The sequence below is a fragment of the Staurois parvus genome, unplaced genomic scaffold, assembly GCF_062004578.1.
Source record: "Staurois parvus isolate SC_StPar_1 unplaced genomic scaffold, SC_StPar_1.0 ptg000147l, whole genome shotgun sequence".
Lineage (NCBI taxonomy): Eukaryota > Metazoa > Chordata > Amphibia > Anura > Ranidae > Staurois > Staurois parvus.
The window spans coordinates 25,479,867-25,768,224 of NW_028317943.1; the positions used below are offsets into that span (position 1 = coordinate 25,479,867).

The window sequence follows — 288,358 nt, forward strand, 5'->3', positions numbered from 1 at the left end:
AAAGAAGAAAAAAAAGAATTCCAGTCTGCTATTATATTTGACATGAAAAAGTATTGCGGTTGCAACAATGTATCTATTTGTATCCGAATAAAACCATCTGTATCCGAAATGGATACATTGTTGCAAATACTTTTTCATGTCAAATATAATAGCAGAGCTCTCTGCAAGGGACAGAAGTAGACGGGACGAAAATCGGCCAATGTTTTTTACCATTGGTGGTAACGTCGGCCTATTGAACGACCGATTTTTCTTTTTTTAAAATGGACGGTTTTCAACCCGTCTATGGCCTGCATTAGTCTGGCTGAAAAAAGACAAAAGTCCATCCAGTTCAACCATAGAAAATAAAAAGTTATAATCCTACACCCACAGTTGATCCAGAGGAAGGCAAAAAAACCCCACAAAATAAAAATGATATTATTAATGAATAATAATATTTAGTGCTGCACTCCCGTGCTAAATTAATTATATAAAAAAAACTTGCAACAGTGATTATCAGTTCATAATCAAACTATATACTCAAAAACATATTAAAATAACAAAAACAATATAATATAATATAATAGCCTTGATACAAACAATTTCTGTGTTAAATGAACAGTCCTCTTGATAAATCCAAAAACTCGTGTCACCAAATGGGGAAAAACACAGATGAATATTAATATATATTGCGCTCACCTCCAATTTTTGCCTAATATATAAATAGGCAAAAAACACTTTTTGTCCTGACAGGACAGATGAAAACTACTCCTGCTCCAGATCTCTCACTCAGCTGGTTGCACGTTGGTGTATGCTAATGATCCACTAAATATTATTATTCATTAATAATATAATTTTTATTTTGTATGTTGTGGCACTATTTATGAGTTGGTGTAAGGAGCTAGCGAACCACATGTGCATGTATTAGTAAATTATTTGATTAATTGATCACTTTTATTTCACCATATTAGCTCACAAGTATTAGTACTTATAAAAAAACCCACACCTTTCCAGTATGATAAAAGCACATGAAAAGTATTCCCCTTTAAATTTTTGTAACTGTTGACATTGCTGCACTGCATTTTAAAATGTCGTGCATGCTGCATCTTTGGTGAACTTGTCAAAAGTGCTCTAAAATGTACTTCCCATTGATTTCTATAGGAAGTGCACTAAAATGCACCAACAGTGCATTTTTTGTGTCACGTGCCTAAAGAATTAGAAACTTCTTGTTAGGTCTCTTTGATAGTTCCTTCCTGCTAGGACCTCTCCATTTTATCTTTTTTTTAAACCTCTTCCTATGTTTTCCTCTCTCACTTAGCTGCATTCCTCTGTATCAATTAATCTATTAGACAGGTGTGATTCATTTCATTACAGACCGAACTTCGGACATTTGCATGATTTGGATTCAGATGTAGCCAAATCTCTGAATCACAATAGTAACAAATTTCAACTGATCCAAAAAACTATAACAAAAACTTCAAATTTATTCATATTCATTTGGATGATATGATGCGATAGTTTGAGCTTTTTGTTAACCACTTGCCCTCCAGATGATTTACTTCCCTTCCTGACCAGGCCATTTTTTGCAATACGGTGCTGCGTTACTTTAACTGCAACGCTGCACCCAAATGAAATTTATGTCCTTTTTTTCCCCACAAATAGAGCTTTCTTTAAGTGGTATTTGATCACCTGTGCATTTTTTATTTTTTGCGCTATAAACAAAAAAACTACCGACAATTTTGAAAAAATAACTATATTTTTGACTTTTTGCTATTAAACATGTCCAGTAAAAAAAATGTAAAAATCAAATATCGTCATAAATTTAGGCCAAAATGTATTCTGCTACATGTGTTTGATAAAAAAATCCCAATACGTGTAAATTAATTGGTTTACGTGAAAGTTATAGTGTTTACAAATGGCAGTATATATACTGGAATTTTTTAAAAAAATTTTTTACTAGTAATGACGGCAATCAGCGACTTATAGCGGGATTCTGACACTGGAGGGAACTGACTTGGTGTCATAGACATCCTCAGTGACACCAGTACAGTGATCAGTGCTATTGAAAAGCACTGACACTGTACTAATGGCACTGGGCAGGAAGGGGTTAACATGTGGGGCGATCAAAGTGTGCTGTGTGTGTGCTGTACAGTATAAGCACACTGCTTTGTATGGTTCTGCTATGCAGAGCCATACAAAGCAGCGTGCAGGAGCTGACAGGGGAAAGACCTGTATTGTTTACATACAGGTCTCTCCCCCCATTGGTAATACTCAGATATCGCCAATTGCTGGCGGGGAATCAATGCCCCGGACCCGGTGATTGATAGCCGAGGCTACGAATGGCGGTGCGAGTAAAGCGCGTGCGCGACCCCTACCCGGAGCTGAAAAATCACGTATATATACGTGATTTTGCGCATCCATGCCACCCTATAGCAGTGTTTCTGCTATAGGGCAGCATGGAAGTGATTAATGTTTGAAGCAGGCGAAATAACATAACGACATAACAAATTATCTAAATTTATTCGGATCCATTCATTTTTTATTCTAGTGAGCGTAGTGTGAATATTCTAATAAGATTCTTTTTTTTTATAGGGTTTGAACTTGAGAGGCCATTCGTAAAAATTTGTATATGCACGGCCCAACAAAGTTAGTTGGGAATGGGGAAATGAATTCAATTTAATATAACAAATTAATACGTATGAATTAATCACATTAACACGAATGTGCTGTTCTCCTCATATTTGTTATTTAACTGTGCATTGTATCACCAATTCTTATTTCACCAAGTTTGTTTCTATGTATTGATCTGTTGCTGCCATCTGCTGGCCAGAATTTGCATGCTGCATGCCTCTGTTTTTGCTAGTAAAGTTTTTCCTCTGCTGGGTGTGGTTTTAGGCAAGCCTTGGTTCTGGTCACTTCCTGCAGCCATTTTTATGTGCTTTATAGCTGTGTGACAGGACATTCAATACCCTGGGCTTGTGAAGGCATCAGTTTTTGACCAGCAGTTAGCCTCAGGAAAGATATCACAGGACAGCATCAATACCTCTACTACATTACAGTATTATATCACTGTCGCTGTATTTGGAGCAAATAAACCCACGCTGATTTAATTCCCGTGTATACGTTTGGATCTGTCTAACCTAAGCATCTGCCGGTCCGGTCTGCTCCACTGCTTGGATACGAAGGTAGGAAGTTACACAGCTATTGTCAGTTATACCTTTGTTCGCCTTCATGTGGGGACAGAACAGTCAAAAACTGCCTTAAAGTCCATACCCCGCTACAGATTCCCTCAGAGTCCAGTACCACACTCAGGAATCTCCCTAGCAACAGGCCCACTTGCAGCAAATCTGCCCGGCTACAGTGCACGTTCCACAAGCCTATACGGAAGCACTGCGCATACGCAGTATCTATACTCTTGCCTGGAAGTCCTCCACAACTCGCCAAGCCATTCCTAACGTCCTATATTAACTTTTGCTCGCATAACAGAAGTACTGTTTATGCACGCTCCTTACATTGCTGTGGCTGCGCCAAAACCCCGCAATTCACTCTAAACATCTTAGAAATTTTATCAAAGTGCCCTATCGGAGCCGTGCTGCGATTTTCAGCTCCCAATTCAAAAGTTCATTTTCTTAAAGAGACAGCGCACCTTAAGTCAAAATGGCCGAAAAGGAATTTGCACAGTTCCCCAGTGATGAAATAAAGCAAATACAAGCTGATACTGATCATTATGAAGGGCAGGGAACAGAATCCACACTTCCAGCAGAACAAGTCGTGCGACCAAGACGCTCTCTCAAACCGACGGTAAAGGTCATCGAAAACTATCACACCACAAAGGATGAGCTATGTGATAACCTGGAGGAGCAATGGGAACGAGTTTCCTCCCTCATGTCCGGACTTAAATCCTCCTCAGGTGATGCCACAAGCTTACAAGTTGCCGTTGGGCGGCTGGACACAGCTCAAGAAAGATACAAGAGACTGCCTACAAAGTATATAACCTTTCTAAAAGACTCTAATATCGATGAAGCCCTATCAGAACTAAGCAAGTCAGAATCAATAGACAGACAAAGAGACATCATGGTGCTGGATGTTAAAGGTAAAGCGGAACTCCGTATCTCGCATTTGCAAGAAACTAGATCACATAAATCAAATTCATCTAAACATTCCTCTTGGTCATACAGATCATCATGCTCAAGAAGCTCAGCCTTGAGCGACAGATTACTAGAGGCCCGCATAAACGCAGAGCAATCCAAAGCGAGACGCTCCTTCACAGAAAAGGAAGCTCTTGCAAGGGCAGAGGCAGAGGCCAAGAAGGCAGAGGCAGAGGCCAAGAGGGCAGAGGCTCGAATAAAGATTTTTGAATCAGAAATGCAGGAGGAAATTGCATTAGCTAAAGTAAGACTACTTGAGCAAGCATTGAGCCAAGGTTTTGATCCAGTCTGCTCGCTACCACCGGAGATAGATGATCCAGTTGATCGCACCAGTGACTATGTACTGAATCAGGTATCTGCGCCACCCCCAGTTTGCAGTAACGTCCAAGCCGACAACACTGAAACCTCCAAGTCAGCTCTACCTGCGGTACCAGTGCTACCCACAGCACCCGAGCAACCTAATAACCGTTACCCGGATGTGCCCTCTCAAGGACGGTTGTTACAGCAAGATCGCTATCAGGCGTTTTCTGGCCTACCTCCACAGCTCAAGCAGCAGTCATCACAATCCACAGAGGCTAAACGAAAGCTTAACCCTGCAGCTACATCATTCTACCCGGAAGCATCTCACCCCTTCACGCCAGGCAGCCCATACGCCCCAGGGGCATCACAAGTCGTCATGGCAACAAGCAGTGAGAAATCAGATATGTCTGAGTTTGCCAGGTTTATGGTTAGCAGAGAGCTAATCAACACCAGTCTCTCAAAATTTGATGACCGTGCAGAGAGCTACAGAGCTTGGAAGGCAACCTTCAAGGCCGCCATCGCTAACCTCAACCTAACCGCAGAGCAGGAGTTTGACCTCTTGATCAAATGGCTGGGCCCAGGCTCCACAAATCGTGTCAAGAGCCTCAGAACTGTCTACGTGGGACAAGCAGAAGCAGGTCTCGCTGCCGCCTTGCAGAGACTCGAACGTACCTTCGGCAGTGCAGAAGCAATAGAGAAGGCCCTATTCAAGAAACTGCAGAACGTTCCAAGGATCAATCTCAAGGATGTCCAGAAGCTTCAGGATTTAAGTGATCTGCTCGTGGAACTGGAGCTTGCCAAGGGTGACCCTCGTCTGTCCGGGCTGTGCTACCTGGATACAGCTCATGGCGTGAACCCAATTGTCGTGAGGCTACCATACAGTCTGCAAGAAAAGTGGGCGGCATCAGTCTTAAGGTACAAAAGAGAGCATGACATCACCTTTCCCCCATTTATTCACTTCTGTAGGTTCATCGATGAACAGTCCCAGATGAGGAATGACCCCAGCCTCGACTTCCTGGAGTTCAACACTACAGGTTCAGCAACATCATCGTCAAGGTATGAAAGCATCATGCATAAACACAGAGACTTCAAGAGCAGCGTGAGTGTTAGAAAGACTAACCTACCATCTCCTGCAGTACCCATGGGTAAACAGTACTCTACCTCATCAGGAGATAAGACCTTCAATCGTGAATGTCCCATTCATAAAAAACCACACTCTCTGAACAAATGTAGAGGGTTTAGATCCAAAACCATACAGGAGCGCAAGAAAATCCTCACCGAGCTTGGGGTATGTTTCAGATGCTGCGCTTCATTGGAGCACATGGCTAAAGACTAAATCTGTCATCAAGTGTGAGGAGTGTCATAGTGAAAGACATGCCTCAGCTATGCACCCAATCCCACTCTCCAGAGATTCACCCACTGCCGTCACCACCAGTCTTGCTCCAAGTCATGGCGGGGAGCCCCAAAATTACGCTAATGCAGCGACTGCTGTTTCCTGCTCATGCTTGGATGTATGTGGGGAGGGCCAGTGCGAGAAATGTTGTGCCCGAATATGCCTAATCAAGGTCTACCCAGAGGGACTACCAGAAAAGGCAGTAAAAATGTATGCCATCATCGACGACCAAAGCAACCGGTCCCTAGCAGGTCCTAAATTCTTTGAAGCCTTTGGAATAAAGGGACCATCCGAACCCTATACCTTAAACACCTGCTCGGGCCGCATAGAGACTAGCGGCAGAAGGGCACAAGGATTCATCGCTTCTCCTGTCAGTGGGGATACGGAAATACCCTTACCGACACTGATCGAATGTGATCAAATACCCAACCATAGGGATGAGATTCCTACCCCAGAAGCTGCATTTCACCAACCTCACCTAAGGCACGTAGCCAACGCTATCCCACCTATGGACATCAACACCGAGATTCTACTCCTGCTCGGCAGAGACAATCTAAGGGTACACAAGGTGCGTCAACAGTGTAATGGTCCTGACTATGCGCCATATGCCCAGAGACTGGACTTGGGATGGGTAATCATAGGAAATGTATGCTTAGATCAACCAAAAATCGACTCCTTCAAAACGTACGTGCGTGCAGATGGACGCACAACTTGCATTAAGCCGTGTCCTCATCACTATGAGGTGAAAGAGAAGTCTCCAGGCCTCGTACAACTACCTGACGTCATTACTCCCCTCTTTGCCGACAACTTGGGGAGATCAGTCTTTCATACAACCAAGGACGACGATAAAGTAGCCTTGTCAGTAGAGGACAGAGAATTTGTCAAGATAATGGACAATGAGTTCTTTAAAGATGAAACCAATCACTGGGTTTCTCCATTACCCTTCCAAGCTACCAGCGTAAGACTACCGAACAACCGGGAACAAGCTCTGTCTAGATTTACCTCTCTTCAGCGTACCAAGAACAGCAAGCCTGAAATGAGAGAACACATCGTTGCCTTTATGGATAAAATATTCCGTAACAACCATGCAGAACCAGCTCCATCCTTAAGGAAGAACGACGAGTGCTGGTACTTGCCTTCATTCGGAGTAGATCATGCCACCAGACCTATGTCTGTAGGTTCCTTTACTAACTCTACTTGGCTTACAGGTCCAGAGTTTCGGCTAGGACAGGCAGACGAATGTGTACAGGAAGTTTTCAGCATCCAGGATGTGGATAACGATCCGGAAATCCGCGCTGAAGTTAGTGCATTGGTCACTGGAACAAAGCAAACCTCCAGCCTCGGTTGCCAGCGCTTTGAATGTTTCTCCAGTTGGATGAGACTCGTCAGAACTATCGCAAGGTTAGTGCACATTGCGAAATGTTATCACAATACTCACGAAGATAAGGATTGTCACGGTTGGCACGTCTGCCATAAACCCTTCTCTGCGGAGAACATCTCTCATAGTGAGTCCCTCATAATACGTCACGTCCAACAAGGGGAATTCAATGTAGAATGGATGTGCTTGTACAACAAACAGCAGATTCCAATAAAAAGCCCTCTTGCCAACTTAAATCCAGTTATTGACAGTTTTGGCTTGCTCAGAGTTGGTGGTCGTTTGAATCAAGCCCACCTAAGAGTTGCAGAACAAAATCCTCTCATCATTTCCAGCAAACACCATATCACCGTCTTGCTGATCCGACACTACCACAAAAAGACTGAACACCAGGGCAGGCAAATCACTGAGGGCAAGTTACGGTCTGCTGGCCTTTGGATTATAGGTATGAAAAGACGTGTGGCCCAAGTATTGCATGTCTGTGTTCACTGTCGCAAAGCTAGAAGAAAACAACTACACCAACAAATGGCTGATTTGCCCGCGGACAGACTATGTACAGAGCCTATCAAATTCCTTTTGTGATACACATCTAAATCACCCAAAATATCTCCAAATATAACATGTTTAAATAAAACCACACAAAATTCCAAATAAGTAAAATAGATATATACATCTAATAAACCCCAAAAATGTCCAAAGTCCCAAAAATAATTTCCAAAAATATTTTCTTATAAGTCCAGTGAAGCCAAAACGATTCAAAATACTCCTTGATAACCTCAAAGAAAAGAAAAGAAAAAAATTCGTAGTGTGTTATCCTTAAAATATAAATTTATATACTTCACTCTGTGCGCAACTCAAAACACATCAAAATTGTGCAAATCAAAATAATTAAATATCAGTCCAAATAAATAATAAATAAAATTTAAACGAATACAATAAAACCAAAAAACGTGAAAAATCGTGATCACTCCAACCACAAGTGAATGGTGATACTAGGTACTAGTACCCTTTATACTCCAGCCAAAAGTGATACCAAGTACTATTACCCTCTTCCAATAGTTTCAGGCATAAGCTGACATAAAGAAAAGGTATCTCTCCATCCTTCTTTTTCAGGGGTATTCCTCATACAAGTAAAGAAAGGCTCTTTTAGGCAGGATCCATAAAAAGGAACAGATTTTAATCAACACTTACATATAAAACAGGGATATCCAGCTTCCAGCACTAATCATTCAAATCCTGGGTTGAAAACCATATGTTTCCAACCAACAAAATGGCCGCGGCGACACTTCCGGTTAGCGTGTGTGCGTGATGACGTCACTCCCTAACGCGTTTCGTCACTTCCGGACTTCATCTGAAGGGATGTCTTCGGGCCATGGATGGTGTCCGCACGCAGGACCCGTGGTGGTCACGCAAACAGTAAGCATTGGGCTGTACTATTTACTTGCATGAGTGTGCGAGCCGTTCACTTAGAGGTCATAGAATCCATGGACACATCCAGCCTTATTAATGCCTTAAGACGGTTCTTCGCAATCAGAGGACCAGTGAAACAGTTGAGGTCTGACCGTGGAAGCAACTTCATTGGAGCCTGTAGAGAACTGAACATAGACACCAAATCCATTCAAGATCACTTGGCGGAAAAGGGTTGCACCTGGATTTTTAATCCTCCTCATAGTTCCCACATGGGGTGCTCTTGGGAGAGAATGATCGGGATCTCACGCAACATCTTGAATTCTATGTTGATGGATGTAAACTCTTCAAGACTCACACATGAGACTCTAGTCACCCTTCTCGCTGAAGTTTCAGCCATCATCAATTCTAGACCCCTCGTGCCAGTATCTATGGATCCTGAAACACCAGCCGTACTGACTCCAGCTATCCTACTTACCCAAAAAACTGAGATTACACTAATGCCTAGTGGAGAATTTACTCATGCGAATATCTACCAAAAACACTGGAAACGTGTACAATACCTAGCTGATAACTTCTGGAACAGGTGGCGAAAGGAGTATCTCAATATTCTTCAAGGAAGAAGAAAGTGGCAACACCACAAACCAAACCTAAAAGAAGGTGACCTTGTGTTGATGAAGGAGCAACATACCGTACGGATTGACTGGCCTATAGGACTAATTACAAAGGTTCTTCCTAGCAAGGATGGCAAGGTCCGTAAAGTGGAGTTGAAGATCTTCAGAAAGGGTGAGCTTAAAATGTTCGCAAGGCCAATTAACGAACTCATTTTGATACTACCCATCGAGAACATTCCTGCTGGGTGAACTCTACTGAACTTTGTGGATCTTCTCTATTCCAACTCGGAATCTACTATATTGTTATGTTTATTGCATTCTAACATGTTCTTTGTTACAGGTTGTTCTATATTTTATGGACATTCGTCATAGTGAAATCCCTTATGGAATTTCAGACGGGGAGTGTGCTGTTCTCCTCATATTTGTTATTTAACTGTGCATTGTATCACCAATTCTTATTTCACCAAGTTTGTTTCTATGTATTGATCTGTTGCTGCCATCTGCTGGCCAGAATTTGCATGCTGCATGCCTCTATTTTTGCTAGTAAAGTTTTTCCTCTGCTGGGTGTGGTTTTAGGCAAGCCTTGGTTCTGGTCACTTCCTGCAGCCATTTTTATGTGCTTTATAGCTGTGTGACAGGACATTCAATACCCTGGGCTTGTGAAGGCATCAGTTTTTGACCAGCAGTTAGCCTCAGGAAAGATATCACAGGACAGCATTAATACCTCTACTACAGTACAGTATTGTATCACTGTTTGTCGCTGTATTTGGAGCAAATAAACCCACGCTGATTTCATTCCCGTGTATACGTTTGGATCCGTCTAACCTAAGCATCTGCCGGTCCGGTCTGCTCCACTGCTTGGATACGAAGGTAGGAAGTTACACAGCTATTGTCAGTTATACCTTCATTCGCCTTCATGTGGGGACAGAACAACGAATATAGCCAATCTTCCGAAATAACAAAAAATAACTGAACTGGGAAAATTAATTCAACTTAATATAACAAATGAATACATATGAATTAATCAAATTAAAACGAATATAGCCAATCTTCCGAAATAACAAAAAAATAATTGAACTTTCGAAAATACAAATGAATTCACAAAAAAAAATATACACTCTCCCAAATTAACAAATCATTCCGAACAGGAGTTATTCTAACATAGCAAATATCCACTTGTTGACTGCCCCATAGCAGTTTTTTTGTGCAAAATCACACACACACACATATATATATGTGCGATTTTGCACTTCCACATTGCGGGCGCGCGCTGTGACGGTGAGTCGCTTTTGCTGTGATTTGTCACAGCAGGTGCCGGCCAACTTATGTCTGCCGGCACCCACTGGTCATCAAGGAAACAGACAGGACAGAGCTCTGCAGGGAATAAAATCCATCACATGCCTTACTAAAAGCACTTCACACAGTAAACATAAAAACTGGCTAGGCACACATTTAACCCTTTGATTGCGCTAGATATTTAACCCCTTCCCAGCCAGTGTCATACGTATAGTGACAGTGTATATTTTTATCAATTATCACTGTACTAGTGTCACTGGTTCCCACAAAATATGTCAGTTAGTGTCAGATCGCAGTCCCGCTATAAGTCGCTGATCACCACCATTACCAGTATAAAATAAATAAATAGAAATTCCAGTATATAGCCCATAGTTTGTAGATGATATAACGTTTGCACAAATCAATCAATATACACTTATTGGGATTTTTTATCAAAAATATGTAGCAGAATACATATTGGCCTAAATTTATGAAGAAACTTGATTTTTAAAAAATGTTTTATTGGATAAATTTTATAACAAAAAGTAAAAAATATTTTTTTTTCAAAATTGTCAGTCTTTTTTGTTATTAGCGCAAAAAATAAAAGCGCAGTGGTGATCAAATACCACCAAAAGAAAGCTCAATTTGTGAGAAAAAAATTACATAAATTTTATTTGGGAAGTTGCACGATCGTGCAATTGTCTGTTAAAGTAATGCAATGCCATTTGGCTAAAAAAGGCCTGGTTAGGAAGGGGGTAAATCTTCCTGAGGTCAAGTGGTTATAATGAAAGAAAATTATTTACTTAATGAACTAAACCAAAACGAAACTAAATACATTTTTCCATCATGTACGTCTCTAGAATCCCTTCCCTCTGTACTACCAGCTTCTCTCTTCTGTCTTTCCGCTTTGGCCAACACAATAGTCACCTCCTGTGTGGCCTGGGAACATACCCATGCATCAACCATGTAGATTTACCACTTGAATACCGCACTGTATCACCCCCTTCCAGTCCAGGCCAGTTTTCAGCACTGTCAAAACAAAAAACAAATTAATGTATTTTATTTGGTCTGTATGAAAGACCACAAACTTTTTTTATATAGTACATATTTGAAAATTGATCAGTCCTGATATACTGACTGCATCTCATCTATTGTGGCCCTAAATGCCAGTACAATCCCAAGGTACCTTTTAAAAACAAGGTGAGTCTTTTGAATATTATTTTTTCCACAAGTTTTTGGAAAACACAGAATGAAAATGAACAACTATTTTTTTACACAAAGTTGTCAATTATTGAGATGTTTCTAACACACAGCATGGGCATATTTAAAATTACACCCCAAAACACATTCTGCTACTGCTCTTGAGTATGGTGATACCACATGTGTGAGACTTTTTCACAGCCTAACCACATACAGACACCCAAAATCTAAGGAGCACCTTCAGGCTTTCTAGGGGCATAAATTACGCATCTAGTTTCCTGAAAACCTACCACATTTTTGGACACTGTGAATGGTGTGTTGTTATTCTGAGGCACTGTGACTGGCTACACTATTAGGGATTATTCACACATGAGGTTGGGGTGTGTTAAAACCTTGCAGTTGAACTGCAATTTTACTGTCCACCAACCACTACCCCTTTAGCTGCAGAGACAGCAGTTGGGGGAGGGGGGGGGGTACAGTGTCACCATAGTGACACTATACTGCTTTGTGGGCTGTGATCTTTTTTTCTGCATTTTCAGTACTCACTACAGTCCCAATGACTGTAGTAAGTACTCAGTTTCCTCTCACAGCCATGGGATTAAATGGCTGCATAATGCAGGCTTTGTTTACAAGTGTGATTGGTCTCCTATTTGGAAGTCATCCTGGAACAGTTACACACCTTTGCTGAAGGCACTGTCCTTATCTGTGGAGATTTCAATTTAGTATTGGACCCAGTGCTAGACTCCTCCAAATAATCTTACCGCTTGTCATATGTGACCCTTAGAAGAATTAAAGCGATACTGAAATTTCTTTTCTTTTCTTTTTTTGTAAAATAACACAACATATTATACTTACCTGCTCTGTACAGTGGTTTTGCACAGAGCAGCCTGGATTCTCCTCTTCTGGGGTCCCCTGCCGGTGCTCCTGGCTCCTCCTTTCTGTCGGGTTCCCCATAGCAAGCAGCTTGTTATGGGGGGCACCCGAGCTGGCATGTTCCCGAGCTGCTGCTCTGTGTGTCCATTCACAAATGGAGCTGTGGCTTGGCCCAACACCCTCTCTCTCCTCATTGGCTGACTGGTTGTGATTGACAGCAGCAGGATCTTATGGCTCCTGCTTGCTGTGTCAGTCAGTGAGGAGGCAGAGACCCAGGACAGCCAAGGCTGATGTGCACATTGCTGGATCACAATGGGGCTCAGGTAAGTATTGGGGGGGCTGGGGGCACTGCTGCATAGAATGCATGAAAGTAAAAAAACCTTGTGAAAAACCTTGAGCTTTTAAGAAATGTTTATGCCAGTTACAACTGGTGGATATTTGGCAGCTATTTTACCCTAAGACCAAAAATTACACCCTTTACCCTCACCCAAATCAATTCTATACCTATATTGACCTCTTTTTTGCTAAACATCATGATCTAACTTGTGTACAAGAAGCTTCAGTAGAAGTTATCTCTATATCAAACCACGCTCAGAATTCCCTCAACATATTTTGAGAACTACGTTTGACAGACCGTGGACTTGGTATCTTAATGAAATCTTATTGCAAAACCCTCTTGTGTTGGCATATATTAAGAGGGAACTGCCAGAGTATTTCTTGCTTAATGTGATCTCATGTGATCTTATGTTAGCGTTGGAGGCTCACAAAACCTATATCCAATAAGTGTTTATTAAACACAGAACCAGGCTGAAGAAAGCTTGGATGGAGCAATTCAAATCTCTCTGGTGAGATACTGTATACAGTGGTTGGAAGCTGCCCATGAGGAGAACCTAGTGATTCACGTGTTGAACAAACTTACCACCCTCAGGGAGCACCTTAAGTCTTTGTAGCACAGTCTGAAGCACTGACAGAAAAAGCATTCTGCATCTGGCAGCAGAGGAAACTTTTACACAAGCACAGCTAGAGGAGGGGACTCTTATTGTAGAGCTGTAAGGAAGGCACGCAGGATGGGGACTGCAAGGATTGTGGGAGATGTAGTTCTGACAGACTGAGCTGGCTTGGTGAGCTGGAAGGAGTAAAGTGCAAATCCCACAGGGAACTGGGGCAAAGAGTCTCCTGTATCCCGCCTGCAGACTCCTGTATCCCATCCTCAGTCTCCTGTATCCCGCCCAAAGACTCCTGTATCCTGCCCGCAGATTCCTGTATCCCGCCCGAAGTCTCCTGTATCCCGTCCGCAGTCTACTGTATCCCGTCCTCCTGTATCCCGTCCGCAGTCTACTGTATCCTGTCCGCAGACTCCTGTATCCCGTCCACAGTCTCCTGTATCCTGTCTGCAGACTCCTGTATCCCGTCCGCAGTGTCCTGTATCCCGTCCGCAGTCTCCTGTATCCCGTCTGCAGTCTCCTGTATCCCGCCTGCAGACTCCTGTATCCCGCCCGAAGTCTCCTGTATCCCGTCCTCCTGTATCTTGTCCGCAGTCTACTGTATCCTGTCCGCAGACTCCTGTATCCCGTCCGCAGTCTCCTGTATCCTGTCTGCAGACTCCTGTATCCCGCCGGCAGTCTCCTGTATCCCGTCCGCAGTCTTCTGTATCCCGTCCGCAGACTACTGTATCCCGTCCTCCTGTAACCCATCCACAGTCTACTGTATCCCGTCCGCAGACTCCTGTATCCCGTCCGCAGACTCCTGTATCCCGTCCGCAGTCTCCTGTATCCCGCCTGCAGACTCCTGTATCCCGCCGGCAGTCTCCTGTATCCCGCCTGCAGTCTTCTGTATCCCGTCCGCAGACTACTGTATCCCGTCCTCCTGTAACCCATCCACAGTCTACTGTATCCCGTCCGCAGACTCCTGTATCCTGTCCGCAGACTCCTGTATCCCGTCCACAGTCTCCTGTATCCTGTCTGCAGACTCCTGTATCCCGTCCGCAGTGTCCTGTATCCCGTCCGCAGTCTCCTGTATCCCGTCTGCAGTCTCCTGTATCCCGCCTGCAGACTCCTGTATCCCGCCCGAAGTCTCCTGTATCCCGTCCTCCTGTATCTTGTCCGCAGTCTACTGTATCCTGTCCGCAGACTCCTGTATCCTGTCCGCAGACTCCTGTATCCCGTCCGCAGTCTCCTGTATCCTGTCTGCAGACTCCTGTATCCCGTCCGCAGTCTCCTGTATCCCGTCCGCAGTCTCCTGTATCCCGCCTGCAGACTCCTGTATCCCGCCGGCAGTCTCCTGTATCCCGTCCGCAGTCTTCTGTATCCCGTCCGCAGACTACTGTATCCCGTCCTCCTGTAACCCATCCACAGTCTACTGTATCCCGTCCGCAGACTCCTGTATCCCGTCCGCAGACTCCTGTATCCCGTCCGCAGTCTCCTGTATCCCGTCCGCAGCCTCCTGTATCCCATCCGCAGTCTCCTGTATCCCGTCCGCAATCTCTTGTATCCCGTCCGCAGTCTACTGTACCCCGTCCACAGTCTCCTGTACCCAGTCTCCTGTACCCCGTCCGCAGACTCCTGTATCCCGTCCGCAGACTCCTGTACCCCGTCCGCAGACTCCTGTACCCCGTCCGCAGACTCCTGTATCCCGCCCGCAGATTCCTGTATCCCGCCCGAAGTCTCTTGTATCCCGTCCGCAGTCTACTGTATCCCGTCCTCCTGTATCCTGTCCGCAGTCTACTGTATCCTGTCCGCAGACTCCTGTATCCCGTACGCAGTCTCCTGTATCCTGTCTGCAGACTCCTGTATCCCGTCCGCAGTGTCCTATATCCCGTCCGCAGTCTCCTGTATCCCGTCTGCAGTCTCCTGTATCCCGCCTGCAGACTCCTGTATCCTGTCTGCAGACTCCTGTATCCCGTCCGCAGTCTCCTGTATCCCGTCCGCAGTCTCCTGTATCCCGCCTGCAGACTCCTGTATCCCGCCGGCAGTCTCCTGTATCCCGCCCGCAGTCTTCTGTATCCCGTCCGCAGACTACTGTATCCCGTCCTCCTGTAACCCATCCACAGTCTACTGTATCCTGTCCGCAGACTCCTGTATCCCGTCCACAGACTCCTGTATCCCGTCCGCAGTCTCCTGTATCCCGTCCGCAGTCTCCTGTATCCCGTCCGCAGTCTCCTGTATCTCGTCCGCAATCTCTTGTATCCCGTCAGCAGTCTACTGTACCCCGTCCACAGTCTCCTGTACCCAGTCTCCTGTACCCCGTCCGCAGACTCCTGTATCCCGTCCGCAGACTCCTGTACCCCGTCCGTAGACTCCTGTACCCCGTCCGCAGACTCCTGTACCCCGCCTGCAGACTCCTGTATCCCGTCAGCAGCCTCCTGTAACCCGCCCGAAGTCTCCTGTACCCCGTCCGCAGACTCCTGTATCCCGTCCGCAGTCTCCTGTATCCCGTCCGCAGTCTCCTGTATCCCATCCTTCTGTATCCTGTCCACAGTCTACTGTATCCCATCTGCAGACTCCTGTATCCCATCCTCTTGTATCCCGTCCGCAGTCTACTGTATCCTGTCCGCAGACTCCTGTATCCCGTCTGCAGTCTCCTGTGTCCTGTCTGCAGACTCCTGTATCCCGTCCGCAGTCTACTGTATCCTGTCCGCAGACTCCTGTATTCCGTCCGCAGTCTCCTGTATCCTGTCCGTAGACTCCTGTATCCCATCCGCAGTCTCCTGTATCCCGTCCGCAGTCTCCTGTACCCCATCTGCAGTCTCCTGTACCCCATCCGCAGTCTCCTGTATCCCGCCTGCAGACTCCTGTATCCCAACCTCAGTCTCCTGTATCCCGCCCGCAGACTCCTTTGTCCCACCCGCAGTCTACTGTATCCCGTCCTCCTGTAACCCATCCACAGTCTACTGTATCCTGTCTGCAGTCTCCTGTATCCCGTCCGCAGTCTCTTGTATCCCGCCTGCAGACTCCTGTATCCCGTCCTCAGTCTCCTGTATCCCGCCCGCAGACTCCTGTATCCCGCCCGCAGTCTACTGTATCCCGTTCTCCTGTAACACATCCACAGTCTACTGTATCCTGTCTGCAGTCTCCTGTATCCCGTCTGCAGTCTCTTGTATCCCGCCTGCAGACTCCTGTATCCCGTCCTCAGTCTCCTGTATCCCGCCCGCAGACTCCTGTATCCCGTCCTCAGTCTCCTGTATCCCGCCCGCAGACTCCTGTATCCCGCCCGCAGTCTACTGTATCCCGTCCTCCTGTAACACATCCACAGTCTACTGTATCCTGTCTGCAGTCTCCTGTATCCTGTCCGCAGTCTCTTGTATCCCGCCTGCAGACTCCTGTATCCCGTCCTCAGTCTCCTGTATCCCGCCCGCAGACTACTGTATCCCGCCCGCAGTCTACTGTATCCCGTCCTCCTGTAACACATCCACAGTCTACTGTATCCTGTCTGCAGTCTCCTGTATCCCGTCCGCAGTCTCTTGTATCCCGCCTGCAGACTCCTGTATCCCGTCCTCAGTCTCCTGTATCCCGCCCGCAGACTCCTGTATCCCGCCCGCAGTCTACTGTATCCCGTTCTCCTGTAACCCATCCACAGTCTACTGTATCCTGTCCGCAGACTTCTGTATCCCATCCGCAGTCTCCTGTATCCTGTCTGCAGACTCCTGTATCCCGTCCGCAGTCTCCTGTATCCTGTCCTGTACCCCGTCCACAGTCTCCTGTACCCCGTCCGCAGTCTCCTGTACACAGTCTCCTGTACCCCGTCCGCAGACTCCTGTATCCCGCCCGCAGACTCCTGTATCCCGTCCGCAGACTCCTGTATCCCGTCCTCAGTCTCCTGTACCCCGCCCGCAGACTCCTGTATCCCGTCTGCAGCCTCCTGTATCCCGCCCGCAGACTCCTGTATCCCGTCCGCAGACTCCTGTATCCCGCCCGAAGTCTCCTGTATCCCACCTGAAGTCTCCTGTACCCCGTCCTCAGACTCCTGTATCCCGTCCGCAGTCTCCTGTATCCCGTCCGCAGTCTCCTGTATCCCATCCGCAGTCTCTGACCATCTGCTGCACTAGGTCTGCAGTCTCTGACCAACTCCTGAGGCAAAGCCTAAGGCTGGCCATACATTATACAATTTTCTTGAGAATTTTACTTTAGATTTACTAAAAACCATATAATATGAGGTCAAACCTATACCACATTTTTAGTTGTATCCAAATAGGCAGGCCCTTGCACTACATAGTTGAAGGTAAATCTAAAGGAAATTGGGCAGAAATTGAACAGAAAATTGTATAGTGTATGGCCAGCCTAAAGAGGAAGGGATGGAATTTACAGATTAGGGGTGGATCTTAAGCACTTCAAGTCCAGACACTTTTCACCCCCTTCCTGTCCAGGCCAATTTTCAGCTTTCAGTGCTATCACACTTTGAATGACAATTGCGTGGTCATGCAACACTGTATCCATATGAATTTTTTAACATTTTTTTGTTTTTATTCACCACTGGGATTTTTATTTTTTTTGCTATGTAAATGAAAAAGTCCAAAGAGTTTGAAAAAAAGTGTTTTTCTTATAAAATTTTGCAAATAAATAATATTTCATCATAAATCTTGCCCAAAATTTATTCAGTTATCTTTTTAGTAAAAAAAAATAACCCAAATTAGTTTATAACCAAAAATTAATTAATTTAATTTAAATAAATATAATTTTTAAACATTGTTTTTTACATTTTTATATTTTTTTTATATTATTATTTATGGGTTTTTTTTACGTACTGTCACCACGGTGACACTGTACTACTTGTGGGGGCTGATGAGGATTTTTTTGTTTTTTACACTGATTGCTTTTACACCTATAAAGGCGAAAAAGCAATCATTTCTCCTTTCTGGCTGCATTCTTGCAGCCATTGAGAACTACTGTGTGAGCTGTGATTGGTCACAGCTTGTCACATGGTACAAGGCTGTTGTGAAAACCTTGTACCATGTGACCTCTGTGATCATTCACAGGTTTCACACGTAGTAAGCAATGATGTCAGAAGTGATATCTTGCTTACTACTCTGCATGTGATCACTGATTGGCTAATCAGTGATCACATGATCGGGACCTCGCACAGAGGTCCCATATGACGATCGGTGTTCCACTGTATCCGGAGGACACAGCAGGCACCGGATTCTGGTGCTGCACATTCCCAGGGAGCGCGCACAAGCAGGTGGCGGGGAGGCCGTTTATAAACAGTCACCCGACCCTGCACTGCCACCGTCTGGCCGTTTATATACAACGGCCGGACGGGAGGTGGTTAAAAAGGAAGCTGTGGGAAAAATTTAGATAGGGGGGCGCCCGATTTTAGTCTTGTCTAGGGCAACACAAAACCAGAATACACAACTGCATGGAGCAATGACAATGGCCGCAACTAATATGCACTGCTTCCAAGCAAATGTAAGTAAGAAGGAAAAGGAAAGGTTCGAGAGTTCAGGGAGGACATTACAAGAAGGCAGAAAAATGCAGTAAGAGACGATTTCATAGAAGAAAAATATCGTTTAGTGTCACTTTAACAAACACCAACTTACATGGATGGTAACCTCTGCACTGGAAGCTCCCATTACTTCTGGTGAGTTTCTAATGGCCATGAGCCCAACCCAGACAGGAAAGACACAGGATCTGACAGATTCACACTCTCCTACTATAATTATCTTGCCAAGCCTGCTTACCTCACACTGTGTGAAGGCTTTCAAGGCAGTAGAAAAAGGATCTGCATTCTCTAGGGACTCATTAAAGGCTCATTTTGTCCTTATTCTAAAAAAGGAAAAGGTTCAGTAACACTGCAATAATTATCAACAAATCTTCCTATTAAATATTGAGTTGTTCACTAAGATACATCAAACTTTTAATGCTTGTCCAGAATGCTATCCACCAAAACATCTTTGTACCACCAGGGAAGCCCGGGAAAATGTTATCAGATTTCTGGATTTTATCCATGCTACCCAGTAAAGAATATTCCAACATTATTACTGTCCATAAACACTGAAAGGCATTTGACCAGGTAGACGGGACATCCATGGAACTGATTCTTAAAGTAGAACTAGAGGCAAAACTTTTTTTTTTTTCATTTTAGGTTAGAATATAGAAGATTAGAAGATTTCTTTTTTGCCACCTGTGTCCCATTGGGGAGATTCCCCTTTACTTCCTGTCCTATTTCCAAAACAGGAAGTGAGAGTAAATACCTCCAACATGAGGGAATCTCTTGTTGTCACCAGGGCCACCAGAACTAGTGTCCCCATTTTAAGATTCCCCCTCCATTACTGTTCTAGAAACAACCCAAAATTTGGAATTTTCTTTACATTCTATTTCAATGATAATGGTAAAAATAACAGAAGCATAGACAGGTATAAAAACTTCACAGGAGTTCTAATTCCTCTCATTCTATCAATCACTAAAACATTTTTGCCTTTAGTTATACTTTAAAAATCAACAATTTAGTGACATAACATCTGCCCTGGTCAGAGTCACAGACCGCAAACTCATGAGGCCCCTGGGCAATAGGGGATCATGGGGTCCCTGTGTCCTTGCCCAAACTCAAAAAAGCCTATGAAAAAGGTACCAGGGGCATCTCATGGGCCCCCTACTGACCCTGGGCCCTCGGGCAGTGCCCGAGTTTCCAAATGGTCAGTCCACCCCTGGTGCAATCTTTAAGTTTATCTCATAGTGATGATTTATGACAAACGTAAATGCATATCCACATGTATACATACAATTCTTCAACCAGTGCTGTTATCCCAAAAAACAGTGAAGCTCAAGGTCGTCCCAAAATTGTGATTCCTCTCATGTCACCACAGGAATTACCTTTTTTGGGCACCACCTTGAGCTTCACTGTTTTTGGGATAACATCACTGGAAGATTCAGGAATTGTTTGCATGCACTTGGATATGCATTTATGTTTTTCCTAAATCGTCACTATGTGATAAATTTGTAGATTGCACACACGATTGATTGAGAACTTTATTTCAGCACGCATTTGCTATATTGTGGCATTTTGTCTATTATTTAATTTATTAAACTTTTTTTGCAATTTTCAGTATATTAGTATTTGTGGTATACCTTGTTTATTCACAATACTGTTGGTATATGTGCATATGTGCAGCATGAAGTGCAGTTTTTATTTCAGTCATGGGGGTAGCGCAGCACCATTTATTGTTGGCAGTTTTAGTAGTCATTCTGGGAACACAAAAGGTATTAGCAGCTGCCACGTTATTTATAATTTTGGTTGTTTTTTGGTAGTGCAGGAGTTATTTTTACAAAGTCAGAGACACCCTTTATGCTTGCAAACAAGAAAGTAGCATTTAACAAAAGTGCCCCTTGTCCCCCTTATCTTTGTCACTACCCTAGAGCCTTTTCCTTGCTATATAAGGCTGGTCATAGATGGAGCAAATTTCTTTCCTGCAAGCACGGGTAGCAGAAAAGAAATTCGCTTGATTCTCCCATGAACACAGACAGTGTTGACAGGGGAATCCCTCCCGCAGAGCCACTGTGTTCTGGCGCGAGGGGAGCTATTCCCGCCGGGAGAACACAGTGATTAATTGCATGTAAAAACCGGCAGGATGGTTGCACCCAAGTTGATTGATCGATCAACTTAGGTAAATTCAGTCTGCCCATACATGGTTTCTGCTGATCCGGCCAAGATTCAAACCGTCTATGGCTGGCTTAAGATCACACCCAGATATTATTGGCTCAGTCATTGTTACATCCACACCACAAAAATTGCTGGTTCATTCTGATGATTTACTATTTTTTATCAATAATCTGACCATCTCCTTTCCAAACCTCTTAGTAGAATTCATTTTCGAATTTCCAAATTAACTACTGTCACGATATGGGTCTCTGCCAGTCCCAGTTATTAATTCCTTTATTAATCCCTCCTGGCCATAGGAAGAGCATCCTTCAATTAGTATTCTACTCCTGTGTACCAAAGGCCCCTAGCTGTAATTAACAGGCCCCTCCACAAAAGGTCCCAAATTCAATTAGTGTATTCTCCCCATTGTTACCCTGTTTCCAGCTGCAAATACAATTATTGTGTTGTGCCCAGACATCCTACGTCCCTAATTAGTGCCTTACTTTTGTATTAATGTATTCTCCTCACTGTTACCCTGTTTACAGCTACAAATTGAATGATTGTGTTCATCCTGTCCAGCCAGTCTTTCCATTGTCATCCAAAATGCCCCTAAACTCAATTAAACCAGTCCCTCCATTGCCTTCCTGCTAATGACCCCCCTCCACCTCTCATCCTGCTCAGGTTGTTTAAGAGGTCAGTGCTGGTCTCTCCTGAAGAGCCATTCTACTGGGCAGCCACTGAGAGATCCAGCTGGACTCTAGTGGCCCAGGCTCTGCCTGGGGCCACCTCAAGCCTGGGGGGAAAATCGTCTGTCCCTACCTGAGACCCCCAAGCTAAGGGGAGACCGCCTGGCCCTACCTGAGACCCTCCAGCCGAGGGGAAACTGCCTGGTCCTACCTGAGATCCTCCACCCGAGGGGAAACCGCCTAGCCCTACCTGAGACCCTCCAGCCGAGGGGAAACTACCTGCCAGCTAACCGAGACCCCAGTCGAGGGGTAGATTGCCGCCTGTTGCCCGAGACCCCTGCCCAGGGGTAAGTTTCCCGCCTGTTGCCCGAGACCCCAGTGCAGGGGTAGATTGCTGCCTGTTGCCCGAGACCCCTGTCCAGGGGTAGGTTGCCGACTGTTGCCCGAGACCCCTGTCCAGGGGTAGGTTGCTGCCTGTTGCTCGAGACCCCTGCCAGGGGTAGGTTGCCGCCTGTTGCCCGAGACCCCAGTCCGCTGTGCGGTCATGGAGGGAGCCCAGCTGAGGCAGGACCCTCGTGACCAGACTCTACCTGGGACCCCCCAAGTCTAGGGGGGAGATCGCCTGCCTGTTGCCTGAGACCCCCAGACCAGGGGTAGATTGCCGCCTGTTGCCCGAGACCCCTGCCCAGGGGTAGGTTGTCCGCCTGTTGCCCGAGACCCCTGCCCAGGAGTAGGTTGCCGCCTGTTACCCGAGACCCCAGTCCAGGGGTATATTTCCGCCTGTTGCCCGAGACCCCTGCCCAGGGGTAGGTTGCCTGCCTGTTGCCCGAGACCCCAGTCCAGGGGTAGATTGCCGCCTGTTGCCCGAGACCCCTGTCCAGGGGTAGGTTGCTGCCTGTTGCCCGAGACCCCTGCCAGGGGTAGGTTGCCGCCTGTTGCCCGAGACCCCAGTCCGCTGTGCGGTCATGGAGGGAGCCCAGCTGAGGCAGGACCCTCGTGACCAGACTCTACCTGGGACCCCCCAAGTCTAGGGGGGAGATCGCCTGCCTGTTGCCTGAGACCCCCAGACCAGGGGAAGATTGCCGCCTGTTGCCCGAGACCCCTGCCCAGGGGTAGGTTGTCCGCCTGTTGCCCGAGACCCCTGCCCAGGAGTAGGTTGCCGCCTGTTACCCGAGACCCCAGTCCAGGGGTATATTTCCGCCTGTTGCCCGAGACCCCTGCCCAGGGGTAGGTTGCCTGCCTGTTGCCCGAGACCCCAGTCCAGGGGTAGATTGCCGCCTGTTGCCCGAGACCCCTGTCCAGGGGTAGGTTGCTGCCTGTTGCCCGAGACCCCTGCCAGGGGTAGGTTGCCGCCTGTTGCCCGAGACCCCAGTCCGCTGTGCGGTCATGGAGGGAGCCCAGCTGAGGCAGGACCCTCGTGACCAGACTCTACCTGGGACCCCCCCAAGTCTAGGGGGGAGATCGCCTGCCTGTTGCCTGAGACCCCCAGACCAGGGGTAGATTGCCGCCTGTTGCCCAAGACCCCTGCCCAGGGGTAGGTTGTCTGCCTGTTGCCTGAGACCCCTGCCCAGGGGTAGGTTGCACCTGTTACCTGAGACCCCAGTCCAGGGGTAGATTGCCACCTGTTGCCCGAGACCCCTGCCAGGGGTAGGTTGCCGCCTGTTGCCTGAGACCCCAGTCTGCTGTGCAGTCACGGAGGGAGCCCAGCTGAGGTGGGACCCTCGTGACCAGGCCCTGCCTGGGACCCCCCAAGCCTAGGGCGGAGATCGCCTGCCTGCTGCCCGAGACCCCAGTCCAGAGGTGGATTGCCTGCCTGCTGCCCAAGACCTTAGTCCAGGGGTGGATTGCCTGCCTGTCCCCGGAGACCTCAGCCTGGGGGGGAGATTGTTCGCCTGTTGCCCGAAGACCCCAGTCCAAAAAGAGGGGAAGACCGCACAAAGCCAGCCTGCCTGAGAACCCTCACCTATCCCGGACCTCCAACAGGTATCTGTGTCTTACTTTCTTATTCCTGGGGGACCAGACACCCTGTCGGATCCGTGGGTCCCCTGTTTTACCTGAACTGCTTCTGGGACGATCCCGTTTTACCCAAACTGTTCCTGTGATGACCCTTGACCCTTGTGGGATTACCATCCGCAACAGAGACTCTTCCTTTGCCCTTGGTGCTTACCAGTATCTTAGCCGCTCCTCGCTGTCACCCCCCCTATTGGCCAGACCACCCGTGCCGGGACTCGTCTCTAGTCTGCGCACAGATCACCCTTCCTGCCATTTCCCCATTGAGTGACTGTCATTTTGTTGTCTTAATAAAGCTTGGTGTGTTCCCCATCCTCTTTGTGTGTTCTGTCCTGCCTGCGTTTCCGTCACAACTACAAAAAATTGGCCACCAATATCCAGAGGGACCTCCCCCAAACCAACTTGGTCAACTCCCCCCTTTTTTCAGCTTTAGATTAAAAAAGACCTGACTAAGTGGCACACAGGCCACTTTTCATGGTACAGATTGTGTAGTGTTTTGCCATCTACCGGTAACTATAGTGATACACTGATGCCTGCAGGATATCCCTGCTTCTGTCAAGTCCCACCCTACCATAAGCACTTTATGGGCTATTTGTTGGAAACTTTTTTCAAGGGAGGACATTTCTCAACTACCTTCCATCCTCTTTAAAATTATTGGGAACCCTGGATCCCCATTTTCAGTTGTTAGTTCAAGACGGAGTCTATAGAGCTCATCCCTTTTTTCACAATCCAACAATGGCACACATTAATATGGTTAGCGATGGATTCCCTGATTTCCTACTACCAAATGACCTTGCCTTCATTTTATTATACCATAACATTATCACTGTGGAAACAACCTCATTACCCCTACCCCTGTTTGCCAATATAGGTACTTATAACAGATTTTGTAAAGCTTGGTTCTGTTGGATAGAGTTCTTTACTACACCACATTATGAAGCCTTTATGTGGATTGACTCTCAGCCATGACATTTAACTTTTTCTCTTCTACGAGAAGCATTTCATACAGTGCTAAACACAATTTTTCAGATCAGATCTGTGAAAACGCCCTGGAGGAGGGGCGAAACACGTTGGCGCATTTCCGGCTTTGCCACCCAACGTACCACCATAGTGTTCCCCTGGGCCATCTTGCTTGTGGGTGATTCTTGAGCTGTCATCTGTTGCTGAATGTGAGATCTCAGAAATACCTTGGTGATGTGGCGTTTTGGCTCCATCTGAAATATAATAAATGCTGATTTCATTTTTTAGGAATGTGAGTGGTTTGGTACTTGGAAATTGATTCTGCCAGAGTATTGCAGTATTACACTATATATTTGTTTTTTCTCTGCATTATTCATAACTTTTCTTGGCGAGTGGTGTCTGTTGATCCTGGAGGTTGGAGACTGGTTATATTCCTGTCTGGAGTAGGGGAAATCCAAAATATCCGGTGATTGGAGGCTTATTGACTGGATCTATGATCCCAAAAAAACCCTAAAAAGGAATTTTTTCACCAATATCTGGTGAGTGCGGTGTGTTATTTGAGCACTATTACTGTGTCAGCACGGGTCAAAGGCTCTTTGGAAAAGGACTTTTATGAATTTATTTTTATTTTTCACTTTATTGAATTGGACTGGGACTTATTATTTTTTTATTTTATTTTTTATATATATGTTTTATTATTTTATTTAATTTTTCACTGGAGTGTATATTCATCATATATTTTTAATTTATTAATGTATTTGTGCTGTTTAGATGTTTTATATAATTTTTTGATGTTTACACTAATGAGCAACAGCATTTATTTAACAATTAACTCATGGTCTTGGAGCTGGTGATTTTTTTGCATATAAAAAAGTAAACAGTGCCTTGTGTTGTAAAAATTAAATGCACTGCCCCCACTGCCCGTACAGAATGAATACACTTTTTTCCTGCATTTGAAAAATACAGGTCTCTGAATAGACACGCATAAAAAAATTGTCTTCTATGTGGAGTGGAGAAGTGCAGAAAAAGACCACATGTCTGCATTTTTTTCCACACTGCATCAGAGCTTTCCTGACATTTGTTCATGTGTTTTTACGTACAGCAACTGAGCTGCGGTGCATAGCAATTACTTAAATGTTACTTTGTGATGTTTTAATAAAGTAATAAAAAAGAAATAAACCGTGCCTTGTGTTGTAAAAATGTAATGCACCACTCCCCACTGCCTGTAAAGAATGGACATTAGACAGCACATGAAAATGGCTTGTTTTCCTATGTGGGCTAGTGTGAACATGCCTGCAAGTGCTGCTAATGCACCTTGTTCCTCCTGTTCCTCTTTTGCTAACTCCACCATAGCCCTGCAAACTGTCTGTAGCTCTACCCTCGCAGAAGCTGCGCTTTTTTTAGGTTTTCTGTTCTGAGCCTCGACTCCAAGAACAATCTCGGACCCCCCCCCCCCCCAGGAGGCAGGAGACAAAAAGAAGGGTTAGTTGTGGGTGTTCCCCAACTTGCAAAATATAGCATCAAACAAAATCACAAAGATATACAGCAGAAATGACCGTGGCACTAGGCTTAAATGTAGGAGCAACAAATTCTATAAACCTATAATTCCAGGCGCAAGAGGGGGAAGAGGAGACCCTTAGTCAGTCAGCTCCAGGGGCAGACGAACAACTCATGGGGCCCCCGGGCAATAGGGGATCATGGGGCCCCTGTGTCCTTTCCCAAACTCAAAAAAGCCTATGAAAAAGGTACCAGGGGCATCTCATGGCCGAGTTTCCAAATGGTCAGTCCGACACTGGTCAGCTCCCTCTACTTCCTGCTGCCACAGGCAATAAAGCACAATTTATTAAACCTTGGTGTCAGGGAAGATGAGGAATGCCCAGGTGCACCTTAATGCTCCAATGCCGAATGCCCAACAGGCGTGCCCGTTTTTGTGCACCTGCACGTGTGCCCGCGCGTGTGCGCAGACGTGCGCCCGGCGGGGCGCACGCCCGCCACAGACTGGCACCAGGCAGGCTATATAAACCACACTGCACCATGAGTCTTTGCCTTTTGCTCTACTACGTCCTGTTATCTGCTGAATCCTGAACCTGTTGCTGATTTGACTTGTCTTGACCTCACACGAACTCCGCCTGAACTGACTTTGGCTTGCCTTTGGATTTCGTCTTTGCCTGCTCCCTTGATTATCTGACCATTGCTGACTCTTGGCCTGAAACTCAATTATCCGCCTGCCTGCTGTCTGTTTCCTGATTCACCCGCTAGTTCCTGACCCGGCTTGCCTGACCCTGCTATCTGTCCAGTCTGTGGCCGTCATATGCTTCTGCTTCCCTGCATCCTGGTTATACAGACTACTCACCTGCAAGCTGACATCACAGACCTGCAAGGCACTTGTGCCACTCCTGACTGTCGTGCCTCCTGTCTGCTTTACCAGGAGTACAGAGTGGGAGGTGTAACAGAACGCCTTTATCTCCACGGCACTGGCACTGGGTAGGAGTTCCCCCTTAACCTCTTAAGGACCACCCTATAGCATAAATACTGCTACAGAGCTGTACGGGTGCACAAAATCACGTGTATATATATACGTAATTTTGCATTTCTGGATAGGGGCGCGTGCACACTACCCTCGCAGCCATTCGCGGCTGCCGATGTCAATCAGAATTTACCCGCCGGTGCCCGGTGATTACCGACAATCACCAACAGGGAGTGTCAGGAATGGACTTGCCAATAGTGGTGGGACTCACCTGCCTTGTGGACCAGGGCTGCCCAGCGGGTGCTCTCAACAACCAGAGGTTCACTTTGGCAATTAGCCATCACCTGGGGTTGATTGCAGGTGGTGTATTTAAGGGATGGCCAGACCTGCAGTCTGTGCCTTGGTGTGTGTTTTTCCATAGGCCCCTGTACCTTGTAAACCTGCATTCCTGTTCCTGCCTGACTTGTTGCCGACCCTGCCTGATCCTGACCTCTGCTGACTTCTCCTGTTTGATCCCTGGCTTGTGACCCTGACCATTCTCTCCGCCTGCTCCTCCTGTACCTACCTGCCCAATAGTTATCGACCCGGCCTGCCTGACTACGTTGTGCTCTATATGTGTATGTACCTGTGTATCTTTATCAGTTTAGGTTTGGGTTTGTTTTACCTTGTTGTATGTATTTGTGTTAGCTTGGGGTTTGGTGCACTGCGTTTATATTTGTATTGTTAGTCTTAATAAATTGTTTTATTTATACCATATCTGAAGCCTGCGTTTCCCTGTGTCAGTACGCACATCTCTGGTCACACCCGCATCCCTGACAGGGAGGAAGACTGTAAAAAAAACAGTCTTCCTCCCTGTAAGTTCAGACACATTGCTCGGGATGGCTGCGCACAGTTCAGCCATTCCGATTAGTGTGCTTACAGTACAGCACACACCCCCTGCCCCCTAGTAAAACACTCCCTGCACTTAGTTAACCCATTAATCGCCCCTCATATTAACCCCTTCCTGTCCAGTGCCATTAGTACAGTGTCAGTGCTTTTTTTATTAGCACTGATCACTGTATTGGTGTCACTGGGGATGTCAGTGACACCAAGTTAGATCGCCACTATTACTAGTAGAAAAAAAAATCCCAGTATCTATACCACCATTTGTAAACGCTATAACTTTCACGTAAACCAATTAATTTACACGTACTGGGATTTTCTTTAGTAAAGACATGTCACAGAATACATTTTGGCCTAAATTTATGCCGAAATTAGATTTTTAAATTTTTTTTACTGCAAATGTTTAATAGCAAAAAGTCCAAAATATTGTTTTTTTCCCAAAATTGGCTGTCTTTTTTTGCTTATAGCGCAAAAAATAAAAAATACACAGGTGATCAAATACCAATGAAAGAAAGCTCAATTCGTGGGAAAAAAAGAACATTAATTTTATTTGGATGCAGCGTTGCATGACCGTGCAATTGTCAGTTAAAGTAACGCAGCACCGTAACGCAAACAATGGCCTGGTTAGGAAGGGGGGTAAATCCTCAGAAGGGCAAATGGTTAAAGTAACAAGTGCTACATCAGCAATAGTAAGAAAAAAAAATCATCGACAATCTCTATAAATTAAATCCTCTGAATGGAGAAATCCTGGAAGTAAACATGTCCTTGGTCTTCAGCTAGCTTATGATGGGCCCAAAGGTATCACTTTGCAATGACAATGAGCAAAGTGAATGAAATAGCAAAAGGGATTTTCCAACAAAGCCTTCAAGTTGGTAAAGGTGGGTGTGACGATCGCAGTGCCCAACCCCTGCCCTTCTCACCAACTCATGACAAAGGACCAGCCAATGTCACACTGTGCTGTCACTTGCATAATAATGCCACTCTCAGGTGCACCCTGCACAAAGAATTTCCAGCTCAGGGGACCACAATCTATGTGCCAGCAGCCTGAGAGCGATTGCCGCTGGGTTAGGTTAATCATGCAATTAACCCTTCAAACTCCAAACTGCCACCGGATAGCTTTGGGCCTATCAACCCTTCACAATGTTAGCAAGAACAGATGTGAACAATAAACGTTTGTAAAACACACTGTCACCACAGACAAGTATATTCAGAGGATTATTATATACAGTTAGTAGTACTCTTCAATTCTCTAGTTTGCATTAAAAGCTTTAGAGACATAGTTACATAGTTAGTTCGGCTGAAAAAAGACAAAAGTCTATCCAGTTCAACCATCAAAAAAAAAAAGTTATACTCCTATACCCACATTTGATCCAGAGGAAGGCAAAAAAAACCCAGCAAAGCATGATGTAATTTGCTCCTGCAGTGGAAAAAAATCCTTCCTGATCCCCCGAGAGGCAATCGGATATTCCCTGGATCAACTTTACCTATAAATGTTAGTAACCAGTTATATTCTGTGTATCTAAGAAAGAATCCAGGCCTTTTTTGAAGCAATCCACTGAGCTGGCCAGAACCAACTCTTGAGGGAGTCTATTCCACATTTTCACAGCTCTCACTGTGAAGAAACCTTTCCGTGTTTGGAGATTAAATTTCTTTTCCTCCAGACTTAAAGAGTGCCCCCTTGTCCTCTGTGATGACCTCAGGGTGACTAACTCTACACCAAGTTCACAATATGAACCACTGATGTATTTATACTTGTTGATCATATCCCCCTTTAATCTCCTCTTCTCAAGAGAGAATAAATTCAGTTCCTCTAATCTTTCCTCATAGCTGAGCTCCTCCATACCTCGCATCAGTTTGGTTGCCCTTCTCTGTACTTTCTCCAGTTCCTCAATGTTCTTTTTTGTAATTTGATGCCCAAAACTGAACTGCATATTCCAGATGAGGTCTTACTAATGATTTGTACAGGGGTAAAATGATCTCTCTCTCTGGAGTCTATACCTCTTTTAATACAAGAGAGGATTTTGCTCACTTTAGAAACCGCAGCTTGGCATTGCATGCCATTATTAAGCTTGTGATCTACCAGAACTCCCAGATCCTTCTCCACCATTGATTCCCCCAGTTGTACCCCCCTAGTATGTATGATGCATATTCTTAGCCCCCAAGTGCATAACCTTACATTTATCAACATTAAACCTCATTTGCGACATAGTTGCCCAATTAAACAGTGCATTGAGGTCGGCTTGTAAATTGAAGACATCCTGTAAGGACGTTATTCCACTGCACAGCGTGGTGTCATCTGCAAAGACTGAAATGGGATTTTTAATCCCAGACCCTGTATCATTTATGAATATATTAAAAAGTAAGGGTCCCAACACTGAATCTTGAGGTACACCACTGATGACCCTAGATCATTCAGAGTATGAATCATTAACCACTACTCTCTGAATACGATCTTTTAGCCAGTTTTCTATGATTTACATATGGATTTTTCCAAGTCTGTAGACTTTACCTTACACATTAGCCGTTTGCGGGGAACTGTGTCAAACGCTTTTGCAAATTCCAAGTATACCACGTCCACCGCCACCCCTCTGTCCAAGGTTTTGCTCACCTCCTCTAAAAAGAAATCAGATTTGTTTGACAACTTTTTTCATGAATCCATGCTGTCTGTTGCTTAAAATATTTTTTTCCAGCAAGAACTCATCTATGTGGTCTTTTATTAAGCTCTCCAGTATCTTTCCAACTATAGAAATTAAACTAACAGGTCTATAATTATTTGGTAAAGATTTTAACTGCTTTTTAAATGTTGGCACCACATTATGGACAAGAGCTCCCCCATGCTCCTTTGTATACACAGAGCTGAAAAAGGTATTTAATAAATTTGCCTTCTCTTTGTCCCCAGTCACCCACTCTAGATTATTTTGCAAAGGGCCTATATGCTCGGACCGGACCTTTTTACTATTAATATATTTGAAAAATTTTTGGGCCTTGTCCTGCTATCTTTTGCAATTTGTTGTTCGTTTTCAATTTTTGCGGCCTTTATTTTTGCATATTCTGTTATCTTCTTTATAATGTTTAAACGATGATAGCTTTCCTTCATTTTTATATTTAATAAAAGCTCTTTTCAACACTTTTCAAAATAGGGTTTATTACTAAAATGGTCAAAATGGTGCAATTACAATATTTACAGAAAGGGATGTTAGAAAGACATAAAGAGAACAATAAAGCAACAGAGAAATAAAAGAAAGGAGTTAAGAAGGCAGAATACTTGCAAAGTCCTGGTTTTAGCAGAGTCCAATTGTCCAAGCAAAAACATTGCCTTGGCTCTCAAGTCCGTTAAGATCTTCCTTGGTTGATGTTAAATGAGAGCTTGTTTACTAGTTCCGGTCAGTCCCTTTTCTTGATTTGTTCGGTATGATATTCCCTATTCAAATATATACCTAATATTAATGTGCCCTTTTCATCTGGAATAGATGTTTTATGGCACGCTCTGCACTCCTAGAGCTCTAATAGCCTTACAGGTCATGTGTGACTGCTTGACTGAGTTATTATTGTTTTACGATAGGGCAGAGGAAAGTGTTTTCCATGGTTCGTGGAAACTGACATCCTGCCAAGACTAATTAGCTGTTTACAGCCCTAGACAGGTCTGCACAGCTGGGTCTATTTGCGTTTTAATTACGATAAGAGGTTTTTTTTAAGTTTGTTAAAAGTTACAGCTGCAAATTCCAGTTTTTAGGAACGAGGAGGAGGAGAGGAAGATTATTGCTCATGAAAAACAAAAATGGCTGTCGTGTACAGGTTCCATGTCCCTATTGTGCACACTCATTACAGGGGGGAATAAAGGTGTCTGCATGCAGTATCTATACCTTGTTAGGGATAATGCTGGACTTGCACCTGCTCAGCAGACCCCTAGGAGATAACACAACCAAAATCTGCTGTGGAGGGTTAGGCTCCTGGCAGAGTAGCATGGCTCCGGACTGCCTCCTGACAACTGATCAAGACAGTAAGCAGTGATGCCTGCAAAGTGCTCCGCAGCGGCCAACCCAATTCCTGGAGATCACTGCAGTCCCTGGAATGTTGAATGTCACCCTGTAATGCTGAGTGATGCTGGATTGCTGAGCAGATTTACTGTGCTGGACAGCAGAGTCACAACTTGGTCTTGAAAGGGCAAAAGACACGCTCTCATCTGTCAGCCCCCAAGACCCCTGCCAAGAGAGTAAGCATGACTGCTGCTGGAGGAATTTATCTGCCTCCCCAGGATGTCCTTCAGTTTTCCTCTCTTCTGGTAAACATAGTCCTGACAAAAGCTGAAAAATACAGTGTATTTAGTCAATGAGACTACAGGTCCCAAGATCCTCTGCTTCTCTGACACACTTCCCACTCTGGCAGCAAGAAATTATATGTTTACTCTGCACTGAACACTAGAGGGGAAAAAAGGGAATCTCAGTCTGTGCAGCAGATGACTCTGAATTGCAGAATGAACCTGGCTACATGTCTACGAGGAGTCAGCAGAATTACAGGCCACTGCTATCCCCTGGAATAGCGTTGGGCCCAAGGTGTAAGAGACTTGAATTGGAAAGCATTTCCTCCCAAGCTGGCCCAAGTTCTGCCCTGCACTTTCAACACTTTACTGAAAAAAGAATTGTACTGAGTACTTTAGTGCCATAAACGCAAACCCTTAGAGTCCACCCATCTTCCCAAACCCTCTTTCATGAGTCTGCAGTATTGCGTCCTGACATGGAGTATTGTCCCAGGTATAGACCCAGAAGGCCTATCACTCTTCAGGATACAGTCCTACATGCTGTAAGTCGAGGTAGACAATTCCCATCCACCTTCTGCTTAGGGCCCCACCCACATCTGTATATAATAGGGCACAGTACTGCATCTACCAACATCACCAGGGGAGTGGTATTTCTCGAAGGCCACAGCCACCTGCTTTTACCTTTCCCCTGGTAAACACTGTCACATTCCTGTTCCTGTGGGTACCAAACAATTTGAAAAGAATGGCTGGATTACACAATCAACATAACAATGCATGGCAATAATAGATGCAATAAAACAAAAATATATAAACAGTATGTCTGGAAGACACTTGAACTGGTTGTAAATAGAGGAACAGTATACAAAAATCAACAGTCAACTGTCACGACGGAGCAATAAATAACAGTTACGTGTAACAGTAATCTTAGCCTGTACACTCCTTGAGAGCAGGGACAGATGTGAATGTGCAATAAATATGTAAAGCGTGTAAATTGATGGTGCTATATAAGTACCTGTAATGAAAAAATGCATAAACAGTTAGGATCTGGGTAATTCTGCCACTCCCCGTCTAAGGAAGCTGTCTATGTACATAATGTTGGATGTCCTGGCCAAGACAATATTACCTTCTCCATATGGACATGATGTCCATAATTCCACTCTAAATAGCAACAGAGGAAATCCTTGGTGATCAGTGAATTTTCCTCAAGTGACTGTTGTGACTTAGGTACTTGTAAATCTTCTGGCACTCAGATTCCAGAAGATTACACAAAGCCTCGGGGACATAAGGATATTCTAGGTCACATAGTTCTCAGACATACTGCACCAAATACCATTGGAGTCAGGATAGCCAGTTCAATCGTCACCCGCGACAAGAAGGAAAATAGGGAGCCGGCCACTGCACCAAGGTCTCTACATCACCCAGCTCCTCTCCTTCTTCCATGTCCTTTACAGTTGTGAAAGAACACCATTCCACCCAAGGATTTGGAACTTCCTGGAACCAGGGGTTCTTCTTAGTACCTGCACACACTGGGGCACCCCATAACACAGCAGACCAATCCCCCACAGCTACCACAACCGTTGGCAACTCTTCCAGCTCCGGAAGCAGAGGGTCCATAAGTTATTGAAGGACTGCCACAGGCTGTTGCCTGATTGCCTTAACCTCCATCTATATCAGTACCCAACTCACTGGTGATCTCAATAGTGGACAGCTGCTCCATAGTTGGCATCACTGCTGCTGTCTCCCAGCTGTCGCCTTCGGGCTCTCGATGGATAGGCTTAACTCCACTGACCTTGGGAAAACCTGGTGCCATCTCCCCTCCACATAAGGCACCAAGTCAGGAGAGCCCAGGTGTACCAACTTTTTTTTTTTTTAAGTCCGCAAACGTGCAACTATAACGAAAAAACCCGTAAGTGTTCACAAAAAAAGTGCAAGTGCAAAACACCATACGAAAAAGTGCACTTAGGGGTGTGCTGTGTCCTACCCCTAAAGGGGCTTGGACCGCTTACCCTGATCCCCCGGGGCACGAAGCTCCTGACGGGGACAAGGTTCCCAATTGGTCCTCCTGGCCAAAAGGCCTGGTGGACCACCGTTCCCTATGCCCAGCCGAAGCCGGACATCCAGTACTAGGCCAGGGGACTCTCCCGAAGAAGAGTCCCCTAGGGATCAGGGGAGGAAGGAACCGTATGGCCACACATCCTCCCCCTAGACTTCAGGGTAGGCCCGAGGACCCACACCCTCCATCCGTGAAAAACACACACATAAGAGCAAAAAAGTGACAAACGTGGGAAGTGCATAATAAATAAAGAGAAAGAAAAAATAAAAAAGTGGTACCGTGCCGAATTGTGCACAGACCAGGCCCTGAGGCCCGTAGCAAAAATTGCCCTGGACTTAGCCAAAAGTTTACATAGACTTTAAGGGTACAGCTAGCACCTTCATGCCCTACACTAATCTCCTGCTATGCACTTTAGCAGCAGCACTCCAATGCTCTAATTCATAAAGTGTTTACAATGGTACTTGAATATGACACACATATAGTGTATGTAATATATATGTGAGTACTGTTACAATTAGAAGACACCTATGTGAAGCCAAGCTATCTGCAAGAAGTCCCCGCAAAGTCCCACTGCTGAAAAAAAGACATGTGCTGAAGAGGTTACAATTTGCCAAAGAGCAAATTCACTTCACTGTCTTCACATTGTACTGTGGCTTGAATTCAGTGTTTGGGGGTTGTCTGACAAACTGTCTCCAGTCTCTAGACCCAAAAAAAACAATCTTACTTTCATCAGTTCACAAAATGTTGCGCCATTTCTCTTTAGGCCAGTCAATGTGCTCTTTGGCAAATTGTAACCTCTTCAGCACATGTCTTTTTTTCAGCAGTGGGACTTTGCGGGGGCTTCTTGCAGATAGCTTGGCTTCACATAGGCGTCTTCTAATTGTAACAGTACTCACAGGTAACTTTAGACCTTCTTTGATCTTCCAGGAGCTGATTGTTGGCTGAGTCCTTGCCATTTTGGCTATTCTTCTATCCATTTGAATGGTAGTTTTTCGCTTTCTTCCACGTCTTTCAGGGTTTGGTTGCCATTTTAAAGCATTTGCGATCATTTTAGCTGAGCATCCTATCATTTTCTGCACTTCTTTACATGTTTTCCCCTCTTCTATCAACTTTTTAATCAAGGTACGCTGTTCTTCTGAACAATGTCTGGAACGACCCATTTTCCTCAGATAGAAATGCACTGTAACCAGCATGTACAATATTTGCTGCCTTCCTTCCTTAAATAAGGGCAATAATTGCCACCTGTTTTTCAAAGAATGAATGACCTCACTAATAGAACTCCACACTGCTATTATTTTGAACATGCCCCTTTCAATTAGTGATTCAATTACACAGAATCAGCAGCATGCATGTCATGACTGTTGGGTCTGTTGGATTTCTATTACTCTACTACACCTGCTAGTAATTTATTTGCCATGTAGAAATATAATTTCTACCAAAAACAGTGATTGATAAAGTTAGTGATGTCTGACTGCTATTATTTTGAACACAACTGTATATACTCACAAATACAAACACATTCACAAATTGTCATCAGAACTACATAATCAATACCATCCAATCCTGGGTGAAAATTCCCCTCTCAGTACCAGCAACACAACAAAAGTCTCCCCAGATCTAAAATCCATATCTAGTAAGGAGCAGGGGCAGACTGGCAACTCATGGGGCCCCCGGGCAATAGGGGATCATGGGGTCCGTGTCCTCGCTCACACTCAAACCACACCCAAAAAAGCCTATAAAAGGTACCAGGGGCATTTCATGGGGCCCCCTACTGACCCCAGGCCCTCGGGCAGTGTTCGAGTGCTGGAATGGTCAGTCCGCCCCTGGTAAGGAGATTAAGCCCTGGTTCACACCAGTTTGTCTTGTTGTGCGACTTGAGTGTTCAAAGTCCATTACACCCCATTAACGGCAATGGAACCATTCATATTGGTGCGACTTCAGTTGCAGCAACTTTGAAAAAGATTCCTGCACTATTTTTGTATGATTTCATTGCAATTTGCATTGTCATCTGTTAATTGAAGTTGCACAGAGTGTCAACAAGCCACAATGCAGTCACAGTAAATAGTCAGCTTTGAAGTTGCACGAAGTAGCACAAACTGAAAGCTGCACTGGTGTGAACCATGGCAAACGGTCAATTAAGATAGAGTGGTATAGCTGGAGAATGCAGCAGACCCTGAATCTGCTACAGAAATAAAAATATCAGTGTTTTATGAATGAGTTTTTTTTTTTAAAAAACAGTAAAGCGTGAGATGAACTAATTACGAGAAACTATAAAATTTAGTGATATACAGGTACAGCAAATCTAACTACAGCCAATAAAGTTGCACAGTTGACTTTCTTGGCAGTTTACATTTCTATCCTGCAGAGGGCCACATTGTACTACAAACTGTTTTACTACATGAAAAAGGACCAGTGTGGATGGATTGCCATCTGGAGCATTATACTGAATACCATTTCTTTTTCTGAAATTACTTTTTTTGTAACCATTCCCATGGTAATTTTTGCAAAACAGGCTAAACTCAACCTTGTTATTTTATATCAAAAACATCAGATGTATTTATATGCGGTATATGCTGACCAAATTTTATGTATACCGATTTCTTTACTTTTAACTTGATTTATGTGAAATCTTAGATATAACTATAATAAAAAAGAATAACGGCTATATTCTTGTAAACAGTTTTATTTAACAATCCTTATTTCAGTTATTTGAGTATACATGTTCTGTTTTGATGTTCTCTATTTATTAACAACCCCTGTAATTAAGACTATTACTACAGTATATGTAAACTGTTGGACTTGTTAAGCCTTATGAAAATAATGTATATAGGAATTAAGGTATATATGAAATAGGTGTGCTTTCTCTTTAAATTAATTACAAATGATTACAATGATTAAAATCAGTGTAATAAACAAAACGCTTCACAACTTGATTTCAGTGCAACTACAATAATAAAAAGTGCATATCCCTTTAAATTTAAGTTAAATACTTAGTATCCGCAATCATATAAAGTGCCTAAACTCCTTACCAAATGGTCAGGATAGATAGGATCTCCAATTTATAACAGATCTACAGCAAATAAAAGTCGATCAACTTCACAAGCCACAAACAGCAGAGATTGTCCGCAATCATCAAGGGTAACTACCAGAGCTCACAAATATGGAGAGAGCATAAGGACAATCCATATGATATTTTTTTTTTTTTTTTAATTTAAATATTTATTAGTTTTTCATATTATTACAAAAATTCCATAAGAAGAGACACAAAACATATAAATGATCAATACACTTCTACTTTGCCCCCTTCTAATTACCTCTTTTCTTTCCCTCCCCTCCCAACCCACCTCTACCCCCCCACCCCCTCCCTCCCCTCTGCAAGATCTCCAATCTCTCAAGACCCAATAACTTTAAATAATTTCCTAGTTTAAAATTTTCTATATTTCTCTTTCATTCCTGATTTTTCCCATTTTTCCCATCGCGAATAGTATATTTCCAACCTGTCTTCCTGCATATAGTATGATTTTTCCATTCTGCTAATCTGGTTTACCCTATTAATCCAATCCTCCTCCATCGGCACCTCTGTCTTCCGCCGAAACTTAGGTATCAACCCTTTTGCAGCACTTAAGTAGTACCATACGCCTGATTCTTTATATTTATTTACTGTTGTCTCAACATTATGTAGGAGACACATGGTTGGGTCTGACCCTATGTCATTTCCAGTTATTATTTCTATTAATTTAACTACTGTCTTCCAGAAAACCTGAATTTTTGGACATTGCCACCATATGTGGAACACCGTGCCCTCCTCCCCACATCCTCTCCAACACGTTTTTGAATTCTCCCCACTCATCTTGTGCTCAGTGCTCGGTGTAATATGCCATCGTGTCAGACATTTATAGTTAATCTCAACGTCTCTCATACTAACACTCTCGTGTACCAATCTAAATATCTTATTCTGTTGATCCTCATCTATCACCACCTCCATATCTCTTTCCCAATTTGTTATAAAAATTAACTTTGTGTCCGTGTCTAATTCTGTGAGGATCCTATAAATTTTTGTAACACCGTGTTTCCCATCCCTACGTGTTTCTAATAGCCTTTCAAACAAATTCCACTCCTTTTTTAATCTCAAGGGTTTTGGGAGATTTCCAATGAAACATTTTAATTGGTGATATTTCCACTCATCTATTCTATTAAACATATCCCCCCCCCTCTCTTTTAATTCTTTAAATGTTCTCAATTCCCCCTCTACCAATACATCTCTCAATTGGATATCTTCTTTTTTAAACCATCTCCCTGATATCTCATCCTTTCCTGGAGGAAAAAACTCCATGTTTGCAAGTGGCATTAATATAGAGTTGAATTCCCATTTCATGTGTTTATGTAAATTATCCCATGTCCTTAAAACATTTAAAGTGAAAGTGCTTGTGTTTTCTTTAATTCTTCTATATTGTGCTGGGACCCATATCATCTTACTCAAACTAATTCCACTCAGTTCGTTTTATATTTTTACCCAACTTTTTCCCTTATGGTTAAATGTTCAGTCATATATTCTCGCTAAAATTACTGCTTTATAATATCTCTTGACATCAGGTAGTCCCATTCCCCCTTTCTCTTTAGTCCTACTTAATGTTTCGTATGATATTCTTGGTTTTTTATTCCTCCATATATATCTTGTTAACATTCTTCTCATTATCTTAAAAAACGCCTCTGGGAGTTTAATTGGGACCATTTGAAATCTATAGAGTATTTTAGGTATAATTACCATTTTAACTAGGTTTATACGTCCTAACCATGATGGATTTCCTCCTTCTAATCTTTTTAATTCATCCTTAGTCTCGTTTATCAAAGAAATATAGTTTAATCTATACAGTTGTTTATATGAAGTAGCCAGTTTTATTCCTAGGTATTTTATATCTTTTTCTCTCCATATAAAGGGGAATTCTTTTTGTAACTTTTCTTTTTCGCTCTTTGGTATATTGATGTTCAGAATCTCTGTTTTTGTTGGGTTAATTTTTAGATTTGATAGTTCACCATACTCCTTCAGGGTCTTCATTATACTTGGTAATGTTATTCGGGGGTTGCCTACATAAAACAATAGGTCGTCCGCAAAGGCCGCTACCTTATGTTCTATATTTTCTATCTGGATTCCCTTTACCGCTCCACTATTCCTTATTATTGACAACAAGGGTTCCAGTGTCAAAACGTACAACAGGGGGGACAATGGGCAGCCCTGTCTTGTTCCATTGGACATCCCAATGGATTCCGACCTCTCCCCATTTACCGTAATGATTGCGGTGGGCTCCCTATATAATTTACCTATCCACTCCCGCATTCTCTCTCCGATCCCCAGCACTTCCAAGTTGTCCATCATAAAGCCCCAGTCCACTCTATCAAACGCCTTTTCGGCATCAATTGACAAGAGCACCACCGGGGCTTTTCCTTTTCTACTTTTCTGAATAAGCATTAAAGTTCTCAACCCGTTGTCTCTACCCTCTCTCCCTGGGACAAAGCCCACCTGATCTCCATGGATCCATTCAGGCATTAGTTCTTTCAGCCTGTTTGCTAGAACCTTTGCGTACAACTTGGTATCAGTGTTCAATAATGAAATTGGTCTATAGCTAGAGCACTGAGAAGGATCTTTTCCCTCCTTATGAATGAGAACTACATGGGCCTGAAGGGATTCCCTCCTCCCCTCCATCCCACCTCCCAAGTCATTCATATACTTCTTCAGCTTCGGTAACAGTAATTCACTAAATTTTTTATAGTACTTAACTGTATAACCATCCGGGCCAGGGCTTTTCCCACCCCCTGTACTTCTTAATGCTGCTTCTATTTCTTCCTGGGAAATTTCCGCGTCCAAGGAATTCAATTGTGTTTCACTGAGCTTAGGTAATCCCGCATTTTTTAAATATATCATCCTTTTTTCGTTAATACCTTCTCTAATTTCTTTTGGTGCACCTTGATGACTAATGTTATATAACTTTCTATAATACTCCGTGAATACTTTAATAATTTCTTTAGTTGAGTGGACCAACTCCCCCTTAGGACTTTTTATCTTTTCTATATAATTCCTGTTTTTCTTTTTATTCACGGCTCTCATTAAGTATTTTCCTGGTCTATCTCCCCATCTATATCTTTCACTTAATACTTTGTTATATACTCTTCTCCTCTCCTCTTCCATCAGTCTCTCTAGCTCGTCTTTTTTATCCTTTAACTTCTGTCTTGTTTCTATTGTTATTTTCTTCTTATGTATCTGCTCCAAGTCCAGGATTTCCTTTAGGAGTCCACTAACCCTCTCTCTTCTTTCTTTTTTCTTCCTTGCTCCCATCGCAATCAAGATTCCTCTTATATATACCTTATGGCTTTCCCATACTGTAGCTGTCGATACTTCCTCTGTCTCATTCTCCTTGAAATATACTTTAATCTCTTCCCTGATCTTCTGCGCAATAACCTCATCCAAGAGAAGAGCCTCATTTAACCTCCATCCTAAGCCTCCCGTCCACCTTCTTCCCCATCCTATTTTCATTATGACAGGGGCATGATCCGAGAAAGTTCTTGTCTCTATTTCTATTTTAACCAACAGTTCAATGAGTCGATGATCTATCAAAAAGTAATCCAGTCTCGAGTATATCTCATGTGCATTAGAGAAGAAGGTATAGTCTATGTCTTTCATATGCATTATTCTCCAGGAGTCCACCAGTTGGTACTCGTGGATCACCTTCTTCAAAGCTCTCAGAGACCTACCCCCCTCTCTCTGCACAAGGGAGGTTGCATCCTTTTGTGGGTCCATACAAAGATTTAAATCTCCTGCTATAATTAAACGCCCTTTTTTAAAATCAATCAATTTTTTCAGCAGACCCTTCAAAAAGATCTCCGGTTTTTTGTTGGGGCAATATATATTGGCTAGTGTACACTCAATTCCCTGTAGTTTACCTTTCAAAAATAGGAATCTCCCCTCCGGATCAGTCTTTCTCTCTTCCAGCTCAAATCTCATATTCTTTGCCAAGCCTATTGCCACCCCCTTTGCTCTTTTAATTGGAGAGTCAGCGTAATACCATGTTGGGTAATATTTAGATTTTAGTTTCACGTTTGACTCTATCTCAAAGTGTGTCTCCTGTAAAAATACCACTGACGTTGCCCTGTGATGTAACTCTTTAAACAACTTAAATCTTTTCCCAGGACAATTCAACCCATTCACATTATATGTTATAAACTGTATTTCTTCCATCCTTCATAAGTCTGTCTATCTTTCTTCTAAATCATCTCTTCCTATTAGGCCCAGCTGTCTTGCAGAGTATTAGCCCCGTAACCCCTCCCCCCCCTCCCTCCCACCCAACCCCTATCCCCCACCCCCTCCCCCACCCCCCCTCTCTTATTTTCCCCCTACCCATTTTTAGGCTTATAAACTGCCTACAAATCATTTGTGGAACTGTTTCCACGGTTGATTTAAAATATTGGGCGTAAGCTCCGCCCATGGACGACTCACCTCTCCTCCGACCTCCCCAGCTCCCCTTTCTCTATCAACTGGGCTCTGCAATACCTTTACTTCCCCCCCTTAACCGGAGCTTCCAGAGGGACCTCCGCTTCTACAGGGGGCCAGTCCACAATCCATATGATATTATACCATTTAAGCCATCAATGATTTATAAAAATAATAAAACTAACTAGAACAGCTACAATTTCTGGGGAAATTGTGCGAAGTGTTCTTGCCTCCAACAGTAGTCTACAACTGGAGTGGGCGGAGTAACTGGGTGGAGTGGCTTGTCACTCTGCTGCCTGCTCACACACCTGGGTTCCTATGGCAACTCACTCTACAGCAAGGGCAGAGAAGAGTGGTTAAAAACAAACTGCTCCAACTTGCTCACTTCACTGGCGGTTACCATCTTCAAACGGTTGTAATTTAAAAATTATAAATCCTACACTGAAGAGCTTTATATTGTGAGAATCACAAGACCCAGACCTACATTTTGATGCACAGTACGTCTCTGAAATATTAAAAATGAAGGCACAGTCGCAGTTTAGAAATTGCCCTTCAAATATGAGGTGGCTAGAGTGGAGTTTCAAAGAATGTCAATGGGCGGTGTGAATTGCAAACAAATGGTCATATTGTGTAAACTATCAGGACTATGGCTTAGCCGTGGACATTTTTAGTGGCAGCAGGGATAGCTGAACATTTTGATATAAGATTTGTGTAGGTGGGCTTGAAAATGAGGGAGTGATGGCAGTTTAGAAATCATGTCCTGATTTTTCAGCTCACACTCTAGCTTTTGTCAGCTCCCACTCTAGTTTTGAACATTCCACCATTCATTCCTATGAGACCAATTTCACCACAAAAACGCCGATATTTCGGCGAAACGTTCCACAAGGTAATAGCACACCAATCGGGAACAATCCGCCCGTTTCGGTATATTACTGTCTATGTAGTGTAAAAACTGTGGGAGGAGTTAGGGTGGTAAATTTGGCTATAATAATAAGAATATATATGTGAGATAACAATAAGTGGTCTTGCCATGCAAGAACACTTAACAAGCATATGAAAAACCAAACTCATATACTGCCGTTATACATCAGGAATGATGGAATCGCTGGCCGGGGTCTACCCAACACATTTCATCACAGGAAGGACATCATCAGGAAAGAGAGCTATATTTTTATTTAATTACACTGATTTTGATAGTTGTAATAATTTGCAACCCATCTAAAGGGACAGTGCACCTCTTTCATATATTTTTTTATCCTGTATCTGGATGACTAGAGTGTTGGTTTTGTAAAAAAAAACACACACTCAGTGCAGGGATTTTAGTTTTTTAGTTAAGTAAATAATGTGCAATCAAGGTGCACCAGAAGACATCCAATAGTATGTGCAGGCACTGCTAAAAGTGTAGTTCAGAAGTCTGTTACTGTTACATACCTGGTTATTGAGCCTGACATGAAGAGGGAGGCCTCTCATACAGCTCCGGCTCAGGAACCACTGGGAGTGAGACAGTGGCTGTGAGAGGATGGTAGGGTATGAGTGCCTGTAATAAGTTCAGTAGTCTGTGCAGGTAAGTAGCAGATGCTTCACGGGGAAGAAGCCAGGAGACAGAGGCAGCTGACAGCAGACAGATGCAGTAGACACAGAGTTGTCTGGCAACAGACTGGCAGGTGCTTGGCTGGCTGGCAAAAGGCTGAAAGGGGGAACTCTGATGTAAGGGGGATGCTAACGTAAGGGGGAACGATGTGAACTTTCATGTAAGAGTAACTTTGCAGGCTCTGATGTAAAGGGGAACCTTGCAGACTGTGATGTAAGGGGAAACTTTGCAGACTCTGATGTAAAGAGGAACCCTGCCAACTCTGATATAAGGGGGGGGGGGCCTGCTGATGAATGGGAAGAGAAGGGTTGGAACTCCACAGTGATTAGCAGCCACCAGCCAGCTTGCAGTAAGTGACTGAGTCTGAGAGGAACACTGAAAGCTTCGGCACTAAGCTGCTACATGGCCCCAGACACCCAGCATCATCCTCTGTCCTTTCTTCCTCCCCTCTGCTTCCCTTTCCCTCAGCTGAAAGATCATTCATGACATGGCAGCATCCTGCACAGAGAGAATGCTGCTCTGTGCTGCGTCCAGTTGCCCCTAGGCGGCAGTGCACCCTAGGCAGCTGCCTTGTTTGCCTAGCAAAAGCACTGTCCCTGCTCACCAGAGGTTAAAGAAAACCTAACCTCCCAGCTTAAACAAAGTATTGAGCAAGTTCTTCTGCTGGGGGAAATTTCTGTTATTTGTTGGTCTCTTTTACTCATCTATTCCCTATTTAAATAGATGTTTTTGTTTACTTACATTAGAATAAATTTGGTGTTGTTTGCATTATGTTGATTTACAGACATATTGGCTTTAGATAACATGACTAAAGTTGTGTTTATAACTTTATATGTGTAGCATGCATTGATTGCTTTTCCCCTTTGTTTTTTCCTCAGTTTATTAACCACCTAGGGGTTAATGAAGGTAATTATTCTCTCAGTTCTTCTGTCATTATCTGCACTTACCATTTCCCAGCGGGGTAGAGTTTTTAGCTTTTCATCCTTCATTAGTGTGGGTGGAAGTTACATCTGGCCTACCTAGACGTATGTGTTGAAGTGATGCGCATGCTATTGCAGTGCATGGTCAGTAAAGTTGTATAATATCAGTGGCAATTTAGCTTATGCAGAGTGCAGAATAGATCTACAGTATATAAAGAACATATATTTAAATTTTAGATCTATTAGACCCTGTTCACACTTGAGCATTTTTCTGTTCGAAGCTCGATGTCCAGAAACATTCAACAAGTAAAATTCCATTATTTCCAAAGGCCCCTATTCACACTTGAGCATTCTGTCACCTGTAGCAAAATGCCTGTTGCTCAAAAAATACTTGCATTACTTTTCAGGCAGACCTGAGCATTTTGTCCCCATAGACTTGAATGGAAAATGCCTGAACAGTGGGAATGAGCTTTTTTTCAAATGTTTTTTCAAGTGTTTTTTCAGGCATTTTCAGTTCAAACAGCAGCTGTTTCTATTTCTATTGGCCACAGCAAAAACGCCTAAATTAAAAATGCCTGAAAAAATACCTATAACATTTGCAAATCTGCTCAAAAAACAATCAAAGACGCCTTAAACAACGTTTGAAAAAGTGCCTGAAAAACTCTCAGCTTGTCTCCTTAACTTAGTAGATCACTCCTGCTATGACCCAAATTGAGAGGGGGCATGGGCCTCCCGGATCCAGCCTTTAACTACACAGCAGTCCACATGAATCAAGTAATTGACTGGTGCAGACACAGCCTTGGTAAACTCTGGGTATCCCTGGAACAAGATTTTGCTGGAGTGCCCATTGGGGGGATACCTTGGGCAGGCATTCCATTTACCACACACTTACCGCCCACCCTTTTATTCAAGCCACGACAACGGAACTGGAATGAGTGTACAAACTTTCTTCTTTGGACAGCTTCCCATCTCCAATGACACCAATCATCGGCCACCCGTCCTTTGCTCCAGGTCTGACGAACGTAGCATTCTTTCCTCATGCCCACCATAAACTTTTATGTGCAGCTTTATTCCTTCACTCTACGGGATGTGCTCTGGCTAGCTCTCTCTTTGCATGATCAGGCCCCAAAATCCTAAATAGCTGGCGAGCTTTTCGGTTGACGCATTTCTTAACCACTCTCCCCAAACCGCAAAAATTTCAGAGGCCTCTTATTTCGTTTGAAGGACTTTGGGTAAAGAGCTGATCCGAAAACCATTGTCGCACTCTTATAGATATCTTTTATCCTTACATGCTCGTTCAGACCCACAGTTTCTAGCATAATGGGAATCAGAATTGCAGATCACTTTCACTGACCAGCAAAAGGACCGGATACACTTCGTCTCACATAAGTCTTCATTATGTAGCAAGTATCAGGAAACCACATATAAAATAGTCACTAGATGGTACAGGACTCCCTCGATTCTAACCAGAATATTTCCTCAGGAAACTGATAAATGCTGGAGATGCATTGCTCAATTGGGCACTCTTCTTCACATCTTCTGGGAATGTCTGGTATTAAGTCCATACTGGCAGCAAGTTCTGCATTTTGTACGCAGGTTCACTGATGTTTCCTTACCTGATGACCCGGCAGCTATTCTCTTAAAGTTGACTCCCTTCTCTGAGAAAAAATATCACAGATCCTTACTCAAACATCTCTTGAATGGTGCTAGAGCCTGTATTCCAGCTATGTTGAAGCAACAGACTCCCCCTACTATTTCTCAATGGTTCTCAATGGTGCCCTACACTTCCCCATTCTCCCTCTGCCCTCCCCCCCTTTTTTTTCTATTGTCTCTCTTTCCTTCCTGCCCTACCTTTCATTCACTATCTCCCTAATTGCTTCTTGTTCCCAATCTTAACAAAAAAATAAAAAACAAAACCCCTCAATGCACAACCCTCTGGCTAGTCAACATCAAACGGTTTGATTTTTTTTTTTTTCTGGAATCCTGGAGACTCAATCTCTGAGTTCTGTATCCATATTATGCCTGTTAATGAGTCATTTTCAAAACTTTTTTACAGTCATGCTTTTTATATTCTGTACTCTTCTGAGTTTAATAAAATGTACATGACAATGATCAATCTAATGCATCTCTTCTCTATGTTTTATTTGAGAAGTGCCTTGCCAAGATTTGCAAACTGTTTGAAGTTGTTATACGTTTGTATTTACCTGTGCATTTATAAATAACAAATTAAAAAAAAATCTCTCAGCTCTGTGAATGGAGCCTTAAGGCTGGATGTAAGGGGAATCCTTCTCTCTTATTTTCCCCTGCAATCTCCCTTGTGAAACTAATTAAGACTCTGACATAGCACATGGCTGTCCTTATATGGAACTAATGTATTTAAATGTTTTTAATGGAGAAGTGTTGGATAGGAACAAAGTAAACGCCCATACTCACCGTCTTGGCTGCAGCATTGGTGTGATGCTGCAGCTTTCCTCTGTTGACCCTAAGCCCGAAAACTGAGCATTTACATGACTGCTGATTGCTCAGTTCTCAGTTTTCACTGAGCAGAATGTGGTGACTGTCAGTCTGCGGCTCTCTGCTCTGCCCCTCCAGTGCTCAATAAAGTGCAGGGTTGTGGAGGGGGCAGAAGTGACTGGCTCAGGCTCTAAGCAACGTGCTGAGAGGCTGAACTAGCTGCCGGTCAGGCATTTAGGTGGATCCTGACATTATTGTTGGGATTCCTGCAAATCCTTGACCGACTCTGTGATGTCAGCAGACATCAGGCTTTAGCTCACTGTCAACTGGATCTGGGTCACAGGAGTGCGGAAATTAATGTACTCCTGTGACCCAGAAGAGATGTGTGCCCAAAAAGCTTCTGTTTTAAGATCTTTTGATGCTGTGTTATATGTAATTACTAATATCATTTTTTGTTATTGCATACACTGCTCCAAAAAATTAAAGGAACGCTTTGAAAACACATCAGATCTCAATGGGGAAAAATATCACGCTGTATATCTATACTGATATGGAGTAATGTGTTAGGAACGTAAGAATGCCCCATTGTTTGATGGAAATGAAAATGATCAACCTATAGAGGACTGAATTCAAGGACACCCCAAAAATCAAAGTGAAAAAAATGATGCAGCAGGCTAGTCCATTTTGCTGAAATTTCATTGCAGCAACTCAAAATGGTACTCAGTAGTCTGTACGGCCCCCACGTGCTTGTATACATGCCTGACAACATTGGGGCATGCTCCTGATGAGACGATGGATGTCCTGGGGTATTTCCTCCCTGATCTGAACCAGAGCATCACTGAGCTCCTGGACAGTCTGAGGTGCAACCTGGCGTTGTCGGATGGACCGAAACATGATATACCAGAGGTGTTCAATGGTATCAACTCCTTCATCCTCTAGGAACTGCCTGCATACTCTCACCACATGAGGCCGGGCATTATCATGCACCAGGAGGAACCCAGGATCCACTGCAGCAGCGTAGGGTCTAACAATGGGTCCAATAATTTCATCCCAATACTTAATGGCAATCAGAGTGCCATTGTGTAACCTGTAGAGGCCTGTGTGTCCTTCCATGGATATGACTCCCCAGACCATCACTGACCCACCACCAAAACGGTCATGTTGAATGATGTTACAAGCAGCATAATATTCTGCACGGCTTCTCCAGACCCATTCACGTCTGTCACGTGCTCAGGGGGAACCTGCTCTCATCTGTGAAAAGCACGAGGCACCAGTGGCAGACCTGAAAATTCTGGTGTTCAATGGCAAATGCCAATCGAGCTCTATGATATCGGGCAGTGAGCACAGGGCCCACTAGAGGAAGCCTGACCCTCAGGCCACCCTCATAAAGTCTGTTTCTGATTGTTTGGTCAGAGACATTCACACCAGTGGCCTACTGGAGGTCATTTTGTAGGGCTCTGGTAGTGCTCATCTTGTTCCTTCTTGCACAAAGGAGCAGATACCGGTCCTGCTGATGGGTTGAGGACCTTCTACGGCCCTGTCCAGCTCTCCTAGAGTAACTGCTCATCTTCTGGATTCTCGTCCATGCTCTTGAGACTGTGCTGGGAGACACCTCAAACCTTCTGGCAATGGTACATATTGATGTGCCATCCTGGAGGAGTTGGGCTGCCTGTGCAACCTCTGTAGGGTCCAGGTATCGCCTCATGCTACCAATAGTGACACTGCTCCTAGCCAAATGCAAAACTAGTGAAAACCAGACAGAAAAGATGATCAGGGAAAGAAATGTCAGTGGCCTCCACCTCTATAACCATTCCTGTTTTGGGGATCATCTCATTGTTGCCCATCTAGTGCACCTGTTGTTAATTTCATTAACACCAAAGCAGCTGAAACTGATTAACAACCCCCTCTGCTACTTAACTGACCAGATCAATATCCCAGGAGTTTAGTTGACTTGATGCTATATTCTGATTAAAAAGCGTAAAAATTTTTTTAGCAGTGTATATATCCCATAGATCCTGAAGAAGCACATTTACAGTCAGGGAAATGTGTTGATTACTACCCCATCCCAAAATGGAAATCAACTGTTAAATGAACAAATATGCTGAATCCCTTTAGGAATGTATAAAGATGTAATAAGTTTGCTGATCAGGAGGTAGCTGAGGGGAGAATTTGTAGAAATTTTAAACAGTACTGCTGAGGAAGAGTGAAAGATTTCTACTATTTTAATTTATATTAATAAGATACCTTTTTAATGATTTTTAAGTCTGCTCTTAAACTGTGTTTGACACATGAAAAGTCCATTCCATACATATTGGTTGTGGATTTTTACACTTGAGCAATACTGCTTTCCTTAGGAACCACACCAGCCTTTGTTTGGACAACAAAGGAGAAGCAAAAAAACTTCATCACTTTATTCTCTCCTGTTTTTCAGAAACTCTCAACTTTAGGTGGACAGGACTGTGCAATACAGTAGTGCCCTCATTGGCTGGAAATGTTGCCTTTCCGCTCCCATTCTGAGTATGAAATAAACATGGATTCAGGTACTCATAATAGCTGCATGTACAAAAGTATATGATTTTTAATGAATGCAGAAAATGCTTAAGTAGTTCCTTTTATATGCCTGGGGTTTATCTTTAAGGAATAGGTACACATTTGAAATTCTAAGTAGTCCTATCAACTGAAAAGTTTGCAGGTTCATCGCACAATAACAAAAATGGCTGTGACCTAATTCAATTTCTTTGGTGCGCTAAACAATGGAGAGTAGCAGCTCTTTACAGCCAACAGCTAATTAGCTTTTAACAGCATAACTACATTGAACTATTGAAAATATACATCCTTATTTATTAGAATGGTAAGTTTGGTTAAATGAGGAGAGCACCAGACATATGGTTAACAAAACATGTTTATTAGTAATGACAGTAAAAAATTTGAGCAAATGCATTTCAGGGTTTTTATCAATCCCCCTTTAGCACAGCTATAAATGACATATAAAACTGGCACCAGGACCACATGGGACTATAGGACCCACAATATCCTTTGTCCCCAATAAACTGCCGGCTCCTCCTGCAGCTCCCTTTAGTTCGCCTGCACCCACTGGCTTAAAAATTGGTCTCTCTCACTATAGGGTGACTTGACAAAGGGGTTGGGGCTTATGAAACACATAGTGCCTGCCCACGCTCTGATCCTGGTGCCTGCCGTGAACGTGGAGGTTGGCCATAGATGTTGCCGTTTGCTGTCTCTGGTGGGTCCAGCTCCATTGCGTTTGGCTACTAGTCCTTTATACCAGCAGCTGCCTGTGTGTCATTTATTTCTGCAAAACATCCCCCTCTGCACTCAAGCTACAGATTTTCTTCTTGAAAGTGGTAGTAAACCGCAGACAAAAAAAAAAAAAAAGAAGTCCCCTTCAAGATAATGTCACAATGTTCTAGTATGCATCACATACTAGCACATTATGTAAAACTCACCTTAAAATGAAGACCTCAGGCAGCGTGCTGTCACCACTGTAGAGGCTTCCATTTTCACCCTCGAGCTCCGGCATTCTGACAGGCCGGGCTGAGATGACGTTACTCCCACACATGTGCGCTGGAGTCCCAGGCCACGGCACACAGCTCTGAAGGAACGGCACGTGTATCAGTTTAAAACCACTTTAATGTAAGTGTGAATCTTGTTTACCAATAAATGTTACAATGTTTTATTAATCCTGCGCTCTGGCAATTCTCTTTCTTCTTACATGCCTTAACATTCTTGCTAACCCATTACATCCCTTCATGGAAACAGTATTCCCTGATGGCAGTGGTATCTTTCAGCAGGATATTGTGCCCTGGCACACTGCAAAAATGGTTCAAGAGTGGTTTGAAGAACACAACAATGAGTTTGAAGTGTTGACTTTGTCTCCAAATTCTTCAGATCTCAATCCAATCAAGCATCTGTGAGATGAAGTCTGATCCATGGAGGTCTGGTTGCATACATGGCTCGATGCGTCAGGGCTGTTTTGGCAGCAAAAGGCGGACCTACTCAATATTAGGTGAGTGGTCATAACGTTATGGCTTATCATGATAAAAAAGATATTGGAAATATATATATATATATATATATATATATATATATATATATATAGTACTGTGCAAAGGTTTTATGCAGGTGTGAAGAAATACTGTAAAGTAAGAATGCTTTAAAAAATATATGATTTAATTGTTTATTTTTATCAACTTACACAATGTAAAGGGAGCGAACAGATAAAAAATCTAAATTAAATCATTATGTGGTGTGTCTACCCTTTGGGTTCAATCTAGCATCAGTTCTTACACTTGCACACTTTTTTACACTTGCTTAAAGTCAGGGATTTTGAAGGATTAGATTCAGAGATTCAGGTATGATTAATCAATTATACCAAGCAGGTGCTAATATAGATTAATTTCATATGTAGATTGAAACACAGTCATTACTTGGCGCCCATTCTCTATGACAGGCTGGCCTATTTCGAAAAAAACTGGGATCCCTGGATAAAATATCTTTCTGGACCCTTCTGATTGGGACAGTGGGACACTTGCAAAGTAGATAGTGGGTATACGACTTGTATCTTGCATCCCCCTTTTCCCCTTTATTGTTTCCTCTTTCTCCCTCATTCTTTCTTCTTTCCTTTTCTCTCCACATGTTGGTTTAGCTTTTAAGCCATTGTTGATCCTGTGTGACTTCTCTTTTCTATAAACAGCAGAAGACCCAGTAGAAGTCTAGTGAATAACATAGGTTGTAGTAGTACTGCAAGATACAACTTGAATCGACATAGTACATATTGTTTCCTGGATGAATTTGCAATTGCAGTTTCCAGTGTATTTAGGACTCATATCAGTAACAGCCCTGTTACCCGACTGAATAATAGATGGTTACTTATAGCTGTTTGTTGTTTCCTGAAACTTATCTGCAACCATTACTATATGACATGGTTGAACAAGAAAATGATGTTGAATTTATTGTACCTTAATGATATTTTTTTTATAATACTCATAAAAAGAGCTGTGTAGAAGCCTTAAAACTGGGCGATGAACAGCCAAACTCTGCTATTAAAGTGAGGCTGTAGAAGACAGTTTCATGTCACATGTCGTAAACCATGGCAAGACTCAGCACAGCAACAAGACACAAGGCAGTTATACTGCATTAGCAAGGTCTCTCCCAGGCAAAAATGTCAGAGCAGACTGAGGTTTCAAGGTGTGCTGTTCAAACTCTTTTGTAGAAGCACAAAGAAATGGCTAATATTGAGAACTGTATACTCAATGGTCAGCCAAGGAAATGTAACACAGCAGATGAGAGACACATTCCATCTGTTCTGATAGAATTGTCCAGCAATTACATCAGAACAGAACTGGCGGAAACCAGTGGTACACCCGTCTACTCTCTGGAGAAGTCTGGCCAGAAGTGGTCTTCATGAAAGAATTGCAACCAAAAAGCCATTCCTCTGATGTGGAAACAAGGCTATGCAACTCAACTATACACAAAAACATAGGAACTGGGGTGTAGAAAAGAGTCATCAGGCGTTCTGGACTGATGAGTCAAAATTTGAAATATTTGGCTGTTTGTTCAACGAAGGGGTGCAGAGTGGTGCACTAATGAGTGCCTTCAAGCAATAGTGAAGCATGGTGGAGGTTCCTTGCAAGTTTAGGGCTGCATTTCTGCAAATGGAGTTGGAGATTTGGTCAGGATCAATGTGTAAAGAACATGGAGTCCTGAAGTGATGGATTGTCTCCCAAAGAGCCCTGATCATAACATCATTGAATCTGTCTAGGATTACATGAAGATACAGAAGGATTTGATGCAGCCCACATCCACAGAAAATCTGTGGTTAGTTCTGCAAGATGTTTTGAACAACCTGCCTGCCTAGTCCCTTCAGAAACTGTGTGCAAGCATAGAATTAATGCTGTTTTGAAGGCAAAGGGTAGTCACACCAAATATTGATTTGATTTGGATTTTTCTTATGTTCATTTACTTTCCATATTGTTAATTGATAAAAATAATCTATGAACACTACTATTTCTGAAAGCATTCTTAATGCAGAATTTTTTCACACCTGCGTGAAATGTTTGCACAGTAGTGTTTATATATACTGTATATAAAAACATAGATAGATAAATACTATAAAAAATCAAAATGTAGAGGTAATATTTTACATCCACATGTAAATCTTGAAAAAATATCACACCATACTTTACATTTTATTTCATAGAGAGATGTAGAGTTATAAATCAGAAATGTGATTAGGATGTGTAGCAAAAATAAGCTAAAGGAAAAACTTGCTGTTTGTAATTTTATTTAAAAAGAGCTACCGGTATACTGAGAAAAAATATAGATATACACAAGATAATGAATTTCACTTTTAAAGTAGAGATCCACCTTAAATATATTTTTAAATTTTAAGTGTCATTGGGCACAATTTGATTCACCGCAGTCTCTCTAAAGCTTTCCAGGACCCAGACTGGAAGTTTTGCTTTTGACCCTGGAACAGCCGAAATATTTTACTAGCACTTTTATGTTTTGTGTCACGACCCTAGATAAATATTCTCAAAATAATCCTAATGCAAATCCACAAGGATATAGGCTATCATTTGTCTCTTTGGCCAAAGACAATAGAAGCTAGATCTGCAATCCAAAAGTGAACTGTCATTGTTATATCATTGGTAGTACCATTGAGAAATTTATAGACCCAGTAATGAATCAAATCTAGCTCCACTCTGCCAAAACAGGCACTATTTTCCTTTACATTTCTGATATGCATTCCTGGAACATGCCATTACTACCAAAAGGAGGGGTGTTATTTTACTAGTAAATAAGACTTGAAGTCATGTATTTTCTTTCTCTGGTTCCACATATCTTTTTTAAAGCTTTTATTGGTCTCATAACATCTTTGAACTCACATGGATTACTATATTGATTGCTTCGGCTTTTACAAGTTGTCTTAACATGGTCAAACTGGCATCCACAATTTATAGCCATTCTGGAAAGAAAAGCATTTTTATTTGAAAAATAAATACTCAAAATGACAAAATAATATTTAATAAAGCGATTTAAACGGTCTTATTATTATTTTTTGAGGTTTTAGCACAGTATATTTGTACTGAAAAGGGTATGAAAACAAAATCACACTCACTATGGGTCACTAATTGAACATGATTTGTGGTTGTAAAATTGCTGTACTTCAAACATGTGTTTAACTGCCTGCTGTCTGCTCACACTTGGAATGTGTCCCTGTCTTTCTGGACCTAATTACTTGCTTTGGTTTTTCACAAATGCACATACAATACAATGTGTGACTGCCAGAACTATATGATGTGCTTTATGCCAAAGTTACAGATCCAAACTCTTGTGTTCAATATACTGTGCGGCGGGCACAACTGTTGAGGTGAGAGCTGCATAAATGTCAGCCTATATGATCAGTACTGAACAGAACAGCTACAGTTAGGTCCATAAATATTGGGACATCGACACAATTCTAACATTTTTGGCTCTAAACACCACCACAATGGATTTGAAATGAAACGAACAAGATGTGCTTTAACTGCAGACTGTCGGCTTTAATTTGAGGGTATTTACATCCAAATCAGGTGAACGGTGTAGGAATTACAACAGTTTGCATATGTGCCTCCCACTTGTCAGGGGGCCAAAAGTAATGGGACAATTGGCTTCTCAGCTGTTCCATGGCCAGGTGTGTGTTATTCCCTCATTATCCCAATTACAATGAGCAGATAAAAGGTCCAGAGTTCATTTCAAGTGTGCTATTTGCATTTGCAATCTGTTGCTGTCAACTCTCAAGATGAGATCCAAAGAGCTGCCACTATCAGTGAAGCAAGCCATCATTAGGCTGAAAAAACAAAACAAACCCATCAGAGAGATAGCAAAAACATTAGGCGTGGCCAAAACAACTGTTTGGAACATTCTTAAAAAGAAGGAACGCACCGGTGAGCTCAGCAACACCAAAAGACCTGGAAGACCACAGAAAACAACTGTGGTGGATGACCGAAAAATTCTTTCCCTGGTGAAGAAAACACCCTTCACAACAGTTGGCCAGATCAAGAACACTCTCCAGGAGGTAGGTGTATGTGTGCCAAAGTCAACAATCAAGAGAAGACTTCACCAGAGTGAATACAGAGGGTTCACCACAAGATATAAACCATTGGTGAGCCTCAAAAACAGGAAGGCCAGATTAGAGTTTGCCAAACGACATCTAAAAATCCTTCACAGTTCTGGAACAACATCCTATGGACAGATGAGACCAAGATCAACTTGTACCAGAGTGATGGGAAGAGAAGAGTATGGAGAAGGAAAGGAACTGCTCATGATCCTAAGCATACCACCTCATCAGTGAAGCATGGTGGTGGTAATGTCATGGCGTGGGTATGTATGGCTGCCAATGGAGCTGGTTCTCTTGTATTTATTGATGATGTGACTGCTGACAAAAGCAGCAGGATGAATTCTGATGTGTTTCGGGCAATATTATCTGCTCATATTCAGCCAAATGCTTCGGAACTCATTGGACGCCGCTTCACAGTGCAGATGGACAATGACCCAAAACATACTGCAGAAGCAACCAAAGAGTTTTTTAAGGGAAAGAAGTGGAATGTTATGCAATGGCCAAGTCAATCACCTGACCTGAATCCGATTGAGAAAGCATTTCACTTGCTGAAGACAAAACTGAAGGGAAAATGCCCCAAGAACAAGCAGGAACTGAAGACAGTTGCAGTAGAGGCCTGGCAGAGCATCACCAGGGATGAAACCCAGCGTCTGGTGATGTCTATGCGTTCCAGACTTCAGGCTGTAATTGACTGCAATGGATTTGCAACCAAGTATTAAAAAGTGAAAGTTTGATTTATGATTATTATTAGAGATGAGCGAATCGAAGTATCCGAAGTGGAATTCGAGTCGAATATCGGAAAAATTTCGATTCGTGCCGAATCCGAAAAACAGCCTAATTCGGACGCGCGAATCGAAATTTTTCCGAAAATGGCGGCTGACATGTGCGGCGACGGAGCGGGGATGTCGGGGAAGGCGCGCAGACAAGGCGCGCTGCCCCATAATGCATTCCTCAACGACATGTGATCGCATCAGCCAATCAGCAGCCAGCCAGCCAGCACTGTGTAATGGTCGAGGTATATATAGCGGCCATTTTGGAAATCTTCATTTGCCTGCAGTCATTGAACAGAGGCAGACCGCTCTGTACTAGGGACAGGGACAGAGTTAGGGCCACAGAAACGAGAATTGGGGACAGAGAGAAGTTACTTAGGGACAGAGAACCATTACTCAGGGACACAGACTTGTTAATGAGGGCCACAGAATCGTTATTTAGGGACAAAGAAACGCTAGTTAGGGCCACAGAATTCATACTCAGGGACAGACAGAATTTTCACTCAGTGCCAGAGAATTGTTACTTAGGGCCACAGAAACGTTATTAGGGCCACAGAATTTTTACTCAGGGACAGACAGAATTGTTACTGAGTGCCAGAGAATTGTTACTCAGGGACAGACAGAATTGTTACTGAGTGCCAGAGAATTCTTACTCAGGGCCACAGAATTCATTCTCAGGGACAGACAGAATTGTTACTCAGGGACAGACAGAATTGTTACTGAGTGCCAGAGAATTGTTACTCAGGGACAGACAGAATTGTTACTGAGTGCCAGAGAATTGTTACTCAGGGACAGACAGAATTGTTACTGAGTGCCAGAGAATTGTTACTCGCACAGACACAAAATTGTTACTTGCACAGACACAGAATTGTTACTCGCACAGACACAGAATTGTTACTGAGTGCCAGAGAATTGTTACTCAGGGACAGACAGAATTGTTACTGAGTGCCAGAGAATTGTTACTCAGGGACAGACAGAATTGTTACTGAGTGCCAGAGAATTGTTACTCAGGGACAGACAGAATTGTTACTGAGTGCCAGAGAATTGTTACTCAGGGACAGACAGAATTGTTACTGAGTGCCAGAGAATTGTTACTCGCACAGACACAAAATTGTTACTTGCACAGACACAGAATTGTTACTCGCACAGACACAGAATTGTTACTCAGGGCCACAGAATTCATACTCAGGGACAGACAGAATTGTTACTGAGTGCCAGAGAATTGTTACTCAGGGACAGACAGAATTGTTACTGAGTGCCAGAGAATTGTTACTCAGGGACAGACAGAATTGTTACTGAGTGCCAGAGAATTGTTACTCGCACAGACACAAAATTGTTACTTGCACAGACACAGAATTGTTACTCGCACAGACACAGAATTGTTACTCAGGGCCACAGAATTCATACTCAGGGACAGACAGAATTGTTACTGAGTGCCAGAGAATTGTTACTCAGGGACAGACAGAATTGTTACTGAGTGCCAGAGAATTGTTACTCAGGGACAGACAGAATTGTTACTGAGTGCCAGAGAATTGTTACTCGCACAGACACAAAATTGTTACTTGCACAGACACAGAATTGTTACTCGCACAGACACAGAATTGTTACTCAGGGCCACAGAATTCATACTCAGGGACAGACAGAATTGTTACTGAGTGCCAGAGAATTGTTACTCGCACAGACACAAAATTGTTACTTGCACAGACACAGAATTGTTACTCGCACAGACACAGAATTGTTACTGAGTGCCAGAGAATTGTTACTCAGGGACAGACAGAATTGTTATTGAGTGCCAGAGAATTGTTACTCAGGGACAGACAGAATTGTTACTGAGTGCCAGAGAATTGTTACTCAGGGACAGACAGAATTGTTACTGAGTGCCAGAGAATTGTTACTCAGGGACAGACAGAATTGTTACTGAGTGCCAGAGAATTGTTACTCGCACAGACACAAAATTGTTACTTGCACAGACACAGAATTGTTACTCGCACAGACACAGAATTGTTACTCAGGGCCACAGAATTCATACTCAGGGACAGACAGAATTGTTACTGAGTGCCAGAGAATTGTTACTCAGGGACAGACAGAATTGTTACTGAGTGCCAGAGAATTGTTACTCAGGGACAGACAGAATTGTTACTGAGTGCCAGAGAATTGTTACTCGCACAGACACAAAATTGTTACTTGCACAGACACAGAATTGTTACTCGCACAGACACAGAATTGTTACTGAGTGCCAGAGAATTGTTACTCAGGGACAGACAGAATTGTTACTGAGTGCCAGAGAATTGTTACTCAGGGACAGACAGAATTGTTACTGAGTGCCAGAGAATTGTTACTCAGGGACAGACAGAATTGTTACTGAGTGCCAGAGAATTGTTACTCGCACAGACACAAAATTGTTACTTGCACAGACACAGAATTGTTACTCGCACAGACACAGAATTGTTACTCAGGGCCACAGAATTCATACTCAGGGACAGACAGAATTGTTACTGAGTGCCAGAGAATTGTTACTCAGGGACAGACAGAATTGTTACTGAGTGCCAGAGAATTGTTACTCAGGGACAGACAGAATTGTTACTGAGTGCCAGAGAATTGTTACTCGCACAGACACAAAATTGTTACTTGCACAGACACAGAATTGTTACTCGCACAGACACAGAATTGTTACTCGCACAGACACAGAATTGTTACTCAGGGCCACAGAATTCATACTCAGGGACAGACAGAATTGTTACTGAGTGCCAGAGAATTGTTACTCAGGGACACCTAATCGTTGAATTAAATAGTATGTCAGACAACATGCAGAGGAGTGGCAGAGGAGGCAATGTTTTAGGAGCGAGCAGACGTGGCAGCAGAGGAAGGGGTCGAGGCAGCAGTATTCGCAGCCAGAGGCCAGTGCTCCCGGTGTCATCCAGCGGTCGTGTCTCCACCGACAACCCTGCCGTCATTGATTGGTTGGCTCGGTCGTCTTCCTCTTCCCAGGTCACCTCTGACACCTACAGCCAACGGTCGGTGGGTACGTCAGACACAACCGTTAGTTGGCATGGCCCGGGAGCAAGCCCACTGAAATCACGTGTCCTCTACCTGCCCCTGTCCTTTGCTGTTCCCTCACCAAGTGAAGTATCGCATGCTGTGGGCTCAGCCCCACTGTACAGTGAGGAAGAGCTAACAGAGGGCGGTCAGGAACGGGGGGAGACATCGGCCTTTTCAGCAGCCAAGCGAACAAGTACTGGCGAGGAGAGTGGCTCGGTAGCCGGTCTAGAGACAGGTCTGTCTCCTGACCCAGACGCAGCCGAGGGGGCTAGTAGTGAGGCGGAGACCCTACTTGATGATGAGGAGGTTGATCGCACTTGGCAGCCTCGTCGTCATCAGGCAATTTCTTCCGCATCATCAGGAGAAGAGGGTGGCAGCTTGGCAGCGAGCAAAACAGTCGGTGGGTTGCCCAGGAGACAGCAGCAGGGTCGCATCAGTGTCAGTGGAGCCAAACGTCCACGGAGTAGAGCACCAGCTCCACTGCAGCCTACCACCACGGCCAGTAGTGGTGCCGGTGCGCACGGAGGAAGTAGCAGTCAGCCAGTGAAGAGTAGCGGGGGCAAAGTTTCCTACTCGGTGGTGTGGCAATTTTTCCTCAAGCCGCCCGAGGAAGTAAACGTAGCCGTATGTCGACTATGTGGCCAGAAATGCAAGCGTGGCCAGGGGGCCCATGTTGGGACTACAGCGTTGCGTCAGCATATGCAGCGTCACCATTCGGTGGCCTGGGAAAACCGTGATAAACATACGGCGGTTCTGCCTGCCCCAGCCCCCGCTCCATCACCCGCTCCGTTACTTGCTCCGTCACCCGACGTCGTCAATCGCCCTCTATCAGCCAGTCAAGGCTCCAACACCTCTGCTGAGGGGAGTTGTCGCTCGTTGGCATCTTCCGCTCGTTCAGATGCTCCTTCTCCTGCTACTCCTCTTCTCGGATTCCGTCAACAGTCTTTCTTGGAATCCGTATCCAAGAGACAACAGTTTGCGAGCACGCACCCGACGGTGCAAAAGCTGAACGTCCTCCTGTCCAAGTTGCTGGTGCTGCAGTCCCTCCCTTTCCAACTGGTGGACTCAGCACCTTTCCGAGAAATGATGGCTTGTGCCGCGCCGCGGTGGAGAGTGCCAAGCCGTCATTTCTTTGCCCAAAAGGCAGTGCCAGCCCTGCATTCACATGTAGAAGAGATGGTGGGCCAGTCTTTGAGCATGTCGGTCTCTGCCAAAGTGCACGGCAGCGCCGACGTGTGGAGCTGTAACTACGGTCAGGGACAGTACATGTCATTTACAGCCCACTGGGTGAACGTGGTGCCGGCACAGCCGCACCAGCAACTTGGACAGGTCACGACGCTTTTGCCTCCACGTTTGCACGTCCTTGGTCCAGCAAGCATGTCCGCCTCTACCACCTCTTTTTCCGCCGTGTCCTCAGCCGCCACCCCCGTGCCAAGTCCCATTACCCGACCGGCATATCACATGTGCAGGGCGCAACGGTGTCACGCTGTGCTGCACCTGGTATGCCTTGGCGAACGTAGTCACACAGGGGAGGAACTGCTGAGTGTAATGAACAGAGAAATCGACAGATGGCTGTCTCCGCGCAAACTAAAAATCGGAACCATGTTGACTGACAACGGAAAGAACATGGTGTCTGCTCTGCGTCAAGGAAGGTTGTGCCATGCGCCATGCATGGCTCACGTGTTCAATCTGGTTGTCAAGCGGTTCCTAAAATCCACCATCCCACTGCAAGACATCCTTAAAATGTCACATAAACTGTGCATGCATTTCAGCCATTCCTACACCGCAAAGAACACCCTCATTGAGCTGCAGCGGCAGAACGGAATTCCACAGCATCGCCTGATCTGCGACGTTGCAACAAGGTGGAATTCAACCCTACACATGTTAGACCGCCTTTACGAGCAGCGAAAGGCCATCACCGATTTCCTGATGTTACAAGCGGATAAAGGTACTCCCCTGTGTAACTTAGATGTCAGCCATTGGCAGCTCATGCGTGACACCTGCCGCTTGCTCAGGCCCTTTGAGGAGGCCACGCTATTCGTGAGTCGGCAGGACTATGGGATGAACGACGTCATTCCTCTGTTGCACGTCCTGGAACAAATGCTGTTAACAATGGCTGGTCAGGGTGCGGTAGACGTGGCGCACAGATCTCAACGCCACATGACCCCTGTGGGGGCAGGACAGGAAGAAGAGGAGGAGGTAGAGGAGGACATTTGTGCTCAGGAATTATTGAGTGAAATGGGTGGTTTTTCCACTCAGCGGACAGGAGTGGAGGAGCAGGAGCATCTGGTAGAGGAGGAGGAGGAGGAGACAGAGGACCCAGACGCACCGTGGCAGTATGCTGTGGAGATGGAGGCAGGGAGTCCCTCGCATTCCTTGGCACAAATGGCCCATAGCATGCTCGGTTGCTTGCGTAGCGACAGCCGAATAATAACCATCAGACAGAGGGATGACTTTTGGCTGTCCACCTTGTTGGACCCTCGCTACCGGTCCAAAATGGTGGCCTTTTTCACACCTGCTGAGAGGGAGGCCAAAATTACGTACTATAAAAACCACCTATGTAGTCAGTTGGTCTCTGCCTTTGTGCGCCAACGTCCATCCTCAGACACTGTGGGCCCTGTGCGCTCGCGTTCCGCTGGCATGGCAGCAGGGGAGGGGTGGGGTGGTAGGAGCAGTGGCAGCTCCACCAGCAGTGGCTGCCTCAGTCTGCAGTCGATGATGAGTAGCTTTCTTCACCAGCGCAGTGAGGAAACTACTAACCAGCCGCAGCAGCAGCAGCAGCATCAGGTGGACCTGGAGCAGGAGCTCAAACAACAGGCTTGGGCCTACTTGGACAGCACCCTGCCAACCGAGGTAGACAATCCCCTTGACTACTGGGCAACGAAACTTGACCTTTGGCCCCAACTAGCTGAATTTGCCCTTGAAAGGCTGTCATGCCCGGCCAGTAGCGTGGCATCGGAGCGCGTGTTTAGTGCGGCAGGAGGTATTGTAACTCCGCGGAGGACACGACTGTCCACCCAAAGTGTGGAGAGACTCACGTTTGTGAAAATGAATCAGGCGTGGATTAGTCTGGATTTCAAACCACCAGTTCCTGACACAACTGACTAAATCCACCATGAATCATGCCTCAAACATGTGCCACTTTCAGGTCTCCTCACACTGCTGGTGTGTTTAATTTTTTGACATAGGGTGCTGGCAGATTACGGGCCTCCTATAGCTGCTGCCAGGCCCCTAATCTGCCATAGGCCCCTATATACCGCCTCCTCATGCTGCTGCTAGGTCCAGAGTCTCTCATGGGTCCCTGTACGGCCTCCCATTGCTGCTGTCTCCATCGCCACACTCTGCTGCCATGTGCCACTTTCAGGTCTCTTCACACTGCTGGTGTGCTAAATTTTTTGACATAGGGTGCAGGCAGATTACGGGCCTCACATAGCTGCTGCCAGGCCCCTAATCTGCCATGGGCCCCTATAAACCGCCTCCTCATGCTGCTGCCAAGTCTAGAGTCTCTCATGGGTCCCTGTACGGCCTCCCATTGCTGCTGTCTCCATCGCCACACTCTGCTGCCATGTGCCACTTTCAGGTCTCTTCACACTGCTGGTGTGTTAAATTTTTTGACATAGGGTGCAGGCAGATTACGGGCCTCACATAGCTGCTGCCAGGCCCCTAATCTGCCATGGGCCCCTATATACCGCCTCCTCATGCTGCTGCCAAGTCCAGAGTCTCTCATGGGTCCCTGTACGGCCTCCCATTGCTGCTGTCTCCATCGCCACACTCTGCTGCCATGTGCCACTTTCAGGTCTCTTCACACTGCTGGTGTGTTAAATTTTTTGACATAGGGTGCAGGCAGATTACGGGCCTCACATAGCTGCTGCCAGGCCCCTAATCTGCCATGGGCCCCTATATACCGCCTCCTCATGCTGCTGCCAAGTCTAGAGTCTCTCATGGGTCCCTGTACGGCCTCCCATTGCTGCTGTCTCCATCGCCACACTCTGCTGCCATGTGCCACTTTCAGGTCTCTTCACACTGCTGGTGTGTTAAATTTTTTGACATAGGGTGCAGGCAGATTACGGGCCTCACATAGCTGCTGCCAGGTCCCTAATCTGCCATGGGCCCCTATATACCGCCTCCTCATGCTGCTGCCAAGTCCAGAGTCTCTCATGGGTCCCTGTACGGCCTCCCATTGCTGCTGTCTCCATCGCCACACTCTGCTGCCATGTGCCACTTTCAGGTCTCTTCACACTGCTGGTGTGTTAAATTTTTTGACATAGGGTGCAGGCAGATTACGGGCCTCACATAGCTGCTGCCAGGCCCCTAATCTGCCATGGGCCCCTATATACCGCCTCCTCATGCTGCTGCCAAGTCTAGAGTCTCTCATGGGTCCCTGTACGGCCTCCCATTGCTGCTGTCTCCATCGCCACACTCTGCTGCCATGTGCCACTTTCAGGTCTCTTCACACTGCTGGTGTGTTAAATTTTTTGACATAGGGTGCAGGCAGATTACGGGCCTCACATAGCTGCTGCCAGGCCCCTAATCTGCCATGGGCCCCTATATACCGCCTCCTCATGCTGCTGCCAAGTCCAGAGTCTCTCATGGGTCCCTGTACGGCCTCCCATTGCTGCTGTCTCCATCGCCACACTCTGCTGCCATGTGCCACTTTCAGGTCTCTTCACACTGCTGGTGTGTTAAATTTTTTGACATAGGGTGCAGGCAGATTACGGGCCTCACATAGCTGCTGCCAGGCCCCTAATCTGCCATGGGCCCCTATAAACCGCCTCCTCATGCTGCTGCCAAGTCTAGAGTCTCTCATGGGTCCCTGTACGGCCTCCCATTGCTGCTGTCTCCATCGCCACACTCTGCTGCCATGTGCCACTTTCAGGTCTCTTCACACTGCTGGTGTGTTTAATTTTTTGACATAGGGTGCTGCAAGATAACGGGCCTCACATAGCTGCTGCCAGGCCCCTAATCTGCCATGGGCCCCTATATACCGCCTCCTCATGCTGCTGCCAAGTCCAGAGTCTCTCATGGGTCCCTGTACGGCCTCCCATTGCTGCTGTCTCCATCGCCACACTCTGCTGCCATGTGCCACTTTCAGGTCTCTTCACACTGCTGGTGTGTTTAATTTTTTGACATAGGGTGCTGCAAGATAACGGGCCTCACATAGCTGCTGCCAGGCCCCTAATCTGCCATGGGCCCCTATATACCGCCTCCTCATGCTGCTGCCAAGTCCAGAGTCTCTCATGGGTCCCTGTACGGCCTCCCATTGCTGCTGTCTCCATCGCCACACTCTGCTGCCATGTGCCACTTTCAGGTCTCTTCACACTGCTGGTGTGTTAAATTTTTTGACATAGGGTGCAGGCAGATTACGGGCCTCACATAGCTGCTGCCAGGCCCCTAATCTGCCATGGGCCCCTATAAACCGCCTCCTCATGCTGCTGCCAAGTCTAGAGTCTCTCATGGGTCCCTGTACGGCCTCCCATTGCTGCTGTCTCCATCGCCACACTCTGCTGCCATGTGCCACTTTCAGGTCTCTTCACACTGCTGGTGTGTTTAATTTTTTGACATAGGGTGCTGCAAGATAACGGGCCTCACATAGCTGCTGCCAGGCCCCTAATCTGCCATGGGCCCCTATATACCGCCTCCTCATGCTGCTGCCAAGTCCAGAGTCTCTCATGGGTCCCTGTACGGCCTCCCATTGCTGCTGTCTCCATCGCCACACTCTGCTGCCATGTGCCACTTTCAGGTCTCTTCACACTGCTGGTGTGTTAAATTTTTTGACATAGGGTGCAGGCAGATTACGGGCCTCACATAGCTGCTGCCAGGCCCCTAATCTGCCATGGGCCCCTATATACCGCCTCCTCATGCTGCTGCCAAGTCTAGAGTCTCTCATGGGTCCCTGTACGGCCTCCCATTGCTGCTGTCTCCATCGCCACACTCTGCTGCCATGTGCCACTTTCAGGTCTCTTCACACTGCTGGTGTGTTAAATTTTTTGACATAGGGTGCAGGCAGATTACGGGCCTCACATAGCTGCTGCCAGGCCCCTAATCTGCCATGGGCCCCTATATACCGCCTCCTCATGCTGCTGCCAAGTCTAGAGTCTCTCATGGGTCCCTGTACGGCCTCCCATTGCTGCTGTCTCCATCGCCACACTCTGCTGCCATGTGCCACTTTCAGGTCTCTTCACACTGCTGGTGTGTTAAATTTTTTGACATAGGGTGCAGGCAGATTACGGGCCTCACATAGCTGCTGCCAGGCCCCTAATCTGCCATGGGCCCCTATAAACCGCCTCCTCATGCTGCTGCCAAGTCTAGAGTCTCTCATGGGTCCCTGTACGGCCTCCCATTGCTGCTGTCTCCATCGCCACACTCTGCTGCCATGTGCCACTTTCAGGTCTCTTCACACTGCTGGTGTGTTTAATTTTTTGACATAGGGTGCTGCAAGATAACGGGCCTCACATAGCTGCTGCCAGGCCCCTAATCTGCCATGGGCCCCTATATACCGCCTCCTCATGCTGCTGCCAAGTCCAGAGTCTCTCATGGGTCCCTGTACGGCCTCCCATTGCTGCTGTCTCCATCGCCACACTCTGCTGCCATGTGCCACTTTCAGGTCTCCTTCACACTGCTGGTGTGTTAAATTTTTTGACATAGGGTGCAGGCAGATTACGGGCCTCACATAGCTGCTGCCAGGCCCCTAATCTGCCATGGGCCCCTATATACCGCCTCCTCATGCTGCTGCCAAGTCTAGAGTCTCTCATGGGTCCCTGTACGGCCTCCCATTGCTGCTGTCTCCATCGCCACACTCTGCTGCCATGTGCCACTTTCAGGTCTCTTCACACTGCTGGTGTGTTAAATTTTTTGACATAGGGTGCAGGCAGATTACGGGCCTCACATAGCTGCTGCCAGGCCCCTAATCTGCCATGGGCCCCTATAAACCGCCTCCTCATGCTGCTGCCAAGTCTAGAGTCTCTCATGGGTCCCTGTACGGCCTCCCATTGCTGCTGTCTCCATCGCCACACTCTGCTGCCATGTGCCACTTTCAGGTCTCTTCACACTGCTGGTGTGTTTAATTTTTTGACATAGGGTGCTGCAAGATAACGGGCCTCACATAGCTGCTGCCAGGCCCCTAATCTGCCATGGGCCCCTATATACCACCTCCTCATGCTGCTGCCAAGTCCAGAGTCTCTCATGGGTCCCTGTACGGCCTCCCATTGCTGCTGTCTCCATCGCCACACTCTGCTGCCATGTGCCACTTTCAGGTCTCTTCACACTGCTGGTGTGTTAAATTTTTTGACATAGGGTGCAGGCAGATTACGGGCCTCACATAGCTGCTGCCAGGCCCCTAATCTGCCATGGGCCCCTATATACCGCCTCCTCATGCTGCTGCCAAGTCTAGAGTCTGTCATGGGTCCCTGTACGGCCTCCCATTGCTGCTGTCTCCATCGCCACACTCTGCCATGTGCCACTTTCAGGTCTCTTCACACTGCTGGTGTGTTTAATTTTTTGACATAGGGTGCAGGCAGATTACGGGCCTCACATAGCTGCTGCCAGGCCCCTAATCTGCCATGGGCCCCTATATACCGCCTCCTCATGCTGCTGCCAAGTCCAGAGTCTCTCATGGGTCCCTGTACGGCCTCCCATTGCTGCTGTCTCCATCGCCACACTCTGCTGCCATGTGCCACTTTCAGGTCTCTTCACACTGCTGGTGTGTTAAATTTTTTGACATAGGGTGCAGGCAGATTACGGGCCTCACATAGCTGCTGCCAGGCCCCTAATCTGCCATGGGCCCCTATATACCGCCTCCTCATGCTGCTGCCAAGTCCAGAGTCTCTCATGGGTCCCTGTACGGCCTCCCATTGCTGCTGTCTCCATCGCCACACTCTGCTGCCATGTGCCACTTTCAGGTCTCCTTCACACTGCTGGTGTGTTAAATTTTTTGACATAGGGTGCAGGCAGATTACGGGCCTCACATAGCTGCTGCCAGGCCCCTAATCTGCCATGGGCCCCTATAAACCGCCTCCTCATGCTGCTGCCAAGTCTAGAGTCTCTCATGGGTCCCTGTACGGCCTCCCATTGCTGCTGTCTCCATCGCCACACTCTGCTGCCATGTGCCACTTTCAGGTCTCTTCACACTGCTGGTGTGTTAAATTTTTTGACATAGGGTGCAGGCAGATTACGGGCCTCACATAGCTGCTGCCAGGCCCCTAATCTGCCATGGGCCCCTATATACCGCCTCCTCATGCTGCTGCCAAGTCTAGAGTCTCTCATGGGTCCCTGTACGGCCTCCCATTGCTGCTGTCTCCATCGCCACACTCTGCTGCCATGTGCCACTTTCAGGTCTCTTCACACTGCTGGTGTGTTAAATTTTTTGACATAGGGTGCTGGCAGATTACGGGCCTCCCATTGCTGCTGCCAGACATGTAATCTGCCATGGGCCCCCGTACCGACTCCTCATGCTGTGACGTTGCAACAAGGTGTAATTCAACCCTACATATGTTAGACCGCCTTTACGAACAGCTAAAGGCCATCACAGATTTCCTGATGTTAAAAGCGGATAAAGGTACTCCCTGTGTAACTTAGATGTCAGCCATTGTCAGCTCATGTGTGACACCTGCGCTTGCTCAGGCCCTTTGAGGAGGCCACGCTATTCGTGAGTCGGCAGGACTATGGGATGAATGAGGTCAAATCGGCCATGGGCCCCCGTACCGCCTGTTCACGCTGATGCTGGTCCCACAGTGTGACCTGGGTCCCTGTACGGCCTCCCATTGCTTCCACTCTGCCATGTACCTCTTTGAAATCTCCTCACACTCCTGCGGTTGTCCATTTTGTCATAGGTTGCTGGCAGATTAGCGGCCTTCCATAGGTGCCGCCAGGCCCCATATCGACCATGGGCCCCCGTACCTCCTGGTCACGCTGCTGCTGAGCCCACAGTGTGACCTGGGTCCCTGTACGGCCTCCCATTGCTTCCACTCTGCCATGTGCCACTTTGAAATCTCCTCACACTCCTGCGGTTGTCCATTTTGTCATAGGTTGCTGGCAGATTACAGGCCTTCCATAGGTGCCACCAAGCCCCATATCGGCCATGGGCCCCCGTACCGCCTGGTCACGCTGCTGCTGGGCCCACAGTGTGACCTGGGTCCCTGTACCGCCTCCCATTGCTCCCACTCTGCCATGTGCCACTTTCAGGTCTCCTCACGCTCCTGCTGGTTTCCATTTTGTCATAGGTTGCTGTATGGCCTCCCATTGCTGCTGCCTCCACCGCCACACTGTGGCTCCAAACACTGGTTTTGGCCCCGTGACTGGCCAAAGGAGTGAAGTGTGCAGTGATTCTAAGATCGACGGCACTCATCTGCATGTCATACTGACAGACAGTATTATTTCTCTTCCCCAGCAGACTCCAAGGGCATTTAAATTAAAGGTACAGTGTTCTGCACTAATATTAAGTCTCTCTGAAGCCTAGAAACACCCTTTTTTAAGTTAAATTCACAGCGAATTTATTCGACTCGAATCGAATATTGTCCACGAATTCGCCGAATCAGTCGAATCGAATTTTTCATTTCTTCGCTCATCTCTAATTATTATTCTGTTCCATTACTTTTGGTCCCTTAAGAAGTGGGAGGCACATATGCAAACTGTTGTAATTCCTACACTGTTCACCTGATTTGGAGGTAAATACCCTGAAATTAAAGCTGACAGTCTGCAGTTAAAGCACATCTTGTTCGTTTTATTTCAAATCCGTTGTGGTGGTGTATAGAGCCAAAAATGTTAGAATTGTGTCGATGTCCCAATATTTATGGACCTGACTGTACATACTTTCCTCTTATACCTATAGTCATAAAATTCTAGAAAAATATTTCTCCAAATTTGAAATTGCTGCTTGTGGAGCAATAAAACCTGCTTTCTTTCTACATGTTACAAAAATCTCTTTTTACTTTGATAATTAGTACACTCCTTTTTTCATTGCTGGTCAAGAAGTTGCATTTGTTTTCTCCTAAGCTTCAACTAAACTAATATAGTTTAACTCTATTTTAAAGACTAATGGTGGTAAGAGGGATTACATGTTCTGCTTTTTAATAAGACTCCATGAAAAAAAAATCTGTAGGTCTGCTACTCTTGCCATAATGTGCAAGTATGCACAACAGATTAGAACACAGCTGCAGACACCTTTGGTCTATGCTGCTGCTTCTTTTTCTTTCCACTAGTGCTGCCTTCTAGTGGACACCATTACATCATGTGACTGTGGCCCTATCAGATTTCTGTGGGATGCTGAATGTGTTCCTATAGAGCTTCTTGCCAGTTCAGCCATGCTACCTGCAGTTGTGCCACCAGCCAGGGACATGTGGTGTCCACCTACACCCCTCCTGCAGTGCCACGGCAAACTTTCAACCCCTTCACCTACACACACACACCAGTGGAAAATATATATTTTATAGGGTTCAGATGCCTATCATTACAGTTATATCCTTGCGAGAGCACCATATTCTATTTAACATGATGCCCTTGCAACCATTTGGCTATAATGATGGGTGTCTGGGACCTATAGAAAAGTAAATTTGCCACTACTGGAATTGGGGAAATAAATAATGAACTGCTTCCAAAGGAGCCATAACAGAAACCAGGACTCCATTGGATGTACCAATATGGCCCTGATGAAGTCACGTGACAGTGATGTAATGCGTAGGTCGGAGAGCGGAATGTGGTGACTTCATTTCTGACACGAACGGCCGCAGCCATATTGGTACACCCAGTACACCCATATCAACACATGTATTTGATGCCTTGTTTGATCTGTTCCCATGTAAGTGCACTTTTGTCTTTACAATAAATTTGATTCATTTACAATATTACACTATGGAAGCACTTTTCCTTGTCTCCCTGGGAGTGCTGTGAGCTGGCTGTTTTTTCTGGTCCAACAAACCCCTCGCAGTTCTGTGTGCTGGCGGATTTCCGTGTCCAAAGGTGAAAGATATATTACCACCGCTGAACAGTATGGTCCACCAGTGAGGGGGATATCATCTCTACATCACCGTTTGGGATTCCACTTAAAGGGCCCCTGCATGCTGTGAGCTGGGTGTTTTTTCTGGTCCAACGAACCCCTGGCAGGAGTTCTGTGCGCTGGCGGATTTCCGTGTCCAAAGGTGAAATATATATTACCACCGCTGAACAGTATGGTCCACCAGTGAGGGAGATATCATCCCTACATCACCGTTTGGGATTCCACTTAAAGGGCCTCTGCAGTGAGTGTCCTGAAAGCCTTTTGGCCCCTTGGGGTCTGGGTGAGGAGGCAATTTAGCCAGTGTGGGATTCAACAATCATTTACCTATCCATATAGTGTTTTTTTTTTATTTTATGCGTTTTTGTTGGACGTTTTTGCACATGGACTTTATGTCATATTTATGATTTTTTTAGTTACATGTTATTTATTTCTTCATTGTGTTATTGTATTTTACGGTGCACAGTAATACATTCATTTGGTTTCATTGTGCGTTTATATCACCATTTTCTGTTTTATACTAGTTACACTCTATATATGTTTGCCACATTTATTTATGGTATTTATATGGTCACTTATTAGTCGTTTTATGTCACATGGCCTTTTGATGCACATTGTGGTATGACTCTTTAGTTGCATGGTCACAATTTTTGGCCTCACTGTGCGTTGTTATTGTCATTCTTCTGTGATAAGTGGTTTGTCCACTTTTAATATTAGGCACTTCATTTTATATTTTTCACATTTTGCTCCACTTTTCTCATCAGTTGTATTCATGTTATTTCATTTATGATGGACTCATATGTGCCACTATTACTGTTTAGTTAATATTTTATTTCTCCCTGATCATTTCCGTGCGTTTTGCCCACGGTCACGATTTATTGTCTGTTACACTTTTTGGTCCTCATTTTGAGCCTTTAATATTTCACCTTTCCGTTCACTCCCATATTCCTTCCATTTACTGATTATGTTATGGTGTATTATCTATTGTCTTCTCATCTCATTATTTGTTTTGGTATGTCTGTGGCATTATTGTGATTAGCGCAACATCAATTTTCTGTTTGTTGTTTTTTGCTAGTGGTATAGCCAGGTGTGTGCTGCTGTCCCAAGAGTCCCATCTTTTCTAGTAGCAGCGCAAAACATTTTTTACATACTTGACTTAGATATCCCAATACCACACAATGACTAGGATCTTACAGAACAGACAGTACTCACAAGGCCAGGGAGCAGCTGTGCCCATTCAACCTCATCCAGATGCAGTCTAGTGAGGCTTTGCAGACTGGACCTATCTGGTGAAGTCTCAGGGTGTTTAGGTGCAGGATCCCAGCTCTTCCACAGCTGAGACCTTGAAAAGCAGCAACTTGATTCAGTAGAACCTTCTACAGGGGAGGGGTACCCACCAACCCCCTTACCCCAAGACTAGTGGAACCCCTTCAACAGGAATATTATCCTACTGCTATGGAATTCACACTATTTATCATCCCCTCCATTCCAGGGATTGACTAGCAATCAAATAACTATTAAGCTACCTATTTGACTCTCCTCTCCATATGTTCCAGAAACCTCTAAAAAACATGAAACCTGTGAGATCAGAACAGTCCAAGGAAATCAATAGCCGCTCCAATGATTATAGAGGCCAAAAAAGAACTAAATTTGCCTCCTGTCCTAACAGCCTATCTAGAAGGGTGCTGCACAACATATTTTTATTTTTAAGCAGCCTCTCACTACAGTATCATTTACCCTAGTGAAACATACCAAAAAATTATAACATATGGAAATCACCCTAGCCCTTTAACTTCTTCCGGGTTCCCTTCCCTGTGATCGCCGCAACGCAGGGGGGCCGAACCAGTGGGAGATTAAAAAAAGTAAAAACATGACATACACATAATACATTGTAATCTGTTAGGATTACATTACTGTATCAAACCATTTCACCTCAGTTTTGTCCCCAGTGCCCTGCCTGCACTCTTACCATTCTTTCTGCCTGGAAACTTGAGAACGTCCATGGCATCCAAAAAGCGTCCCTTTAGGTCAAAAGTGGTTTTAGACCAGCTAGAGAACAGCGATAGTGAATTAAAATCACTTGCAGAATTGAGTGATAGTGATTCGTGGGGATTTTCTTCATCAGACACTGAAATTTCTATGCAAAACAATGTTCCGCTTTGACATTCAAAAATATTGACCTAATCAGACTGCCAGGGAGGTTAACATGGAGTTATGTGAAAGGGCTAGTACACCAAAACATGCTGGAAGTGTGCAGTAGTATTTAACTTAATTGCTGGGTCCAGTGTCCATGCGGCCTTCCACTTATCGTATTTCTAGAATGAGAACAACTGCAATTGATTTTTGGTCATATCCAAGCCTTTTAAAAGCATTCTAATAAACCAGGCGCTGTTGGCATCTTGTGGCATGTTAGTAATTTTCTCTGTCAATGTTTTGGCTTGTGGCATATAGTTTACTGTTAGCAATGAGCAAATTATTCATGTCCATTGTTGTTTAGATGGCCTAGGAAGGTACAGGTGGAAGCAGATCCCATAAAATACTAAGAAGCAGCACACAATAATTTCAGTTTATTTAAAACCATTGTTTTTTCTGTTTTGAAGGAAACTGGAGGAAAAATCTATCCATTAAGACAAAAAAAATTGACGGGTTTAACCTTCATCCACTTTATGCAACACCAAAAATAAGTTTACTGTAAATACATTTTAAGTTATCACAGATCAAGTTACCAAATAAAGAGATGTATCGCTTGGATACCGCAGTATGTTCCTCCGGTTCAATTACTGCTGCGAGATACTAGGTTAGCTGGTAAAACTTGACAAGCTTGGTAGTAAGCCCACAACAAAATAGCGCATCCCTGCACTCTGTTGATGTGTGTCACAGTTACAAGTATATCAAATGGCTCCAGCCTGGTCTGCACTCATGGTAGGACATCCCTCTGACGTGTTTCACCCTGTTGAGGGCTTAATCATAGAGGCCCCTAGAATATAGTTGATAACAATCTTTTACTAAATGCCACAATCTGAAATTATATTTGCTTAATGTACTGCCATATAATCTGACACAGTGGGGTTGATTTACTAAAACTGGAGCAATCTGGTGCAGCTGTGCATAGAAAACAATCCGTTTCTAGGTGCTATTGTCAAAGCTTAATTGAAAAAGTTGAACTTAGAAGCTGATTGGTTACTATGCAGAGATGCACAGGATTCTGTGTGCTCCAATTTTAGCAAATCAACCCCAGTGTGCCCAGTAATACAGCCTGATGTCTCCAAGCAATATAAATGCGGAGATGATCTGAACCTTTGCTCATCAGTATTTAACACTGAATAAACAGAAGTTGGAAGTGTATTTCAAATTTTCTTCCTGGCAGTTTTGAGCAGAAAAAAAGGTCTTTTATCAGCATTTGTCTCCCTGGCTGCTCAAACGTACTTGAAATGATATAATAACCTTTTACCAGGTAGGTTTATTTTGTCCAAAACGATCTATATTGACATAATTATGTTGCTATGCAAAAGGAGTTGAAAGTGGAAAGGATTAGAAAGGAGCATGTTCTTTTTGTGAAGTGATTTTTTTTTTTTTTGCAAAGTAGATTTGCACATGATTAGATAATTGCAGTCAGGGGGCAAGTAAAAAAATCACTTTCCAAAATTAAAACTCACTTAGCTTAGTGCATGAGGTGAAGCCGTGCTGACTTCAATCATCCAATCACGCGCAAGCAAAAATCAATGAAAAAAAAATTGCTTGCATATGATTGGATATTCTTTGTATTGTGAATTACAAATCAGTTACTTACTATTTAGTTAATTACTAATCCACTAAGCTAAGTGAAAATTCACTTTGCAAAGTGCACATTTTCTACTCCTTTAGGGCCAGTTCACACTACATGTGTTTCAGTGTGCTTTTTTTTCCTGCATCCATACCTGGAACGCACAGGAACATACCCTATTTAGGGACCGGTTCACACCATAGAAACACAGTCCCGATTCGTTTTCGCATGCACGTTTTTGACACATTCCGGTGCATTTTTCATGCGTTCCAGTTAATTTTTTCCCCTCTCTCTTTCTTCAATTTAAATAGGGGCATGTGCATTCCAGTGTTTTCCAGTGCATTTTTTATGTGTTTTACTGCAATCCAGTACAGTTCTTTGTAGCAAAAAAGCAGCCTGTTCTACTTTTTTTTCTGCAGCTGGAACGCACTGGAACTGCAAGCACTGATGTGAACTATGACATTGACAACCATATAATGTTCTTTCTGTGTGTTTTGAATGCAGAAAAAAAGCAACTGAAACGCATGTAGTGTGAACTGGCCCCTAGTAATTCAACTCCAATGTATTTATACATTGGCTGTGCATGTCTATCTGCATAAACAGTCATTCTTTTACCTTGGCACACAGCAATTCTTAATATTCATTTCTCTGTATTTGCAAAACAAGTGAAATCTTTCTATGCTTTGCAATATATCTTTACAAATTAAATGCTTTTTTTGAGGTGTGGATTATTTATATCATGTTGGAATTACAGCTGTATGCACTATATACAGTAGTTACTAAATAACATTCTTTTATGGACCTATTTTTAAAGCATCAAAACAGTACTATGTTTCCAAAAAATAAGCTGTAAATCCCTCAAAAAACTGTGCTACAAAATCATGTAATTAACAATGTGCTATAAAATCCTCAATTTATGTGAAATGTGCTAATAACTCATATGTTAATAACCTGCTGCCACATTGAATTAGTTAAACAAAATTAAATAATATTTAAAAAAATAAATAAATATTAATGCAGCGCATGCATCAAAAAATAAACATAAAAATTCAAAATTAATAAACACATATAAAAGTCCAAATGATTCAGTCCATTCTTGTGATCACCACGTGAAACTAATTCATTGACATAAATTACTTCGATCCTCCAACAATCAACACGTGAATAAGTGTGCACTCAGGTGTGCACTCACCAAACTTAATTGCCTCCCATTCTTATGGTTGGCATGCTGAGCTTTTAGGAATATAATTCTCCAAGAATCAGATCGCCGTTCAAACCATAGAATGGATTTCTCCAGTGATGATTCTCAATCTCCAAGATGTAAAGTAATACTTCTTTCCAATACTCCAAACAAATAAGAAGTTTCAAAAGAATCAAGCACAAAGATGTGTATATCTTTACTGATCAGAGAGGAAAGACCGAACAATGCTCTCACCACTGCCGGTCCTTGCTCTCAGACGCTCCTGCGTCACTTCCAGTTCCGGGTTGTGTCACTTCCCGTCGCCGCACAGCCTATCCCTGATGTGTTTTGTCACTTCCTGACTTATTCATAGGTTATTTATTTATTTTTTAAGTACTATAATGTTGTTTGCACAATTTTACTGCTGAATATATGTCTGCACTTTTCACTATATTTATAAAGCTTTCAGCAAGATTTTATTAAACATTTTGCAGAAGATTTTACCATAGCATACATTCAACATCCTGTAATAAGAACAATGTTTATAAAACTGCAAAGTCATTCATTTTACTTTTTTTTTTCATTTTTAGACTTGGAAAAAGGCATAATAAATTATTTTCAAAGAGGAAACTGATTATCCATTAAACTATTATAAATTTTGACTACTTTGGGTACCATGGCATAAATTTACACTGTGAGGTTCCATTTCTCTATTTAAAATGCAACTGTGTAGGTATAGAGCTGTCACAGGAATTCCCCAAGATTAGGGGCCACTTTTATATCTTTTGTTGCTTTAATCATGATTTGTAAAGAAGTGGGAACTGGCTCAATGGCTGCTATTGTGCCTTTTTGTAGTTTACATGTATGTGTTTACTAGTGAGGACAGAAGTGTAATAAACTCATCATACACCCTTGCAATGTTATTGTACAGTCTTTTAGATCTATCAATACCTATATATTGCAAAGGCCTGCATGACTGGACACAGATTGTTCATGTAGTTAAGATAGGGCCTCATATCAGATAGTTGGCAAGTTGCCTATTTCAGGCTAGTTAGGTGCTGCCCCAGCCAGGAGGTATGGAGTTAACATGTTTCCCGGGTTTTCCTTGGCAGGCTTCTTGGGCCCGACCCACTGCTCCTGTGTGAATATAAAAGGGACAGGGGTCCGAGGTGTCTCTGGTCTATCTTGTTCTCACTGATAATGCCGTTGTTAGAGTGCATCCTGTCAGCCTGCTGTATCATGCTGAGTCCTGAGAGCCTACTAATGTATGTCTGGTCATAGAAGCCTCTAGCAATGTAGGGGAAGTAATGGGACATGCAGTCCACCCTGAAGATGCCAGGCATGGACTCTGTCAAAGGATGGACTTTTGCCTGTGCAGGTATGCTAGGGCAGCCACAAGTCTTAGTTATGAATTAGTCTAAAGAAAGACTGTGCTTTTATTCATGTTTAATTTATTTCAAGTGAAGTTTTTGAAACTTTGTCCTTGTCTGATCTGAAATTACTAGATTAGTGTATGTAAGTAACTGGCATACTTAAAGTGGAGTTCCATTTGAATAAAAAAAATAAAAGTCAGCAGCTACAAAAACTATAGCTGCTGACTTTAAAATACAGACACTTACCTGTCCCTCAGACCAGCAGTGTCCTCATCATGGCTGGTTTCACTGGCCATCTTCTCTCCTTGGCGCCGGCATCTTCAGTGTGGGCACCAGGCTGTGACAGCCAGGTGCCCACTGCGCATGCGTGAGTAGCTTTGCGCTTTGTGAATGGTCCCTTTAGTCTTCTGGGATCTGTCCCATGTCCCAGAAGACTATGGGGAGGGAGGGGGGAGGCCAACTTCCACTTCCGATCACTTTAGGCAATTGCAACAGAAGCAGAAGCGGGTACCTGTCAAATTCTGGTACCTGCTCCCCAAAGGTGCCAATCCTTAACGGGGAGCGGGGGACAAAGGCTTAAGGCGGAACTGTGTAATGCAGTGACCCTGTCCAAAGTGCCTATCATAGCCCAGAAGGGCTCCCATGTGACCCATACTTGGTGCCCAACAAGGAGGGGAACATGGAGGAAGCGTCACCCGCCTACTACCCCACACAGTATAAAAACACACATGAGAAAAAAAGAAGTAAAATAAATTTGATGCAAAGCAGTTAGAGAGGCTGCTTTTTTTTACAATGTTTATAAACAGGTTTATTAAGGATTAACAAATCAGGTGAATCAGCACTTTTTATTTATTTGATTCCTCTCAATATCTGTGCGAAAATATGTATTTTTGGTATGGAATCGTATTAAGGATTAATCCAGACAAATGCAATCAGTAACTTGCACAATTGCCCACAGATTGGACTTATCTATATGCACATATCCCGACAAGGGAAAACATCTGCAATTTCCAGATTGTCAACTAATATGTCAACTTTTTTATTTTTTTTTTTCAAGTCCGTGAACGTGCGAAAAACGAAAAAACCCGTAAGTGTTCACAAAAAATGTGCAAGTGCAAAACACCACACAAAAAAGTGCACTTAGGGGTGTTCTTTGCCCTTCCCCCGAAGGGGATGGACCTCTACCCTGATCCCCCAGGGCACGAAGCTCCTGACAGGAACAAGGTTCCCATTTGGTCCACCTAGCGAAAAGGCCTGGCGGACCACCGTTCCTTGTGGCCAGCCGAAGCCAGCCACTCAGTACTTGGCCAGGGGGTTCTCCCAAAGAGAAAACCCCCTAGGGACAGGGGAGGAAGAAACCAAAAGGCCACACATCCTCCCCCTAGACTTCAGGATAGGCCCGAGAACCCACACCCTCAATCCTGTGAGGAAATAAAACACACACATAAGAGTGAAAGTGACAAACAGTGGGAGAAATAATAAATTAAATAAATAAAAAGTGGTCGTGCCAAATGTGCACAGACCAGGCCCTGCGGTCTGTAGCAAAAATTGCCCCGAACTTAGCCAGAAGGCCTGGTACCGAGGGCGCTGTGCAGAAAAAGTGTTTGAACACAGTGACCATGTGCCTTTTCACACACTGGGGTCCCACACCCAAGTGTTACTAAGAGCACCCCTGAGGCGACCACTCAGGGGGCACTGGTTCGTGGGCTTTCTGCCCTCCCGGCCCCTGGCCAGACCGAGGTAGATCTGCTCAGATCAGGAGGAATTACTCTCGGGCCCCAACAGCCTGTGGGCGCCTCGATTTCTGTTCCAGCCGGTACTAGCCGTCAGGACTAGAGATGAGCGAATTATTCAAAAATTCGATTCGGCTGATTCGCCGAATTAGAGGAAGAAATTCGATTCGATGCGAATTTATTCGCTGCGAATTTAACTTATAAAAAGGGTTTCTAGGCTTCAGAGAGCCTTTATATTAGTGCAGAACACTGTACCTTTAATTTAAATGCCCTTGAAGATGAGGAAGGAGAAGGAGAAGGATGAGAAGAAGGAAAAGGATGAGAAGAAGGAGAAGGATGAGAAGAAGGAGAAGGAGAAGGAGAAGGATGAGAAGAAGGAGAAGGATGAGAAGAAGGAGAAGGATGAGAAAAAGGAGGAGAAGGATGAGAAGAAGGAGAAGGAGAAGGATGAGAAGAAGGAGAAGGATGAGAAGAAGGAGAAGGAGAAGGATGAGAAGAAGGAGAAGGATGAGAAGAAGGAGAAGGATGAGAAGAAGGATGAGAAGAAGGAGAAGGATGAGAAGAAGGATGAGAAGAAGGAGAAGGATGAGAAGAAGAAGGATGAGAAGAAGGAGAAGGATGAGAAGAAGAAGAAGGATGAGAAGAAGAAGAAGGATGAGAAGAAGAAGAAGGATGAGAAGAAGAAGAAGGATGAGAAGAAGGAGAAGGATGAGAAGAAGAAGAAGGATGAGAAGAAGAAGAAGGATGAGAAGAAGGAGAAGGATGAGAAGAAGAAGAAGGATGAGAAGAAGAAGAAGGATGAGAAGAAGGAGAATTCCAAGCCGGCAAAAAGTGTATCTGCAGAGCTCCGCTATTTCTTAGCGGAGCTCTGCAGATACACTTAGAGGAGCTCTGCAGATACACTTTTTGCCGGCTTGGAATTCTTCTTATTTTCATCCTACTTCTTCTTCTTCTTCTTCTTCTTCATCCTCATCCTCAGAAGAAGAAGAAGAGGATGAGGATGAAGAAGAAGAAGAAGTAGGATGAAAATAAGAAGAATTCCAAGCCGGCAAAATGTGTATCTGCAGAGCTCCTCTATTTCTGACAGATACACTTTTTCCTCTTCTTCTTCTTCTGAGGATGAGGATGAAGAAGAAGAAGAAGAGGTAGGATGAAAATAAGAAGAATTCCAAGCCGGCAAAAAGTGTATTTGCAGAGCTCCGCTAAGTGTATCTGCAGAGCTCCGCTATTTCTGACAGTTCTCTGACATTCACATTTGCAGCGGTTGAAACATTGTATCTATTTGTTTCCATAAATCCATGGATACCAGGTTTCTCATTCTCATTCTTCTTCTCATTCTTCTTTTCATTCTTCTTCTCATTCTTCTTTTCATTCTTCTTCTTCTTTTCATTCTTCTGTTCATTCTTCTCATTCTTCTTTTCATTCTTCTTTTCATTCTTCTTCTCATTCTTCTTTTCATTCTTCTTCTTTTCATTCTTCTTTTCATTCTTCTCATTCTTCTTTTCATTCTTCTTCTTCTTCTTTTCATTCTTCTCATTCTTCTTCTCATTCTTCTTTTCATTCTTCTTCTCATTCTTCTTTTCATTCTTCTTCTTCTTTTCATTCTTCTTTTCATTCTTCTCATTCTTCTTTTCATTCTTCTTTTCATTCTTCTTCTCATTCTTCTTTTCATGAAGAAGAAAAGAAGAATGAGAAGAATGAAAAGAAGAATGAAAAGAAGAAGAAGAAGAATGAAAAGAAGAATGAGAAGAAGAATGAAAAGAAGAATGAGAAGAATGAAAAGAAGAAGGAAAAGAAGAATGAAAAGAAGAAGAATGAAAAGAAGAAGAAGAATGAAAAGAAGAAGAATGAAAAGAAAAGAAGAAGAATGAAAAGAAGAATGAAAAGAAGAAGAAGAATGAAAAGAAGAAGAAGAAGAATGAAAAGAAGAAGAAGAAGAATGAAAAGAAGAATGAGAAGAATGAAAAGAAGAAGAAGAAGAATGAAAAGAAGAATGAAAAGAAGAAGAAGAATGAAAAGAAGAAGAAGAAGAATGAAAAGAAGAATGAAAAGAAGAAGAAGAATGAAAAGTAGAAGAAGAAGAAGAATGAAAAGAAGAATGAAAAGAAGAATGAGAAGAATGAAAAGATTCTTCTTCTTCTTCTTCTTTTCATTCTTCTTTTCATTCTTCTTCTTCTTTTCATTCTTCTTCTTCTTCTTTTCATTCTTCTTTTCATTCTTCTCATTCTTCTTTTCATTCTTCTCATTCTTCTTCTCATTCTTCTTTTCATTCTTCTTCTCATTCTTCTTTTCATTCTTCTTCTTCTTTTCATTCTTCTTTTCATTCTTCTCATTCTTCTTTTCATTCTTCTTTTCATTCTTCTTCTCATTCTTCTTTTCATTCTTCTTCTTCTTTTCATTCTTCTTTTCATTCTTCTTCTCATTCTTCTTTTCATGAAGAAGAAAAGAAGAATGAGAAGAATGAAAAGAAGAATGAAAAGAAGAAGAAGAAGAAGAATGAAAAGAAGAATGAGAAGAAGAATGAAAAGAAGAATGAAAAGAAGAATGAGAAGAATGAAAAGAAGAATGAAAAGAAGAAGAAGAATGAAAAGAAGAATGAAAAGAAGAAGAAGAAGAATGAAAAGAAGAAGAAGAATGAAAAGAAGAATGAAAAGAGGAAGAAGAATGAAAAGAAGAAGAAGAAGAATGAAAAGAAGAATGAAAAGAAGAAGAAGAATGAAAAGAAGAAGAAGAAGAATGAAAAGAAGAATGAAAAGAAGAATGAGAAGAATGAAAAGATTCTTCTTCTTCTTTTCATTCTTCTTTTCATTCTTCTTCTTCTTTTCATTCTTCTTCTTCTTCTTTTCATTCTTCTTTTCATTCTTCTCATTCTTCTTTTCATTCTTCTCATTCTTCTTCTCATTCTTCTTTTGATTCTTCTTCTCATTCTTCTTTTCATTCTTCTTCTTCTTTTCATTCTTCTTTTCATTCTTCTCATTCTTCTTTTCATTCTTCTTTTCATTCTTCTTCTCATTCTTCTTTTCATTCTTCTTCTTCTTTTCATTCCTCTTTTCATTCTTCTTTTCATGAAGAAGAAAAGAAGAATGAGAAGAATGAAAAGAAGAATGAAAAGAAGAAGAATGAAAAGAAGAATGAGAAGAAGAATGAAAAGAAGAATGAAAAGAAGAATGAGAAGAATGAAAAGAAGAATGAGAAGAATGAAAAGAAGAATGAAAAGAAGAAGAATGAAAAGAAGAAGAAGAATGAAAAGAAGAATGAAAAGAAGAAGAAGAAGAATGAAAAGAAGAAGAAGAAGAATGAAAAGAAGAATGAAAAGAAGAAGAAGAATGAAAAGAAGAAGAAGAAGAATGAAAAGAAGAAGAAGAATGAAAAGAAGAATGAAAAGAATGAAACGAAGTAGAAGAAGAATGAAAAGAAGAATGAAAAGAAGAAGAAGAAGAATGAAAAGAAGAACGAAAAGAAGAAGAAGAATGAAAAGAAGAATGAAAAGAAGAATGAGAAGAATGAAAAGATTCTTCTTCTTTTCATTCTTCTTCTTTTCATTCTTCTTCTTCTTCTTTTCATTCTTCTTTTCATTCTTCTCATTCTTCTTTTCATTCTTCTCATTCTTCTTCTCATTCTTCTTTTCATTCTTCTTCTCATTCTTCTTTTCATTCTTCTTTTCATTCTTCTCATTCTTCTTTTCATTCTTCTTTTCATTCTTCTTCTCATTCTTCTTTTCATTCTTCTTCTTCTTTTCATTCTTCTTTTCATTCTTCTTCTTCTTCTTCTTTTCATTCTTCTTCTTCTTCTTTTCATTCTTCTTTTCATTCTTCTCATTCTTCTTTTCATTCTTCTCATTCTTCTTCTCATTCTTCTTTTCATTCTTCTTCTCATTCTTCTTTTCATTCTTCTTCTTCTTTTCATTCTTCTCATTCTTCTTTTCATTATTCTTTTCATTCTTCTTCTCATCCTTCTTTTCATGAAGAAGAAAAGAAGAATGAAAAGAAGAATAAAAAGAAGAAGAAGAATGAAAAGAAGAATAAGAAGAAGAATGAAAAGAAGAATAAAAAGAAGAATGAGAAGAATGAAAAGAAGAATGAAAAGAAGAAGTATTCCAGTACAGCAAAAAGTGTATCTGCAGAGAGCTCCGCTATTTCTGACAGTTCTCTGACAGTTCCTTCACATTTACAGCGGTTGAAACATTGTATCTGTTTCCGAATAAAAACATCTGTATCCTAAATGGAAACAAATAGATACAATGTTTCAACCGCTGTACATGTGAAGGAACTGTCAGAGAACTGTCAGAAATAGCGGAGCTCTCTGCAGGGACACTTTTGCCGGCTGATCGGGAAAAATCCGATTCGCGCACCCGAAGTATGCTAATATTCGGATTCGCCGAATCGAATTTTTCCTGAAATTCAAAACGAATTCCACTTCGCCTGGTTCGATTCGCTCATCTCTAGTCAGGACCCCCATCATTCCAGCAGGGGTACTATACAAACAGCCATCCACGCAAAGCTAGAATGACCGTGGAGCACCCCTGCTGGACACTGATACTACACTTGAACAGATACTACACTTGATCTTAGCCAAAAGGCCGAGAATATGTCAACTGGTTAACTCAAAAATACATATTGTATATTAATAAGTGAGAATTCCACCAACATTTCCCAGAAAGATATTCTGTAAATTGGTAAATGACACATTATAGAGAATATATACAGTACATGGTTCCAAGAAGACATGGGTAAAATTAGGAGTTTTCATTTCCTCAAACCAGAAGATTTAGCACAGTTTTGACATTTTGGCCAAATGTATTATAATCAACAGCAAATGCAAAATTAGGTATGTGTAATAGGTGTGTATAGGGATAAAGGTGATCCTTACTATATCCTACATCATAATTAGATATTATAATTAAAGAACAATAATTAGTTGAATTAATAAATATATATTTAGTGTTTTAAAATAAGGTATATTATAAGGAGACATAGCTATTATTGCTAGCATATTTTAATAAGTTTATATATATATATATATATATATATATATATATATATATATATATATATATAAAATCATATTCCATTAGCAGCTAAAATGGCTTCTGCTGCTAAAAAGGCTTATTAAATGATGTTTTTGCAAGTTGTTAAAAACTGATGAGTAATGATGAATGTTTGATAAAGTGTCCCGATAAGTTGTTAGATATTCTGAAGTGTAGTAGACAGATATTCTGGAGTGTAACTGATAAGCATAAAGGTGGGCAGCCAGCCATAAAAAACCCTATAAAAATGTGGACCGCAATGAATCTAATCAGAGCATCTGATGGGCAGGGCATGAGTGCTCTCAAACAATTGTCTTATCACTAATAAATATATGATCCAGAACTCTCGTGCTGCAAGGTTATTTATTTCAGGTGTAAAGCCGTGAAATCCCTAAACAGGTGTAATAGGCTTCAAATGGTCCTCAGGGCTGAGGAAGCTCATTTTACCTGTTATTTGAAAAGAAACCCTTCTTTAGCCTCAATATGTTAATTTCTTCACAAAAATTTAAAAAATAGTGAAATATAGTAAATACAAATTTTACCACAACAGTACACAAAAGGATAAACCCAAAGAACACTAAATGACATAAAGTGCCTTGAAAAAGTATTCATACCCTTTGAAAATTTCCACATTTTGTCATGTTACAACCAAAAATGTAAATGTATTTTATTGGGATTTTATGTATTAGACCAACACAAAGTGGCACATAATTGTAAAATGGAAGGAAAATGATGAATGGTTTTCAAAATTGTTTACAAATAAATATGTGAAAAGTGTGGTGAGTATTTGTATTCAGCCCCCTTTACTCTGATACCCCTAAACTAAAATCTAGTGGAACCAAGTGCCTTCAGAAGTCAACTAATTAGTAAATAGAGTCCACCTGTGTGTTTAATATCAGTATAAATACAGCTGTTCTGTGAAGCCCTCAGAGGTTTATTAGAGAATAGTATTGAACAAACAGCATCACGATAGCCAAGGAACACACCAGACAGGTCAGGGATAAAGTTGTGGAGAAGTTTAAAGCATGGTTAGGTTATAAAAAAATCCCAAGCTTTGAACATCTCAAAGAGCACTGTCCAATCCATCAACCGAAAATGGAAAGAGTATGTCACAACTGCAAATCTACCAAGACATGGCTGTCCACCTAAACTGACAGGCCAGGCAAGGAGAGCATTAATCAGAGAAGCAGCCAAGAGGCCCATGGTAACTCTGGAGGAGTTGCAGAGATCCACAGCTCAGATGTAAGAATCTGTCCACAGGACAACTATCAGTCGTGCACTCAACAAATCTGGCCTTTATGGAAGGGTGGCAATCAGAAAGCCATTGTTGAAAGAAATCCATCAGAAGTCCCCTTCACAGTTTGCAAGAAGCCATGTGGGGTACACAGCAAACATGTGGAAAAAGGTGCTCTGGTCAGATGAGACCAAAATTTAACTTTTTGTCCTAAAAGCAAATCGCTATGTGAGGCAGAAAACTAACTCTGCACATCACCCTGAACACATCATCCCCACCATGAAACATGATGGTGTTAGAATCCTGTTGTAGGGATGCTTTTCTTCAGCAGGGACAAGAAAGCTGGTCAGAGTTGATGGGAAAGATGGATGGAGCCAAATACAGGGAAATCGTAAAAGAAAACCTGTTAAGAGTCTGCAAAAGACTTGAGACTGGAGTGGAGGTTCACCTTCCAGCGGGACAACGACCCTAAACATACAGCCAGAGCTACAATGGAATGGTTTAGATCGAAGCATAGTCATGTTAGAATGGCCCAGTCAAAGTCCAGACCTAAATCCAATTGAGAATCTGTGACAAGACTTGAAAATTGCTGTTCACAGATGCTCTCCATCCAATCTGACAGAGCTTGAGCTATTTTGCAAAGAAAAATGGGCAACAATTTCACTCTCTAGATGAAGCTGGTAGAGACATCCCAAAAAAGACTTGCAGCTGTAATTGCAGTGAAAGGTGGTTCTACAAAGTATTGACTCGGGGGACTGAATACAAATGCATGCCACACTTTTCACATATTTATTTGTAAACATTTTTGAAAACCATTTATCATTTTCCTTCCACTTCACAATTATGTGCCACTTTGTGTTGGTCTAGCACAGCAATGGGCAAACTACGGCCCGCGGGCCGTATACGGCCCAGCGGACCTTTTAATCCGGCCCGCGAAGCATGATACATTGGCTGTCAGGATGTGTGTAGGCGGGGCAGCGTGACGAACGTGAGGGGAGCTAGGCTCCTCTCACAGTCCGCCCTGAAGACCGGAACAGCGCGGGAACACGGCGAGAGGAACGCGCGGAGCAAAAGTAAGTGAATTGACACAGGGGGGACTTGGCTTACTACTTGGGGGGAATAGTATTGTGGGGGATGAAATACTATATGAGGGATGAATTAATATGGGGAATGAATTACTATAGGGGGGATGAATTACTATAGGGGGGATGAATTACTATATGGGGGATGAATTACTATATGGGGGATGAATTACTATATGGGGGATGAATTACTATGGGGGATGAATTACTATATGGGGGATGAATTACTATGAGGGATGAATTACTATATGGGGGATGAATTACTATATGGGGGATGAATTACTATATGGGGGATGAATTACTATGGGGGATGAATTACTATATGGGGGATGAATTACTATGGGGGATGAATTACTATGGGGGATGAATTACTATATGGGGGATGAATTACTATATGGGGGATGAATTACTATGGGGGATGAGTTACTATATGGGGGATTAATTACTATGCTTACTATGGGGGAATATTACTATACTTACTATGGATGACACATACACATCATTCATCTACTCTTGGTCCGGCCCCCGGGTCCAATATACGAACCCATTGCGGCCCTCAAGTCAAAAAGTTTGCCCACCCCTGGTCTAGCACATAAAATACCAATATCAAAACAATATAAGTGCAGCGCTACAAACAATGTCCAAGTGACAATTAAAATATAAAATATAAACGATCGTCAAATATAAGATTGTTGAAGATGATAAACAGTTCAGTAAAAATACTCATAGTGATGCCATCACCCCTACAGTAGACGTGTATTGACACGAAACGCATCTAGGAGGAGCCTTTGCACGCCTTGACGTTACGCCGCCGGGTCAGGAGGTCCAGCGGCCCACCCATGGTTTTCACTGGTCAGTGTATAGAATCTTTTTTTTTTTCAAGCTGCTTATACTGGCTACAGGCTGCAGGCATGCGTTTTGTAACTTCTATGGCTTTACGTATTGGATTTAATAAACAATTTTAAAACATACTACACTATGAGTATTTTTACTCTTTACACCTGGCACTGAGTTCCCATACCTCAGCCCCAGCATTTTTAGGCTCTCTGTGTGGATCCAAGGAGCAGTGTGATCCGACCAGGCAAGCATCGTCTTACTACTGACGGACCATCTGGGTACTATAAAGCAGCGCCTACATGGGACCCCGGCTACATGAAATCTGTACATGCGCATTGTAATTGCGCTTCTGGTAAGCAGGCAATTTATCTATTCCTGGGATTGGATTACACTTATACTCTCTGCGAGTCCCCCATCACTGAACTGTTTATCATCTTCAACAATCTTATATTTGACGATCGTTTATATTTTATATTTTAATTGTCACTTGGACATTGTTTGTAGCGCTGCACTTATATTGTTTTGATTTTGGTTGGAAGGGCTTGTAGTTCCTTTTTGTGCATTTGCCGCTCACTGGAGTGCGCTCACTTTTCTTTATTTTACACAATAAAATCCCAATAAAATACATTTACGTTTTTGGTTGTAACATGACATAATGTGGAAAATTTCAAGGGGTATGAATACTGTTTCAAGGCATTGTAAACTAAGCTACACACCTTCTAACTAAAAGAATTCATTTTTTTAAAACTAAATGTTACTTGTAGCTCAAAAAATAAAAATGAGAGGCTGCAATTCGGCAAATGTGAGTCAAACCTGGCAATTTTGTGATGAAATTATTTAGCCTAAATCACTACACTAATTTCTGTTCCCTACAACTGACTTCCATTAACACCTTGCACAATTCCGTTTTTCAAGTATTGTATTCTAGTACATGTAGTGCCCCAAGTATTTTCTTTTTATGTATTTTCTTCTTTTCTAGTTTTGCATAGATTAGAGAAGGAATAAAGGTTTACTCTTGCCAAGTTATCTTTTTGCAGTCTGTGTTTTACAGCACCCATACTGCCCTTCATGTATTACACAACACCTACATAGCCCTTCATATATCATATAGAATCCATACTGTCTGATCACACAGCATGCATATTGCCCTTCATATATCATACAGAACCCACACTGCCTTTCATGTATCATGGAGAATCCACACTGTCTTTCATGTATCATGCTGCACCCATACTGCCCTTCATGTATCACACAGCACCCATACTGATCTTCCTGTACCATACAATAATTCCTGTATTTTACAACACCCATACAGTCTTTCATATATCATAGAACACCCATACTGCCCTTCATAAATCATACAACACCTATACTGTCCTGAATGTTTCATAAAACACCAAAACTGCCCTTCGTATATCATACAGCACCCATACTGCCTCTTATATATCAAACAGTACATACTTCCCTTCATATATCATATGATGCCTATACTTCCCTTCATGTATCATACAACACCCGTATTGCACTTCATGTATTATGCAACAGCTGTACTCTATAAATATATCATACAACACCCATACTGCCCTGCAGGTATCAAACAGCACCCATACTACCCTTCATGTAACTTACAACATCTGTACTACCCTTCATGTATCATACAACACCTATACTGGCCCTCATGTATCACACAACACCCAAACTACACCTCATGTATCATAAAGCACACATACTACCCTTCATATGTCATACAGCACCCATACTATCCTTCATGTATCATACAACACCTATACGGTCCTGCATGTATCATACAACACCCGTACTGTCCTGCTTGTATCATACGACACTCGTACTGTTCTGCATGTATCATACGACACCCATCCTACCCTGCATGTATCATGCAACACCCATACTGTCCTGCATGTATCATACAACACTGGTACTGTTCTGCATGTATCATACAACATCCATACTACCCTTCATATGTCATATAGAACCCATACAGCCCTTCATGTATCATGCAGAACCCATAATATCCTTCACATACCATACAGCACCCAGACTATCCTTCATGTATTACACAACATCCATACTGCTCTTCATATGTCATACAGCACCCATACTATCCTTCATGTACCATACAACACCTATACTGCCCTTCAGATATCATTCAACTACACTGCCCTTCATACTGTATATAATACAGCACCCATACTACCCTGCATGTATCATACAACACCCATACTGTCCTGCATGTATCATTCAACACCTATACTATCCTGCATGTATCATACAACACCCATACTACCCTGCATGTATCAAACACCTATACTGTCCTTCATGTATCATACAACACCCACACTGTCCTGCATGTATCATACAACACCTATACTGTCCTGCATGTATCATACAACACCCGTAATGTCCTGCATGTATCATACGACTCCCATTCTGCCCTGCATGTATCATACAACACCTATACTATCCTTCATGTATCATACAACACTTATACTGTCCTGCATGTTTCATACAACACCTATCCTGCCCTGCATGTATCATACAACACCCATCCTGTCCTGTATGAATCATACAACACCCATACTGTCCTGCATGTATCAAACAACACCCATACTGTCCTGCATGTATCATACAACACCCATCCTGCCCTTCCTGTATCATACAACCCCCATACTGTCCTGCATCTATCATACAACCCCCATCCTGCCCTGCATGTATCATACAACACCCATACTGTCCTGCATGTATCATGCAACACCTATACTATCCTGCATGTATCATACAACACCCATACTACCCTGCATGTATCATACACCTATACTGTCCTTCATGTATCATACAACACCCACACTGTCCTGCATGTATCATACAACACCCATACTGTCCTGCATGTATCATATGACACTCGTGCTGTCCTGCATGTATCATACGACTCCCATCCTGCCCTGCATGTATCATACAACACCCATGCTGTCCTGCATGTATCATACAACACTTATACTGTCCTGCATGTATCATACGACTCCCATCCTGCCCTGCATGTATCATACAACATTCATGCTGTCCTGCATGTATCATACAACACTTATACTGTCCTGCATGTATCATACAACACTGGTACTGTTCTGCATGTATCATAAAACACCTGTACTGTCCTGCATGTATCATACAACATGCTTACTGTCCTGTATGTATCATACAACACCCATCTTGCCCTGCATGTATCATTCAACATCCATACTGTCCTGCATGTTTCATACAACACTCATACTGTCCTGCTAGTATCATACAATACCTATACTGTCCTGCATGTATCATACAACACCTGTAATGTCCTGCATGTATCATACAACACCCATCCTGCCCTGCATGTATCATACAACACCTATACTATCCTTCATGTATCATACAACACTTATACTTCCCTGCATGTTTCATACAACACCCATCCTGCCCTGCATGTATCATACAACCCCCATCCTGCCCTGCATGTTTCGTACAACACCCATCCTGCCCTGCATGCATCATACAACACCCATCCTGCCCTGCATGCATCATACAACACCCATCCTGCCCTGCATGTATCATACAACCCCCATACTGCCCTGCATGTATCATACAACCCCCATACTGTCTTGCATGTATCATACAACACCCATCCTGCCCTGCATGTATCATACAACCCCCATACTGTCTTGCATGCATCTTACGACCCCCATCCTGCCCTGCATGCATCATACGACCCCCATCCTGCCCTGCATGCATCATACGACCCCCATGGTGCCCTGCATGCATCATACAACACCCATACTGCCCTGCATGTATTATACAACCCCCATACTGCCCTGCATGCATCATACGACCCCCATACTGCCTTGCATGCATCATACGACACCCATCCTGCCCTGCATGCATCATACGACCCCATACTGTCTTGCATGCATCATACGACCCCCATCCTGCCCTGCATGCACCATACGACCCCCATCCTGCCCTGCATGCATCATACGACCCCCATCCTGCCCTGCATGCATCATACGACCCCCATCCTGCCCTGCATGTACCATACGACACCCATACTGTCCTGCATGTATCATACGACCCCCATCCTGCCCTGCATGCATCATACGACCCCCATCCTGCCCTGCATGCATCATACGACTCCCATCCTGCCCTGCATGCATCATACAACCCCCATCCTGCCCTGCATGCATCATACGACTCCCATCCTGCCCTGCATGCATCATACAACCCCCATCCTTCCCTTCCTGCACCATTGAGGTCCTCATGAGCTGTGAAGATGTTGTGTTATTGTATATTTTCCATGTGTTTTCAGCACCTCGGACAGAGCCCAGGCAGGCCAGGCAGGTCACAGAGGTAGATCCAGGTGGGTGAGGAGAGATCGGTCACTTTGTTACTAGTGAGCATCCTATTGATTGTGAGGCCAGCTGATGGAATGCCCTGTGCTGTACACGTCCTGTATAATGCAGGCACTATAGCCGGCTCTGCATGGATCTGGGTGCCATGTCACTGTGATGATGATGATCAGGACAGCACCTTCCAGGTCTGCGCGGAGCCCCTGATGTAGATGAGCTCTGGATGGGAGGCAGTCGGTTGTAATCAGGCCCCTCCCCCATGTCACCCTCCCGGCTCCCTCCTTTACTACTTCATTGACTCCACAAGTGCTGAGAGCCAGCCCCTCAGTGAGATCAGAGCAGGCAACAGCAGCACACGGGGCAAGTCAACAGCATCAGTGGAAGATCCATCCCAGAGGAAGAGCAGATCCCAGTGTCCCGGCAGCATGGCCCTGACAGCCTTGTGTTGCTTTGCTCTCCAGCTCTCCGCTCTCATTTGCTGTGTCCTGGTAAAGGCAGAGGCTGCACAGAGGCAGGACGACAGTCTGTACATGTGGATCGATGCCCACCAAGCAAGAGTCCTCATAGGTACCCTCCTTCTTTACTCGCAGGGATCCAGAGGTGTGCTCACACATCAGGCATGACCACAGTCCTGGGACCTCTACAATACTGCTGGCTGGAACATGTCATTCATTGATCTGCTAGCATCAGTACACTGCTTGTCTTCTCATCACTTATTGCATTTGTTGCAGGCTTTGAAGAAGATATCTTGATTGTTTCTGAAGGGAAAATGGCACCTTTCACCCATGATTTTAGAAAAGCACAGCAAAGGATGCCTGCTATTCCTGTCAATATCCAGGCGTTGAATTTTACTTGGCAAGCAACGGGACAGGTACGTCTACCATCAATATCATATAACAGGAGTCTCCAAACAGTCCAAATAAAGGGCCAGTTTACCGTCCTTCAGACTTTAGGGGGGCCGGACTGTGGCCAGGGGGGTAGAAAATGTCCCGGCATCAATGGGAGTAAGCCATGCTTCAGGCTTGGTGGTTAGTGGGAGGGAAAACATTACAGAATGCCTGTAGTAAGTAGGATGAGGAATAGTGCCCCAATATTGTTATCGGTCGGAGGAATAGAGCCCCATCACCGATATCATTGGAGAATTAGTGCCTTATCACCGATATCATTGGAGAAAAAGTGCCCCATCACCGATATCATTAGAGAAATAGTGCCCCATCACCGATATCATTAGAGAAATAGTGCCCCATCACCGATATCATTGGAGAAATAGTGCCCCATCACCGATATCATTGCAGAAATAGTGCCCCATCACCGATATCATTGGAGAAATAGTGCCCCATCACCGATATCATTAGAGAAATAGTGCCCCATCACCGATATCATTGGAGAAATAGTGCCCCATCACCAATATCATTGCAGAAATAGTGCCCCATCACGATATCATTAGAGAAATAGTGCCCCATCACCGATATCATTGGAGCAAAAGTGCCCCATCACCGATATCATTGGAGCAAAAGTGCCCCATCACCGATATCATTGGAAAAATAGTGCCCCATCACCGATATCATTGGAAAAATAGTGCCCCATCACCGATATCATTGGAGAAATAGTGCCCCATCACCGATATCATTAGAGAAATAGTGCCCCATCACCGATATCATTGGAGAAATAGTGCCCCATCACCAATATCATTGGAGAAATAGTGCCCCATCACCGTTATCATTGGAGAAATAGTGCCCCATCACCGATATCAGAGAAATAGTGCCCCATCACCGATATCATTGGAGAAATAGTGCACCATCACCGATATCATTGCAGAAATAGCACCCCATCGCCGATATCATTGCAGAAATAGCGCCCCATCACCGATATCATTAGAGAAATAGTGCCCCATCACCGATATCATTGCAGAAATAGCGCCCCATCACCGATATCATTGCAGAAATAGCACCCCATCACCGATATCATTGCAGAAATAGCGCCCCATCACCGATATCATTGCAGAAATAGCGCCCCATCACCGATATCATTGCAGAAATAGCGCCCCATCAACGATATCATTGCAGAAATAGTGCCCCATCACCGTTATCATTGGAGAAATAGTGCCCCATCACTGATATCATTGGAGAAATAGTGCCCCATCACCGATATCATTAGAGAAATAGTGCCCCATCACTGATATCATTGGAGAAATAGTGCCCCATCACCGATATCATTGGAGAAATAGTGCCCCATCACTGATATCATTGGAGAAATAGTGCCCCATCACCGTTATCATTGGAGAAATAGTGTCACATCGTTGATGCCATTGAGAGGAATTGTGCCCCATCATTGGTGTCATTGAGAGGAATTGTGCCCATCATTGGTGTCAATAGGAGGAATAATGACCCACTGTTAGTGTCAGTGAAAGGAAATGTGGTTCATTGTTGATGTCAATGGGATGAATAGAGCCCCAAGGGCCAGATCAAGTCAAGCAAGGAGCTGCATCTTACCCACATGCTGTGGTTTGGAGACCACTGGTATATAACATAAAAAAATATCTATCTATCTATCTATCTATCTATCTATCTATCTATCTATCTATCTATCTATATATATTTATTTATTTATAAATATTAACACACATACTACATATATATTTATTTATTTAATATTGTTATATTTATATATACATATTTTTCATATTAAATATGTTCCAAATAAATATTAACATATATATATGTTTTTCAAATATATGTATAATTTATAAAATATATATATATATGTGTGTGTGTATGTATATATATATATATATATATATATATATATATATATATAGTTTTTCATTTCGTTTTGTTTTGTTCCGTTTAACTTAATCTTCAAACCTTCAGCACAAATAATATATATGATTCTGTTAAAATAATTCAATATGTCATCTGAAAAAAATCAAAAGGTGCCTAGGGCTAAATAAATATACGAGGAACTTTTTTAACTAGATTGCTGTTCTTCTGTTAAGTCATATACTATAGATACACAAATGGCTGTATTGGCATAATTTAGAGTACAGAACTAGTCCTTTTTAATGATAGTCATCCTTAAGAAATTAGGTATTAGTATGCCATGTCATAAGTAGTCAATATAATTATATAATCATAATTGCATGTTTTAATTGTGATTTTATAAATATTTAGCAATATCACTGTTGTTATAATTTATATTTATAATTATGATATAGCTTTTAAGTATTCAATATAAATAATTCTAATTGCAAGTATTATTTGTGATTTTAATGATTGCTTTGCAATATCACTGCTACTCTCGGTAAAGTTTGTATTTATAGTCATGATATAAGTAGTCAATATAAATAGTTATAATTGCAAGTTTTTATTACGATCTTTTAAAAATTATTTATCGATATCACTGCTGGTAAAATTAATTTTTATAGTCATGATATACATAGTCAATATAAATCAATATAATTTCAAGTTTTATTTGTGATTTCTTAAAAATTATTTTGCAATATCGCTGCTACTGTTCAGTATCATTTATATTTATAGTCATGATAAAAGTAGTCAGTATAACTAATTATAATTGCAAGTGTTATTTTATGACTTTCTTAAAAAAATGCTGTTGCGTCATCGCTGCTACTCTCTGGATCACTTATAGTTAGCATCCTTTGGCATCGGCGTCTCTTTATAGACATTCAGATATGATCTCTTTTAATTTTTCTTTTAAAATACTATCATATGTACAAATACCATTGTTTTTGGTTTGCATTGATAAAAAATATCTGGTGACAAAAAGACTAGACGAGGTTTTTATGAACCTGTCGTAGTAGGTCATAGTGCTGGCAGAGGTCCGACAAGATTCTTCTCATGTTGTAATGCCAAGCAGAGCTTTTGAATATTTAGGGAAACTATATTCGTCCCAAGCAGCTGCCCTTCCCTGGATTACCAGCTGCTCAAACACAAAACTGACAGTAAATATGTCACACATACTAACTTGAATGAGAAACAAAAATGTGTGTTTAACCTTTCTTTCAAGTTCATCCAAAACAAGGTCTTCATCAAAGGCAACACAGCAGGTAAGCTGTGCGTTGGGCTCTGTGTAGTAAGATCAGCCACATGACACTGTGATGCGTGAAGAAATACAGGCATAGATTTTCACACAGCTGCCTTTCTGCTGCTTCAATAAAGCAGAGCAAAAGAGGCCACTATAGGAAGTGCAATTAACCTGTAGCCATTAGATTTTAGATATTCAGTGATTATTATTATTATTATACAGGATTTATATAGCACCAACAGTTTGCTCAGCGCTTTACAATATAACGGGAGACAAAACAGCAACAATACAGTTCAATACAGGAGGGTCAGGAGGGCCTGATCCTCGGAGCTTACAATCTAAAAATGATTGAAAGAAGATTTCTTTACTGTTTTTTTTTATTGCTTTTTTGCTTTACTTAATAAGCCCTATGTTATTTATTCAGCAATTAGCCCATCGTGAGCCATTGGCTGTCATTGCATGCTGAAACCAAATATGATTCATGTTGGTAAGGAACTCTTCTGCTTCTTAGCAGCTCTGTGAGTATAGATAAATGGCTTATTCATAGGACCTAACTGCCGAAGTCCATGTTATCGTAATGCCTAATAGGAGCGTAGCAAACTCTTTCCTAATAAGTATTGTAGTGTTTATGAGCCAAGGAAACAGCTTCCACTGAATTGGACTTACAGTTATACCTTTGCTGTGCAGCATGTCACATAGTAGAGGAAATACCTTGTTTCCTGACCTCTGCATCAGAATTTCCACTGTGGAATTTTAGTATGTTTACATTCTGTGTGCTTTACTTTTTTTTTGTACTTAAAGGGGTTCACATATCAAAAGTGTGCAGCTTCCAGCCTTTAATATTGAGATTCTGTTCTTCTGTGGTATTTTGCATCTTGGTGTTGTAGACATGCCACCGGGGATCAAAGCATAATGCTGCTGAGATCCCACTTCATTTAGTAGAGCAAGCATGTGCATGCCATCTGTTCTATCTGATAGAAAACAGCGGTAAACGGCTCAAACTGTGGCCAAAAAAGGCTTTAGTGCTCAGAGATGAGATGCGAGGCACCTTGTAAGCTACATCTGGTTTCCATAGTAGTTTACATTGTATAAATGTTCAATATACAACCTCTGTACTTCACATCAGTGCATAAGACATCATTCATTTCATAGGTGAAAACTTGCACAAGATGCAGAGAAGGAGAAGAGAAGTGAAGTGACACTACATGTTTTGTTGATCATAATTAACCTGACGCCGGTTCTCATTTTCCGACAGCTGAAATCTGATTGGTGGGTGTGGGCTACACCTCATTGTTTCCATTTCTGCAGCTTTTAGGAATCAGCTTCCTATTTTGATTTACAGAGATGGCAAGTTAAGATTCTCCTAAAGGTGAACTCTGAAAACAAAAAAAAAAATATTTTAACATATTCCTTAATAGCCAAGAGGATATAATTGAACTTTGTGTGTACCAAATGCCTTTTTAGAGTGTTACTAAACCCACAACAGTAAAATAAGTCTGTATATGCAGTAAAGCATGCTTGTTATACTCATTGTGCAACCTAAGGGGTTAATCCTCTGCATTGTGTAAAAAGGCTGTTTGATCCTTTCTTCTCCGCCCCTCCTCCTGTTGAAATGACCACCTGATACAGACTGAGCCCGTGGTCACATGCACATGCTCAGTTTGGTGTGTATTGCTAGATAGTTTTTTTTTTTCCTTGGGAGGGTGCATGTGATCAGCACAGGGCCAATCAGCACTGTCCAGACAGAGGGTCAGAGGTTTCACATCCTCCTAAAGCAGAAAGAAAACTCCTCCTACAAGCTTTAACCAGTGCTCTGCTGAAATCACAAGACTGCCCTAACTGCTGATGAGAATAGGTATTTAGCAGTTTATATTTACTAAAATAATTACATTTCCATGTTGTGTGGGAGACCAGATATAGTGAATGCAGGGTCTTGGGTTTAGTATCACTTTAAACACAGCTATTATCTTGTAAAAGTAGCAATAACATCATCACTGTGCTGTACATAGTGGGGTTTATTTACTGGAGAGTGCAAAATCATGCTCACTTCTGCATAGAAACCATTCAGCTTCTAACCTCAGCTTGTTCAATCAAGCTTTGGAATAAAACCTGGAAGCTGATTGGTTTCTATGCAGACGTGAGTCTGATTTAGTATCCTCCAGCTTTAGTAAATAAACCCCAGTCTGTGCAGACAGCAGAGCTGTGGGAGGGGCCCAGCAGCTCCACCCACTGCAGGCTGCCTGCAGAAACTACAGGAGGGGGCGGATACAAGACCAGTCACCCTGCACCTGAAGAGAGAGCAGCAGTGACTGAAGATGTGCTGAAGGGCTCCGCCTGGTTTTCAGAACCATGTGACACATCTCCACATGCAATGATTTTTTGAGCACATGTGCAGAGGAAACAGGTTCCAGATCTCCTTACGTTTGCCATTGTCGTGTGCACAGATGTGCCAAAGGTTGCTGCCAGGTCCCTTCAGCACACCTGCTCAGTTATTTGAGAGGGAAGACCCAAGTGCACACATATTGTTTTTTGGGGTGAAAGACTCCTCTCAATTTTTCTTTTTTTTGCTGTTTGTGTCTCGATCACAGGAGATTTCACTTCCTGTTCCAGAAACACAGCAGAAAGTAAAAGGGAAATCCTTTCTTGGACAGTTGTGACCAGAACGAGGGGGCTCATTGCAAGATTCAAGTAGTAACTCCAAATTGTGGGTTTCCCGTCACTTTCAGTTTTAGTGATAATGTTCACCAGGATGATGATTAGAGAGGGTGAATCTCCCCACTGGAAACAAAGACAGTGATAAGAACCTGAGAGAGCTTTTTCCCCTAACCTCTCAATCCAAATCTTAAAAAAAAAAAGATTTGGGGTTTAAAGACACTTTAGTGGAACTTCACTCTCTCAATCAACATTGACTATTTTTAATCCTTATGTTGCCAGCATTAATAAATAGATAGGAAGGTATACTATATTTACTCATTTAATTTTTTTTTTACATTTCTTCAGTTACTTTCAGATCTCCAGGTCTAGACAAATAATGTCAAACATCCTAGGAGTCTTCAGTAGATTAGGAGGGGTTTTCTTATCTAAGCACACCTTCCTGTCTGCATACCTGAGTTAAGGGCAGATAGACTCCAGGAAGTAAATGCTTCATGAGCCCTTATTAAACCACTTAACATCTGCCCTATAGCAGTTTTACTGCTACAGAGTGGCATTCCTGTGCAAATTCATTTATATATATATGTGATTTTGCACTTCTGCCACACGGGGGCGCATACTTGCTGCCAGGGGATCGCTTCTGCTGTCAAATGTCACAGCACAAACTGATCTACAAGTCCTGGTGCCTGCAGATTGTTGTTCATGGAGGAAGAACAGAGCTGTAGACAGTGGTGTATTTAGGTTTTGTGCTGCCCTAGGCAACACAAAAACCGTATGCCTACATGGACACCGACCAACACAACCCCCCTTCCCCTCCCACGGAGAGAGAATAACATTGACTAACAACACTCCTGCACCCCACCTGAGAGAGCCTTCCACTACCCCCCCCCCCCCGGCGATAGAGAGACACTCATCTTCACAGCTCTGGACATCCCAGGAAGCAAGAACCAGACTCCACATACACCATTAAACAGGCTGCAGCCTCTCTTGGATCCCATGGTGCACATGTCCCTTCTTTCATCCCTTTCTGTAGGGGGAGGTGCTGCCCCCTTGAAAAATGCCACCCTAGGCAAGTGCCTTGTTTGCCTTGTGTAAATACACCCCTGGCTGTAGTACAGTCCTGTTATGACAGAGGGGAGTCCTAATTCATGTGTCTCTGCAGAGCTGAGAACACGATCCATCACTTCCCATAGTAAAAGCACCACCTAGTGTACACCAAGCACATGGCTAGGCACACACTTAGCCCTTTGATCACCCTAGATGTTAACCCCTTCCCAATCACTGTCATTAGTACAGTGATTAGTGTATATTTTTAGCACTGATCACTGTATTAGTGTCACTGGTTCCCACAAAGTGTCAGTTAGTGTAAAAATGTCTGACGCAATATCGCAGTCCCGCTATAAGTTGCAGATCGCCGCCAATACTAGTATAAAAATAAACAAATAAATAAAATTGCAGTATATGTTTGTAGACACTAAAACTTTTGCACAAACTAAACAATATACAATAATTGGGATTTCTTTTACCAAAAATATGTAGCGGAATACATTTTGGCCTAAATTTATAAAGAAATTAGATTTTTTAAAATGTCATTATCGGATATCTTTTATAGCAGAAAATGTAAAATATTAGTATTTTTCAATTGCTAATTGTTAGTGTTTTTTATTTTATAGTGCAAAAAGTAAAAACCACAGAGGTGATCAAATATCACCAAAAGAAAGCTCTATATGTGGGTCCGTGCAATTGTAACAAAAGTAACACAGTGCCGTATCGCATAAAATGGCCCAGTCAGGAAGGGGGGTATTTCTGGATGGCCAGAAATGCTAGGGGGAGTTTTTCAAAGTGATTTCTCAGCAAAATAAAAAATAGCCATTGATGGATGACAGAGATTGCTTTGGATATTAAAAATGAATTAAAGTGTTACTAAACCCACAACAGTAATCAGTCTGTATATGCAGTAAAGCATGCTTGTTATCAGGTGCGGACTGACAACTCATGGGGCCCCCGGGCAATAGGGGATCATGGGGCCACTGTGTCCTTGCCCAAACTCAAAAAGCCTATGAAAAAGGTACCAGGGGCATCTCATGGGGCCCCCTATTGACCCCGGGCCCTCGGGCAGTGCCCGAGTTTACAAATGGTCAGTCCGTCCCTGCTTGTTATACTCACTGAGGAACCTAAGGGGTTAATCCTCCACATTGTGAAATAAGGATGTTTGATCCAGTCTTTTCTGATCCTCCTCTTCCTCCATGTGCCCCATTTCATCTCATGATAGAACACAACCTCAGGGACACTCTGAACATGCTCAGTTTGGTGTGTACTGCTAGAGAATTTTTTCTTTTTCTTGAGAGGGTGCATGTGATCAGCACAGGACCAATCAGCCGTTTCCAGACAGAGGGTCAGGGGTTATGCAATCTTATAGGGCAGTCAAAGTAGAATGAAAACTCCTCCTACAAGCTTCAACCAGTGCTCTGTTGGACACTGATAGAAGTCATATGACTCCTCTAACTGCTGATGAGAAAAGGTATTTAGCAGGTTATATTTACTAAAATAATTGCATTTCTATGTTCTGTGTACTGTGGGAGACCAGATATAGTGAATGCAGGGTCCTTTAAATAGTGTTTTTGGTTTGTGGTGCTCAGATGCAGTGTAGTTCTGCTTTAAGCTCACTGCCATTTTTTTTTCATTCAAACTCTTCCACCTCAAAAAGAATTATTACTGTGGCCTCAAGTGGCATGAATACTTCACTGTGCCTCTTTAAGTACAAATATGCTGCAAGTGTGGATGGGATCTGTCTTGTTTCTGAAACAGGGTCAATAGCTAGAGATTATCAGTATTATTATTATTATTCAGGATTTATTTAGCATCAACAGTTTACATAGTGCTTTACAATATGAGGGCAGACAGGACATTTACAATGCAATTCAATAAAGGAGGAATCCGATTATTTTGTTAAAGCAGTTCTTCAGCATGGAATCAATAAAGTAAGACTCAGTAGCTACAAACACTATAACTGCTGACTTTTAATAATAGGACACTTACCTGTCCAGGGATTCAGTGCCATCCTCACCCGAGCTTTTTCTTTTTTCTGGTCTTCGGGTCCCCGGTGCCGGCAAGTTTACTTTGAGAACCCGGCTGTGCCTGCTTGTGGCTTCACAGCTGACTTCCCACTGTGAATGCATGAGCCTTGCTACGCTTTGTGAATGTTGTGACGTGTCCCAGAAGGCTGCAGGCCAAAGGGGGGGGGCTCAACTTTCTCTTGGACCACGTAGGCGATCCTGGCAGAGGAGGGAACGGGTACCTATCAAAACTAGATACCTGCTTCTCTTGCCCCCCCCCCAAAAAAAGCGCCAAAAGGTAAAGAGGAGGGGGAATGAGGCAGAAGAGCGGAACTTCCCATTTTGGGCGAAGTTCCACTTAACCACTTCCCTTCCCATGTATACAAATGGCAGGACGGGAGCATTGCAGGAGTGGGTGGCCATTTATAAACGTCCTCCCCGCTTCCTGGCCTGTGCACTCACTAGGAGCACGCGGCACCACAATCCAGTGCGCGCTGTTTCCGGAGGTCCATTGTGTGAGGTCCCGATCATGTGATCACTGATTGGCCAATCAGTGATCACATGAATAGTAGTAAGCAATATGTCACTTCTGACATCATTGCTTACTACTAGTGAAATCTGTGAATGATTACAGAGGTCACATGGTACAAGGTTATTCACAACAGTGTGACCAATCACAGCTCACACAGTATTTCTCAATGGCTGCAAGAATGCAGCCAGAGAGAAGTAGAGATGGTTGTTTTTACAGCCTTTATGGGTGTAAAAGCAATTGGTGTAAAAAAACTGTACACACTGTACTGCTAGGGTGACAGTATGTTAAAAAAAAACATAAACAATAATAAAAAAAAAAAATGGCAAAACATTTTTTGAAAAATTATAATTTTTGGTTAGAAACTAATTTGGGTTATTTTTTTTTATTAAAAAGATAGATGAATACATTTTGGCCAAGAATTATGAAAAAAGATTATTTATTTGCAAAGTTTTACAAGAAAAACACTTTTTTTTCAAATTGTTTGGACTTTTTCATTTATATAGCAAAAAAATAAAAATACCAGTGGTGAATAATTACCACCAAAATAAAGTTTTATCTGTCTCAAAAAATGCTAAAAAATTCATATGGGTACAGTGTTGCATGACCGCACAATTGTCATTCAAAGTGTGATAGCACTGAAAGCTGAAAATTGGCCTGGACAGGAAGGGGGTGAAAGTGTCCGGACTTGAAGTGGTTAAAGGAAGTATAGGGGATAGTGTTGATGCTTCATATTTGTGTTCTTAATTCTCCTAAGTATGTTCAAAAATGTAGTTTTATCTGAAACACAATAAAAGATATTTTTTGAATTACATTCCGACATACAGTTGTGTTCAAAATAATAGCAGTCAGACATCACTAACCTGATCAATGACTGTTTTTGGTACAATAATAATGACAAATAATTTACTAGCAGGTATAGTAGAGTAATAGAAATCCAACAGACCCAACAGTCATGACATGTATGCTGCTGATTCTGTGTAATTGAATCACTAATTGAAAGGGGCATGTTCAAAATAATAGCAGTGTGGAGTTCTATTAGTGAGGTCATTCATTCTTTGAAAAACAGGTGGCAATTATTGCCCTTATTTAAGGAAGGAAAGCAGCAAATGTTGTACATGCTGGTTACAGTGCATTTCTCTCTGAAATTCTGAGGAAAATGGGTTGTTCCAGACATTGTTCGGAAGAACAGCGTACCTTGATTAAAAAGTTGATTGGAGAGGGGAAAACATATAAAGAAGTGCAGAAAATGATAGGCTGCTCAGCTAATATAATCGCAAATGCTTTAAAATGGCAACCAAAACCTGAAAGACGTGGAAGAAAGCAAAAAACTACCATTCGAATGGATAGAAGAATAGCCAAAATGGCAAGGACTCAGCCAACAATCAGCTCCAGGAAGATCAAAGAAGGTCTAAAGTTACCTGTGAGTACTGTTACAATTAGAAGACGTCTATGTGAAGCCAAGCTATCTGCAAGAAGCCCCCGCAAAGTCCCACTGTTGAAAAAAAGATATGTGCTGAAGAGGTTACAATTTGCCAAAGAGCACATTGACTGGCCTAAAGAGAAATGGTGCAACATTTTGTGGACTGATGAAAGTAAGATTGTTCTTTTTGGGTCTAGTGGCCAGAGACAGTTTGTCAGACGACCCCCAAACACTGAATTCAAGCCACAGTACACTGTGAAGACAGTGAAGCATGGTTGCGCAAGCATCATGATATGGGGATGTTTCTCATACTACGGTGTTGGGCCTATTTATCGCATACCAGGAATCATGGATCAGTTTGAAAACATCAGAATACTTGAAGAGGTGATGCTGCCTTATGCTGAAGAGGAAATGCCCTTGAAATGGGTGTTCCAACAAGACAACAACCCCAAACACACAAGTAAACGTGCAACATCTTGGTTCCAGACCAACAAGGTTGACGTTATGAAGTGGCCAGCCCAATCCCCGGATCTTAATCCAATAGAAAACTTGTGGGGTGACATCAAAAATGCAGTTTCTGAGGCAAAACCAAGAAATAGAGAAGAACCGTGGAATGTAGTCCAATCATCCTGGGCTGGAATACCTGTCCACAGGTGCCAGAAGTTGGTTGACTCCATGCAACACAGATGTACAGCAGTTCTCAGAAACAGTGCTTATACAACTAAATATTATTTAAGTGATTGAAAGGAAAGCAAAATCTTCAAATATTTTTCAGTTTATATAGTGAATGTTTGAGTTTGTAAAGAAGAATACAAACACTGCTATTTTTTTGAACAGTCTAATATTCACTTTTCTTCAATTTTTTAGAGGAACAACACAAATTTGATATATTTTTTCTTCATGTTTTGATTTGGAGTAGAATGTGTAGTGTTCCCAATGCATTTGTGTGTATGGAAATAAAAGCTATTACAAGGATTTTGAGCTTTATTCACTTTTTTCAACACACTGCTATTATTTTGAACACAACTGTAGTTATTGAATAATAAACAGCAAATATCTTACACAATTATTTGTTTAGCATAAGGCTTCCATTCCATTTTCCAGCTTTAATTTAGCTTTGCAGGGTAAAAATAAAACTTATCTTGCTTCTATTTTTTGTAGAATGGTATCTTTCATTTTCAACACCTAAAATAGCAAGGCTTTATTTGTTTCAAAGAAAAATATATAGGCCTGGATTCTTTCTTGGATACACAGAATATAACTGGATACTAACATTTATAGGTAAAGTGGATCCAGGGAATATTCAATTGCCTCTCGGGGGATCAGGGAGCAGGAGCAAATTGGATCATGCTTTGCTGGGTTTTTTGCCTTCCTCTGGATCAACTGTGGGTATAGAATTATAACTTTTTTTTTATGGTTGAACTGGATGGACTTTTGTCTTTTTTCAGCCAGACTAACTATGTAACTATGAAACATTCACTTTTGAGACATATTCTCCCACTTCCTGTTTTGTCTCCAGGATCAGGGGTACACAATGACAGAAAAAAGACTCGCAAGGTTTTTATCATTTTATTTTAATATTTGTATTTTTTGTGCTCTTCTGTTGATGGTGATCAAAGGTAAACTAAGGTGCATTCTCAGTGATTTATCATTGTAACCTTTACGCAAATAGTTATATTGTTTATTTTATTTTCTGCCGGCACTGTTTAGATGTTCATACTCATAATTCACAGCTGAGGCACTGTAGTCATTCAAGTCCCTTTCCCAGTGGCTCAACCAACCAGCTAATCATACTCCCACTCCCAGCAGTGGATTGGCAGCCTTCCAGCTTTCTAATTTTCCAATATGAACACAGACCAGGTACTCTGGAAGAGAGAAGCAGCAGAGTTAAATTGCTAAGCGAATGACTTAGTAGTTTTAGCTCTGCTGTGAAATTTGAGGAGCAATGGATGCACAGTGCCTATAGCTACAGAGGTCATTGAGGGGTTGTTTTAAAGCTCATTTACTGTTTGTTAAACATATGTAAGAAGAGGGCTCTTGTGGAATGTGCCAGAACGGCATTCCAGCACCTTCTCCACCACCTCTTCCTGCAGACTGGAAGCTTGTTTTGGCACCAGTTAAGTCGCTGTGTATCAGAGGTGGGGAGCAGATCGATTGTGCGGGCAGCTAGCACGCATGTTCTCTTTCTAACTGCTCTGCTGACTGCTCTTGCTGCAGTGCTAGTGTTCACTGTGGTCGGACTCTGGAGACAGGTTTTTAGACATTTTTGGTAAATAATTGACAATACTGCTGATTGGGACTGTGCTGTGCCTGTAACTGTCTCTTTGCTGGATATGGGGCTGTCTCTTTGCTGAATATGGGGATGTCTCGTTGCTGGATATGGGGGATATCTCTTTGCTGGATATGAGGAATATCCCTTTGCTGGATTAGGATGTCTCTCTGCCGGATTGGGCTGTTTGCTGGATGGAGCTGTCTCTTTGCTGGACTAAGCTGCCTCTTGCTGCAGTGCTAGTGTTCACTGTGGTCAGACTCTGAAGACAGGTTTTTAGACATTTATGGTAAATTAATTGACAATGTTGCTGATTGGGACTGTACTGTGCCTGTAACTGTCTCTTTGCTGGACTGGGCTGTCTCTTTGCTGGATATGGGGGATATCTCTTTGTCTCTTTGCTGGATTAGGATGTCTCTTTGCTGGATTGGTCTTTTTGCTGGATGGAGCTGTCTCTTTGCTGGACTGAGCAGCCTCTTTGCTGGATGGGGATGTCTCTTTGCTGCATATGTGGGGTCTTTTTGCTGCATTGTGCTGTCTCAATTCTGAATATGGGGGAATGCCTCTTGCTGGAAATGGTGGTTGCTTTGCTGGATTGGGCTGTCTCTTTGCTGGATGTGGGGGATGTCTCTTTGCTGGATATGGGGGATGTCTCTTTGCTGGATTGTGATGTATCTTTGCTGGACTGGGCTGTCTCTTTGCTGGTCTGGGCCATCTGTTTGATGGATGGGGCTGTCTCTTTGCTTAACTGAACTGTCTCTTTGCTGGATGGGGATGTCTCTTTGCTGGATATTGGGGTGTCTCTGTGCTGGATGGGGCTGTCTCTTTGCTGGACATGGGGATGTCTCTTTGCTGGATTAGGATGTCTCTTTGCTGGATATGGGGAATGTCTCTTGTGGATATGAGGGATGTCCCTCTACTGGATATGGGGCTGCCTCTTTGCTGAAATGGGTTGTCTCTTTACTGAACTGGTCTGCCTCTTTGCTGGATTGGGCTGTCTCTGTGCTGAATATGGTGGAATTCCTCTTGCTGGATATGAGGATGTCACTTTGCTGGATTGGGCTGTCTATTTGCTGGATGTGGAGGATGTCTCTTTGCTGGATGTGGGGGATGTCTCTTTGCTGCATTGTGATGTATCTTTGCTGGAGTGGGCTGTCTGTTTGCTGGATGGGACTGTCTCTTTGCTTGACTGAGCTGTCTCTTTGCTGGATGTGGATGTCTCTTTGTTGGATGGGACTGTCCCTGCTGGATTGGCCTGTCTCTTTGCTGGATATGGGGTATGTCTCTTTGTTTGATTGGGATGTCTCTTTGCTGGATATGGGGGATGTCTCTTGTAGATATGAGGAATATCCCTCTACTGGATATTGGGAGGCCTCTTTGCTGGACTGGGTTGTCTATTTGCTGAAATGAGCTGTCTCTGCTGGATATGGGGGCTATCTCTTTGCTGGATATGGGGCTGTCTTTTTGCTGAATTTGGGGGATGTCTCTTTGCTGGATTTGTGAGGATGTCTCTTTGCTTGTTATGGGGATGTCTCTTTGCTGAATATGGGGATGTCTCTTCGCTGGATATAAGGGATATCTCTTTGCTGGATATGGGGAATGTCTATTTGCTGGATTAGGATGTCTCTTTGCTGGATTAGGCTGTTTGCTGAATGGAGCTTTCTCTTTGCTGGACTGAGCTGGCTCTTTGCTCGATGGGGATGTTGCTTTGCTGCATATGGGGGAGGCCTCTTTGCTGGGTTTGGCTGTCTATTTGCTGGATGTGGGGGATGTATCTTTGCTGGATATGGGGGATGTCTCTTTGCTGGATTGTGATGTCTCCTTGCTGGACTGGGCTGTCTCTTTGCTGGTCTGGGCTGTCTGTTTGCTGGATGGGGATGTCTCTTTGCTTGACTGAGCTGTCTCTTTTCTGGATATGGGATGTCTCTGAGCTGGATGGGGCTCTTTGCTGGATATGGGGAGGATGTCTTTGCTGGATATGGGGGTATGTCTCTTTGCTGGATATGGGGTATGTCTTTTTGTTGGACTGGGATGTCTCTTTGCTGGATATGGGGGATGTCTCTTGAGGATATGAGAGATGTCCCTCTACTGGATATGGGGCTGCCTCCTTTGCTGTACTGCGTTGTCTTTCAGATGAACTGGGCTGTCTCTTTGCTGGATATGGGGCTATCTCTGCTCTGGATATGGTTGTGTTTCCTTGCTGTATGAGGATGTCTCATTGTTGGATATGGGGATTTTTTCTGTGCTGGATCAGGATGTCTCTTTGCTGAATATGGGGGATTTCTCTTTGCCAAATATGGGTATTTCACTTTGTTGGATATGGGAGTGTCGCTTTGCTGGCTATTAGGATGTCGCTGTGCTGGATATGGGGGATGTCTCTTTACTGGATAAGGGGGGTGTCTCTTTCCTGGATATGGGGGCTGTCTCTTTGCTGGATATGGGGATTCTGGATTGGGCTTTCTTTTTGCTGGATATGGGGCTGTCTCTACATTTGATTGGGCTGTCTCTTTGCTGAATATGAGCGATGTCTCTTTGCTGGATATGGGGGCTGTCACTTGCTGGATATGAGGGGTGTCTCTTTGCTGAATATGGGGATATCTCATGCTGGATATGGGGGATGTACCTTCCTAGATATGGGGGATGTCTCTTTGCTGGGTATGGAGGATGTCTCTTGCTAGATATGGGTGATGTCTCTTGCTGCACATGGGTGATGTCTCTTTGTTGGATATGGGGTTGTCTTTTTTCTGGATATGGGGAATGTCTCTTTGCTGAATATCTCTTTACTGGATATGGGGGATATCTCTTGCTGGATATGGGGATGTCTCTTGCTGGATAGGGAGGATGTCTTTTTGTTGGTTATGAGGGATGTGTCTTTGCTAGATATGGGAGATGTCTCTGATGTGAGAAGCAAGGAGAGAAGCAGAGAAGACACATATGATAAGAATGTTGAAATAATCTGGAAGTGCCTCTGAGCTTACTTTGGTAACTGCTGGATATCTCTAATGTTTTGTACATCTTACTGCATTGATTTTTGATGAAATTCCATACAAATTACTTGTATAGTCCCCCCCCCCCAATTTTACTTGGTTCCCTGTTCTGAAGGTGCGGTGCTAGGGGGTGTGTAGGGGTGGAGACAAGGGGTAGTTCGTGGGAGGAGACAAAGTTCGTGGGTGGAGACAAGAGTGACCTAAAGGAGGGGGGTGAGTTCCTGTACCTTTTCTCTGAAAAAAAAGCCCTATGTAAAAATATTAACATCTTTTGCTTGAGCACAGTTTTACTTTACAATGGATTTACTGTACTAGATTTAGACCAAGTGTGTGAAACTTGATTTCATCATGGGCCACATCAGCATTATGATTTCCCTCAAAGGGCCAGTTCTATCTGTGAGACAAGATGTCCAAAAGCACCCACCATCAGAAGTCAAGATTCCTCCGCATCATAGTGCACCCCCTTACCTTGTGCTGCTGCCAGGAAGAATTTGGGAACAGAGCTGGTAAGCAGAAACTGCAGAATCTAGAAGGGAACCAGAGGAGGGCTGGAGTCTGCTGAATGATGAGACCAGAAGTGGTGGAGACAAGGGGGTGCTGAGTTCTGTCCTCTTTTCTGCTGCTGACTGTTGAGACAGGGTGGGGGTGGAGACGAGCCTCTCTGTGGCTGCACAGAGAAGCACAGGATCTGGGGGAAGAGTTCTGTCCTCCTCTTTGCTACCAACTGCTGAGACAAGGTGGGGGTGGAGACAAAGTGGGTACTGCAGCTGCAGGAGAGGTGCGAGGGCCAAATGAAATGGCCTGGCAGGCAGCATTCATCCCACAGACTTTGTGTTTGACACGTGATTTAGACAAGTATATACTTCAGACAGTGTGAGTTAAGTCAGTTGAGAAATATATAGCACTTGTAGTCTGCAACAGCCTACTGGTTGAGGCCCAATGTTTGTTCATTGCATAGTGCTGCATAGCACTGTAAGGAAGTGGACATATTTTTGGAGGCACAAGCATTCACTAGTCATCTCTTACTGTTCCTAGACCCAGCCCACCAATGATACCATCATTGTAATCCAGAAATAAGAAGCAGGATTGGGTGGGATGTGCCTTTGATCATGTTCCTACAAGACTAGAGAAACCAAGGTTGCCACGGTCTTGACCCCATAACCCTGGACCATGCCCTGTCATATTAGTACTGCTTAATCATCCACCAAAAGAGTATGTTAAATCATACCTTCTCTTGGGAGAGAGACCTCGAGATGTCCCTTATGACTGCTCAAAGGGACAATATGCAATCCATGTTTCACTCACAAAGCATTCATTGCTAAGATCCAAGAATCTGGATTTTAAGTTTTCTCATGGTAGTACAGGGTTCCCATGATCCTTTGCAGGTTCTTTACCCAAGTCTCTTCCAGCTGTTAGCACTGTGGGATGGAGGAGGGTACATTTTTCTATATCATTTGGGATTGTTCGTCTCTTAGAAGCTGCTTGGACGTAGTGAAGGTTCCTGTTAAAAAACTCACAGATGCTGACCTTGTGAATTATCCTGCAGCATTTCTTCTACATCTGAATCATCTAAGTAGGTAGCAATACAAACACTCCTTCCTGGTTCATGTGATCCCACTTAAATGGAAGCAGGCCTCACCTCCCTCTATAGACATGTGGTTTTTGAAAATCCAGGTGCTATACACCATGGAAAACTTTATAGCCACTCACAATCACAAAACCGATTTAGAAAAACACGGTTCTATCTGTTGGAATATGGAGATGCCCTGGCTGTAGGTTGAGCTACTTGCTCTGTCTTTGGACTGTTATGCTCCTGACATTTGGAAGTAGTTCCATCTGGGTTTGTGGATACCCCCTCTGGACCCTATCACCCCACAAACACACACCTCTTGTCTCTCATTTTGTTTTTTCCTAAGTTTGGGGAAGGTTCCATTTTCTACTTTCTACTTTTATTGTATTTTTCCCCCAGCCCTGATTTAGAAGACTTCTGTTTTTCTCTCCTGATTTGCTAGAGGTGTTTTGGAGCTGCAGTCTCTGAGTGTTGTATGATCCAAGACTTGTTCATCATCTAATATGCATCTGTGTTGATGTGTCCTTCGATGTGTTCCATTGTGTCACAATCTGTTTTTCTTTGCCTTGTATTATACTATCTTCTTCTTGAATAAAAATTAAGAAATAAAAGAAATTTTAAAGTAAGTGCACAACATTTTTTATTGTTTATTGTTATGAGACTATCATGAAGAATGTTTTGCCTAAATTTGGAAGGTGGTTTCAGTCCATTTCGTAGTTGACTTTCATAAATATTTAATAAAACTTGCCAAAAGAACTGGCATAGTTCTACAAGTTGATGTTTTTCACATCACATCAGTTCAGCCACTGCCGCTTCAGGTAATCCTCTGTTCCTCACATGCTGTATTTTATTTGAATTAGAAAAGTATCTTAATGCATTCATGCCAAGACATGTATTCCAATCAGTTTAAAAGCAAGCAGCTGCTTTTGTTGATTAGTTGGTTGCCTTGCCAATGAGAGAACGTATTGTTTTCATCAGGACACTTGAAATGGCATATACTTATGTAATGTGTGCAAGAAAACACAAACTAATCCACATAACAAACAATTCCTGCATATTACCTCAATATTTAGAAACTTCATAAACAGGCTGACCCTGAGATATTTCACAATGTGGAACATTAAATAGTATATGACATACTGGACTCCAATTCTTAGCATGATTATGAGTAGGTGTTAGCCCAAGTCGGAGGTAGAGATTGGTGAATCATTCCAGATTATGGCATGAATAAACAACCAACACCGGCAAAAACACTGTTAATGAACACAAATTTGCTAAGGTCATGAAATAACTGGTGTCTGTCAGGTCAGAGGGTCAGGGGGTTATGCAGCCTCATAGGACAGAGAGAGAGGAGAATGAAAACTCCTCCTACAAGCTTTAACCAGTGCTCAGCTGGACACGTACAAGTTTGCCATATACTGTTGAAGAGAAAAGGTATTTAGCAGTTTATATTTACTAAAATAATTGCATTTCCATGTTCTGTGTTGTGTGGGAGACCAGATATAGACCAGATATAGTAAATGCAGGGTCCTGGGTTTAGTAACACATTCATTACTCATATAAACCCTGGGACAAAGGATTTGTGTTTTTTACAAAAAGTTAAAAACTCTTTTATTACATGTTTTTCTGTACACAGAATATAGACATAGAATAACCACTTTGAGGTTACCATAGAAATTATTCCCTACAATGCTCATATCCTCAAATAAGCATTAAACATGATTCAATGAAGTGTTCATTGTACTTCAATAAAGTCTCTCTGTGCACATAAAGTGTCCAAGTGCTTTCAGTCATTCACAGTATAATGCACAATGCGTTCAAACTTATTAAAGTGCCCGTGCTCAAAAAACTGATCTATTTCCAAAAATCAATATCCTCAGTGTTCCCAAAACCCTCCAACATAAACACAGAACACACACCAGATTTATATGACTACCTATCACAGGTGAGTCATACAGCGCTTATTATCATGGATAACCACCATCAGCCTTCTCCTTCTTGGGCCAATGTCCACTCACATTGTTAAGTGCATACCCTTGCACCAGGATAAAAACGCATGTTACATCATAAGCATAGGAATTACATGGATCTGGCTCTAGGCTCTCTCACCGCCACCTTCTCCTGTATTAACCACTTCCGGTGTCGCTGTGTGGGATTACGTCATCCTGCTACGCCCTTACGTGGAGATTCGTCTTCTTGGCCTTCTCAAGAGGCACAGCAGGAAGTCCTTATCCCCCATTCGTTTAGTCCTTGATCTGTTCATCTGATCTCTGCATGTATGGGACTTCCCTACATGTCTAATAAGTGGCTCAATTACCAATAAACCTCTCTAGGCAACTCTTCCACATCCGCTCATACATATTATAACACCCATATATTACACATATCGATCGTGATGTCATACCAGAGACCATGTTATACATTCATACATTTCAATAATTTGTGATAAAGCAATTAAGATCAATATCTATATTCAGTCCTGCTGGTGTTAAGGCGGCTAATAAATGGATCCATTTTGTTTCATTTTGCGATATCTGTTTCTTCTTATCTTGCCCTCTGCACTTTTCTTGGACCTTATCAATACCATAAAATACCAATTGACTGACATCTTTATTATGATATTTTTAAAAATGTTTTGGCACACTGTGTTTTCCGTATCCCTTTTTTATGTTGTTTATGTGTCCACTTATTCTGATCCTTAATTGTCTGGTTGTACACCCTACGTTCTGGAGTCCACAACTGCACTCCAGTAGATAGGTGACATGCGTGCGTTTGCATGTAATCAAATGTTTAATATCATACACATTCTCAGTTCTATTTGACTTGAAATGTGTTCTTTTCCTTTCCTTATCACCACTTGTTCTACAAGAAATGCATCTTTTACACCTATAAAATCCTTTAAAAATCTAGGAAAGTTACTTTTTTACTTTGGAGGGGGTCTAGTACATTTCTCACTATCCTGTTTCTTAAGCATTTGGCCCTCCTATAAATGAAATTAGGTTTTATAGGTGGTTCTTTTCCCAATATCTTATCCTTCAAAAGGATTGGCCAATATTTACTTATTGCTTTCTAAAATTTTCTATAATCCCTATTAAAATCTGTTACAAATGCAAATTCCATGTTATTTTTCCATGTCCGCTGTTTTTGTTTAGTAGTTCCTCTGTATTCATCCCTGCTACTTATCTTTGAATTTGAATTGTTGCTCCTGTATCCTTTTTTTCTTAAACCGATCCAGTAAGATTCCATCACATTCTAATAATTTGTCCCGTAGGGACGTTGCTAACCCATTTCGGGTGATGACAACTATGGGTAGGTAGGAAACTGTTCCAATCTGTCTCTTTAACTGCTTCCCAACCGCCCTATAGCAGAACTGCTACACAGCGGCATGGGTGTGCAAAATCACGTATATATACGCATGTGCGCCATACCTGCCATTTTGTCAATCACCAGGTCTGGGCTAGTGATTACCTACCAGCGCCCGGTGATTACCGAGCATCTCCGATGGAGAGGAGGATTGTTTTGTTTACTAACAATTGTCCTCCCTGTCAGCTCGGGCACACTGCTTTGGATGACTGTGCACAGCACAGCTATCCAAAGCAGTGTGCTTACAGTCAAGCACACTGACACGCCCCCTAGTAAAACACTCCCTGCACACAGTTAACCCTTTGATTGCCCCTCATGTTAACCCCTTCTTGCCCAGTGCCATTAGTACAGTGTCAGTGTTTTTTTTTAGCACTGATCACTGTATTGGTGTCACTGGGGATGTCAGTGACACCAAGTCAGTTCCCCCAGTGTCAGAATGTCTGCCTCAGTTTCGCTAAAAGTCGCTGATTGCCGACCATTACTAGTAAAAAATCCCAGTATATATACCGCCATTTGTAAACACTATAACTTTCACGGAAACCAATTAATTTACATGTATTGGGATTTTTTTTTTAGCAAAGACATGTAGCAGAATACATTTTGGCCTAAATTTATGACAAAATTAGATTTTTTAAATTTTTTTACTGGACATGTTTAATAGCAATAGTTTTTCTCAAAATTTTCGGTCTTTTTTGCTTATAGCGCAAAAAATAAAAAACGCACAGGCAATCAAATACCACCAAAAGAAAGCTCAATTTGTGAGGAAAAAAGGATGTAAATTTATTTTGGGTGCAGTGTTGCATGACCACACAATTGTCAGTTAAAATAATGCAGAGCAAAAAATGGCCTGGTCAGGAAGGGAGGTAAATCCTCAGGAGAGCAAATGGTAAAAAAAATATTTTTGTATAAAATCTGTTATTAAGTGTATATATAGTCAGGTCTAGAAGTTTATTTCATTTTAACTCCAAACAACCGAAAATGTGATACCATATGCATTACTATTGATTTCATTCATAAATTGCCTTAATGTATTTTCACTCCCTTTCCAAACTACAAGAATATCATCTATAAAGCGCCTATAAAAGATTAGTTCTTCCCTGTTCTTCTCATATATTTCTTCTGCTTCCCATTTCGACATGAACAGATTCCCAACACTGGGGGGCATATTTAGCCCCCATAGCCACACCCCTTGTTTGTAAATAGTGTCTATCCTTGTACCAGAAGAAATCTTTCTTCATTGCCAAGGCCAGACATTCCAAAACATGCTTTTTATGCTCCTCTTTGAGTTCCCTATCTTCATTTAATCCCCACTTTAGCGCTTCTTTTGCATTTTTTTTGCCTTATACTTGTGTATAATGCATTGACGTCTTATGTTTCCATTATACATTCATCAATCCAAGGTATATCTTTTAGCAGCTATTATACTAATAATTGGTCTCCCTGGTGGTTTTGTTTTATTCCTATGTATTTTTGGGTGTGTAATAAATAACTGGCATATTAGGAGCATTAGGTACTAAATAACAGGCCACTTTTTTATTTAATTTTTTTAGCTTTTTCCCTTTTTTTCACTAATGGCTTTAATTTACTCATTACTTCCCTTGTGGATTTTTTGGTAAAATTTTATATGTTCTTTCTACTGTCAATAGTTTCTGCATTTCGTCCTCATAATCTTCTTTTTTTTAGGATTAATATCTCCCCCCCCAGATCTAACAATTTAATTATTTCTGCTTTTAAATTGTTTTATCCCCCTTTCAATGTTTCTTAGTTTTCTCCGATATGAGGTTTTTATGTTTTTAATCTCATCTTCAACCATAATTTTAAAAGTTTGCAGTTGATGATTATTGGACATTTTAGGATTAAAAGTGCATGCATTTCTTAGGCTGCTATGTATGAATTGGTCTTTCTCTCCATCTTTTACTGAGTTGGTTTCATTGCTTAGAAAGTGCTTTTTATATTTAATTTTCTAACAAAAATGTCTACATCAATATATGATTTAAACTTATCTAACCTGGTATCCGGTGCAAATTTTAAACTCAAATCTAAAACCTGGAGTTCCTCGTTAGTTAACTCTACTCCACTAAGGTTAAAAATAGTTCAGTGGCTGTGTGACATAGATTCTGTTCCCTTTCCCCACCTATATCATGGCGCCTGCCTGGGACACACTCTGTACAATAAACCACTAGGAGGATAAGTGCATGTCCTATAACGATCTACGGCAAAATGGCGCCGACTAACTGCGCATGCGCGAGACGCCGGCAAAATGGCCGCCGCGACTAGCGCGATTGCCATTCCTCTGTATAAATAGATGAATAAGGATGTCCTGCTGTAAGCCCTGACCCTCTGAGGACGTGCATCGCACGAAACGCGTCAGGGGGGGCTACAGCTTATGGACATCTAGCCACTACATGTGGCCAACTACCAATGGTCAGTCATTTTGTTTTGTTCACCCCTTTGACTATTAAACTTGGAGTCAAACAGTATTACACTATGTGGCGTCCTTCATTGGGCTCTCTTTGAGAGTACCATTTCCCACAGTGTCTCTTTGGACCAAGGAGTTCCCTGACGCTCACACGTTTGGATGCAACTTGGCTACTGCTCTTCGCGGTGAGACAGAGGATAGGACGCAGTGCGATCTGACCAGAGCCCTGATGCTGGAGAGATCTTGCAGCAGTTTTTTCCTTACATGCGTTAATTTAACGCACCTCTGGTGAGTGCGCACTCTATTTGTTTTCCAGGACTTTCTTCACCTTTTTATTACCATCACTTTGGGATGAGGACTTCATGTGTGCTTTCAGCACTTTTCATTGACTAAACGCAATATTCACCATTGTGGCATATCTGTTTAACCACCGATATTTATACATTTATCCTATAGAGAATTATTTGTATCTTTTGATTTTAGCGCTGCACCTACTTTTCTTTTACTAAGGTTAAAAATACCCTCCCCTAAAATTGTCTTTTCCTTTTTGGTCTTCCTCCCTTCTCTATTTCCTCTCTTCCTCCATTTCTTTCCCTGTATTCTTGGCCCTGGTTCCTAATCATAAAAGTAGCAGGGATGAATAGAGAGGAATTACTAAACAAAAAACAGAGGACATGGAAAAATAACATGGAATAACATGTAATTTTAAGGTAATTGCAAAAGAAGTTGGATGTTCCCAAAGTGCTGTATCAAAGCACATTAATAGAAAGTTATGTGGAAGGGAAAAGTGTGGAAGAAAAAGGTGCACAAGGAGCAGGGATGACCGCAGCCTGGAGAGGATTGTCAGGAAAAGGCCATTCAAAAGTGTTGGGGACTTTCACAAGGAGTGGACTGAGGCTGGAGTCAGTGCATCAAGAGCCACCACACACAGATGGATCCTGGATATGGGCTTCAAATGTCGTATTCCTCTTGTCAAGCCGCTCCTGAACAACAATCAACATCAGAAGCGTCTTACCTGGGCTAAAGAAAAACAGATCTGGTCTGTTGCTCAGTGGTCCAAAGTCCTCTTTTCTGATGAGAGCAACTTTTGCATCTCATTTGGAAACCAAGGACCCAGAGTATGGAGAAATCATGGAGAGGCACACACTGCAAGATGTTTGAAGTCCAGTGTGAAGTTTCCACAGTCTGTGTTGATTTGGGGAGCCATGTCATCTGCCGGTGTCGGTCCACTGTGCTTCATTAAGTCCACGGTCAATGCAGCCGTTTACCAGGAGATTTTGGAGCAATTCATGCTTCCTTCCGCAGACGAGCTTTATGGGGATGCTGACTTCATTTTCCAGCAGGACTTGGCACCTGCCCACACTGCCAAAAGCACCAAAACCTGGTTCAATGACCGTGGGATTACTGTGCTTGATTGGCCAGCAAACTCGCCTGACCTGAACCCCATAGAGAATTTATGGGGCATTGCCAAGAGAAAGATGAGAGACATGAGACCGAACAATGCAGAAGAGCTAAAGGCCGCTATTGAAGCATCCTGGTCTTCCATAACACCTCAGCAGTGCCACAGGCTGATAGCTTCCATGCCACACCACATTGAGGCAGTAATTGCTGCAAAAGGGGCCCAAACCAAGCAATGAGTACATATGCATGCTTATACTTTTTAGAGGTCCGATATTGTTCTATGTACAATCCTTGTTTTATTGATTGCATGTAATATTCTAATTTTCTGAGATTGTGGATTTGGGGTTTTCATGAGCTGTAAGCCATAATCATCACAATTATGACAAATTACGGATTGAACTATCTTGCTTTGCATGTAATGAGTCTATCTCATATATTAGTTTCACCTTTTAAGTTGTATTACTGAAATAAATGAACTTTTGCATGATATTCTAATTTTTCGAGTTTCACCTGTATATAAGAGCTGATACGATTAGTATAGCACTTGGTACAGCAGCTGTGGTGAATTAAGGGATCACATCCAAAGCGCTGGTTCACATTATTTAAAATACCTTAGAGAAGAACTTCATTAAAATAGTTTGGGACTACTCAGTAACCAGCGCAAGAGAAAATAAACAATTTACTTAGGATTATATAACGTACAGGGCTTAAAATTTCAAGTCCTGAGCTACTAGCCAGGCCTTAAGAGTTACTCGCCACCAACAAACACACACAGAGACACCTGTACACACACACAGACATGTACATACACACATACACACACAGAGACACATGTACACACACGCACATACAGACACATGTATACACACACAGGCACATACAGACAGCCAAAAACACACAGATACATGTACATACACAGAAATAAACATGCACAGACACATGTACACACAGACACATGTTCATACATACACAGACACATGTACATCATTGGTGTCAGTGTGGGGGGGGGGGAATAGTACCCCATCATTGGTGTCAGTGGGGGAGGGGGGAATAGTGACCCATTATTGGTGTCAGTGGGGGGGGGGGGAATAGTGACCCGTCAGTGGGAGGGGGAATAGTGCCCCATCATTGGTGTCAGTGGGGGGGGGGATAGTGCCCCATCATTGGTGTCAGTGGGGGGGGAATAGTGTCCCATCATTGGTGTCAGTGGGGGGAGGAATACTGCCCCATCATTGATGTCAGTGGGGGGAGGAATCACGCCCCATCGTTGGTGTCAGTGGGGGGAGGAATAGTGCCCCATCGTTGGTGTCAGTGGGGGGGAAATAGTGCCCCATAATTGGTGTTAGTGGGAGGAATAGTCCCCCATCATTGGTATCAGTAACACCAATGATGGGGCACTATTCCTCCCACTGACACCAATGAAACTTTCCTTGCTGACCCCTGCTCCAGCCTGGGCTCGCTCCCTCCCTCTCCTCTCCACAGCCAGCATATCTGGCTGCAGCAGCAGCACAATCTGCACAGCACAGACACTTACTGGTCAACAGTCTTCCTTCTCCGGCCGCTCTCCTCTTCACTTGCGCCAGCTGCTCCCTCACTTCTTTGATCTTCACGCTGCTGCTTGGCTCCTCCTCTCCAAGCTCTGCCTCCTCGCTGGTGATTGGCTGCGTGTGTGCCTTTCCTGAGCTACAGTTCCGGCGGCCAATCATCGGCGAGAAGGCGGAGCTTGCAGAGGGAAGGACAAGCTGCCATAGGCTATTGAGTGATCCCAGGGGGTGTGGCGAGATGACAGAAGCAGCATGCCATCCCACCCACACATCGTGATCCAGGGAAATGAAGACACCGGACCCACTGACAACCTCCTTACCCCTCCTCCAGCAGAGCCTCGTGGACCGGATCGACCTGGGACTGGGACACGGAGTCGCGGACCCAGGTAAGACACAGCAGCCTGCCCCTGTACTAAGTGTCCCTTCCGTGGGAAAGAGGGGGGGCGGAAAGAGGTTATTCTTCCACATTGAGAAGCCTTTGTTGATTTATGCGTGTTTTGCTGATCTTTCTATGCAACTAAAAAGCTGATGAGTGTGTAGAGGTGGTGGTATATACAGTTGTGTTCAAAATAATAGCAGTGTGTTGAAAAAAAGTGAATAAAGCTCAAAATCCTTCTAATAGCTTTTATTTCCATACACACAAATGCATTAGGAACACTACACATTCTATTCCAAATCAAAACATGAAGAAAAATATATCAAATTTGTGTTCTTCCTCTAAAAAAATTGAAGAAAAGTGAATATTAGACTGTTCAAAAAAATAGCAGTGTTTGTATTCTTTACACACTCAAACATTCACTATATAAACTGACATATGTTTGAAGATTTTGCTTTCCTTTGAATGACTTAATTAATATTTAGTTGTATAAGCACTGTTTCTGAGAACTGCTGTACATCTGTGTTGCATGGAGTCAACCAACTTCTGGCACCTGTGAACAGGTATTCCAGCCCAGGATGATTGGACTACATTCCACGGTTCTTCTCTATTTCTTGGTTTTGCCTCAGAAACTGCATTTTTGATGTCACCCCACAAGTTTTCTATGGGATTAAGATCCGGGGATTGGGCTCACTCCATAATGTCAATCTTGTTGGTCTGGAACCAAGATGTTGCACATTTACTGGTGTGTTTGGGGTTGTTGTCTTGTTGGAACACCCATTTCAAGGGCATTTCCTCTTCAGCATAAGGCAGCATGACCTCTTCAAGTATTCTGATGTATTCAAACTGATCCATGATCCCTGATATGCGATAAATAGGCCCAACACCGTAGTATGAGAAACATCCCCATATCATGATGCTTGCACAACCATGCTTCGCTGTCTTCACAGTGTACTGTGGCTTGAATTCAGTGTTTGGGGGTCGTCTGACAAACTGTCTCCCACCACTAGACCCAAAAAGAACAATCTTACTTTCATCAGTCCACAAAATGTTGCACCATTTCTCTTTAGGCCAGTCAATGTGCTCTTTGGCAAATTGTAACCTCTTCAGCACATGTCTTTTTTTCAACAGTGGGACTTTGTGGGTGCTTCTTGCAGATAGCTTGGCTTCACATAGGAGTCTTCTAATTGTAACAGTACTCACAGATAACTTTAGACGTTCTTTGATCTTCCTGGAGCTGATTGTTGGCTGAGTCCTTGCCATTTTGGCTATTCTTCTATCCATTCGAATGGTAGTTTTTCGCTTTCTTCCATATCTTTCAGGTTTTGGTTGCCATTTTAAAGCATTTGCGATCATTTTAGCTGAGCAGCCTATCATTTTCTGCACTTCTTTATATGTTTTCCCCATTCCAATCAACTTTTTAATCAAGGTATGCTGTTCTTCTGAACAATGTCTGGAACGACCCATTTTCCTCAGAATTTCAGAGAGAAATTCATTGTAACCAGCATGTACAACATTTACTGCCTTCCTTCCTTAAATAAGGGCAATAATTGCCACCTGTTTTTCAAAGAATGAATGACCTCACTAATAGAACTCCACACTGCTATTATTTTGAACACGCCCCTTTCAATTAGTGATTCAATTACACAGAATCAGCAGCATGCATGTCATGACTGTTGGGTCTGTTGGATTTCTATTACTCTACTACACCTGCTAGTAAATTATTTGCCATGTAGAAATATCATTTCAACCAAACACAGTGATTGATCAGGTTAGTGATGTCTGACTGCTATTATTTTGAACACAACTGTATCTGCACTTGGCAATGCACTTTTCTGGCGGAAGATTGATATACGCTGGCTTTTGATATAAGCACCTTTTCAATGGACTGCTGGTGGATGCACCATTTTCTCTTAAAGGCACATTAACACCTTTTTGTGGACTTTTTTAATTCATAACTGATGCACTTCGATTTTTACACTTTGTATATATGAATTATCTGTTTATTTATTGCTTTTGTTATTTTTGCGCTGCATTTTTTCTGTGTTTGCAATTTTTGTGGGTTTTGCAAACTGGCCTATTTTTGCAAGCTGCTTAGATAGATAGTTTTTTTTCCTAGTGCTGACTATTTGTGCTTACTGAGCTCCAACTGCCACAGTCTCTGTTGTTTATTTATACTCACTGGCCACTTTAATAGGTATGCTTGTTCAATTGTTTGGTAACATAAATTGCTAATCAGCCAATCACATGGCAGCAACTCAATGCATGTAGATGTGGTGAAGACGATTTGCTGAAGTTCAAAACGAGCATCAGAATGGTGAAGAAAGGGGATTTAAGTGACTTTCAACGTGGCCTGACTGGCTGGTCTGAGTATTTAAAAAACTGCTAATCTACTGGGATTTCCACACACAACCATCTCTAAGGTTTACAAAAAACAGAAAATATCCAGTGAGCGGCAGTGGTGTGGATGAAAATGCCTTGTTGATATCAGAGGAGAATGGGCAGATTGGTTCAGCCGCGACTTTCAGATGGTAGGGTCAAAATTTGGCATAAACAACATGAAAGCATGGATCCATCCTGTCTTGTATCAAAGGTTCAGGCTGATGGTGGTGTAATGGTGTGGGGGATATTTTCTTGGCACTAAAGTGGCCAGGGAGTATATATCCAGTTCTGTAAGTCATCTGTCTTCTGCACATTATAGCCCCAAAAACTTCCATTGACTTCTCTGATTTTGTTACCGGGCTGGGAGATGATCCCAGAAGTCCTCTGTGTGTTCATATTTTCAACCTAATAAAAATTCCAACAGATCAACTTTAAAATAGGACAGACTGGATGCCTTGGCTGTGCGAAGTATAGAAGCAAATTTGTTATGCCAGATTCATTTTGAGGACTTGGTCAAAGACTTTTCAAATAAAAAATCTTGAATAAAACATTTTAAAATTTAAATAAATATTAGTCCAACTCTGGGAAAAGGTAAAATTATAATTTGCAGTGGGGCTGCGCCCACACTATAAGGGTTATTTGCTTTTTTTGACTAAGGGAGAGGAAAAACAGTTTTACTTACCTGATTCTCTGCTCCCCTGGCAGATTGCGCTCCTTAACACACCGGGGGTGGCTTGTCCCTCGGTGTCAACATTTCCAATGCAGGGTTATAATCCTTTTCTTTATTGGTCTTCATGACGTCAGGACCCTAGACTGCTGGAGCGAGGGGTAGAAGATGCTGCAGGGACCTGTCTAGCAGCAAAGAAGAGCAGAGGATTAGGTAAGTAAATCTTTTATTTTTCCCTTTACTTTTTTCATTGCAAAGGATAATTTTTTAGTTGCCTGGAGTTGGACTTTCAAGGATAGCTCACCTTTTTCTAAAAAAATAAAAAAATGCACATTTTTTTGCAGGTAAAAAAATGTGCATTTATAATTTTTTTGCTGCAGGAGCCTGTAAGGCATTTCACCAGCCATCAGCAGATCGCTGATGCTATGCAGGTCTCCTACAGATCTGTCCGTATATTTAGCCCATGTGCTGGCTATGCATGCGGGAGTATTTTTACCGCTTTCTGTTAAATATTTTTAGGATATGCATTCTCCCCTCATATTTCTTGCTGTTTACAATTATGGCTCCTTTAAAATGGCCGCCCCGATATGTACCGGGCATGCACGGGAACCAGTATGGTGTAATGCCGTGTTTTATGCATCTACAATGTAAGGCTCCTTGAAAATGAGCGCCTCGATACATACCGCGCATGCGCGGGAACCAATATGGCGTCATGCCGCAGTTCTGTGCATACGCGGATATATATAAATACCCTGGCTTAGGCATGGTCCCTTTGAAAACGTGCAAGTGCACGAAATTCATTAGGGAGGAGCCAAGCCAGTGAAGTGACACCGCATGAGCTACGAGGGAAGCCGGCGGCCATCTTTGTTACTGTTTCTACATCCCTATACACCTATACAGCATTCCTGTATAGCAGATGTGAGTGCTTTCTGTCAGAATACTTGTTTACCATTTAATTAATAAACTTACTGCACTATATTAGCACTTCTCTTTCTGGCTCATTTATTTTGAGCTATTAAGGTGGATTTCTTAAGTGCTTTTATTGGGTACATACACACTTAGAGCAGAGTTTTCCTGGAATCCGGAGAGTAGCAGTGGATGATCAGCTGTTGTGCAGACGTATGCCAGATGATCCCCGTGGTTACCCTAGGATTATGATGACCAGGAGTGGTCTAAGTTACTCAAAGGCACTTTTTATTGCGCTATCTGGTTAGTGCAATATATTCTCTTTACCACATTCACTTGAAGCACGGATTTTCACCCACCTGTATATTGGACATTTGCTGTCACCTATGCACCATTTGATTCATACTCAGACATAAACAACACATTCACTGTGGCGCCCCACAGCTCATTTATTTATTTATATTGATTTTGGTGGGACTGTGCAGTTTTGGCTGCTTAATACGCTAGCATTTGTTATTTGCTTATGCACGTGTATGTACGTTTACGCAGACGTATTTATATTTGAGTTCGTATTCATATTTTATAATTCTTTACCGTTTTATTCGTTTAGAGCGCTGCATTTTTTACATTTATGTTTATGAGGGTTGGAGGCAGGGGTGGACTGACCATTTGGAAACTCGGGCACTGCCCGAGGGCCCGGGGTCAGTAGGGGGCCCCATGAGATGCCCCTGGTACCTTTTTCATAGGCTTTTTTGAGTTTGGGCAAGGACACAGGGGCCCCATGATCCCCTATTGCCCGGGGGCCCCATAAGTTGTCAGTCCGCCCCTGGTTGGAGGTTACACCTTTTATGCCAGCTGCTTTTTACTATTGGTTTTTCCAGCGCTCGTTTACCCACGTTTACCTATTAGATCTGTCAGTATATCTGCTTGACCATACGGGATGTATGGACAAGCAGATATACTGATAGGAAGACTCAATGAACTCTCAGGTCCGTGGTAGTTCACTGAGAACTACAAGCCCACAGCCATTAAGTTTCTTATTCACAGAACGCAGTGAATGAGTGACGCAGCCAGGCAGGCAAAGCCCCGCATGGCTGTTTTTTTTAAAAATTTGACAGCTAGAGAGGGGAGAGAAGATCCCCCGTCAGCTGTCAAAGCGGGGGCCGGTGCATTCATAACATGTTACATGTTACACCCTGAATATGGGTGTAACATGTAACATGTTATGACAGGTGAACTTATCCTTTAAAGGGAAGAAGATACTGCTGTTACTGCTACTACTTGTTGCTACTGCCTTAAGCTGAATTCCACTGTTTGATTCAAGCAAGGACTCTAATATAGCTTGCCCTGAAGATTAGACAAAGTCCTAAATGTACATAGTTCCTAATTTGGAGTACCCCACTCATTGCCCTCATCCCTATCCCAATTCTTCAAAAAGGAAAACAACAAAAACAACACCCCTAGACTGATTTGAGAAACAAGTGAATGAGCCTATGTGCCTGACTACGGGATAAAGTAACTGGGGAGGACCTGGACAGTATTCCTGTGGCTCCTACAGGAGCGGCGCTACACAACACTTTTGTGAGTGTTGAATGCTGAAGAACCCGATGAAGACTACCCTCTTGCCACCTGTCTAACTGGGAAAATACGTCATTACTTTGAAGTTTAATACTGGGGTTATGGCTGCAGCTAGATTTAAAAAATTTGACAGCTAGCAAGGGGTGGGGGAGAAGATCCCCCGCTAGCTGTCAAAGTGGGGAATCGGCGGGGGGCGGTGTTTTCATAACATGCTACACCCTGAATATGGGTGTAACATGTAACATGTTATGAAAGATTAACTTTCCTTGTACTTTAAGTTATAAGTAAATCATTTGCTTACAGGGAGTTAAGTTCAAAGTACACTTTTTTTATTAACATCCAAAGTTTAATTTTAAAGATCAAGAGGAGAATTGTTATCACAGAGCGAAAACAAATATACAGTAATTTTATTTTAAATCTTTTTTACCGTTTTGGATAGAGTGCAGAGGGATTAGAACAATTGTCAGTTTTTATTGCTCTCTGTGCCCCGTTAAGCAGATTCAACCTCTCTATTTGCCCTGTTTACCATTATCACTGAAATTGCAAGTAAAGGAAAATCACAAATTTGGGGTTATCCCCAGAAAAGTAATAGAGGAGAAATATTTCAATGGAGACACTAGTTCTGGAGACCTGGGTTTCCCCAAGGAATTTCCTTACTTTGCAGGGATTTCTTCTCACTTCCTGTTTTGGCTATGTTTGACAGCAGTTATAACTCTCCCTTGCTCTATCCCAAATGATAAAAAAAGGTTTTGCCTATAGTTCTACTGTAGTTATCATTTATCAAAGATGTGATTTCCCTTCTCTTTTCTCTTTCTAAATAAAAAGCCTTAAGCAGGAACCGACCAAATTTCAATCCATGTATAGGCTAGCTGGTTGTATACAAGTCAATCTATCGATTGACTTGTGTACAACCAGCCTGTTGGGTTTTTCCTGAATGATCAGTGCCGCTGGCTACAGCTGGCAACACTGATCATTGTATTCTGCCGTTGGGGAAGGCTTCCTTCTAGCAGAATGCAATAGCTCAGTGGGAGTGATTTCCCCATCCACATAAATGACTAAATGAAAAAAAAGATATTCACGTATGGCCTGTCTTAGTCAGTTGCTTGGTTTTAATTTATGCCCAATCTGTTAACTAAATAAATAATTTTTTTTTTCATATAATTGAGGGGTTTGGCCTGGGGATAGAAAATTAAATAAATATTCAAACTTTTATTTTAACCGTTTCCATACAGGGCACTTTTACCCCCTTCCTGCCCAGGCCAATTTTCAGGTTTCAGCGCTCTCACACTTTGAATGACAATTGCGCGGTCATACAACATTGTACCCAAACTAAAATTTTATCATTTTCTTCACACAACTAGAGCTTTCTTTTGGTGGTATTTAATCACCACTGGGGTTTTTATTTTTTGCTAAATTAATAAAAAAAGACTGAAAATTTTGAAAAAAAGACACGTTTTTCTTTGTTTCTGTTATAAAGGTTTGCAAATAAATAATTGTTCTTCATAAATTTAGGCCAAGATGTATTCTGCTACATGTCTTTGGTGAAAATAACCCAAATCAGTATTTATTTTTTAGTTTGTAGTAAAGTTATAGAGTTCACAAACTATGGTATAGATCTGAATATTGATCAATCCTGAAGTACTGACAGCCAATCTAATTTCTTAAGGTCCAAGAATGTCAGAATAGTACTGATATCCCAAAATGACCCCTTTTTGCAGAGTAGACTGTCTGACGTACTTCATAACAGGCATGGCGAGTTTTTTTAAGTTGTAGTTTTTTTGTCATAATTTTTTGGAAAATGAAAACATTTAAAAAATTATTTTCACTATATTTTTTTACATACTGTCACTAGTGCAGTACAGCGTCATCATATAACTGGCATGGCGGTGATCAGGGACACTGGTGACAGTATGAAAAAAATATATATAATTTTTTTTTTAAATATGTTAAATTTTTTTTATTTTTTATTACATTTTTTTTCTTTTTTTTTTAAGATTTTTTTTCATATTTCACTATGACCAAAGTAGTACAATGTTACCATAGTAACATTGTACTACTTTGGGGAAGTGATCGGTATTTTTTTTTTTTTTTTACACAATTTGCTTATAGCAAGTAATTACTTGAATGACATCGATTCATTCAGGGTTTTTTTTTTTTTTTGTGCTTAGCTGTGATTTGGCCACTGCTAATCACATGACACAGCTGGGCTGTGATTGGCCCAGCTTGTGCATGTGATCGCTGTGACCATTCACAGCTAGACACACTAATATACAATGGATGGCATGAATGAAGCCATCCATTGTATACAACTGTCATGTGACCTGCTGTGATTGGTCACAGAAGGTTACATGGTACCGGCAACGGGGCCGGTACTCAGATCTGTCATCGGATCGGATCTGTCTGAGGTACACGGCCGGTGACAGATCACGTCGCTGCACGGCTCTGCAGGCGCGCAAACTGTGCATGCCTGAAAGGACGCCACATGGTGACCACCCAGAACGTTGAGGGATTTTGCCGGCTGCCAATCAACCATTGGCTGGGGGGCAAGGGGTTAAAGACAAGACACAGTCTTTGACAAGTCTTTTATTAAAAGAAGAAAACTAAAAGAATGTCCCCTGCAGTAGATCCAACGTCAGTCACGATATCCACCGCCGCCGCCGACCCAAAAGAAGAATACAAAAAAAAGGCTCCGCTTCCAACGATGGCTCCTGCTGTCTGCCTGTTCCGGTGGTTTGACAGTTCTTAAACATGTAAGGGGCAGGGCCACCCGGGGACATCACACATGTGACATCAATGATGTCACATGGGGCGGGGGTCACTCGGGTGATGTCCCCTTACATATTTAAGAACTATCAAACCACCAGAGCAGGCAGACGGTGGGAGCCATCGCCGGAAGCGGAGCCTTTTTTTAAAATTCTTTTCCGGGTCAGCGGCGGACATCGTGAATGATGTTGGATCTACTGCGGGGGACATTCTTTTCATTTTTTCTTTTAATAAAGGACTTGTCAAAGACTGTGTTCTGTCTTTTTTCACACTACACTTTTTGTGAATCAGTAGTGGGACCATGTACCCCATACTCATTCACATAGTGGGTGGGCCGGGATCTGGTAGCCCCCTTGTTAAAGGGGGCTTCCAGATTCTAAAAAGCCCACTGCCCACAGACCCCCACAACTACCGGCCAGGGTTGTGGGGAAGAGGCCCTTGTCCCCATCAACATGGGGACAAGGTGCTTTGGGGGGGAGCCCCCCTGCCCCAAAGCACCCCCCCATGTTGAGGGCATGTGGCATGCTATGGTTCGGGGGGGGGCACGATCGCTCATCCCCCCTTTTCCTGACCTGCCGGGCAGCATGCCTGGATAAGGGTCTGGTATGGATTTTGGGGGGGACCCCCACACCATTTTAATAAAAATTTTGGCGCGGGAGTTCCCCTCAAAATCCATACCAGACCCGAAGGGCTTGGTATGGATGGGAGGGGGAACCCCACGCCATTTTTAAAATAATTTATATTTTGAATTGCCGACAATTATTTTACATTCAACTGTGAATGGGGAACCCCGCTGACAGCTGAAACATTAACACATTTTTGTCACTACTAAAATACCGCATGACTTGATAAAATAACTCATGCAGTATTTTAGTAGCGTTTACTTTTGTCTGACCTCCAGAACGGATTAATTGGTTTTCAATACATTCCTATGGGAAACGGCGTTTCTGTTTACAAATGTATTGCTATGCGAAAAGTCCCACAGAATGAATTCAATTCGTAAACTGAGGTATGCCTGTAAATTTTCACCACATCAAGATGATAATTTCCTATAAATGTAAAATCCATTTATAGCCAGTTTCATTTTACAGAGAAATGATCTGCAGTAACACTTGAAAACTAATGTGCTTTTTGTTTATATAACATGTACTGTATATTGAAAGCAAGGCAATATAATATAGTTACCCTTTTGTTGCTCACTGTTCCTGCATTTTCAATAATAAATGAAGGCCAGTGTCTCTCCATGCTTCTTTATTCCTGCACATTCTTCTGTGCCATTCTTTTGCTTTCAGGTTATCCTAGTCAGAAGTGTTACACTCCTAATTCAGATCACAGGGTTTTTCTATACAAACAAAATTGTGGAATGGGTTAAATGAGGCATAAACAGTCAATAAAGTTTTAATTACAAAAGCATTTTAATTCTTCTCCCTTTTAACTTGCATGCACTATTGATTATACATTCGTTAGAACATAATCGGGCATTTGGACTTTAGTGTGCCCGGGGTGTTTTATCCAAGACATCAAAGCCCTTCTGTAAGTCCTAAGAACAAAGGCTTAATAGTTTGAAGCCTGTCCAACATCAGTCTGTACCAGCTAGCCATGTGTCTTACCTTTCAAGGCATGGATTAACCTTTCTGCAAGCTGAGAACTCTTTCTAGTCAAATAAGCTCAATAACTATCACTGCAAAATGACATAAGAAGATGTTGAGTTTATGTCATGTTCTTATGAAAGTTAAAGGTTAAATGTGTGGGTGCATAAAATACAATTTAGATTTATTAATTTATTATGCAGAATATAAGATTCTTTTAGTTTTCTTTGTTAACAGTAGACATGTGCATGCTGGAAACTTTTGTTACATTTTCGTTTCAAATGCATTCAGTAGGTGGAAATTATTATTATTTATTATTATACGGGACTTATATAGAGCCAACAGTTTGCTCAGCGCTTTACATTTTGGAGGGAGACAGTACAGTAACAATACATTTCAATACAAGAGGGATTAGAGGGCCCTGCTCCTTGGAGCTTACAATCTAGGAGGGAGGGGATAGTGGTACAAGAGGTAATTAGCTGTGGGGGATGGAGTGGTTGGAGGAGTAGGGGATTCCAGTAGTTAGCCGGAGTCAGGGTAGGCTTCCCTGAAGAGATGGGTTTTCAGAGTGCGCCTGAAGGTGAGCAGGGTAGGCGATAGCCTGATAGCTTGAGGTAGGGAGTTCCAGAGGATGGGTGAAGTCCGTGAGAAATCCTGGAGACGAGCATAGGAGGAGGAGACAAGGGAGCTAGAGAGTAGGAGGTCTTGCGAGGAGTGCAGAGTACGGTTTGGGTGGTATTTAGAGATAAGGTCGGTGATGTAGGTAGTAGCAGTGTTATGAACGGCTTTGTACGTCAGTGTTAGTGTTTTGAATTTTATCCGCTGGGCAATTGGAAGCCAGTGGAGGGATTGGCAGAGAGGGGTGGCAGATACAGAGCGGTTAGTAAGGTGAATGAGTCTGGCAGCAGCATTCATGATGGACTGGAGTGGGGATAGCCTGCAATGAGGTAGGCCAGTGAGGAGGGAGTTACAGTAGTCAAGGCGAGATATAACAAGGGAGTGAATAAGTCTTAGTGGTTTCCGAGGTTAGGAACGGTCGTATCTTGGAGATGTTGCGGAGGTGAAGTCTACATGAGTTTGTCAGTGATTGGACCTGGGGCTGAAAGGACAGATGGGAGTCTAGGATTACACCTAGTACTGAGGGGAGGGACTGATGGTAGCGTTGTTGAACTTGATGGAGAAGTCAGGGGAGGGGGCACGGGCTGGGGGGAATACTAAGAGCTCAGTATTGGAAAGGTTGAGTTTGAGGAAGTGGAATGACATCCAGTCCGATATGTCACTTAGTAGGCTGGTGATCTGATCGGAGACTGAGGGGGTGAGGTGAGGGGTAGAGAGATAGATTTGTGTGTCGTCAGCATAGAGATGGTAGTTGAAGCCGTGTGAGTTTATCAATTGGTCAAGGGAGGAGGAAATTTTGTTTGTTTGGTTTCGTTGTGTTGGTCAGTTTTGTTTTCGGGATTCGTTTTGTTTCTTCAGGATTCATTTTGTTTATTTCTTAAATCGGGTGGATTAGAAAAGTTTTCAAAATCACCCCGCAGATGAGTCATGGTTGTTAAGGATGCGGTGGCCACCGCTCCTTAACAATCACAGCTGTTCACAATAAATTCAGATCTTCGAACAAAATAGAAAATGAACGATTGCATTCGTTATTTTTTTTTGCTATAACTTTTTTTTTAGATTCCTTGCCATTCATTTCTGTATCCATTCAGAAAATCTGATGTATCATAATCTCCGAAAAGGAAATTGCATATGAAAAACAAATGCAAATGAACTGATTCGCACTTGTCTAGTTGCCTAATTATAAAGTGATCTAAAGGGCAATACAATAACACATGATTTTCCCCAAAAAGTACCTCTGAATTAGATCTAAACCCTAACAGGATGCCATTTAGTTTGCTAAAACACTGTGTTATAAACAATTTCCAGTTCTTTCTTTTGCTTGTAAAATACAGTTTTCACCTCTTTTCCATACATTTTACACCCTAGTGCTTCTGGCCTTCTTTTGCCTTTTTCAGCCTTTTCCTGTCTATATGCACTTGCTCCATCATCTGGTGCACATCATTGACCGGCTTACCTGATAGTGACAGTAGTGGTTTATGCCTGTATAATGATTTTCGCCTGGCCACTTGCAGTCTCCATTAGAATCATATGTGACAGGGTAACAATGCAGGAGCACAATTGGGAGACAATTGTCACCCCAAAACAGGAATTCCCTGCACAATGACCTTTAGGGCAGGATCACTGGGCATTGTTTTCTTTGCAATAAGTTTTATTGGTTTTGTAAAAAGTAGGAAATAAGACAGTGGTTGGCAACTTATGAGCTAAAGGGGGCTTCAGATGTGGCCCCTGACATCACCAAAGGGTCATACATAATGTTCAATATAAGTAATGTTTGAGAGGACTGTCAAAAACTGCAGACTTAATAGAGGAAAAGGTCAGAGAGTGTGGACATGATACATTGTTGGTTGAGGATATGCTGCAGAAGACGACATGAAGCTGGGAACATGTTACACGAGGCTAATAGAAATCAATGCTATCACCGTAATCAATGTTCCCACTACACAGTGCTGAGGTTCCAAGGGCCACACATAATTTACAAAATGCTGCATGCAGCCCCCGTGCTGCAGGTTGGGCACCAGGGAAATAATATATTCAATTCACTATACAGTAGATGATTTATCATAGGGTTCTCACAGTACAGAAGGAGATATCAGAGCTGCAGCTTTTTTGAACAAAGGCTGCAGATTTAAAATGATTGAAACCAATTTTTGAATTTTTAATATGCAGGCCACCCATCTCAGAGTTTGTCAATGGGCGATTCTCCTCTTTTTGGGTGAATGTATTGGTGTATTGGTTGCTACCTCACAGACTGTAACATATTTGCAACTGTAGCACTACCCCCTTAGGGGTCACTGAGTTTTGGGTCCCCCTATAGTTCTGCACAGCCAGGCAACTCACATTTTGTTCCTCCACACTGGTGACATTAACCAGTCCTTAGGCTTGTTTTTGTAGTTTTATTAAGGGGTATTTAACTTAGATGGGTTCAGGGATGCATGGGATGCCAAGGAACTGTGAACTGCGAGGACTGTCTCCTTAACAACTATGTACCAGTCTATGGACAAGAAAGAAAAAAATCTGTTTCTTCTTTGAGAGCATTCCAGCTCTTTGGTGTACCTCCTTTTCTCCCAGCTGCACTGACGGTATACCCTTGGCAAGGGGATCCAGAAGCTGCCAAAGTCAAACAGTCATGGCTGAGGAGCTAGTTGGGTTCTCCACCTGATTGCCCTCTCCCCTTATCTGGCCCAGGGGGTGTAAGGTTACTCACACTGTCCTTCCTGATAGCTTTATGGGTTGGTGGCTGCCTTCAGGCCTTCTGCTGGGCTGGCTCTTTTCCTCCTGCTCAGGCTGTCCCTCTTGGTAGAGGGAGGTCCCCTTTTTCAAGCACCTGCCTGTAGGTAGACCCTTTCCCTGGGTTCCCTCCCAGGCTCCACACTCCAGCCTCTCATTCCATCTTCCACCCGACACTGACTATCTCCTGCTGACCAGGCTCAATCATATGTGAGGGCTGTCCTGACCCCATGTCAAGCCTTTTGCTTGAGCATTGGTCAAGATCACTCACACATGCAAATCATCCCCTCCTTACCCCCACCCACTGCCTTCTAGAAACCTCTCAAGCTTCTAGAGCGGGGGTGTATCAGGGAACTGAACTGCAGAGACCTCTGCCCTGACCTAAAGTTAGCTGGCCCACTCATCCCAGGCTGCTATCCAACCTCTAACTAAAGAGAGAGGTGCTACACAACTGTTATGGTGTCTCTGATATGGTGAAATTCTGTGCATATTGTGGATGTTTTCACCTTCCATAAATAATGAATTAAAGAAAAAAAAAAGAAATCAATTTTTAAAACTAAAGTAACATGTTAAACTTGATAGATTGGTTATAATTATCTAGATCTACCTTGATATCCACTGTGACGGATTGCCTGGCACCCCGCCTGGGTGCTTCCATCAGAGAACCTCACCGCTGGGACACATGAACAAAGTATTATAGCTGGGAATTGCACCTAAAAACTAGATGACACTAGCTTAACTGCAAGCTGGAACTCTCTTTATTGAAAGTTCACACAGAATTTATACTACACAAAATCAGATAAGAGCTTGATCACATGATCCTAAACAATGCAAACGTTAAACAGTAATATCATCAGTACATCTAACAGTACATCTAATAAACAGCTAACATCTAACAGTGATTTAATTAAACAGTACTCTAATTAACAGCTAGCAAAAAACAGTAATCTAATTAATAGTAAGCTAATCAACAGTCAGGCACCCAGGCCAGCCAGGAGCCCACCCCAGACAGCCCGGCAACAAGCCCACACCCCTGAATATACAGAGTACATTACACATGCTGTCTTTCAGTTGTTTGCTTTTCATTTGTATAATCTGTCCACTAGAAAAGTCATCATAAGAGAAAGCTCAGACAATGTGCCAGCAGTCTCGAAAAGTGGAAATAATTTATCTTCATAGATTTCTTGAGGGAGATTGTTGATAAATATCTCTGACCCAAGTGGAGGAGCTTCTCCAACCCAGTCTGCAGGAGGGCTACCATATTTCCTCTGACCATTATTATTATTTAAGGTACTTATATAGCGCTGTAAATTTTATGCAGCACTTTACATATACAGTCAGGTCCATAAATATTGGGACATTGACACAATTCTAACATTTTTGGCTCTATACACCACTACAATGGATTTGAAATGAAACAAACAAGATGTGCTTTAACTGCAGACTGTCAGCTTTAATTTGAGGGTATTTACATCCAAATCAGGTGAACGGTGTAGGAATTACAACAGTTTGCATATGTGCCTCCCACTTGTTAAGGGACCAAAAGTAATGGGACAGTTGGCTTCTCAGCTGTTTCATGGCCAGGTGTGTGTTATTCCATCATTATCCCAATTACAATGAGCATATAAAAGGTCCAGAGTTTATTTCAAGTGTGCTATTTGCATTTGGAATCTGTTGCTGTCAACTCTCAAGATGAGATCCAAAGAGCTGTCACTATCAGTGAAGCAAGCCATCATTAGGCTGAAAAAACAAAACAAACCCATCAGAGAGATAGCAAAAACATTACGTGTGGCCAAAACAACTGTTTGGAACATTCTTAAAAAGAAGGAACGCACCGGTGAGCTCAGCAACACCAAAAGACCTGGAAGACCACAGAAAACAACTGTGGTGGATGACTGAAGAATTCTTTCCCTGGTGAAGAAAACACCCTTCACAACAGTTGGCCAGATCAAGAACACTCTCCAGGAGGTAGGTGTATGTGTGTCAAAGTCAACAATCAAGAGAAGACTTCACCAGAGTGAATACAGAGGGTTCACCACAAGATGTAAACCATTGGTGAGCCTCAAAAACAGGAAGGCCAGATTAGAGTTTGCCATACAACATCTAAAAAAGCCTTCACAGTTCTGGAACAACATCCTATGGACAGATGAGACCGAGATCAACTTGTACCAGAGTGATGGGAAGAGAAGAGTATGGAGAAGGAGAAGAACTGCTCATTATCCTAAGCATACCACCTCATCAGTGAAGCATGGTGGTGGTAGTGTCATGGCGTGGGCATGTATGGCTGCCAATAGAACTGGTTCTCTTGTATTTATTGATGATGTGACTGCTGACAAAAGCAGCAGGATGAATTCTGAAGTGTTTCGGGCAATATTATCTGCTCATATTCAGCCAAATGCTTCAGAACTCATTGGATGCCGCTTCACAGTGCAGATGGACAATGACCCAAAGCATACTGCAAAAGCAACCAAAGAGTTTTTTAAGGGAAAGAAGTGGAATGTTATGCAATGGCCAAGTCAATCACCTGACCTGAATCCGATTGAGCATGCATTTCACTTGCTGAAGACAAAACTGAAGGGAAAATGCCCCAAGAACAAGCAGGAACTGAAGACAGTTGCAGTAGAGGCCTGGCAGAGCATCCCCAGGGATGAAACCAGCATCTGGTGATGTCTATGCGTTCCAGACTTCAGGCTGTAATTGACTGCAAAGGATTTGCAACCAAGTATTAAAAAGTGAAAGTTTGATTTAGGATTATTATTCTGTCCCATTACTTTTGGTCTCTTAACAAGTGGGAGGCACATATGCAAACTGTTGTAATTCCTACACCGTTCACCTGATTTGGATGTAAATACCCTCAAATTAAAGCTGACAGTCTGCAGTTAAAGCACATCTTGTTCGTTTCATTTGAAATCCATTGTGGTGGTGTATAGAGCCAAAAATGTTAGAATTGTGTCGATGTCCCAATATTTATGGACCTGACTGTATATTGTACATTCACATCAGTCCCTAACCCTCAAGGAGTGTACAGTCTAAGGTCCCTAACTCACATTCATACATACATATACTGGGGCCAATTTAGATAGGATCCAATTAGAGTTGTTGGTTAGATAGGATCCAATTAACCTACCAGCATGTCTATGGAGTGTGGAAGGAAACCAGTGTACCCAGAGGAAACCCACATGGCACAGGGAGAACATGCAAACTCCAGGCAGGTGGTGCTGTGGCTGGGAATTGAACCAACAACTCTAGTACTGCCAGACAGAAGGGCTAACCATTCCATCCACTCCAGAAGGGAATCTTTATTGTCTTTATCCTGAGAATTAATCCAAGCCTTGATATCAGTGTTCATCATGTTATTATCCATCATCAGAGATTAATTCGCTCTCTCCCTGTGATCAGAGGCTGAACTGAGCTCTTTTCCATGATCTGACCGGGAGAAGCAGACAAAATCCCTGGTATCCTCCACGGGCCATAATCAGTGGGTAGAGGGTTAGCCCCTAGTCCCCTCCAAAAACCCATGCCCTGGTTGGGTCTGTCACATCCACATAAAGAAAACAAATTAGTATCTGTGAGTTAGTAGGAACTGAAAGATAAATTTAAAATGTTTGAATGCATGCATCTTCTATGGAAGAACCAGCCACTGCAGGGGGCACTGCTCCAATTGTTTGCAGGAGTAATACAATTCAACTAGAGTGACCCTGCACCTCCAGCCAATCACCTGTGGTGCCAGCCCAGAGATCCTTAAAGTTGATCACCTGTGTACCCAGACCTACTCTGGACTTCACTGTTTCAGAGGCCAAGTGCAAATAGCTAGTAATGTCTAATACCGTTTAAAGCATAACTAAAGGCAAAACTTTTTGGGGAGAGGGATTAGAACACTTGTCAGGTACCTATTACTGTGCTCGCCCTCATTAGAGAGATTCACCCTCTCTGTTCTGTTTACCGTTTTCATTGAAAGTGAAAATAAAGAAAAATCCAAAGTTTGGAGTTGACACTGGAACAGGAATAGAAGGGAAATCTTCCAATGGACGCACTAGTTCTGGTGACACCCTAGGATTCCCTCATTTTGGAGGATTAGCTTTCACTTCCTGTTTTGGCAGGAAGTGAAGGGAAATCTCCCCGATGGGATACAGATGGCAAATTAAAAAAAATGACAGGGGTTGTAACCCTCCCTTACTTTATCCAAAATGAGAAAAAAGGTTTTGCCTATAGTTCTCTAGTACTTTGATGAAATAGTGGTTGTTCTCTAGTATTTGTTGCTGCAGAGACTGATAGAGACTGTGCTGTACTGCCATCTAATGTCCTTTATGAGTTGTAGCAGCACTGCCCTTATGAGCTCCTATTTGTACAGCTTCACAATCGATTTAACATTGTTGTGTACTGTATGCATACTTTTTTACCATTTGACCCTGTTTGCATTGTTAATTCTACTTTGCACATATTTAATAAAGTTCAAGTTAAAGCTACCCTCTGCTTGATCATTCAGCCAGTCCCCTTACCTGTTACATGGTCCCCCAGCTGTCAGTAGGCAGAAGCAAAAGTGATTCATAAAAAGGAGACACATCTACTTGTATGCATTTGGTTGGGAATCAGACAGTGGTTCTGGTAGCAACATTGGAGCGTATTATTTGCAATTGACTAATAGGTGGCACATACACTCACTGGCCACTTTATTAGGTACACCTGTTCAATTGCTTGGTAACAAAAATGGCTAATCAGTCAATCACATGGCAGCAACTCAATGCATTTAGGCATGTAGACGCGGTGAAGACGACTTGCTGAAGTTCAAATTGAGCATCAGAATGGGGAAAAAAGGGGATTTAGGTGACTTTGAACGTGGCATGGTTGTTGGTGCCAGACGGGCTGGCCTGAGCATTTTAAAAACTGCTGATCTGCTGGGATTTGCGCACACAATCATCTCTAGGGTTTACAGAGATGGTCTGAAAAAGAGAAAATATCCAGTGAGCAGCAGTTGGGTGGACCAAAATGCCTTGTTGTTGATGTCAGAAGAGAATGGGCAGACTGGTTGCTGCAACATCAAGATGGTAGGGTCAGAATTTGGCGCAAACAACATGAAAATATGGATCCATCCTGCCTTGTTGTGTCAACAGTTCAGGGTAGTTGTGTAATGGTGTGGGGGATATTTTCTTGGCACTAGAAAGATGTACCTAATAAAGTGGCCGGTGAGGGTATATTTTCTGATCCTTGTAATGGCATGTAGACCTTAGTGAATATGCTGTATAATGATAATTTGTTTTTAACTGAATTTAGTAATGCAAAACTGGCAAAAAAAAAAATCTGATTAGCAGATAACATCAGTTGTTTAAAGTGAACGTAAACCTATTTTTTTTTAAATGTCAAACATGTTATACTTACCTGCTCTGTGCAATGGTTTTGCTCAGAGCAACCTTGATCCTCCTATTTTGAGGCGCCCTGCTGAAGGTCCTAGCTCCTCTTCCCTTCTGAGCTGATTGCTAAGGAGGGTACTCAAGCAGGCTCAAACTCGAGCAGAGCTATGTGCATCTATTGACACACGCAGCATGGTTCGGCCCCTCCTCCCACTCTCTCGCCACAGGCTGTAATTGACAACAATGACAGCTGAATTATGAAAGATGTATTTTAATACAAAATAATATTACGAGTCAGACCATACCAAACACTAGATTAAAGGTGTATAACACATCTAGTACAAAAAAAAAACCCTTCTTAGATTTTTATTTATTAGCCATTTTTTTATTTGAGATGTAAGCCAGGACAATACTCGTTATACGTATCCAAGTATGCCCATCACTGGTATTGTTTTCGTTTTCCCTCAGCTGAAATAAGCCATCTTTGTGGTCTAAGAATGCATCTTATAGCAAAGCTTTTTTTTTAGAGGTGATCCAAGGTAGGTGGGAGGCTGTCCTTGACCCCAAAATTGGGCTTCAGGTATGATAAAGGTTATAATAACTCTGTACAAGGTGTCCTAAAAGTCTGCATCTATAGGCACCCAATTATTAAAAATGATAACTATCCCTACAGCTGGCACTCCTCTGCTCTGCTCTACAGGGCACTATCTCACTCTCTCTCCCTGGGATGTTATAAGTGATCCTATTGTCATAATCCACTTTTGGTTGATTTTTGTAAATTATGTAATGAAGGCATTATGTGCTACAAAATGTAGTTCTGTTAAGTTGTAACAATAGAATTGGTTTAAACTGATTGTAAAGGCTGTTTTTCTATTAAAATAAAAAAAAAGATGTTATAATTACTTGCTCTTGCAATGGTATTGCACAATGTGATCCCTTACCTCTTCTTTGCTGGTCCCCCCGCCAGCACTGTCCACTCCTCTTCTCCTTCAGGTACCCCCTCAGCAAGCTGTGTGCTGTAGGGGCACCCGTGCAGGCACGCTCCTCAACTGGCCTACGTGCATCCATAGAAATACACAGCGCAGCTCAGCCATGCCCCAACTCCTTCCTTATGGACAGCAGCAACAGCCAGTTGATCCTGTGAGAGCAGGAAGCAGGGAGAGAAGAGCTGCAGCCAGGGACAGAACTGCTTTGATAGAGGTCTCGAATAAGTGTTTAGGGGCAGTGGGCTAGGACAGGTAGGGGTGAGTTTTTTACATTACTGCAGGAAATTCATTGAGAAAAAAAAACAGTTTGGGTTTAGAATCACTTTGAGAGGACACTGCTGTGTATATTACAAATTGCAAAGCCTGATTAGGTGACTGGCAGAAGGTATGCCAATAAAGGGAACAATGAGACAAGGTGTGACAAGTAATATTAAGGAGCCTGGCAGCAGAGTCTTGTATTTATTGGACAAGGGACAGTTGAGTCTATGGAAGGCAAAGCATAAGGAAATTGAAAATGTTACATTTTCATCTGATAAAAGGCACGAATTCTGGTCTTTCCTGCAAATTCTTTACACTGCATATTACCATATAAATCCTGATTTATAAAGCAAGTCCTTTTGATTTTTGTAAACGAACAAGTCTTTTCTAGTTCTTTTTAAAGTTACATAAGTTTATAAAGTTGAAAAAAAAACACAGTTCCATCCAGTTCAATCTATGTGTGTGTGTATTTTTATTCTCTAACAATTCCTATAGTTCTGTATATTCTGTTTCCAGAAAAAAACAAAACATTTTTTTAAGTTATCAACATTTTCAGATAGTACCACTTCCTGATGGAGAGAGTTACACATTTTACTGCCCTAACAGTAAAGAACCCTTTCTATAATCTAAGGTTAAACCTCCTTTCTTCTTACCTGAAATTGTAGCGACATGTCCCCTTCAGGGACTTTCGAGCAACCAGTTTATTACAGTTACTAAAGTCACCTTTGATATAAGTGTACATCGTAATTATATCCATTCTTAAGTGCCTCTTCTCCAGAGTGAATAACTGTAATCTATGTAACTAATCCTCATAGCTGAAGTCCTCCATCCCCCTTATTAATTTGAATGTTTCGCCAATTTTTTTTTTCAGTTTTGGATATAGAAGGTAAGGGTTAAAACCCGTGATAATTGTTTTTTTGCACTGTGTCCTGTTTGTGAGTTTTCTCTTCACTTCCTGTCCTGAAAACGCAACAGGAAATGAGAGGATAGGGGAATTTCTTCCTTGGACATTTGTCACTGGTGTCCCCAGTGGAACATTTCCCCTCACCTCTTGTTCTGGTGACAGTGCGAGGGCAGAACAGTGGCTAAGTGGTTAGCACTTCCGCCTGGCCACACTAGGGTCGCTGGTTCAAATCCCAACCTCAGCACAACCTGCCTGGATTTTGCATGTTCTCCCTGTGTCTGTGTGGGTTTCCTCCTACACTCCAACACATGCTGGTAGGTAAATTGGCTATAGTATGTGTATGTATGAATGGCAGTTAGGGACCTTAGATTTTACGCTCCTTGTGGGTTAGGGACCGGTGCGAATGTTCAATATATATGTAAAGCACTGCGGAAATTGACAGCGCTATATAAGTGCCTGTAGTAGTAGTAAATCTCCAAAATGTTAGATTTTCCAGTTTATGTGTTGGTGAGAAAGGTGACTAGGACAAACAGAGAGGGTAAATCATTCCAGTGCGGAAACAGACAGCAATAAAAATGTACAGGGGTTCTTACCATCTTAAATCTAAAATAAAGAAGGTTTTGGTTTTAAATGCATTTTAAAAAGTTGTAGGTGTAAGGATTGTGTTACCTGACCTGTTTTGTCTATGAAACAGGAGCATTGGTTGGATTATGGATAGCAAAAGACTCGGGCAACTCAGAGGAGAAAAATGAGGCGGTACACATAGTGCACGCCGCCAAAATAGTTTTGTGAAAGTGAGAGGGGCTTAAAATGGGTATGCTCAAATAAAACCTGAGCCTACTCACTGCATGCAGGACACACACATACAGTATTTCACATATCCTAAACCTAGAAAATGTGCTTTTTTACTGTGTCAGTGAGAGTCTACTAACCTCAGACCAATTATAAAAAAATAACCTCCTCTATTAAATAGGCTTTTTTGCACACATCTTACCTTTAAAAAACTTTAAAAATTAAAATAATCAGTGACAATTTATCAACCAGTAAATCCTGAGACATTTACCACTTTGGTCAATGTACTTGTATAATACACTGTAGCATAAAGTTTACTCAGGAGTATAAAATATCTTTACACTGAAGTGTTCAGGACTATGTCGTATACAGTGCAGAGTGTATATAATGCAGGGCTCAGGAACGTGTAAACCACAGAGCACAGGAGTGTGTGGTTCAGGAATGTGTAATTCACAGAGCACAGGGTTCAAGAGAATGTAATGCACAGAGCTCAGGAGTGCATAAAGCACAGAGTGCAGGGCTCAGGAGTTCATAAAGCACAGAGTGCAGGGATCAGGAGTGCATAAAGCACAGAGTGCAGGGCTCAGGAGTTCATAAAGCACAGAGTGCAGGGATCAGAAGTGCATAAAGCACAGAGTGCAGGGCTCAGGAGTTCATAAAGCACAGAGTGCAGGGATCAGGAGTGCATAAAGCACAGAGTGCAGGGCTCAGGAGTTCATAAAGCACAGAGTGCAGGGATCAGGAGTGCATAAAGCACAGAGTGCAGGGCTCAGGAGTTCATAAAGCACAGAGTGCAGGGATCAGGAGTGCATAAAGCACAGAGTGCAGGACTCAGGAGTTCATAAAGCACAGAGTGCAGGGCTCAGGAGTTCATAAAGCACAGAGTGCAGGGATCAGAAGTGCATAAAGCACAGAGTGCAGGGATCAGGAGTACATAAAGCACAGAGTGCATGGATCAGGAGTGCATAAAGCACAGAGTGTAGGGATCAGGAGTGCATAAAGCACAGAGTGCAGGGATCAGGAGTACATAAAGCACAGAGTGCAGGGATCAGGAGTCCATAAAGCACAGAGTGCAGGGATCAGGAGTGCATAAAGTACAGAGTGCAGGGATCAGGAGTGCATAAAGTACAGAGTACAGGGATCAGGAGTGCATAAAGCACAGAGTGCAGGGATCAGGAGTGCATAAAGCACAGAGTGCAGGGCTCAGGAGTTCATAAAGCACAGAGTGCAGGGCTCAGGAGTTCATAAAGCACAGAGTGCAGGGATCAGAAGTGCATAAAGCACAGAGTGCAGTGATCAGGAGTACATAAAGCACAGAGTGCAGGGCTCAGGAGTTCATAAAGCACAGAGTGCAGGGCTCAGGAGTTCATAAAGCACAGAGTGCAGGGATCAGAAGTGCATAAAGCACAGAGTGCAGGGATCAGGAGTACATAAAGTACAGAGTACAGGGATCAGGAGTGCATAAAGCACAGAGTGCAGGGATCAGGAGTGCATAAAGCACAGAGTGCAGGGATCAGGAGTGCATAAAGTACAGAGTACAGGGATCAGGAGTGCATAAAGCACAGAGTGCAGGGATCAGGAGTGCATAAAGTACAGAGTACAGGGATCAGGAGTGCATAAAGCACAGAGTACAGGGATCAGAAGTGCATAAAGCACAGAGCTCAGGACTGCATAACACACAGAGTGCAGGGCTACAGAGTGTGTAATGCCCAGAGAACAGGACTCAGAAGTGCATAATGCACAAAGCGCAGGACTGAGGAGTGCGCAACATACAGAGTGCAAGCTTAGTAATCATTAAGGCTCAGAAAAGCGTAATGTACAAGGCACATTGCTCAGGTGTGCGCAGCACACAAAGCACAGGAATCAGAAGTGCCTAACGCACAGAGCCCACGAGTCCGTAACGCACAAAACGCAGGGGTTAGGAGTGCATGATGTACAGAGTACAAAGGACCAAGAGTTCCTAATACGCAGAATGCAAGTGTCAGAAGTATATATCGCAGAGTGCAGGGTTTAGGAATAGGTAACGCACAGGAAATGTACACAACAGAACCAAATATTGTCTCCTCTTCCCAGTAAGAAATTTCCCCCAGCAGAGATTTCTCTGTCCCCAAGTACAGATAGCCCAACCTAAATCACCCTCACTACAGATATTCCCTCCCCCCCCCCCCCAACCTTTCCCAAATTACCCTGTACAGGGCTCTCTTCCCCAAATCCCCCTCAATACAGACTTCCCTCCCCAGTGCAGATTTCCCCCTATGCCCACATATCCCCCTCCACTACAGATCTCCCACCTATCCTCCCCTCAGCTGTGTCATGTAACACTGCATATTAGAGCTGAGTAGGCACTTAGGGGATTCTTACTCATCTCTGAACTGCTTTGGCACATGCCTCTGGTGCCCAGTGCTACCCATGCTATGAAAGGACAAAGAATATTAAATAATCACTCTCTGTGTAGCCTATTACCACCAATCTGTTCTTTCATTTTGACAGCTGGAATCTGATTGGAGGCTGTAGAAAGTACAGGTACATATGGATGATTCACACATATTATACCTTTATACTTTTGCACTATGATTTGCTTCTTTGTTTTACAGGCTGAATATTATTATGAATTTTTGTCTCTTCGCTCCCTGGATAAAGGAATCATGGCTGATCCAACTGTAAATATGCCATTACTGGGTACTGTTCCACACAAGGCTTCAGGTTTGTCACCTTTAGCACATTTTGCAAATTGTCTATTTTATCTATTCTTTTTGTGTTTGTACCACTTTGTGCTCCACAAACAGCTGCTCAGACTTTCAGTTTTTGCCATGTCATCATTGTCTTCTGTCATGGATTTACTAAATGCCAGAAATAACACAGATGCACAGAAAGCATTACTAACCTTTGCCATGACATATGCACTTTTACAAACATTTAGTGGTAAATATTGAATACTATACGTTTAGCACTTACCTTAATTAGGCATTCATTTAGGCCTTCATGGTGATGTTGTGTACATGGAGTAACCTTTAGAGAAGCCTGTTTCAACCAGGGTTCCTACAGAGATTGCTTGGAGTTCCTCAAGCAATAAGCAATTTCTGCCTCTCAGATAAGGAATTTATGACACTAGTGATCTTTTTAGCTATCTGTTAAGCAGGTATTCTTTTCACTGATCATCAATGTAAGTAGCATTCTTCCCACTGACTCAGTGTAATGGCTCTTCTTTTCATCAACTCTTAGCATAAGGGGGCCTTTCCTTCCAGTGACCAATCTGGATTGTGCATGGTAGCCAACAATTAAAGCGGTAGTAAAATATTTCTTATTATTTTAAAAAATGGGTCCCCAAGTGCCTTCTCACTCGCTGCCCCTGTGCGAAAGCAATACAAGGAGGACCAGTCTCTTGGAGGACCCTCTCCTGCATCTGCTCTTCCCTCTGTATAACATCCATTCTATGTTTATCAACTATCCTGTTTCTGCCTGTCTCAATCTCAACATTCTTCCAGATCTCCAGCATGTAATAAAGAAATCATGCCATCAGTTAGAGCGATGCCAATATACTGCTGCCCCTCAGATACTGTGGCCAGTTATAATATATTACAAAGTAGTTTTTTCTGGTTTTGTACTGAGTTTTAAATGCCAAAATAAAGATAAACATTGTGTTACAAAAATAGCTTTAGACATGAGCAATACTTGTAAACTGTATATAAAGTGTTAGTAAGTGCTGCATTGCTTTATCAATACAGACTTTTCTATTAATAAATAAATAAAAATGGGTCCCCCAGCAGCTTTAAGCCATAATGTACTAGTCTGTACTGCATACTAGCACATTATGACAGACTTGCCTACAGATGGAGCCGTTAAGCACTGTCACGGCTCTCCCTTGTCCATAGCAGCCTCCATGTTCCATTGCCAGTGGTGGAACTATCAGGGTCGCAAAGGTCACACGTGCGACCATGCCCTGGCTTTCCACCACCCTGGGGGCCTCAAGACCCAGCATCTCCCATGGCTAGCAATTATGTTTTCAGTGGAGGGGGAAGGAGGGGGCGATTGGCAGCTCCATGGTGCCCATGGCATCTCCCTCTGCTCTCTGGCCAGCAGTTCATTATGCAGTGCATGGGGGGAGCAGCCTCTGACCTGGACAGGTACCTGCTTTAGTGCATAAGTTAGTTGCTCTGCTTGTTCACTGAAGCCAGTACCTGTCCAGGTCAGAGGCTTCTTCCCTCTCCACTGTATAGCTAAACCGCTGGCCGGAGGGGCAAAGGTAGATGCCGTGGGCACCATGAAGCTGCCAAATGCCCCTCCTTTCCTCCACTGCATAATGAACTGCTGCCCAAAGAGCAGAGGGAGATGCTGGGCACTACAGAGCTGCTGGTCAATAATGTGCAGTATGAGGTGAGTGGCCATGGTGTGACCAGGGTACTGAAAGCACATTGTTGTGTGTGTTGGGAAGGAAGAAGAGGGGGGGTACAGGGATGTGCTATGAGTTGAAGGTGTGCTGGGGGGGTAAAGACACATGCTGGTGCTGAGGTGTACAAAGGTGTGCCGGAGGGATACAAAGGATGCTGGGAGGTACAGAGGTGTGTGTAGGGGGTACGGAGGGATGGGGGGTGCAGAGATGTGCGGCAGAGTACATAATTATGCTGGGGGGTGTTGAGGTGTTTTGCAGAGGCATGCTGGGGGTTATGAAGACACGTTGGGGGATATAGAGATATGCTGGGGAACACAGATGATGCTGTGAGGTGCACAAAGGTGTGCCGGAGGGATACAAAGGATGCTGGGAGGTACAGAGGTGTGTGTAGGGGGTACGGAGGGATATGGGGTGCAGAGATGTGCGGCAGAGTACATAATTATCCTGGGGGGTGTTGAGGTGTTTTGCAGGCTGCAGAGGCATGCTGGGGGTTATGAAGACACGTTGGGGGATAGATATGTGCTGGGGAACACAGAGGATGCTGTGAGGTGCAGAGGTGTGTGTGTGTGTGTGTGCATGTATGTGTGTGTGGGGGGGGGGCGATGGGTGAGGAGGTGTGCTGGGGTTTACTGAGACTTGCTGGGTGTATGAAGGCGCAATGGGGAATAAAGAGAATTCTAGGAGGTACAGATGTATGTGGGGGATGCAGTGGTGTGCTGGGGGGGGGGGTGCGGAGGATGCTGGGAGATGCACAGGTGTGTGTGTAGGTGGTGCAGTGAATTGCAAGGGTGTATAGAAGTGTGCTGGGGGTTATGGAGGTGTGCTAAGGGTACAGGGGTTATTTAGGAGGTACAGAGATGTGTGGGGGTATGGAAGCGGCATGCTGAGGACAACGGAGGCATTCCACCGGAGGTGTAGAGATATGCAAAGGGATATGGCATTAGGTGGCTCTTGAAAAAACACGCCCATTTTAAATGCCGAACCCCTAATTAAGAAACATTCTTTGCCTACAATGACTAACAGAACACAGCAAAAAAAGGTGTCCCTGAATATTTTTTGGAAAGGTTGGCAGCTATGCAACTGCAGCACATGTGAAAGGATCCCGCTATGAGATCGTAAGAAAGGGCCCTTACAAGGGAGTAAAGGGCTCTGAAATCAATGAGAAGGGCCCGGGACCGATGGAAAGGGCCCAGGGATGGGGTCAGGGGGGCTCTTCATGGTTTCTTGCACCAGGGCCCTGAAGGTTCTAGTTACGCCTCTGCTGTCTGCATTTCTTTCCTGCACATTATTACTTTTTGTTCAATTTTATTCTATTTAAAGGGTTCTCCAGTATTTCAAAGGTTTAGAAAGGCTGCTTGTAGATGTGAATTAACAGATAAAAGTTGAAGCAGAGGAAGATTGACAATAGGGAGTGTAGGATGAGGTTGTTGTAAGTTTATTTTAGGTGCAGATGTAGTTTGCGTTATTGTAATGTTTAACGTTATAGGATTAAAAATCCCATTTCAGTCTTTGCAGATGACACCAAGCTGGGCAGTGGAATAACGTCCTTACAGGATGTCTTCAACTTACAAGCCGACCTCAATGCATTGTTTAATTGGGCAAATATGTGGCAAATGATGTTTAATGTTGATAAATGTAAGGTTATGCACTTGGGGGCTAAGAATACGCATCATACATACTAGGGGGGTACAACTGGGGGAATCAATGGTGGAGAAGGATCTGGGAGTTCTGGTAGATCACAAGCTTAATAATGGCATGCAATGCCAAGCTGCGGTTTCTAAAGCGAGCAAAATCCTCTCTTGTAAGAGGTATAGACTCCAGAGAGAGAGATATCATATTACCCCGGTGCAAATCATTAGTAAGATCTCATCTGGAATATGCAGTTCAGCTTTGGGCACCAATTCACAAAAAAGAACATTGGGGAACTGAAAAAAGTATAGAGAAGGGCAACCAAACTGATAAGAGGCATGGAGGAGCTCAGCTATGAGGAAAATTAGAGGAACTAAATGTATTCTCTCTTGAGAAAAGGAGATTAAGGGGATATGATCCACATGTATGAATACATCAGTGGTTCATATAGTGAACTTGGTGTAGAGTTATTCACCTTGAGGTCATCACAGAGGACAAGGGGAGCTTTTTCTGTCTGAGGAAAAGAAATTTAATCAAATACGGAAAGGTTTCTTCACAGTAAGAGCTGTGAAAATGTGATCTAGACTTCCTTTAAGAGTTGGTTCTGGCCAGATCAGTGGATTGCTTTAAAAAAGGCCTGGATTCTTTCTTGGATACACAGAATGTAACTGGTTACTAACATTTATAAGTAAAGTTGATCCAAGGAATATCCGATTGCCTCTTGGGGGATTAAAAAGGAATTTTTTCCCCTGCAGGAGCAAATTGGTTCATGTTTTGCTGGGTTTTTTGCCTTCCTCTGGATCAATTGTGGGTGTAGGATTATAACTTTTTTTTTGGTTGAACTGGATGGACTTTTGTCTTTTTTCAGCCAGACTAACTATGTACAGTAACTACCTTTAAATTTTTTTGTAATATGACTTTTGCATTTTTTAAAATGCATCAATGAGGGAAATCTTTATTTCACTACTGAGATAAGTTATCAGTCACAGTGGACACGCATTGTTCTCAGTGTGTCAGCTGCCTCATAATCTTGCATTGTGAGGGGGAGCAGTTAGGCACAACCATAGTGTAGAACTGAAAAACAGGAATCAGGGCTTGTGTATGTAATTAGCAAAAATTGTTGCCTCACGTACCTACTGTACATACATAATGACAAACTATACATAGAAACAAAGTTTATAAATCTGACACACAATAGGTATATTATATGCTGATCTTTCTTAAATGTATATCTAATAGTCCATGAAAAGACTACCGTATCTATTCCCTTTAACTGCATCCCATTCAGCATCTTAACTATGAGTACAAATGCAAGTATTATAATAAAAAATGCTTAAATTATTAGGTACTAACAAAAATATGTAAATACATTTGGGTCTTAAGATGGCATCAAAATGTGCTTACAATTGCTTCAAGCTTGGTGCTGTCTGTTGAGCGATCACTCTCAAGTATATCATGTATTTAGAGTGATGTGTGGGCCCAATACGCTGTAATCGGAACATGAATGATGTACTATTTACGGCTGAACAAACAGGATGAGGTTTTAGCCAATGTGTATTTTAATGGAAATGAAGGAAAGCTATTGGAAACTCATTTTATGCCAACAAAAAGCCTATGGGAATTTGCTTCCATAATATGAATCTGTAGTCGCTAGGCACCCAAAATGTTATATACCAAAAAAAAAACCAAAAACTTGTATCCACTTATATAACTACTTCAGAAAAATAGGAAAATACAATATACAGTATGATCCAAATTAAACAGATATACATATCCTCCAAAGGGACAGTTGCAATACCACAATAGAAATAACTTATTTGTAGACACATACACTATATTGCCAAAAATATCGGGATGTCTGTCTTTACACACACATGAACTTTAAAGGCATCCTAGTCTTAGTCCATAGGGTTCAGTATTGAGTTTGCCCACCCTTTGCAGCTATAACAGCTTCAGTTCTTCTGTGAAGGCTGTCCACAAGGTTTAGGAGTGTGTCTCTAGGAATGTTTGACCATTCTTCCAGAAACGTATTTGTGAGGTCAGTCACTGATGTCAGATGAGAAGGCCTGGCTTGCAGTCTCTGCTCTAATTCGCCTCAAAGGTTGTCTGTTGGGTTGAGGTCAGGACTTTGTGCAGGCCAGTCAAGTTCTTCCTATGTGCACTGGCGTGCAGTCATGTTGGAACAGGAAGGAGCCATCCCCAAACTGTTCCCACAAAGTTGGAGCTAAGGGGCCAAGCGCAACCCCTAAAACCAACCCCACACCATAATCCCTACCAAACTTTACACTTGGCACAATGCAGTTAGGCAAGTACCATTCTTCTGGCAACCACTAAACCCAGACACATCCATCAGATTCCCAGACAGAGAAGCATGATTCATCACTCTAGAGAACATGTCTCCACTGCTCTAGAGTCCAGTGGCGTCATGCTTTACACCACTGCATCTGACGCTTTGCATTGCACTTGGTGAGGTAAGGCTTGGATGCAGCTGCTCAGCCATGGAAACCCATTCCATGAAGCTCTCTATGCACTGTTGTTGTGATAATCTGAAGGCCACATGAAGTTTGGAGGTCTTTAGCTATTGACTCTGCAGACAGTTGGTGGCTTCTGCGCACTGTGCGCTTCAGCATGCGCTGACCCTGCTCTGTTATTTTATGTGGCCTACCACCATGTGGCTGAGTTGCTTTTATTCCCAGTTGCTTCCACTTTGTTATAATATCACTATCAGTTAACCGTGGAATATTTAGTAGCTAGGAAATTTCATGGATGGACTTATTGCACAGGTGGCAACCTATCACAGTACCACACTTGAATTCACTGAGCTCCTGAGAGTGAAAGTTTTCTTTCACAAATGTTTGTAGGAGCAGTCTACATGCCTACTTGATTTTATACACCTGTGGCCATGGAAGTGATTGGAACACCTGAATCCAGTGATTTGGAGGGGAGTCCCAATACTTTTGGCAATATAGTGTATAAAAACATCTAAAAGAAGTTGAAGTGGAACATTAGGAATAAAAGATTTTAGAAGTTAGATTGGGCTAGTTTAGTTACCTTTGATATTATTCTCTGGTATAACCAAAGCTTGTTTGGCTCTACTTGTCCTGTGGATCAAAGGAGTCAGGTTTGTTCTACACTCCTTTAACCCAATTAAATTCAGGCCCAGGAAAGACCCCGACTTTAAAGTCAGGGTCCACCCAGCGATCTGCTGAAAACCTGAGCCAGCCACTTCCACTCCCTCCACAGCCTGGCACTCCAGTAAGAGCTGTAGTGGCATAGATGAGCTCAATGCTCAACAGGCTTACAACTAAGCGAGCAGCAGTCTTTGATCTCTCAGTTCTCAGTCTTAGAAGCAGCGGGGTACAGATGCAACATCCACCGATGTGAGTATGATTTTTCTTTTTTTTTAAACCTTTACTTCTCTTTTAATCTTCTGAGAGCTTCTGTGGCTTCCTATCTTGCTCACTGTTGATAGGGGGTTGCTCACTCTGTAACTTGTCCATTTAGAAAACATCTTGTACTCTTTTAATGGAAGAGTTGTACCCTTCCCTTACTGGGATACACTGTATGTATACATGTAAATTCAGTATTATTCCCTTTAATACCAATGCTACACTGTAATCAAAAAATTGTATGGGCTATTCTTGTAATCCACTGATTTCTATATTTTACTGCAAGACATCTGTATACATTTTAACTATTCCAAGTCATATGGCTGAAATACAATCTGTAATTTTTGTGACTATGTACATATCCACTGGATTATCTAATTGCAAAATAGAGTATAAATAGTGCTCATATAGTTACTGCACCTTTATAATCCAACAAGAAAGAGTTGGTAATATTACCTTCAATGCCCTTGTAATCTCAAAAATTGCATGGGACTATATTTGTAATCCACTGGCTACAATTGGTACAACAAGACTTCTACATGAATTCTACCTATTCACAGGGATTATAATGAAATGAAAATGTTTGGAGGCGGTTTAACATTTTATGGAGGAAAGAATGGTGAGTAATAAACCACATAATATGCTTGTGTTAGATCTCCTGGAATTTTTTTGACTCACAATGAGTTCATGTTTGATTGTTCCCATTTCCTTCAGATACAGGGCCCTGCCTAAGGGCATTAAGTGTGCTCCTGCATATGCTAACTCGATTCTGGGGGAGGCTGAGAAGAATCTTATTTATTCAGATTATAAATTTGCAAATAACTTTGCAAGTATTGACCTGGCATAGGTATATCGACGACCTGATACTGAAAAGGAATTGAGAGAATTTGTTTAGATTCTAAATGGAAATACTCAAAACTTTAGGGTCACAAATGCAGTAGACCATAAAAGGGTAGTCTTTCTGTATTCCACAACTCAGATCATTGAGGTGGGCAAACACAATCTAGTAGCAGCAGCGTTTTTGCCAAAAAAATGCTGACAGCTCCTAAACTCTACTAAACTCTCCTAAACCCTGCTAAACGCCAGTGCCCAGCCTTTAGCAGGGTTTTTTTTCACTGGTTGTTAAGGAGAGGGTTGGGAAGTCAGCCCATTTCCGGCAATAAAAAAATTTGAAATAAACAGCGTAGGGGTCTCCCCCCTATCCATACTAGGCCCCTTGGGTCTGGTATGGATTTTAAGGGGAACAACATGCTAAAATAAAAAAAAATTGCCATGGAACCCCCCCAAAATCCATACCAGACTCTTATCCAAGCATGCAGCCTTGCAGGTCAGGAAAGGGGGGGAGAAAGCTCCCCCCCGAACCATACTTGGCCACATACCTTCCTGCCCCAAAGCACCTTGTCCCTAAGTTGATGAGGACAAGGGCCTCTTCCCCACAACCCTGGCTGGTGGTTGTGGGGGTCTGCGGACGGGGGGCTTATCAGAATCTGGAAGCCCCCTTTAACATGTGAATGAGTATGGGGTACATAGTGGCCCTACTCATTCACCAAAAAAGGGTAAAAATTAAATAAAAACACAAGTTCTTGACAAGTCCTTTATTAAAAAATAAAAAAAAATATTCCCTGGTGTAAATCCATCATCAATCACAACTCCCAGAGACCCAAAAAAGAAAAAATCTCTGGTCCCGACGAAGGCTCCCGCCGTCTGGTAGCTCCACCGTCTGACAGTTCTTAAATAACCAAGGGGTGGGTCCATCCGGTGACATCACTGGAGACCCCGTCCCCTTGTAACATCAGTGACACAGGGCATGCTGGGTTGGTGATGTCATGGGGGTGGGGTCTCCGGGGACTGGGTATGGGTTGGGGGGGAACCCCACACTGTTTTTTTTCACATTTTCTTTTATTGCCGGAAAATGTTTTTTTTTTTACATTCAGCTGTCAGCGGGGTGACCCACTGACTAGTTCTTTTAATAAGGCTTAAATGGCAACAGTGAAAATACACAATTGCTTTAAATAACATGCTTGGGGATACCTTAAACCTGTACATATAGTGGTGCACTTGTTTGATGTAATAAAGTAAAAGTAAAGTGAATTTTACAAAGAGAAACTACAGTTTCAGTTGCCACTAATTGACAATTTCCAGCTGTTTTATTCTATTTGTAAACAAAGTGTTTGCGATTCCCTTCAACATTCATGCCAGAACCTTATTCTAGGTAGGTTCTAGTATGAAGTGAAAACAAAAAACCAATGTGGGGTTCCCCCTTAAAATCCATACCAGACCCCTATCTTTAATGAAGGTCTGGTATGCATTTTAAGGGGTACCCCATGTAAAAAAAAAAAAATGGAACAAAACATAGAAATTGTGTGGGCTCTCCACCAAAATCCATACTTATCTGAGCATTCAACCTGGCTAGCCAAGAAAGGAGGGGCAGCGAGCTTGCCACTGCAATACCAGGCCACATACCTCCAACATGGGGGTATACCCTGCCAGGGACGCAGTATGGCAAAGCCCCATGTTAATGGAGACAAGAACTTCTTCCCCACATCCTTGGCCCAGTGAAGGGGGGTCTGTGAATGATGGGGTGAATTTATTGGAATCTATAGGTCCCCTTTAAAATAAGGAGGCCCCCTGATATACAGTACCCCCTTACATGAACCCCTGGTTACTCATTCATAAAAAAAGATACAAAGTAAATAAACACTCAACACATTTGCGATGCACAATGATACTCTCTCCATGGATCTCTTTGTCTGAGGTATATGTTAAGGTGACAGCATACATTACTTGGAATTTTTCTGGATTGGCAGAATGGCGGATTTTGGCTTAGCATAAAGCGCATATATGACCTACTTAATTTTAAATAGTCAACTGCAGTTGGTGAGTGAGCATTTTTTGTGGAGCACTCAGGATCGCAGCATATGTATGAAGGGTGAATTGAAGCAGTACATTATTTATTGTGGGGCATGGACACAAGTCAAGTGAAGCACCTATCATTGACTGAATTTATAGCATGTGTTGCTTAGGGAAACTCACATGCTTGGATTCACTTAAATAGTGGATTATGGACTGTATAGTTTAGATTCAGTGCCTTGAAAAAGTATTCATACCCTTTGAAATTTTCCACATTTTGTCATGTTACAACCAAAAACATAAATGTATTTTATTGGGATTTTATGTGATAGACCAACACAAAGTGGAACATAATTGTGAAGTGGAAGGAAAATGATAAATGACATGAAAAAAATTTGTGTTGCCAAACCCCCGCTGCTGTGACTGACTAATTAGGAGTCAGCTCCAGCCTGAGGAGACTGAGAAAACAGGTATCCCCATAAACACTGGGCAGCATTTGAGGCACCAGAGACTGCAGACTTTCATAGACTGGAAGGAGCTGAGCAACTGTCAGGAATTACTCAGTGGGACCCTGCCAACACAATGTGCTTATCTCTACTAAGGGAGGAGGGGGGATACATGCTTTCACAGGTCATCATTGTCAACTAACCGGAGCCAAACAACCTAACACAGATTTAACTCTACAGCTCCTGGTGAGGAAGCCGAGCAGAAGGATCACAATTAACCCCTCAATGGCTGGGCACTTTTAAGTAATGCCCGATAGTTACAAAGTAGGTGTGGCCAGTCATTGAGGGGTTAATTGTGAGCCTCCTGCTTGACTTTCTCCCTGGCAGCTGTGGAGTTAAATTTGTGTGAGGCTCTTTGCCCCCCCTCCATTAGTTGATAATGATGACCTATAAAAGCATGTGGCCCCCCCTCCTCCTCTGTTAGTAGAGTAAAGGACATAGTGTCGGCATCGTCCGCTGAGTAATTCCAGAGCTAGGCTATTTTGGGAGTGATCTGTGTGGATGGCACATGCCCCTTCTCTCATGCTCATGCATGAGACTTCTAATTAGTCTGTCAGTCACAGGAGAGGAGGTGTGGCGACACATTTTTTTTTCATGTGTCAGGTTTTTTTACCGTAGAAAAGCAGAGAAAATTTCAGATGACTGGCTGCACCTTTTTTGGCCAGACTACGAACAAATGACTTCTGCTGTTATGCTGTGTGAGGTAGATTGGTCATTTCAATTTCGATTTTTTTGGGTTTCAACCACTTTAAGCTCTGTCAGATTGAATGGAGAGCATCTGTGAACAGCAATGTTCAAGTCTTGCCACAGATTCTCAATTGAATTTAGGTCTGGACTTTGACTGGGCCATTCTAGCACATGAATATGCTTTGATCTAAACCATTCCATTGTAGCTCTGGCTGTATGTTTAGGGTCGTTGTCCTGCTGGAAGGTGAACCTCCGCCCCAGTCTCAAGTCTTTTGCAGACTCTAACAGGTTTTCTTCTAAGATTGCCCTGTATTTGGCTCCATCCATGTTCCCATCAACTCTGACCAGCTTCTTTGTCCCTGCTGAAGAAAAGCATTCCTACAACATAATGCTGCCACCACCATGTTTCGCGGTGGGGATAATGTGTTCAGGGTGACGTGCAGTGTTATATTTCCGCCACACATAGCATTTTGCTTTTAGGCCAAAAAAGTTCAATTTTGGTCTCATCCAACCAGAGCACCTTCTTCCACGTTTGCTGTGCCCCCCAACATGGCTTCTTGCAAACTGTAAACAGGACTTCTTATGGCTTTCTTTCAACAATGGCTTTCTTCTTGCCACTCTTCCATAAATGCCAGGATTGTGAAGTGCATGACTAATAGTTGTCCTGTAGACAGATTCTCCCACCTGAGCTTTGCATCTCTGCAGCTCCCCCAGAGTTACCATGGGCCTTTTGGCTGCTTCTCTGATTAATGCTCTCCTTGCCCGGTCTGTCAGTTTAGGTGGATGGCCATGTCTTGGTAGGTTTGAGGTTGTGCCATACTCTCCATTTTCAGATGATGGATTGAACAGTGCTCCATGAGATGTTCAAAGCTTTGGATATTTTTTTATAACCTAACCCTGCTTTAAACCTCTTCACAACTTTATCCCTGATCTGTCTGGTGTGTTCCTTGGCTATCATGATGCTGTTTGTTCAATAACACAGGTCTGCAAAAAATTTTTTTTCGAGAGCTGTTTTGGTTATTCCACATAATCTTTATGTTTTTTGGTGCGCTGAATCCAAAAATGACCTCCATTTTGTCATAGGACATCACATTTCCTGACAATTTAAGTAACTATGGTAAATAAGGCAATACCTCAAAATAAATGGAAATAGACTTATAAAATTAAAGTTTTATTTCAATTTTTTTGAACTGAAATGAGCTCACCTACCCACACTAAACTCGATTCTTCTTCCCTGTGAGGCTCCTCTTGGTGCAATTACGCTTGTGAAAAGCATCTGGAATGTCTCTCTGAAGCATCCAACAGTAGTCTGCCATCATTGTAATGCTGCATTTTCCCTGGAATCTCCTTTCCATCTCTTTAATGTCTTGGTGGAATCGTTCACCTTGTTCCTCACTCACAGCTCCCAAATTTTCAGGAAAGTAGTCAAGGTGGGACTGGAGGAAATGCACTTTCAAACTCATCAGGCAACCTAAAGCTTGAAATGCTTTCAGCATTCGTCTGACGATCTTTTTGTAGTGAGGATCTTTGTTATTGCCTAAAAATTTCTGTACGACTTCTTTAAATGCATTCCACCCTTCTTTTTGAGGATCCGTCATGGTATTGACAAACTCTTGATCAACTATAAGCCTTCTAATGTCTGGTCCGACGAACACACCTTCCTTCAATTTTGCCTCCGACAGGCCTAGAAACTTGGTGACCAAGTATTTGAAGCATTCCCCATCTCTTGGAAGTGATTTTACGAATTGCTTCATCAATCCCAATTTTATGTGGAGAGCTGGTAGAAGAACTTTATGGGAAGGTACCAAAGTTTCTTGGAGGACATTTTTTTCACCGACTGTTAGCACCCTCAGCTGCCAACTCTTCTTGGTCCAGTGATTTTGTCGGTCTCGACTGTCCCATAGACATTGAAAACAAAGGTATTTGGTATCCCACCCACTGGATTCTTCAGGAAAGATTAACCCCTTCTACCATTAGAAGCACAGACTCAGGGCTGAGGCTTACACATACAGCATGCTGCTGAGTATCCCAGTAGTCAGACATGTCACTCAGAGCAGCACTTGTATTCACCCCCTTTGCAGGGGGGGAGGGGCAGAGATTGTTTACCTGCAAATAACAACAAAGGGCCAGAAGAGAACTAGGAAAATGAGGAAATAGATTTTTTTCCCTAAAACTTGCTTAACTTATGTATATATTGCTGACCATCAGATTTATAGTGCTATATTTTTTTTTACATAACTCAGACAACCCCTTTAAGGTTTTTTTGGCATTTTATATCTTAAATGCACTTATGTGAATTAATTAATAGTAATTTGGACTTTAAATTTGGTTAAAAATACATAATATAAAATAAATACCAAAAATTAAAAACATTTGATAAATTTGAAGACAGTTTAGCATTTTGTGGCAAGTCATGACGTCTAGGAGTTTTTTCAATATTCTATTTGTTTTCAGCACACCAAAATACATGGAAATTAGATGAAAATAATCAAACAGCTTTTTAGTCGCAGACCTGTGTAATATTCTCTAACAACTTTGAGGGCTTCACAGAACAGCTGTATGTATACTGAGATTAAATTATACACAGGTAGACTCTATTTACTAATTAGGTGACTTCTGAAGGCAATTGGTTCCACTAGATTTTAGTTAACGATATCAGAGTAAAGGGGGCTGAATACAAAATGCACGGCACACTTTTCATATATTTATTTGGAAAATATTTTCCTTCCACTTCACAATTTGTGCTACTTTGTGTTGGTCTATCACAGTGGTCTCCAAACTGTGGCCCGAGGGCCAGATGTGGCCCTTTGATTGGACTTATTCCTCCATCAACAATGGGGCATAATTCCTGCCACCGACACGAATGATGGGGCACTATTTCTCCCACTAATATTTATGATGAGGCACTATTCCTCCCACTGATATTAATAATGCAACAGTTTGCCGCCCACTGAAACCAACAATGGGGCAGTATTCCTCCCACTGCCCCCAACAATGAGGCACTAGGTCTTCAACTGATACCAATGATGGGGCATTACTCCTCCTCCTACAGACCACCAACCCTAAGGTAATGTTTATTCTCATTGATGCTGGGTCAGGGACATTTTCTACCCCCGCTGGCCACAATCCAGGCCCCTGAAAGTCTGAAGGACAGTAAACTGGCCCTTTGTTTGAAAAGTTTGGAGACCTCTGGTCTTTCAGATAAAATCTCAATAAAATAACATTTAAGTTTTTTGTTGTAACATTACAAAATGTGGAAAATTTTAACAGGGTTATGAATACTTTTTCAAGGCACTGTATATTATATTGGATCAAAGCATATGCACTTTAGGAAATATATAATTTGTATGTGTATATAATATAATTTCCTCATAAAGTAGTAGCATAGTTTTTTTCAAAAGTTTGTTGTTGCTTTTTTTACTTTTCTTTAAACATTTAGTTCACCCATTTGGTAGACCGCAGTCCAGTAAAATTCAGTGCTTTTAGATATTTTTTGTGTGTTAAAAACAATAACGTGATTTGTATTGTGGTATTGCAGATTTCTCTTTGGAGGATATACAGTACATAGTTGTTCAATGGGAATGTACGTATATTAAATTTTCAGATTTTTCTGTAATAGCAGCATAAAGTAGATACAAGGTTTTTCATATCAAACAAATTTGATAGCTGTAGTTTCCAAAAGTGACTCTATAATATCTGAATTTCTCTGTGTAGTTTTATCTCGAATAATGTTGTTTGATGTGTCTGAACAAATTTAAAATAATTTACATACCAAAGTAATTATTAATCTGACATTGCCAAATGAAGACCACAGGGCTAATTCAAAGGCAGTAGTACAAAGCAAAGAATCAATTTTCAGGTTACGGTACAAACAAAAACAATGTTGTTGCCGCTAGAAAGACTGCTCCATCTAGGTTCTGGTGTATGCTTCATTCTCCGAAACATAATAATCCAAAAATACCAGTAGCACAAGGAATATCCAGGTTTAAAGATTCTTTACTAAAGGAAATCTACGATTACAGCATACACTTTCATTTTATAACATCAGCATTGTAATAACAATACCAATTTGGAAAAAATCTCCTTTCATGTTGTGAGTGCTGCCTGTCTGCTGCCCATCTTTTCCCACAACTTCTTGGATTCCCTGCATATATTGCAGCTTCTCCTCTGCTGTTTACTTTCAATTTGTAAGGACTACATGTCCCATGGTACCTTACAACGTCTCAGTTTACGAACGCCTCAGTTAACGTAATTTTTGGTTTACGAATGAAAATCGATTGAAAATAATACCTCGGTTTAAAAATATTTTTCGCAATACAAACGGATTAATTGGTTTTCGATGCATTTACAATTTTTTTTTATCATTTCCCTGTACAGTACTATGCCTTTAAAGTGCACTTTATAAAGAATTTTGAACAGATAAGACTTTTTTTTACTTTTTTCTGACCTCCGGAACGGATGAATTAGTTTTCAATGCATTTACAAATTTTTTTTGCAATACGAACGGATTAATTGGTTTTCAATGCATTTACGAATTCATTTTTAATCATGTCCCTGTACAGTATTTATGCCTTTAAAGTGCATTTTATAAAGAGTTTTGAACAGATAAATTAAGTTTTTTTTACTTTTTTCTGACCTCCGGAACGGATTAATTGGTTTTCAATGCATTCCTTTGGGAAACGAATTTTTCACAATACGAAAAGTCCCGCAGAATGCATTAAATTCGTAAACCGAGTTATGCCTGTATGTGACACAGGAGTGCCTACTCACAGAGCATAGTGAATATGTGTCACAGAATTCAAGGAAGTACATGTGTGGGGATCTTCTCCAAGTAAGTTGACAAGCTTCAAGATCAATCATGTTAAAAGAAATAGGCTAGAAATAATAAATATAATAGAGATGCAATTTGGAAATTAATACCTGTATATGATTTTACATTTTGACCATAAGTATGATTTGAGACAAAATCATGGACAGAATGTACAGTGTAGAATGCTGCTGCTTTACAAGTTTTGTTAAATACAGCTTAGAGCCCAATTTTCATTAAAAAATATATAAATATAAATGATAATATTATACAAATTCAGGGTGGATCAAAACTGTAAGTGTCATATGTCTCTCTATTGCCTTTTTCTAAACCTTTCCTGGCAAGAGGCAGCAGATAAAGACCATTTCACTCTGCATGAGAGGAGTAGTCTTTCTAAAGCAGTCTCATGTGCCGCCTGCTTTGTCATAGCTACAGCTCTGCGACAACGCTCACTCCCTCTGCTGATTGCTTGAACTGATTGTATGACTTTATTTGTATAAATTTTTTTTTTAAACTACAATTGGGCTTTAATTCTAAAGCTACAGTTTACAGTAATTAGATCAGATAATAAATATTATCTGGTTGCTACTACAGTTTGGACATGCCTTTTTGTAGTAAACAAAGCTAAATAAGGATAAAAAAAAAGAAATATACCGACTTAAAAATGTAATTTTTGTATTTTTTTTTTCATTTAAAAAAATAGCAAAAATGACAAGCTAACTCCAGACTTTTTTCTAGATGTGGATAGAGTGGGGAAATGTTCACATTTATGTTTGTCACCAGCATTGGGGAGATTTTCCCTTTACTTCCTGTCCCTGTGACACTTGGGAGAGGACTTGAGTAGGTACACTTTTCACTTTAAAAGGCAATAAGACAGCAACCATGTGAGTCCTTTTGGAACTTGTGCTGAACTGACTGGGTCAGGGGCCTAAGGGCTCGTTCACACTTGACTTGTTTCTAACTCTTGCCAAACGCCTCTATAATGTTTGACAGGCATTAGACAGGTGCTTCGGAAGCGTTTTTAACTCTCCTCAAATGCCCTATGTGCGTTTTTGAGGTGTTTGATAGGAGTTTGCCAAGCGTTAAAACCGCATCACAAACACCTATAATGAAGTTTAATGGTATTAACGCTCAGCGAACGCCTTGCAACCGCCTCGCAAATGCCCCGCAAACGCCTGCCAGGCGTTTGAGGAGCGTCATCATAGACTTGAATGGGAGGCTTCAACTCCTCCTGACTCAACATGAGGCGTTAGTTTTGCCGTGACGCTAACACTTCAGTGTGAACAGCACTGTGTGCTGCTGATTTAGATGAGGACTAAAATGTCCGGTAATTATCTGCTCCTGTCCTCATTTATGACCCTGGCTAGTTTTGGAATGTGCGCACATAAAGAAACTCACACTGACACGTTTGGTCTGTGAAAACTTCTTCTCTAATTTATTAAAATGAAAAAGTGAGTTTATATATGAAAAATTATGCGAACATCACGTGAGAACAGAATAAGCATTATATTAGTCTTTGATTGGTCACTCTACACGAAAACAACCTTCTTCAGAATTAAGGCGTGATCTTCTTCTAAGTCTTATCTATAGAAAGAAGAACATTCCTTTGTCTCGAATCCACACGATGGGAGGGGGTTGGTGAACAGACATTTCTTGAGCAAGAATTTCTTAAAGTACCACAAAGCCCAGCAGGCAGAAAATAGACACACAACATATATATATATATATATATATATATATATATATATATTCATACAAAACATTTAGAAATATAAAAAAAGTATTAAAGTATAAAAGTAGATATGTATAGAAAAACGTATATATTCAATAGGAAACCAAATAGACATTTTACCATATCTATCACAGTCCCCCCTTAAAATGACTATTTTATTCTGTCCCAATAAAACCTAGCTCATCTGTCCTTATGTACCTTGGAACTCTTTTATGATGTACATTAGACAGGTGATGACTATTTCATCACCCCCCTTGCCACAGACTTTGTACATAAGGAAGTCAGATGCTATCCCTACAAAATTGTGAGATTACTGTTGGCAGGGAGGGACCATAATGGGGTATAAGGTTTTTCTTCATCTATCATATGGAGATCCTCTTGCTCCTGGTTCAGGAAGGTAGGTGTACTGTTGTTTACAGCTTTGCTCATCAATTTCTTCACACATGGTATAACACAGCATACAACCAGGGCCAGGAGAATCAGAATTATTAGTACAGTTATCCCTATTTGGGCAAGTATCTTTTGCCATCCGCTCATCCAACTGAAGTATTGATCCCACGGGTCTGTGATCCCTGAATTCTTTTTCAACTCAACTGACAGGTCTTCTAATTTCTTTATAGCCAGAGTAACCTTACCATTTGGGCCAGTATTGTCAGGAATATATGTACAACATGTTCCGGTCCCTTCTATCATTTTACAGACACCTCCTTTTTCTGCTAAAATCATGTCCAGAGCCATCCTATTCTGGAATGTCATATAGGATGTAGGGGCTAACTGGTCAACAATTCCTTGGATGGTATCCCTTGTGTAATTCACAAACCTCTGTTGGTTGTAGTATATGTAATTTATCCTATCTACATTTTTATTAACGGTTATCATGGGAATCAGGGATTCGAAGCCTGTTTTTACTTGGTCTCTGGCTTTGAATTCATTAGGCACCCCCCTTGGGACTCCAATGGCATCTATATACACATGTGGATCAAAACTACCAGAAGGAGCTTTTCGCTTCCTCCTACGGCCAGGTATTGGGTCATGGGTATTTTCTACTAGGATGTGGAGAGGTATAATGGCCTTTGCAAGAGCATACTCACCAGTCCAAATCCCTTCCAATCTGGTTCTAATCTTTTGGTCCCCAGTAATCATCCGTGACACATATATATATATATCTGGTCACTACCTATGTCACATACCCGCTGTGCCCAGTTAGGATCTGAATGGCCACCAAATGGGAACTAAACTACAAAAAATCAAAGGTGAAGGTGGCTACCTGAGTGTTGGATGTGTTGTACCAAAATATAGTGGTGTCGCCTATTTCAGTGATAGCCACCTGTTGAGCCTCTGTCAAACTCATTAGAAAAAGGATATACAACACAATCATCATGGTGTAGATGACGCCTTTTCCTCAGGGGTTGGGACTTTCTTGCAGTGGGAGGCGTGTATCAAAGTGTTCTTCCCGGCCACCTTGACAGAAATGGCTGTGGTCAGCAGAACTTGGAATGGACCATCATATCTTGGCTCAAAGGAATATTTCCTCACAAATTTCTTTACTAATACCCAATCTCTGGGTAATAGGCTGTGAGTTCCTGTATCTGACTCAGGATCTGGAATGGAAGAAAACACTTGGACATAGATACGGGTTAATTCACGTGATAATGCAGTCGCATAATCAGTTAACACATCAGATTGTAATTGCAACTGTTGTGGAAAATAACAACCAAGTCTGGGGGCTGAGCCAAACAAAATTTCATAAGGGGATAGGGAGTGTTCTACCCTTGGTGTGTATCTGACACTGAATAGGGCAATAGGCAGACTGTCTGGCCAACTCATGCCAGTCTCTTGGGCCATTTTTAACATTCTGGCTTTCAGAGTGCCATTCATTCTTTCTACTTTTTCACTACTTTGGGGGTGATAGGGGGTATGGAACGCCAGAGTGACTCCTAATGCAGCCCATATTTCTTTGGTTACTGAAGCTGTGGAGGCGGGGCTCTGGTCACTATCACCTCTGGAAGCCCATATCTGCATACAACCTCAGTGAGGAATTTCTTCACAGTTGTTTTAGCAGTCATGTTAGTTACAGCGAAGGCCCCTGGCCAACTGGAAAACATGTCCACCACCACTAGGGCGTACTTGAACCATCGTGTTAGTTACAGCGAACCACCGTTGGCATCTGGATATGGTCAATTTGTATCCTTCGAAAGGGGTATAGGGGTTTAGCCAAATGTTTCTGTGGTGTCTTCTCTGTGCGTCCCAAATTACATTTTGCACAGATGGCACATGTTCTGCAAAAATTGTTCGTCAATGTGGTGATTCCAGGCGCTATATAGTACTTGTTGATGAGAGAGTTCATGAGGTTCTTTGACAGATAGGCTGCTCCGTGTGCCCACTGGACTACAGCTGGAAACATATTTCTGGGTAAACAAAACCTCTTGTTGCACTCAAATAGACTGTGTTTGAGAACAGCTCCTCTCCGTCTCCAGCTTGCTTTTTCTTCTGGACTTGCTGCTTCTTGGAGTTCCTCGAGGTAGCTTCTATCCACAGGTAAGGTCTATAGGGTGAATATTAGTTCCCACTCTCCGGTCACCTCTCCTTCCATTTTTAGTTCTATGGCCGCTCTTTTTGCCGCCGAATCTGCCAGATTATTGCCTTTGGCTTCTGCGGAGTTTAGTTTCCTGTGAGCTTTTACCTTCAGAAAAGCCACTTGAGTGGGTAGAAGGAGTGCTTCCATCAATCGTCCAATTGCTGCTCCATGTCTTATGGATGTACCTGCTGCAGTCATAAATCCGCTTGCCTTCCATATGGGTCCGAAATCATGGGCCACCCTAAAGGCGTATCTGGAGTCTGTGTAGATATTGGCCCTTTTTCCTTCCACCATCTGGCAAGCTGTTGTGAGTGCTTGAAGTTCTGCTCCTTGTGCAGATATTGCTGGCGATAGGGCTCTTGCCTGTAGGACTGTATCTGCGTACAAGTAAGCGTTTTAGAGCCAAAAAGTTGGAGGCGGCCTCTTCAGACAGATGGAAGGGCTCAGACTTTAGAGCATCATAGAGTGATTGCATAAACCAAGAAGCATCAGGAGTCCATGACCTGCAGTAGGATATGAGGCCAAGAAAGGCATGGAGTGGCTTGATCGGCCAGTCTTTCTTTGGCCAAGTCATGCAGTTGGGTACAAAATTCCACTCCAGAGGAGAAGGCTTTGTCATCAACAATCCAGGTGTTGTTAAGGCTTCGTGCCATTATTGGCCCATATGAGTCTCCTTCCTTTATCTCACACAGGCTGACTAGGTCTCTCCAGGCTGCCGAGTATGTGTTTTGGATCTGAGCCATCCTGCGATAAAAGGGCATGGACTGCTTTTCGTGGTCTGGCAATGTGGTCACCAGGGAAGAGGCCTGGGATGGAATAAAGATGACATACAGCACCGGTGCATCTGCTGGGGTGTGGGGTCTTACTGCCTGAGGAGTCTTTCCTGTCGCCTGTGGCCTAAGAGGGGCATCTGGAGAAGCGTATGCAGATAGCGTAGGAAGTTCCAGACCTGCGGCCTCCTTGTCCAAAGAAGATATGTCTGACCAGGTTGACCCTAAATACAAATGTTTGCTTCCTTTTGCTCTATTGGGGACAAAATTGTCTCTCGTGGGTCCAGCGGTCGTGTCAGGTTCAAGGACTGGCATGATGGTGTAAGCACCTGTGGTGGTGAGCTCTTAATCCACAGCTTGGGGTTCCCCAGGGCGCGGAGTCTAAGCCCCAGCCTGCTTGTTCACCAGAGCCCCTGATAGTGGGGATGGACTTGGAGCAGGCTGGAACCAGGTCACAGCCCCCAGGTACACCCACCTGTGGTAGAAGAGACCGCTAGCAGGAGCAGGGTGCAATGGGAGTAGACTAGGAGATCCAGAAAACAAGCCAAAGTCAGGACAGGCGGAAGACAAGCAAGGTCAGGAACAAAGCCGGGGTTGGTACACAGGTGGACGATGTAGGCGAGAAGTCAGGGACAAAGCCGTGGTCGGTACACAGAAACACTAGACCAGATACTTGGAAGGACACTGGCTAGGACAGACAACAAACGTTACTCAGGCAATGTGGGACAGACTGAGCATGTCTTAAATAGACAAGCAGACAAGGAGGCGGGCCAGGAAGTGATGAAAGGGAAGAACATAAAACCCAGAGAATAGCAGACGACGCCCATAGGTGAGCAGAGAGAGACACACATGTGAAGGAAACACAAACAGCAAGGAGGTAAGACAAAGCAACAGGAGGCTGCAGGCTAACTTGTGACAGTTGGGGACACGCGGCACACCCGGCGGTACGTAGAATGGACCATCGGCTTGTAAGACCGGACACACTGGGTGGAGGCGGCTCACTCGAGGCATAGGCCCTCCGGAAGTCTGATTTGGTGTACCAAAATGGCCACCTCCAGGAAGTGTGCTGGGCTGGGCAGGAAGTGACAATGCAGGTGCAGCAAGATGGCTGCCGTCAGGAAGTGCACTGGGCTGGGCAGGAACTGGAAGAGCAGGGAAAAGGGCAGAGGGTGTTCCTTTTCAATATTAACACATTGATGGTATACATAAACAGGTTTTTTTCCTGTTACAATACCTGTTCTGTCCACTGCTCTTTGTGGATAACCTTGGCTACATTATACCAAGCTTCTGCTGTCCTCAATAAATTATTATCAACTAAGACACCTTTCTTTTCTTTTATTAATTTTCGCCATTCCTCTGACTGTAGCCTAACCTCTTTATCTTTAATTCCACATACTTTTGCTAACTTAACTAATCCCTTCACATACTATTTCCTCTTCTCTCTGTTCAACCAGGTCACATGCTAACATTCCTTTCTATGGGTCTTATCAGTGTCTGACCCATCTCTTCCCCCCTTCTCTGTTCTTCCTAACAGAAATCCAAGACTCTTCACACGCTGCTGTATTGACTTTCCTTAACCCTTAACAAACCCCAACATTCTGTTATGAATGGCAAACATTAACTCACAGACACACATTTAGGACATGACATAGCAGTCTATCTCTGTAGGCTATGAGTTCAGATCACTGAGTAACCCTTCGTAACCCCACACATCGCTACGGCACCCCGCTGTCACACTACCTTGACGCGTACACGACACCTCCTCTTGTTTGGCAACACACAATATTACCACAACCAAGAAAAATTATGTGTCAAACCCTCAGTAGGTCCACTCCTCGTCCACCTCAGACTGACACATAAAAACAAACACAAAAAAACATAAAACCAGGCAGCAGATAAGCACATGCAGGTTGGTTCAAATAAACTCCGGGCAAGCAATGGTACCTGCCTTTAGTGACCGTTTAGCAGCCACACCAGGCACAGGAATGAATCAACAACAAAGACAGGATAAGCACTGGTAAGATAGCAAAATATATCTTACCGTGCTCTGAGAGTTGATCAGGCTCTTTCCCGTCTGCTTTGATTGACACCTCACGCCCTTTCGGGTCGGCTGTCAGCGGGTTCACGACCCAGAGTTCCCGGGTTTCTTGGCACCAGCTGATTTAGATGAGGACTAAAATGTTCAGTGATTATCTGCTCCTGTCCTAATTTATGACGCTGGCTAGCTCTGGAATGTGCGCACATAAAGAAACTCACACTGACACGTTTGGTCTGTGAAAACTGCTTCTCTAATTTATTGAATTGAAAAAGTGATTTTATATGTGAAAAATGATGCTAACATCACGTGAGAACAGCATAAGCATTATATTAGTCTTTGATTGGTCACTCTACACGAAAACAACCTTCTTCAGAATTAAGGCGTGATCTTCTTCTAAGTCTTTTCTATAGAAAGAAAAACATTCCTTTGTCTCGAATCCACATGATGGGAAGGAGTTGGTGAACAGACATTTCTTGAGCAAGGATTTCTTGAAGTACCACAAAGCCCAGCAGGCAGAAAATATACACACAACATATATATATATATATATATATATATATATATATATATATATATATTCATACAAAACATTTAGAAATATAAAAAATGTATTAAAGTATAAAAGTAGATATGTATAGAAAAATGTATATATTCAGTAGGAAACCAAATAGACATTTTACCTTATCCATCACACTGCCATGTGCAGAATTTTCATAGGCGTTTGAGAAGCGTTAAAAATGATTCCCAAATGCCTGTCTGAAGCCTGCTGAAAAAGCTAGTGTGAACGTAGCCTAAAAGTACAGAGTTTTCCCCAGTATGGAGTAAATTTCTGAAGAGAAAGATTATGTGAGCACTAGTTTTCTCCATGAAAGCATAGTTTATTTTTTCTGCGGCACTGCTTCCTGTTTAAAGTGATATTAAAGGCGTTAGAAAAAAACAAACATGTCATACTTACCTCCTCTGTGCAGTGGTTTTGCATAGAGCAGCCCCGATCCTCCTCTTCTCGGGTCCCCCACTGGTGCTCCTGGCTCCTCCCTCTTGTTCAGTGGGCCCAGAGCACACCCTTTTACAAACAGACCCGAGGCTCGGCCCCCAGCCCCTCCCTGTCCTCATTGGCTCACTGACTGTGGTTGATAGCAATGGGAGCCAGTGGCTTCCACTGCTGTTTCAGCCAATGAGAAGGGAGAGTCCCTAGAGAGCTGAAGCTCTCGTACACATCGCTGGACCGTGATGGGGCTCAGGTAAGTATTGGGGGACTGCTGCACACAGAATATTTTTTACCTTTATGCAAATAATGCATGAAGGTAAAAAACCTACAGCCTTTGCAGCCACTTTAAGGATGTACATTGCTGTTTACTTTGAAGATGTATTCCTCAGTAGAGATTTGATTTTTCTGCAACTGCATTCCAGTTGGGACATTCCTTCTTGGGAATAGAGACTTATCTTGAAAGATATTGCATGAAAAGAAGTACTGTAGTGTTGGCACCTGCGTGATAGAGAACATTGTAACGGTATAGACTAATTTGACTCTGTCATGCTGAAAACTTGTACCTTTAGAGCAGTCACTAGTGAATGATGGACTGTAGTCTGGACCCGATCCAAGTGACAGTCCTCTCCAGACCACAACTGCACCACATCGCAGCCTGGGTATCCTTTCCTGGGTTTCCCTGCCTCCCCAATGCCATTTCCATTCACAGCATGGTAGAGAGCGGGAGACAGAGCAGGTGTGGACAGACAGCAGGAGCTGCACAAATCTTTTTAACTTGACAAGTGGGTGATTTTTTGCTAGGATTTGAGGCAGTCCTGAAAACCAATCACCCCCTTGTTAACATGACATTTAGACCTCTGCCAGAAGAAACTTTTACTAACTGGATCCCTGTCAATTTAATTTCAATACCTCTGCCTTACAGGAAGGGCATGGATCACTATGTTAATATCCACTGGGACAACCCTGGCTCCTCCCCTCTGCTAAGTGTTCCCATAGTAAGCTATGCTATGCTACTCATGCAGGCTTGATCCTGAGCCGCCCTTTGTGTGTCCATTGACACAAACAGCTCAGCCCTGCTCATTGCTCTCCTCACAGGCTGTGATTGACAGCAGCAGGAGCAATAGCTCCCTCTGCTGCCTCCATGTCCAGTGAGGAGGGAGAGAGTGGAGAGAGTCACTGCTCTCTGGCACAGCGCTGAATTGAGATCAGGCACAGGTAAGTAAGAGGGGACTGTGCGAGATCCTGTGCACAGGTTTTTTTTTACCTTAAATCAGGACTAAACTGTATCTGAGCACTAAAAACTAACATTGAAATTTAATTATTTTTTAATTTTCAAAGAACACTCACACATCCACCCATGTATCCATGCCTTATTTTGCTGCGAAATTGCTAAAAAAAACACCCCCTAGCATTTCTTGCTGCACCTATCTTGCATAAGGACAGATGTAGCATTTACTTCCTGGAATTGATCTACCCTTAGCTCAGGCATGCAGTTAGAAGGGTGTGCTTAGCTGAGAAAACCCCTCCTCCCCTCCTGAAGACTCCTGGGATATATGACATCATTTGCATAGGCATGGAAACTAGGAAGTAACTAAAGAAATGTAAAAAATTGTTTAAAACAAGTAAATATAATATACACTATATTGCCAAAAGTATTGGGACACCTGCCTTTACATGCACATGAACTTTAATGGCATCCCAGTCTTAGTCCGTAAGATACAATATTGAGTTGGCCAACCCTTTGCAACTATAACAGCTTCAACTCTTCTGGGAAGGCTGTCCACTAGGTTCAGGAGTGTATTTATCGGGATGTTTGACCATTCTTTCAGAAATGCATATGTGAGGTCAGGCACTAATGATGGACAAGTCTGGCTCGCAGTCTCCACTCTAATTCATCCCAAAGGTGTGCTATTGGGTTGAGGTCAGGACTCTGTGCAGGCCAGCCAAGTTCCTCCACCCCAAGCTCGCTCATCCATGTCTTTATAGACCTTGCTTTATGTATTGGTGCGCAGTCATGTTGGAACAGACAGGAGCCATCCCCAAACTCTTCCCATAAATTTGGGAGCATGAAATTGTACAAAATGTCTTGGTATGTTGATGCCTTAAGAGTTCCCTTCACTGGAACTAAGGGGCCAAGCCCAACGCCTGAAAAACAACCCCACACCATAAACCCCCTTCCACCAAACTTTACACTTGGCACAATGCAGTCAGGTAAGTACCGTTCTCCTGGCAACCGCCAAACTCAGACACATCCATCAAATTCCCAGACAGAGAAGAGGGATTTGTTACTCCAGAGAAATGTCTCCACTGCTCTAGAGTCCAGTGGCAGCGTGCTTTACACCACTGTATCTGACACTTTGCATTGCACTTGGTGTGGTAAAGCTTGGATGCAGCTGCTCGGCCATGGAAACCCATTCCATGAAGCTCTCTACACACTGTTGTTGTGATAATCTGAAGACCACATGAAGTTTGGAAGTCTTTAGCTATTGATTCTGCAGACAGTTTGTGACTTCTGCGCATTGTGCACTTCAGCATGCGCTGTCCCCACTCTGTCATTTTACATGGCCTACCACTTCATGGGTGAGTTGCTGTTGTTCTCAATTGCTTCCACTTTGTTATAACACCACTAACAATTGACCGTGGAATATTGAGTAGCAAGGAAATTGCACGGATATGTGGCAACCTATCACGTTACCACACTTGAATTCACTGAGCTCCTGTGAACGACCCATTCTTTCACAAATGTTTGCAGAAGCAGTCTGCATGCCTAGGTACTTGATTTTATACACCTGCGGCCATGTAGGTGATTGGAACCCCTGAATACAATATTTTGGAGGTGTGTCCCAATACTTTAGGCAACATAGCGTACTTCACTATCTATTTACTAATGCTAGCAGCATAAGGATTCAAAACAGTCAATGTTAATAGAGAGAGTGAAGCTCCAGGCAGATAATGCATTAAATATACGGCAGGTACGGGCATAATCACGTACATGTATGTGATTGGCCTTCTTCCAGGTTTGGGGAGCGCATACATGTGCCCCTTGCTCATTCATGCTGTGATTGGACACAGCATGAGTTTGGCAGCTGATTTCAGTCAATGATTTCAGCTGAAATAAGATGATTGCCACTGTCCAGTCACACACAGAGTTCTGTGTATACAAAACACAGAACTCTGCATACACAGAACAGGGATCTGGCTGTTTCATCTCCCTGAAAAGCAGGGAGAAAAAGCAGCAAGATAGTAATGTAAAAGCAGCACACATGACACCTTGCTAGGCACACAGATAAACCTTTGATTGATTTTAAATGTTAACCCCATCCCAGCCAGTGTCATTAGTACAGTGACAGTGTACAGTATCAGCACTGATCACTGTGTTAGTGTCAGTATTGATGTCAGTTTCAACTAGTCCTATAAATGTGTATATAGACCGTGCTGCCAAAAATGTGAATCAAGATTACTAAACAGTTTGCCACATGTAAAAGTGCAAAAAATAGATAAAAAAATTAAACAACACCAGAAAATCCAACTAATGTCCAATGTATCAGTAAGTTCCATTCAAATAATAGTTGCTTACAAACCAAAAGATATCTGAACAGGTGCTGGTGCTATTAGTAACATAAACAAGTGACCACTTCCCATGCACATGGTAACCCCACATGGATTTACACTCACTGCAATGGATGGACCTTCTATTACTAGACAGGTCTCACTGCGCTTTTATGGTTGGACCCACTTTGTCTTGTCACTAACTTGACTATTTATATGTACCAGGATGTGATTCCTTCCAATTCAATAAACCCCCACTCAAAAAACAGTGCATGAGTCAAAAATTCCATACCAGACCCTTATCTGAGCGTTCACCTCCCCACCCTATACAGTACCAAGCCACATGTCCTCAACAGGCCAAAACCCATGTTGATGAGGACAAGAGCCTCTTCCTCACAACCCTATCAGAATCTGGAAGCCCCTTTTAACAATAAGGGGGCTCCCAGATATTGCTACCCCTATATATTCACAAAACAAATGTAAACAGTAAAAATTTTGACAAAGCCTTTTTTTAAAAACATGTTTAAGTCAGAAAAATACTTAAAACACCCAAAACATTATATATTTTCTGAAACCAGAGACCCTGGAGAATAAAATGGTGGTAGTGACATATTTGTATGGCACGTGATATTATCCCAATGGTTTATCAAGTGCAAAATATCAGTAAAAAATGCACTAAAGGTAATTTTAGAGCAGACAAATGCAATGCATTACCTGATTTTTTGGTAAAATATAAACAATGAAATTGCAAGAGTAAATAGATACCCAACATGTTAGGCCTTAAAATTGCACATGCCCGTGAAACAGTGACACACTCCAGTACACTAAATTTGCCACAGGCAATGCTTTAAAAGCCCATGCAGAGTATCAGTTTTAGGGTTATGCATGAATAATTGCCTTAGAATTATTGCTTACAATCTGCCGTGCATGGCGCAAACTTTATTTTTTATCACAAAGGGGACAAAAAGTCCCCTGATACTTTTGTGACCGGTTTTCTTTAATGGGACATCAGGGGTCAATAAAAGTGAGGCAGATCCTGGTGCTCGGCCCAAACAGCCTTTTCACTAATTGTGCCTTCAGAGACAGGGCGAGAGTAGATGCAATGGCAGCAGATAAGGACTCCACAGCTAGATTAACTAGAACTTGGTTCAGAACATGACCCACATGGAACCCAACACAAGTTATTTCTAAGCTAGCCCACACAACATCCAGTCCAATAGGGACTAGATGTACTATGGTCCAAAAGCCAGGATGGGGATGACCACAACTGATAGCTGCAGCTTAGAAGGGAGCCTCCAGCAGAATTAAAAAGTAACTAGTAAAAGACTGAGGCTGATTGTATTAGAGGTTATACACTGGGCTGATCTATAGTTTTTATTTTTGCCAGTTCCCAATTCTCTGGTAGTTGACAGCATAAGGTTTGAAACTTTCTGTTCTCCTAAACCTAAAATGTTACTAAACCCAGGATCCTGTATTCACTATATCTGGTCTTCCACAGTGCACACAACATGGAAGTGCAATTATTTTAGTAAATATAAACTGCTAAATATCTTTTCACATCAGCAGTTAGAGCAGTTTTGTGACTCTATCAGTGTCCAGCAGAGCATATATTAAAGCTGGTAGGAGGAGTTTTCATTTTTCTCTAGGAGGATGCAGGACCCCTGACCTCTGTCTGGACAGAGCCGATTGGCCCTGAGCTGATCACATGCACTCTCCCAAGAAAAAAAACCTCTCTAGCAATACACACCAAACTGAGCATATGCAGAGTGTCTCCACATGATATGTTTTATCAAGAGATAAGAAGGCGACACTGGAAGAAGGGAAGGATTAGAGAAGACAGGATCAGACAGCATTTTTACACAAAGCAGAAGATTAACCCCTTAGGTTCCACAGTGAGTATAACAAGTATGCTTTACTGCATATACAGGCTGATTTTGCTGTTGTGGGTTTAGTAACACTTTAAATTACAAAGTAAGAAGTGGTGACAGGGTCTCTTTAAAGGAGGTGTATGAAAGTTATTGTTGGTCTGCAGTTCCATTGTTCTAAGAGGAAGATATCCCTGGTACCCCTATTGTGTTCTTGCTCCTTGTGTATCCCTGTGAGGAACAAGGTGCTATGGACATTCACATCCAAAACCACTCCAGGGATGCTTTTTCTTGTGTTTAAAGGTGATCGCAGACCCAGGCATCAAAAAGTATATTTGGAATGGAAAAACAATGGATGTTCTCTTGTAAAAGTACAAAAAAACTGAAGAAAAAAGGAAAAAGGTGAACTATGCGAACTTGATTGACTAGCCTGGATATATTAAAGGAGCTAGAGTGTGTTAAGATTACACCTCTTATTCAACCACCTGACCTTAACCCTTTGCAACTAAATGGCTGCATGGCGCCTTCACTAGGGCACACAAAGCCTCTGCTCCTTCTGTCATTTAGCATTGGCTAAGAGCCAACTGGAGCAATTCTGTGGCATATAATCACTGGTGGTCAAACAGAGCTATCACCACGTACCAGTGTAGTACTGTTTATGGTGATGAGCCCTCCCTTTCCTTCCACAACAGAGGAAGGGGAGAAGGAGGATATAAGTGAATTCATGAATTCATTAAATCTCCTTGGCAGTAGCAGGGGAAGGAATAATCGTAGGTTGGATGATGGTTGGGGGTCAAAGTGCAACTAACCACCAAGGGTTGTGGGATGCTTGTGGGGGTGATAGAAGTGTAAAGGGCCATGGACCACCAATGTTGTTGAATTTTTTTTTTTTTTTGAAGGGGGGGGGGGGGGTTAAAATGCCATTGACTACCAATGATTATGGTTCTGTTTTGAGGGTGGAGTTAAAGTCCCACTTGCCAACAATAATTTTAGGATAATTTTGGGGGTGGTTTAAAGTGTTTTGAAGTTATCATTGACTTCTAGCCATTGCACACAATGTGATTTCAGTGGAATGCATTTCATCCCCCAGGAATATTTCTTCCGTTAATAACAGTTGACTTGCACTTGGCTTCAGTGGGTGACGTTTATAGACTATATGCACTTTGTTTAATTTTTTAACTATTACAGTATTACCATGTTTTTCATTTCCAAAATATTGTAGCAACAAATGAGATCACCTTGGGGTGTCAACTTGTGTTTATGTTTTATACTCGAAAGTAAAGGTTTTTTTTTTTAAAATGTTAACTCTTTTGTACTTTACATATTAAAGCAGAACTACACTGCATCTGAGCACCAAAAACGCTGTTTATTTAATTTTTGTTATTCAAAGCAAACTCATCATCATCCATGTCTCCATGCTTAATTTTACTGAGAAATCACTTTGAAAAACTCCACCTAGCATTTCTGGCTGCAGCCATCTTGCATAAGGGCAGATGATTAATATAGCATTTACTTCCTAGAATCTATCTGACCTTAGCTCAGGTAGAAGGGTGTGCTTAGCTCAGCAAACACCTCCTTCCCTCCTGAAGACTTCTGCGATGTATGACATCAGTTGCCTAGGCGAGGAAACCAGAAAGTAACTGTAGATATGTCAAAAAAAGTTTAAAACAAGTAAATATGATATACTTTCCTATCTATTTACTAATGCTAGCAGCATAAGGATTACAAATAATTTATGTTGATTGGGAAAGTGAAGTTCCACATTAAAATAAAATTACACCAACAGAAAGCACTATCTGTCTTAGAGAGAAAAATATATATAAAATGAATTTGGGTACAGTGTTGCATGATGGAGTAATTGTCAGTAAAACTATCACAGAACTGAAAACTGAAAAAGGTTGCAACATGCCGGTCCTGAAGTGATTAAAGTTTGTAAACCAATTTGTTTCTCGATTTTTATACCATGCTTGCAATATTAAGTACTTCTGTATGTGCATTCATATTTTATGTTTTAGTTGTTCAGGTTGGTTTTCCATGCCTTGGCAACCAAGATGGAGTGGCAGCATTTGAAGTTAATATTATTGTTATGAATTCAGAAGGCAATGTGATTCTTCAGACCCCACAAAATGCCATCTTTTTCAAGACTTGCCAGCAAGGTAGTGACATTTTACAGCTTTCCAGAACATCTGTATGAAATTGTAATATAGATATGTGTAGAAGCAGCTGACATAATAAATACACTGTTTATTTACTGTACAAGTATCTTATGAAACTTATAAGGCATAATAATTGACAAGTGTCAATTTGTTTGAGTGTCTTTTGTATCAGTACACATTCTCACTATGCTCCAAAGAAACTTTCTGTGCCATTGACAAATTTAAAGCTGAAGGTCTGTCTACCTACCTTTATACCTACCTTTATATTTCAATTGGAAACTAATGCCGGCCATAGAGGGAACAATTTTCTTTTCTGCAACCACAGATATTGCTTTATTCCCCCATCAACTCTCCCTCCCATGGAGCCATTGTGTTCTCCCGGAATGGGGGAGCAATCCCTGCCGGGAGAACACAGTGATTACTGCTAACGGCTATAATAGCCGCTAGCAATAATCGCATGTAAAATCCGACAAGCTGGTTGTATCCAAGTTTAGGTACATTCAGCCTGCCCATACATGGTTCAAATCTTAGCCAGTCCCTGCTGAACCAGCTGAGATTCAAACCGTCTATGCCTGTCTTAAGTGAATTAAATCTCCCTCTGGTATTGTTACCCCTCAAGGGCTCCACACAAAATTCATAGTATTGACAAACATGAGGTCCCTCATTCTTCCTGCTGTAGCAGCACAGAAGTGAAGTTATCCTTACTTGATTTCATATACAACACAAATACAACTGGTACATGAAATTACCTTGAAATAACTGTAATAGGTGGGTAGATCTGGGATCTTCTATAGGCTTTTTTGGGTGGGCTTTGAGTGTGGGCAAGGACACAGGGGCCCCATGATCCCCTATTGCCCGAGGGCCCCATGAGTTGTCAATCCGCCCCTGGTGGCATCTCTATAAATCTTATGTGACAATTGTACTTGAAATAGTTATTAACTTGGAAAGAACAGGGACAACATTTGCTATAGAGGTGTACTGAAATAAAGCTAGTTTCAGTACTAGCTTCAAGAATATATGGAAACTATTTTAGCCCTTATTTACTGCTTGTTTGCAGTATGACAATTAGGTATTTATTGGAACTTTGTAATTGCAGCATAACTGTCAAAAAAATACTCACCAGGGAGGTCTTTAAATGTGCAAAAAACTGAGATGTGGCTGATTGTTTGGTAACATCTCCAATTTTTGTTTTCTCTTTTTTTGTCTTTAAATACAAGACCATTAATATTAGAACCTAGGATGCTGGAATCTATCCTGTGCATACCGTCACCATATAACTGCATCTGCTGTGGCCTTCATAATCCATATGGTCAGGTGCAGCACTGTACAGATGATTGTTTTTATTATAGATATTAGACATTATTTGACCCAGATACTTAATGGTTGGGTTTATTTAATTCTGCTTATATATAGCCAGAGGTGGCTCTAGGCTTTGTGAGACCTTAGGCAAAACTCAGACATGAGACCCCACTCATACCCGTAATGGGAAAAAATTGCACTGTACAGTGTATAATGAACTGATGGCAATTCGCTCATGGCCAGTTCTCAAGGATTCCAGCATGTCATTGGATCACATCAAGATAAGCACTGCAACACAAGCTCCCTCTGTTATGTTAAGGTCTCAGTTATGCCTACCTTTTACATTACCTAACAAAGGCCAAAGATCCATCATCAATTTTCGTAAACCTATGCCCTATACCTGCTGTGGACAATGGTCAGTGAACTTGAATACAGAACAGCACCTGGTGCGGAATTTCTTTGTACTGCAGTGACAGGAAAAGGCAAACCAGTATATAGAAAAATGAAAGAATTGCCAGTATCCTCCTGCTTGCTCCTGCCAAGCTTCAGAATCATGTAGTGTGGTCAGAGTAACAGTGTATGAATGCATTATTCATCATGGCCCATACCTAGGCTGTAAATGTACACCAATCATCATCCACAGCCATATATCATTTGTAGTCATCAGACAGTTAAACAATGCAGGATAGATCCTTTACTATGCTATGACATCCATGAAAGCAGTACTGCATCGCAGTAATTGAACCTACACTCCATTGTAACCGACACAGCCACCACCATTCATCTGCATGAGCTAATCATCTTTTTAATGTGTTGGGTCAGACATTAGAAGTTGCAGGACCAGGGATGATCTCCCAAGTGCAGCCTCTACACACATCCTATGATCCAAGTTATAGCAATGCAAAGCACCATGCAGACTATACATGTAGTATGTGAAGTGGAGCACTATAGAGCACTCCAGAGGTAGGCCAGCATGCATGGTACTCCCAAAATGTACTTTAGGATCCATAAGGAAGGGACAGATATATGAGGAAGGAGGACCATGGCTGCTCCCAATGCACATGGTAACTTCATCCTATGATCCCAATGAGCCCTATGTAATGTACCATGCAGACTACACCTGTAGCACGCACTGTACATGATCCAAGGCCAGCCTGCATGGTACCCCCAGGAACAGAGAAGCCCACAGTGTGCATGGTAGCCCCTACACACATCCTATGATCCCCATGAAAGGCACCATGCAACCAACACATGTAGCATATAAATTGGAGCATGCACTGTGGAAGATTCAGGGAAAGGCCAACATGCATGGTTCCCCTAGGAACTGAGAAGCTCCCCCATAAGCATGGTAGCATGGTAGCCTGGTAGCCTCTACACACATCATCCGATCCCAATGAGCCCCATGCAATGCACCATGTAGACTACAAATGTAGCATGTGAATTGGAGAATGAAGTGTAGAGGATCCAATGGAAGGCCAGCCTGCATGGTCCCCCTAGGATCAGAGATTCCCCACCATGTACATGTAGCATGTGAATTAGAGTATACAGTGTAGGTGATCCAGGGAAAGCACGGTTCCCCCAGGAACAAAGAAGCCCCCCAGACTCACCACAGCCTCCTCTTATAAGGTAGAATGATCCCCTTGTTGGAAGGAGTCACTCCGAAGGCCATCTGCAGCACTGTCAGGTATCTCTGGCATTTCATTTTGTCTTCCCCCTTGGTTCTCCCCTCTGATGCCCCCCCCACAAAGCTCTGCATGCGATCATGAAATTGGTCTTCTCAGGCATGTGCCCTGCAAGCTCTCCCGGATCATCCTTCCCTCTCTTGGAATGTGCTCTGCTCTCCCCTGGACATGTCTTGTCAGCAGATCATTATTTGTGAGCAGCTCATAGAGATAACATTGATAGCTTGAGGTGACAACCATCCTTCTTCCTGATGCCGGGCTGTTCCCTGTCTCCGTTAGGCAATTTAGGTGGCCGCAAAGCCCCTGAGAGAGCAAGGCCTTAGGCGACTGCCTACTTTGCCTAATTAAAGAGCTGCCTCTGTATATAGCCAAAAACAATATTAAAAGTCCACTCTATGGGCCATTTGGTAATTCTGATTTACTGTTTTCACACCTGATTTGACATTTTTTATTCTACTGGCTTTTTCTCTCATTTTGTTTTAAACATTATGTGTTCCCAACGGCACATAACTTCCCCCTCTGTCTTCATTAGTTAGAGAACAGTGTGGGGTGGAAGACCCCAATGGCCAGACAGTAGTTGGAGAGGGGGATGTCATTATTTTGGGGATTCTCCTGTTTAAAAAACACCTACTAAGTTCTGTTGGTATAAGCATGACAGAAAACCTATATATTAGTACTTTATCTAGGGGGAATGAGATGCCATCTTATATGCCTTATGTGTCAGTCTGGTACTGTTTGCTAGAATCAAATGTTATACAAAATTGATAGGTGTACTTTATGAGGTCATGTACACAGATATCCACTGGTAGTGAACCTAAAATCTTTTCCCACATCTCTAAATTGCTACCTACAACTCAAGCTCATAACAAATCACGTGTGCTTGGACTTATGTTCAGCCATCAACTGGACAATGTAACAGTGGTGTATTTAGGTTTTGTGCTGCCCTAGGCAACACAAAAATTGGCGCCACCCGCAGAGAGAGCCTGACATTGACCAACAACACCCTTGACTCCCATTCGACAGAGCCTTCCACTACCACTGCCCTCCATACACCAGCCACCATCCCCCATGGCGAGAGAGAGAAAAACACTCACCTTCACAGCTCGGGACATCCCCAGGAACGAGAGTCGGGCTGTGCATACACCATCATGAAACCCACAACCTCTCTCGGAACTCACCAGGTTCCCATGCAGTGTTTGTCCTTTCTTCTGTCCCTTCTTCCAAGCGGCAGTGCTGCCCCCCTGAAAAATGCTGCCCTAGGCAAATGCCTTGTTTGCCTTGTGGTAAATACACCCCTGCATTATAACACTGTCTTTTTTTCCAGCTAAGTGCCCAGGAGGATGTAGAAATGGAGGTTACTGTAATGAGAGACATGTCTGTGAATGTCCAGATGGGTTTTACGGACCACACTGTGAGAAAGGTAAAACAATGTTTTCTTTTGTCAAACCTTAAAAGTAAAAACCATGTTTTCTTTGGTCAAACCATAAAAATGAACTATACAATCAAGCTATAAAATTTACAAACTACAGAATATTAATTAGGACTGTGGAAGCTGACCCCAAAGAAAGTCATGTGGAGGGCCAGGTACTAGTCCACATAATTACCTTTAGGATCCCTGCAGCTGATCTTCTTCCCAGACTAATGCCATGCCTCATTCGTAGTCTGTCTCTTTATGAATGTGTCAGACCAGCCATGCCTAAGACTGTTGATCTGAAAACCTGTGTAATAAGGATCAAGAAGCAGCAGGAAAAGTGGAGAAAGCATGAATCTACAGATTGAAGGAAGCACGGAGATGCTTCTATGTAGGTTCCCAGACACAGCTTCCTCTCCAGCAAGTCATCAGAAGAACAGTGAGCAGCAAACTAATATTACCAATTGCTAGTCTAAATCCCATGAGAACATCTTCACTTTTTAGTATAGGTCCACTTGTGTTCTTCAAAAACCTGAAGTTATGAAAGGAGAGCAGTGTAGTTATCACTATGGATTGCCGAGAAAGGAGTGTAGGTATGATTCTGTTTTTTCCAGAATGTAAAATTAATTATGGTGACAAAGATTTTACACTTTGTTGAGTTAGGGTATTATTTATTATGAATAATACCAATTTAAGCAACAATAAGTCCTGTTAAATTGTGTCAACTATTTTAGTTTAGCCTACGTTAGTTTTGTGCACACATTGTACAATATTTTTATAAATGTTTGTGATATGTGTTTACCGTCTAGTAGTTCCTGGTTTTAAGTTTGACATTTCTAGCTGAATTTATTTAGTTCTATGTGGTTTGAACTTGTTTTGGGAAATGAGTACAGTCTGAAAGTTTCACTCCTGTTTTGTATTTGGCATTTGCAAAAAATAAGGCAAGCTAAGTATGTGCTAGCCCTGAAGCATTCTTTTTATAGTACTGCCAGTGTGTTTAGGGAATGAGCCTGTGCTTCCATGTGGTCTGACCAATGTGATTTATCAGTGACCGTACAATAATATGAGGCTGCTTAGCCAGGGAGACCAGGAGTTATGATTATCCTTGCAGAAATAATTCCTTACCTTTCCTGTAACTGTAGGACATTCCACTGCTGATTTGTATATTATTGATTCTTTGTAGAGACAAACTGGAATAAATAAAAGATGGCCCAGATGGCATACATTAAACACCAACATTAACATGAATGGCCCATAGCATACTGATACCTGAAGTTTCTCACAGGCCTACTACAAATCACGGAAAGAGTATATAACCAGTATAATACCACAGATACCTCCAAATGGATCACAAAATCAAATCATTAAATATAATAACAGAATGATTTGACTTTTGATTTTCTAAATGCTGTACCTTATTTATTCCTTGTATTCAAAACCCAAAGCTGTCATTGTTGGTATTATAAAAATTCCACTTATTACAGCTCAACCAAGAATACATTTAGACACCTGGTTCTGCTAAATAAGGGGTGCAATAAAATACTTTTCTTCTGAGTAAAGTGACTCAGTACACCCAGTCAGGTACAACTATAGAAAGGCTGTAACACATTGATGCTCACATTCCCTAAATATGACATGCAGGTCTACAAGTATGTTGAGTTATTGTTAAACTGACCATGCTTATAACGACAGTGTATTAATTTCTTGTCTCTGTATAATTTTGTTATAGCTCTCTGCATGCCACGGTGCTTAAATGGTGGGCTTTGTGTAACTCCAGGACTATGTATCTGTCCACCGGGTTATTATGGCATCAGCTGTGATAAAGGTACGTGAATTAAATATAATAAATATGTGCAGTAGTGTAAATATTGTAAAAAAAAAAAAATCTGCTACCATAAATCATCTGCGTAAATTATGTTTTATTTGAAACCTTTAGGGGGTTTGTCTCACTTTCAGGATGTTATCCACAGGGTAACCAGCCCTTGGACAAAGGACATGATATACTAAGTGAGAGCTTCAAAGGCTAAACTCTACTTAGATTTGAAACTTGAAGTACAGTATTTCTAAAGTCTAAACTGAAATAAAGCTTAATTTTTTTCTAAAATAACAAAAGTCATACTTACCTGCGGTGTGCTGTGATTTTGCACAGATCAGCCCTGATCCTCTTCTTTTCGAGTCCCCGCCGCTGCTCCTGGCTCCTCCCCCTTGAGCAGTGCCCCCAAGGAAATCTGCTCGCCCTGGGGGCACTGCTGTGTGCTCGTCCCCAAGCTGCTGCTTTATGTGTCGATAAGACACATAGGGGTTTATTTACTAAAGCTGGAGAGTCCAAAATCAGACTCCCTTCTGCATAGAAACCAATCAGCTTCCAGGTTTCATTGCCAAAGCTTCATTGAACAAGCTGAGGTTAGAAGCTGATTGGTTTCTATGCAGAAGGGAGTCTGATTTTGGACTCTCCAGCTTTAGTAAATAAACCCCATAGAGCCACGGCTCTGCCCCATCTCCCACTGCTGTCTCAGCCAATGAAGAGTCCCCAGACAACAGAGGCTGTCAAGAACATCGCTGGAAAGAAGGGGGCTTAGGTAAAGATTGGGGGGGGGGCACTGCACAGAGAAGGTTTTTTACCTTCATGCATAGAATACATGAAGATAAAAAACCTCCAGCCTTTAGAACCACTTTAAAACTGCTGTCAGTTTTTGCCATCTGTTCATTTCCTGTCCTATAGACTCAACAGAAAGTGAGAGTCCGTTATATAGGAACAAGTATCTCCAGTGGAAGATTTCCCCTCTATTCCTGTTCTGGTGACAACTAAGAATGTTATATTTACCCTCATTTGTATTCCCAGTGACATTAAGGTGTTTGTTACCCCAGCATTTCATATTCCTGATACAGTATGTTTCTGTTGTACCATGTACTTGTGTTAAAAAGTTACCTGTTCTCTTTGTATTTCTTTCTTTGTCTTAAATACCTGGTGATCCTGCCAGTACTCTTGTCTCAAACGGACCATGCTAGGCATAGAAGCATATCCTTCTCAGCATGGTTAGTTTTCTGGCTGCAGAAGAGAACAGAGGTTATGTGGTAACTTATAAAAAGAAATGGAAAAAAAAGAATTAATTATATATACAGTATATATATACAGTACATATATGGTCTTGCATTTTTCTTTTAAACTGAATGGGTTGTTTTACATATATTCTAGCCACTTTTCTACAAGGCAATATAAATTTTTTTTTTTGGTTAGAAATTACTGTAAATCTCCCCAAAGATATATATTTTCTGAAAATAGGAGACGTCGCCTATTAGTCTTCTCTCCCTCTACTGAGATATTGATGTTATGCTGCACCACTCTCTTCCAGCAAGGAAGGAGCTAAAGCCAAACAAGCCCATAGACTTCTATGCAGAGCACTGAGAATCCTGGGAGTTGTAGTCTGAGAGAGCAGCCATATAATGGAATGAAAAGGCTCTTTACTCTACAGATGATCCCAATAGCCAGTGTGCAATAGGAGGAGTGGAGAGATGATTTTTATTAAATTGCCCAGGAGACTGGGGGCAGTGCAGCACCACCCACATCACAGCACCAACACCACTGCTGCAGGGAGACTGGAGTGTCCATCACCCTCTGCTTCCCACCACTGATCACTGGAGGCTTTTGGGCAGAGACCAAAGGGACACCCCCTTCTACAGCGAGATGTCACCGCAGCAGTATGCCAGGGACTGGTGAGATTACTGATAGTGCTAGCAGGGAATGAACCACTGAGAGCACACAAAGTGTACCCAATCCATACAACACCCATACTTCACTCTGTACCACACTTATTCCAAACCTAGACTGCACCTATACCAACCCTATATCGCATTATACCTAACCTTTACCACATCTGAACCACATCAACCTTGCACCTGTGTCAGGACTTTTCTGTTTCTATACTATACCTATGCTACATGCAGGTTAACTGGGACTGCCGTTAAGTGCACCAACGCTCTTAAAGGGCCTCAACAATAGTCGGCAGAAGAACAGCTCAAAGGACTGCCCCTCCCATTAACATTATTCTGCAAGCCCTCTTTGTTTCCCTGCCCTCTCCACTACCATCCTCCTTTTCTTTTGGACAGTGCATACCCTGTCAGTCTAGGACTAGAATCACCACCATAAATGTGCTCTAGCAGTATAATTCCACCTAATTGGTAGATTAAACTTTACTACTGTGCATTGCTGCACTTTGGTCTTGCTGTTGTTTATGCTCATCTGGAAGCCAATTGTCATCCTATGCCTAGTCTCCACCATTAATGAATTTGTATGCTAAATGTTGTGATTACCATTGTTAATCCATTATATGCATGTCTAGTTACTAACCATTTTGGGTGACAATATATTACGTTTTCCTTTACTGCCTGGTTTGATGCCTGTCTTCTATCATATAGCACTACTACTGGGTACTAAGTATTATTTTCAGTGAAGTCCTGTGATATTTTATGTTTTTACACTCAACCTGGTGTGTCAGAGGGGCTGAGGTTCTTGAGAAGGTCGAGGCAAAGAACAGAGGACCCATCCTATCCAGGGGCTCCTATGGGGGTAGCGACACAACAATATAGTGCTAATATACAGAATGTTTATCATACTATTATAGTAGTCACATTATAGCAAAACATAAGGCATATATTAGTGTTAATTAAAAAAGAAGTGGGAGTTTATAAAAAAAACAAACATACATATTCACTCCTATGATGCAGCATCAGTGTGATGTTGTAGCTGTCTTCTGCAAGCTCCAAGCCAAGAAATGGGAGATTACACGACCCCTAATCACTGAGCTTTCCGTCTTCTTGGAGTGCAGAGCATTGACTGTCAGTCACCACTCTCTGCACTGCCCCTTCAGTGCTCACTAGAGCTGGCGAGTGGGCAGGCACAGCTGGCTATGTTCCTGAGAACAGCACCCAGCTGTCAAACAGGCAGCTGGGTGGATCCTTTCAATATGGTTGGGATCCTTCCAGAAGCTAGAGCTGCACTGTGACATCAGTTTATAGTGGGCAATAGACCGCTATAAGCTGAATCTGGGTCACAGGAGAGCAAAAGTAAGTTCACTCCTGTGACCCAGAAGAAAAGTATGGTAAAAAAAAAAGCTTTGGCCATACTTTCTTTTAATCTAACTATCATACATTGACAGAGGCTGTTGCACATGTTTTTTTTTATTGTGATATTAAGAAATTCATATTCATATAACTATATTTAAGCCAATGGTAATTTAACTGTTCTAGTAAAATTACTAAAGTGTGGATACTTTTTTAGAAAATTGCAAATTATTTTCTTTTTGCAGCTAATTGTTCGGCCATCTGTCTGAATGGAGGAACCTGCTTTTACCCGGATAAATGTATCTGCCCGTCAGGTTATGAAGGAGATCAGTGTGAAATAAGTAAGTGGCATATCACAGCCATTTTACACTGTAAAGCAGAGATCATGTGACCCTTGTCTGTGTTAGGTTAAAATGTTGTAAAAAAAAAAAAAAAAAAGCAACTTAAAAGCTGCTTTTATTTATGTCAAGATCAAAGAATTTTCTGAGGCTTGGCATCAAAGGTTTTCACACATGCCACTGTAACAGGGTGATATTTGAAGCTGAAAGAGATGTGTTCACGTTTTCCAATCAGCTAGAATTCAAATAATCCAGTTCATATTTAGCCCAACCTGTAGGAACATGTGTATGTGCCATATATACAATCGGAGCAGTTTGTATATCCTTTCTTGCAGGAATTTTGAAAAAAAAATATACAAGAAGAAATTCTCAAACCAAAATTTAAAGAAAAATAGTACTAGTGATGGAGTTCTACCTTAACTGTCTATAATATGCAATCAATCTTTCTATCTCTCCAATAAGACTTTTTAGGCAAGAATTTAACACTACTTATCTTTAAAAGGTAAAAGGATATATTTCTACATCGTAAAACACATAACTTTAAAGAACATCTATAAGGAGAGGCACAATGTAATAAGTAGTTGCAAGTAAACAAAACATTTTCAGCAAGACCTATGTAAGTTGCCATTGCCGACCTTCTGAAAAGAAACGTGACTGTTATGTTGACACCTGGCTTCAGTTGTTTCTAATTCTCAGAGTAGGAACAGGTTTGCAGTAAGAAAAGCCAGAACTTATCTGACAGCCAGACTACTACCATTTTTCTAAGAAGGTCAGCAAGGCACCTTCAATATTTCTCTCATGGTGGATTTCCTTTAAAAAAAGTATAGTGTAAAACAAAGTCCAAAACAAGTATCTTGTGTAATGAGCTCACTAGGGAATCCTTATGCCTGGTACATGCATTCAGATTTATTTCATTCGACCCAGTGGGCTGAACAAAAACAAAACGTACTAGAGAGATCACCGTACTAAATAAGTGATGTTAGTACAGCAATCTCTTCCGCTGCGCCTTTGTATTCTAGCAGGGGGACTCCCCACACCCCAGACAGAACATACTATCCAGTGCTTGCAGCCATTATCTGTGAGCGCTGATCAAATGCTGGTTTGTTACCCCAGCATTTTATTTTACTGATACAGTATGTTTCTGTTGTACCATGTACTTGTGTTAAAAAGTTACCTGTTCTCTTTGTATTTCTTTCTTTGTCTTAAATACCTGGTGACCCTGCCAGTACCCCTGTTTCAAACTGACCATGCAAGGTATAGAAGCAAATCCTCCTCAGCATGGTTAGTTTTCTGGCTGTGCTGGGAGCACAGTCCACCTGTCCTCCAATGGCCAAGACCTGGGCTGACATTCCGTCATATCCCTTCAAAAAAAGCCAGTCCTTAAACCATCTTCTGTCAGAAGGACAGCTGTACACATGGTTAAAGTGTTTGGACTATGCATACCCGGCTTAAGTGTCACAGGTCTCTTTAGAGGAGCTTGTCCAATCCTCCATGGTATTTTTTTAGATCCACTAAAGAGAGTCCATGGATGAGCACAGAGTGCTCCATATTACACAGTAGCCTGTCACTGAAGTTATTCCTGAGCAAACTTTCAAACCATACATTTGCATTAGAATGCATTTTGCTTAAACCCTTGACAGCCTTCTATACCCGATGCAGAACACCAGTCAAATCATCATTGCATATTGGGGCAGATATCCTCCTTCTAATCTAGGGGAGGCCTCCAGATTTCTCTTCATCCGAAGTGGCTGCAGACTGGGAACACACTAAAGGCTCCCCTGCACATCACCTCCAAAGAGACGTAGTTTCATTAAATACACTTGACATGTTTTAACTTAGCAAGAAAATAACAGAAATATAATAAACAGACTTAAGCACCAAAGTTTTACTAGATAGAATCATTTTGTTTAGTAGTTCCAAAGATTGATGTCCATTTAAAATGAAAAAATTGTACTGTTGTGGGCTTCCTTAGGTAAATGTCAACAACCATGCAGAAATGGAGGCAAATGTAGTGGAAAGAATAAATGCAAATGTTCTAAGGGCTACCAAGGAGATCTGTGCTCAAAGCGTAAGTATAGATTCTTAATTGCTTAACATTTATTCTGAAACACTGTAATTTCTGTTTGCTGTTTTGTTCCTCTGCTATCAGCATGAATCGCTTCTGACAAGTTTTCCTGACACCAAGAGAAAAGTGTTGACAGGGGAGGGATCTCCAGCAGATTGACAGCCTCCACTAAACATTCTTAAATCATGTTTGCTAGCATATATGCTGTATGGATTTTAGCTTCCTATGCCATTTTGATATTAAAATTTTGTTGAACTGGTTCTGCAAGATAGCACATAGCTTTTCAACCCTGTTCTAAGATGCTCGTGTTCTGGATTTTCTCTCACTAGCATGTATTACATTGCTAATTAAACTAACTAGATTTGCATAGAGCTAGCATAAGGTGAGGCATAAGGACATGTTTGAGATCACAATTTTCAGAGGACTTTTCTCAAGTTATAAAAAGCTTTTTTTAGGTAACATGGAGAATGGTTAAGACATTTGATAAGTTCGAATTGCTGTGTACCTGTTAAGGAAAATTTAGTGTGAGATTTTAAATGCTGTTTGTTTCCCCAAAACAGGGATTTGTCTTATCATCCTGTACTTTCAAACACCTGTCAAATAGACAGAAAATGGGGTGATTTTTCAACATTTCCTATTTTGTCTGACATCCTTTGACAGGAAGTCAAACAGGACAGACAGCATTTAAAAGTTCACAGTGGATCTAAGCCTTCTACACTCTATCCAAAGCTAAAAACAAAGTTTTAACTGGTACTGACTTTCAAGCTACCGATATTTTGGTGTGAAAGTCAAGTTTCTGACCTCCTGTCTGCTTTGAACAAGTGGAAATTGGTAGATATAAAATCCATGGAATTTGTTTTTGATGAGAATTTTTATTACATTTGTGTACTGGATTGGAGCATACTTTTGTTCTGAGTTGACAAGTCACTGTATTGTATAATATTTGGAGGTTATTCATTTATGAGTGTAGCTGCCTCACTATTTTGCAACTAGATTCTGGAATGAAAGAGTGTTATTTTTTATTAGCTGTTGTGAAATGTCTTTGGAATAAATTATGTTATTATTCCATTGGATTGTTAACTAAGATATAAGCCTATTTCTTACCTCTATAGCTGTGTGTGAACCCTCCTGTGGATCACATGGAACCTGCATTGAACCAAACAAATGCCAATGTAAGGATGGGTGGAATGGCAGATACTGTAATAAACGTAAGTTTTTAACATATTTACCGAGTCCTAATCTTCTGTTTTCTTTTTGAGGGCTCATTCACACCATTTGCATGTATCAGCACAAGCTCAAAACAAGAGCACATAGAAAACAATTAATTTCAGTGTGTCCTGTTCAATGCTCTGTTGAGGTGGGTTGCCTAAAAATGCATAACTGCCTCTATACAATTGACTGCAGACTGCACATGTTTTAGCATGCAAGCTGGTGTGATCGATCTCTTACGTCAACAATTCATTTTTTATGTTAACTCAAGTAATGATAACCAGTGAATACACATCTTGATTCTATAGTGCCACTATTTTCTTATAAAGAACATTATCCATCTTTTTTTAGTTAGGATGCACCTTACCGCTAACCATTATTGTGTGTTTTTTACTGAGGCTATGGTACACAAATGAAATGGGATATTAAACACTAACTCAAATATTTTTTAGTATTGCATAGGGTGTACAACTAAAGGAACCTTTGTTGCCGTGTCTCCATTTCAAACATTTTTCATTGCTTCCTGTCTGTTTCATGGGTTTTACAAATTTGGGTAGTGAGGGGGAAATCTTTTGAATTCCTATCTATTTGATGGATGTCAGAAAGACATGAGGGAAAGGCAGACAACAGTATAAACCAGTGTTTCTCAACCTTTTTTCAGTCAAGGCACCATTTAAAATTATGGACAGTCCCCAAGCACCCTTTAAAATTATGGACAGTCTTAAGGCACCCCGTAATTTGAAAAGAGCACCCCATTCTAAAATATAAAAAACTATTCTAAAAGTTGTATATAACACAGCAACATCCACACATGTAGGACACCCAACATTGGAGGTGATTTATTCTTCCAAAGCAAATACACTTTTGCACACTGGTACTGAGTAGTATTCCAATGTTTCTCTTCTCCCTCACTCTCCATCACTGAGCTAATGTTGCCCCAGCACTGATGGAAAGGGGCAAAGGAGGGTCAAACTAGGATGCTGTGCAGGCTGCTGACATCCTCCTTATCAACTGGTGATGTCATTGGTTGTCAGGACACTGGTGGCTAGAAGGTTGTAATGGTGCACAATAAAAACCTGTAGCTTTGTTTAAATAAAAAGCAGGCCTTTTCCACCTGCTGGCTTGTATACAAGTTATGGGCAATTTTAAGACATTTTGCTAAGGCAACCCTGAAGAATCCTCAAGGCACAGGCACCCTGGTTGGGAAAGCCTGGCATAAACCAACATTATACCAGGGAGGTTCAGAATTTCTGTCAGAATTTTCTGACACCTATGAAGAATTTTATTGCTGAATGTAGACTGTTAGATATATGAATGGCTCAATGTATACAGCAAAAAAGAGAAAAAGGGGTAATGGGTTCCCCCTATTACAGTTTGAGTGAATACATCATATACTAAAATAGAGATATATGGTAGAAGAGAAGAGGAAAACTAAAGTAAGGAAAAATCATGTACCGAATACATGATTCGAATACATGTACTGAAGACATTTACTCTAATTACATATTGAATGAAAACCCTAGAAGAGTACAACAAATAGGAGAAAGAGTATTAAGCACAGAAAAATGGGCAAAAGAGAAGAGAGAAGCCACAAATGCCATTTACTGTAAGAAGGCCACAGAAATTGAAACAAGGAAGGGGGAGCATTCCCTTGCTTTAAAAGTTCTATAAGATGTGGGGTGTGTTGAGAGAGATTCCAGAGTTGCCAGATTCTGTCAGAATTTTATTGCTACCTGTGTTCCCATGAGGGAGATTTCCCCTCACTTCTTGTCCAGATGACAGGTGTCAGACAGAACAGGAGGAGAAGAGAAGTCTCTTCACTCGGGACACAGACAGCATATAAACCTTTGCCTGCTCTATCTACACCTAAAATAAATGTTTTGCCTTGAGTTGGGCTTTAATAACATGACCAGTACATTAATGGACACATTTATCTACATATGACCAGCTAAGCTAAGGCAACAGCCACATGTTAACATTCCTTGGTGAACCAATGGTAATTTATGCCTATTGAGATGTCATTTTCAAACTAACAGAACTTTGGGAACCCATTAGTTGTTTGTTTTATGTTATGCTGCACTTAGGTATTTTGCCCCTTAGTTGCCCTTTCCATGTTTTTGTCTTAGGATAAGCTTCAGGGTTCGTAAACATTTTACTTAATAGAAGATGCATTTTTATTTGTTTTCTTTTCATTTATGATTGAAAACAGCATGCCGTTTTCTCTATTTATAGAGTTATAGCTGATGTTGGCTGTAGTTAGGTTGGCAGCAATTTTACCTTATCACTTTGTACTGAGTAATCACAGTTTGTTTTCTAAATCTCACTAAGAGTAGGTACAAAGGGTACAAACAACGGTACAAGCTTTTCTCATGCATTAATAAGCCAGTGGCAATTATATTTCTTATGAGTATCAGTTTACTTTAAAAAAGCCATTGGTATTTATATTTATTTATCTGCTACATGCAGGGGCGGACTGACCATTTGGGAACTCGGGGACTGCCAGAAGGCCCGGGGTCAGTAGGGGGCCCCATGAGATGCCCCTGGTACCTTTCATAGGCTTTTTTGGGTGTGGTTTGAGTGTGGGTGAGGACACAGGGGCCACATGATCCCCTATTGCCCGGGGGCCCCATGAGTTGTCAGTCCGCCCCTGGCTACATGTCAGGTAATCCTATAAGAGTTTATTGTGTAACTGGCAGTCATGGGACTAAAAATTCAGGTACATGATCTTGATTTTGGTCCTGCCCAGCATCTTTAATTTAGGTAAATGTTGGTATTAAAGCAGAACTAAAAAAACAGTTACATTCCTGGCTGGGAATTAAAACTGCTACATTTGCTTGTGTTGTCAACCAAACTGTCAAATCATCAAATGGCTGGTGTCATAACTAATCAGATGCGCAACATCATGGCAGTTGCAGATCAAACCAAGGCTAAAATGGCTCAAATGTCCATTGTGAACACAACCAAAGTGGCAACATAGTGCAGAGTCAATGTTTTCAGCAAAAAAGACTGACTACCAAAATACCACTTTTATAGCAATTGTATTTAAAGCCAAGTATATTATTACTAATGTGTTATATCATTTTTATATCTGTAAATTCCTGAGGAAACACAGCAATCGAAAAACTAGGTTTTCATTAGTTGCCAGCCATAAACAAGAATGACTGGAATGCATGTATGTGTTTTTGTTTTACGACAGATGTTATCATCTGCTTTTTGCAATAGATATTACATGTGAGTGCAGTAGTAAATTTGAAATGATATATCTAGTTTGGGGTCTTGGTTTCCTAGGGGTGAGCTACCATAGCCATCTTTTTCCTCCATTTCTGCCCTACTTTCTGACAGGACAGAGGAATTCATGTAATCCAGTTGACTGCACTCTTTATCCAACCAGCTGTGAAATCAAGATCAATACAGACTTGTTGCCTATAGCAGCTTTTCTCAACCTTTTTACCCCAGAGGAACCCTTGAAATATTTTTAGGTTTAGAGAACCCTGCTAAAACTAATAATTGGTGATCAGTGGGAAAAACGCCCCTTACATTGATGGCCAGTGGAAGCAAGGTTCAGCTTGTCATAGCGGTCAACATGTCACACTATAAACAGCTAAAAAGATCATTGCTGTCCTGCCGCTAGCTCTGCCCAGAAATATACATGCACCATCAAATGGGAGGCTAATCAGTAATCCTTTAAAACATCTGGATGATACCCATGCCTATAGCTTGATTCCTTGTCTTCTTTCTCAAATTAGATTGGACCTCAAGTAGTAAAACCTGATTGGATGCCGTTGGCAACAACCATATTTTCCGTTATTCCAGTTTACCAGTTCAAAAAAGGCCACGAGGCTTAGGTGTGTGTATGGGAGGGTGGCGGGGTGTACAAAAAAAGGATCTAGGAATCGCAGATTCCTTCCTCTAGCAGATCACTATCCTTTGAAAGCAATTTTCGGTCAAGACGAGTGATGCATGATACAAAATTTATTTTTTAACTAAAAAAATATATTTAGCAAAGTGCTATTCTAGCATTGCTGCCACTTTGTATATGTCTTGTTCTATCACACAGATCTTGTGATAAAGACTCCCTGTCTGTGAAATACCCATTTCCCAATGTCACTCAAAATATTCAAGAGTCAGGGTACTTTTACCTTTCAAAGTTCAGCATGACAGGAGCCAGACCACCACAGAAGTTTAAACTGGCATAGACGTTTTGGCTTATGTCCAATGCAAGCTTTTAATCTGATGATGCTGGCAGATAATGATAGGTACTATTATAGAGTGTGACGGGACTTCAAACAGATCTGTGCTTATGCATTCATGCACTGTGCAGAACTGTTTACCAAATCTGTAAGTATGCTGAACAAACAGTGACATAGAGTATGAGACATAATATACACACACAGCAATAACTTAACAAGGGTTCTACTCTAAAAGAGCCAAAAAGGTAACTGTGCTGTAAAAAGTTTCATTTCAAGTGCTGGAGAAGTCATTCCCAGAAGCACACTAAAAAATCTTTAAGTGAAGGATTCTTGGGCAAGAAAAAGTATTGAATAATGTTTCATTTTCGTCTAATAGTCCAGATATATGTCAAAGCTCTTCAATTAATCACTTAAAACATTCTAGAGCAGGAGTCTCCAAACTGCGGCCCGAAAGCCAGATGTGGCCCTTTGTAGCCTTTATCCGGCCCTTGGGGCACTATACCTCCCAATGATATGAAGCAGTATTCCTCTGACACCAACAATGGGGTACTATTTCTTCCACTGATAACACTTATGTGGTACAATTCCTCCCAACAATACCAATGATGGGGCACTACTCTTCCTTCCCTGAGACCATGTTTATTCTCACTGATGCTGGGCCCGGAACATTTTCTACCCCCACTGGTCATACTCCGGCCCTCTGAAAGTCTGAAGGACCATAAACCGGCCCTTTGTTTGAAAAGTTTGTAGACCCATGCCCTGTTCTAGAGGATATAATTGCTTTCTGTTAGTAACAATGCACAGAAATTCTAGTTTGTTTTTTTTTTTTTGCAATAATTTGTGTATGCGGGCCCTTGAACAAGGATGTTACAGTAACCCAGCAAGGTTTGTAGTAACAGCAGGAGAAAAGGTGCTTAAAAAAATGCAGTAAAAGCTGCATTTTGGACAAGCATTTATTCACGACCACGTATTTGGTAGTAATGTATTCTATCATCCAGAATATTAATTTATTCAGGCCATTGGAATACATTAATGCACAAACATGCCTAAATGAGTCTTGAGTCCATACGAAAGACTATTTTTCACTAATTATGACTGTTTTTATCTAGCATTTGGATAAAGAAATTAACAAAGGAAACATGATAACCTACCACATACTGTATTTGTATACACACTGCTCAAAAAAATTAAAGGAACACTTTTTAATCAGAGTATAGCATCAAGTCAATTAAACTCCTGGGATATTGATTTGATCAGTTAAGTAGCAGAGATGGTTGTTAATCAGTTTCAGCTGCTTTGGTGTTAATGAAATTAATAACAGGTGCACTACATGGGCAACAATGAGATGACCCCCAAAATAGGAATGGTTTTACAGGTGGAGGTCACTGACTTTTTACCCTACTCATCTTCTCTGACTGTTTTTCACTAGTTTTGCATTTGGCTAGGGTCAGTGTCACTACTGGTAGCATGAGGTGACACCTGGACCCTACAGAGGTTACACAGACAGTCCAACTTCTTCAGGATGGCATCAATACATGCCATTGTCAGAGAAAAGGCTTGCTGTGTCTCCCAGCACAGTCTCAATAGCATGGAGCAGATTCCAGGAGACAGGCAGTTACTCTAGGCGAACTGGACAGGGCCATAGAAGGTCCTTAACTCATTAGCAGGATCGGTATCTCCTTCTTTGTGCAAAGAAGAACAGGATGAGCACTGCCAGACCCCTACACAATGGCCTCCAGCAGGCCACTGGTGTGAATGTCTCTGACCAAACAATCAGAAACAGACTTCATGAGGGTGGCCTAAAGGCATGACATCCTCTAGTGGGCCCTGTGCTCACTGCCTGGCACCATAGAGCTCAGTTGGCATTTGCCATTGAACATCAGAATTGGCAGGTCCACCACTGGTGCCCTGTTCTTTTCACAGATGAGAGCACGTTCACCCTGAGCACACGTGACAGACGTGAAAGGGTCTGGAGAAGCCATGGAGAACATTTTGCTGCCTGTAACATCATTTAGCATGACTGTTTTGGAGGTGAGTCTGGGTAGGCATATCCATAGAGGGATGCACAGACCACTACAGGCTAGACAATGGCACCCTAACTGCCATTAGGTATCGGGATGAAATTTGTGGACCCATTGTCAGACTCTACGCTGGTACAGTGGGTCCTGGGTTCCTCCTGGTGCATGACAATGCCTCATGTGGCGAGAGTATGCAGGCATTTCCTGGAGGATGAAGGAATTGATACCATTGAATGGCCCCCACGCTTGCCTGAACTAAATTGAATAGAACACCGCTCGGATATCATATTTCGGTCCATCCGACACCGCCAGGTTGCACCTCAGACTGTCCAGGAGCTCAGTGATGCCCTAGTCCAGATCTGGGAGGAAATACCCCAGGGCACAATCCATCGTCTTATTAGGAGCATGCCCCGACATTGTCAGGGATGCATACAAGCACATGGGGGCCATACAAACTACTGAGTACCATTTTGAGTTGCTGCAATGAAATTTCAGCAAAATAGACTAGCCTGCTGCACCATTTTTTCACTTTGATTTTTGGGGTGTCTGAATTCAGTCCTCTGTAGTCCTCTGATAATTTTCATTTCCATCAAACAATGTGGCATCCTTACGTTCCTAACACATTACCCAGTCCATATCAGTATAGATAGCCAGCATATTTTTCTCCATTGAGATCTGTTGTGTTTTCAAAGTATTCCTTTTTTTTTGGGTAGTGTATTTGTTTATTTCAATCAAAATGTGCTTAAAAATGTATTCGACAAACCAGACAATGTAAAATGTATCCATGGTCAAAATATAAAACCCAATATTCATTTCCACATTGTATTTCAATTATTTTTAGCCTACTACTATTAATCTGAACATTCTTGATGATTATAAACCTACTTTGTGAAGACCCCACACATTTACTTCCTTGAATTCTGTGACACATATTCACTATGCCCTGTGAGTAGGCACTGCAGTGACACACATTTTACAGAGCCTGCCTTCTGAACTACAGAGGTTCTGAGAGGAGGAGTTTCAGGAGGCAGAGTCAGTACAGGCTTGCAGGGAGCAGGGTACCATGGGATATGTAGTCCTTGGAAATTAAAAGTAAATAGCAGAGGAAAAGCTGCAAAGCATGCAGGGAATTCAGGAAGTTGAGGAAAGAGATGACCAGCAGACAGGAAGCACTCACAACATTAAAGGAGATGTTTCAACTAAGCTCGTATTGATTTGCCAAAAGTAACTATTTCCATTGTTATTACAATGCTGATGTTATAAAATGAAAATGTGCTGTCATGATGCGGATTCCATAGATTTCCTATAAGAACAACTAAAGGCTCATATATGACTTTCTAAACAAGTTTCAGATCCACTTACTATGTGATGCACAAACCTTCTCATGCAAACAAAACCTTTTTCACCTTCACTTATTGAACACTCCCTCTGCCAGACACTGCAGCTCAAAGTGGGAGGGTTTCAGCAGCATAGTCAGTTCAGTCAATCCAGAAAGCAGTGAGCATGATTGACAAGCTGCAAGCATGTGAATCTGCAGTGACAATTCTGATTGCCATGCCCCTGCAACTTCTCATCCCACAGTAGTAGTAGCAAGCAGGCACAACCTACGTGAGAGTGGCAGTTCAGGACTTTCCTAGCAGGTTAACAGGAATGTGTCAGAATTTGCAGAAACTGTAAGTGCAGATGCACTATTAAAGTGGTAGTTCACCTTTACAAAAAAAATGAAAAGGTGGACCAATACTGTACACCCTCCCTACCCCCCTGACACATGCTGTACTTACCTCCTAAGATGCTGAGCTGTAATCGCCCAAGCAGCTGGTCCAGTGGTCCAGGGCTTTGAAATCCCAATTCTTCTTCCTCTTCTCTATGCAGCATTTTTGTAACAGACCAGATCTATTCTGACTGGTCAGCACCTACATGGTGAATTGTTTAGATCGGCCCCAGAAGCGCTGCATAGAGAAGAGGGAGAAACGTGGGGATTTCAAATCCCAGGACCACTGGACCAGCTGTATGGGAACTGACAGCTCAGCATCCCCAGAGGTAGTACAATGGGGAACAAGGTGGTGGAGAGGGTGTATGGTGTTAGTTCATGGTTTCAATTGTTCTGCATATGTGAACAAACACTTTAAGTACTGCAGCATATACTTTTTTTTTTTGCATAGCTATCTTTTTAATTTATTTGCTATGTGTATGGGCAACATTGTTCATTAAGAGAAGGATGCAAAAGTCAGAAGCTATTACAATCTCTTATGCTAGCCATACACGTTGAATTTATCTGCCACTAACTGGTTTAATAATTTTCCATTTCCCATCTATTTTTTTGGTGGAAAGCGGTCAGACAGATAGAGTAAGCCTCCCCAACAGGGACATAGAAAGAAGTTAAAATTATTTCCTAACCTTTCCTTTTCCCTTTGGCATTGTAATTTGAGGGGCTACCTAAATAGTTATAAATTGAATGGACTATATTCCATTCTTTCTCTACTTTAGGTCAAGCATGCAACAGGTGGGAACTCCTGATTTAAATACTTTTTCAGTGCTAGTAGCACAAAGAGTACTGAAGATTGAATCAGCATGGAAGTCAATAACTGGCTTTTTTTTAGGAGGAGGGGTCAGCAATGGCAACCTACATCTGACCTTCTAGGATGCTGAGCTGTCAGCACCCAAGCAGCTGGTCCAGTGGTCCAGGGATTTGAAATCCCCTTTCTTCTCCCTCTTCTCTGTGCAGCATCACTGTAACGGACCAGATCTATTCTGACTGGTCAGCACCTGCATGGTGAAATGCTTAGATCGTTCCCAGACGCACTGCACAGAGAAGAGGAAGAAACGTGGGGATTTATAATCCCAGGACTAGTGGACCAGCTGTGTGGGCACTGACAGCTCTGCATCCCCAGAGGTAGTACAACGGGGAACAGGGTGGTGGAGAGGGTGTATGGTGTTTGTTCAGCTGGCAGTACTAGGGTCATTGGTTCGAATCCCAACCACAGCACCACCTGCCTGGAGTTTGCATGTTCTCTCTGTGCCTGCGTGGGTTAACTCTGGGTACTCTAATTTCCTCCCACACTCCAAAGACATGCTGGTAGGTTAATTAGATCCTGTCTGAATTGGCCATAGTATGTGTATGTATGAATGTAAGTTAGGGACTTTAGATTGTACACTCCTTGAGGGTTAGAGACTGATGTGAATGTACAATATATATGTAAAGTGCTGCGTAAATTTACGGTATTATATAAGTACCTGTAATAAATAACTAAAATAAATAAATACATGCTCACTTACACATTTCCTTTAACTGGTAACATCTCTGACCTTTAACCTAAACCTTAAATCTTTAAACCCTAGCAGTTTATTTAAACGCCCTAACATTAAGCCCTGGTTCACTTCATTGCAACTTGTCAGGCGGCTTGCAAGTTCAAAGTCGCATGATAAGTCACACCCCATTACCGGCAATGGCCCAAGTTAAAATTGGTGTGACTCAATTCGCAACGACTGAAAAAGGATTCTGCACTATTTTTGAGTGACTTCATTGTAACTTGCATATTGACATTTGTTAATGAAGTTGCAATGAGTGTTAGCAAGCTGCAATGAAGTCGTACAGAAAAGTCGGCTGTTAAAGTCTCGTGACTTTGAAGCTGTATTGATGTGATCCATGGCTAATAAACTAGTCCCCAATGCTACACTACCCCCTGCAGCATGCTTACTTCATCATATGCAGAAGCTGCGAGAGCTGAAAACAACTGATATAAAAATAGATGATTTATCATTACTGGAAAATTTCTAAATATTCACCACACTGAATTTGTCTTGATAAGTTGATTTATTAAAGCAAGCTGCATGGCAAAACCATAATAGCTTACAGATTTAAGACACAACAGTTTTCATTTATAGCTACAACTTCACACAAAGGTGAATGGGAATATGAAACCAATTAATAAACAGATGTTCCACTAATTGATTTACAATAATGATAGTTCACAATAAAAAACAATGTAAATATTAGTGAAGAAAGCACAGGTATTTATATCAATCTATACACGGATAAATCCTATATAGAATGCAACACAACCTAAACCTGAAAGGCAGTGTTCCACAGATTGGCTCATGTCCCTCGAAATAAAAGCAAAAAGATCTGAGCCATCAGTGGGACAAAGAACAACAAATGAAGCAGAACTGCAGCACTTTTTTTTTTTTTTTTAGTTTTAATGAGGATGGTGGACCAACATACACCCTCCCTACCCCCTGACCCATGCTGTACCTACCTCCTAGGATGCTGAGCTGTCAGCACCCAAGCAGCTGGTCCTGTGGTCCAGGGATTTAAAATCCCCTTTCTGTCCCCTCTTCTTTGTGCAGCATTTCTGTAATGGACCAGATCTATTCTGGCTGGTCAGCATCTGCATGGTGAACTGCTCATATCAGTCCCAAGCAATACAAGCAATACACACCAAACTGAGCAGGTGTAAAGTGTCTCCGCACTATATGTCTAATCAGGAGATATCATATGACGAGGGGGACACTGGAAGAAGGGGAGGATCAGAGAAGTCAGGATCAAAAGCATTTTTACACATAGCAGAAGATTAAACACTTAGGTTCCACAGAGAGTATAACAAGCATGCTTTATTGCATATACAGACTGATTATACTGTTGTGGGTTTAGTAACACTTTAAGGTATAATAAAAGGCAAAAATCATATTTCTCCTTTTACATGGTTTTATGGTTGAACTGGATGGACCTTTGTCTTTTTTCAGCTCGACTAATTATGTAACTATGTAACATGAAGGTCAGGTTACTATGCCTAGCACAGAGTTCCCCCTTACATCAAAGTCTGCAGTATTCTCCTTTACAGCACAAGAGGAAACTCTGCAGACATTGATGTAAAAGGGAACACTGTGGACTCTGATGTAAAGGAGAACTCTGAGGACTCTAATGTAAGGGGGAATGATGCGGACTCTGGTTTAAAGGGCAACTCTGGAAACCAGAGCCTCGTATCCCTCACACAAGAGTCCACAGAGCTCCACTTTATATGACAGTCCATAGAGTTCCCCCTTACATCAAACTCCACAGAGTTCCCCTTTACATCACAGTCCACAAACTTCTCCCTTACATCAGAGTCTATAAACTAAGGGGGAACGCTGCAAACCCTGATGAAAAAGGGGGACGCTGATGTAAGGTGGTCTCAGGTCACCAGAGACCCTCTTTACATCAGAGTCCGCAGTGCACCTCTTTTACACTAGAGTTTCCACTTACATCAAGATCTACAATGTTCCCCTTTACATCAGGGTCCGCAGAGTTCCCCCTCGCACTGCAAGGGGGAATACTGCAGACTCTGATGTAAGGGGGAACGCCAGGAACAGACCGCCTTTCATAGAGTGAATACACTAAGGCAAAGGAGGGTTACTGATATATAGGGGAACCTTTATGTTTGTGTCCCTCCTAACCTTAGTGTACTGTTCACTCCCCCTTACATTAATGATCCCCCTACAGACTTTGTGTGGCCTGGCTGGCTGGGTGCTGTCAGTGAACAGACCTCCAGGCTCCTCCATTGCTTACTCAGGTCGCAAGCAGCAGGGGCAAGCAATCAGACACAGTCCAGAGCAGTTTGGATGGCTTGGTGCCAGCAGCTTCTCTCGAGTCTGTTTTCTTTTCCTCCAGACTGGTGACATCATCTCCTCTTGCTTTGTTGCCCGACTCCCGGTGGGCAGTTCTCCCACTTCCTACTCTTGAGTGCAAGCTCCCTCTCCAGTCTGACTACATGTTATGTGAGTCATAAAATTCATGGTGCAATAACATCACCGTGCGCTCGCCCGAGCTCGGCCGGGTTCGGAACTGCACATGCACAGTTCCAAAGTCGGCAAAAGCTTTTTTTTTTTACAGGCAGCTGCTGTCCATAATAGACATTTATGGACAGCTTGTAAATCAGACAATATTTACAAAATGTAAATTTACGGACGGTTGGCAACCCTGGTTTGCACCTGTGTGTTCTATAAATATATTGCACACATTTTGTTCTACAAATTGATTGTGCCCAGCTTTTTCTATAAAAAGATTTCACCTGCATGTTCTTTTTATAGATTGTACCAAGATAGTTCTATAAATATACTGCATCCAGATTATTGCATAAATAGATTTCACCTGTTTGTTCTGGAAATAGAATGTACCTGCTTGTCCCATAAATGGATTGCACCTGTTGGTTCTAAAAATAGCACAGCACCTGCTGATATAAATCGATAGCACCTTGCCTATTCTATAAATAGATTGCATCCAGCTTTCTAGAAATAGATTGCATCCAACTTGTTCTATAAATAGATTATACCCTTCTTGTTTTAAAAGAGGCTTTACATCTTTACTGTAGCTTTAAAGGGTTAGTTCACCTTTACCGAAAAACTGCCTGTGGATGTAAAAAGAGCATATAGATTAAAGCAAACTGTGCAGATTCGACTAAAGTTGGATAATGCCTTTGCTATAGGTGTACTTTTTACGTACCTTCCGAAGCCTAACTGAAAAACTCCCATAGATTGCACCATCCCGTCCTGCCATGTTGCTAGGACATTGTTATGATACTCCCAGGTTTTACTGTTCACCCTTATCATCACACGCACATGTGTGGTCCACTGTCTTCTCTGTCTCAGCATCACTGAGCTCAGAGCTACTGCGCCAGGGGAAAGAGGACAGATGTGAGGGGGTTTGATTTGACTGGCTTAGCAACGTCCAAGCAACAAGACAGGAGTAGATGATGTCACCTGTCTGAATTTTTCCACCAGGCTTCAGGAGGTAGGTAAATGGCCTGCACCTATAGCAAAGAGCATTATTTAACTTTGGTCAAAGTTGCACAGTTTGTTTTTCTCTACAGGTGTCCTTTACCTACATAGGTAGTTTTTGTAGGAAATGTGAACTAACCCTTTAAAGAAGAACTCCAGGATAGGCAAAACAATCACCCATTAATACACCCCCCTACACAAAACACTAAACAGTTAATACATTTGTGAAATTCCTTACCATTGAAGAGAAAAGTATATCTGAATTTTCAGGAAGTCTTCATTGTAATTCAAAAGATAACAGCATCTGCTCTGCCAAGGAGGAGGCGTAACAGTAGGAATTACATCATATCCTCTCTTCTCAGGAAACTACACTTCCCACCAACCTCTGGAAATTGCAGTGAATGTGGGTAGGTACACTAGGGCTGTACATGTGGAATGTGTGCTCGCCCACTTCAATGTAAATCATGCCCCTTCACTCTCCAGCCACACTGCTCAGCACCACACAGTAGCACATGTAGCTGACAATCTTGTAAATGTAAAGCAAGCATGTGCAAAATGTTTAGTTCATTCTATGTAGTCTACCTTATATTGAATTCTCCCTCTTCTGTGTTTTCTGTTACTGGCTGTGGCTACTCTCTTCATATGCAATCTCTCCCCCTCCAGCCACAACAGCAGATAAACTAGTTGATCAGATTCTATATCCATACTAGAGGAGACGTATCCCATGGGGTCACAGAAGAGAACACATTTATAGTACAGCAAGGAAGGCACTGAACCACTGACAATGTTTTTATGACTGTTCCTGTGCCAGGGTCAGGAAGTGAGGTGAAGTCTCCCTCCAGTGGGGTCACAGAAACAGGAAGTATTCCTCTGGTTGGGTTACAGGGACAGAAAGTGAGAGAAAGTCTCCCTCCTGTGGGGTTACAGGGACAGGCACTATTACATCAGTGTCACAGGTGGGGGGGCAATGCGACAGGAGGGCATTGTGACAGATGGGGGGCAGTGTGACAGGAGGGGGGGCAGTGTGTCAGAAAAGGGGGGTAGTGTAACAGGAGAGGGAGCAGTTTGACAGGAGGGGGGGGGAGCAGTCTGACAGGTGGTGGGGGTGGTGTGACAGGAGGGGGGGTGGTGTGACAGGTGGTGGGGGGCAGTGGGACAGGTGGGGGGCAGTGTGACAAGTGGAGAGGCAATGTGACAGGTGGGGGGACAGTGTGACAGGAGGGGGGGCAGTGTGACAGGTGGAGGGGGCAGTGTGACAGGAGAAGGGGGAAGCAGTGTGACAGGAGAAGGGGGAAGCAGTGTGACAGGTGGACGGGGCAGTGGGACAGGAGAAGGGGGAAGCAGTGTGACAGGAGAAGGAGGAAGCAGTGTGACAGGTGGAGGGGGCAGTGTGACAGGAGAAGGGGGAAGCAGTGTGACAGGAGAAGGGGGAAGCAGTGTGACAGATGGAGGGGGCAGTGTGACAGGAGAAGGGGGAAGCAGTGTGACAGGAGAAGGGGGAAGTAGTGAAACAGGAGAAGGGGGACGCAGTGTGACAGGTGGAGGGGGCAGTGTGACAGGAGAAGGGGGAAGCAGTGTTAGAGGTGGAGGGGGCAGTGTGATAGGAGAAGGGGGAAGCAGTGTTACAGGTGGAGGGGGCAGTGTGACAGGAGAAGGGGGAAGCAGTGTTACAGGTGAAGGGGGAAGCAGTGTGACAGGTGGAGGGGGCAGTGTGATAGGAGAAGGGGGAAGCAGTGTTACAGGTGGAGGGGGCAGTGTGACAGGAGAAGGGGGAAGCAGTGTTACAGGTGAAGGGGGAAGCAGTGTGACAGGTGGAGAGGGCAGTGTGACAGGAGTAGGGGGAAACAGTGAAGCAGTGTGACAGGTGGAGGAGGCAGTGTGACAGGAGAAGGGGGAAGTAGTGTGGCAGGAGGACACACCATGTACTCTTGCTGTACCCATGCTGGGCACTGCTGTGGCAGAGAACCAAGAAGTGGCTGAGCAAAGTGGGGGGGGGGTGGAGATAGGAGGTGGAGCCGGCAGTCACAGCAACCAATGGCTGGATAAGTGGGGCAATGGGCAGCATATTGAGCAACCAATGCTCTGCATTCTCCTTTCTGCAGCTGAATGCTTGCTTCTCCTCCTCTCCCTCCGACAGGAATCCAATGGCCGGACAGTTTACGAAAGTGGGCAGAGCCCCAGAAACATAGTGGGCCGGCCAATCCCCATCCCATTGGCTGGCATTTGACAGCTGCTCTGGTCCCAATATCACTGCTCAGTTTTGACAGCTGGCTTTCTCCTGGCTCTTGCAAGCTGCACTATCTGCTGCAGAACTGTTTTTATCTGGCTGTGAGAGGAAGGCTGAGTCTGTGGTCAGTCCTCCTGTGTCCCAGCTGTATATTCCTCTTCAAGCCAGTGCAGCCTCTCAGAGCGACCCAGGGGGCTGTCTTTATTAGAACCCCACCTCCATGAGCAATACAGACCGGCAGTCTCTACATCGATCAGGGACAAAAGTACATCCCTGCTTCCTGTAAGAACTACAAATGGGAAGTACCAAGACCAGTGGCTGGGGGAAGAGGAGGAATAGCAGCCACCGGTCTTACAATCAGGAAACCCCAGGGAATTACCGGTTTGATTTTAAAATCTTCAGGCTATATCAGAGCAACTAATGAGTTTACAAAAAGATGGATGACATATTCAGTGAAGGTAGTAAATTAGCAACAAGCACATGTAAAGAAGTATTTGCCTGGAGTTCTGTTTTAAGTTTTGTCTTCAGGTTGGCTAAGTCAGGCTCCTTCAGCCAGGAGATCAAGGCAACATACAGTATCCCATGTTAGAAGTGCATTTGTGATTATCATAATTTTTCTAAATTATCATTTGTTATGGGAGATATTCAAATATCTTTGCAGTTTGCTGCACTCAATGAAACACATCTTGTATCTGTTTAATGTTGGCCTTTTCAAATACTAAGTCTATGATTTAGCACAATATACATATCATGCTGCCCTTTAATAACCTTTATAATAAGTATACTGAGGGCCAATTTTTAAGAGACTTTGGGGATTTCCTTGTAAACAGGAGAACACGAGAAAACAGGTGAAAAGAAAATAAGAACAAAAATTTAGTTTTTGCCCACAACAACCAAACATCTTTTTATTTTGTCCATGAAATGAAAGCTGAAGGCTAAATAATACAAGCATCCTGTTTACTTGGGTACTTATTTTTTCCTCCAGTTTTCAAGTATATGCCTTATGTATATTTTAATGTTGCTTTTGTCAACATTTGGTCACATGGATAACTACATGTGGAAAATCTCCTTATTGCCCTCTAGAACCTGGCAATTCCCCTAGCTGATATTAGGGCGATGGTGGTGGGATTATTAGAGCTTGAATTGCCTGATGTGATATCATGAAGTTCAGGACACACACTGAAATTGTCCACTACATTAACTTGTTTATATTGTAGCCCTTAAAGCAGAGGTCCAGTGGGAATTAAAAAAAATAAAAGTTGGCAGCTACAAAAACTGTAGCTGCTGACTTTGAAAAAAATAACACTTACCTGTCCCTCGATCCCGTGGTGTCCTTACATCGTCCAGGTTGACTGACCGTCCTGTCACCTCGGCGCCAGCATCTTCAGTGTGGGCACCCGGCTTTGACAGCTTGCGGCTTCACAGCCGAGTGCCCATTGCGCATGTGTAAGTAGCACTGCGCTTTGTGAATGGTCCTGTAGTCTTCTGGGACCTGTCACATGTCCCAGAACAGTACAGGGAGGGAGGACAACTTCCTAGGCAAACGCAGTGGAAGTGGTAGCGGGTACCTGTCAAATTCAGGTACCTCCGCTCCCCAACGGTGCCAATCCTTACGGGGAGCAGGGCACAAAGCCATAAAGAGGAACTTCCCCTTTTGGGTGGAGCTCCGCTTTAAGGCCAACACTATCTTTTTGGTGACCCACTGTTTTATCACAATCAAGTGAAGTGAAAATAAACATGGAGTTGGGCTTTAATTTTTACTGCAATGATTTTGTCAGTATGCATAGTTGAGTTTAGAATAGCTAAGAAAAGGACAGTCATTTTTTCATACTGTTTTTATCTGTTATTGATCTGTGGTCTGTGACATTGGACCATAACAGTCAGTAAGGTTTAACCGCTTTCCCGCCGCCCTATAGCAGAAATACTGCTACAGGGCGACAGGGCTGTGCAAAATCACGTATACAGTCATGGCCGAAATTGTTGGCACCCTTGATATTTCTCCAGGAAATCATGTATTTCTCACGAAACGTATTGCATTAACACATGTTTTGCTATACACATGTTTATTCCCTTTGTGTGTATTGGGACAAAACAAAAAAAGGGAGGAAAGAAAGCAAATTCGACATAATGTCACACAAACCTCCAAAAATGGGCTGGACAAAAGTATTGGCACCCTTTCACAACTGCGGATAAATAAGAATGTTACAAGCATGTGATGCTCCTGTAAACTCACCTGGGGCAAGTAACAGGTGTGGGCAATATAGAAATCACACCTGAAAGCAGATAAAAAGGAGAGACGTTCACTTAACCTTTGCATTGTGTGTCTGTCTGTGCCACACTAAGCATGGACAACAGAAAGAGGAGACGAGAACTGTCTGAGGACCTGAGAACCAAAATTGTGGCAAAATATCAACAATCTCAAGGTTACAAGTCCATCTCCAGAGAACTAGATTTGCCTTTGTCCACAGTGCGCAACATTATCAAGAAGTTTGCAACCCATGGCACTGTAGCTAATCTCCCTGGTCGTGGACGGATGAGGAAAATTGATGAAAGATTGCAACGCAGAATAGTCCGGATGGTGGATAAGCAGCCCCAAACATGTTCCAAAGACATTCAAGCTGTCCTGCAGGCTCAGGGAGCATCAGTGTCAGCGCGAACTATCCGTCGACATTTAAATGAAATGAAACGCTATGGCAGGAGACCCAGGAGGACCCCACTGCTGACACAGAGACATAAAAAAGCAAGACTACAGTTTGCCAAAATGTACTTGAGTAAGCCAAAAGCCTTCTGGGAAAACGTCTTGTGGACAGATGAGACCAAGATAGAGCTTTTCGGTAAAGCACATCATTCTACTGTTTACCGAAAACGGAATGAGGCCTACAAAGAACAAAACACAGTACCTACGGTAAAATATGGTGGAGGTTCAATGATGTTTTGGGGTTGTTTTGCTGCCTCTGGCACTGGGTGCCTTGACTGTGTGCAAGGCATCATGAAATCTGAGGATTACCAAAGGATTTTGGGTCGCACTGTAGGGCCCAGTGTCAGAAAGCTGGGTTTGCGTCCAAGATCCTGGGTCTTCCAGCAGGACAATGACCCCAAACATACGTCAAAAAGCACTCAGAAATGGATGGCAAAGAAGCGCTGGAGAGTTCTGAAGTGGCCAGCAATGAGCCCAGATCTAAATCCCATTGAACACCTGTGGAGAGATCTTAAAATTGCTGTTGGGAAAAGGTGTCCTTCCAATAAGAGAGACCTGGAGCTGTTTGCAAAGGAAGAGTGGTCCAAAATTCCGGGTGAGAGGTGTCAGAAGCTTATTGATGGTTATAGGAAGCGACTGATTTCAGTTATGTTTTCCAAAGGGTGTGCAACCAAATATTAAGTTAAGGGTGCCAATACTTTTGTCCAGCCCATTTTTGGGGTTTTGTGTGACATTATGTCATATTTGCTTTTTTGCCTCTGTTTTATATTTGTTCCAATACATACAAAGGGAATAAACATGTGTATAGCAAAACATGTGTTAATGCAATACCTTTTTTGTGTGAAATACTTGATTTTCAGGAAAAATATCAAGGGTGCCAACAATTTCGGCCATGACTGTATATACTTGATTTTGCTTTTCCGGATAGGAAAATGCAGTCTCGGTTGTTGATCCCTGGGTCCCGATCGGTGATTCCCCACTGCAATCGCTGAGTATCACTGACGGGGCAGAGCAATACAAAGCAACATGCTGACACAGTGAAAGACACACACAGCACACAGTAAAACAGCACACAGTTAACCCTTTGATCGCCCCGGATGTTAACCTTTTCCTGCCCAGTGCCATTAGTACAGCGTCAGTGCTTTTTATTAGCACTGATCACTGTATTAGTGTCTATGGGGAAGTCAATGGCAGTTCCCCCCAGTGTCAGAATGCCCGCCGCAGTCCCGCTATAAGTCGCTGATCGCCTTCATTACTACTATAGAAAAAAACAATAAAATTCCAGTATATATACCGCCATCTGTAGACGCTATAACTTTCACGTAAACCAATTAACTTACATGTATTAGGATTTTTTTAGCAAAAACATGTAGCAGAATACATTTTGACCTAAATTTATGACGATATTTGATTTTTTTAAGTTTTTTTAGTGGACATGTTTAATAGCAAAAAGTTAAAAATGTTTTTTTTCTCAAAATTGTCGGTCTTTTTTTGCTTATAGCGCAAATAATGAAAAACTCACAGGCAATCAAATACCATCGAAAGAAAGCTCAATTTGTGGGGAAAAAAAAGAATATAAATTTAATTTGGGTGAAGTGTTGCATGACCGCGCAGTTGTCAGTTAAAATAACGCAACGCCGTATCACAAAAAATGGCCTGGTCAGGAATGGGGGTAAATCCTCTGGAGGGCAAGTGGTTAAATGATACAAAGTTTCTTTTCAACATATGTTTCTTACAAAGGTATGCAGGGCATTGTACATATTTATCTTATGCCAAATACTGCACATGTAAACAGAATGAAAAATGTCTGTACATGTGCAACTATTTGGAAATGTGTTTAGAACTCTGTTATGCTGGAAAGAATGTGCTTATCAGTTATAAGCCGGTAAAACGTGAACTGTATGTATGCTTAAACAAGATCTCCACTTGCATTAAAAAATCATAAACATGATTGTTAATCAGTTTTGGCATTTAATTCCATTAAAATGTTATTAATTTTTCCGTGTCTATCTGCAGCCAAAATTTCAAATCAACTAATTTCCTTACAAACATGTTACCAGTACACTACATATTGGACTTCCCAGCTATCCCATCCTCATTCTCATGTGATTAAATCACTGCTTTTGTTAGAATTCTACACAGAGCTTGATAGAGAAGTATGGATTTCACAAAAAAAATTATACTCACCTAGGTGGATGTTGTATTGGTCTGATGTTGAATCTGTCCTCTGATGGCTCTAAGATTGAGAACTGGTCATTCACCGGCTCTTTGCTCTTCCCCTCAAGCTCTCACTGGAGCACTGGGCTGTGGAGGGAGTGGGAGCGGCTAGCTCAGGCTCTCAGTGGCTTGCTGAGAGGCTGAGCCAGTTGCTGGTCCAGGCTTCTCGGTGGATCTCAGCCATATGGTTGGGATCATTTTAGAGCCTTGACTGGCTGAGTGACATCAGCCGAAAGTGGGCTTTAGCACGCTGTTGACTGAAAACAGGTTACAGGAGTGCAAAACCAACTGCACTCCTATGACCAATAGAAGAAGAGCTTTGGCTGTACTCCCCCTTTAAGGTAAGGTACAATTTTGTCCCAGTCAGATATTTTAGTGTTTTTGCATAGCTACTAGTGCTGCATATTTTTCTTATTACATTAAAGGCTAACTTCACCTTCAAAAAAAGTAATAATTGTATATATTTTTGCATGCAAAAATGCACATATATTGGGTTTTTTTAAAATGAGCGCAAAGTATTGCACACGTGACCAGTGGATTGCAGGTGTAGTGCCAGGCTCCTGCAGACTCTTCTTCCACTTCCCTACAGAGATCTAAGCTTTCAGTTACTGTACTGGAGGAAGTGTCAACTACAATTTAGTGATAGAAACAGAATGTGCACTTTGCAAAAAAATGCTAATAACAGCTGCTAGGAGCTTGAAAAACATATGTGCATGGAGCCTTCTGAGGATCTCTGGATCTCTGTAAATGAATGGTGCAGCTCTGTGGATGGAGCCTAGCCACATCGAATTCAAAAGTGGCAGTAGCTGCAGGGGAGAATAACCCCCACACACTGTCATGGGGGTGAAGGCAATCTGGGCCTGTTAAATGTTACACCCTAAATATGGGTGTAACATGTTGCAAAATGTGGAGTTAGCCCATAAAGCTGAGGTTTAAGTATTGCAATTTTTACATTGGTCCAGCTTGGACTTATGTGCCATACCTGTGGGATCTCTGTGGAAGCTGGACTGGAATTAGCCCATAAAGCTGAGGTTTAAATATGACAATTTTTACATTGGTCCAGCTTAGACTTATTTGCCATAAAAGCTGAGGTTTTACAATGGTCCAGCTTGGACTTATGTGCCATACCTGCGGGATCTCTGTGGAAGCTTGATTTTACTGTAGTAGGCACTGCTACTGCAGTGATTGCCGCCAATTTCTGGGTCTCATGCCAAGTGGCCGCCTGCTGATTAGTGAACACAGGCGATTGCTCACTCGGCACAGTTGCCATTCAGAGAAAACTTGGCATTTTCTCAATGATTGCAAAGTGTTATCTGATTGGACAAGCTGGGAATAATAATATCATGCCCTACCGCTCCCCGTCTGCTGAATGTTTATAATGTCCTCGGATAGGAAGGGTGATATCTCGGTCATTGCTGCAGTAATAATTTTGTTGGGCCAGCAATTCTGCACAAAGTAAAACTAATTATTTTATCTCTACTTGTTTGGTGGTAGGTTTATTGAACTGCAAGCTACTTTTGCTCAGATGGGGAAAGTGTTATTATTATTATTATACAGGATTTATATAGCGCCAACGGTTTGCTCAACGCTTTATGATCTTCATATATCAAAGTGTAGGAATTAACAACTGCTATTATTTTTGGACAGCTACCAAACAAATTCAGACATTATTCTAGTTATAAATCAAGGTAGGCTTGAATCTGATCAGTGGCTGTTATATAAATAACTGCTGTAGTTAGTACTGACTGTACTGCATAAAGCTGAATTGTTCTCTACATCACTGATTATCTCTATGTGATATAAATTACTACAACAAATCCCAAAGATTTGGAAAATGCATGCTTACAATGCAAAACCTGGAACTACTCCATAGAAGCGTCTCCCATCTGAAGGAAGCTAGCTGAACTCAAGCCAGCCTCCCCTTTAAATTCCAATATATGTGTATTAAACACTAAATAGTGACAATTTATTGCCCTAGAATTAGAACTTTTAATAACACGGAGTAGCTTAATACAACTAAAGAACCATAGGGCTTTTCCCACGGCAATTGTTCATGCTAAGGCATTTGTGTCCAAAGCTATTACTTCAAGCAGCTTGCTGCAGTTAAGGTAAGGAATCACCAGCTTGATTACTTTCTTGTTTAACATGTATATCTAGCACACATTAATGTAAATTGTACATGTTTATTTTTGCCACCATCTGAAAACAGATGTCTGAAGGCTAAGTAAACTTTATAAATACAATATTTAGGATTTTGGTAGATTTGGTAATTTAAATTAAGAACACGAAAAAAAAAGAAATGTGTTCTGCAAATCATCTTGGATGAGGTACTTTGCTTTTTCCACCAACTTGCTTTCCAATGAATTAGCATTTGAATTATAAAATTATCTTATTGGTTGACTTGTCTCCTTTAACAATGTGTTTAAAAGCAGTAGAGAATTAGTTTAAGTGTGTATAATGACAGAATGTCTGTTTCTCTTATTTTGTCTCTTGAACTTTGGGTAATTTTCAGGGTATGGAGCCAACCTCACGAATGTCCTCAGGCCAGCAGGCACGAAGAACAGACAGCACACACCTTCTCCAAAACGGACTGATGACAGGCACGTTTCACCCGAGTCCAATTATATCTGGTGAAGCCCGGCACATCTGAAACCTTTTACATTACACAGTTCAAAGTGTTCATTAACCTTTCATGCATTGTATGATTACTGGTCTGAATCCTACTAGTTTCATTGTAAACCACTGACGTACCATTTCATTCCATGGAATTGCTATATCAGTTAAATGATCTAAGACTGGTTTCTGTTTTTTCAGTGGGTTTCACAGCCTATGTAAAATATGTCTAGTGTTCATAAATATTTCAGAAATAAAATGGAATTCCCAATAAGAGTTCAGAAGCACTTTGTCTCCGAAATGTCGTACATCAAATCTGTTAGAAGGAAGAGCAGTTTGTTAAAAAGTAGTATCGATATTCCCATCACACACCTTCCTGGATAAGGCTTTATGAGTAACAGGTGCTACAGCAACAACCAGCTGGAATTGGAGACATCGCAGAACAAATGCACATATTCGCCACCACACCACGGATTGTCAAATATGTCCAAATATTTTTTGAAGAACGATCACAGAAGACATAATGCAACGTTTTGGAGCCACGCAGGACCCCTTCGTCAGGCATGTGATGATCCCATCACAGAGGACATAGTTCAACATTTCAGAGCCACGAGAACCCCTTCATTAGGCATGTGATGTTGGTCCTCTGAAGCATTGCACTATGTCTTCTGTGACATGATCATTCTTCAATAAATATTTGGAGATATTTGATGATCCGTGGTGTGCTGCTGAATATGTGCAGTTTGTTAAAATACACGTGACGATTATTTTTTAAAGAAGCATCAGCGTACAAACTGAGTATCAGGACACACTTGCATATAGCTGTTATGCCTTCATCAGAGGTCATTGTAGACATAATTCACATGTTGTACACTGCAGCATTAAGATTCCAAATAATTCATCTGATCTGTTCTATTAACCAAAACATAATGCTGCAGTTTGTATAGGAGATAAGTTATCTTTACATTAAGCTTGGCGCATCAGTTGTGCACAATGTGGATTTTTAAACTGGCAATTTGGGGACCCCCAAAGTTAAAGTTATAATACATGAGGGGTTTTGTTGGAGAGGATTACTATACATATACGTTCTGTAAGCTACACATTTCCACATGCAGTGCTGTTGCAATGTGGTGCATTGCAGATGTACTTTACATGTGTTGTCATTCATCATTACAAAAGGGGAATTTTGTAGTAAAATGCACCAAGCAAGCCGGACTTTTAGTCCTGTATAATATATTTGATGAGCAGAAGGAAGTGATCTTCAGCTAAACAACGTAAAAAGTTGTAGAGGGGAAAGTGGTAATATGACTTTAACACTGCTTAATCCAACAATGAGAAGGGTTATTTTTTGTTTAGTCTTTCTCATGATTGGGTATTGATCAGAGGTGGCAGTGTAAGATTTACACTCTAATGCTAATCATTTCCCAAATACTTATTAGTTTACAGCTGAGGGTTTGTAGAGGACCAGTCTACCTAGAACTGATATTTGCTGGAACATAGAAGAGTGACTTACCTTCTGGCTCTCTTGAGGACTCTTGGATTTCCCTGCTATAGTTCCTGGCTATGTTTTCTGCACACTTTGGGAGGCTGGGTATTTGCAGCTACCTTTGGGTGTTGCCATATCTTTTTTGGTATTATATATAATAAACCAAATTAGAAATTCAACAGAAAGAATGAAGTCCACTTACAATGCTAGTTGCCACATGTGCAAATTTGGATCACAGGCACAGAACTACCATCAGCATCCCCTAAAGATATGATAACCCATCGAGGGTTATATGCTCCAGCATCTGCAAACAACTAAAACTTGATTTCAGGTGGACTGATTCCTAAATATATTTGGTCTGAATTGGGAAACACACACAAAAACATTTGATGTTGCAAGCAATCAGATTTCTTTATAAAACCAAACAGAAATTTCAGCTAAAAGGCATTCCAGGTGCATTAAAGCAAAAGGTGTAAAAAGTCTAACAGCATGCTGTAGGGTGGGACACTTGACTTCTGTGTGATGTGATCTCTCTAGAAAAGGTTTGATATACACACTGCTGAAGGAAACTGCTATCTCTGCATTCAGAAAAGCTCATGCTACCTGATGGTTGGATGGCTCCCGATCTGATTCAGCATGGGGTATTCTGAACTTTTGCAGGGACAGCACTGCTTCCGCACAAAGAGCAAGGAACTTTCTCTACAGCAACAAACCAACTTTATTTTTCGTTATTGTTATAGAGCCAGAAAAATAAACATACTGGTTGGTATGGGTTGCTGTTCTTTCTAAATAATGCCACATTGATTTTTAATTTTGTAAAAAGTGGGGAAGGGGTAATCTTTCTACCAGCATTGCATATTGCAATCTGTGAGGGTGTGGGCATATCAAATACAGAGAGAAATTTACAGCACTGAAAAGATTGTCAAAAGTTCTAACTCTTACCTATTCTAGTAAAATGTTTTCCCAGTGCCAGTGTGGCAAGCATGGATGTGGTAGTGGCTCTGCCTCTAGCTTCCCACAGGACTAGTGATGACTAGAAATGTTCTCTCAGACATGCTCATGACCTAAGGCTTTGCCAACCATTTTCTTACCTGCCACTGGTAATGATATCCACACAAGTTCAGCCTCTCCTGGATGAAGTCGTAATCCTTAGGTTCACCAATGGTGCCAATAAGACTGGGGGCCCCTTCTGTGGATCTTTTGGCGCATGTAACCTAGATTTTAGTCAACCTTACAGCCACAGCAATTTATTTTACTCCTGCTTTTTCCCTTCCCTCCACAATGCACCTCTCTGTCCCTCCATTTAATCTTCCTGTGTGCCGGACTTTGGCGCATGCACGTGTTCTATTTTCTGCTTTAAGCTCCTCCCACTGGTGACATCATAGCAAATGCACAGTATGGCCCTGTCTGCTATCCTGAGAATTGCAAAGGTGGACTGCCCTTAGGAAGAAAATCAGGTACTATGAGGCGAAGCCACTATTTAAATCCACTGAACAGTCTATAAAGGTTAGGCTACTGTGGCTGGGAATTCTTAACTGGAATTCTTTATGCTCATTCTGGTAAAGCTCTATGTGTTTGTATTTGGTCTGTGCAATTTCTAGCCTTATTTGTGTATTCTTACTTTCTATACTTACCCCTTTTTCCGCTACATGATGAGTGCTCCGCTTGATAAAGTTCCTCACTCTGCCGTTAGGTAAGAATGTGGTTCTGACTGGTAAGTATTTCCTCCAGACCCAAAAGAGTGATCCAGAGACAAATCTCAATTCTCAAGAAGCCATGGATGCCTATCATCAAGTCATAAATGCCAACTGTAGGAAATATTGGTCGTGTGGACTGATTCCCTCTTGGGCACGCTAGTCTGCCCCTTATGCTTTGCAAAACAGCAAAAGGCAAGAATTATGAAAGTAGTCAAAATGCATTCCTCATGAAGCAAGTGGTCCTCAGAAACTCCAGGTTTTACCACCCTGGGAAACTTCAATACGGAAGCAGACTTCATCCTGTCACAAAGATTTGAAGACTTATTGACCTTCTGCCCATTCAAACCTAAGTGGTCGAGTAAGGCTAAAGGTCTTTTCCCAGGTATAGATCACTGTTTATAAACCTTGGTCAGGTCCAAGTTACCCAAGGTCACAGTTGGTCCTTCAAGAAACCCCAAGCTTAATGCTCACACAACCCTACTTCACCCTTTTGCTCCCTAGTTCCCAGAAAAAAAGTGATAATTCTTTGATATTATCTCAAGACACTTTTGTCTTCAGCAAGCAGTTTGTCCTGTTCCTCCATCAGAAAAGTGTATACCCCCAAGTAGAGGCCAGTTTTAGACCTGAGCATTCTAGACAGACAAATCAAGTTAAAGAAGTTCAAGATTAAATCTATGTGCTCCATCATTCTCACTGTAATACCGGGGGACAGGATCCTCTTTATGCTATCTATAGATCTTCAGGATATGTATATCCACATACCCATTGCTATAGATTTTCAGAGTTTTCTCCAATTCACAATCTCCATCTACAATTCGCTTGTCTTCCCTTTTGGCGGGTTGATGTCTCCAATAGCATTTACCAAAGCCCTGGTAACAATTGTAGCTGCGTTTTTCACTACCTTGATGACATGCTCTTGATAGCAAGAGACAGGGGCAAAATTCTACTTCCCAGGCAGACATTGATCTTAACTTTGCAGAAGTTTGGCTGGCTTAGAAACTGGCAGAAGATGCTACTTGAACCGACCCAGCAGTTTATCAATCTAGGTGCTCTATTCCACACCTGCAAGGGCATGGTCTTGTTGCCAGATCATGGAAGTTTAGACTCAGGTTCAGATAGTCCTCTTCAGAAATTCCCTCCCAGCATACCAACTCTTGAAGCTTTTAGACACTCTCCTTTCATTCATTCTTATGGTGAAGTGGTTCCATTGGCACCTTAGGCCTTTGCAGAGAGGATTCCTAGTCCAGTGGGATTGAGTCTCTCTTTGCCAACCCATCAGGATGTTACCTGCTATGCAGAAGAGACTCTGATGGTGTACAGACATCTGAAGTCCATGTTAGTCAAGGCCTATGAGAATGTCAGCTGACCATTTTTCCTACAACATTGTCAGCAGACCATTTTTCCTGTGAATGCATAGCCAACAATGGGTGGTCCCTCAACACAGACCTCTTCCACAGTTGTCTCCAATGGGATCATCCACAAGAGTACCTTTATGGGTCTGCAGGAACTGATGTCCTTCTCCAACCATGGTCATATCACCTAGGATATGCATTCTGTCCAGTGATTCTGAAAATGAATGCGATTGACACCTACTAGAAAAAACATATTTACACAGTTTAGACCTGCTTCTAAATATCTGTAGTCAAATTTTGTTCAATTCTGGATCTGACCTGGAAGACTCTGTTTCTAGTAACAAGTACTCTGGCTTGCAGTATCTCAGAGGTTCAAGCCCTAGGGTGTAGGGAACCATGTATTACCTTCCCAGGTAGAGTGGTCCTGCACCAGTCCACTAGAATGTGTTCATGTCCTGCTAACATTTCGAGTCAACTAAGAGTGGGATCTTCTGTTTTTTAAAGATCATGCAGATCCCTACGTGTTTTGCAAGTTGCATTAGGCCAGATGCTTCAGAGCGTACATCACCACTACATAACCTTTCAGAGCTTTAGGTAGACTCTTTGTTCTCCCTTTCTGTGTTAACAAAGGCAAATAGGCTTCAGAGAGCACTTTATTCTCCTGGATTGTCAGACTGATTCACAAAGCTTACAGTGCTAATAGACAAGATCCCCCTCACTGACTGCCTCACAGGCAGCTTTCACAGGTGTCTTTTCTAAGGTCATATTTTCAAACATTTTTGTCACACCACGTCATAGAACTGGCTGCCTGAGCATCTGCAGAATTCATTGCCAGGGAGATGCCTGCTCCTTTCCATCCTACCTTTCAATAAATATAATACTTTGCATCACACCCTCCTGTGTTGCTAGTTATATGCCACATTTATGCTGCCATGTAGGCCCCAAGAAAATGGAAATTTGTATCAATATGCACCGTAAATTTATTTTCCTGGTGCCTAAATATGGCAGCATACTTTGCGAACTCTAATGTTGATTATAGTTAGGAGAATTAGGGTACTGTGTCTGAGGGAAACATCTATAGTTATTACTAGTACTGTGGGTAGTTAGGACAGAGCCAATACTGCATGTATGTTGCAAAGTTTAGGCACCAGGAAAGGAAATTTACAGTGATACAACTGATACAAATTTACACTTTTGTTATTGTCTGTGCCCAATGAGAGATTTTATTGTCATTTGTTCCTGACAGGAAGTGATGAGAAATCTCCCAAATAAAAACATAAATGGGAATAACAATCTAACAGAAGATCTAACCATTCCCTGGTCTATCCAAAATGAAATAAGTTTTGGCTGACGTTGGGTTTTTAAAGTGTACTGTATGAACTTTTCAGTTTTGGATAGAGTAGGGAAGTATTAAAACCCCCTGTCGGTTTATATTTGCATCTCTGTGTCCTACTGGGGAGATATTCTTTCGCCTACACTACAGAAAATGATAAGAAACCTCCACAATTCATCTTTTAGACAATTTACACCAAAACAGGTTTTCCCATTGGAAAATGTCCTCTTTCTTTTACTGTTCTAACATCAACTAAATGTTGGATTTCCCATTTCTTTCTGTTTCAGTGACAATAGTCACCAGGACAAATAGAGACTATGAATTTCCTCAGCAAGACACAGCAATATAAACTTTACAGGGGATCTAATTCTTCTCCACTCCATCCAAAACGTAAAATAATCTTGACTATACATACACTTTAAATTAGACGTTATAGATGAACTGACTGTGGTTCAATTTACAGTCCATTCATAACAAACTCAGCCATGTGGTTCCATATATACCTACACAAACCCTTACTGCCATAATGTAATAAATGTAATCTCTATGTATCAATATGTTGCAGTATTTAATGCATAAGTATAAAGCCTGATTTGGCTATATAGTTTTCAGATGCGCTATTGTTCTTTATTGACCGAAAGATGTTTTCTCTTTTAGTAACTGGCATTAAGTGAGCTAGTGTATATAAAGTTTCAGAATTTGTAAAGTCATGTCAGACCGGCTTTAGGGTCTTTGCTAGTTATTATCGTAAATGCTACAACATTGTGTACTAAATAAAATTGCCATTTGGATTGTAAGCAATACCATCTGAGTGTTTGTTGGTTTATAATGTATTACTTTTGTACATATTTGTATACTAATTAAAAAAGATTCTGCTTCTAAAAATTAATCATAATTAAAAAAAAAGATCATGTACATATCTATAAATTTAAGCATTCATTGGTAAGGGTAAAGGATGTAGAAAAATTGATGTAAAAATATGTAAGTGGTAAGATGCTTCTCACCAATCAGATTTAAATCTGTGTTGGAAGTTAGTTTGGGACTAGTGATGCAGGAAGAAAGGAGAGAGAGATAAAGTTACATAGTGCAGGCCTCAGAAAGTACAATATTATTACCTTTCTTCTGACCCTGTGAGGTGGTTTGTAGGTGCAGTGACTGCAATCAATTACAGAGAATTCAGATTATAGCAACCCTGTCACATTCAGATCAAAGTTCCCTGCAAAAGTGCAAGAGGAAAAATAGTATACTAACCTCTCTGGTGGCCCATGTCTCCTACCTCCCTTTCATTACAGTGCTTCCATCAGTGTATTTGACATTCACCACTTCCATAAGTGTCAGATGCCTATGTCTATTGCCACATGGTTCAATGCTCCGAACCTATGGACAATAGACACTGAAAGAGGCTGTAGTGATGGAGGAGAGGTAAGAGACATGGGGGTTGGTTTACTAAAGGAACATAGGCTGTTTGATTTGTATGGAAAATAAAAAAACAGCATTTTTGCTTGCACATGATTAGATAATGGAAGGCAACAGAGCTTCTTCAGTAAGCTCTGGGACAAATTTCCTTGCAGAGTTCATCTTCTCTTGCAAAGTGAACAGCATATTTACCTTTGGTGAATCAACTTCACGACCTGCCAAACAGCGAGTATAATAGTATACCTGTTCTCTCACAGGGCAAGGTAACCTTTTCTTTTTCTTTTTTTTTTTATACCAGGGTTATTTTAAGGAAAATTGGGGGAATTTTCTGCTTTAATTGGTTACACTTATTGACAGCAACAACTTTGTACATTTCCAGACATTCATCTTAAATGTGTTTTATAATGTATAACGTTAACCAAACTTCCCTATTGATTAGTTATTTATTGTATTTATTTATTACAGGTACTTATATAGGGCTGTCAATTTACACAGCGCTTTACATATATATTGTACATTCACATCTGTCCCTAACCCTCAAGGGGCGTACATTCTAAAGACCCTCTTTGTCAGATCACAAACAGCTGATTTCCCTCTCCTGTCCACTGTTTAGTAAGTCTTTAACTGAATTCTGATGAAAAGTAAATAATCCACTGCTGCACTGCTGACTCTGTCATTATGTACAAGATTAAGGAGGTATTAAACCCAAAAACTGCATATAATGCAACCTATAAATCTTTAAATGCGGTGGCGGTGAAGTTTTTTTCTTATATTCTCACCCAGTGATATGTCCAGACACTCGTTCTGTCTTGGGGTGGCTATTCTATCTATGGAGGAGCAACAGTCATCCTGGAACAGCAGCATTGTCTGGCAAGAGTAGTGTTAGACTAGTAGATTTAAATCGACTTTACATAAGTTGATAACAAATTAAAGCCTAACTACAGTTATAATTTTTTTTCATTTTCATTTTGGGAAAAAGGTTTTAACCAAATAAATAAAAGCTGATTGTTGTAAGCAACCCTGTCAGTGTTAAATAGTTTGTCTGAACCCTCTAACTGCTGCTTTTGCTGCACAGCTTGGTCTGTTAAAGGAAGCTGAAAGCAAGGTAACAGGTAAAGAAAAAACAGTTACAGGGTAGATTCAGAAAAACAAAGACTGCTTTGTTAGTGCTAGTGACAAACTGCATCATATATTGTATGTCATTTAATAGCTCATATAGTACTTCTCTAGTAAACCAGATTTGTTAGTGATTTGTTAGTGATTAACTTTCATTCTCAAAATATGTACAGTCAGCAGGGATTACACGTGGGGTCTTTCAGTGTGGTTGACTTTCAGTCTAAGGGTCTAGGAAAGTGCAGGGTATAAATACAACTTTAAAATCTTTCAAGGCTTTTTTTGGCACACCATTAACCTCTTGCCTCCCGGCCAATGGCCGTTTGGTGGCCGGCAAAATCCCTCAGTGTTCCAGGTGGACGCCATATGGCGTCCTCCCGGGCTTGCGCAGTTTGCGCACCTGCAGAGCCGCGCATCGGCGTGATCTGTCACTGGCCGTGTACCTCAGACACGGCCGATGACAGATCTGAGTAACGGTACCATGTGACCTGCTGTGACCAATCACAGCAGGTCACATGACAGTTGTATACAATGGATGGCTTCATTCATCCCATCCATTGTATACTAGTATGTCTAGCTGTGAATGGTCACAGCGATCACATGCACAAGCTGGGCCAATCATAGCCCAGCTGTGTCATGTGATTAGCCGTGGCCAAATCACAGCTAAGCACAAAAAAAAAAAAAAAAAACCCTGAATGAATCAATGTCATTCAGGTAAATGCTTGCTTAGAGCAAAGAATTTCTAAGCAAATCGTGTAAAAAAAAAAATACTGATCACTTCCCCAAAGTAGTACAATGTTACTATGGTAACATTGTACTACTTTGATAATAGTGAAATATGAAAAAAAATCTTAAGAAAAAAAAAATCAAATAAAAAATTAAAAATAATAATAAATAAAAAAAGATATATATTTTTTTCATACTGTCACCAGTCAGTGTCCCTGATCACCGCCATGCCAGTTATATGATGACGCTCTACTGCACTGGTGACAGTATGTAAAAAAAATAGTGAAAATAATTTTTTTCATTTTTTTATTTTCCGAAAAATGACAAAAAAAATACAACTTCAAAAAACTCGCCATGCCTCTTATGAAGTACGTCGGACTGTCTACTTTGCAAAAAGGGGTAATTTGGGGGATATCTGTACTATTCTGACATTCTTGGACCTCAAGAAATTAGATTGGCTGTCAGTACTTCAGGATTGATCAATATTCAGATCTATACCATAGTTTGTGAACTCTATAACTTTCCTACAAGCTAAAAAATACATCCTAATTTGGGTTATTTTCACCAAAGACATGTAGCAGAATACATCTCGGCCTAAATTTATGAAGAACAATTATTTATTTGTAAACTTTTATAACAGAAACAAAGAAAAATTTGTTTTTTTTTAATTTTCTGTCTTTTTTTGTTAAGTTAGCAAAAAATTAAAAACCCCAGCGGTGATTAAATACCACCAAAAGAAAGGTCTAGTTGTGTGAAGAAAATTATAAAATTTTACTTTGGGTACAATGTTGTGTGACTGCGCAATTGTCATTTAAAGTGTGAGAGCGCTGAAACCTGAAAAATGGCCTGGGCAGGAAGGGGGTAAAAGTGCCTGCTATGGAAGAGGTTAAATGTATACATAAAGTACTTTCATCTCCAAAATTAAAGATCATGTGCAGGTTGCACTTATTTCATGGATCACCCCATTTTCACCTTTGTACATGGTAACTATAGGTCTCATCCAGTATGTAACACTAATTAAAAGAAATGTCTTGACTTGGCATCTGATTGGTTGCTTTGAGGAACATCTCATTTTTGATTGAATGCTTTGAGGAACATCTCCTCTTTTCTTTATTTTCAATACATGAGACCCACTGTTGTCTTATGTGTTTGCTCACACTGACATATAGTTTAGTATATGAATTAGACAAAAAATGTTACTTTACCTATACATTTTCTTCAGTTTTACACAAATGTAGCTCTAAAAAAGAATAACACATCCTTTTTTTTATTGGAAAGTCTGCAAAATAAAAGACTGATTGAATCCGAATGTTTGCTATAGGTCAAAAAAACTTTTTTTTTTTTTTTAGAACTTAAAAGAAAACTCTAAAAATACTTGGTCCAATTGGCATGTTTCCGTTTTCTTTATAATTTGAATGCATTACAATTATTTTGTTAGAAGATGTAAGTCTATAGTTCCAAAATGGGAGTATATTAATGCTGCTTCAAAGCTAACTGATAACTGAACTGAATTATTTCACAAGTATTTTGCCTTGATTAATTTCCAAGTACTGTTGTATTTTATTGACATCACCAAACGAAACGATATTGGTTATCATCCTGTAATAAATATGTTGATACTGAGCTTAGAAGCATCCTGCTTTGTAGAGATGCCAAAACAAGTAAAATAAAGTAAAATGTTCCAGTGTTTAATAAGAAAAGTATCAAAATAAGCGTTATAAATAGGTTCTATTTGTATACCACATATAAACTGTATAAATGTGTTTCTGAGAGACCAAATGATAAAAATTGAATTAAACATGCAGATGTTGTGAAATTTACAATCCAGTCACAACTAAAAATTAATCCCACCTACTAGGACTTCCGTTTTCAATCCAGGCAAAACTGTAGTGCTCTAGTAGATTGTTTTGATTTTTTTCAGTAATCTTATCTGTTCTGCACAACACAGGCTTAAAAGAGAAGACCCATGCTCCCCTCATTTAAAATTATAGAATTTAGATTAAAGGAAACAATTTTTTTTAAGTTTACAAGTTAAATCACGTTTTTATTAATTTTAATATTAGGATAAGATTAAGATAAGATTTTTTATTTTATAAACAGTTACATAGTTAGTCTGGCTGAAAAAAGACAAAAGTCCAAACTGCAAAATATATTCCCATGGGCAACAAGTTTAAAAGGCTAAAAAAACCTATGTGGCTTATGGCCAAAGTTAAAAAGGCTATAGATAATAAGAAAAGAGCGTTTATTCAATATAAAAATGAAGGAAAGCTATCATCGTTTAAACATTACAAAGAATATAACAGAATATGCAAAAAGGAAATAAAGGCTGCAAAAATTGAAAACGAATGACAGATTGCAAAAGATAGCAGGACCAACCCCAAAAAATTCTTCAAATATATTAATTGTAAAAAGGTTTGGTCCGAGCATGTAGGCCCTTTACAAAATAATCTAGAGTGGGTGACTGGGGACAAAGAGAAGGCAAATTTATTTAATACCTTCTTCAGCTCTGTGTATACAAAGGAGCATGGGGGAGCTCTTGTCCATAATGGGCATGGTATTGACACAGCTCCAGATGATCCACATTGGCACACAATTGATATGATCCAAAAATATTTAGACAGAATAAAGGTGAATAAAGCACCTGGACCGGATGGCATACACCCACGGGTCCTAAAAGAATTGAGCTCTGTCATTTCAAAGCCATTGTTTCTAATTTTTAGGGACTCTTTAATGACTGGCATAGTACCACTGGATTGGCGTAAGGCCAATGTGGTGCCAATATTAAAAAGGGGTCAAAATCTTTACCAAGTAATTATAGACCTGTTAGTTTAACTTCTATAGTTGGGAAGATACTGGAGAGTTTAATAAAAGACCACATAGATGAGTTCTTAATATTTTAAGCAACAGACAGCATGGGTTCATGAAAGACAGACGTTGTCAAACAAATCTGATTTCTTTTTATGAGGGGGTGAGCAAAACCTTGGACAGAGAGGTGGTGGTGGACATGTTATACTTGGATTTTGCAAAAGCGTTTGACACAGTTCCCCACACACGACTAATTTGTAAGGTGAAGTCTACGGGCTTGGAAAAATCTGTATGTAAATGGATAGAAAACTGGCTAAAAAATCGTATTCAGAGAGTAGTGGTTAATGATTCATACTCTTAATGGTCTAGGGTCATCAGTGGTGTACCCCAAGGTTCAGTGTTGGGACCCTTACTTATTAATACATTTATAAATGATATAGGGTCTGGGATTAAAAATCCCATTTCAGTCTTTGCAGATGACTTCAACTTTTTTTTTTTCTATGGTTGAACTGGATGGACTTTTGTCTTTTTTCAGCCAGACTAACTATATGTAACTATATGTAACCATCCAGTTCAACCATAAAAAAAAAAAAAAAAACAACTTATAACCCTATACCCACAGTTGATCCAGAGGAAGGCAAACAAACCCAGCAAATCACGATCCAATTTGCTTCTGCAGGGGAAAAGATTACTTCCTGATCCCCCAAGAGGCAATCAGATTTTCTCTGCATGAACTTTACCTATAAATGTTATATCCAGTTATATTCTGTGTATCTAGGAAAGAATCCAGGCCTTTTTTTAAAGCAATCTACTGAGCTGGCCAGAACCAGCTCTTGAGGGAGTCTATTCCACATTTTCACAGCTCTTACTGTGAAGAAACTTTTCTGTGTTTGGAGATTAATTTCTGTAGCGATACCCCTGAAGGGGCTGCTTAAGTTTGTTCACTCCACCACTCTGCCTCTCAACCTCAAGAACTGTCTGAGCCCCAACTGACACACCTGGCAATAGTGTAAGTGCAAGGATCAATGAAAAGAACACACTTTATAATAAAACACAGAGATCAGCTTTACTGTAAGACTCCTATGGAAAGTAATAAACAATAACAACAGGTATTTGTTAGGTGAATCAAGAGAACAGCAAATACTGTGACCGAAAGCAATATAGTTCACTTTTACAGTCAGACTGCTTTCAGGGGATTCCAACCGTGAATAACCCCAAGAGCAGAGGCAAACACTTAAATGGCAACCTCAAAGTGGGTTTAACTCCTCTACATAAATTTGGCTCTATGATGTCCAAGCAGGAGGAGAACAGAAGAATGACTCTCTGTTGTGTCAGACTTCTCCCTTCTGACCCCTGACACCACAAGCCCAATAGGCAAACACTGTACCCAAATGATGCTTAATAGCTACTTTCCAAGGTAAAGCTATTCCCTCACACACCATGCAATATAGAGGCCTGAATACGCATGTGTGTGCCCATACGGCACCAGTAACTTCAGTCTCTTGGTAACAGGATGAATCTTGGGATCTTCAGCTAGCCACTTTCGTTGGTGCACATAAACTTCTATGGTAAAGTATAATTGTAATCCCATGGCAGTATTTGTATAGCAAAGCAAATACTGTGTCTGTTTAGCAGGACCATCTACACAACCCAGTGCCTGGTGAGTATGGGCAAAGTATAATGTCCCTGTATGTGTGTAGTGTTCCTGTCATCTGCCAGTGGGAAAAATTCCTCTCACCAGATCCTGTGACTAAGGCCCAAACAATCTCCCTGGAAATGACTGGCTCCTCTGGTCACCTCACGATGAGCGCTTCACACTGTCAGTGTAGGCACTGTACTGTAGGCCCACATCTCCCAGTTTGGGATGCAGATAACTAAATATGCAGTGAACTGACCCTAAGCACTTCTTTGCCAGGTCCAGACTGTTCCATGACACATGCAGACTGCCCCCCCCCCCTCAGGAAAAACAAGATGGAGTCCTTCACTCTGCTCTCACTAAACATGCTGGTCTGTGTAGTTCCATTCCTCATATAAGCCTATAAGGCCATTTCTGTTCAAGACTGCATATTCCACAATGCTTTGCAGCTGCACCTCCTGCTTGAGAAAGTCCCTCTTATTGGCTCCTTTAATGGCTCTTCTGATTGGCTAATTACAGTCTGAGAGGAGAAGGGAGGGGCTGAAATCCTTCACTGCGCAAGTGTCAGGGTTCATGGGAGATGCGAGTCAGCAGGTTACAGCAGTCACAGATAGGATTAATTTCCTCCATTACATTTCTTTTCCTCCAGACATAAAGAGTGCCCCCTTGTCCTCTGTGATGACCTCAGGGTGAATAGCTCTACACCAAGTTCTCTATATGAACCACTGATGTATTTATACATGTTGATCATATCCCCCCTTAATCTCCTCTTCTCAAGAGAGAATAAATTCAGTTCCTATTTTATGACTAAACATTTAATACAAGGTGCATCCAGGACATAATATTGTAGTGCATTCTATAGTCTATTTAGAGCACAGAATTAGCTTGTCGCTTTGATATTGTCCATCTATAATTAAAACTCCATGTGGAGCTATTTTTACCCTAGCTTTTTTAAGGGACAGCACAGCTGGGAAAAACATCATGAGTTTCTCCATGATATTCATACCAGACCCTTATCCAGTCATGCAGTCTGGGTGGTCAGAAAAGTTAGGACAGCAAGCATGTATCCCCCTTCCTGTACCAGACCAGGCCACGTGCCTTTTAAAATTGGGGGTTTAGTTTGCAACAAAGAGTGGTAAAGACCACTTTCAAGGCACATTGTCCTGATTCCTAAAAGAAGTTAAATATAAATAAACAATAAGATATGTCATATGTTTGTTTACATCATGCCCCCCCCCCCATGTATATCTATATGTGTCAGTGTGTTTTACATTTAAATCTTTTTGGGAATGAGTATTAAGGCTTACACTCATTCTCTGATAGGAGATGCCTGTCACTTCTAAAGGAAGATATTTCACTGTTCTATGCTGCTTTAAGGCACATCCAGGTATAATATTTAAAGAATGAATGTATTTTCAGTGTTACTCATTAAGCCACATCAAAAGGCCCTTTCCCCACTGAGTGATATATAAAAACATTTTTTTTTGAATTGGTACATGTTCCCCAAGGCAGTGCATTGCCTTCTGTGCCCTATTTTCAACAATAGCTTGCCTATTAGTCAGAAGTTAGTGTTTTAGTCAGAAAGGTAAAAAAGTTAGCTGGTTTTGCCTCCCATAGATGTCAGTAGGGTTCTGCACTAAATTCCCGAGTTCGGGGTCCTCAGGCTGGGTTCTCCAAACCCTGCCATGTTTGGTTATCCCTATTTCTAACTTAAAACAGAAAATAGTCTATGCAGTCAAGTTACCCAAGTTGGTTATTCAAAAACTGTTCAGCTCTGTTCTTTCATTTTATTGTCATACCTGTAGGCCATTTGGGTACCCCTGGAAGCTCTGTCAAAAAACTCCCAATTAGTGATCCCCACATCATGTCTTGTTGCTAGGGTGTGAAAATGGTTGCTGTTCCTGTGATGCTGGGAGTGAGTGCCCTATGGTTTTCATATCCTAAGAAGGTAAGATGTATGAATTGCTAACTGGGAGTTTTTTTAGACAGGTTTCTAGGAAAGCCCAAATGGCATACAAATATAAGAGTAAAATTAGTAAATATTTTACAAATTTGCACAGTTTTCTAATACTTACCTGAGCCCCTTGACTGCATAGCTTATTTTCTTGAAAAGAAGAACCAAACTGATACTTCAGTTTAAATAATTTAAAGTGGAACTTCAGAAAATTAAGTCCTGCTAGAACACTTCAGGCTGGTTCCTTTTGCAGGTATTGCAGTACACAACTTTCTAAATAAGTGAAAATACTGTAAAATCTAGTAATACACTGTCTCACCCTGTTCTGCACATGCTCAGTTGCTGTCTATTTTTTGGCATTGAGGAAAATGTAGAGGCCAATCTGCTGACAGCCTAATGGGCGGACTGACAACTCATGGGGCCCCCGGGCAATAGGGGGTCATGGGGCCCTGTGTCCTTGCCCAAACTCAAAAAAGCCTATGAAAAAAGTACCAGGGGCATCTCATGGGCCCCCCTACTGACCCCGGGCCCTCAGGCAGTGCCCGAGTTTCCAAATAGTCAGTCTGCCCCAGCAGCCTAAAGATTCACTGCTCGGGGGCTCTTGACGGCAACAAAATTGCAGCCTTCTACAAGAAGAAACAATGCTGGAGGAAATTTACAGCACACATTAATTTTGGTAGCATAAATATTAAAGTGGAATATACTGTATGTCCCTTGCTAAATAACATTATTTTTTATCAAGCTGTTATGGGTAAAGTTCCACCTTAAATACATTCCAGGTGCATCAAAACAAAAGGTGCGCAAAGTCTTACAATTTGTCTTCTTACCTCGCTTTCATTGCATTTTCCTCTGTTGCAGCAAGTGACATTGCTTGGCACTCCTGGCTCCCTTGCAGAGACACTCTCACTCACTAATCTTTAAAGAATAACTACAGGGGTTGCAATTCTGGCCAGGCCCCATGCTCCAGGGGACCTGTGTGGCTCCCCTGTATACCTGGAACCGATCCCTCCATTTTCCTCCTGCAGCCGCTTCTCCTCCTCTCCCTCCTGAAGACATTCTGCGGCTGCAGAAGGAAAATGGAGGGCTCAGTTCCTCTATATGCTGCCCATGCTGACCTCCTATACAGTTTCTTTCTGCTGCCCCTGGTCCCCCTGTGCTCTCTCCTGGCCCCCTCCCAACACTGCTGAATTCCCCCCTCCCCTCTCCCGCTGGCTGCTTTGGGGGATGTGTCAGGATGGAGAGCGGGGAAGGGGCTGATAACTTTGTCATTTACCAGCCCCTTCGTTGTCTGAATGAACAGAGTCATTGATCGGTACTGATCACTGACTCTGTCCATTAATAACTGAAGCATAGCAAATAATTGACGCAAATAATTGTAAAAAATAAAACTGTAAAATAAACAAATAAAATAGTAACAAACAATAATAAAAAAAAAACTACTTACACTGGAGGAGGAACTGCCAGGATCACAAAGGTCACACTTGTAACTGGGCCCTGGTGTTCCCAGGGCTCGGAGTGAAGGGCTTTGGTCAGGAGCCAAAGTTTGCTCTTCTAAGTTTGCCCTTCATTGTTTTTCATCAGGACCCAGAAGGTTCTAGTTACGCTTCTGCCTTAAAGGGTTTCTTCACCTTAAAAACTGTTTATACAGATACAGGGTGTCTACAGCTAAAACCAAACTGTGCAGCCCTGATGAAAATTGAATAATAATTTTCCTATAAGTGTAGACCAATTACATACATCATGAAGCCTGAGTGGAATACACTCAGGATGTTCCTAAGTGAGGCCTAGTCATTACTGCTCACCTCTACCATCACAGGAGCAAGGTCTCAAATGCTGAGCGCAGAGCTTCTGCACCTGGGAGAGAAAGAGCATGTGAGGGGGTTTAAATCAGAGAAAGAGCTTGCTCCTGTGATGGCGGAGGTGAGCAGTAATGACAAGGCCTTGCTTAGCAACATGCTAGCAACATTCAAGGAGCATTCCACTCAGGCTTCATGAGGTACACCTATACACCTATAGCAAGGGAATTATTCAACTTTAGTCAGAGGTGCACAGTTTGTTTTTATCTACAGACACCGCTTATCTGCATAGGAAGTTTTTTTTAAAGGTGAACTAACCCTTTAACGTAACTGTAATGTAAGTGAATTTTAACTGATAACCTAATTTTAATGCACAGGAGTGACATAGGGGTCATAAATGAACCACAGGATGTAGAGAGGGACACAGGCATCCAGCTGTGGAAGACCTTGCAGCTCCTACAGGAGTATTCTTACATTTGGGGCTCTGTCTGTGATTTTCTCCTGGAATACCGCAGCAGTTGCTACCGCCTGGAAAGGAGTAAAAGGGACTGCTCAATGTTACTGTGTGGATTGCAGGAAGGCAATCAGGTTTGCAGGATGGCAATCGGTGTAAAGAATTGTTGTGTCACGGTGGAAAATGTCTGTGCTACACTAAAGACTGTTGCCAGTACAGATGTAATTCCAAGGAGTGATAGTGAAAGAGTTAACTCAGGGTACAGGAGCACAAGTACCAGTGAGGTCTGCCTGGGGAGAAGCAGGGTCACTGCTGGTGTGTGCTACAATGTAGGAAATAAGTATTGATCCCCTGCTGATTTTGAATGTTTGCTCACTCACAAAGAAATGATCAGTCTAAAAATCGAATGGTAGGTGTATTGTAACACTGAGAGACAGAATAGCAACAAAAAATACAAAAGAAATGCATGTCTAACAAATTATGCACTGATCTGCATATTCATGAGGGAAATAAGTATTTGATCCCCTATCATTCAGCAGGATTTCTGGATACCAGGTGTCTTTCATACAGGTAACAAGCTAAGATTAGAAGCAGTCTCTTAAAGGGAGTGCTGCTAATCTAATTTTGTTACCTGTATAAAAGACACATGTCTACAGGAGCAATCAAACAATCAGATTCCAAACTCTCCACCATGGCAAAGACCAAAGAGCTGTCCAAGGATGTCAGGGATAAGCTTATAGACCTACACAAGGCTGGATTGGGCTACAAAACTATCGCCAAGCAGCTTGGTGAGAAGGTGACAAAAGTTGGTGCAATCATTCACAAAAGGAAGACACACAAAACAACTGTCAGTCTCCCTAGGTCTGGTGCACCATGCAAGATCTTACCTCGTGGAGTGTCAATGATCATGAGAACAGTGAGGAATCATCCCAGAACTACACGTGAGGATCTGGTCAATGATCTCCAGGCAGCTGGGACCACAGTCACCAAGAAAACAACTGGTAACACTATGGCGACAAGGATTGAAATCCTGCAGTGCCTGCAAGGTCCCTCTGCTCAAGAAAGCACATGTCCAGGCCCGTCTGCAGTTTGCCACTGAATATCTGAATGATGCAGAGGAGGACTGGTTGAAAGTGTTGTGGTCAGATGACACCAAAATCGAGCTGTTTGGCATCAACTCAACTCACCGTGTTTGGAGGAGGAGGAATGCTGCGTATGACCCCAAGAACACCATCCCAAGTGTCAAACATAGTGGTGGAAACATTCTGCTTTGGGAGTGTTTTTCTGCTAAGGGGACAACTGCACCGCATCAAAGGGATGATGGACGGGGCAATGTACCGTCAAATCTTAGGTGAGATCCTTCTTCCCTCAGCCAGGGCATTGAAAATGGGTTGTGGATGGGTGTTCCAGCATGACAATGACCCAAAACACACAGCCAAGGCAACAAAGAAGTGGCTCAAGAAGAAGCACATTGAGGTCCTGCAGTGACCTAGCCAGTCTCCAGACCTTAATCCGATTGAAAATCTGTGGAGGGAGCTGAAAGTTTGAGTTGCCAAACATCAGTCACCAAACCTTAATGACTTGGAGAGGATCTGCCAAGAGGAGTGGGCCAAAATCTCTCCTGAGATGTGTGCAAACCTGGTGGCCAACTACAGGAAACATCTGACGTCTGTGATTGCCAACAAGGGATTTGTCACCAAGTACTAAGTCATGTTTTGTGAAGGGGATCAAATACTTATTTCCCTCATGAACATGCAAATCAGTGCATAATTTGTTAGACATGCATTTCTTTTGAATTTTTTGTTGCTATTTTGTCTCTCAGTGTTACAATACACCTGCCACTCGATTTTTAGACTGATCATTTCTTTGTGAGTGAGCAAACATTCAAAATCAGCAGGGGATCAAATACTTATTTCCTTCACTGTACAAGGGAAAATGTCTGTACTACACTAAAGACTGTTGCCAGCACAGCAGCATTTTTGAATGGCGGTGAAGGAGTTAACTCAGTGGGCTGGAGTGTGAACATCAGTAAAGCCTGTTGGGAGACAAGGGAGAGTGCCACTGAAATGTGTTTTACTATATGCATTACAGCACAGTCTCTTAATATCAGCATTTCAGCACGGCCTGATAATGCTAGAGTAAAGTTTGGTGGGGAAAAGATTAACTCAGAGCACTGGAAGAGGCGCACTGGAAAAGTTTGCCTAACAGTAATGGTGATCATTGGTGAGTTAGCCTACTGGGAAAGGCAGGCGGAGTCAATGACCAGGGTCGGCCAATCCGGAAGGTGGGGCAGAGTGACAATGTCACTTCTGGGGGTAGCTGAAGGAGAGACATAAGGAGAGAGCAACAAGATGGCTGGCACAGGTGCAAGTCTGAGCACCGGAGTTGCTGCAGGAGGTGGCAGGTTCTCAGCATCGCTGATGGAACTGCAAAACAGAACGCTGAACGATACTGGAGTCGGTTGCCACCCCACGGGAGTTTGGCACTGTGAAGCAAGGACACAAAATACATTGGGCTGGTATGTGGCAGATGCCAGTGTGTCACAGTGAATCTGTGTTCCTGGGGCCGATGTGGCCATTGTGGGGAGATGCTACTGAAGCTGATACCCAGTGATTGTCAGCTAAGTGTACTTCTCATCACCTGGGAGACCAGTTTTTTTCTCACAGATGCCAACTTCTACTGTCCTTACAACTCCTGGGGCAGACAGTAGCATAATGAAGATGTTATTGACCAGTGATGTGCACCCAAAGTGCATTCTGCCAGACCGAGGAAACACACATCTCAACTGACACCCAGCTGGTCAGAGCTGGACAGCAGCAAAGTTCAACTGCAACAATCACCATGAGCACCCAAATGGCTGTGTCATGAATCGTGGAGACCCACAGGATTCAGAGGCTGGAGTCATTATGGATCTCTAGAGGAGGGGATAGGAGACTGGGACTGGGAGTCAGTGGCAGAGATTGACTGAGACTGTGAAGCTAGAGAGAGTTCCCAAAATTCTGGCCCAGGCAAGAAAAAGAGGGAGCATGCTGCTCAACTGAGACAGCGTGCCAGGAATCTTGGGCTTAGTGAGGCCTATGCAGAGAAGAGGCCTGATTTATCCCTACCTCGCATCATAGCCTGAGCTCTGGTGCAAAATGAGGCCCAAAGTCATCTAACTGCAAGAGCTAAAAGCCCCTTCGTTCCACCAGGGAAAGGAGACAGGGATGAGCTGTAAAGGTTTTCAATATTCCAGCAAATAGTCCAATGGCAGGTGGCTCTGAAGTATAGATATGACTTCTTATATGTCCCACGGGAAGTCATGGAAGAAACAAAGGGGGGAACTGACATGGTGTCACTGACATACCCAGTGACACCAATACAGCAATCAGTGTTAATAAAAAGCACTGACACTGTACTAATGGCACTGGGCAGGAAGGGGTTAACATGTGGGGTGATCAAAGGGTTAACTGTGTGTCGTTTTACATGGTGTGCTGTGTTAGTGCTTCATTGTAAGCACAATGCTTTGTATGGCTGACAGGGGAGAGAACTGTATTGTGTACAAACAGTTCTCCCCCCCGTCGGAGATGCTTGGGGATCACCGGGACGGGACCCGCCAATTGACAGCCAAGGCCGCGAATGGCGACGCTGGTAGGGCACGTGTGCCCCCTACCCGGAATTGCAAAATCACGTATATATGCATGATTTTGCGCACTCGTGCTGCCCTTTAGCAATACTTCTGATATAGGGTTGACGGGAAGCAGTTAAAAGACACTATGCAAACATTTCACTTTAAAGGACACTTTGTGAAGATTTATCCTACAGCACAATTTACAAAGATTATGTCACTTTTACTCAGCAGGGGAAGGATCCTTGCCAAGTCTTAACTACTGCTTTAGGGAGTTGGTGCTCCTGGTGCTGCAGGGGTGGCGTTACTGCAAATGTCAGTTAAGCTGAACTCCACGTCTGCTGCTTGGGTTTATGGACTTTGGCTAGCAGAGCCTGAACTCAAATATTCAAAGGACTCTCTGTCATTGCTATGTATTGCTAAAGTGTCCCTGGCTAGGGAGATTGCCATCATAGCAGGTCATATCTAACCACAGATGTCTAGATAATTTAGAATAGCTAGGATGTCTGATTGTGTTTTTGTTTTCCAGGACTCTGGATGGATCCTCATGGCAAGACAAAGTCAACTGTATATATATACATACATGCTTTTAGTTCTCTAAGTAATGCTGCATATGCTCTTTTATGCCCAATAGAGGCTTGATAATGTACATATCTGGATTTTATATATATATCTCTATATTTGTACAGCTAATTTATTTGTACATACTTTTTCTGGTAATTTTCCCTGTTCTCCTCCACATTAGCTGGATACTCTGCCTGATTTTTGTGCAAAACCTTTTGGTAGGAGCCATTGACTCAGGCCAGTGAGAACATGGCCTATTTTTGGTGGGGGCAGGATGTAGCACCCTCCTAGGTAGATGATAGGATTACCGGTAGTTATGTTTTTGATAGGCAAATAGTATATTTAGCTCATTGTACTGAGTGAGCTGTCATCATTTAGTGAGGTCTGCTCTGTGTTCTCAGGTGCTGCTAGTCTGCCTAGCTTCCTCTGTATCCAGGAAACTTCAGAAGTTTTTGGATGATAGATGTGGAGTTATGCAGATGGCAGCATGAATACTGATACAGCCTCAGTCTATCCCAGAGAGAGGGGCTCTAAGGCATATGGAGTAACTGTAACTATTCAGTGAGCACACAGGGCTCTGGTTCTTTCCTGGCTAGGATTGTCCAAGTCTGAGAGAGGGCATGTTGCCCTCTGTCTCAGCTGGGCTACCTGAGGACCTGAATTGCTGAGACTCAGGTTCTGCTACGCTGTCTGCTGAAGATCTTGTCTAGTATCACGGAGGAAGGTGATCAGTTGCTCTTGAGCCTTGTGAGTACAGACATCCCTAAGGATCTTAGAGACCCCCACTGGTGCTGGGAATTCAGCTGCAGGTCTAGCAAAAGGAATACTGGCTGGTGTTCCGAAGAGCTTTGCCCATCTGTCCACTACGACTGAAAGGATAAGTTCATTTTTATACAAAAAAATAATAAATGCATTTTTTTTGCACGTAAAAAAATGTGCATTTATTATTTTTTGTTTCAGCAGCCTGGGGCTCTAAAGAAGTTACTGCTGTTACTGCTACTATTTGTTGCTACTGCCTTAAGCTGAAGTCCATTGTTTGATTTAAGCAATGACTCTGATATAGGTTTCCCTGAATATTAGACAAAGTCCTCAATGTACATAGTTTCTAATTTGGAGTATCCCACTCATTTCCCTCATCCTTATTCTTCAAAAATAAAAACAAGAAAAACAACACCCCTAGAAACAAGTGAATAAGCCTATATGCCTGGCTGCGGGGTAAAGTAATTGGGGAGGACCTGGACAATATTCCTGCGGCTCCTATGGGAGTGGCGCTACATAACACTTTTGTAAGTGTTGAACACTGAAGAACCTGACGAAGACTACCCACTTGCCAACCACCTAACTAGGAAAATATGTAATTACTTTAATGTTTAATACTTTAATGTTTAATACCAGGGTTATGGCTGCAGCTAGATGTCATAACCCCAGTATCAATTATTCCCCCAGTCGCCAACTTTCTGTTAAAAGTGATCTGAGGGGCAGATTAACCACTGGATCACTTTTAGAAGCAGTCATAGGGGTCCACCCCCCTCCTGCTACTTTCTGGTGGTTCCCGTGCTTACCTGGATGATCAGCAGCTCCGGGAACTGCTGGCGGTGGCTGGACATAGCGATGAGTGAAGGAAAGATGGCCTCCATTCATCTCTATGGCCAAGGAAGACTAGAGCGACATCATGACATCACTTCCAGTTGCAGCACCACATAAACAAATCCTTTTTTTAAACAAAAGATCAATTTTTTTTTGATCTTTTGGTTTTAGTTCTCCAAGTAATGCTGCATATGTTCTTTTATGCCCAATAGGGGATTGATAATGTTAATATCTGGATTTTGAAGGATTAACCTCAAGGGGGTGACACTTCAACACCGTAGTCTCTAAATAGGGTGTCTTGTTATAAGTTGTGTCTCTCTGTTCTTTTGCAGGTGGAAGATTGCTGAAGTGCCTACAGTTCTAACCCACCATTATATATTTATATTGCATGTACAGTTAGTGTAGAGCTTAGCTCACGCTACACAGGTATCGCTGCAAATGTCAGAGCGAGAGCAATAATTCTAGCACTAGACCTTCTCGGTAACTCTAAACTGGTAACCTGTATACATTTTTAAAGCACCTCCTATGTAGATTTTTAAGTGCCGTAGTTTGGCGCCATTCCATGACCATAATGTTAAAGCATGACATGTTAGGTATCTATTTACTTGGAGTAACATAATTTTTCAAATTTTACAAAAACATTGGGGTATATATTGTTTTTTTTTAATTCATTAAAGTTTTTTTTCCAAAAAATTGCATTTGAAAAACCGCTGTGCAAAAAACCATATGACATAAAAATTTGCAATGGCCGCCATTATATTCTCTTCAGCCTCTGCTAAAAAAAATGTCACCTACTCTGCTCACTTTTAGGCGATCTCTGAAAACCTATCTCTTCAGAGAAGCCTATCCTACCCTCAGCTAATAATGGAATATTCTACTCTTCCAACCAGTCCATCCTTTTGACCCACTAGCCCCTCCCTCCTAGACTGTAAGCTCCAAGTTGCAGGTCCCTCCAATCCGTGTTGTTTCGAACTGTATTGTTGCTGTATTGTCTCCTGTTATATGGTAAAGGGCTGAGCAAACTGTTGGCGCTCTAGGAATCCTGTATAATGATAATAACAATAATGTAATGTTTGGGGGTTCTAAGTAAATTTCTAGCAAAAATTACTGGCTTTTACTTGTGAGCAAAGAGTGTCAGAAACAGGACTGGTCCTTAAGTGGCTACGAAACTGCAACGCAAGAATTTGTTTTCACCTAAACAGGGTATCAATAAAAAGAAAACAGCCTAACACTTGATCCCTAAAACCCAGTTGTAACTATTCACCCCAAATCTGTCACAAGCCTGGAATTATGATGAAAATATGTATAAGGAAAGTGAAAGCTACATGTCAGAATTATCATTTGATGAAGAAATATGGATAGCTTGAAATCTTGACTTCACCCATTGTACTCTGTGCCACTCAGCCTCTTCAAGGGTCTCATGATTGGTGACCTTACTGAGCAACAGAGCTTCAAGGAGTTATTATTATTATTATACAGGATTTATATAGCGCCAACAGTTTGCTCAGCGCTTTACAATATAAAGGGAGACAATACGGCAATGATACAGTTCAATACAAGAGGGTTAGGATAGCCCTGCTCCTTTGAGTTTACAATCTAAGAGGGAGGGGCTGGTGGTACCAAAGTTAATAACTGTGGGGGATAAACTGATAGGAGGAATAGAAGATTCCTTTTTTAGCTGAAGGCGGGATATGCTTTCCTGAAGAGATAGGTTTTCAGAGATCGCCTAAAAGTGGGCAGAGTGAGCGATAGCCTTATAGATTGGGGTAGAGAGTTCCAGAGGATGGGGAGGCTCTGGAGAAGTCCTGGAAATGAGCATGTGAGCATGGGAGGAGGAGACAAGGGAGCTAGAGAGCAGGAAGTCGTGGGAAGAGCAGAGAGGGCTGTTTTGGGTGATGTTTGGAGACAAGATTGGTGATGTAATTTGTGGCAGAGTTATAAATGGTTTTATATGTTATTGTTAATGTTTTGAATTTTATCTGTTGGGCAACAGGAAGCCAACGGAGGGATTGGCAGAGAGGGATGGCATATATGGAAAGGTTACTAAGATGGATGAGTCTGGCAGCAGTATTCATGATAGACTGAAGAGGGGATATCCTGCGATTAGGTAGGCCATTGAGGAGGGAGTTAAAATATTCAAGGTGAGAGATAACAAGGGGGGGGAATAAGTTGCTTAGTGGTTTCAGAGGTTAAGAACGGGCGTATCTTGGAGATGTTGCAGAGGTGAAGTCTACAAGATTTGGACAGTGATTGGATTTGGGGCTGAAAGGACAGATGGGAATCCAGGATTACACCTAGTACCCTGGCATGAGGGGAGGGACTGATGATTGTGTTATTGATCTTGATGGAGAAGTCAGGGGGGGGGCACGGACTGGAGGGAATAGTATGAGCTCTGGTTTGGAAAGATTGAGTTTGAGGAAGTGGAGTGACATCCATGCTGATATGTCACTTAGTAGGTTAGTAATGCAAGAGGAGACTGAAGGGGTGAGGTGAGGAGTAGAAAGATAGATTTGTGTGTCATCAGCATAGAGCTGTGTAACAGGGTTAGCTCGGCAGCGGGTGTGTGTGACCCCCTGGATGGGTGCACAACACAAAAAAAAGATAGGCACAGCACAACAATAGTGGAGGTGAACACAAACAGGTGCAATTTATTTACAATATTTACAGAAAAAATGATAAACAAAAAGAAACATCAAAATAAATCCTGGCCAACTTGGCTACTTACTGCAACAGCTTTTCCCTAGCTACCCACTAGGTACAGCCTGCTGCTATACCTAGTTGCTAGTACTGGGAGGTTAGCCACACAGGCTTTGGTCTCTCTGCACACAAATAACAGGTCAGCTCCCCAGACAGTTCAGGCACAGATCTGGTTCCAGGGTGGAGCAACTCCCTAAGCACTCTGGGAGGTTTTATAGAGGTGTTTAATGAGCCCACTACCTTCAGCTGGGCTCATTACCTCAGTGCTGAAGGACTCAGCACTTCCCCCTAGTGGTACAAATCCCCATAAAGCCTGAACCTTGGACAAATATATCGTCCATCCAGGACGCAACCAGGTGATTTCACCTGCCTACTGTCACATACCCCCCCCTCTTGTTTCAACCTTGGGGTTGTAACACCAGTAGCCAGGCAGGCATGTACCCGGGATAAAGCATCCACATTTCCCATCTGAACACCAGGGCGATGCTTCACCGTGAAGGTAAATTCCTGTAGGGCCAGAAACCACCTATTTACCCTTCTATTGGTCTCCTTATTTGAGCCATCCATTTCAAGGGAGCGTGATCTGTGATCAGGTCAAAATGTCTGCCCAGCAGATAGTACCGAAGGGAATCTAGGGCCCACTTCACCGCTAAACACTCCTTCTCAATCGTGGCGTAATTTTCCTCGTGAGACTTTAGCTTTCGGCTGAGATAGATTACTGGGTGCTCCTCCCCCTGCCAAACCTGGGACAGCACTGCTTCTAAGCCAACATTGGATGCATCCGTCTGGACCACAAAGTCTTTTGAGAAGTCTGGGGAGTATAGGACTGGCTGGCTACATAAGGCCCTTTTTAAAGACTGGAAGGCTGCTTCAGCATCAGGGGACCACTTAACCATGACAGGCTCCTTCCCTTTTGTCAGGTTGGTTAGGGGTACTGCCATAGAAGCAAAATGGGGAATGAATCGCCGATAGTAGCCAGCAATTCCTAGAAAAGCCCGTACCTGCTTTTTGTTATTTGGGCGTGGCCAATTCTGTATTGCTTCCACTTTGTTTATCTGAGGTTTTATTACCCCTCTCCCAATAGTGTACCCCAGGTACCTGGCCTCCTCCTGTCCAATCGTACACTTCTTTGGGTTGGCCGTAAACCCAGCTTTCCGTATTGAGTGTAGCACAGCCTGAACTTTTGGCAAATGTGAGGCCCAGTCTGCGCTATGGATAATCACATCGTCCAAGTACGCTGCAGCATACTTCTGATGGGGACGAAGAATCTGATCCATTTTTCGCTGAAAGGTGGCCGGTGCATTCTGTAACCCGAACGGCATTCTTTTATACTGGAATGACCCTTCTGGGGTTACAAATGCAGTCTTCTCCTTTGCCGACTTAGCCAGGGGAATTTGCCAATAACCTTTTGTCAAGTCTAGCGTTGTCATGTACCGGGCTGCTCCCAGTCGGTCGATTAGTTCATCTATCCTTGGCATGGGGTAGGTGTCAAATTTTGTAACTTTATTCAACTGTCGAAAGTCGTTACAAAATCGCCAGCTCCCATCTGGTTTGGGCACCAACACTATGGGGCTGGACCAGTCACTTTGGGACTCCTCTATCACCCCCAAATCTAGCATTCTCTGTACTTCCCCACGTATTGCCTCCCGTCGAGCCTCTGGGATTCTATAGGGTTTCAGTTTTACTCTTTCACCCGGTGGGGTGATAATGTCATGCTCCACCCCCGAGGTTTGTCCCGGCAGCTCAGAAAAAACATCTGTGTTGCGGAGCACAAACTCTTTAGCCTCCTGTTTTTGAACTGTAGACAGCGTGACTGCTATTCCAACCTCCGGAACCAAGCAGTTAGATGGCGCTGGTGACAAACCCTCAGCAACTAGGGATTCCCTGTCCCTCCAGGCCTTTAGCAGATTAATGTGGTAGATCTGCTCCGGTTTCCGCCTTCCTGGTTGTCTGACCCTGTAATTCACTTCACTCACTTTCTCAATCACCTCGTAGGGGCCATGCCATTTGGCCAGGAATTTGCTTTCAACCGTAGGGATTAGCACTAGCACTCTATCTCCTTCAGCAAATGACCTGGTCTGGGCCCCCCGATTGTACACCCTCTGCTGCGCTAACTGTGCTTGGGACAAATGCTCCTTTACGATAGGCATGACCTGGGCAATTCTATCTTGCATTTGGGCGACGTGCTCAATCACACTCCGGTGGGGAGAACTCTCACTTTCCCAAGTTTCCTTGGCGATATCTAACAGCCCCCTTGGGTGTCTCCCATAGAGCAACTCAAATGGTGAAAACCCTGTGGAGGACTGGGGTACCTCCCGGATGGCAAACATCAAATAGGGTACTAAATAATCCCAACCCTTTCCATCCTTATCTACCACCTTCCTTAGCATTTGTTTCAGGGTTTTGTTGAACCTTTCCACCAACCCGTCAGTTTGGGGATGATACACAGAGGTGCGCAACTGTTTTACCTTGAACAGTTTGCACAGCTCTTTCATCACCCGGGACATAAAGGGGGTTCCCTGATCCGTCAGCAGTTCCTTTGAAATACCCACTCGGCTGAAAACGAGGAATAGCTCCTTAGCTATTGTCTTGGCAGAGGTATTTCGGAGTGGAATTGCTTCTGGATAGCGGGTGGCATAGTCGAGTATGACCAACAGGTACTGATGCCCCCTAGCGGATTTCACCAGCGGACCTACCAAATCCATGGCAATCCTTTCAAAGGGGACCTCAATGATGGGAAGAGGTACCAGTGGACTACGGAAATGGGGCATAGGGGCCGACTTCTGACACACAGGGCAAGAGGAACAGTAATTTTCCACCTCCTTAATGACCCCAGGCCAATAGAACCGCTGCAGTACTCTTTCCCGTGTTTTCTCTGCCCCCAAATGACCCCCAAGGATGTGTCCATGGGCCAACTCCAACACCAACTTCCTGTAAGGTCTGGGCACCACCAGTTGCTCAATGGTTTCTTCTGCCCCCTGAGCAACTCGATAGAGTAGGTCCCTTTCCACAAGGAAGTATGGATAAGCAGCAGTTTTCTCAGGACTCACTAGTTGGCCATCTACTTTTACTACATTTTCCCGGGCTTTTATCAGCGTGGGGTCTTTCAGCTGTTCGGTGGCAAAATTTTCCCTATGCACCTCTAAATCCGAGAAATCCACAACCGGCAGATTTTCATCTGAGGAGGCGGGCTCCTCCCCAGTTCCTTGGGTCTCCCCAGCTAGTACCGACAAGGGGAACTTGGGAGAGACCTCACCACACTCAGACGCTTTCTGGGATTCACCTTCCTGGTCTGCAGGGGAGACAGTGGGGGGGTCAGAACAATCCCAGAGTTCCCAGAATTTTGGAAAATCCCTCCCCACAATGGCATCATGTGGTAAATGAGGTACCAATCCTACCTAATGAGACAGGTTACCTTTGGGGGTCTCAAAAAACACAGTAGCCACGGGATACTCCCTAGTGTCCCCATGCACACAAATCACTGCCACCTTTTTATGCCCAGAGACCTTTGTAGTGACCATCTCCTCTCTTATCAAGGTTACCAGGCTACCTGAATCCAGCAACCCCACAATATTATTTCCATTAACAGTCATTTTGCACAAATGTTTCTCAGTGCCCGGGCTGGCCGTGCATACCACTGTCGCAAACAGCGACTGACGTCTATTGCTCAGAAAGTCACACTGCATAGGCTCATCCACCACTGGGCAATTGGCTGCAATGTGTCCCTTTTGCCGGCAGCGGTAACAAATAATTTTTTTCACAGCTTCTTGCGGCCTTGGCCTTCCTGGCCGCTCTTGCCAGACATTGGGTAATACTCCCACCCTCTCACTCTCTCCACCCTCACCCCTTGTAGTCATCTTACCCGCCGCTGGGGATGGTCTGGTCTTAGGGTGGAAAGTCCGTGAGTCTCTGGAAGAGGAGGTCAGGTTCTCAGTAGCCAAGTATCTCTCCACTAGATCCACCAGCTTGTCTGCAGTTTCTGGGTCTCCATGGCTGACCCACTTTTGAATAGTATTAGGCAGAGACCTTAGGAACCGATCCATGACGACACGTTCCACAATTTTTGGGGCGGTCAAAGTCTCTGGCTGCAGCCACTTCCTGCTCAGGTGAATGAGATCATACATCTGTGACCTGGGAGGTTTCCCAAGCCGAAAAGTCCAATTATGTACCCGCTGAGCACGGACAGCGAGGGTAACACCCAACCGGGCCAAAATTTCAACTTTTAGCACATCATAGTTTTTGGCTTGGTCCGGCTCCAGGTCATAGTAAGCTTTTTGCGACTCTCCAGTTAATAATGGGGCCATCAATCCAGCCCACTGTTCTTTAGGCCACTTTTCCCTTTCAGCAGTCCTTTCAAAGGTGGTTAGAAACACCTCCTGATCATCCTCTCCCGTCATTTTTGGCAATAAACGGCCCACAGAAAATGATGGTGTTTTACCAGAATCAGCCTCAGTCTGCTGCCTCTGCTGGAGCTGCTTCAAAACAGCCTCAATTTGTTTCTGGTGTTTCTGGTCCTGTTGCACCAGCAATTCCCTATGGCGGACCTCTGCTTGTTCCAAGGCCTTCTGCTGGGCTGCAATGCTCTGCTGGAAACTTGCATTTGCCTGCTGTTGATTGGCATTTGCCTGTTGTTGATTGGCATTTGCCAGAGCCAACTGTCTGATTATCTCCTCCATGCTGGCCTTTAGTTACCACAACTGCCCGCCGTCCTCCACCATATGTAACAGGGTTAGCTCGGCAGCGGGTGTGTGTGACCCCCTGGATGGGTGCACAACACAAAAAAAAGATAGGCACAGCACAACAATAGTGGAGGTGAACACAAACAGGTGCAATTTATTTACAATATTTACAGAAAAAATGATAAACAAAAAGAAACATCAAAATAAATCCTGGCCAACTTGGCTACTTACTGCAACAGCTTTTCCCTAGCTACCCACTAGGTACAGCCTGCTGCTATACCTAGTTGCTAGTACTGGGAGGTTAGCCACACAGGCTTTGGTCTCTCTGCACACAAATAACAGGTCAGCTCCCCAGACAGTTCAGGCACAGATCTGGTTCCAGGGTGGAGCAACTCCCTAAGCACTCTGGGAGGTTTTATAGAGGTGTTTAATGAGCCCACTACCTTCAGCTGGGCTCATTACCTCAGTGCTGAAGGACTCAGCACTTCCCCCTAGTGGTACAAATCCCCATAAAGCCTGAACCTTGGACAAATATATCGTCCATCCAGGACGCAACCAGGTGATTTCACCTGCCTACTGTCACAAGCTGGTACTTAAAGCCATGGGAGTTTATCAAGTGGCCAAGGGAGGAGGTGTAGATGGAGAAGAGAAGGGGTCCAAGGACAGAACCTTGAGGGACCCCTACAGAAAGAGGAAGTGGAGAGGAGGAGACAGAGTTATAGGCAACGCTGAAGGAGCGCTTTGATAGGTAGGAGGAGAACAAGGAGTGAGCAGAGTCTCGGAGGCCAAAGGAGTGGAGTTTTTTGAGGAGGAGGGGATGGTCAACAGTATCAAAAGCCGCAGAGAGGTCAAGTAGTAAGAGTATGGAGTAGTGGCCATTGGTTAAGTAAATCATTAGTAAGTTTTAGTAGGGAGGTTTCAGTGGGTGGGTAGTGCCAGGTCTAACTTTGAAAAACTAAAGATTAGAATATAAGGTAAAATCTAAGAATGTTTAGTACTATAGTAATAAATATAAATAGTTCTAATAGTTTAAATTGCCATTGGCATTGGTTTAATTTAAGGTTGAAGTACTGTATGTGTTTATACTAATTTCAACTGCAGATAATATAATTGCGTCGACATGCAAGAATGCAAGTGCTCATTTTCTTCTGTTAAGTTTAACTGTAGTTTTCTATTAATATTAGTCTAAATATCTGAGCTTTATATATAAAACTCATACTTGCTTTAAGCAGTTTAATTGGTTTGCAGATATACTGGCATATGGAAAGAATATGACATTTCCTTGCTGGCTTTAGCATCGGGCTCTCTGTATTTTCTCAGCTTGTCACCAGTAGTTTCAATATGTAAATTGGCATTGAGAAAAATACATCAAGTGAGATCATGGAAACAACTGTGTAAGTGAAAAAGAACCATTGAACATATATTTTTGCCAGAGCAGAGAAAAACAGACCCTGAGAAGTACCATGGAATCATAAAATTCAATATTCAAAAAACATCATTTTCATTGTTGCTGGCAAAAATATGGCAGGGGATGCAAATCTATCAGCCTATCAAAATTATAAACTGTTCAGAAACAAAATTGTGCCAACACAAAACATCTGCAAGTCATTCAGTGGTATGGTCCCTCAGTAATACAAAGCTCTTTTTGGGTTTTGCCCATCAATATTATGGATTTGATCCTTTAACCTTAAATCTACCAAATGACAAAGCACTATGGCTTAAAGTATACCTAAAGGCAAAACTTTGTTTTAGTTTTGAATAGTGGAGTGGAGTAGAGAGGGAATAGAATACCTGTCTGGATTTTACAGCTGTCTGTGTTGCCTTTAGGGAGGGTGTCCTGTTTACCGTTATGACAGAAATTTAGAAAAAATTAAAATTTTGGGTTGTCACCAGAACTATGGGACAGGATGTGAAGGGAACTCTCCACAATGGGACAGTGTTTGCCAAACAATTGACAGGGGTTACAACCCTTCCTTACTCTATCCAAAATGAAAAAAAAAATTGCTTTTAGTTCTATTTTAATTATATACACCAGACCAGGGGTCTCCAAACTTTCCAAACAGAGAGCCAGTTCACTGCCCTTCAGCTTTGTGTGAGGGAGGGGGCAGAGCAGACTGTGGCCAGTGTGAGTAGAGAAAATCTTCTGGGAATAAACAATGCCCCATCATTGGCATCAGTGGGAGGAATAGTACCCCATCACTGGTGTCATTGAGAGGAATAGTGCCCCATTGTTGGTGTCAGTGGGAGGAATAGTGCCTTGAATCAGTGGTAGGAATAATGTCTAAAGGGCCAGATAAAGGCAAGCAAAGGGCCACATCCAGCCCCCGGGCCACAGTTTGGAGACCACTGCCCTAGACCAAGCTATGCAGTGGAATAAAGTCCCTACAAGATTTCTTAGACTTACAAGCTGACTAGAATTCACTGTTTGATTGGGCATAAGAAGAGAAGCAGCGCCGATCTGAGTGTAGTTGGCCTGAAGAAGGAGCACGCATTCTCTGAACATGTGCCAGACTGAAGAAGGCCAGCCTGAAGAAGGAGCAAGCATGCTCTGAACGCGTGCCACACCTACTGCTACGTACCTGATGTGCTGACATCATGCCCGATGCCCTCAGAGCCTCTAGAGATCATCCAGGAGGTGCTGGAAGCCACCAGCACCACAGAGGATCCTTCTACCAGTGTGTCTCCCAATGTGAAGTGGCCAGGGCTGGCGGTACCTACAGCAGATAGCGGCTAGCTTTGATGAGCGTCTGTTTTTACTTCTTATTTTGTAAGTGTGCAATTTGTTGCTTGTCAGAAATAAATCCATTGTGCTACACTCAGATCGGCGCTGCTTCTCTTCTTATGCTTGTTTGCAGAGTCTCTTCTAACTCTATACAGCAGCAGCCTCTGGGTTATAGCCCTGGAATAGAAATATAGAGACTCTCTTCTCCTTATATTATTGTCGACTGTCTGTTTACCCTGCTGAGCGCCTCATTTCCTTACATTGTACTGTTTGATTAGGCAACTTACATGGTAAATGATGTTAAATGTTGATAAACAAAGTTTATTTGGGGGCTAAAACCACACATGCATCATGCACATAGCTGGAAAATTGCTAGAGTTGACCTGGCTCTGCTGGACTTTAGATCTGGATTCCAGATCTGAAATTCCTGTAATATTTGGGATGGCATGCATTTAAAGTGGAACTAAAGTTCCACTTTACATACTGTGAGCTAGTCTTTTTACTGCACAGGAGACATGCAAGTAAGTGGCGCTGCAGAAAGGAGGGGTGAGCCTAAAGTGTACACTGCACAGGTGCAAACCTGCTGAAGTGCCAGAAGAAGTAAGGTGTTACCTACTTTAATCCCTGTGAGCAAGACCTTAGAGGTGATACGCGTCTGGAGTGTGGCATGTTGGGTGGAGAAAATATGCATGTATTTACTTTGGCTTTCATGGAATAAAACAGTATGGAGAATTTAAAGCTTCAGACAATTTTTTTTGTCCATGCTAATGTTTTCTAGGGTTCAGCAGAAAGCTCATACTCACCTGATCCGCCAATCCTCTGGAAAACTGTGCTTTCCCATGGTTCAGCAGTAGACTGTTCCTGTCTATGGAATATGCTTTGAGTGTGCTAACATCAGGAACAGTCCATTTTTAAGACTGCTTGAGCATGGGGGGCACTGGGTCGTGTGCAGGGAGTATCAGTGGATTGGGTAGCTCTCCTCTCCCCTGGAGTAAAACAAGCAGTTAACCCGTGCACAGTCCCCCTGCAAGGGGGAAAAAAATTGCCCGGAGCTAAGCTTTATGATGGAGTGTGACTCCCAATGTTTTCTACATAGGAAGTGAAGTGGGACATACATAGTGACAGCAGTGACTGTACTTCAGAGTAAAGTACGGCATATTTAGGTAGTAGTCAGCAACAGAAGGTTTTTATATACTGTATGACTAGAAAGTAATAACAGTGACTGAGAAATTGTGCTTCTGATTAAAGGATGTTACATATGTGTAGAGAATGGTGACAGAACAATACGGCTGAGCAACACATACTACCAGGGGAGGACTGACCATTCGAGCACTCGGGCACTGCCCGAGGGCCCAGGGTCAGTAGGAGGCCCCATGAGATGCCCCTGGTACCTTTCATTGGCTGTTTCATAGGCTTTTTTTGGTGTGGGCGAGGACACAGGGGTCCCCTGATCTCCTAATGCTGGGGGGCCCCATGAGTTGTCAGTCTGCCCCTGCATACTATATGTTTACAAGCAAGGAAACGACTGTATGCCTCTAAGCATTGGTAAATACATATGTATAGGGAAGGGAGAAAATCAGTGCTGACAAGGACATAGTGCTAAAGAGTGATACATATGTATAGAAGGAGTTAATAGTAGTAAGAGGGACATAGTGAGGCTGAAAAGAGGGTGATTCTTATGTATAGAATGTTGACAGTGATGAAAAACAAGTGTTTTCATTTCCATTGCAAGACATGATTCTGCAGCAACAGCTAGCAACAATTTGGCCATTTCTGTGGAAAAAACATAAACATACATTCCCTGAAGTTCCTTTTTCAGAGACCCACATGTACTGCTATCCAGGAGAAATCCCAACACCAATCCAATGAGCTATGGGCAGTTTTTTGTGTATTACTTTGCACACTATGTGTATTAATCTGCAGAGTTCAAATATACAGGCGTATCTCGATTTACGAACGCCTCGGTTAATGTAATTTTCAGTTTACAGATGAAAATCCATTAAAAATTATGGCTCGGATTACAATTTTTTTTCACAATACGAACGGGGATTAACTGGTTTTCAATGCATTTACAAATTTTTTTCAGTCATGTCACTGTACAGTACTATGCCTTTAAAGTGCACTTAATAAAGAGTTTTGAACAGATAAAACTTTTTTGGACTTTTTTCTGACCCTCCAGAATGGATTAATTGGTTTTCAGTGCATTTACAAATTAATTTTTAATAATGTCACTGTACAGTATTTATGCCTTTAAGGTGTACTTTTATAATGATTTTTGACCAGATAAAATACTTTTTTTTTACTTTTTTCTGACCTCCGGAACAGATTAATTAGTTCTCAATGCATTCCTATGGGAAGCCGCGTTTCGGTTTACAAATTTTTCGCAATACGAAAAGTCCTGGAGAACACATTACATTGGTAAACTGAGGTATGCCTGTACCACACTACTGGCACAGAACCTGCTTTGAGTATCCTCAGGTGGCGCGGAGGGATGAGCTCAGGTGAGTTTTTGGTCCTATTCTGAAAATCACAAGTAGCTGTGGCATTCCCTGCCCACCAGGCACATGTATAGGTCTGACTGAAGAGGAGGGGAGTTCCTATAACAGGCTTTGTGCAGTGACAGCTTCCTGGTGGGATAGCTCAGGTAGGTTCAGACTAGGACCAAAAAATGCCCCTGAGCTCATCCCTGATATCCACCAGTTGCTGAAGAGACTCTCACTGTGAAGCTGACAATAGGAGAGCAAGTAAGGCAAGATGGATTAACTGATGTAGACACTGCGAGATCCAGAAGGGAAAAAGGTATAACTACATACCAAGCTGGTAATGAGAGGAATTTGAGACCTTACTGTGTAAATTAAACCTCTACTTAGCCTGCAGGATGTAGGACATACAGTTGTGTTCAAAATAATAGCAGTGTGTTGAAAAAAGTGAATAAAGCTCAAAATCCTTCTAATAGCTTTTATTTCCATACACACAAATGCATTGGGAACACAAATTAAAACATGAAGACAAATATATCAAATTTGTGTTGTTCCTCTAAAAAAAATGAAGAAAAGTGAATATTAGACTGTTCAAAAAAATAGCAGTGTTTGTATTCTTTACAAACTCAAACATTCACTATATAAACTGAAAAATGTTTGAAGATTTTGCTTTCCTTTGAATGACTTAATTAATATTTAGTTGTATAAGCACTGTTTCTGAGAACTGCTGTACATCTGTGTTGCATGGAGTCAACCAACTTCTGGCACCTGTGAACAGGTATTCCAGCCCAGGATGATTGGACTACAATCCACAGTTCTTCTCTATTTCTTGGTTTTGCCTCAGAAACTGCATTTTTTAAGTCACCCCACAAGTTTTCTATTGGATTAAGATCCGGGGATTGGGCTGGCCACTCCATAACGTCAATCTTGTTGGTCTGGAACCAAGATGTTGCATGTTTACTGGTGTGTTTGGGGTCGTTGTCTTGTTGAAACACCCATTTCAAGGGCATTTCCTCTTCAGCATAAGGCAGCATGACCTCTTCAAGTATTCTGATGTATTCAAACTGATCCATGATCCCTGGTATGCGATAAATAGGCCCAACACCGTAGTATGAGAAACATCCCCATATCATGATGCTTGCGCAACCATGCTTCACTGTCTTCACAGTGTACTGTGGCTTGAATTCAGTGTTTGGGGGTAGTCTGACAAACTGTCTCCGGCCACTAGACCCAAAAAGAACAATCTTACTTTCATCAGTCCACAAAATGTTGCGCTATTTCTCTTTAGGCCAGTCAATGTGCTCTTTGAAAAATTGTAACCTCTTCAGCACGTGTCTTTTTTTCAACAGTAGGACTTTGCGGGGGCTTCTTGCAGATAGCTTGGCTTCACATAGGCGTCTTCTAATTCTAACAGTACTCACAGGTAACTTTAGACCTTCTTTGATCTTCCTGGAGCTGATTGTTGGCTGAGTCCTTGCCATTTTGGCTATTCTTCTATCCATTCGAATGGTAGTTTTTCGCTTTCTTCCACGTCTTTCAGGTTTTGGTTGCCATTTTAAAGCATTTGCGATCATTTTAGCTGAGCAGCCTATCATTTTCTGCACTTCTTTATATGTTTTCCCCTCTCCAATCAACTTTTTAATCAAGGTACGCTGTTCTTCTGAACAGTGTCTGGAACAACCCATTTTCCTCAGAATTTCAGAGAGAAATGCACTGTAACCAGCATGTACAACATTTGCTGCCTTCCTTCCTTAAATAAGGGCAATAATTGCCACCTGTTTTTCAAAGAATGAATGACCTCACTAATAGAACTCCACACTGCTATCATTTTGAACATGCCCCTTTCAATTAGTGATTCAATTACACAGAATCAGCAGCATGCATGTCATGACTGTTGGGTTTGTTGGATTTCTATTACTCTACTACACCTGCTAGTAAATTATTTGCCATGTAGAAATATAATTTCTACCAAAAACAGTGATTGATCAGGTTAGTGATGTCTGACTGCTATTATTTTGAACACAACTGTACTTCATTACAGGTGTAGCCCTCTTTTTGGGGGTTATGACAAAAGGCCCTCACCAAACAGGATAATGTGCTAATCCTGTAGGTAAATAAGAGAACCAGAACCTTTGCTAAGTGGTAGAGTGGGTTTGATCATAATGTTGCCAGGGCCTCCAGCCAGGACAGGGCCTCTGTGAAAAGAGGGGATTCCCTTCCTGGGAAATTAATCAGTAATCCTAACAAAGTAATTGGGATTTATATGCAATCAGCATATAACAATAATCATAAGTATATAGAAGCATACCAGTATAGAAATAATACAAGCTTTATATAAGAAGAGATTAATAATAGTAGATACAGCCAATGTAAAAACAGGTATTATCAGCAAAGGACTCAATAGGCGTCCTGGTGGATTTGTGCACATTTACCAGGGTATACAGTATATAGTTAATAACTGAAATACCTCCAGATGAATTTTGCAGCAAAGTCCAGTAGCAGGGGCCCTTGAGGATGAAATGGCATCTGTCTTTGTGTCAGAGACCATAAGACAAGATCTGCGGTCATGAGGAGATCCTCCGTTATCCAACCAGCCTGGAATGCAGCTTCTTACCAGCAGGAAATGTGATGTAGTGCTGGAACTTGATCGGTGGAACTGAGAGTCAGCCTATCTGCTCTGTGCTTAAGTCCCTCCTTATTACTTTCTAATCTGACATGCAACTGGACCTCTAAGTTAATGATTCCAAAGTGGCCACTGGAAGCCTAATTAGCCTAAGTTCTAGCCTATGTTGGTTAGCAATCCCTATGCTAAAACTTGCTATAGAATCCCAGACCAAAAGGGACAGGGTTAACAAGAATAACAGGACCTAAGAGAGCATGAATCAAGAGAGCGAGTGACCCTGGTTCTTCAGAAGGCTGGCTGAGAGGGTGTCTACTGAGGATCTGGTCTGGTATCACAGAGAAGAGGCTACTGGCTGTTCTTTTTAGGCCTTGTGAGTACAGACATCCTAAGGATCTTATAGATTGTTGCTGTTACCACCCTCTGGTGTGCTATATAGTCAGCTAAGGGTCAAGACAAGGGAACACTGGCTAGTGTTCTGAAGAGCATTGTCCATTTCCTCTTTGTTGAAAGGCACTTTGCTGTAACCAGAAGTTACTGTTACTGCTGCTGCAAAGCAGAAATCTTTTACCTGCTTCCAGCAAGGACTTCACCTAACGCTTGACTAAGAGGTCAGATAGAGTCCTCATTGTGTATAGTTCTGTTCTTGGAGTATCCCATTCATCCTCCATCCCTACCCAAATTCTCCAACAATAAAACTACAAAAACAACACCCCTAGACTGATGATTGAAGACATAGTTGCCGCATTGTGCTCCCCCACATAACCGCCCTGTGTCGCAGACTGTGCTGGCTGCCTGCACCATAACCATGGCCACACATGGAGACAGCATAACGCGGTTTTATACCTCCTACATTTACATAGCCATAAAAATGGTCTCTGCAAATAAGAGCTTTGCTTATTTAAATAGGTTGGTCTTTCCCAAAAGTCATATTAAGCAAGACATTCTATTTCCCGAAACCTGCCAGTGAACATGTGCTTATAGACAGCAAAGGAATTCTTACAACTGTAAATATTTTATACCTTTTCAAATGTGGTTCAAATTTAAATTGGTCTCTGTTCCCACTTTTCTTATTAGTAACTGATTCGTTACTACAAAGACTGGGTGTTTTTTTTTTTTATTTCTGCTAAATTGGTCTTCTAAGCTTTCCAGCATAGTAAATTGTAATAGTTTACCTCGATGTACAACAGGTGTCTAGCAGGCTGACTGTTCGAAGCTTCTGCTGTGTGCTCTGTGTTTAGGCTGCTCTCCCAGAACAGAGTACATTGTGTTCATAAAAAGAATCTGAGCAGAAGATCCATCGCTTTCATTTCCAGATACAGATGTGTCTCAGCAAAAAGACAAAAACAATAAAAGCAATAAAAATTAATTGGGTAAATATATGTTCTAACTGCAATTTATGTACATTGTTTGATTGGTACAATTTATTAAAAGAAGCTGATCATTAGGGAAATCTTACGGGCTGCCACCATTGACCTTTGTATGAAAATGCTAGTTGTGTGACTGTCTTTGACTCGTTTGTGTACTTTGTGTATCACCATCTGTGAAAAAGCATGTAGCAAGTGAGGTTATAACTCCTGACCTGCATTTTTGTTCTTTTAGCGATAGCACCAAAGCCGGAGGGTCAGCATTACAACCTCTAATCTACCTTTGTTATCGGATTGAATTAGATTGGTTAGAAAACAACCTAAAACTGCCTAGATAAGTAGTGGTCAAATTTCTTGGCATAGGGATCCTTAAAAAGAAACTTTGCTCTGGTGGAAAAAAAAAAAAAAAGCAGCTACAAAGGGGACTTGTGGTGCTTTCCAGCTGACTTCCCACTATGCATTTGTGAGTAGTGCTGTGCTCTCTCAATCAGGGGCGGACTGACCATTTGGAAACTCTGGCACTGCCCAAGGGTCCGGGGTCGGTAGGGGGCCCCATGAGATGCCCCTGGTACCTTTTTCATAGGCTTTTTTAAGTTTGAGCAAGGGCACAGGGGCCCCATGATCCCATATTGCCCAGGGGCCCCATGAGTTGTCAGTCCACCCCTGCTCTCAATAGAACTGCAGGGGGGATGGCTTAGGCTGGCCATACATTACACCATTTTCTTATTCAATTTCCTTCAGATTTACCTTCAACTATGTAGTGCAAGGGCATGTCTAATTGCATACAAATTGAAAGTGTTTAGTGTTGACCTCATATCATCTGATTTTGGTAAATCTAAAGGAAAACTGTATAATGTATGGCCAGCCTTAGTCAATCCAAATGGAAGTGAAGTGGGTACGTGTCAGAAATGGGTACCCGCTTCAAGAAAAAAAAATAAACCTCCAAATATGGTTGGGGGGATGGGGAAGAGGAAATTCCATTTTTAGGTGAAGCTCCACTTTAAAGTAGAATTCTAGGTTCCAATGCATTTTGAAAAGCTTGGTCCAAACAAACTATTCCATCACTAAACAATGTAGCCACTGTGTGTGCTGTAATGGAACGTAGTAGCAGTAGTAAGTAAGCAGTGCCATGTTACGATTCCTTTTGCACAATGTTACATGTTGCACCCCTATTTCGGGTGTACAATGATAGAAATGCCCCAAACCCCCACCCTTACACCCTTCCCCTGTGACAGTGTGTGGGGGATTTTTTCCCCGCAGTCGCTGTTGTTTTAAAATTTTGCATGGCTATGTGGGGCTCTGCCTGCACAGCCATGTCATTTATTCACAAGGATCTGTGAATGAATGAACGACAAGTCCCATCTTCTACCGTGGCAGACAGACTTGTAGTTCTCAGAGGACTACGAGTGCAATAATCAGCACACTCATAGACCACTGACACATCCATCAGCCTTGCATTCCTTGATACAAGGCTTCTCCTGACTGGTGGAGAAGCACTTAGCCTGACTCATCATGTTTTGGCAACAGTATGGGTGACTTCCCAACTTCATACAGCTTGCTGTTTGTAGCTAACACTACAATATATTACAGCACACCTAGTGGCCACATTGTTTAGTACTGGAAATATTTAAATGTTAATTGAAACATTGAAATCTACTTTAAGTGCAGTCTCTGAGAACATCAAAGGGCTTCACATCATGTACAGTGGGCTGAGCAGAAGCCCAGGTGCAACAGTCGGAGGAGGTTAATATTGGGTCAGAGCTGAGAGGTTTTGCAGGCCAGCTCCTCTGGAATTTCCCCCTTTTCTAGAATTTTAGAGAAAGGTCTACAAGCAGTGGATGGATCTGAGGAGTGGCAGGCTTGTACTCTTAAGAGATCCTGGCCAATCCTCAACAGGATTCCTGGCAAGGGGCCAGGACAACCCTTAAAGGTTAGAGAGGGGCTCGCCTACAGGTGGAGGAGCTGGACAGGAAGAATGCTTGCACCATTACTGACCTTCTGAGAGAGGGCCACCTGAGCAGCAGAGGAGGAGTGGACCAGCTAGAAGGCCTGGTAGCAGCCACTGAATCTATAGCAGCACAGGACAGGGACAAGTGAGTAAAACGACACCCACTGGGCAAGATAGGGGAAGGAGCACTCAGATTAGCAAACCTGCTGGAACTGTCTTTCTTTTAAAGTGGCAGAACTGGGTCCCTATCCAGGGATTTCAGGGGTCTGATGTGTAATATACATAGTGCAGAAGTCAGAGGTACATAAAGTGGTAGTAAACTCGCTTATAAAAAAAATTTACTTCTGCAAGGCAATATCATAATGTGCTAGTATGCATCACATACTAGCACATTATGAAAGACTTACCTTAGACCGAAGCCCTCCAGTGGCGCACTGTCACCTCTGGCAGGGCTTCCATCTTCACCTGGTCTTCCTTCCGGGTTCGCAGGCTGCGGATGGTTGAATGGCCCAGCTGCCAATGACGTCACTCCTGCGCATGCGCATGGGAGTCTCGGCCACGGCACACAGCTGATGTCACCGGCTACTGCTCCATACATTAGCTCCTAAATGGTGAGCACTCATAAGATATTTATTTTACCTAGAGGTAAGCTTTAGAGATGAGCGAATCGAACCAGGCGAACCGGAATTCGATACGAATTTCAGGAAAAATTCGATTCGCGTCGAATCCGAATATTTGCCTACTTCGGGTGCGCGAATCGGATTTTTCCCGATCAGCCGGCAAAAGTGTCCCTGCAGAGAGCTCCGCTATTTCTGACATTTCTCTGACAGTTCCTTCACATGTACAGCGGTTGAAACATTGTATCTATTAGTTTCCATTTAGGATACAGATGTTTCAACCGCTGTACATGTGAAGAAGCTGTCAGAGAAATGTCAGAAATAGAGGAACTCTGCACATACACTTTTTGCCAGTTTGGAATTCTTATTTTCATCCTACTTCTTCTTCTTCTTCTTCATCCTCATCCTCAGAAGAAGAAGAAGAGGATGAGGATGAGGATGAAGAAGAAGAAGAAGTAGGATGAAAATAAGAAGAATTCCAAGCCGGCAAAAAGTGTATCTGCAGAGCTCCTCTATTCTGCAGATACACTTAGAGGAGCTCTGCAGATACACTTAGAGGAGCTCTGCAGATACACTTTTTGCCGGCTTGGAATTAATCTTATTTTCATACTACTTCTTCTTCTTCTTCTTCTTCATCCTCATCCTCAGAAGAAGAAGAAGAGGATGAGGATGAAGAAGAAGAAGAAGTAGGATGAAAATAAGAATAATTCCAAGCCGGCAAAAAGTGTATCTGCAGAGCTCCTCTAAGTGTATCTGCAGAATAGAGGAGCTCTGCAGATACACTTTTTGCCGGCTTGGAATTATTCTTATTTTCATCCTACTTCTTCTTCTTCATCCTCATCCTCATCCTCTTCTTCTTCTTCTGAGGATGAGGATGAAGAAGAAGAAGAAGAAGAAGTAGGATGAAAATAAGAATAATTCCAAGCCGGCAAAAAGTGTATCTGCAGAGCTCCTCTATTCTGCAGATACACTTAGAGGAGCTCTGCAGATACACTTAGAGGAGCTCTGCAGATACACTTTTTGCCGGCTTGGAATTAATCTTATTTTCATCCTACTTCTTCTTCTTCTTCTTCATCCTCATCCTCAGAAGAAGAAGAAGAGGATGAGGATGAAGAAGAAGTAGGATGAAAATAAGAATAATTCCAAGCCGGCAAAAAATGTATCTGCAGAGCTCCTCTATTCTGCAGATACACTTAGAGGAGCTCTGCAGATACACTTTTTGCCGGCTTGGAATTAATCTTATTTTCATCCTACTTCTTCTTCTTCTTATTCATCCTCATCCTCAGAAGAAGAAGAAGAGGATGAGGATGAAGAAGAAGAAGAAGTAGGATGAAAATAAGAATAATTCCAAGCCGGCAAAAAGTGTATCTGCAGAGCTCCTCTATTCTGCAGATACACTTAGAGGAGCTCTGCAGATACACTTAGAGGAGCTCTGCAGATACACTTTTTGCCGGCTTGGAATTAATCCTATTTTTATCCTACTTCTTCTTCTTCTTCATCCTCATCCTCATCCTCAGAAGAAGAAGAAGAGGATGAGGATGAAGAAGAAGAAGAAGAAGTAGGATGAAAATAAGAATAATTCCAAGCCGGCAAAAAGTGTATCTGCAGAGCTCCTCTATTCTGCAGATACACTTAGAGGAGCTCTGCAGATACACTTAGAGGAGCTCTGCAGATACACTTTTTGCCGGCTTGGAATTAATCTTATTTTCATCCTACTTCTTCTTCATCCTCATCCTCAGAAGAAGAAGAGGATGAGGATGAAAAAGAAGAAGAAGAAGAAGAAGTAGGATGAAAATAAGAATAATTCCAAGCCGGCAAAAAGTGTATCTGCAGAGGCAGATACACTTAGAGGAGCTCTGCAGATACACTTAGAGGAGCTCTGCAGATACACTTTTTGCCGGCTTGGAATTAATCTTATTTTCATCCTACTTCTTCTTCTTCTTCTTCTTCTTCTTCATCCTCATCCTCATCCTCAGAAGAAGAAGAAGAGGATGAGGATGAAGAAGAAGAAGAAGTAGGATGAAAATAAGAATAATTCCAAGCCGGCAAAAAGTGTATCTGCAGAGCTCCTCTAAGTGTATCTGCAGAGCTCCGCTATTTCTGACAGTTCTGTGACATTCACTCCATACAGCGGTTGAAACATTGTATTTATTTGTTTCCATAAATGGATCCATTTATGGAAACAAATAGATACAATGTTTCAACCGCTGTATGGAGTGAATGTCCCAGAACTGTCAGAAATAGGCTATTTCTGACAGTTCTGTGACATTCACTCCATACAGCGGTTGAAACCGCTGTATGGAGTGAATGTCCCAGAACTGTCAGAAATAGGCTATTTCTGACAGTTCTGTGACATTCACTCCATACAGCGGTTGAAACCGCTGTATGGAGTGAATGTCCCAGAACTGTCAGAAATAGGCTATTTCTGACAGTTCTGGGACACTCACTCCATACAGCGGTTGAAACATTGTATCTATTTGTTTCCATAAATGGATCCATTTATGGAAACAAATAGATACAATGTTTCAACCGCTGTATGGAGTGAATGTCCCAGAACTGTCAGAAATAGTCTATTTCTGACAGTTCTGGGACATTCACTCCATACAGCGGTTTCAACCGCTGTATGGAGGGAATGTCCCAGAACTGTCAGAAATAGACTATTTCTGACAGTTCTGGGACATTCCCTCCATACAGCGGTTGAAACCGCTGTATGGAGTGAATGTCCCAGAACTGTCAGAAATAGACTATTTCTGACAGTTCTGGGACATTCACTCCATACAGCGGTTGAAACATTGTATCTATTTGTTTCCATAAATGGATCCATTTATGGAAACAAATAGATACAATGTTTCAACCGCTGTATGGAGTGAATGTCACAGAACTGTCAGAAATAGCGGAGCTCTGCAGATACACTTAGAGGAGCTCTGCAGATACACTTTTTGCCGGCTTGGAATTATTCTTATTTTCATCCTACTTCTTTTTCATCCTCATCCTCTTCTTCTTCTTCTGAGGATGAGGATGAGGATGAAGAAGAAGAAGAAGTAGGATGAAAATAAGAATAATTCCAAGCCAGCAAAAAGTGTATCTGCAGAGCTCCTCTAAGTGTATCTGCAGAGCTCCGCTATTTCTGACAGTTCTGGGACATTCACTCCATACAGCGGTTGAAACATTGTATCTATTTGTTTCCATAAATGGATGGAAACAAATAGATACAATGTTTCAACCGCTGTATGGAGTGAATGTCCCAGAACTGTCAGAAATAGCCTATTTCTGACAGTTCTGTGACATTCACTCCATACAGCGGTTGAAACATTGTATCTATTTGTTTCCATAAATGGATCCATTTATGGAAACAAATAGATACAATGTTTCAACCGCTGTATGGAGTGAATGTCACAGAACTGTCAGAAATAGACAGAAACTGTCACAGAACTGTCCTTCTTCTCATCCTTCTCCTTTTTCTCATCCTTCTTCTCATCCTTCTTCTCATCCTTCTCCTTCTTCTCATCCTTCTCCTTCTCCTTCTTCTCATCCTTCTCCTTCTTCTCATCCTTCTTCTTCTCATCCTTCTCCTTCTTCTCATCCTTCTCCTTCTCCTTCTCCTTCTTCTCATCCTTCTCCTTCTTCTCATCCTTCTTCTCATCCTTCTCCTTCTTCTCATCCTTCTCCTTCTTCTCATCCCTCTTCTCATCCTTCTCCTTCTTCTCATCCTTCTTCTCATCCTTCTTCTCATCCTTCTCCTTCTTCTCATCCTTCTCCTTCTTCTCATCCTTCTCCTTCTCCTTCTTCTCATCCTTCTCCTTCTTCTCATCCTTCTCCTTCTCCATCTTCTCATCCTTCTCCTTCTCCATCTTCTCATCCTTCTCCTTCTTCTCATCCTTCTCCTTCTCCTTCTTCTCATCCTTCTCCTTCTTCTCATCCTTCTCCTTCTTCTCATCCTTCTCCTTCTCCTTCTTCTCATCCTTCTCCTTCTTCTCATCCTTCTCCTTCTCCTTCTTCTCATCCTTCTCCTTCTTCTCATCCTTCTCCTTCCTCATCTCCAAGGGCATTTAAATTAAAGGTACAGTGTTCTGCACTAATTTAAAGGCTCTCTGAAGCCTAGAAACCCTTTTTATAAGTTAACTTCGTAGCGAATTAATTCGCATCGAATCGAATTTCTTCCTGAAATTCGGCGAATCAGCCGAATCGAATTTTTGAATAATTCGCTCATCTCTAGTAAGCTTGATTATACACTTACCAGTAGATAAAAATGAACAGAGTGACTTTACTTCCACCTTATTGCACAGTTTTCAGGGATCAGGTGTACTTAATGCACTGATTTCAGGGGTCAGGAGTACATAACACATAATGTCACACACAGAGAAGATAGGTTTCTCTGCTTCCCTCTCTCACCAGCTCAGAGGGACCACAGTGGGAGCTGGTGTGCAGTCATCCAGGCCAGAGACTAACAGTATGAAGCTTCTCCAAAAGACCCAGCTACTCTGAGGGGCACCTCCCTGTTTGCTGTCAAAGTACTGCAGTTCCAGTGGCATTTCATCCATGGGCCTTAGATCCTTCCAGCAGTTTATTAGGACAATCACAAGTAGCTATATAAGTAATTATTCTCAGCTTGGCTCTCAGCTGTTATAGAGTTTTACGGAAGCTATACTATGCAGCCAATTTTCACCATAATTGGGCCACAGAGGTTGTGAAGAGCCCATGTTTGCCCAGCTTTCACATGCTTGTGCAGCCTTCATTGTTCTACAATATAACAGAAAGTCAGAAAATGGAGCTTCCATAATTTACAGCCTCACTTTAAAGGATATTCAAAACCAAAACTAAATATATTGCAGCTTCCAGCCTTGAGATGTGATGACTGCATCTGTTATTCAGGCTAAAAACATTTTCAGCAAGTAAAGAAAATAACTTTTGATCTTGCCAAAAATGCATTGTCCTTGTCAATTCCTATGAGCTGAACAAAAACCACAAACAATGTTACCTTCCTTCTACAAACTACTAATCCTCCACCGCCATGTAATAAAGATGGAAAGAAGAAGAAAAGCTTGACGTTCAGCCTGGGTGACAGTGGCTCCCTTCCATAGATATGGTGGAGTGAGTGAGCAAAGGAACCTTCTCCTAAAGAAGGGCATTTGGGAGTGATGCATAAAGGTTGCTATATGCGATTCGCATTAAGTTGACTTTAAAAGCTAATCCTAAACATGATTGTGCCTTCATTGATCCTTTATGCAAGACTAATGCTTTTTTGTTAACATAGAAATGGATCATATTGAACAAACTCTGGATATTTTAGCATTCTCACCCCAGCAAAGGAGGAGGTCAAATCCCTGATCTCAGAAATAGGTAATCTCTTTTGTATTCCAAATCCAAACCTATACAGGACTCACATTTCTTTAATAATAGCATCTACCATACCTACAAATAATTCATGAGGTGACATAAACTTGACAGCATAACGCGCTCTTCTCCGTAAAACTATGTTATGATGAAGGTGCACCAGTGCAGGATAAGAGACATAGACAACATTTCTGAGCTGAGGTCAGGGTTGGGCCTTCACAGTACATTCTTGAACTGGGTTGTTACCTCTGCTACCCTTAATATGATGCTGCTGTCCCCTCCATCTCTCTAGCGGTCAAGTTTTATAGAAATCTGTTATGCTAAGTTTGGAAGTATTATTGCAGTGTTAAGTTGTTCATGCCAGTTGGTGTCTGATTTTCCATAGCAATAAAATGAAGTACTGAGCCTGTAACTTCAAATAAAAAAGTGTATTAGAGTACTGGAGTAGAAACCCAAAATTAGTGATTTTTTACATACAGTTGTGGCCAAAATTATTCAACCCCCACTGAAATTGAGTGTTTTGGCCAGTTTGACATTGCTTTTGATCATTCAGTCATCTTGCTTACATTTACATTAAAGAGGCACTTGTAGGTCAGACAAATATAACATAACAGTTATAATGAAATAACCACAAATGTCTTTTCTGTGCTCACAGCATTATCAGTTTTATTCAACCCCCAAGTGACATTCAATCTTAGTACTTAGTACAGCATCCTTTTACAGTTATAACAGCTTTTAAACGTGAAGCATAGCTTGACACAAGTGTCTTGCAGCGATCTACGGGTATCTTCGCCCATTCTTCATGGGCAAAGGCCTCCAGTTCAGTCACATTCTTAGGCTTGCGCACTGCAACTGCTTTCTTTAAGTCCCACCAGAGGTTCTCAATCGGATTTAAGTCTGGTGACTGCGATGGCCACTCCAAAATGTTCCAGCCTTTCCTCTGCAACCATGCTCTAGTGGACTTGGAGGTATGCTTGGGATCATTGTCCTGTTGAAAGGTCCAACGTCTCCCAAGCCTCAGGTGTGTGACGGACTGCATCACGTTTCCATCCAATATCTCCTGGTACTGAAGAGAATTCATGGTACCTTGCACACGCTGAAGCTTCCCTGTACCTGCAGAAGCAAAACAGCCCCAAAGCATGATTGACCCTCCACCATGCTTCACAGTAGGCAAGGTGTTCTTTTCATCATAGGCCTTGTTCTTCCTCCTCCAAACATAGCGTTGATCCATGGGCCCAAACAGTTCTAATTTTGTTTCATCAGTCCACAGAACACTATCCCACAACTTTTGTGGTTTGTCCACATGGCTTTTGGCATACTGCAGTCGACTCTTCTTATTCTTTGGAGACAGCAAGGGGGTACGCCTGGGAGTTCTGGCACGGAGGCCTTCATTACGCAGTGTGCGTCTTATTGTCTGGGCTGAAACTTCTGTACCCACATCTGACAAATCTTTTCTCAGTTCCTCAGCAGTCACACGGGGACTTCTCTCCACTCTACGCTTCAGGTAGCGCACAGCAGTCGAAGTCAGCATCTTCTTTCTGCCACGACCAGGTAGCGTTTCAACAGTGCCCTTTGCCTTGAATTTGCGAATGATGCTTCCTAAGGTGTCTCTTGGTATGTTTAACATCTTTGCAATCTTCTTATAGCCATTGCCCTTCCTGTGAAGAGAAATCACCTCTTCTCTTGTCTTCCTGGACCATTCTCTTGCCTTCACCATGTTTGTAACCACACCAGTAAATGTCTAGAAGGAGCTGAGTATCACAGTCATTTTAAAGCTGCCTAATTGGTGCTTATTATGCTTGATTGCTGCTCGGTGACATCCACAGGTGTTTTCAATACCTGATGGAAAGCACCTGTATGAACCTCTGTTCTTCAGAGTGGTAGTCTTTAAGGGGTTGAATAATTGTGGCAATGAAGAAACCACATAAGAACCATTTACTACTGTATTACATAAACAATTGATGTCATTTTAGTTGCATTTGGGTAGTTACAACGTCCTTGTAGGATTTGATTCTGAATACAATTCCAAATGTACACTATAGTCCCTAAACCCCTTTACAGCATTGGGGGTTGAATAATTTTGGCCACAACTGTATGTATTTCACGGGGCCAACTACAATAAACATACAAATTATAGCAGCTGTGGAAAGAAGCAATTATGCGGCAAATAATAACTGGTTTCTGAATACTGATAAAGGTCTACATTAAAATTGTATGGGTAACACACTGGAAGATTTTAACTGATCATGACAGGTACTCCAGCCCTAGATTTCTGCTGACATAGAGCTGACAGTTTGAAATATACAGTATACTTTATGGTGTCATTATACGCATGTTTAATGAACGGTATTGAAAAGCACTTTGCAATTAGCATGTTGGTTTTGGTGATGAAAACAAGTGAGTACAACAGTGTGTGTAGCCATGCCCTAAACTTTCTTAGCTCTTAATTTGACCTTGTCACCTAAAGTGGACTGGAACTCGAAACAGTGAAGATTTTCTGACTAAGCCCCCGGTCACATCAGGTGTGACTAGGCATGCGATCTGCATGCCAGGCGACTTGCAAATCGTATGTCACGTTGCACCCTATTGTCCGCTATTAGAGCGGTCAAATCAGTGCAGTTCCGACTTGGTTGGAGCTGCAATGATTTCTAAAGTAGTGCATGCACTTCTTTTGTTGCAATTTGCATAGACATCTGTGTCAGATGTCTTACAAATCACAATGAAATCAGCAGGCATTGCTGCCTGTCATTGCTAGTTTTATCTGATTTGCAGTGAAATTTGGTGATGTCACCGTGCTGCTCAATATTCTTGTTGCTGGAGTGAAAGCTATGCCTAAGAATCTGCACTGCAGGAAAATCCCTTTTATTCTATTATTTTATTTTCTATTCTATTCTGTTTTACTATATTATTTTCTATTCTGTTTTATTCTATTTTATTCTATTCTGTTTTACCTTATTCTTTTCTATTCTGTTTTATTCTATTCTATTTTCAAAATTAAATTTTCAGAAGAAAGCTATATTCTTTCTATTTTATTCTCTTCTATTCAAATCTATTCTATTTTTTTTCTGTTCAATTCTACTCTTTTATTTCTATTCTTTTATTCTCTATTCTATTCTTTTATATTCTATTCTATTTTTTTATTCTATTCTTTTCTTTTTTGAAATTTGAATTTTGGAAGATGTCTATATTCTAACACTAATACAATAGTTTTTGAAGGAAATCAGCAATATGTTTATATTTCACTTTTTTTCCCGCATTAGATTCGAATATCAGACGACATTTCATTAGGTTATTTCACATTTGTTTAAATTCAGTACTATTGTAATTCAGAGATTCAGATACATCCGAATCTCCGACTAATGAAACTTTCATCCGAATTGCGATTCGGAACAAAATTAACTGCATATGTCTAGTTTGCTTCAAATGTACATGTTATTTGTCTGCCATCATGCCTAGTGAAGAAATAACCTGGAGAAAAAATATGCACTTCACATACTGATTCTGTGGTCAATTAATGCCTTAAGCCAGCCATGCATGGATCAAAATTCAGCAGGTTCAGCGGGGACCAGCCAAGTTTCGATCCATTTATGGGCATTGTGTTTGGACAGAAGTTGGTCTACTAATTAACTTCTCTACAACTGCCCTGTTGGATTTCCCCGCTTGATCAGCTCTACAAGCTATAGACTGCAGCTCTGATCAGTGTATTCTGATGGCAGGGAGTCTCCCAGCTGTCAAAATACAAAAGCTCAGTGGGGAGGATTCCCCCATCCCCATCGAGTGTGTGAATGGAGGAGTCAGGTCAGTTTTTTCTGTCAACCTTCTGGTTCGACAAAAAAACTGACTCATCTATGAGCTGCTTTGGATACATTTTATCAGCCCCAAAACCAGTAATATTCATCTGTGTCCTCATAAAACACCAATGATTGCACAATTTCTGTGGCTGATAAGATGAGGAGGTAGCCACTTTACTGCAGTATATAACTGCTGTCTCTTTTTCTCATTTCTTTGATGCATGGGATCAGAGCTGCTGTTAGAAACCACGGAAGCCCCATATAGTAAACTTGACAGAGCCCCGCCCCCTCCAAATAAAAAACCACATTTTACTATGCTTCAGTTATGAATGAACACACCGATACCGATCTCTCATTGTGTTCATTCAGGAATGGAAGGAGATGGTAAATGTGACATATTTACTGGACCCTTCCCCTACTCTCCATCCTTAAGGATCCCATTGTGTGCTTGCAGCTGCTGATGGGAAGGAAAGGAGGCAGTACTGTGGGGGTGGGGGCACACAGGGGGGCCCGGGCAACAGGAGGAAACATATGGTGCACAGAGAGGGAGATAAGTGCAGGGGGGAGGGGCAACTACTGGAACCGATCCCCTGTATGGCTCTCTCTGCATTAGCTGAAAACCAGCGAGAGGGGGAGGAGAAGAAACCAGCTTCCAGCTGCTGAAACGGGAGCCATACAAGGGATTGGTTCCAGTAATTGCCCCAACGCCATGCTGATCATCCCCCTTGCCCACATCTGATCCACCCAGTTGCCTGGGCCCCCCTGCTGTCCTGGGCCCCGTACAGGAGGACTAGTGGTAGCCCCTTAACCATGGCCCTGCAGGGGATTGTTGGAAAATATAAAGATAGATTTCAGACTATACTAAAAGTCTGTTAATATACATTATTGTAGTTTAGCATATATATATTTTTTTAAATATGGGCTTAGAAATGTTCTTTAATACAGGTCTTGAAATTTCCACTTGCCTGCTCGCCAATGGTGAGTGGAAAATATGGTGGGGGCGAGTGTGTCCCCAGGGGCATATTTGCCTTGAGGCAAACAAGCCATTTGCCTAGGGCGGCACTTTTTAGGGGGGTGGCAAATCTGCCCCCCCTCTCTCTCACAGAAGGGACACTTAGTACAGGGCCGGGCTGCTGTGTCTTACCTGGGTCCGCGACTCCGTGTCCCAGTCCCATGTCGATCCGGTCCACGAGGCGCTGATGGAGGAGGGGTAGGGAGGTTGTCAGTGGGACTGGTGTCTTCATTTCCCTGGTTTGCAATGTGTGGGCGGGATGACATTCCACCCTCTCATCTTGCCACATGCCCGGGATCACTCAACAGCCTATGGCAGCTTTTCCCTCCATCTGCAAGCTCCGCCTCCTCGCCGATGATTGGCCGTCATAACTGTAGCTCAGGAAAGGCACACACGCGGCCAATCACCAGCGAGGAGGTGGAGCTTGGAGAGGAGGAGCCAAGCAGCAGCACGAAGATCAAAGAAGTGAGGGAGCAGCTGGCGCAAGTGAAGAGGAGAGCGGCCGGAAAAGGAAGACAGCTGACCGGTAAGTGTCTGTGCCATGCAGATGGTGCTTCTGCTGCAGCCAGGTATGCTGGCTGTGGATGGAAGAGGGAGGGAGCGAGCCCAGGCTGCAGCAGGGGTCAGCAAGGTAAGTATCATTGGCGTCAGTGGGAGGAATAGTGCCCCATCATTGGTGTCACTGATACCAATGATGGGGCACAATTCCTCCCACTAACACCAATGATGGGGCACTATTTCCCCCCCACTGACACCAACGATGGGGCACTATTCCTCCTCCCACTGACACCAAAGATGGGGCAGTATTCCCCGCCCCCACACTGACACCAATGATGTACATGTGTCTGTGTATGTATGTACATGTGTCTGTGTGTGTGTGTACATGTGTCTGTGCGTGTGTATTTCTGTGTATGTACATGTATCTGTGTGTATGCGTATCTGTATGTGCCTATGTGTGAATACATGTGTCTGTATGTGTGTGTGTACATATGTCTCTGTGTGTGTATGTGTGTATGTACATGTCTGTGTGTGTACAGGTGTCTCTGTTTGTGTGTGTTTGTTGGTGGTGAGTAACTCTTAAGGCCTGGCTAGTAGCTCAGGACTTGAAATTTTAAGCCCTGCTTTAATACATACAGTACATTAATTGTGTTTTTTCTTCAGTATTTCCATGTGGCAAGAAAACAACAGATTCAATTGTAATGCCATTGTTGTGCATGGCTGTTTATTCCTTCATCTGATGGATAATCAGAACAGACTTTACCTAAATACAGATGCAGGCAAAAAATATCTTGGTAAATGGTAAAATATCTAGATTACTGAGTGAGTGGGAAAATCTGACATTAACAACAAGTTATTGTAGCTTGCCATAAAGAAGAGGCACTGTAATCACACTAATCATGTTTAAGCTTTACAGGGTTATGTATCAAAGCGTTTTCTTGGTGTATTCCATGTAATCCAGCATCTGTACAGTGGGAATGAGTATGCTTGCCTTGGAATGTAGTGGAGCCGGTCATGTCTGGTAAAGTCATCAACCACCCTCTGGGTTTCTGAGTCCCTAAGTTATTGTCATCACGTTCCTTTCATCTCCTTTCATTCTCTCTGAAGTGATGACATAGACCTTTTATCCAGCTTGATTCACTGTGTAATGCATTTTCTCCATATTGCATGATTTTTCTTTGAAAATTGTAAATCAATAGCAAAAGAGAATCTGTATTAATGTTTCAGTGATATATCTGTTATACCATTTTCATCAGGAGATGTTCAGCCTTTAATGTATGGCCACTTTGATTTATTCCACAAACTTCTAAAGAGCTTTTATAAAATACGATTTTGGGCCTTTTGCACCTATTGTTTCTGTTCATTTTATTAGAGAAACAGGCTCATGTATTAAATTGTAGACAGAGGAATGTGTCAGTATCATCCATGGCAAGTGATTTGGTTTCATTTTTTTTTTATCCTGGAAGATAGTAATAAAGCTTGCATCTGTCTGATTGCTAGGGTTCTCCGTCAATACAATTTTAAGGTCCACCAAAAAACATTAGCTGCAATAATAAAATGATCCAACACAAAAAGCTCTCAATATGCCTAATGACTAATTTTGCCATTATTTTTCATATACCTTTGAATAATTAATTTCTGAATTCATGATTACATATGAGAAGTGTACGTGAACTGTCTTTTGGTTCTACAAAGATTGCATCCACTCTACCACTTCTTGCAGTAATCACCATGAAACATGGTGATCTAAAAATGTTCTGTGCTTGGACACTATAATTATTTGATTTGTACATGGAGACAAAATTTTGCATTTTAACATTAAAAGAAAGCTCTAGTAAAAAAAAAATAGGCTTGGGATGTATACAGGAAGTCTTACTGTTGAATAGTCCTACGTTCATCCAGGCATTGCTGCATTGTCCACTCCAGTGCCTTTTTTGGAAGCCATACAGTATAGTGGTCCTGGAACAGGCCAGTTAAGGGTGCTGATATAATAACTCAAGGCTCCTTGCTGCCTCTGACATACTTAAAACCTGAGCTTAGATAATGGCAGGACTAAGACATTCCTCATGGTCTAAAATTGGAATTCAAGCTTGCTTTGATGTTTTGAATGCTATGTGAGGGGTGCTCCAGGAAGCAAAAAGAGAGAGAGCGAGGAAGATAAACAGCTCAGGTTTCAGGTAGTACAGTCCCACTGCTCCCTACTGACCCTCAGTGGAGATGTCTGTGTTTTTTGTCCAGGGGATTGGACAATATTAGGATTAACGTAGATTTGGGCTTTAGCAAAGTTGCCTGTCATAGCTCCTTAATCCAATCACCGACAGGCTCCACACAGAAACCTGTTTCTTTATTTAGTGAATTGCTGCATGAACAACATGTATCATTTCTATTCATATGAACTGTTTATTTATGTACTGGAAATGTACTGATAATTTGCAAAAAAAAAGGTACATTTTGCTGAGGCAGCAATTTTTATAAAAATAAGCAGCAATTTTGTAAACATATCTGTAAAAATATCTACAAAAATAATGTTCTTTATTGGTCTTTAAAGAGGAACTTCACTCCTGTTTAAAAATAATTAAAAGTCAGCAGCTACAAATATTGCAATTGATGACTTTTAACAAATAGGTACTTACCAGAAGTTCAGAGCTGTCTTCACCAGCCGATTCATCACCAGGCTTTATGCCATCATCTTGGAAGTGGGAGCTGGCTGTTTCTTCCTGACGTCAATTCCCAACTATGGAATTTTATGGGGGGGGGGTTAAGCTGGACCAAGCTGTTGTAATTCTTGCCTAGGTGAGAACTGTGGAAGAGACAGCAGGTATTAGTCACAAAAAGGATGAGTGATACCTTCACTTTTAAGTGAAGATCTTTAAGCAGATATCTTTAGTATTTTCACCCTATGCAATTTCATGTCTTTCTTTAAGTGTGGGAGGTCAAAAAAATTTAAATGTGAAGGTAAAGTGTCAAACATGCATGTTTTATCTTCAACATGCATTGGCCTTCACAAAAATAATGAAAGTCTATTTGGCTTATTGTTTTATTTACAATCTTCCTGCTTATAAATGTATAATAAACTAATGTTTGGCATCTAAATCATTTAAATTAATTAAAAATGACATAAAGACAGAAACAGATATTAAATGCCTATGAACTATTTGCACAGCAGAGGGATTAATAATGTTAACACAAGTAGGCACATGGAAAAAGAGAGCATTTGTTGTTGCCAGTGTGCATGGAACAAATGCTATCACGTTTTTGCACGTTGTAGGCAGTAAAATAGCATATGTTCTGAATGGCAGTAGATCAAATGTTGGCTGTAAAGATGAAGATACTTGTTATATTGGGTAAAGGGTCTTTAAATCGTCTATTTTGAGAAGTGCAGTTTAGCATTAAAACTAATTTCAGTTACAGTATATACATGCTGGTTTATGTTGGCATCAGATTTATCTTAAAACAGAGTTTGTCTTGGTAAAAATGTATGCTATAAAGTCAGGAACTCAGATTTAACAGTTCATAGCACAAATACAGACATATTAATAGAGTTACTGTCTTACAGGGATGACTCAAATTCCCAAAATTTCAGCTGGCATGTGAGGCAAGGACAAAGTGCCAGTATTACTGGTAATATCATCTGTGAATGTCTAGTTTGACCTTACATAAGAATACAATTTGGGTGCAACAACAGTTTCATGTTTCTGTTCTAAATGTTTTTTTTTCACTGGCGGGTGACATTGCTAGCATCATATGCAGTCCCTGATTTCTTTAATGATTCACATATAAAAGCTTATATTTTATATGTATACCCCCTTGACCAGAGCAATTTTCATTACTTAGGATAACTTAGTAATGCATACTTTGGGGCTGATTTACTAAAACGGGAGAGTGCAAAATCTGGTGCAGAAACCAATTAGCTTCCAGATTCTTTGAACAAGCTGAAGTTAGAAACTGATTGGCTGCCATGCACAGCTGAACCAGATTTTGCACTCTCCAGTTTTAGTAAATCAACCCCATTGTTTTTGGGGGGGCAAACTATACTTTCTTATGGCAATAGTTTCTTTTTTTTCTTACATAATCTATAGGCCAAAATACATAAAAATGTTTTTCTGTTTTGACCAGTGTTTAAAAAAATTGTAGTTTACTGTAAATAAATAGTATACATTTAACTAAATGTTTAAAACTATATAACATTTTGTACTGTTCAAATTAACACTCAAATAAATAATTTTTCTGCAAAAACATGAAAAGTTATTTGTAACAGAAGTGTGTTTCTTGTTCAGTTTTGCACATTTCCTTTTTATGTGACACTGAAATAAATCAAAATCAAAATGAACAAAAACAATTAAAAAAATTAAATATTAATAGTAAAAAAAATAGAATTAATAAATAATAAGCAGATAATTAACAGTTAAGGGGGAAGGAAAGGAAAGTGTTAATTAAAGCTAAGGATTAATAAGGTGCTAAATAGGGGTACATTTTATTTAAAAAATGATGTCATATGCAGATCAAAGTTTACACCATTGATCTATACTGTATAGGAATGAAATACTGTAGTAAATGCAGTGAAAATAGTGTTACATTGTATTTATTCAATGGCACTTGCCATTTTAAACAAGAACAAATGTATTTTGCTCTTGCCGTGTAATACAAAGCATTTTGTCCAGCTGGAATTTTGACACCGACATTGAATTTTTTAGGACATATTTCTTACATTCAAAATCCCCAAAAACATGTTAAGTTTCTACTTAAGTCAAAACTTTATTTTTACGTTTTAGATTGAAAAGTTTTTATTAAGTTTTAAATTGGAAAAGATTTAGAACAGCCATCCAGTTATATCACCCTTTGTGTCTCCACATCAGTGGGATGAGAAGTAAGGGTAATATGTTCAACAGGGACAATGGTAAGGTCACTTTCTTTTCAGTAGTGTACGAAAAAGGTTGGAAATACTGTTTGTGTACCCACTGGGCACTTTTTGTTCCAGTGACATCCTACCACACACTGACATTCAGGCAACACAGGAAGGCCACCAACTGGGATCTGACTTAAATGGATTAATGTTATTCCAGTGGGGGAGTTGTAGACCATTTGAGTGTAAACTTTATAGGAACAAGAAGACTACTCATTTTTCAATAAAGACAAAGTAGTTATTGGTGTGTGTCCCTGGCTTTTGAATGGCACAGGTCTTGGTAATACAGTGTCCTTTAAGAAATAAATTTGAACTTCACAAAACCCTGTAATGATTTTGCTACAGTGCCTAAGCTTTTGTGGTTACGCCCTAGTTTAGGGGTTTTGCTCTTAAGGTCAGCAAGGATTCTTCATATAGACCCAGTTATGATCTGAAATTCAATCCTCCTTAAAATGTGAACACTAATCTGTTAAGAAAACTGCTGGCATTGCTATTTTATGAGCATTTGGTTCATTCACATATCTTATGGACCCTTAACTTTTTTAACTATTAAACTATTAAATTTTTAAACCTTCTCGCCACAATTTTGGAAAGTCTTTCTGTCTGGTATGCTCCCATTTATATTTATGTCCTAAGTAATAATTTTACTTGGCTGCTGAAATTACATCAATTTTTTCTTACATCTGCTCTTATCGTTGTAGTTTGCATGAGAAAATGTCCTTTCTATTTTGAATTGTCTATGATTGACGACTTCTGCAATAAAAATAAAGTTTTCTGTTTGTAACTAGGCGCTGTGTTTAAGCATAATATGATAACCAACCTGTTTTATAAAAATCTGTGTAAAAGCATTCAAGCATCTTCTGCCCATAAGTACAGAGCTTAAGCTTATAGTGATAATAAACCGTCTTTTTTTTTTTTTTAGCAAAGGAGGTTGAGACTCATCTATTATGTGTATTCCTTTTTTATTGTAAAAATCCCTTTCCTTTTTGCCCTAGGCCTCTAATAGGCACTGCCCCTCCTCCCTGCCTTTGGTTGTCTCCTTTAGCTGACAGGGTACTCAGGAGAGACCTATGTGTGTGTTTCCATCAGGTTCCATAGATACACCACACCTGGCTAGCTGCAGCCTGCTCCTTCCCTCTTTCTAACAATTTGACCGACAGCAGCAGGAGTCTATCTCTCCGTTGGCCAAAGTGTCTTGTTTTTATAAAGGAAGTTTTGAAATGGTGCCTGGCCTATTGTAATATGATGGCCGGGCTGGAGCATTCCTCTTCTGGGTGGATGCTATATTACGTCCTCCCAAGGCACAGCAGATGACAGTTTGGTGTACTGGGCTGCTCCCTGTACCATTTGATTGCTGTGACCAATCACAGCAGATCACATGGCAATTGTACACAATTAATGGCTTACAATTATAAGCAGTTCATTGTGTACTATTGTGTTGCTTGCTTTGATTGGTCACAGTGATCACATGGTACAGACAGGGCCAATCACAGTACATTTGTACCATGTGATTAGCTGTGACCAGTCACAGCTAGTCACTCACAACAATACACACTTGATGAATGGATTCATTCATAACAAATGGTGATTATTACTGTTATAAGGGATCATAGTATGCAAATAAAATCCTGATCACCTCCCCAGAGTAGTACAAAGTTACCATGGTAACACTGTACTGCTCTGGTCACAGTATGTAAAAAACAAATCTTTAAAAAAAAATTAAAAAATTGTAATAAAAAATAACTTTTTTTTTTTTTTTTTTTAATGTCACCAGTCAGTGTCCCTAATCACTGCCACATCAGTTATATGATGACACTGTACTGCACTGGTAACCATATGTAAAAAAAACTGTGAAAATAAATATTTTTTTAAGTTATTAATTTTCCAAACAATTGTGACAAAAAAATTACAACTTCAGAAAACTTGCCATGCTTCTTACCAAATACCTTGGACTGTCTACTTTTCAAAAAATAGGTCATTTGGGGGGTATTTGTACTGTCCTGGCATTTTTGAGCCTTAAGAAAAGAGATAGGCGATCAGTACATCAGTACATACATTGATCGATTTTGAAATATACATACAGTTGTGTCCAAAATTATTCAACCCCCAATGCTGTAAAGGGGTTTAGGGACTATAGTGTACATTTGGAATTGTATTCAGAATCAAATCCTACAAGGACGTTGTAACTACCCAAATGCAACTAAAATGACATCAATTGTTTATGTAATACAGTAGTAAATGGTTCTTATGTGGTTTCTTCATTGCCACAATTATTCAACCCCTTAAAGACTACCACTCTGAAGAACAGAGGTTCATACAGGTGCTTTCCATCAGGTATTGAAAACACCTGTGGATGTCACCGAGCAGCAATCAAGCATAATAAGCACCAATTAGGCAGCTTTAAAATGACTGTGATACTCAGCTCCTTCTAGACATTTACTGGTGTGGTTACAAACATGGTGAAGGCAAGAGAATGGTCCAGGAAGACAAGAGAAGAGGTGATTTCTCTTCACAGGAAGGGCAATGGCTATAAGAAGATTGCAAAGATGTTAAACATACCAAGAGACACCTTAGGAAGCATCATTCGCAAATTCAAGGCAAAGGGCACTGTTGAAACGCTACCTGGTCGTGGCAGAAAGAAGATGCTGACTTCGACTGCTGTGCGCTACCTGAAGCGTAGAGTGGAGAGAAGTCCCCGTGTGACTGCTGAGGAACTGAGAAAAGATTTGTCAGATGTGGGTACAGAAGTTTCAGCCCAGACAATAAGACGCACACTGCGTAATGAAGGCCTCCGTGCCAGAACTCCCAGGCGTACCCCCTTGCTGTCTCCAAAGAATAAGAAGAGTCGACTGCAGTATGCCAAAAGCCATGTGGACAAACCACAAAAGTTGTGGGATAGTGTTCTGTGGACTGATGAAACAAAATTAGAACTGTTTGGGCCCATGGATCAACGCTATGTTTGGAGGAGGAAGAACAAGGCCTATGATGAAAAGAACACCTTGCCTACTGTGAAGCATGGTGGAGGGTCAATCATGCTTTGGGGCTGTTTTGCTTCTGCAGGTACAGGGAAGCTTCAGCGTGTGCAAGGTACCATGAATTCTCTTCAGTACCAGGAGATATTGGATGGAAACGTGATGCAGTCCGTCACACACCTGAGGCTTGGGAGACGTTGGACCTTTCAACAGGACAATGATCCCAAGCATACCTCCAAGTCCACTAGAGCATGGTTGCAGAGGAAAGGCTGGAACATTTTGGAGTGGCCATCGCAGTCACCAGACTTAAATCCGATTGAGAACCTCTGGTGGGACTTAAAGAAAGCAGTTGCAGTGCGCAAGCCTAAGAATGTGACTGAACTGGAGGCCTTTGCCCATGAAGAATGGGCGAAGATACCCGTAGATCGCTGCAAGACACTTGTGTCAAGCTATGCTTCACGTTTAAAAGCTGTTATAACTGTAAAAGGATGCTGTACTAAGTACTAAGATTGAATGTCACTTGGGGGTTGAATAAAACTGATAATGCTGTGAGCACAGAAAAGACATTTGTGGTTATTTCATTATAACTGTTATGTTATATTTGTCTGACCTACAAGTGCCTCTTTAATGTAAATGTAAGCAAGATGACTGAATGATCAAAAGCAATGTCAAACTGGCCAAAACACTCAATTTCAGTGGGGGTTGAATAATTTTGGACACAACTGTACCTTAGTTTGTGGACTCTATAACTTTCCTACAGACTAAATAATGTACACTGATTTTGGTTATTTTTACCAAAGAATTATAGCAGAATACATTTTGGCCTACATTTATGAAGAAAGAATATTTATTTGCAAAATTTTACAACAGAAGTAAAGAAAAGAGTTTTTTTTTCAAAATTTTCATTTTTTTTAATTAGCAAGAAATAAAAAAAGCAGTGCTGATCAACTACTACCAAAAGAAAGCTCTATTTGTGAGAAGAAAATTGATAAAAAATAGAGTACAGTGTTGCATGACTGAGTTATTGTCATTCAAAATGTGACAGCACTGAAAGCTGAAAATTGGCCTGAGCAGGAAGGGGGTAAAAATGTCCGGTATTGAAGTGATTACATTTTTAAAATGATGATAATTATATGATAATTACATACATACATAATACACACTGACAATAATATACCTATTACTCCATACCTATATTTAATAATGGTTTGGTCCTCTTTCTGATGATCTTGCCCTCATATATCCTGTCACACTCATCAGGGTGATGCATAGCATGTGTCCATCTTCACCAATATTTCTGTAGCAGCTTGTGATATTTTTCAATGACCTGATCCTATCCCCATTATGTCCCAGGCATACTGGCATTACAAGTAAACAAATTCTGTAGCTTAAGCAATACTGACACTTTCACTGCCATTTAGTGTGGGCTATGAATAATCATACTGGTGTCTGCTGCACATTCACTAGGTTCACAGAGCACCACAGAGGAGGAGATCACCAGTGTTGCAAGAGACTAGCAACAGATCCCCCAATAACCACAAATGTCATGGCCTCCACTCTTGTTGCTTGACCTTGATGGATCCTGTTGTCCTTCCGGATTCCTTGCCAGCTGTACAAGTTTCAGTGGTGGTGACACCTTTATAGCAACATTTCATACTCATACAGAAAATTAATGAAACATTACACATTTGTATCCTTTATAGTCATCAGTCTCTATTTTCTTCTATAGAGCTACCATCCAACTGTACTGTCCACCAAACAGTAACCTGCATATTAAAATTGGATGGCTTTGTCTTTCTTGAACTGCAGAGACTTGTGATTTTTCTCAACAACCTCACATACCCTCTTTCCTGAGCTGAAAGATATATACAGAACTATTTAATCATTTTTAGAACTACAGGATTTTGCCCTTTGTGTAGCTGCCTATAAGCATCCTGCCACAGGCACAGGCCCAAAATGCTTTTTGGTAAATACAGTCCTGATTAGGTACTGTCTTACATCTCTAGGCTTAGAAAGTCCAAACTGGGTTTGCCACCCTTTTTAGATCTACTGGCAAGAGATCAAGATTTTGTAAGCAGTAACTATTAATATTGTTACTGATGTGTAATGCCTGTATGAAGTCTTGAGTGTCATGCTTACCCCTAATGCAGGTGGTCAGACACTATGACTAGCTTTTGTGTTCTTCACCTATAACAGCCCCCTTTCCAATGAGGCAAGCAGGCCTACCGATACTCAGTTGCCTCCAGGACTTATACACAATGCTATAGTGTCTGGCAACCATGCTGGGGCAGGCCTAAACTGAACACAGCAAACAGGTACTTGTGGTTGGCAGACAGTGAGAGTGGTACAATGACAGTCCAGGTCAGGGGCGGACTGACAACTCATGGGGCCCCCGGGCAATAGGGGATCATGGGGCCCCTGTGTCCTTGCACAAACTCAAAAAAGCCTATGAAAAAGGTACCAGGGGCATCTCATGGGGCCCCCTACTGACCCCGGGCCCTCGGGCAGTGCCCGAGTTTCCAAATGGTCAGTCCGCCCCTGGCCCAGGTACAAGGCAGGCAAGGTTCAGGATAGTCAGAGTCAGATCCATAGTCAAAGGCAGGCAGAGTTCAGAGAGTAGTCGATATCTGATCCAAGGTCATCAAGGGAATCCAAACTAGCAGAGCAGGGCAGACAGACAAGGAGTTTGGGCACATAGAGCCAGCGCTATCACAATCATGAGATTGCAGGCTTGGCTGGCTCAAATCAGGTTTGGTCTCCACTCAGAGTCTGGCCACATCAATTGCCTTCCAGGTAGACAGACAGGGTTGCAAGTGTATAAGGAGCGCCAAGAAACGTGGAATCCACAATATGACAAAATTGTTCACAAGTATAGAGGAGTTAATCAGTTATAAAAAAAAAAGCAAACACATTTATTAATGCCCAAATTGTCATAAAAAATTGGCATTAAAACCACTTGTACATACAATCACAAACCTTACTGGAAATTCCTGATGTGCCTAGATGACACATCTCTCAGATGGCCTGAAGAAGGTGCATGCCCCGATGCGTAGTCGTCCAAGCAACCAGCTTCTTTATTCCTCCTCTTGTGCTATTTTGATTTTCAACCTGTCATCTCCTCAGCCCATTTGCCGTGACCCTGGATTGTCAGCCAGGCTTTGTGCCAGAACTGTAACATCACACCTGGCCCAGCAGTTCAGCCATTCCTGGTTCATTGGTCAAGTCCTGTGTCCACCTAAGTGCATATCCTCCTCTGCCCACTTTGCTTTCCATTCACGCCGGCTTCCTGCCAGACCTGTGATGCACTTCTGGTGTGCCAGCAGCGTTCTCTGAGATACTCCAGGTGTCCCCATACATCAGATTCTAGTACAGCTAGTGCTGTACCATTTTTACAGTGGTCAACTTCTCATCAGGACCAAGGCAATAAGTCATCCAGGCATTTCCAGTAAGGTTTGTGATTGTATGCACAAATGGTTTTAATGACAATTTTCTATGACAATTTGGACATTAATAAATGTAGCTTTATTACTTTTATACCTAAATAACTCCTCTATCCTTGTGGACAATTTTGTCACATTTCTTGGCGCTCCTTATACCGTTGCAGGTTTGGATTTGTGTGGTTCATTTGAAGATATGAGCTTCTGGATCTGCCATCTACACCATCACTTATGGTCACCTTACCTCTCACCTTTGTGCAAGGATTCCTTTTATACTTTAATCAGACAGGGATGCATCATAGCCAAAACCAGGATGCTGGAATGAGACCAGCAGCCATGATGGATCAGGAGCGTTTGAATATCCTAACATTGAGGCATCCATTTTGTGCAGATGTTATCAAACTGCACAGACTGTTATCTACAAGGTTTTGCATATACAGTACATTATGTCTGAATTTAGCATTTGGCACAATAGGCATGCATTGGACTTAGTAGGGATTTGAAAGCGTCTTTATCCTGCACAACAAGCATGCTAAATTTTACTGAATTGTGGACAGAAAGAGGTGTAGGTCGCTAAACATTGTACAGTTCATACAGTATATCTACAGAGCCACAAATGAAGATTAGTCAGCCATATTTGGTAAAACTGCAATTGAGGTGAATAAGGCACATTAGGGACAAATTTGTTAATACAACTAAGCTGCTGAGTAAATATAATCACCAAATCCATCTACATTGGCAGTGATGTAGTCACTTTCAGTATTTGCAGTTGAGTCATTTTTTTAACAAGCTGAGCTATGACTTGGTTTATTCCAGCCTAATAAAAAAATAATGACTGAATGTGTGATCATGAGCTGAATATTACTGTAACTACATTATACATTTGCACTATGTCAAATATTGTGAAGTATTTTAAATACTATTGGTATATGTATTCTAAGCATCCATTTTTAATCAAGTATTTGTATATAGTTAAATAGATTAAACATAATTCATAGTTCAACTGTTAGGATGGCTTGCGAGGTAACTGACTCCACTCTTCCTTGAAATATTAAGCCACTTTGCATGCCTACAATCCATACCTGCTTTGTTCTAACCATAGTTAACTGATTCCACTCTTCTCTGAAACACTGGGCTACTTTGCATGGCTGTCTATACTTTTTTTGTATTAAGTTACACTTTTCATGGTGTCTTGACCAAGATCAAACAACTATCCTTATTTTGCTGTCTCCAGCCTGCTTTGCAATCTGTTTAGGGCAGAAAACCACCACTTTCACCATGTGTCTGTTTTATTAGCTCTTAATTCAATAATTGTTTAACCACCCCCTACCCCATGCCAGTATAAATTTAGTTCAACTAATGACTTGCAAGGTTAGGCTTGCTATTTCTTGTGCAAGGTGTCATTTCTTTGCTAAGTGCCAAGCACTTTCAACACAGCACTTTAATTAAGGCACTTCTACAAAAGAAAGTGCAAGCATTAGTACTCCATGCCAAGTTGTCTGGAAAAGCTCCCTTTTATCTTTTCTCTCTTCCTCTGCCTTCTTTTTTCCACCCTCCAACATGCTCATATTAATCTCCTTTGCAATAGCACTCTCTCTTCTCAAACTCTCATTTCTTACCCCCCCCCCCCTTGCCACCCTCAACCTGTATATATCTCCCTCACTCTTGCCCTCTCAATATTACTGCAAATGAGTCAGTCACACTCTTACGTGTGCCCTATGGAATGCCCACTCAGTCTCTAACAAACCTGCCTCTGTCGATAACCTTTTTCTCTCCAACTCCCTCGTTCTAATTACTATTACTGAAACCTGGCTCTAGGAATCTGATACTTCTCCTTTCCCCACAAAGCACCTTCAAGGTTCTTCCTATACCTCCCTCTCTTGCCTTCTGTTCTTTTGAAGTGCACTGCATTTGTCTTTTTTCTCCAGTTTGTCTGAAGATTGCAATAATTTACCGGCCTCCTGGCCTTGTGTCATGCTTTCTCGATGATTTCTTCGCATGGCTACCGTACTTTTTCTTCTCTGAAGTACCTGCCTTCATACTCAGTGACTTTAACATTCCAATCTATGTTAACACCTCAGCCACTTCTCAATTACTCAACTTAACCTCTTTTTTTACCTACAACAATGCACACAAACCACCACTCACTCCAATGGCAACACCTTTGACCTCGTATTCTCCGACCTCTGCACTCCCTGCAACCTCTCCAACATCCCTTTTCCTCTCTCTCCGATCACAACCTTATCAGTTTCATACTCTCCCTGTCTCCTACCTCTCATGCTTCCAACCTACAAGCGGTTACCTGCAGGAACCTTGACCACTTCAGCGCTTCCCTTCTTCATCCTGCTACTGACTATGATAAAATCACACCCCTGTCCTGCCCAGACCTGGCCATTTCTGCATACAACAACATACTGTCATCCTCACTGGACACACATGCTCCTCTCTCTACATGCAGAACCAGGTCTTGGCTGCTACAACCCTGGCAAACAGACAACACCAGAAGTCTCAAGAGACGCAGCTTTGCTCTTGAGCAAGCGTGGTGTAAAACAAAATCCCTGCAAGACTTCATTCTCTTCAAATCTGTTTTTCTCAAATGCAACTCCTGCCTCTCCACTGCTAAGCAAACTTACTACACCATTCCCATCAAAATCCTCTCATCAAAACCTTGTCAACTATTTTCTACCCTTAATTCCTTACTTCACCTCCTACTATCTCCAGCCACCAACTTGCTTATTGCCCAGGAGATTGCCAATCATTTCAAAAACAAAATCTACACAAATTAGTGATGAGATATCCAGCATCCAGCTTTCTCCTCCAACCAACACACCAAGTCCCACACCACACTCAACACTTTCCTCCTTCTACCTTGTTACCACTGAGGAAATTGCCAAACTCCTTTCTGCTGCCCACCTCACCACTTGTCCCCAGAACCCTGTCACCTCACAATTACTACGACCACCTTCCTGCTCCATCCTATACCATCTAACCCACATCTTTAACCTCTCCCTCTCCTCCGCCACCTCCCTGTTCAAACATACACTGGTCACCCCATACTTAACCTCCCTGGCAGTATTCCCGAGTGTAGCTCGGGGTAAAATGTCAGTACCAAAAGCGGTAACCCCGAGCTACACTCGGGCTTACCATGCGGCGCTGCATAGGAAGTCCCTGCAGAGCTTACCTTGTCCTGCGCTCCCGCGATGCGTCCCCTGCAGCGTCCCCGGCCATCCCCTCTGGCTGATGCCGGCATCCGGCTCCTATGTTCCGGTCCCTGTGACGTCGGGACGTATGGGCGCAGCCGGCAGCGGGAAATTTGAAAATTTAAAAAAAATTAAATTTTTTTCAAAACAATTTTACATAGTAAAAACATTGCTGTTTCAACCCATTTCATATACATTTTTTCCCTAGTGCTCTGTCCTGTCCCCTGTCTGTATTTTGACTGTTCTTTCTGCCTGGAAACTTAGAAAAGTCCATGGCATCCAAAAAGTGTCCCTTTAGGTCAAAAGCGGTTTTAGATCAGCTAGAGAACAGCGATAGTAAATCAGAACCACTTGCAGAATTGAGTGATAATGATTCGTGGAGAAATTCGTCATCAGACACTGAAAACAATTTTGCGACTTTGCTCAGCGATGTGCGAACTTGGCACTATATTTCAAATTTCAGCATTTTTGGTTTGATTATATTATTGAATTAAATGTATTATTCTTATATTATTATTTTTTATGATTATTTATTAAATTATAATTTATGATTTTGTGTTTATAATTTTATCATACCCGGGATGTTTAATAGACTCTTGTTCGGACAGATTTCAGTGAGTTATTCCTAAATATTACAGCCTACAATAAAAAAACTACATATTTCCATGCAAAATAATGGTACCGCTTTCAGCACCAAAAATCTGAAATAATCATACCGCTAGGGAGGTTAAAAAACCCTCACTGGACCCCCACCTGTTTGAATAACTTAAGGCTCAGCTCCCTACTCCCATTTGCCTCCAAGCTTCTTGAATGCTTTGTCCACAACCGTATGAGTTGCTACCTCATTGACAACAACCTTCTGGATCCCCTACAGTCTGGTCTCCACCCACAACATTCCACTGAAACTGCCCTACTAAAACCCATTATGACCTACTAACTGCAAAAACCAATGGCCAGTACTCCATACTCATACTCTTAAATCTTTTTGCCTTTGACACAGTTTACCACGCACTTCTACTCAAAAAACGTCACTCCCTTGGTCTCTGTGACTCTGCTCTTTCCTGGTTCTCCCCCTACTTATCTCAGCACACTTTCAGTGTCACATACAATACCATCTACTCCACTCCTCTTCTTTTTTCTGTTGAGATACCCCAAGGCTCCGTCCTTGGGCCCCTCCTCTTCTCTCTCTATACCTCTTCCCTGGGCTAGTTGATAACCTCCCATGGCTTCCTCAAACTCAATCTTTCTAAAACTGAGCTTGTAATATTTCCTCCTCCCCGATTCCCTCCCCATGACTTTACCATTGAAATCAACAGCACAACCATTGGTCATGCCACACATGCCAGGGTGCTAGGTGTAATCCTAGACTCTGACCTCTCTTCAGCCCCCCACTTCCAATCACTGGCTAAATCTTGCCACCTTAACCTCCCCAAAATTTCTAGAATTTCCCCTTCCTGAATAACGACATCACAATACAGCTTATTTAATCCTTGATTATTTTCTGCCTTGACTACTGCAACTCCCTCCTCGCTGGCCTATTTTCTGCCTTGACTACTGCAACTCCCTCCTCGCTGGCTTACCTCAACACAGGCTATCCCCCTTCAGTCTATTATGAATGCTGCTGCTAAGCTAATACACCTTACTAACCGATCCGTGACTGCTGCCAGTCTCTGCCAATCTCTTCACTGGCCTCCACTAGCCTAATGTATAAAATTCAAAATACTAACCACAATGTACAAAGAAATCCACAACATCACCCCCAGCTCCGTCACCAGCCTCATCTGCAGATATCGGCCAAACCATCCTCTCCACTCTTCCCAAGACCTCCTGCTCTCCAGTTCCGTTGTTACCTCCTCCCACTCTCACCTCCAGGACTTCTCCAGAGCCTCTCCCATCCTCTAGAACTCCCTGCCTCAGTATATCCAGTCAGCTCCTACCCTGTCTGCCTTTAGGTCATCCTTGAAAACTCATTTATTCAGGGAAGCCTACTCCACCTCCACTTAAGAACTGTACTTGAGTCACCTTCATCAGATCGCCCCCCCGCAGCTATTACCTTTTGTGCCACCTCCCCCTCCCTTTAGATTGTAAGCTCCATGAGCAGGGCCCTTCTCCGCCTTCTGTATTGAACTATATTTAATTGTACTTATATTGTAAAGTGTGTGAAAACTGTGAGCGCTATATACTGGTAAATCCTGTATAATATTAATAATAATAATTTATTTAATTAAAAATCTAGTTTGTTAGGGTAAATTACTTATATTTATATATTCATGTACACAGAGACAAATGTAACAAAAGATTATATACAGGTATCAGATGTGTCTATTTTTTTATGTTTGGGTTCATACAGGATCCACAAGACGTGATTTCTGGTTTTGTTAGCATTTTGTATGTTTCTTTAGAAAATAGAGAACAAACATTTTCAGTATGTAATTGTAACACCCTCCTCGTATAGGATGCTAAATAAATTTAGTGTTTGGCTCCTTCTGCAATCAATGGAATGGTGATTTTTTGCCATGGTATGTTCAAGGTTTTGCAGGCTGGAAGTTTAATTGCTTACTCCTGCCTCTGGAAGAAGTTTCCAAAGCTTAGGGCAGGAGATTCAAATACCCACCCATATTTATCATGTTCTAACCAATCCATGAAAAGGAGTGCACAGAAGGGGGCTGGAAGGGTGATAAAAAGTCCAAGTTGCTGGAAAACTGGGTTCCTTCTCAGGAGGGTTGCAGAGCTGCCCTCAGGCATCCAATGCACTGTGCAGCTGTTGTAGAGGCCTCAGTGGTGTCAGGGCTGAAGGCCTGGATGAACCAGCTTAGAAGCTGATTGCAGAACCTCACTACAAGGGATCTGTTCTGTAGAAGGACCTATCCACTGGACCATGTTTGGGGGAAGCTGGAAGGTGCTCTGCATGTGACCTGCTTCAGCTGCTTTAATGTTCCCATAGACTCGTAAATGGAGAGAAGTAATTCTAAATCAAGCAAAAGCCTATTGACACAGACCTTAACAGGCTAATGTTTAAAACAGGACCTTAAACAAGAGTAAATGGCATTTTTTTTATTTAAGTAACTACTTTGTAAACCTGACTTTAAATGGCCCTTTCTCTAACGCAATGTTAATTGCCCTAAACTGAAATCATGCAGCATTGCTACTCTATTCATCACTGTAGCTGTAAGGACTACAGCTCTGCATTATCAGGTATGTGGACCTTCCTCCCCACTGCCCACAGCAGCACTTGCATTTTTGTTTACAAACGATTTTATTGTACAAGAGTAGACAGTAGAACAACAGCACACTTTAAAAGTGATATTGTCAGCAAAAACAAGGCACTTTTGAAAAGTACAATACATAAACGTATATGAACATAACAAAGAAGATAAGAAAAAAAAGAGGAAGTTACAAGTGCATGAAGTACGTAAACGACAAAATAGGTTAGGTGATACACCTGTCAATAGTACATGCCAGCCAACTTTTACTGGGGATGTTATTAAGCATGTAATAAGTGTCTGCAATCTCTCCATGACTCCCATTTTTTATCGTATAAGTGCATCTTATCCAGTAGGGTATAATGAATGCGTTCCATAAGCATTACAGTGTCAATTCTGTGTAAAACGGAGTCTAAGGGTACAACATCGGACCTCCAATGTAGGGCAATAGACCATAAAGTGGCAATACATAATGTGTGTATCAATCTCAGATTGGCATCAGAGACCCCTGGGATATGGGCCCCCAATAAACAGGTCTGCATGGACAATCGTATCGGGGCGCCCGACAATAAGGCAGCGACCTCAGAAATCCTACGCCAGATCAAAGATATGGTCGGGCAATCCCAAAATATATGAACCAAAGTACCCGTGCAGTCACAGCCCCGAAAACATAGAGGGGACGTTTGTGGAAACAGTACATGTAGTCTTGACGGGGTATAATACCATCTGGTTAGAACTTTAAGGGCCGTCTCACGAACCGAAAGAGATCTAGAGCTCTTACATATATTATCCACCATGGAATCCCAATCCTCATCCGAAAAAGTGACGCCACAATCCTCCTCCCATTTTCGTCTGTACAAAGGGGGAGCATGAAAAAGACAGATCAAAAATTGGTGATAAAGATTTGAGATAAGACCCCTACCCCTGGGAGAGTCACGGCTGATACGTTCAAAAAAGGAAATCGGAGAGGATGGGGTAAGGCCAAAGTGCGCTTTAAAAAAGTGCCTAATCTGTCTATAACGAAGGTACTCACGAAGAGGAACATCAAACAACACGCGCAGCATATCAAAGGTAATATAAGATCCTCCTCTTTGGAAATCAGATAATCTGATAAAAGATCGATCATACCACCAACGAAACATATGAGGGGAAGAAAAGGCTACAACAAAAGTAGGATCCCCAAAAAATGACACACCTGGGGGAATAGAAGAGACTAAACCCAATTTAGATTTGTGTTTGGACCAAAGCGTCAGTGAGTGAGTCACTATGGAGTTATGAAAAACAGTCGATCGGGGGGAGATGTTAGACCATAAAATTCCAGGTAAATAAAAAGGACGTATCGACTGAGACTCAAACTTGATCTACGGGATTTGAGAGTTAATAGTAGCCCATTGTGACAATTGCGCAAAGCGAGCCGAGAGATAATATAGCCAAAAGTTAGGAAGACCGAGACCTCCCGACCGTTGTGAGTGATACAAAATGGATGAGGCAAAACGTGGATGCTTATTTCCCCAAATAAAATTATTAATAGTCCGCTGAAAATTATCCAAAAAGGTTTTTGAGACCGGAACTGGAAGTGCTCTAAAAAGATAAAGCAATTTGGGCAAAATATTCATTTTAACCGCCGTGACTCTACCCAGAAAGGAGATATGATAACCGTGCCAGATCTTCAGTAGAGTAGAGAGACGCGATACACATGGTGGATAATTAGCCGCAAATATATCCGAGTATCTGGGAGTGAGGTTAATCCCCAGATAGGATATCCTGTCCTTGACCCAGCGAAATGGGAAAGAACTACGGAGAGATGCACTTAGGGAGTCAGGAACATTAACAGGCATGACCACAGATTTGGTAAAATTAACGGTGAGACCTGACACTTTGGCAAAATCGTTCAATACAGCACACAAGTTAGGTAAAGAAGTCAACGGGTTAGTAATAAAAAGCATAACATCATCAGCATACATGCTCAATTTAAAATGTGAAACTAATAATGAATAGCCAGAAATATCCGAATGTGATTTAATCGCCAATGCCAAAGGTTCCAACACCAGCGCAAATAAAAGGGGTGAAAGAGGACAGCCCTGGCGGGTACCTCTACCCAATGTAAAGAAGTCAGAGTTACAGCCAGGAAGCCTAATTCTCGTTTTAGGAGAGTCATACAGGGCATGTATGCCTGCCAAAAACCCCTCACTAAAGCCCATTTTCTGTAGCAAGGAGAACAAGTAGGGCCAAAGAACACTATCAAAGGCCTTGTTTATATCCAAACTCATCAACAGAACCTCTTTGGAATGTAAATTGGCGTCTTGAATAACATTTAGAGTGAGACGAATGTTATCAGTAATAAATCTGTCGGGAATAAAACCCGACTGGTCTGGAGAGACCAAAGAGGAGATGATAGGGGCCAACCGGTCCGCCAAAATACGGCTAAATATCTTTAGATCATTATTCATGACTGAGATTGGTCTATAGTTTTGTGGCAAACAGTGGTCCTTCTGTGGCTTGGGTATTAGAGACATGTTAGCCAATAACATCTCCTCAGGGAACTTACCCCCCTGCAAAACATCATTAAATAAAGTTATCAAGTATGGAGCCAATGTAGAGGCAAAATGTTTATAATAGCTAGCGGTAAATCCGTCAGGACCCGGCGCAGTAGAGCGCTTGAGCGCGCCTATCGCACATGTTATTTCCTCTAAAGTACAGGGGGCATTAAGAGTGACAATCTGAGAGGGTGTAAGGGCAGGGAGGGGTATAGAGTCCAGCCAAGAGTCCGACAGAGGGACAGAATCCGACTGCGGAGGAGCTAGTAGTTTAGTATAAAAATGTTCGAAAATACCCAAGATTTCCTGAGGTAGAGATGAGATAGCACCCGAATTTGTGCGTAATTTATACACGTGTGGGGGGTGCAGAGAGTGGTTCAACTTCCTTGCGAACATGGTAGATGCCGAGTTACTATGTAATAGGAATGAGGCCTTCGACCAGCGAAGGGCCTTTTCAGTTTTTTGGGAAAGCAGGGCATTCAGTTCCAAGCGCTTTTGGGACAGTAGCTGTTTATTAAGCAGAGATGGATTAGCGACATGGCTTCTATAGTGTGCTTCTAATTCTCGGGTTAGAAGTAGTATTTGCTGCCAACGTTTTCTATTTCTGGATGAGGCCATGGAGATAAGTCGGCCTCGTAGGACCGCCTTGTGGGCTACCCAGAGTGTGGCTGGGGAAATATCAGGGGTTAAATTAGATTGAAAATATTTCTGAATAGATGTAACCACTTCCTGGCGAGAGTCGATATCGGTTAGCATAGAGTCATTAAGTCTCCAAGAGAAGGGAGTAGGTGCCAATCCCACAAATGTGATAGATAAGGCCACAATACTGTGATCCGACCAGGGGCTCAAATGAATGCAAGCTACCTTAGAATTAGCTAGTAAAATTGGGGTACAATATATATAGTCTAATCTAGCATAAGAGTCATGTGGGTGGGAATAAAATGTGTAATCCCTGGCTCCGGTGTTGTGCGTTCTCCAGGCATCCACCAACTGGAGGGTATCTAATTTCTTAGTAAGGGATTTTGGGAAAGCCTGGGAAGAATGCGAGGGGGAACTACGGTCCAAAAGAGGATTTGCCACCAGATTAAAATCCCCACCCACCAAGAGATGAGGGGACAAAAACCTATCCAGAGTACCAAAAAATTTTGAAAAAAAGGTAGCTTGAGCTGAATTCGGTGCATATACATTAGCAATAGTAAGTTCTCGACCTGAAAGGGTGCCTTTAAGAATGATAAACCTACTGTCCGGATCACGATACACATGTTGAACCTCAAAGGGGAATGAATTATGTAGAAAGATGGCTACGCCCCTACTCTTGGAGGAATGCAGGGTATAATACCCCTGCCTATAAGATCTATGAAAATATGTCGGGTGTTTTGCAGCTGCAAAATGTGTTTCCTGTAATAAGATAATCTTGGCTCCCAGTCGTTTATATTGAAGAAAGGCCGTTTTGCGCTTGTTTGGCGAATTGAAACCCTGGACATTATGCGAAACACATTGAATTACCATAGTAAACAGAGCTTATTACTATCATCATAAAAGTACACATTACAAAGATATCCCCTAAAATTAATTGGCTAGACATAGAGATCCGCAGGTCTATAGCAGACAGACGTACAGGTGGCAGAACCAGCCCAGGGGACCCCCCGGCCCCAAGATGGGGGCCATGATGTCCACAGACCGACACAACACAATCCTCATGCACTAAAGTGTTGAAAAAAGAGAAGACAAAAAACAATAGAGAGGAGATTTGAAGAGCTCCTACAAATAAGGTAACTAAAGAACATGGATCAGGCTGAAAATTTGTCATACCTGATAAAACAAAAAGTTCAAATATTAAGGGGCCAAATGGGCCCAAACCCTGTCTCCCTAAAACATGGAAAACGGAACTGCCACCCCTCAATCGGGCGGCGACACTTCCGGCCATGTCAGGAGGCAGGGTGGGGTAACGTGTCAAAGAGTTGTGGAACCATAAACCAATGGGCGCAATTAAGAGGGACCAAAGACCCTTGTTATACCTTAACTCGTCCAGCTATCAATGCAAGGCACACACATATTACTCAGGATTATAAAATTAACATAGCAGTAACCATAGAAATACACATCCTGACAGCGTAAGATGTAAGAAACAAAATCCCTGTGTCTCAATTCTCGGTAAAGTCATAAAAGACAATAGGCAAGACCAAGGACTGTCAAACAATAGGTAATAGGCAAGTGAGAATGGACCTATCAACCCGGATCCTGTCTGACTCTCCTTCTATCTCTCCGTGGAGATGAGGTATGCCAAATGGGAGAGACACGAGGGGTGGAGGGTGGACGTTGAGGTGATGGGGCATCCGCTAGGCCCAGTTTGGCCAAGATTGCTCTACCTTCAGAAGGAGATGTAGCTATATATGTGCTCCCATTATGTGGAACAATCAACTTAAAAGGAAAGCCCCATTTGTAGCGAATACGAGCTGAGAACAGGACCGTTGTGACTTCTTTCATTTTTCTACGCTTCTCCAACGTGGCCGGGGAAACATCCGGAAAGATTTGTAAGACCGAGCCTTCAAAGGAGATCGTAGGGGTATTGCGAGCAGCTCTGAGTATTTCCTCTTTGGTCAAAAAGTCCCTCATGCACAGGACAATATCCCTAGGTGGCTTGTCAGTAGGAGGTTTAGGGCGCAGGGCTCTATGGATGCGGTCACAGGCAAAAGACCCAGGGTCACGATCCGGGAGGAGTGATTGAAATAATTTGGTCACGATTAAGGAGAGGTCAGACATAGACTCCGGGATTCCCCTGATTCGCAGATTATTCCTGCGATTGCGATTATCAAGGTCCTCCACCTGCGCCTGTAGTTGAAAAAAGGCCGTTTGTAAATGATCATGCTCTCTGGAAAGTTCACCATAGGCCAGGCTAAGTTCATCGTGTTTGGTTTCTAAGCGGTCTGTCCTGGAGCCCAATGTGGCTATTTCCTGAGAGAGAACATTAGTGCTTTTATGCAATTCTGATTGAAATTTGGCGGCTAGTTTGGCGTACATAGATTCCAAGCAGGACTCCAAGTCTCCTTTTGTAAGTTGCTGTGTATTTTCACTGACCAAGGCCGATAAGGGAGCGGTGGTATCCTGTGTGGGATCGGACAGGGATGCTCGCTCTGTATTGACTGGAGACATGTTACAAAGCTCGTGTGCCTTAAGTAGGTATGTTGTGAGGGACTTCTGGGCTTGTCCCTTTTTTTTCTTTGTGGACGGCATACAGGGAGTCTCCTGGGGGTGATCAACTGAAAATAGGATAATGAATGGAGATTATAACCCCAGGGGACCTATAACGCCCAAAATAGGTTTAGGGTTGTAGTTACATGAATGCGGTTAGATTCATCTGCGAGAACATTATATTGTAAAGATAATTAGCAAGTCATGGAAGGGTAGAGAGGACATAGATCACAGTAACACGCAGATATAGCACACCGGAGCAGGATGATGGCACCAGATCCCAATCTAGGACACAAGAGGGACAAGTGGGAAGCAGAGGACCTCCAACACCAAGCACAGGGCCCTCCAGGGAGACACTCCACGGGGCAATATTAAGGCCCCAGTAGGCCTCTGAGCCCAACAGGGGCTGTGGTTACAGCAGATGGCAGGCTCCGGGGTCAGCAACGTGAGGCCCACTCCCAGGTCACTGCGGGGGGAGCTAATAATAAGAGGGCACCCGCATCCCCCACTCACTGTGACCAGATGGAGGCTCCAGACCGGTGATGTAGGCCGCCGCCACCGCGGGAAGCAGCAAGGCTCAGCGGCGTCTCTCCCCCAGTCCCAGCAATGCAGAGGGCGCCGCGGATGTCCCCAGGCGATCTCCCACAGCCCGGATGGCAGCAGGTGCGGATGGGAGAGCCGATGGGTGGCGCCGGAGCCCCGGCCCGCGCGGCCGCACCAGGCCGCGGACGTCAGCCGCCACGAGGGGCGGAAATATCACCCGGGCTCCGACTCCCCGGGATCAGGGATACTACCCGGGTCTCCGCCGGCACTCCGTGATCCGCTGCCGCACGGATGGCAGCGGACTTAAAAGCTCGGCACCGGATGGCAGCAGGTGCGGATGGGAGAGCTGATGGGTGGCGCCGGAGCCCCGGCCCGCGCGGCCGCACCAGGCCGCGGACGTCAGCCGCCACGAGGGGCGGAAATATCACCTGGGTTCCGACTCCCCGGGATCAGGGATACTAGCCGGGTCCTCCGCCGGCACTCCGTGATCCGCTGCCGCACGGATGGCAGCGGATTTAAAAGCTCGGCACCGGAGCTCCGGATTATGCGGCCGCTCCGGTCGCCATCTTGGACACGCCCCAGCACTTGCATTTTTAATGACCCGACCCACAAACTTTTTGTAGGCCACAGTTCATGGGAACTGTAGTTTAACTTGTGACCTTCATCTGAAGGAAGTGACACAGGGAACCCTCTAGGAACCCTCCTCCTGTCTCTTCACTTTACCCCTGTGATGATGTCACAGGGGTAAAGTAGGAGATCTCCTAGATTCCTGAACAAGCTAAATAAAACAAAAAACTACAGAGGACATTTACAGGGGGAAGTCGAATATAAATGAATATTACATTGTTTGCTTAATGTTGTACTTTAAGAAGGACAAATATTTTTACATTAGGTAGTTTTCCCTTTTATTTCTGCATTGTTCTTCTCTGTTTTAGAACCATAAAACATCATCTGGTAATTACTATAGTACAAAGATTGGTAACATATGGTGGTGAACACCAAGTGGTTTGAATAATAGTATTGTGTGTAATTATAATGTTTTGACTTGTTGGCTTAGATCATGGCTGGGACCTGTTTAGTTATATTTGCTAGATGTTTAGTATACAGTTTGATTCACTACCATGTCTACTCGTTTCACCAGATACCAAACAAGGAAAACACTTACATTGCAAGGTGCCCAAAATTAGAGATGTTTGCACTACAACGAACTGCACATTGTTTGCCTTAACCGAAATCACAGTTTGCTGGTATAACCATACAGCATGAATTGGGACAGAGAACATTTTTTAGTGGAAAGAAGTAGGTTTAAACAAGATGCTCATTGGATCTTCAAAAATCCTTCTAAAGCATAAAATTAAGAATACCATTATGTATGTGTTAGGATAACAAGCAGCCAGGGGTGGACTGACAACTCATGGGGCCCCTGGGCAATAGGGGATCATGGGGCCCCTGTGTCCTTGTCCAAACTCAAAAAAGCCTATGAAAAAGGTACCAGGGGCATCTCATGGGGCCCCCTACTGACCCCGGGCCCTCGGGCAGTGCCATAGTTTCCAAATGGTCAGTCCGCCCCTGCAAGCAGCCCAGTGCTTATTACAAAATCTGCAAATATGTAACCCAAAATCAAACCCGGTTTGCAACATACAAATTCTATAACATAGTGCAAACCATAAGTGTAAATGACTTTACACTTATGACAGGACTGTATTCAGAACAACCTCTCTCAAAACAGTAAGAGAGTGTAAAAAGGAAATAGTAAGTCAAAAGTCAAGGCTCCTGCAGAAAAA

At 42.4% G+C, this 288,358-nt stretch overlaps 1 protein-coding gene and 1 pseudogene across 1 annotated transcript; one reads left to right on the top strand and one right to left on the bottom strand.

Moving 5' to 3' along the window:
* Window positions 1-82,326: 82,326 nt before the first annotated feature.
* LOC149464842 (U2 spliceosomal RNA) lies at window positions 82,327-82,451 on the bottom strand (annotated as a pseudogene).
* An 8,294-nt stretch (window positions 82,452-90,745) lies between these two features.
* On the top strand, window positions 90,746-215,967 carry WIF1 (Wnt inhibitory factor 1). The gene is made up of 10 exons (XM_089674153.1): window positions 90,746-90,997; window positions 91,162-91,301; window positions 142,176-142,284; window positions 173,375-173,515; window positions 177,821-177,916; window positions 179,637-179,732; window positions 183,214-183,309; window positions 185,279-185,374; window positions 186,484-186,579; window positions 209,196-215,967. The coding sequence occupies exons 1-10, from the start codon at window positions 90,856-90,858 to the stop codon at window positions 209,315-209,317; spliced, it is 1,134 nt and encodes a 377-aa protein (XP_089530279.1). The 5' UTR covers window positions 90,746-90,855; the 3' UTR covers window positions 209,318-215,967.
* The last annotated feature ends 72,391 nt before the right edge of the window (window positions 215,968-288,358 follow it).

Excerpts from the sequence above, each read along its gene's own strand:
- WIF1 (XM_089674153.1), top strand. The coding sequence starts at position 90,856 with ATGGCCCTGACAGCCTTGTGTTGCTTTGCTCTCCAGCTCTCCGCTCTC. Across the intron at positions 91,302-142,175 it reads CTTGGCAAGCAACGGGACAG|GCTGAATATTATTATGAATT; the intron begins GTACGTCTACCA and ends TTTGTTTTACAG. Across the intron at positions 185,375-186,483 it reads AGGAGATCTGTGCTCAAAGC|CTGTGTGTGAACCCTCCTGT; the intron begins GTAAGTATAGAT and ends TTACCTCTATAG.